Raw genomic sequence first — 288358 nt, forward strand, 5'->3', positions numbered from 1 at the left:
TGATTTATATTTGACCTTTAATACAATAACCTTCTGCTTTGGATACCTTGAATAAACTAGTGTTTTTATGCTTTTGTGTCTATGCACATATTACTGCCTCATGCTCACATTTTATTCTTTTTATTATATTCCGTCTGGAATCATCTATTTACTCCTCAATACTTAAAATGTTTTTTCCTTCAAGACAAAGTTCCTATGACATCCAAGATTCTAATATATACTATCTACCTATCTACCTATCTGTCCACACAAACACATATATGCGTTCACGCTCACATAGAAAGGGAGAAAATAAGAGCCCCGTTTTTTCTGCTTCTTTCAAAGAAAAACATTTTCTAGAAAAAAAATCCCTTCTAAGAATAGTCTTGAATGGGGAATTTTTACACCACTGTTTCTCAAGTCTCCTTACCTTTAAAATTCAATATTTACCTAATTTCTAATTAGAAATTACTTCTATGACAGATAGCTAGGTGATAGATATAGATAGATGGTGATGATAGACAGATGACAGGATAGATAGATAGATAGATAGATAGATAGATAGATAGATGATAGAAAGATAGACAGACAGATAGGTGAGATGTGATACACTCTTTGGTAACTCACTTTACCTTTCTGGACCTTATTTTTCTCTTCTGTAAAAATAAATGTTTATACTAGATTTCTAAGTTTGCTTTTTCACATAAAATTTAAACTTAAATAACTCTAAATATATCCCCATGTTTTTTTCAGAAGAAACCATTTACGTTAATTCCATCACTTAGATTATAGTTGTTTGCACGTGCATTGATTTGATAGACAAATATATCCACGTCGTATATTCTCAATATACTTTAATACTTCACTGTAATAAGATTTTAAACCTGAGCTTATAACTAGAGAGAAAATACAGATTTGGAAATACTGGCAGATTATACTTCCATCTGCAGTGAGATAAAGTGTCGTCGTTCCTTTGTATGCACAGTTGTTCTGTTTATAAAGAGTGCCTCTGTCCTTGGAAATATGTGGTCAAAAGGTTAAGGTAGATATTCTATTCTGTGCCACTTCTGCAGTTTAGCCTCTTTTGACCTTTATTAACTTCTTAAGTTACTAGCTCACTGAAGACAGTTGTTGTTTTCCTGGATAGTGAAAGAAAATTATATTAGGAGACAAAATGGCTTAGTGTGAAGACAAGCAATTTGGAAGTCCAAAGTTTTGAATCCCTCTTTGTCTTCGCCATACGCTTACTACTCGGTGACCCCTTGTCAGCCGGCGCCTCTGTTTCCTCGGGTGGGCAATGGAGTGCAAATAATATCACGGCTTTTGTTTTCTTTAAAGGATGCTGCAACAATAAGTAAGATAATAGGGATGGAAGCAAAGTGACCTATTCAGGAAAAAGCCACTTTATCATTTGATAAAATGTAATTTCATATTAGGGTGTACACACACATTTATTGCTTTTTTATCATCTTTATTTCTTCATACCTATCCAGTGGTAAGCTAAAAGATAGGAATACAGGAGCTAGCATCCTTGTGTGTCCTCTGCTTTCAAGGAGACAAACAGTTCTTTCCAATTGCTGTAATCCATCCTTGGTGAGGAGGGGGAGCGAGCACAGACGGGTGGAGGCTTACCAGAGTTATTTTTCTAATTATTAGGAAAGTAATAGATTACTAGTTCTGTCATATCACACTCAAGAGGATAGAGAGGAAGGAATGATCCTGTTCCGACACTGTTCGCTGGATAAAATACCATGCACAGAGCAACAAACAAAAGCCAAGACAAAGAGGTGGAGTAAGTGGAGAATGATCTTGTGGGAATTGTCATATTTCTAAACTAAATCTCCAACTCCTTTATCTCATGCCCACTATGGGAACTGATCTCACTTTAGCAGAAAAAAAAACAAAAAAAGATTGAAGTAGTCATTCAGGACCAAACTGGAAAAGATTTAGAGTAATTTCACATGAGCAAGTAAATTTCAGGATTAGCAAATTTGCTTCTCTCCGGCCTGGATTACAGACCTTGCAGTAGGTCTTGATAAACAAGCTTTGCCCTAACGAGACATCTTGTTGTTACAATAGTATTCATTAAGAAGAAATCATACTCATCTACCTCCTGAAGCACTTCATAGTTGTTTTGGTCACAGTGAAAACATTTAAATACATAAAAGCTGTTTCCTGACTGGGCAGGGAACGTTGCATGGCATAAAATAGAGATCAAAGTCCATGCGGCAACAGAGTCAGGAGAAGAAAAGTCTTCCTTCTTTATCTTTATTTTTGAATATTTCATTTAACCCTTAACCATATCTGCTTTCTCAGTGCTGCCAGATCCAGGTGGCACCCCTGCTACATTAGAGTGGCGGGTATAAAGTGCAACCTTCTAAGTGCCTTTTTTTCCTAAGTTTTTATGTGAAGAACTAAACCTTAGTGTTGTCTTCCGGAAACTGCTCACTATGAAAACATCTTAGTCAATAGATTTTGGAAGCTCTGAATGCTTCTAAATTGAAATAAAGTCATACACACTTTGTCTAACAGAGGATACCTTGCCTTCCAGTACCAGATAAATAAGCCACAAACATGTGAGAATATATTTATATTATTTTCCCTCAATAAGAGTGCATTCTTTAATAGGACTATATTTGAATAAGAATTCCGCACAAATAGAATATATACCTTAATACAAGAAAGCAAGGAAGGAATATTTTACATTACACAGACCAGACAGTCGGTTCAATCATGATAAGTTACCCTTCCAACGAAATACTTATTTTTTATATTTATTACAAAAGCTGTAGTCAGTTCAGTATATGCCAGCAGTCATACACGGCTCCAACATGTAGTGTGAAGCACACTTAACTGTTTCCAAAGGGACACGTGGTGTGGTCTTCATTTCAGAGGAGCAGAAGTGACCAAATTACTGTCTGCTCTTTAACGCTGCAACTAACCATTCCATTCCCTCATCAAGGCCAGTGCCTTTGGTTGCTGAAGTTTTGAATATTTGCCACTTTTGGTCCTTCAAGGCAGGTAACCCAAGGGAATTTGCCATCTCCGAGGGAGTCACGGCCTGTTCCACGTCCTGCTTATTTGCAAACACCACCAAAGTGACTTTTCTCAGCCCTTCTTCCTCCAGCATGGCAACTAACTCTGACTTGGAAATGTCGATCTGGTCTCGGTCACAACTGTCTCCGACATAAATGACTGCATCTGTGTTTGAATAATAACATCTCCAGTATGTCCTGACACTGGTCTGTCCTCCTGAATCCCAGACTTGGAATTTAAGGTTCTTGTACGTTACCGTCTCAACATTAAATCCAATGGCAGGAACAGCAGTAACGACCTCTCCAACCTGTGATCTGTACAAAACTGTAGCTTTTCCTGCTCCATCCAATCCCAAAATTAAACTCCTCATTTCCCAGGTGCCAAACAGACTCGAAAATATCTTGAGAAAAAGCCACCCGTGATGAACAGCCTGTGGGCCCTCGTGGATGGTCAGCGACAGGCCCCGGCCTCCGCAGCGACTCCTGCTGGCGGCCCGGTGCCGCCTCCGCAGGCCTGGGCTCCGGCTCCCAGGTGGGTTCCTCCGAAGCCTAGTCAGCCAGCGCCTTCCACGTCGGCCCTGAGAATATGAATTGTTGTAAAAATAGAACATGATAGTTTACCGTGTTATCATCACGCAAAATACTTTTCAGGCTTCAACATCAAACTGGATGATTCAAGTTTCCTATTTTCATCAAATATCTGTTTTTTTAAATAAAGTAACACACAAATGGCAAAAGACATGTCTAAAAATATTACTGTGCTAAGAAGTATTCCCTCAAAAGAGCTGAGCAAGAATAATTAAAATTTTTGTTGTTTATTTTTGTTCAAAATATTACAGATGTCTCTTTTTCTCCCCAATGACACATTCCACCCCATCCCTTCCCCCTCCCCAGTCCCTCTCCACACCATTGTCCACGTCCTTGGGTTGTACATTTATGCACATAAATTCTTTGGTTACTCTCTCCCCTTCCACCCACCCAGCCTCCTCCATCCCTCTGACATTCGTCAGTCTGATCCATGCTTCCCTGTCATTGAATCTATTCTGTCATCAATTTATTAAGTTCTTTAGATTCCACATATAAGTGAGGCCATGTGATGTTTGTCTTTCTCAGCCTGGCTTATTTCACTTAGCATAATATTCTCCAGGTCCTTCCATGTTGTCCCAAAGGTTACGAGATCCTTCTTCTTTACAGCTGCATAGTATTCCATGGTATAAATGTCCCACAGCTTTTTATCCACTCATCTACTGATGGTCACTTAGCTGTTTCCAGATCTTAGCTATTGTAAACTGTGCTGCTATGAACATAGGGGTGCAATAATTGAAATTTGATATGGATAAAAATATAACACAAGTTTCTGTCTTTAATTTCTTTCTACCTTTCTTTTACAAACCTATTCTAGCCGTATCTAGAAACACCAAACGCAAGCCTTATTATCCCAGAAATAAAGTTTCACACCACCTTAAGATGGAGGATCTTGTATAGTAGATGTAATTTATCCTTTACATTTTTAATCTGCATCACCTATTGTTTATCACTGTGTGAAAGGCTGGCAGAGGCTTGACTCTGAGGTCCCATCACAGCTAGGTTCAGACTGTATAAGGAAAAATATAATCATCAGGACATTTTCCAGGACATTTTCTTTCTATGCTTAAACAGGAGGATTAGTAGCCTGGAATAGAGAAGAGTTTAAATGTTCTGATTAGGGGCCCATTCGTGTATTATTACACACATGCAAAAGTCCCATAGAGGCAGGGTGTGGGAGAAGGGAGTGAGGGGTCAAATGTGCAACCTGCAAATTGCATTTCCAAGAACAGGGCGATGGTGACCACATAGTTTCACTCTTTCTCCTGGATAAACTTGCAATTCAAAGATTCATGAAGAACAATCTTTAAGGTAGCTGCAAATCATAGCGATAGGCCCCAAATTCTGTTGTACCCTTCCACAGCACAGAATGGGATTTCTGTCAGTATTCTGGTGAGTTCCATTGCATAAAATTCCAGACAGATCTTAAATAAAGGGAAAAAGAAAGCAAAAGTAGAAATATCCTTTTCCAAATATGTGTGTGTGTGTGTGTGTGTGTGTGTATATATATATATATATATATATATATATATATACACACATATATATATATATATATATATATCCAAATACAAAAATGTGAGGCATGCTGAAATAGATCTCAGCTCTATTATTCAATTATTTCATCTACTCAGAATCTAAGAAGTTCAAAGTATGGCTTGTCTGTTTAACCTTGATGAAGTCCCTCAAGTTCCCTGAATCTGTACTTCCTTGTCTTTTAAATAGAAATGCTAAAGTCTTACCAATTATCACTCGTTTTTAAAATGATGTGCTAAGGTGGCTGGCACTCCATAAGCCTGTAATAGGACCCCATTTTAAACTCATCATTAACATGTGTCCTTAGGGTATGCAGCTCAGGAACTAGCAGTCCTTAATTGGACTTTATTAGACCTGAGGGGACCCAGGGCTCTCTCCACAGTGAGAACACCTCAAGTGCAAACCACGGAGTCAGAACAGTCAGGGAGAATGTCAGAAGGACAAAGGAACATTCTCGGGGCTCTAGGAACAGAAGTGATCATTTTTCTTGTTTTGATATGATCAACATGCTTTCACAATCCCACTGGCCAGAATCACATAGTTAGCTATTACTTGGCTGACCTAAAAGAACTTTTGAACTTAAAAAATAAATTTGTAAAGTTCACCTACACACAGAAAAACAAAACCTACAACTAATAAAGGTCCAGAAAGTAAAGTGATTATGCTTTTGAGTGAATGAGCAAGTCTGTACAATAGTCCTGAGTCTGATACTTAAATCATAAAGTTATAAATGTTACAAATAAACTTGGTATTTGCTTAGAGGTGCTGAAAGTATACCAGAATATAGAAAAGAATAATTTTATTGAGTATGAATTTTGTGACCTATAATGAAGGGCTGAATGTAGGAGGAATTCTAATGGAGTGAGAAGCAAATAGTGAATTTGAAAGAACCATGACATTTAAGTTAGTGAATATTATCAGGAAAAGGTAAGAAATAATGGGGAACATAATAATTGGACCAGAATAATCATTTACTAAAGATACGTGGTCATAACTTAAATGAGGGACTTTCTGTCTTCACTTTGATCTCTGTCATGTTTATAAGAAGTTTGATAAATACAAATATTTGCAAAGATAATCTAAGAGAAAGAAGAAATGTTTTAATGTTGCCAATTTCCTGGCAGTCCTACCCTTCCGTGTGCCTCCTCTAAGCCTTGCTGCTCGGTATCTCCAACAGAGACTGCTCAGGCTCACCAATGCCTTGTTTACTTTTCTTCCTGAGCACACTACATTTCCAGCTCCCATGCATGTAGTTATAGCATTAGAATCTTCTGACTGATTTCTTATTTTCTGGTCTTCTGATTGTCAAGCGAAATAGAAATTGAAGTGACTTGTGTCATGTAGAGACCTGACCCTAAACTTTCCCACACAAACTCCCGTGGTATTTCTTTTTACCCACTCTTGCAGCTGCAAGGAAAGGACTCTAGGGCCTTTTAACTTGGAACAGTCACATGACAAAGAAACTTGGATTCCTGAGTCACCACATAGAACTGCTCTGGAGAGACCAGGAACATTCACATTATACTTTAGATCTTTAAAAATAGGCTTTTATTTAAAACACTGGTATTTTTAGAATTATTATAGTAGTTAGCTTAATCTAAATAATGCTTATTACTGCCAAAACAACTTCTCATCTCAGCTTCCCAAAGATTGTTAGTAGTGTCATTCCTTAAACTAGCTAAACTATATACTTTGTTTCTGTATTTTATCTACCCAGGTTTTTTGTAGTTTCTTTCCCAATATTGGCCAGATTCATCAGTTCTTGTTTCCTAACAAAACTTCCAAATTCAGGTTCCAGTCCTATTTTCTGGAATACTGCAGCAGGACTCTAAGTGATCCCTCTTGCCTCAGTTTGCCATTTGCAAAGCATAGATTGTACTAGGATTGAGCTTTGGAACTAATTGACCTGATGAAAGGCAGTTGGCTATCTCAGCTCTTTTACCTCATATCTCTTCAACAGGGATGTTTTGGTCAACAAGTCACCTAATTGCCCCATGATGACTTTTGTTTCTATGACTTCACTGGTTTAAAATGACCTTTTATTTTTCAAATTTGAATACACATGTTTTATATTTTAGATTATTAATAAACTACCCAATGCACATTTATAGTATTCATGCACCCACGTGAGAGAGCTTACTGTTTCTGATATCCTCTGTGCCCTGCACTCATGTGAATTACTCTCAGATTGTTTCCTATGGGCATTACAACCAAACAATACTTTATTCCCAGCATCAGCATCATAGACAACAGTGAGTACTGTTTTTTCTTTTTTCTGTTTTAAATATATCTTTATTGATTTCAGAAAGAGGAAGGGAGAGAGAGAGACAGAAACCTCAATGATGAGAGTCATTGATCGGCCGCCTCCTGCACGCCCCTGACCGGGGATGGAGCCCACAACCCGGGCATGTGCCCTGACCAGGAATCGAACCCCGATCACTCAACCGCTGAGCCACGCCCGGCCGGGCAGTACTATTTTCAATAAAGAATCTCAGAATGCTATTCAATATATGATCTAATTACTCTACTTCTTAGTTACATGCAGAATTTATCATTAAAGTGTTAAACATTCAAGAGACAGTCAATAAATGTTTTTGTAAGAAAGAAAGGAGAGAGCAAAGTTGAAAAGCTGACGTGAGTTTGGAGGGAAGGAAAGTTAGAATTGTTTAGGTTTAATGTCTAGAACAATTTTTCCCCGCTCTGTTTTCTATGGAGATTATCAAAACACAGATTCCTAGCTCTACATATATTGAGCTCCCTACACTTGTATTTTTTAAAGCAGTCTTCTCAGGCAAATCTTATGAGCAACTAAAGTTAAACATAATTGACTCCAGAATACCACCAAATATCCTGCTAATAAATAATTTTAATTTCTTAATAAAAACTTGAATTAGTAATACATACAGTAAAGAGCAAACATTCCTTGCTATTTTATAAACATTAGGCTGAATTATTATATTAAAGCATCTTTAATATGTTCATAGTATAACAGAAACATTAGAAAGAGTGAAATCAGATAGATGTTGGGTCATACTTCACCTCTGCCACTTACTGGATTTATGATTGTGGGCAAATTACTTCATATCTTTAAGGTGCTTCCTTATATATTAACGGGGGATAACACCTCACTTCCAGAATTTTGGGTAAGATTAAGTGACAAATTTTAGTATATGTGCTGCCGAAGTGAGCACTAAGTGACAAATTTGAATGATCTTGATAGAGTGCCTACCTGTTTTTCAGAAAAAGTCAATAAATATCAGTGCCCACAAAACCATCTGTGTCTTAATTTGTCGATGTAAATTCAAACATTTTTACATTTAAAGACAAATGACTTTAAACATATATTATAATCAAACTTTTCACTGAGAAAATGTTAAAGTAGTTAAAATATCATGATTTCTCTTCACAATTTTTTCCATACTGTTTTCCACCCACTCTGTACACCAAACAATACAGTAGTTGACAAAGGAACCCCATTAGTTATTTCTTGCTGTATTACAAATTAACAGAAAATCAATGGTATACTCAAATACTTATATTAGTGTTTCTGAGTGTCAGAAATACAAAACCAACTTACTGGGTGGTTCGGGTTTGGGGTCTCTCATGAGGTTAGAGTCAAGGTATTAACTGGAGTTCAGTCACTTTCAGACTCCTTTGAACTCCATGATACACTACAAAGTCAGCTCAGTCACATCGCCGGTAGGCAGAGGCTTCCGTTTGCCACTGATTATTGGTAGTTCCTCAAAATGCGGACTGTCCACATTTTGGACATTTAGACTGTCCCTTTCAGCCCACGTTGGCATTGTTTCCACTGACATAATTCTTTTAAAAGTGTCTGGACCTCCTGTTGACCTTAATGCTCCAAAACCACACTGACAAATCTCTTTGGTACATGTCCTTTTCTACTTCAGAGTTTTGCAAATGTGCAATTTCCTTAAGCTTCTTAGTGCCTCTAGTATTTAATTTAGAGGATTTGTAAGGCACACTCTTAAACTCTTTAGAGGACTTTTTTTTTCCTGACTGAATGGCACTCTGAGGCATCACCTTAGAACTTTATGAGATCTTAACAGAGATTTTACATCTCAAACTTGGCAGTGTTTGCTATCTGGGGCGGCTGAAAAATTTCAAAGCAATCGAATACTTGCGCCTTTGCATTTAACAATACTCACTCGAGTTCATCTCTCTCATCTCACATTTTACCATAAGCATAAAGAAGTAATCAGGCGACATCTTCAACACTTGTTCTAGAAAGCTCCATAGCTAGACCTCCTAATTCATTTTCTACTTTCCACCTTTTTGCTGGCATCATTGTTATTTAACTTTTCATTTCTACATCAAAGACCCCCTTTCTTCTCCGTTTCAGTAAGATACTGATAACTTTATTTTCAGCCACCATGCACAGCTTCTTAAATTGTCATCATTCTTTTACACAGAGTTTCTTTAGAGCTTTAAGACCTTTAGGACTTTGCAAAGTCCTACCAAGTTTATCCACTGCCTGGTTCCAAAGGGTTTACATCTTAGTCACCGCGGCCTGAGGGACTACTTCTAGGTACTAAAATTTGTATTGGGTATGACCTAGCCTTGAAGGCCATGCTCTGTGATTTTAACTACATTCTGTTTGTTAGAAGAGAGTCATAAAGTACAGCCACACTCTAGGGAAGGGGATCTACACTCACTCTTTGCAAGGAAGAGTGTCAAAGTGCTTCATTTGTGGTCATATTATAAAACACTGCAGGAAGGAGAGATAAGACATGTCCTTTTGTGTCAAGGCTTTCATAACCAGTGACAGTAACAAACACATAACTAATCGTGACATAATACGAAATACGCTCAAATAAACTGATGTGATACAGAGAAGAAGGAATAGTACACTCAGTGTAGTTTGGATGAGTTTGTAAGCTTTAAGGATGAAGGGCATCCCCAATTCAGAGAAGCTGGGAGGTGCTATTCTAGACGGAGGGCAGCGTGAGAGAGCTCGGGGACGCACGGAGCCGGGCAGCGAGGGCAATGGCCCTACGGCCACGAGAGACACGGCCTAACGCAGGCGGCGAGGGCACAGCGCTGGGCATGAGCTAGTGTCCGCCTGTTAGGAGAACTGTTTACTATGACAAGGAGTTTGAACTCCAAATCCAAAGGAGAATGATTTTACAAGTATGAAGTTTCTTTGAGGTTTCATACTTTATTGTCAAATTCATATGGCATTTCATGCTATTGTAATAATAAATCAGTATTTTTAAAAATCTAAAACATTTACCCGAACCTGAAGTAAAGCTGCCATTCCTGGGATAGGAGCAATTGTTTATGTTCTGGTTTCATACACAGTTCGCATGCCCCTGAGTAATCCCTGAGCAATCCAAAGGAAAGGAAAGCCTACAGCACAGTGGGCAAGGATGAAGCACAATCACATAGTGTGGAAGGGGCGTCCTGGTAAGGTCTGTGTGGGAAAGTGAACTCTGGGGATAATGAAGGCGACAATGTATATTTTGAAAATTAGGACGGGCGTGCTGAGGGTTACTGTCAGAGATGACTGTTGTTTGAACAATAACAGTGTAACTTGAGAGAAGGAACAGCTTTGAGAGAGTTTACAGAATAAGACTGCTTCTTGGAATTAATGGAATCATTTATTTTCACAAAATGTTTGTTTTCAAACAACTGGCTCAGATAACTATGTGCATAGAATACATTTCTCTTGGGGAGCCACTAATTTACTTGTTGGTCCATCTTGTAGCAATTTCCATCGGGGAGAGAACTGTTTGTAAGACAATACAGTCAGAGCACATTCTACTCCAGAGATCCTACTTCACTGTTCAGTAATGACTAGTTATTTCCATAGCAAGGCTGAAATTAATTTAATTAAATGACCTTATCTTTATCTATTTATTTTTCTAAAAAAACAAAAGGATAGAATTTGTAATCTTAAAATTGTTGCTGTATTGAGGAAGCCAAAAGCTGGTTCAGATATTAAATGCTATGTCTAGAGACTCCTAATCTACCAAACTAAGTTTTCACAAAAAGTAAATAAAAGACTTATGTTGTTAACACTCTATTTTCAAATAAAAATATATCTTTAAAATTAATTATATTAGTTACATAAAACGAACAGTCCTGCTTATACCCCTATAACTTCAACAGTTCACTACTGACCCTGAAAGAACTCAGTAAACAATAAAATCTGTCTTCCTCTCCACCTACAAACCTGATTTCTGATGTGACAGAGAAAAAAAAAACAAGACTACTGCTCAAATCCTGTTTTTTAAGAGGGTGACATAAATCATGTATACTGAGAAGATGTAGATGTTTAAATGCCTTACTTACCTTCCATTAACAGTCAATTAGCCCGAGGAGAAAACTTTTAATAGAAGGTGTGGGAGGAATTGTCAGAATGCTGACTTGAGGTCAACCGAAAAGCAGTAATGATCTCCATGCCAAGATGCCTCCTACTCCCCAAATCCCCATGAAATCTCAACATTCCCTGAGTTAAACAGATGTGATTCTATATGCTTGAAACAGAGAGAAGGAAGGGGGAAAAAAACCCCAAAACCAGAACTAGCAATTTCGAAAGAATTCACTTAGGGAGGAAGAACCAACTTTAAACATTTTAGAATGGAAAATACCTGAAACTATGCCAGAGAACGGTCTTTACAATAACGATGACTTAAAATGGTAATTAGAGTCAGGGAAATAGTAGTGTCTCTTAAAACCCTATCAGGAGGTAGAGTGTAACCCATAAAAAAGAAGATGTGTGATAGGTACATTGGAGGTTTTTCCCTAGAATTCCATCTTAACACAATTTATACTAAGAACAGAAAATGTGAGTCAGGAAAGAAGGGAGGCATTAGTGTTTCCCTAAAGTTAAATATCCAACTTTTCACATAAGATAGGTTTTCCCAAATAGTACATCAGGATATATCTGCAGTTACAGAATTCTTATACCTTATATTTACTTTTATAACCTGGTATTGTCCTCCTATCCCCACCTCAGAATGTCACTTGCTAGAGATTAGGATAACATGGAGCAAAGTATGGACTGTTTTCTGGAATTAACTGAATTATTTATATTTCATTACATGTTTCCTTTCAAACAACTGGCTCAGATACCTATGTGTTTAGAAGGTACTTCTCTTGGAAAGCCTAGCATGGAGCAGGGGATAAGAGCTCCACCTTCGGAGAGGCTAGAAAGTTAGCAGCACGTTCTTTAAGCTGTGTCGGATCGCCAATGAACTGCTGTCAATTTTTAAAAATTTATTTTGAAACACTTCTATATTCATGGAAAGTTGCAGAAGAATGTAAAGGGAGGCCCAGGTCCCCATGTATTAGCCTCTCCCAAGGCTGACATGTTGTATAGCAACAGCACAATATCAAAACCAGGCGATTGCCATTGGTACCATTCAGAGTTTATTCATATTTCACCAGTGATACATGAACTCATTTATATGTGTGTGTTGTGTGAATTTTTGTGCAATTTTATGACGTGTATTTTTATGTAACCACTACCACCATCGAGATGGCAGAGCTGTACCATCACAAGGCTTCCTCATATTAGCCTTTATAGTCACACCCACCCCCTTTTCCCTCCATCCCTTACCCCTGGCTACCACTAAACTTTTCCCCATCTCCGTTATATTGGGGAAGAAAAATTTCTCCTCTGCCTTTCTAGATTCTTATGGCTGCCTTAAGAATTAAATTGACGTGAGACAGATTAACAGGAGAAAATCAAGTTTTATTTTGAACGTACAAGGGCTCCATATGAAAACCGAGGCCCACAGGCAGTCATGCAGTTGGAGCTTGTAAGTCACTATGAACTAAAGAGAAAGGGTAGGAGCCTGAGGCTTCAAATGGGAGGCTTCTTTATAGCTATCTCTGGTGGTAGTGCTCTTCCTGAACCAGGCCCTTCCTAGAAATTCTTTTTGGCAGTTAAGGGGGAGGTAAAAAGCTCTTCCTGAGCCATCTGGCTCTCAATAGTCTCTGGCTCAAAATAATAGTTTCCACCCATATGCTAGGGTGACAGATTCTGGGGAGACAGCTTCTGAACCACTAACATTATTTCATTATTTTGAGAATGTTATATAAATGAAATAAAATGCATATTAGATTTTTATAAACCTATATATAATACATACATATATTTTATACATATATACATAACCTTGGATTTGAGGTTTGATTTTTTTCACTAAGCATAGTTTCTTTGAGGTTCATCCACATTGTTGTATGTATCAGTAGCTTGTTCTTTTTACCTGCTGAGTAGTAGTTTATGGTATGGGTATTGCACAGATTATTTAACTGTTCACCCACTGAAAGACATTTGGGTAATTTCCATTTTGAGCCTATTAAAATGAAGCTGTTATGAACATTTGTGTTAGAGTTTCTGTGTGACTTTAAGTTTCCATTTCTTGGGGATAATTGCCCAAGAGAGCAATTGCTGGGTCCTCTGTAGTGTCATTTTTAATTTCAAAAGAAACTGCCAAACTATTTACCAGAGTAGCTATGTGGAAGGCAGTTAGACGGACAAGAGCAGAGAAAGAACCACGGGCCAGGTTACAGGTCACCAGGGTGGAAAGTCCTGGATGCCTAGGAACAGACAATTGTAGGGTGGGACCTCGTGCCTAGGGTGACCTTTCCTCCCCTAGCATATCACTGGCCATTCAGTCTGGAACCCCATGACCTTTCCTCCCTAGAGATAACACCTAGGTCTCAGCTGTATTTCAGCTCCAGGAACACAAAAGCAGGAAAACCAGATAAGGGGTGCCAGGGCTGATTTCAGGACCACCTGCACTGGAAAATGACTCCCTGCCATGGTGCTGACCAGTCAATCAGTGGAGACCTAGACCTTGAAAGGTCACACCCGGAAAGCTGCTGAATATTCTGTTGAGATCTTCCCCTGGGACCTCCCCTAAAATCTCCACCCTTAAAACCCTTAGAATGCGAGTCACCTTGAAGGGGCCTTATTTTGCCTCCATAACTTGTTTTCTAAGACCATTTCTTCTATGAATCATTCTTCTACCTCTGTGATTTTATAAATAAATGTTCTCTTGCAGTTTGAGTCTTGGCTCTGAATTTTTCCTAGCCAGAACTCAAGTACTGAGGTTGCTGAACCCAGGTGTGTTCTGATGCCATCAGTCTAACACCTGGTGCCATTCCTGTCATCAAATGCTGTACCATTTTACATTCCAACATGATCCAGTTTCCCTATATCCTCACCTGAATTTGATGTTAAGAGTATTTTTTTTATTTTAATGTTTGAATAGATTTGCAGTGTTATCTCATTGTGGTTTTAATTGTATTTCCCTGGTGGCTTATGATGTTGAACAATGTTTTTATGTGCTTATTTGAAGTCTGTAAATTTTCTTCAATGAAATATTTATTTCTTTTTCCTATGAAGGTGTTCAGAACAAGTTTCCCCAAAATATGCCGCTTTGGCAAGAGAATTACTTTGAGATGACGGCAATCAAAACACAGCAGATTCAGGAAAAGCCTGGGACTGCTCCCTCAGCTGCCTAAACTTACACAAGGAAGGGGTATCAAGAAGAGACCTATTGTTAGAGATACCTTTGTACTTAAGAAACTTACCTGCCCAACAGGACAACCTTTGTCTTCCCATGAAAGGCCTTCTCCCCTTTGTATCTCCAGACCCTAGCCCTTTCCTTAGCTCAGAATGTTATATAAGCCTCGTTGACCTGGCCACCCTTTAAGTCTCCATATGTTTATGGGTCTCCCATTCATGCATAATTAAATTTGTTTTTCTCCTGTTAATCTGTCTTATGTCAATTTAATTATTAGAACAGCCAAATAACCTGGGAAGAAGTAAAAAAATTTCCACTCATACAACTATTTTCAGATTGGATTATTTGTTTTTTAAATGCTGATTTTGAGAGTTCTTTATTTATTCTAGATTAAATTTCTCTGTTGGATATGTAATTTACAAATATTTTTTCCCAATCTTTAATTTTTTTTCATCCTCTTAACAAGATCATTAGCAGAACAAATATTTCTATATTTGATAAGGCCCACTTCATTATTTTCTTCTTTTATTGATTTTTTTGGTGCCAAATTTGAGAGCTCTTCACTTAGTTCCAGGTCCTGAAGATTTTTCTCTGTTTTTTCCCTAAAATTTTATAGTTTTATATTTTAAATTTAAATCTGTTATCTGTTTTGAGTTAATGTTTTATTAAAGTGTGAGACTTAAATAAAGGTTCCTTTTCTTTCACTTTTGAATGCCTTTGTATATAAAATATCTCCAACACAATTCCTTCCTCCATTGAATTGCTTTTGTAAGTTTGTCAAAAATCAATTGAGTATACTTGTGTGGACCTATTTCTGGTTATTCTGTTCCATCGACCTATGTAACTTTCTCTGTAACAGTGTGAAACTGTCTATTTCATAACACTATACAGTATTGAGGCAGGTGTAATGCCAATGACTACACCAATTGTAGTGCCAATGATCAAGGCTGGGGAGATCCCCATTCCCCAAGATCCCGACAGTCCCTAGAAAGATGTGGAGCTGAAAGGGGATGAGACATTTCCTTTATTTGGCTGTGGCAGGCCAAACGTACACAGGAGTTAAACCCGCACTCTTCTTCCCCCAGTGGCGGCCAGCTGAGCATACACAGCGAACAAAATCACACCCTGGGGGACAAACCACACCCTTGGGGAACAAAACGGCACCTCTGAAAGTCCCGGGTCAGACTTATAGGGGCCAGGACAATAGTGGCTCTCAGCCAAAGATGGGTCAGACATTAGTCAACTAACACTCATCTGTTATGACCATGCTACATCATGTTTACAAAACTGGGGCCTTTGCCGGGAGAAGGTGGCGAGAAATCCTGTGTTTTCACTTTCCCTACAGCAGGATAGTAAGAATCTAGGAAAATTCCTTGGCAAGTGCAGAGGGGAAACTGAGACAGATAGTTGATTTAAACTGGCCCATCCAGCACCCTGACTCACCTGCCTCCTCCCCCTTGCAGGACCACTCCTTCAAGCATTAAGCCCATAGGACAATGAGGTTGTGATCAGCATCAAATAATCTCAGGAACAGAGTCTGTAGTCTGTTGACCACAAAGATACAGTCAAACTAGAGATAACATCTAGGCCTCAGTAGTGTTTCAGCTCCAGGCCAAGAAAAGCAGCTCAACAGTATGAAAAGAAGCCATGGCTGACATCAGGACCAGATACAATGACAAATTACCCCCTCCCTTAGCGCTGACCAATCAGTACAGACCACAGTCCTGACCCTATAAGCTTATTTTGACGAATCAGCATATTAAAGGACACACCTAGAAAGCTGTTAATATTCTATTGCGATCCTCCCCTAAAACATCCCCTAAAATTCTTGCTTTTAGAAAACCGATAAAAACACTTAAGACAAAGAACTCAATGAGCACTCTCCCTGGAGCCGGCCTGTACCTCCCCTCACCCTTCTTTCCTCAGGCTTTGCTTTCTTTCTCCAAAGCTCTAAAGGTTCCCAGGAGACTTGCAACCAGGAGAGCAGTGGGCAACAGCAGCTCGTCTGGGCTATCCCCTGAACTTGTCTCCAACGGCCCTTCTTCCGCCTCTGTAACTTATTTCCTGGGTTCACACAGCCCAGTTGGCTCACTTCTTTTGCCTCTATGACTTTTCTTTCTAAAAACCAAGGCAGCTACCTGAACGGCCTGCTCAAATCTTCTCTTCAAATGTACTTTTGCTTTGCATGCTAAATAATCTTCCTCTTACACTAGAGTTCTTGGCTCTGAATGCTTTCTTTGTTGAATTCAAAACCAAAAGCCGACATCACCCCTAACACTATTACTACCATAACTATATAGTAAGAAGTAACACTAGAAAGGGTGATTACACCTAATTTATTTTTCTTTAACAGAACTGCTTTGACTATTCTATGGCTTTTCTTTTATATATCCATTTTAGATTAAGCTTATTTATGTCTAAAAAGCCTTGCTAAAAATTCGATAGCAATGCATTAAATTTATACTTCTCATGTTGAATCCTTCAATCAATGAGCATGATATCTCTCTCCATGTCACTTGGTTTTGTGTATGATTTTATTTCTCCATAATTCTGGATTCAATGTGCTAATATTTTTTTATTTTTACTTATAGGTTATGAGAAACATTGATCTGTAATTTTCAATTTCTTTTTTATACTCTCTTATCTGGCTTTGTAATTAGGGTAATGCTGGCTTCAGAAATTGAGTTGAAAAGTGTTTAGTTAAATTTTTACATGCACAATAACCCTCATTTTTAAAATGGGTTTAAAGATGTTTCCTTATTTGTAAAACAGGGATAATGAATTTTTAAGTTAATGAAAATATTTAAAAAAAAAAACGCATATTTCTAAAAGTATTAACCTAGAACCTGGAATAGAGAAGATGCTCAATGAGTGAAAGCCAGAGCTGTTCATACTAATCTGGTACCGAAAATACAGAGAGACAGAGCTGAAACCCAGTAGTGTCCCTCTGTTCTGTACTCTGCCTCAGAGCTTCCTCATGTTATGTCCATTTATAGGCTTTACCCACAGTAACCATCATCTCTCATCATACTTTCCACCCCTCCCCATTAACACTCAATTAGGCCTTCAAAAATTAAAGAGTTGATTTTTTTGTTTTTTAACAAAAATAGGTAAATATATCTAATGTAGAAACACCAGGATAAACTGAACAATTCTGAGATGACCCAAACAACAATGTTAGGATGACATCAAGAGAAGAATAAATAAACATTACAGACTCTTGTTATTAAAAGTATGATCTGCACCCTATGCCAGCAACATCACTATAACTGAAAGTTAACCAGAAAGAAAAATCTCAGGCCCACATTCCAGATTTACTGAATCAGAATCTACATTTTAACAGAATCCATAGGTAATACCTATGCATATTATTGGTTGAGAAAAAAATCACTCATTTAGATAACAGAAGACAGAAATAAAAAAACACATAATTTATATTTTTAATTTAGCATCTCCCACTTTCTTCATTATCTTCTGCCTGAGTTACTGCAACAGTGCTTCTACAGTCTTAGCTTAGAAAGAAAAGAGGAACGAGAAATATACTGGTGAGCTAGCTATAGATTTTTTTATAAAGTTTGTGATTGTCACAATCAATAGCTTTTGTGCCTTGAAACTTAAGTACAGCGATAAAGCTTCAATTTTAACTTTAAAGGCTTATTAAATTGGAAAATACTTGGTATCTTATCTCCAAAGAAATGACCACAAGGAATTAAGTTAGGTTATTCTGTACTTCAGCATAATACATGCCACTTAGGTGGCACTGGCAGTTAGCAATTTCAAAAGTGTGCTCCTGTTAGGTTCCCTGTTCTTTTCATGAATGAGGCACAACAAGGAGAGCTAAAGATAGTTGTAGGGGAAGGAAAAATAATTTTCCCTCTATCCATCTAGGTTCTTGGCTGAGGCCATCCTGTAATAAAGGACAAATTTACAGGAGAAAAACAGAGGTTTAATAACATGAATACTTCCTGTTTACATGGGAGAGACCCAGGAAAGCTGAGTAACTCCCTGAAACGGCCCAAGTTATCACCTCGAATACAACTTCCAAATAGAGACAAATGAAGATGTTGGGGGTTAGGGAACCAGTTCTGAGATGTTAGCAGGAAAAACACAGTAAAGGGTATGGTGGTTATGCAGATTTCAGTGCCTTCTCCATGGACAGGAGTTTCTAGAGAGACTTAAGTCACCCTCCTCTTCCTGGTACAGGTGGGAAAACACCCTTACAAATGGAGATGTCTCTTACAAATGTAAATGTCTCTTACAAAAGGGCAACTTCTACTTGGTCTTCACAGCATCTCCCATGTCTTCTGTTCTTAAAAAATAACCAGATCAAAATTATTCTTATGCCAAAAATACATATTTTGCTCTTCTTTATAGTTTTTGGGGCTGAAAAACTGTGAAAAGAAATATAAGGATAAGATATTAACTGTAAAAAATGATATAAATGGAGCCATTTGAAAATGGAGCTGAAAGAGCCATTCGAGAGGAACCGTATTGCTTCTGCTGTGTCCCTGGAATCTTTGGACTGCACCGAACGACAATTGTTTTATAATTGTTTGTGAAGTTAGAACAAAAGCAAATATCTTGATCACAAGGACTGATAATCATGGACTTTCTACTGCAGATAGAATCTGTAACCAATTGCATACAGGCAAGAATAGCTTAGCTTGTAAGCACCAATAGGAACTTTTTCTCCTTTTCATTTAGTTATTCTTTTTCTTTTCTTTTTTTCTAATAAAAACCCCTTGCTCTTACCCTGGAATCAAGACATTATTTGGGTTTCTCCCTGAATCTATGCTTTCCAAATAAACATTTTGTGTCTTGAACTGGCTTCTTGTTATTTTATGTTGACATAACATTTTCAGTCAAAGCATCCAAAATATTGATCAAAGATTCTTACCTTTAAAAGATCTAGAATTAAATTAATTAAATCACTATTGGCGTGTTTTGTAAAGGAGCTACAATTAAAATGTATGAACTTAAAACTGTTATAAACTGTTGTAGAATGAATTGCATTTTCCCATTGGATTTTCTGTTTCAAATAGAAACTTGTCTAATTAAAGTGGAATTATTGCTCATATTTTCCATGCTCTCTTTTTCAGTGTTGTTCTTTTAGACCCTAATCTTATAGTGGTCACTTTGGGAAATTATAATTAGAGTGACACTGTTATAATTAGCTAGTTATTAATAACAAGAAGGAAGCAAAGGGGAAAGACAGACATTATAGGCATGTTCTTTGGGCAGCTTCACCAAGAAGCTGTGATTTCACACTCCCAAGAGTCCCTGTAGATCACTGGGAGAAGGGGTCCAAAAAAGGGGGGATAGACACATGGGCAGTGAAGTTGGGGTGACTAAAGAAGGTGTCTGTCAGTCACACCTGGGTACAGAGTTCATTGGCTAGAATGGGTGTGGCCACTGCAAGCCTGTGAAAATTTGGGTATACATAATCCCTTAAACAAAGGAATTCTCTCTCTTGCGCTCTTGGCTCGCTCTTGGCTTCCTTGCATTCACCCGTGTTTCCTTCATAGCCATGCGGCCCTGCAGACCCCACATGCAATGGATTAATGGACTGCAGTGGGAAAAACAAACTGAGCTAGCCTGATGCTGAACTGGACTCAGCGCCAACATGGAAGGGAAACGCTGGATACTGACTCTGATTCTAGCCCTATTGAAGCCCCAGATACATGTCTTCTATAGTGGTACTGAAGGAAAGGGGACCTTGGAAACCCAGGGGTGTAATTCCATGGAAATCAAGCTTTCTACAATATCACATTCTTCTGTGTGAGTATCAGAAAATTCCTTTTCTTGGGATATAGCAAGAAGCCCACTCCCACTAGCAAAGGATGGAGGTGAGGAGCCCCCACTTCCACGATAACAAGAGTAGCAAGATTTTCTAACCTTTTAAGCCAGAACTTTGATGGAATCAACTGATTAAACTTTTTGAAGAGTAACAGCTAAAATACTTTATATCTCTCCTGTTCTGTTTGTGTGTAGGGAATGATGTAGCCTTAGTGTCAATTCTTTAACTAACTAGCAATAACCTTGAAATAGGACTATACCTCTGCAAACTCAACTATTTTGTTTTTCAAATTCCTTTTCTGTTCAGCAAGTCTAAAAGTGTCTAGTTCTGGCTTTACACTGTTTCTGCAAATGACCCTGAAAATATTTGTGTGTCAGTATCACTTAGCATTTCCAACCACAACCTCAATAACATGCTGGGTGTTGATGGGTTTTTAATACTAATGGTATCATCTTTTCCATCCTGCAGGGAATCAAAATCGTACATCTAACTCCCTTCCTATGGCAGATTTCTCCCTTAAATAAAACAAGCAACTTATTCATGTCCCAATAGACTCCCTTTTAGAGATACAGTATTTTTGTGAGAATATATAAGAATTGAAAACCCTGCACCTTGAGCTTAGCCTAATTTGTGTCTTTCTTTAAATGCACACCTTGAAGTAAAAATAGAATGTGACAATAACACCTCAGTGTTGTATAAAAGTATGCTAATTTTAATACTCTATGCACTGCTTGCTTTATTTCTCAGAAAACTCCTGTGTGTTTTTTTTAGATTGAAACCCAAGTTAGTTAAGTTTACTATCTCCACAAATACCCTGTCTCCCCAATTTCCTGCTAGACATGAGCCAATATTTTTAAAGAAATGAAAGCATCCACGCTATCTATTTCCCTACCTACCTGCTAGGAATAATGTAAATATAGAGTCTTGAGAGGGATAATAGAAATTGTCTTTTGAGAAATTCAAGCGGCATTTTCCAAGTCAGATTGACATCTGCACCAGACAAGAACCTGGCCTGTTTGATCAGAAAGAGGTGGAGTCCAAACCTCACCAGGCATCCCACTCTGTTGCTGAACAGTTTCAATGAATATAAAGTATCTCTTTATATCAAATGCTTCTTGTGACTTTGGTCACTGGTTCTTATCTCTTGGAAGTAAACGGAAAAGTATAATCTCTTTTCTGAACCAAAGACTCTGAAATATTTTAAATTTTTATAGGTTTCTCTCTCTGGGCTTAAGATCTGTTGTTTATTATTTAACAGATCCTCAGTAGAAAAAGTCCCTGGCACATAGTAGGAAGTTAACAGATGCTTGTTGGATGAATGACAGCTTCTTCAGATCATGGAGAGTGAAAATTAAATCCTCTTACTATGTTTACTATGCTTCTATTTTGTAAATGTGAGTTTGGGTCATCTGAAAATCTTCTGAATTTTCTGTTTTCTACTCCAGTTATTCCCAATTTATTCCAATAAAGGATTTAGTATTTCAGAGCATCAGCATGATTTCTGAGCTGTGTCATTATGAAATTCAATAAGCATACTTTTTATGCTTCATCAATATCTTGAAAAAATGTTTAAAAGGGCCAACTGGAGAGCAACGAGAAAATGGACTAAAATACTAGTTAAAATGTCTCTTACTAACTAGTGTTTGGCATAGTGATCAGAATCCATGTGATGCCATCTTCTCATCAATGTTTTTTGGTGTGTGTTTTCTTCCTTTTAATTGTGCCACTGTATATATTACATGAGAATACATTAAAATTTTTCTAAAACTCAGAAATATAATCCAAATAAATAAGTAAAATTAGTTCTGCAAGGCTGGCTATGATTGAATTAGTGATGGTTCCTAGTACCCTTAATAATCCTTTATAATTACCCTAATACATTGTGCTTAATAGTGCATTTTCTGAAAAGTTTTTCTGGAGATGCTCATCATGCTTAGTTTATAATTCGCAGAATTCATGTTTTTTGAAAACTGCCATCTGTACAGCCCATGTTCATTTTTTGGTTCTATTTCCATTCTCCACAATTTCTCTAATATTCCCAACAACTGTTTTGTAATGTGAGAAAGATACAGATATAGATGCAAATATATATTTCTTAATCTATGCTATTAATTTATGTAACCTTGATGTATATGCTGAAACTAAACTTTATAGGTAGGTAGCCTGTTCATATACTCTTAGCTGTCTCACTTATTTTTCTCATTAAAGCAAGAGGTTCTATGGTTCCCAATTTTCAGACCATTTTCTTTGATGCAGGAAAATAGAGTTGATTTCTATAATTTTGTTTTCTATAAACATTGCCTCAATTGTGGGTCTCTCTTTTTATGATAAAAAGTATTAAGAACATTCTGTTTCTGGTACTGTTGGTGCGTCTAGGTCTAAATTCATTGCCAGTATCTTTAGAGGCTTAGCTTAGTGTTCTTCATTTGTTTGTATGTTTCTTGCTCTTTTTAAAATATGAATTGATAGAATAGTAATCTATATGATTGATTATAGTAACATTTTTGTCTGCTGATTTTTCCTTTAATATTTCTTAGATATTTTAATTTTTTAAACAGACATTTGCCTATCCTCAATTTATCTCTTTTTATTATTTTAATCCATGATGTGATGTTTATTACTTCTGTGACGTTCTGAACATATTTCCTGAAGTTCATATATCTGATTATATATCTTAGTTCCTATTATTTTGTAATAATGATCACTTTGTGTCAATAATAGAGTTCTATGCTCTAATTACACATTAGTGATTGCTAATTAATAATGCAGACCATATCTTCAAATTCTTGACTTTTCAGCCAGGCAAACAAAAAAGGATACATTTTTCTGCTTTAATTGAATAACATTTTCACCCAAAGTGTGGATAAGGTTTTGTCATTTAACGTGTATATTTTCCTGCTTCACTAAAATTTTGCTAAACTGTGCTTTCCATCCCTCTAAAAATCATCACTAAGCTCACTACTGTATTTATCTTGATTAGGTGGTTATGCTGTACTAGTAAATTAACCATAACATCTAAATTGCTCAAAAATAACAACATGGAAACTTTATTTCTTGTTCACAACGTATGCTCAAATAGGCTCGGGAGTGGAGAAAGTCTTCTGTTCCATGTCGTCACTCAAGGTCCCAGGCTGATAAGGTCTCTATTACCTGAAATATCACAATTCACTGTGTGCCTTGAAAATGTTACACATCCGCTCTGCCCATAATCCATTGCCCAGAGCCAGGCATTTAGTCTGCCCAATTGCAATAATTGGAATATAAATGGGCTATGTGGTGAGTACTATTGTTCCTGCCTGCATTTGTGGATTACTTTGCATCTATATGCTTCTTAACATCCCACTGCTTTGAATAGAATTGTTTCTTAAAAGCATCAGCCTTATTAGAATTATAAGCCCTATTCCATTGAATTTCTGGTATGACCATGAGAATATATCTACATACTTTTATTAAAATATCAGATCCTAACCAAATTTGCATAATTTGGGTTAACAGTTACTGAAGCTCTGCATATCGGTACCTTTATATCTCTACATGTGCTTCCTATACGTCCTCTCTACAATGATTATTTACATGACGTACATTCTTCTTTTACAAAATCCAGTTTGTGTTTTGTTTGAGAATTCCCTCCTCTGATATTTCAGTTTAAATTATTTTGATCAGATAAGAATGTTTTGCTAACTACATATTTTGAGTACTGTAAAATCCAATGTCTTTGACAATGAGAATTTTAAAATCCTATTTTTAACTTCATATGCACAGCCATCTGCTCACTGCTTATAAATATGTGTTCTTTCAAATTTTAACCTTCAATTGCAAGTGCGAATATTCCACATATGTTCCCAAATGCTTCTATTTACTATTTTATTTACTATCTATATCACTAGAAAGACAGTCAAATTTTCTTTATTCATTTATTCTTTATGTATTAGTTAATTTAGTTAATTAGTTAATGAGTATTTACTTTGTGCCAGATGTTGTAATGGAATTAGTATAACCTTCCCAATATATTTTTTAAAGAGCTGAAGGTCAGCAAAAATTAGGTAAAACTAGTTGATTGAATAAACACACCTATTTTGTTATCTAATGAAATTCTACCAAAGCAACAATAATGCAAAATTTTATATCATTAACCCACAAAAGTGAAAAGGAAAAGAAAAGAAAAAAATAGCATCACAATTGTGGAAGCTGGAAAGCACGTGAATGAGTGGAAATATCTAACATAAACAAGCAATCTAACCCATAAATCCATAAAGTGACAATTCAGAAACAACTCAATTTTTTGTACAGAATCCTGAAAGTCACTAGGCAATCCTGGACATGGGCGAAGGGCAAGGAGACTACACTAGAGAAGATTAGCTGAAAACCTGTTCACGAATCACTCTAGTAACCAAATCCCTTTCTCTGTTTTACTCAACAAGGTGATTTCTTCTCCCCCATTTTGCAAAAACAATTGGACATTTATTCTGGGGGTGAAAACATTCAAAAGTATAAGTAATACAGATTGTCATTCTCAGCAAACTAGGCACTATGCTTCAGACTGAAGAAAAATATGAGCATGAATATAAAGAGCGCTGACATATACACAGCACCCTTCCTTCCCTGGGTTCCCCAGTTCACCAAAACACTGGAGCCAGGTCTTCACCTTCCAAGACAAATATTTAAAGTCTTCTATCAGGAATCTAAGAAAAGAGACAAAATGAAAGAGAGAGAGAGAGAAAGAGAAAGAGAGAGAGAAGTCAGGAATGCCCGCGATACACACCCTCAGCTAAAGTACAGTGAGATCACCCAGTGACAGAGCTCACAGCTGCACCTTCCACTCCCATGCTCAGCCCTTTACAGGCTTTATAGTGCTGCAGCCTTAAAGCGAGCAAACAACAAAAGATACCTGGAAAGGTTGAAAAGTCACTAATATGAAAGGTGCTGACCAAAACAAACAACACCAAAGAAAACATCTGAGAAAAATCACTACATATGGAGGAAAGACAGCAATGAAATCCACCAGGGACATAGGAGAAGATACAGAAACTATGAAACAAGAAAAGGTTTCCTTGGCAAAGAAACATTCAGCTAATTTAAAAGGACGTTTTGGACGTTAACATTTTGGTGTCAGTGCTAAAAACTCAATAGTCAGTGTTGGAAGAAAATGCTAAAGATAGCTCTTTAGCAAAGAGACAAGGAGATGAATAATAGAGAAAAGAGTAAACATTAGAGGGCCTTTCCAAACGGGTCAAGTAATATCCAACTAACAGGACTTCTGGACAGAAGAAAAAGAAAAAACTAGGAAGGGAATGAGTTAACATTCATAAAGTAATGTCCCTGACTCTGGGGCATAAGGTCCGGACTGAAGGTGCCCATGAATTGTCCTGCTCAAAGAGGCAGACATTCACCGAAGCACATCATTCTGGAATTTCTGAAAACTGGGGACGAAGAGAAGCCCCTAAAAGACTATAGAAAAAGAAAATAAGCCGTATGCAGAAGATCAGAAATAAAAATGCCATTACTCCTCTACAGCACTGGAAACGATTTCTGAAGGAATGTCCCACCTAAAACCTCATAATGACCCAACTTAATAATTAAATGTGTCTGGAGAACAAAGATATTTTAATAGGTACGAAAATTTACCTGTAAATACACTTTCTTGGAAAGGGTCAGAAAACTATAAAGGGAAACAAAAGAGTCTATTGCAGATATTATACCTCAGAATATTTATTTAGGAAAAAAATAAATATGTAAGATATCTTACCATTCTCTTTAATCCAAATTTATGTTTAAGCTTTTGGGGTTTTGTTTTTTGATTCCAAGGATACTTGAAGGTAAAGAGAGTATAAATGGCACCTTACTTTTTTTGTGTTTTTCTTTTTCTATATATCTCAGTAGTAAATTTGTTTTCACTTCAGTAAGTATATTTAAATAAAACTACTTAAATAAATGCATGCTCTCCATGTTTTTAGCTTATTTCTGACACTAACACTACTTTTATTCTTAAGTAGGTAGACGACCAGCAACCATCTTTGTAAAATAAAAAAGAAGGGTAAAAAGAAAGAAAAAACAAGGAAAGGAAGAAAATTAGTGTGAGTTAGAATTGGTTGTAAACTCGAGGTTTGTGGAACATTTGATTATGTTCCTTCATCATAAATTTGAGGCTCTTTTTTCTCACGTCGACTGGCCTTAATTTTCCCATGATATTTATGATTGTTTCCCCTCTTTGAGGAAACTTTATAAATATTACATTTTTTGTAGGTAGTTTACCTTTAGTAATATTTTTAAATAGTGCTGGGATAGCTTTTATAATAGTTGCATTTCTACAGATTAGAATAGAAAGGGAATTTCTGTCAAACAAATCAGATTTTCGCATTGGCTTCTAATTCAGTTCAGGGATGTGTTCCCCACCCCGCTGATGACAATGTGCAGTGGAAGACGCCAAGGCTGCCGCTTCAGCTGTCATCAGCACAAATCAGGACAAGCCAGCGATGCAGGCATCAGCTCTTCACATAACATTTTCTTTTTTTGCAGGATGCAACAGATGTGAACAGCAGGGAAACAACTTTTATGTCTCTAGCAGAATTCCATTAATTTAAGTCTTCAGAAACCACATTCCAACTTTGTCACTGATTTTCTAATTCCTTTTGGCAAGTATCTATAATGCGCATTGCTAAAAATTGGGAATATACAGGTATATAACCCACCAAAATGTATATGCTGTGGAAAGTGACATCTTTAAACTCCTCCATTATAAAGAAATCAATTTAGACATAGGCAAATCAATATTCATGAAAAATTATATCGCTCTAAATGTTAGATTTATTCTGACTGTGGATAGAAATACACCTTTTTATGATTCAGATTTATAGTGCATTTTCATGTTAATTATCTAACGGGGGGGGGGGGAAAAGACTGCTGAGCAGGATACACTCTAAACCTGTGCATGGACATGTCAGTTTGGCTTAATTTTTCTTTCAGTCGAGTGTTTTAATTGAAACAGATTCATCTTTCCAAAAATGTTAATAGAAAGAGCCACCATAAAACTAATGAAATGGTGTTTGAATGCTATATAACTTTTAGCAATCCCTAGAACATTTTAAGGTATTCTTAAAAAAAGAGCAGAAATACTGAATATTCTGCCCACACATAAGCATATGGACCTCCCTAGTGTCTCACATCATAGGAAGATTTTAATTTTACCCCTACAGCTTCAGTTAATGCATGTGATAGAAATGGATATTAAAAATCTATTCTCATTTATTGTAATATGAATGCAAGCGGAGAAAACAGTAAAAATCTGCAGTGTCTGCACATTTCCTAGCACTCTGGTTTGTGAGAGTAGAAATTATTTATGGACATTCTGGCACAGCTCTAATATTAAAAGGGCTACAAGTCTTTCTTCATCAAGAACTGCAGGTTTAAAAATGTCCTAGAGAAATTTCCATGAATTAACCTTCTTAAAATTAAAGAGAGAAAAATCTGCTTTTACACAGATTAAAAAAGACTTAGATGTGCGATGTTGGCATAATAAGTCATTTACTATGCATTTCTTTATATCAATTTACCATGTGACTTTATTAAAAAGAAATAGAGGTAGCTATCATTAGAGGTAGCTATCAATAGAAGTAGAAAAGATTAAAGACAAAAATACTTTGGTATTCCAGAATCCCTGAAACCTTGCATTTATGCCTATAGGTCTGTGTTATTCGTTCCCCATATACACAGAAGCATACAGCAAAGTAACAAGGTTTTCAAAGAACTAGCCTAAAATTTAAAAATATGCTGGAGATAGTCGAGTTCATACACTTTTATAATTAAGGAGTACGTTCCCTAGCCTACTGGAATAAAAAGTGGTTAAGTTTATATTCTGCTCTTCACTGATTATAAACTAGGTCAGTTTATATATTCTCATACCAATCAACAGTGGTACTCACTCATTTTTGTTTTCATAATTGAACTCTAAGTCTATATAATATTATCCAAAACAAATCTGCCTAATCTCCTGTGCTCAGGGACAGAGCCACGTGGGTCTATATTAAAGAAAGAAATTGAAAAGCTGGTGAGCCTTCCACTTTAATTCATACTGCCGAATATTTGTATACTAATATAATTTTCATAGGGAATAAATTAGATATCTATGTAAAACAGAATGTGAAAAAGTGGAACAGGTGAGTGAAATCTTTCACAGTACTAGAGAGCTAGGGAGTGTATATATAGCTGGGAAGGAGGAACGATCTTGCTACAGAAGGAGATTCTTTTTCTCCAGATGAGAAAACCCATGTAGATTGCCAATAACTCTAGAGATATCCGGGGAGGGGTATAGGGGGAGCAAGTATGCACAGAATTAAAATCTCAGTGTTCCATGGCCCTTGACAAAGAGTAACTACACTCATTATAAATATCACCCTTCAGGGGAAGCTCTGTGATACAATATAGAATAAAAGGAAGCCTTCCCAATCACAGCATCCTTCACCTATATACACTTTATATTTACAGCACAGGCTTTTTACTTGGTATATGCAAGAGAGGTATGAAATACAGATTTAAACTCATTCAAGATATAGTCTGAAAAAACATTTTTTGGCACTTTTTCTTACCTACTTCTTTTCCTCTTTTCACAATTCAACCCACAAAATAAATTCTATGTAAAAATATAGGGTATTTACTGCCTACTTATAGTCAGTTACCCCAAATGGCCCTATGCCAAGCTGGCAGCACGCAGAGACAGCTATCTAAATGGAGTTCTGTCTTAGTCTTTGTAGTTACTCTACACAGCAAACTCTTTATGGCATTCCAATGAAATATTATCTGAAGAGCAACATAGTCTCAGTGTGTGGTCTTGAAATAGCATTTGCCTGTTTTGAAGGCAAGTTATGTAGCCACGTGGTCCATCTTTTCCCCCTGTGTAGTCATGTACCTACTTAACAAGGACAATAGAAATATTTAGAGATTGCTTTTAGGATACAACAAATAAATAAACTGCATTGTTAGAAAGATATGTGCAACGTAAGCTTAAAACAGAATTATATATATATTTAATGTACAAGTAAACATATATTTGAAAAGTGTTCGAAATCATATTTGACATTTGCAGAATTGAAGTAAACACAAGGGAAGTCTCAGTGTTTGCCTCTAGAATGAGCACGTTGAACTGATAGCTCATAGTACAGTCTCAGCTTTACCGTCTATAATTCTCGGATTATGTATTTTAAAAATGCAAAAAATATACAGAAGCAAAGAGTAATAATAAGCAAAGCTTAAAGTCATGATCATTTGTTGTTAATCTTCTGAATCCAAAGTTCTAGAAGATACAGTCACAACCGGACATTTAAGCTGTTTGTTTCATACTATTAATTTCAGCGGTTGCTGCCAAAAGCCTGACCTTTATTCAGCAATGGTTCCACTTATCTGGAGTCCAGAGCTTCACTTTCTTCCCACAAATACTTGTAATGATTATATACAGTGTTTCCTGAGCTAAACAATTCTATGCTTTGTTAAATAATTTTTATATATATATGCCTTTATTATTATGAAATTCATTTGCTAAGCTAGTTTTCGTCCTGAAGAGTCTATACTTTCATGTTGTCTTGGCATTGATGCTGTATCACCTTGAAGCTATTTTTTCAGTCACAATAAAACAAGTAGCTCCATGTAAAATTCATTCATATATGGAACTATAAAAAAATCTCAAATAAAAAGTCAAAAGTAATACAAATAGACTTAGTCGTTAGAAGGAGAGATGAACATAATGAACTTCTCCTTGCGTTCATCCTGGCTCTGTTTTGGTCACTATTGCTTCTTCTGCTCAATGAGTTTAATGTAAGAAGGTGCCACAAGGATGAAGTTTGTGCGAGCTCCTTTGTGTCCCTCAGAAAATGAAAACCTGCAGTAAGTGAAATATTGTGAAAATGGAAATACAGTCTGAATGATATAAAATATTATAAAAACCAAAGACAGTTGGCATAATTGTAAAACTAATTATGTTAGATATTCCTGGAGCTGTGTGTTCTTTGGGAATATCAGTGAACAAAATAGTGATAAAAGTTCCTTCGTGGGAGATAAGTTTTTAGTCATGTGAAAGTGTACTAACAACCAGGCAATGAATATTCATAGAATTAATCAGTCGCATCTCTCCAGGCATCAAGCTGGCATCTTTAGTAAAAATCTACACAACAGACACTGGAATCGAAGTCATCTTCGGGTGATGTCACCACCCTTCAATAAAAATTTAAAGGCAGAGCAGACAAAGTTATAGAGCCTATAAGAAATGTTCCTTGGAGAGCTTTGGCAATTTCCATAGCTCTTTGAAAGAAATGGAATTAGTTATCTCTAATAATTAAGGATAACTCCATCACAAAAAGGCAGGCATTGGCAAACAGAGGATTTGAACTAAGAAAGTATCATGAAAAACTCATTCTGAAAACACAGATTGGGCCAGAAAAATCGTTTCTGTTTTAATTTTTCCCAAGTTCTTTCGTCTAAAATATATATGCCACTCTTTGTGTGTCTCAGGACTGGACTTTGGCCTTGTGCCTGCACCTGTGATTGAGTACTGGAATGAGAGCTATTAGAGTAGTTGAAGATGGAGTGGATGACTGATGAGGCAATTTGCCCTTTCCATATCCACACCACCTTTCTTAAATCTAACCTTCTATCTTGGAAAGAAAGGCAGCAAAATCCCTGAAATGTAACATTTTCTAAATAGAACAATCTGAGAAACCCAATTACCATCTCATTCACTCATTCTTTCTCTCCTTCTACCCCTTTCTTCTTTACAGTAACTAAAATCAGGAGTTTATAGTCTCAACAGAACAGCAAGCCTCTAAATTGTATCGATTTCCCATTAATATTTGATGAAGCTGATTTCTTGAATTTCTATACAGCCTATGCAAAAAACAATTGCATTTGATCTACACTTTTAAATTATAAAACTGTGCTAAATTTTAGAGGCAAATAAAGAAGCACAAGAGAATAGTTTTGGTCAAAGAGTTTGCAGGATAACTATAATTTGCCCCGGGTGAAACTAGAATAAATATCCACGAGATAGTCGTCAGTCTTTCTTTTCAGCTCAGCCTCTGACAAATGCAGATAGTACAGTGTGAGCACGTTCATTTTCCATGTGACCTGGTCAGATACTTGGTAACGGCAGAGGTTGTTGACATTTCTTAGGGAAAAATCTAACAACTTAACTTTAATTGAGTGCAGCGCAAGATAGCCACCAAACATGATTTTATTTTTTTTAAAGACTTCCCAGGATGGAAGAAATGTTCATGGACCTGACAAGCACAGTGATTGCTTTTCCTCTGGGTAATAAAACCAGCTACATTTCTCTCGCTTTTGCCTGTAGTTCCTAAATGCAAAAGAAAAGCAATTATCACATGAAATATGTGCCTAAGGTACTCTTCCTGCATTAGTCAGTAGGCATCTATTTTTCTTTCATTTCAGGATTGTTAGGAAGGAAAGAAAAATTCCATACTATATAAGATATGTCCCCAATAAAATATTTGTGAAACTTGGAGAGTTACTTTTTAAACCTGTTTTATTGACTCTAATCTAGACAGAAGTCAGTTTTTCTGTAATTATAGCAAGAGAGATTCTCCCAAGCCTCTTATTTTAAAGAACAGAGGTTTAGAAACAGGGAGTTCTCACAGTCACCTTCTAACAGTTTTTCCTTTTTTTCCTTCATATTTGAAGCTTTAATGTAAAACAAGTATTTGAGACAGGTAACTAACCGACTTGAGGTTTATATGAAAATTCTTATACTCTTAAAAATTGTATTTGTTACTTATAGATCTTTCATAGATGTTTTCTCTTTGCTTATGTATGAAATTTAACTTAGTGTACCACTACTTCCTAAATAATATTCAAAATAATAAAAACAAAAATGAAAACAGTTATGACATAGGTTTTAGATAATTTATAATAAATCTCAGGCTGAGAATAAAAAAGATATCTCAAGTTGAGAATAAAAAGAACACCTCAAATATTTTGGGGGTAAAAGTTATGAGTTTGATTAGATAGTAAATTATTCAATTTCACTTTGTCATAATCTGTCAATAACTTGATTTTTCACTCCTATCTGGACAGCCGCCCTAATTGGATCTATATAGATTTGGAATCACAGCATCAAATGCAGGCCAGGCAAAACAGAGTCCTCAATAAACATGTGGTTAATGAATAAATTAAACAGTTAATTAATTTTTGAAGTGTCCACCCAATATTTATCCAAATACCCATACATACTCAAATATACAGCTGCACACATCAGGAACTGTGCTCAATGCAGAGAACACAATGATAAACACCATAGAAATGAGCTGTCATGGGACTTAAACATTCCAGTGAGGGTGAACATTTGTAAACACTTTTTTTTTTTAAGAGGAAAAACAAAATCTCAACTTTTGATCAATTCAGTGAAAGCAGAAATGGGGATAGTAAGGTGACTGGATGCATTGCTTAGAGTTAGGGAGAGTCTTACTGAGCAAGTGACTCTCTAAGCAGAAATCTCCAGGAAAAGAGGGAGCCAGCCATTGTCTGAACTGACGGGAAGGAAAGAAGGAAGGAGTGTGGGGCAGAGCAATTTAAAAAATTAAAAGTCACTGGGCTATTTCTATGCAAGTTGAAATAATATACCTTTAATGACGTGTTATACTAAATGCAGGTGTGACAACTTTTCAAAAGTATATTAACAGTGAGGACATGTGATTTTTATATAGAAATAAATCGTATATATCGAGTTTAGTCTTTAAGTTATTCTTTATCTTACTTTCCTCATCTTTGAATTATGCTTTGATGCTGTTCTCATACTGTTCCTAGCATAGTTCTGTAATTATAGCTTATCGTTAATTGGTGAAGGAATACAGTTATGAATGATGAAATGACTGGCTGCGTGAATACGTGAGTGACTGAGTGCAATGAGGTTTTGGTGAGCACTAGGTTTCTGTGAGAAAGGAGGGTCAAGGAAAACAGAGCTCTGGAATTTCACTAAGCAGTTCTTACAAATTGGTTATCGCTAAAGTCGCTTGAATTTGTAATAGTTAACTGACACTCTTAGAAGTGGATTTAAGGGTGCCAGCTGGAATCAAGCTTAAATGGTCAGAACAGATAGATACATAATTATTATGCAGTATAGGTTCAGCATACGCTCTCAGAACCATAGATTTTATAAATTCCTGAAATCCTGAGACAAATAAGGGAAGATTCTAATAATCCTCCTAAGAATACCAAAAAATAATAATAATAAAAAAATAAAATTGCACTGTATTTGAGAATGATTGTGAACTGTTTGAACAGCAAATTGATTATAAGGTTGTCCTCATCATAATAATAATTGAGAACAACAGCTTGATAATAATGCAGTTTGTGAATTTGAAAGCCAAATATATACCGTGCATTTTACATATGTAATTGCTTTTACTCATACAAATATTGAAAGGCAGATAGATACCTTAACTCCTGTTTGTAAGGAGTACAAAATTGGTAGTATTTAATATTAACTATTAGTTGAAAATGCACCCCACCACACACTAAAAAATGCCTCCAAAAGTAAAAATTACCTATTGTAACTAAAAGAAGTAAGTAGAACTGGCTTTGATGTTTCTCCATCAAAGGAACCATTTTTAAGTTTTTGGTATATATTACTCCACATTTCTTTCTAGGCTTGAAAACTTTATATTTCCTGTTTATTTATAAATAAATTCAGATATATATACATAAACTTTTTCAAAGTTTTTAAACACAAGGTTCCAATTTTTATTAAAACAAAGACTCAAACAAATTTTGCAACATATATATTTCTCTATATTTTAATTTTTCATGTTACTATTTTTGTAGATCAGCTTCTTAGGATTGTTAAGCCATAAAGTTTGGGAAAGTTTTATGGATAAAAATTACCTTTTAAAATATTGTCCAGATATATACTCCATGAAAACTATATTGGAGTACCTATTTCACCACACCCTTTCCAAAAATAAACATCATTAAACTTTCCTTATCAATTTTGCTAATTAATCAGAAAAACAATAGTGACAACTATTACTGTTTGTAATTAATTTTCAGAGAGATAATTTGTTTTGTCTAAAGTCAGCAGGAAGGTATGTGAACCTCAGTCCACTGGTCTGTGTTCTATTCATGCATGTAGATTAGATTTGTCCTGTTGAGCTGATTTTGACTGATATTTTGCTGATATTTCAGCAACAGTGTGATTCTCAAACAGCTGTGCCCAATGAAGTTAGCAACAGTTTGACTTCTGATATCTCAGAACCTTTTAGTATCACTCCCATTTACTTCCTTTTGAGAGAGTTAGGTCTAGGTCTTAAAATACCAAGGTAGGTGGATCTAATCTTACTTATGCCTCTCACATCAAAAATATTAATTTTTACCCTTGAGATGTTTACAATTTTTTTAAAATAGGTTTTTATTGATTTTAGAAAGGAAGGGAGAGGGGGAGAGAGAAACATCAATGTGAGAAACATCAATCAGCTGCCTCCTGCAGGCCCCCTCCTGGGGATCAAGCCCGCAACCCGGGCATGTGGCTTGACAGGGAATCAAGTGAAGCTACATTCTGTGCAACGGATGACACTCAACCCACTGAGCACACGGACCAGGGCAACAGATGTTTACAATTTAATGATGAGTCTCATATGTAAAATAAATAAAGGTTTAAAAATTTAAGCCACTAGCATTGTATAGACTTCAGGAACATGGAAGAAGTAGGAGAGAGTTTGATGAGTTGCAAAGCCCTAAATTTACAGGGCAACTAAGGATTCACTTTTGTTTTTAAATTACAGAAAGCACCTTCAGATCTCCCTGATTATCCCTGTTATCATAGATAGCATTGTAGGAGGTAAAAAAAATGTGCAATCATCAGCAAGTAAGCTAAACTCATTGTGGCTAGTAAATTAGGAGAGATAAGAAAGCAAAGTTTACCACGCAAATAGAAACTGATAAAAGAAAGCAATCACTTTTCCTCAACATTGGTCACCAACAAAAGCAAAGCATCAAGATCGCAGCTCCAGCGTGCAGCTGAGCTCGCTACGCACTCTATCTGTGCTGCTGTTCTGCTGGCAGAACTTGACCTTGAGAACTACCTTTTAGAGATAGAACAATGATTTATATACACTTAAAAATCAGAGAAACACTTATTTCTCACACAACTAGTCTTTATTTTCAGAAAATTAAGATTATTTCTAAATATGATGCTATCAAGGAGAGGTCACAAGAAAATGTACACATCTTTGTAAAATACACCTCTATTATCCAAGGATGCCTATTTGGTGAGAAGTAGGTGCACTCAAAAGCCTACATATGCAACATGTAAAAGTAATATAAACACATCCAGTTTTAGCCATCAAATCTCTCATCACCTTGATGCCAAATATATACTCAGAAGTCAGACATGCTTATATATGGATGAATTTACTCAGATCTATTTCAAAACTGAAGTTTCCTTGCTGCTAATCTCTGACACTGAATTTATGCACTGGGCACATGACTGAAAAAATCCCTTTCTGGTGTCTAAAGTTGATGTATCTGAGTATCTGACTAGATAATTCAGCAAATACCAAGTCTTTCTGGGATGGAGTATCTGTTCTCTGAACAAGGCCACTTCAAGGATTGAAGTCCTGCATCTGAACCTGGGTTCTATGGCCAGAACTTCCTAATAGCCCAAATCTTCCTAATTCTGTATGAATCTGTGGGTATCATTTGCTGTGAGATTAAGAGTAAAATCATATGGACTTTTGAGTAAATTTAGGAAACTTAATTAACCTAAAGATTATTTTCTAAACTCATATTCTTTATCAATACAAGATTTTTTTATATGGAGGAGTCCAGCTGGGCATGGCTCAGCAGTTGAGCGTCGACCTAGGATCCAGGCGATCAGGGTTCGATTCCCAGTCAGGGCACATGCTCTGGTTTCGGGCTGCAGCTGATCAGTGACTCTCATCATTGATGTTTCTCTCTCTCTCTCTCTCTCCCTTCCTCTCTCTGAAATCAATAAAGATATATATTTAAAAATAAATAAATAAATAAACTTATATGGAGGACTAGATTGCCTTAAAGGGTGTGTAATTTACAATGTGAAGTAATAGATGAATGAGTTATTTCAGTATTACAAAGCGAAGGCACTTAATGAGAAGCTCCCACCAGTCAAAGCTGCTATACAAACTGATGACGTTTATCTGGACAGTTCCACCTACTGATCTCCATGGAGACCATGAAGCCAGAGAGCCAAGGAAGTGCCAGTGATAGAAACTCTAGAGGGGAAAGATCAACACTTCCCTCATCTTTGCCTCCACTTGCCCTCGGTATGTTGTGCAAGGGAAACGTTTTCATTATTTCCTGGTGCACTGCCCACCTGTAGAACCAGTAAGACTTTTTCCCCAGAAAGATACAAGTTTAAATGTCAAGCTAATAATATAACAATATTAACTTTGTAGGGTGGACCTAAACCAGCACAAACGTGAAAGGTGAGGTAGAGAAGCCCGTGGGTGCAAGGGAGGGAGGTGGGAGTTAGCATTCATGGGTCGTTAACCAGAAAACCAAGTGAGGCCTATGCAGCGTGATGCAAGCTTATGTCAGCAGCGCCATGGACTTGAGATCACAAATGCAGGAGTGTGCTTCAAACAATTCAGAGGACTGAGTGGAGAGAACACGTTCCACACGTTCATAATGCCAGCACATAAACAGTAAGTGCCTATAGAGACTGTAAACGCTTCCTTAGAATGGAAGCAATTCCACTTTCTCCAAAGTACTTCATTTCAAATGGCTGGTGTAGGCACATTCCTTATCTTCAGCCCTACTTCATTTATTGCAGGCAGTCTAACAACTGTCAGATATTTTAGAAAGAGTGCTAATATGGGCAAACACTGGAAAATCTTTAAAACTTAACAAGAGGAAAACTTTATAGAGTGTGAAAAAAATCCTATTCCATCCCTATCTTTATTTTTCCCCTGGTGATTTTTATGTTAGAATGACTGCTGTGATTTTAATACTAATATAATCTATTCACCCAGACCTAGGATATAGGGTGATTAGAGATTTAAAATAATATACAAGATTCTCTATTAGAAAGACTTAAGATTGTCAGAACATCTTCAACTTGCAGTTATTTCATTCTCAAAAGGTTTGCAATCTAAGTATCCCTTTACTCAACTGTAATTGATTGAGGATAGAAATGTAAACAAATACAGAACATTGTTTTAGCATTAGTTTGTTTGTTTGTTTACTTTGGGCAATAACTAGAGACAGAGGTTAATTTTACTTCAAACTCATAAATATTTCCCCACAAAATTCCTATATAATTATAATAAGTTAGATAGAAAGAAATTGAGCACATAGGTTTCGTTTTAATTATCTGCCAAACATTTTGAGTGACAATATCCTCAATAAAGAATATTGCTTAAGGATAAATGTCTTGATTAAAGAGATAAATATAGAACAAATATCATTAATCATTAATCACTGAGTCAACTAAAATAACATCTCATAGGTGTCTTCATGTAGATACACATATACCCAAAGTATATTTTTGAGTATTTTTGATGTACACTGGTGCTAAAGGAAAAGAAAAGTGGTGAATAGAGCTGGATATAAAACTTGTCTCTGGCCTGGCTGGGCATGGCTCAGAGGCTGAGCATTGACCTAGGATCTAGAAGATCAAGGTTCGATTCCTGGTCAGGGCACAGGTCCAGGTTTCGGGCTCAATCCCCAGCAGGAGGCGTGCAGGAGGCAGCTGATCAATGACTCTCTTATCATTGATGTTTCTCTCTCTCTCCCTCTCCCTTCCTCTCTCTGAAATCAATAAAGACATACTTAAAAAACAAAAAACAAAAAAAGAAAAAAAAAACTTGCCTCTGCCTTTCAAAAACTTGTATTCTAATAAATTTAAGAACACTCCCAGCCCTTAAAGAATATGTAATCTAGTTAGAGTGTTAAACCTAACACAAGTAAACAAAATTACAGAACAAATAACAGTTTAATGTAGTGTAGCAGAAAGCATACGTGCTATAGAATCCAAAAATCGGTTGTTTTGTTAGAGGAGGCTCCATGGGGAAGGTGAGGCTAGAGTCGACTTGAAGAATGCCTAAGAAGTGGAAAGGTTTAGAAAAAACCTTTCTTCAAAGCAGGCAGTAAGGTGTGAAAGTATATGACCCAAACATAGAGGACAGGAGGGAATCCAGCAGCCTGACTGAAAGATGCGTCAGGGTGGCAAGTGGGAAATAGGCCGAATTAGTGGATCACATATCATTTTATTATTATGTTCAGCTGCATGTAACAGAGACTTGACTGCAGTGGTTTAACCAAAGAACAAATTATTTTTCTCACAAAACAAGGAAGCTGGAGGCGAACAGCTCAGGGCTGCTGTGGGTGCTCTTCTGCCGTCCTTAGCCTGCTCGTTACAACGCATCTCTGCGCCGCCACCAGAGCGTCTGGGTTCCAGGCAGAGGGAGGGCAAAGAGAGGCCTACCGCTCCTGCAGTCTGCAGGTAAACGCGCCTCTCCTACTCCCAAATCATGTCACACGGTTACCTCCGTGCACAAGGGGCTGGGAAATCATGTTCTATTTTCTTATTTTCAACTGGCCCCAGCAGCATACTTATATCAGAGAAGAAAGAAGGGGGAAAGTATGTTGGGAAAGCAATATGCAGTAGCTGCTAAAGATAGGTCCAAAATTTCAAAAAATAAAAAAAGATACAACGTGGTAAGTGGTAATGGACTATTTACTGTAAGTCTCTTAAAAGGCTATTTGATAGAGAAACGGCGCTTTATAAAACTGAGTTTGGAAGCGGTAATATGGGAAAAAAGACGATCATAGAAAGAAGGAGACTGGCCCAGAACAACGCTGCAGTCTCATATGTTTATGTACTGACAGTAAAGGGGAAATAAGGGAGGAGATATTTCTGTATCTGAACAGGGTGCCATTTTACGAAGGCGTTGAAGGACAGGGAAAGTAAAGATTACACATTTCTCAGTCTGTGAAAGTTTTAAAATGGGCTTCTAAGACCAGTTTCCTGATTTGAAAACTAAAACACAGGAAAGGTCAGAGATGTGCTCAAGGTTTCAGCATCAGTGGCACGGTCCTCACCAAACTCATTTCCTAATTCTTAGTCCAACACTATGCCATCTGCACATGCCTTTTCTATGCTATATTTTAGTGTATTATATATTTATATGTATAAGTACATGAATTTTAATGAGAATTTCTATTTTTTAGATATAATCAATTCTTTGGAGTCACATGAAGATTACAAACCTGGAGTCTAGTAAATTTTAGATTATTTTATTGCTATTTCTTATACTATAAAATAGTTATAATGTACTCCTACTACTGTGTTATAAGGATATTGCTAAGAATTGCACTTCTATCTTGCAGAAACAATAAATAAATCAGGTAAGATACATAGGATCCATGTAAAAATTTAAAAAGTGAAGAAAATTATTCTGTACTGATATAGGTTAAGAATACTTTATTTGCATATCTATCATAGAAAAGTTGCTCTAACTAGATAAACCATTATAGAAGGGTTATTTTAAAAGTCACGGTGTTGGCTCTTTGATACAAAGCCCTTCACTCTCACAGTATTTATTTTACTAACGTTTTACCTGTGTTCACCAGCCCTATAGTGCATTCCCCACCCCTAACACTCTACAGTCCCATTTACTCCAAAGAGAGAAAACACTTCAGAGGAGCCATATCTCACTGTCTAGGTCTTCCCGCTACAGAATCCAATTTCAGCAGCAAAAGACCATTGATTTCCCATCTTCCCAAGTCCTGTGGCTTCCTCACACATCAAAACTGATCTCTGCTCTCTACCCCCATTTTCTTAGGTCTTTGATTTCTTCTTAAGAATGAGTCAGTAAATTTGAGTTTAACATGTTACTTTCAACATGACATAATTATCTTCTCCTAGATAACATTTCTTTTAATTATTATTTTAATGGAATAAGTAAAATGAAATTTCAGACTTGATAGGAAAGTAGCAATTGTGCATCTCTACAGGTATAATCAAAAGTAACACATTCATTCATGCAATGTTTAATATAACACAAATATTTCTAACTTATCTGCTACATGCCAAACATCAGAGATACAACTTCAAGAAAAACAGACAAGGCTCCTGCCCTCATGGAGCTTAGGGTGTGATGGGAGACTGGATGTTAGCCACAGAAAGAAATATGCTATTCCAAACTCTGACAAATTCTATAAATGTAAAGCATGGACTTCTATAAACAATCATAAGGGTGAAATTTGGGGGAACAGCACAGGAAAACAGGGAGATTTACTCATAAATGTTTCTGCACTTAATACAAGCATGTAATTTTTTCTTTTACCAAAACTTCCACTAATGTACACATCTTGTCTTTTCTACTTCACACTCTGATATGACTATTAGAAAACTTATACATTGATATGAACATCTTAGATTTCTAGCCAAAATAGTTTTTTCCTCCAAATATGTAATTCATTCTACAGGTTGTGTATGGGTTGAAGCTTCTGGAATTTAGGAGAGGGTAAACAGTAGAACTACAGAGTATTTTTTAAAGCTTCTACTAAAAGAATTATTATGAAATTGATATAGCATATTTTAGTTCACAACTTAGAATTTTTCCAGAGCATACTCTGGAAAGCATAATTGCCCGGCTTGTTCATCAATGATACAATTATTTTTGGAAAACCATGCCTTTTTTAAAAAATATATATATCTTTATTGATTTCAGAGAGAGGAAAGGAGAGGGAGAGAGAGAGAGAAACATCAATGATGAGAGAGTCATTGATCGAGCCAGCAACCCGGGCATGTGCCCTGACCGGGAATCGAACCCCGATCGCCTGGATCCCAGGTCGACTGCTCAACCCCTGAGCCACGCCCGGCCGGGCAAAAACATGTCTTTTTAAAGTTCTTATTTTTAAGTGAGTTCAGAGAAGTAAACAAGAGGATATGCACAAGCCACAGAAATGATTAAGAACTAGCGAATTGGTCTTTTGAGTAAATGCTAAGATGGAAAGAATTGCAATAATTTAGCTTTCAGGAGAGAAATGTTAGTATTAATTGTCTCCAAATGTGTAAAAGATTAGTAAGAAGGAGGCCATAACCAGGTGTCCTTTATCTCTACGGTGGAAAGAACAAGATTAAATCAGTTGAACGTGCATCTGGAGAGATCAACAATAGATCTAATTTTCAGAAGATAAAGAAGATGAGAACAGCAGATTCTGAAGGAAATTACGCAGCTTCCGACATCTGCTTGATACTGTTCAGATACAGATCAAGCGGAGGGGCCCTCTCACCTTAAATCTCTTTAATTATTTGCATACAATATTGGGAGCAAGATTTCTTGGGAGATGAACTAGAAATCAAACAAGTAAGACTTAAGCAGTCAGAGGAAGAAGAAAAGTAACAGATTTCAAAACAACAACAATGATTTCATGTTTTTCCCTCAGGAAACAGAATTGGAGTTAAATCCAAAATTAGCTGAGTTCATGTCTTAAAAGTTAATTTATTTATTGTAGGATCCAAGATTATTTGGAAGTCAATTCCTTCCCTAGGGTCCAATATGAAAGAAATCTGAATCATGAACTGAGCAATTCTGGATATCTGAGCAATTCTCCAACAGATCTTGGATCTTAACCATACATAATATATGCCCTTAAAGTTAAGCCTTTTAGAAAAAAAGCTCAGTAACATAAAACTGATCTGTCATTCCTTTATAAATTGGCGGTTACGAATCGAAGTAAATGTAGCAAAATAGGACTAGGAAGAATTCTGGCACAACAAATGGAGATTATCTACCATCACTTGAAGCTTAATGTTAATGATAATAGTAGCAATTATAATAATATTGTGTATGCACTGTATACAAGGCAAAGTGATAAATATTTGCTAGTTGAGTACTTCCATTACCTACAGATAAATAACAAGGTCACATATAGAGTGAATAACATCTCTGAATGGAACACAGGTTCTTTGGATTCCTGATCACAAATTTTCAACTGCTATGAAATATGTTTACCAAAATCCAAAAAGTTTACAACACTCCATTGTAGGGAAATTTTGCAGGACAAATTTCCCCCACCACTCAGGTGGTAGGTGTGACTATTTCTTGAAGGGTTGAAAGAAAAGTAAAATTATAATTTATAATAATCTATTTACTGGTTTAATATGTGCCTTAATTAAATTTTGTGAAACTCAATTATTCAATTAATAGGATTATTACTTGCCACCTGCCAAATTTTGAAATGCCTAATGGAAAGGTAATTGAGATGAAGGTTTTAATTACTCCAATGCATAGCACAAGGGAGAAATGGGATGAGTTAAAGGGGTGACCAAGTATTTTGTAAAAGTAAGCAGTAAGCAAAAAGAATTGGATTTTTAAAAAATGAATTAAAGACTAATTAGATATATAAAACTTTACTATACTTAGAATGAAAAAATTTATAATCTTCCCACATCTATCCTTCATTACTATCATTATCCTTAAAGTACATCTTTAAAAACATATCTAGAATATTTATTTCTCATAAAACTAATCTCCTCACTTTCTCCATATCCATTGTTTATTACCTTTACATTCTATTCTTGTGTTATCGGAGAAGTGTTTGGGTGGAATTTCTCCATTGCTAGTGAGAGTGGGGTTCTTGGGGCATTGCTGGGATCAGCATTTCTGGAGGCCCCCGGGAGGATGAGATGTGGTGGGAAGCTTTATTTGTGTGAAATTATATCCTTCGGTTTTCAAACGCCCATTTCCCTTAAACCAGTCCTGGACAATGTGCAGCTGGGGATTCAGCAGAGCTGGAAGCAAAGCCGGGGCCCAAAGTTTCCGTTCCACAGTGGAGTTGAGCCCAGCACAGCATCAGACTAGTTCCAGTCCATCAGTCCACTGTGTGCGGGGGCTGCATGGCTGTGGGCCACGTGGGCAAGTGCAGAGTGTGAGAGCAACGAGAGCCCCAAGAGAGCAACAGGGCCGAGAGAGCAGAACTCCCTTTGTTCGGGACTTTATGTATTTCAGATTTCAAGCCCTTGCAGTGGCCATGCCTGTTTTGGCCATTGCCCTGCTCCTGGGTGTGACTGACAGGTAATCATCTTCCCTACGTCACCCAGACCTCACCGGGCATGCCTATAATATTCGGCCTTCCTTGTGTTCCTTTCTAGTTAATTAATAACTGGGTTAATTACAACGATATCATTTGGGTTAATCTTTTGAAACACGGCTATAATCATACTTCACTGCTCAAAATTTCTTAGTGGTTACTTATTATCACCATAAAATATTATTATAGTTTTATCATTATTGATATCACCTTTTTTTCTTTTACTGAGCACTTTCTATGTGCCAAGAGCTATGGTAAATACTTTGTACATTGTCTCATTCTATCCTCACAAATATGCTGAAATCTATGTTATTATCATGATCTCACAAATCAGAAACTGAGGCTTAGAGATGCGTCTGTAGATTGCCCCAAAGCCACAAGACAGAGGTTAGATTCAAACAAGATCTTACAAGCAGGAATAAACTGCAAGCTCTCATTCTGGCACCTGAAATCTTAAACAAGAGGCCCCAGTGCCCTGGATTCATCCATCTCTTCTTCCTCCTTGACACATCCTCAGCTCTTCCTGAGCGTGTGACCTTGTCCCTCCAACCCAAAGGAACGGGACCTTTCTCTGAACAATAACACCACTATATACGTATTCTTGTCATTAGGTACTTTTCATGGTTGCTTAATTACTTAGCTTATCTCCTTTAGAAGGCTAAAGCATTTTAGGACAGCAAGATCAGTGTCTAACTCAAGAACATGGCTTTACAGACACCAGTGTTGTGACTGGCCGGAAAGAACTGTTATATTTGCTTCTGAATGAACAAATAAAACAGACTTAAATTATTTTCAGAATTTTAGTTAAGCCTTAGGAAATACTGACAGTAAGAGGTAAGGGATGTGGAATAGTTGCTAAGGAAGGAAATGGACCTTTCTCCTCTGAGGATCTTAGACAAAGGACAGCTTTTTGTCGTCAGTGAGGATTTCAAGTGGTTCTATCTAAAGAGAGGGGATAGGATTTAAAGACACCTAAAACTGTTTTCCGATTATTTAACTTTATGAGCGAATGAAAAAAGTTGAGCCCACTGGAATTAACTAATGAGGAAATTTAGAAAAAACAGCTACTAAGAACATATTTCAACATTTTGTGGGTTGTTTTTTCTCCCCCCCCCCCATTTATTTTGGCGAGTGTTGTGAGATCCTCACTTGATTTAGAGAAATTTCCAAAAGTCTGGCTAGAGTTTATTCACTCACTTAAATCTTCAGGGATAAATGTGACATTCCATAAAAATTTTATACCCATATTTGAGTCTGGAAAGAAAGGAAGAGAGGAAAACTGCTCATGCCATTTTATCGCTCTCCCCTTTCTGTTCAAGGCAAAAACATAACCGTATAAAACAGAAGACGCAGGAAATAAATTAACTATGTTAATACAGGTGGTAAAATTCTACAGTCACTTGCGATGCAGGCGGAGGCTCTGGGGAAGCAGGAGCTATGCCACTGAAGCTGTTTAACCCATGTTCTCCTTGCCTCCTGCTCTGCCACAGGAACCGCCGAGCATGCGGCACCACACGCAGGCCTCTGCTGGTTCCCCGTGGGGACACTCGCCTTAGTCACAAGCAGTGGAGTAAATACAGAAGCTGCAAACATCCATCGCCGGAGAAAAACAATCATTTCAATGAGTGATGAAAACTGCATTTTATCTATGCATGATAAGAAACCACTGGATAAAACAAATTACACCCTGCACCAGAATGGCTCAGCGCCCAAAGAAATTGAAAACAGCTCAGGATGAGAGCGGAGAGAAAACTCACCGAGACTCGGGAATGACAGCGGCCCTCATATAAACAATGCAAATGTTCTGTCCTTGAAAACCCCACCCAGGGTATCCTGCTCAGCTGCAGCACTTGTACACATGGCCATTAGTGAGCACGTTTTGCCACTGGATGGTAGTTTGGATGGCAGAATAGTACCATCAAGGGGCATCATTTTCCACGCACAAACATGCCTGGCAAAGGACCACCTACACTACACCAGTGACTCCAAGTTGTTGTTTCCTTCAGGTAAAGTTCCAGTAGTCGGACAAATATGAATGACCCTTGCTGTTTAGAATAATATTTGTTATCGATAACCATGGCTTTATGTGGATGGCTTATGTCAAAAATATTAGAAAAGCAGCTTTCATTATGGAAACTGAAGAACAGAAACATGTAGTGATTTTTCTATGCTACACAGTAAGTCAGTTTCTGTCCCCAGAAGAAACCCAGATCTCATGAACTCCTCAAACATTAGCTGTTATAACATGCTTATATTGTTTTGTTTATGTTACTTTGTTATGTTATTAGTATTTATAGAGGCATGTTCACAATCTCACCATCTAAACTAAGAAAAAAGTCTAGAAATTGTAAAGTTCTCATGTGATCATATATTTAAACTAAATTCTAGAATTAATAGATAATAATCTAGAGTGTATACTGAGTTGGAGGGGCACTAGATCTAGGTTTAGGTGATAATTCATGTGTATTGAGCAAATCACCATGAGTTGAGCATAAAAAACAATGATAACCAATTGAAAATTAAAATTCTGAAAATTTTTATCATTTATTAACATGGAGAAGAATGATGAGAAAAACCTCTGAGAAAAAAATTAAGTGATTCAAAAGAGTTGTGTCATTTTGTATCCTTTGACCATTACTGCAAAATTTCTCCCTCTCTCCAAACTGGAAATCACCATTCTACTCTCTGCTTCTATGAGTTTGACTATTTTAGATTCCACACATAAGTGAAATCATACAGTGTTTGTCTCTCTGTATCTGGCTTATTTCACTTAGCACAATGTCCTCCAGGTCCATCCATGTTGTTGCAAATGGCAGGATTTCCTTCCTTTTAAAGGCTGAGTAATATTTTTTTGTAGGTATACACCATATTTTCTTTATTCATTCATCCATTGATGGAAACATAGGTTGTTCCCATACCTTGGCTATTGTGAATAATGCTGCTGTGGTCATGGGAATGCAGATATATATCATCATGTTCCTGATTTCATCTCCTTTAAATATTTACCCAGAAGTAAAATTGCTGGATCATATGGTAGTTCTATTTTTAATTTTTGAAAGAACCTCCATACTGTTTTTTGTAATGGTTGCACTAATTTATATTCCCAACAACAGTAAACTAAGGTTTAGTTCCCTTTGTTCCATATCCTTTACAACACTTATAATTTCCTTTTAAAAAAATAATAGTCATCTTAACGAGTGTGAAGTGATATCTCATTTTGATTTTGATTTGCATTTCCCTGATGATTAGTGATATTGAGCATATTCTCAAATACCTACTGACCATTTGTATGTCTTCTTTGCATTTTTAAATTTATTTATTTGAGAGAGGAAGCGGGAGAGAGAGAGAGGGAAACATCAAGTCATTGTTCCACCCACCCACGGATTCACTGGTTGACACTTGCATGTGCACCGACTGGGCGTTGAACCCACAAACCTGGGACATTGGGACAATGCTCCAAACAACTGATCTACCTGGACTGGTCTGTATGTCTTCTTAGGAGAAATGTCTGTTTAGGTCCTTTGCTCAGTTTTTATCAGGTTATTTGATTTTTGCTATTGAGTTGTAGGAGTTCTTTAATTACAGGGTGGCCCCAAAAATGTATGCATACATTTTTTTGGGCACCCTATATTTTGGATATGAATTCTTTACTAGATATATGGTTTATAAATACAGTTGACCTTTGAACTATAGGGGTTTGAACTGCACAAGTTCACTTACACATAATTTGTTTTCAATTGACCAGCACAGTTTGTTTGACGCATGCAGTTCAAACCTGTGTTGTTCAAGGGTCAGCTCCGAAGTTGGGAATCCAAGATATGGGGAAGGCCAATTTAAGTTATACATAGAGTTTTGACCGCACTGGTGATCTGTACCCCTAACCCTTGCACTGTTCTAGAGCCAATTGTATTTTTTCCCCATTCTGTAGGTTGACTATTTGTTTTGATGATTGTTTCCTTTGCAGTGCAGAAGCTTTTTAGTGATGTATTTCCACTTTTTTTTTGTTACCTGTGATTATGGTGTCAGAAAAAAACTCATTGCCAAGACCAATGTGAAGGAGCTTTTAACCTGTGTAATTTTTCTAAGAGTTTTATGGTTTCAGGACTTATGTTTAAGCCTTTAATCCATTTTAAGTTGATTCTTATGTATGGTATAACAAAGAGGTCCAATTTCATTAGTTTCCAAGTAGCTATTCAATTTTCCCAATGCTATTTATTGAAAAAACTATCCTTTCCCTATTTTATATTTTTGAAACCCTTGTCAAAGATTAGTTGACTGTATATGTGTGGGTTAATTTCTGGGCTGTCATTTCTGTTCCAGCAGTCTATGCATCAGCTTTTATGCCAGTATCATATTGTTTTCATTACTACACCTTTGTAATATAATTTGAAAATTGGAAGTACGATGCCTCCAGCTTTGTTTATTTAGAATTTTTGTGGTTCCACATGAATTTTAGGATTGCTTTTTCTATTTCTCTGAAAAATGACATTGGAATTTTTAAAAGGATTGCATCAAATCTGTAAATCAACTTGGATAGTATGGACAGTTTAACAATATTAATTCTTTCCATCCATGAACATGAGTATGTTTCCATCTATTTGTGTCTCCATCAATTTTTTTCATCATAGTTTTATAGTTTTCAGTATACAGATATTTCATCACCTTAGTTAAATTTCTTCTTATTTATTTTATTATTTTTGAGACTATAGTAAATGGGATTTATTTCCTAATATCCTTTTCAGATAGTTCATTGTTTGAATATGGAAATGCAATTGATTTTTGTATGTTTATTGTATTTTGTAACTTTTCTGAATTTATTTATCAGTTTAAAACAGTTTTTTAGTGAAATATTTAGGATTTTTTTATACATGACCATATTAACTGCAAAAAAGACAACTTTAAATACAGGGTGTCCCCTAAGCATGTATACACAGTTTAACAGCTGATAGCTAAATTGAAGTGTCTTTCTTTACAGCTAGACTAAGCTTTGAACAAAGGAAATGCATCCTAAAATGCTACTGGAAGTTTGAAAATGCAGTTGAAGTACAAACACTCTTTTTATAATTATTCAAAGTGTTCCCCCAAAATGTATACACACTTTAACAGTTGATAACTCATTTAATTTTCATTCCTTTCCAGGTTGAACTGGTTTGAAATAATGGGTGAAGCCAGATTATGCTTTGAACAACAACAACAAAATTATCCAATAGACTTTTTTATAGGGATACATAAAAGATAAAGTTTACGGTACAAAATCAGCAACAGTTGAAGAACTGCAGGAGCACAAATACCAAGTGAAATGATTCTTGATGTTTGCGATTCCATTGCTTTGCGTTATCAGCGGTGCCTGGACCAGAATGGTCATCAGTTTGAAAACAGGCATTGATGAAAGAAATTATTCATTTCTGTAGAATCTTGTAAATTTTGAAAATGAACTGTATGTTAATATGCACTGACTTTATAATCATTCAAAGTGTGTATGCATTTTTTGGGACACCCTATATTCGATTTTAATTTTGAGTTTTTCTTATGCAAATAAATCTGAAGATCTACTATATAGCATAGGGTGTATAGCTACCAATAACATATAGTATACTTAAATTTTTCTATAGGGTAGACCTTCAGGGATGTATTATTTCCATAAAAAAAATAATAAAAACAAAAATAAAGGGGGTAGGAAGAAACTTTGGGATTGATGTATATGTCTGTGGCCTTGATGGTGGTGATGATTTCATGGATATATGCTTACTCCCAAACATACTGAGTTTTATACAATAAATATGTTCAGCTTTCTACATGTCAAATATAAATATATTTTTTATAAATTAAAAAAAATCTGAAATGCAAATAAACAAAGTACTATCAGAAGACTAGAGAGTCTGAGAAAGTGCTATTAGCTGAGTAGGTCAGCCCCTTTCTGAACATGCTACCTAAGTGTTGGCATCAGAAAAACTTGCCCTTGATACCAGGGCAATGCTTATAGCAATTACACTGAAGGGACAGGACACTGACACAACTCTGGTAGAGTAATGAGGTCTCATGCCCAAATGCCAAAATTCTGGTGTCTGACAGACATCTCACCATTACCCATGACTCGCTGTAACAGGATTTGTGAAATTAGTAGAGCACCAGAGAATTACTAGTGGAAAATTTAAAAACAAAGATCAGCATATAACCAAAGTTTTAAAAATATTTATTATTAGAGGAGCACCAAACTCAATAATCAGAAGAGCTTAACGGAGAAACAGTTATTAGAACAATAACAAACAAGTAAAGAAACTGTAAATAATACATCTAGTGGGTTACAGAGAACATTAAATCAATGGTACTATAGTTATTAGAAAAAGATTGTGAACTTTAAAATTAAAAACACAGAATCATTTGCATATAAATACCTTAGGAACAACTGAAAAAGATTAGTAACTTAGAAAATTTAAATGGCACTTTCTGAAAAATAATATGGAAAAGCCCAAATAATTACCATAACTTAAAAAAATGAGATTCACAGAGAAAAGTTCCAGAAATTTGATCTACCATCTATGATGCAGAGAGAGTGAAAGGGAGAAAGTGATCAAAGTTATATCAGAGCTTATAAAAATAAATACAATTTTTCCTAAATCAAGAAATCTCTTCACGTAGAGAAGGAAGGTGGGGAGATAGAGCACCTTCAGTTTTAGAACTTTTAAGAGAAACAAAATAAAATCTAGACATAAAAAACACATTGCTTTAAAATTTTTAAACTGGATAGCTGGCTAAAATAGCAGATTAACCATAACTAAAAATAGCAATAACCCAGTAAAAGATGAATCTGAAGAAATTTTCTAGAGTCTAAGAACTCATACAACTCAACAAGAGGAAGACAAACAATCCAATTAAAAAATGGGCAAAGGACCTGAATAGACACTTCTCCAAAGAGGACACACGGATGGCCAAGAGACATATGAGAAAATGCTCAAGGTCACTAATCAACAGAGAGATGCAAATTAAAACCACAATGAAGTATCACTTCACACCTGTCAGAATGGCTCCATCAACAAATCAACAAACGAAATGTGCTGGCGACGGTGTGGAGAAAGGGGAACCTAGTACACTGCTGGTGGGAATGCAGACTGGGGCAGCCACTATGGAAAACAGTATGGAGGTTCCTCAGAAAATTAAGAATGGAGCTGCCTTTTGACCCAGTGATTCCACTTCTAGGAATGTATCCTAAGAATCCTGAAACATTCATCAGAAAGAATATATGCACCCCGATGTTCATAGCAGCACAGTTTACCATAGCTAAATTCTGGCAACAGCCCAAGCACCCATCAGTATATGAGTGGATAAAAAAGCTGTGGGACATTTACACCATGGAATACTACGCAGCTGTAAAGAAGAAGGATCTCGTATCCTTTGGGACAGTATGGATGGACCTGGAGAGTATTATGCTAAGTGAAATAAGCCAGGCAGAGAAAGACAAACATCACATAATCTCACTTATATGTGGAATCTAAAGAAGATAATAAACTGATGAACAAAATAGAAAAAAGAAAAAAAAAGAGATGTAAACTAACCAAATTAAAGAAAGGTTAAAAAATATATGGAAAATAGAATAAGAATAACTAAAGAGAGGTTTTGGAGAAACTAAGGTTGAGATAAAAGAATTATTTTTAGAAATAACAGCTAAGAATTTCTCATAATTGAAGAAAAACACGAACTCTTAGATTTGAGAGAAAAACACACAAGCAAGATAGATACCTAAACAGAAACCAAACACAATGACAAACTTTAAAAGTAGCTGAAGGGAAAAGGCAGGTTATCTATAAACAAATGAAAATTGACAGTGAAAGCATATTTAATACAAGAGTTCATGAACAAAAATCTTTACAATTGAGTAGTTTTTATTACCAAAAAGAAATATCTTAAATGTCCATATTCAAGAAATTTAGTAAATATTTGAATACACATGTAATCTCACACTGTATAGCCATAAAGATGAAAAAAAGAGCTAAAGTTATCAACATAACAATAATCATTTTTATGCAGAGTTATAGGCATTCATAAAGGCGAATAAGGTGATTATCTATAAATATGTAAGCCTGGACATTTAGGAATTCCTGAGTTATTTAACATGGTCTCAAACTATGTGAGCATTTGTTATCTGAGGAAGGGGTGGGGTTATAAAAGGTTCAGCCAAAAAGCAAGGGTTACTGTGTTTTTCTCCAGCATTGCCCAGGGGAGGTGGGCGCCGGCCAGCAGACGCACATTTCTGGTCAGCCTAACAGGCTCCACCCTGCAGTGACCACAGAGCATCTGGCTTCAGCCACCATAGCCTCAGGCACCGGGTCACTCACACGCTCCTCCCAATTGCATTTAATTTGAAGGAGAAATGAAGACAGAAAAAGACCACAATGAGATGGGACTAAATATTGAGGATTTCATTAACAATATTATTTATGTTTAGAGAGTGGCACAGGCATATATACTTGCTTAGAAGACAAAGTTGCGCAGTGGATGGGGAAAGGTCTGCGGAAAGAAAGAGGGTAAGGGATCTACAGTTTAAGTAAATTCCAGGACGGACAATGCTTCCTCTAAAATCTGCACAGCAGGCACAGCAAAGGAAATGAAAAATTGATAATGCCACTGAGGTTAGAGCACATCATTGAGAAAGTTTATATGTCATACCCATTTTTAAAAAAATAATTACGTAGGAAAAGAATCAGCTACTCTGAGGAGCCAGGGTAGAGATTATGAGAAAAGCAAGACAGGTATCTCCCGCTTTCCAAAAGTCCATTCCCATTACACCATTTTGTGAAGTAGTGTCACCCAAACTTTCCCCAAATGGGAAATACTCTTTGCTTTTCGCCATTTAGGTCTGTGATAGATTTCCTAGGAATGCTTTATTTTGAGGCAGTGGGTGTAACCTACAATGTTGCTCAGTAGCTATGTGAGGACAGGGAACAAAGGGCTGAGTGGAGACAAATACAAAGGCCGCTGAGGAATGCTAAAAGCCTAGCTGAAGATAGAGATAATACGTTTAATTTTTTTATTGATTGATTTTAGAGAGAGAGGAAAGGAAAGAGAGAAAGTCAATTTGTTGTCCCACTTATTTATGTCTTTATTGGTTGATTCTCTGACTGGGGACTGATCCTGATACCTTGGTGTACAGGGACGATGCTCTCACCAGCTGAACTCCTCAGCCAGGGCAGATCTGTTTTAATAGCTCAATGAACATGATATAATTCTTTTCCAGAAAGTAGTTGCTAGTTTCATCCCAAGGTTAGGTGTGAGTAGGACAAAGAAAAATAATGGAGGTGAGGAGATAGAAAAGTTAGCTAGAAAGTGGCTGATATATTGAATTATAGAGACTCTACTAGATAAGAAAATCAGTGGAAATGGATGGAGGGTAGAGGGTGAGACTGTGAAAATGAAAATATCTAGGAAACAAAAATCCTGATGTTATAAAAGGGATAGAAAGAAAGAAGTGAGAAAGTTGCAAGAATAGGAGAGTATGATTAGAAATCATTTTTTCTCACACACAGTTATTCTCTATGTCATTATTGTGCTGTTTTCAGCACTTATTAATACTTGGTATTTTCTTTCTTCTTAAGGACTGAAATCTTGTTTATCTCATTTACTGATGTATCCTTACCACCTGGAGTGCTTACTGGCACAGAAAAAGTGTTCAATAATTATTTTTGAATATCTGAATAATTGCTGGAATTTCATAGGTGTTTAAACTTGGTGTGGGTGATTGAATGAAAAAACAAGAAGCCTTTACTTCAGAGAATGTCCTAGAAAACATTGATGACAGAGTTGAATGGAGTATCTCACTCCTGAAAGATATATTATGGTGTATTAGTTTACAGCCAGCCTCTGGAATAAATTTAAAACCATGGGTTTGGTGCTGGCTCCACAATGCATTAGCAGTAGGATATTGTAAAATGAACGGAATCATTGAGAGCCTCCATTGTTTCATTCATCAGAAAGGTATGACACCTTCATAACATCTTTGCAGGATAGAATTAGATAATAATACACATATACCTTATGTCTGACATACAGGAATACTCATTATGTGTTAGATATTTTTAAATGGGCCTCAAATCACTGTGATGTAATCTATATCCCTTTTTTATGCAATGATATTATTTTACCAAGACATTAAAGATTCCAAGTTTAGTAACGTGCCAACTCTAAAAGTCAGACAACTGCACCTACTGAGAATTAATAATATATCTCTTAGTGTTTTTATCAAGGAACAAATCATCACGGCAATGATATTAACAGGCCCAACTAACTGTGCTTATATAAGATGATTTTTGCACTACAGATCAGGGAGGTGCTAATACTGTCACTATAAATGTTTAGTCATACCAACAAGTTCACAAAACATTTCTGAATCTGTGTCTTTAAACTCTAGTGTATCTAACCACATATGGGGCATGGTATCATTTCATTGGCGTTTCCAAGAAGCTTGCAGCCGTTACATACAAAGAGAGAATGTCCTGGCTCCTGCCTCCACCTTCAGTAAGGGCCACTGTATTGAAAGGACAAGTGCTAGTCCTAGGAGATCTAAGAGCATCAGAGTTTGATGGCTGAGCTAATGTTCATTTTAAACTTTCTCTTTAGTTTCCTTTAAACTCCCTTGCCTTCAAAAAACAAAGGGACTTAAAGTAGCATCTAAAACATGTTAAAATTGTATTCTGCCTTCTGATGGGCTAATCGAAAAATGATGTCTAAATGATTCCATGTGAAAAAGGCAGGCATGCAAGTACATTCACAAATTCTTCATAAAACATGTTTCAGGCTGTTAATCAAAGTATTCTAGATAAAAAGAATTAAAAAAATCTGCACCACGATGACTAGAAAATTCACCCATCTCTTGCTTAAGGGCCTCATTAATTTATTGCTAGAAACCTTACCACGACATGAAAAGTTTAAAAAAAAGAATTGTAGATACATACTCACACACACAAAGGTATATTCACAGATTGAAAAAAAAAATATCAATTGACAAGAAAATATGTTTATATACGGAAAAAACAATTTTCAAAAGAATACAGAAGACTGGCAGATCTCAAAGTGGAGGTGGGTGGAGGGTGGGAAGAGATTAACCAAAGAATACATATGCATATATGCATAGCCCAAGGACACAGACAATAATGTGGTGAAGGCCTCCGGAAGGGGGGATGAAGGGGGGCAAAGGAGAGATAGGGTACATCTGTCATATAATCAACAATAAAAAATACAGTTTTTACAGCAAATTAATCTAATATAGGTCTATTATTTTTCATAAAGAAACGATTAGATAGTAGCAGTGGAAAAGGAATGAGAAACAATCATTTCTGGATGGCCCATTCTTTTACTGCACCATTTCCCACCAAGTTTTCGCCCTTTCTGGAGCTCATGGTTATCCTGCACTCAAACGCTACTTAATACACTTGGAGTAAAATAGAAAAGTGAGTAAATCAATAGAGCACTTTGACACACATAGATATTGTTCATGTACACAAGAGATTCAAGAATACAACAAGATGCTCTTTTTTTTTGGTAATCCTCACCCAAGGATATTTTTTCCATTGAGAGTGGAGGGAGGGGTAGAGACAGAGAGAAAGAAACATGGATGTGAGAGAGACACATGGACTGGTTGCCTCCCACAGAGCCCCGCAGAGCAGGGGCGGGATAGAGCCTGCAACCTGGGTGTGCGCCCTTGAGCAGAATTGCACCTGCAACCCTCCAGGCCACAGACTGACTCTAACCATTGAGCCACGCTGCCTAGGGAGAAAATATGCTATTTCTTCATCTTTTTTTACTTGGCATACATACAAAAGAAAAACATTTTGGGTTCACCCAAACATTGGGACAAAATTCTTTTTTTTTTCCCTTATAATTTTTCTGGGAACTGTTTGGTCAAGTAAATTATTGAGTGTGTCTTTGCCTGAAATTAAAATGTCAGAGCATCACTTTTTACAGCATATTAATTTAGTGTGCCTTTAACTGAAAAGTCATCATGCTGGAACAAAGAAGATTTTGTCAAAAATGGTACAAATATTCAAGAGCTATTATGGTAAGTAGTTGTTAACTGAGCAGGCATTATGTTAGGGTAGATCTGCTTTTCGGCCCAATTTATTTTTAACTCCCTTTATTTTTCTAAAAGGGATAACTAAGCCAGAGACATTAACAAAACATCTGAAACATTTTGTCAGGGAGTAGAGATTTCACAACACTGAGCTTTCTGAAGACAAGTCACAGTAGCTTTTTCTTTTTAATTTTATTTTTGTTTAAAATATTAAAGATGTCCCTTTTTCTCCCCAATGACCTGTTCTACCCCGTCCCATTCCCCTCCTCAGTCCCTCTCTCCATTGTCCATGTCCTTGGGTTGTGCATAGATGTATATAAATTCTTTGGTTACTCTCTCCCCCTCCACCTTCCCCTCCATCCCTCTGACATTCGTCAGTCTCAGCTATGCTTCCATGTCATTGAATCTATTCTGTTCATCAGTTTATTAAGTTATTTAGATTCCACGTATAAGCGAGATCATGTGATGTTTGTCTTTCACTGCCTGGCTTATTTCACTTAGCATAATTTTCTCCAGGTCCATCCATACTGTCCCAAAGGGTACAAGATTCTTCTTCTTTACAGCTGCATAGTATTCCATGGTGTGAATGTCCCACAGCTTTTTATCCACTCACCTACTGACTCCTGGCGAGGGTGTGGAGAAAGGGGAACCCTAGTACACTATGGTGGGAATGCAGACTGGGGCAGCCACTGTGGAAAACAGCATGGAGTTTCCTCCAAAAAATGAAAAATGGAGCTGCCGTTTGACCCAGTGATTCCACTCCTAGGAATATATCCTAAGAATCCTGAAACACTAATCAGAAAGAATATATGCACCCCGATGTTCATAGCAGCACCGTTTACAATAGCTAAGATCTGGAAACAGTCCAAGTGCCCAACAGTAGCTTCTTCTTAATAAAGATACACATAATTACTAATGTAACAGTCTGTATGTGATGGAAAAGCAACAGTTTTACCCCATCTGCAGGCATCAGAACTGCAGAGGTCAGGGATGCCTTTGCTTTACATAAGGACCCAGAAAGTAGTGAGAACAGGCTCATGGTTTTGATTAATTTGAGGACTATTGCTAGCCAAGGTGCAATTACATTTGTAAAATTTATCTCAAGATTAAACGTGCTGTCCCCCAGCCCCACACTGTGGTAAGGTATGCTTAGTGAGGATGGCTGTGGGACATGGTCACTTTTGCTTCATCAGTTTATTATCAAGAACACCAAAGGGACTAGGTTAGAGATTTTACCCAGTTCAGCCTTAAAGAAGATGTGCTCAATGTTGCTACAGGCAAGACACAGTTTCATCCCCTGACCTTTGAAGTAAATGTGCAGCTTTTTCTTGGGCCCAGAATACTTTCAGCATCATTACTAAAGTACAAAGTCTGCATGTCAAATTAATTTGTGCTCTTTTCACCTTACATTGATTAACACAGATTAAATTTCACACATCACCTAGAGCAGTTAACAAGTAGTAGTATCAAATTTGATGACTATTTCCCAATATATTTCTTTAAACTGCTATTTTTACAGTTCCTATTTAATAGAACCTGGTACTGTTCATTTCAAAGAAATCATTTGAAATAAAGGCTCCCAAGCATGTCTCAGCTTTTCTCAGTGTTGACAGAGTTGGGAGACAGTTATAAATTTTAGTTTCAAAGTATATTTACAAGATGAGCCCAATAATTAGTTAAACAACAAGTGTAGTTTGAAACATCTTAAATATTCTATGAATTTACATCAAGAAAACCCAGAAGTGTATCATCAATCCCTGGATCGTATTCATTTACATAAAAAGCCAAATGTTGAGGTATCACATAAAAGCAAATCCTAAAATAAAATGAAGAAAATGTGAGGTTTTAAAATGTTCTACTTATAATATTATGTTTTCTATTACCCCAAAAGGGAGTTAATAAAGGAGGAATTTTGCTGAGAATCTATATTCCAAGTGTTCTTATAGAAACTCCCTTTCTGTTAAAGTTTCATAAACATAAATACATGGAGAGACACCATGAGAGACCTACAATAAAGCATATGTTAAGTAACACAAGGGAAATGTATTTTATTAATACACAATATGGCTCTGTATTTTATGACAGTATTCAGGGAACATGAGGATGGTATAGTAATAAAAAGTCAAATTAAGTAGTTTTGTAAAGTTATAAAAAATTACTTAAAAACTTCATAAAACAAGACTGCAAACAAGTACTCTTTGGCCTTGATATTTGGAAAGTATTTGCTAATTCATTTTAGGCAATATGTTCTCCTGTAGGCTGAGAAATTTGTTTTTAAGACATGGTATGTGGCCCAGCAGGTATTGCTCAGAGGTTGCACATGAACCTATGATCCAGGAGACTGAGGTTCAATTCTCGGTCAGGGCACATGCCTGGGTTTCACGCTCAACCCCCAGCAGGGGGCGTGCAGGAGGGAGCTGACCAATGGCTCTCTCATCATTGATGTTTCTATCTCTCTCTCCCTCTCCCGTCCTCTCTCTGTAATCAATAAAGATATAGTTACAAAAAGACATGGTATGTGTGTGTGAGAGGGGAGAGAAGTTAGAAAGGATTCCTTCAACATATCAAAGGTAAACCTCAAAAATGGGTTCTGTATATCCGCATCATAAGCATCACAATATTGATATTGCAGTATATAAATGATAGTGTGTTTTATAATTGCTCAATCTTTCCAAGTGGAACCTAACTCCATGACCAAACCTACACTTAATTAACCTGTCTGATTGTCTTCTATTCCCCCTCAAATTGTCTTATAAATTGTTAAAGCTCAAGAATTATCCTCTGCATTCAGTTATAAAACTAAATGTTCATTTTTGCTATGCTTTGTTATGGACTGAATATATGTGTCCCCTCAAACTCGTATGTTGAAGCTCTAAGCCCATTGTGGGGATATTTGGAGATGGTGCCTTTGGGAGTTTAAGTGTAGATGTGGTCATAAAAGGGGACCTTATTGTGGAATTAATGTCCTATAAGAAGAGAAAAAGACCAGAGGTCCCCTTCTCTCTTGTGAGGATACAGCAGGAAGACAGTCATCCGCAAACAAGGAGGGGGACTGCCACCAGGAACCGAATCTGTCAACAGCTTAATCTGGGACTTCCCAGTCTCCAGAATTGTGAGAAATAAATGTCTGTTATTTAAACCCCCAGCCTGTAATAGCTGCCTGATCTGACTAAAAATTCATCAAGTATCAGCCATTTGGCTTTTCTTCAAATGAGATCAATTTCATGTACCCAACTACACTTTTTTACACCCATAAGGATATGCCTATTATCTTGGAATGCTAATCCTGATACTGCATTCTCTACTTCTGTAGAAAAGACAAGTCAGTACAAAATGCCACAAAGTTCTCTGTCTCTTTCAATTGCTGAACATAATAATTTACATGTAAGGTAGGATATTTTTAATAACTTTTTGGAGAATGCCAAAATATTTCTCTTAATTTATATTTAGTAACTCTTAATTTATATTCAATTTCCTTGGCACATTATTATCTTTACTTATATTTAAGTGTCCATAATATTTCAAATAGTAAAAGGAGTCCAACTATTATTATTAATGAAACACAAGTCCATATTTTATAGCGCTAAATTGTGGGCCTAATAAATTTTACCAAAAAAAAGCCAAAACTATCATTTATAAACTTTGAATATTCAATGCAGTTCTTCTGTGGACCCTTTAATTTGTGGAGCTGTGAAACCTCAGAGCAATGATAGTGGTCCTGAACTAGCTCAGTGCACAGATAGGTTTGTTTTGCTACCCAGCCCTGGGAGTAAGGCTTACTCTGAATCCTCAACCAAGTTCTTTAGCATCAATATAACTGAAATGATAATCTCAAATTCTTATATATAGGGAGATATTTATTATTCTTTAGAATTAGGTTAGGGAGAAATAAGAATTTCTAAAATGCTAGACTAAGGACCTCTGAAAAATTGCTCCTTTATAAAAAACAATCAGAACACAGGAAAAATTTGACGAAATCAACTTTTTCAGAATTCTGAAAATTAACAAAAAACTTTCAAAATCCAAAATGCAGTTATTTAAGAAAAGTGGCTGAATCTCAGTAAGACAGGAATTTTGTGGTATTTTAACTTTCCCTATCACATTCTCCTCTTGCCAACTCTATGGTAGCCTTAAAAACCAGCAGCCTAACAGGCACTAAAGGAGGAGAATAGGTTTGGAGCTTCCATAGATGCCCCATCCCCCAAAGAATCATCACTATTTGATCTATCGGGCAGCTCTCTGGAAAAGGCCCCCTTGCAAGGCTTTTCATCATTTTACCTGACTCAGCTCGCTCAGCGGGAAAGCCCTATCCCAGGATGTTTGTCAAAAGCAATCAGCATCAGTTGTTTTATCATGAAGCTGTCGAAGTTAGTGGTATCAGTTATACCATTCAAGAGGATAAACAAAAAAGGAAAATATGTGTTATGAAATTCCCATATGGGGCTTTACTAAGCTCTAAAATATTCCTAGATTTATGTGTATGTCCCAGAACACCTGAGAGTTCCCTAGTCTCTCATCTCTAATTGACCTTCAAGATCTACACAAGCTGGAAATAAAGGATAAGGGATAACTGTAAACTCCTGGAGAGCTGAAGTCACACCCCGTCACACACACAGAGCCCTTCTACAAAGGTTGGGAGACTTACTGGTTCAAGGCATTTAATGAAATATTTGTCCAATTATTAGCTTACCACTAAGTTAACTGAAGCAGAGACTTCAGTGGCCACACATGATAAAGAAGAGAGATTTGACAGAATTAGCCCAGAGAAATCATTACACAAAGAAACAGCAACAACAACAAACCCTGGTGATAAATAGGAATCTGTTTTCCAGAGCATCCACGTTATATTATTTCAGTTTTCTATAAAAAATATGACATGAAAAAAAAATTATGGCCCATACACAAGAAAGAAAGAAAAAAATGGAGCCAATAAAAACCACCTCTTTGGAAAACTAGGTGTTAGACTTACTATGTGTGTGCGTGTGTGTGTGTGCGTGTGTATTTAGTAATATATGTATACATATATATATATTAGTAAATATATATATATATTTAACTCGGCTATTACAAACAATAAGAAAAAAGCCATGCCTAAAGAGTTAATGGAAAGTATGAAAATAATATCTAACTGCACATAGAATATTAATAGACAAAAAATAATTTTTAAAGTACCAAATACACATTACTTAGTTGAAAAGAAAAATTACTGAAAGAAAAAATCACTAGAAGTGCTCAAAATTAGATTTTTACTGACAGAAGAAAGAATCAACAGCCCAGCTGGGTGTGGCTCAGCGGTTGAGCATCGACCTAGGATCCAGGTGATCAGGGTTTGATTCCCAGTCGGGGCACATGCCCGGGTTGAGGGCTCAATCAATGACTCTCTCATCATTGATGTTTCTATCTCTCTCTTTCCCTCTCCTTTCCTCTCTGAAATCAATAAAGATATATTTAAAAAGAATCAACAAACTTGAAGGTAGGCCAATTTAAATTTTATTATTCATGAGGAATAGTTAAATAAAAAAGAATGAATAAAATTAACTAAGTCTTACAGAACTGCTAGACACCCTCAAATAAATAAATCAAAGTGTGCAAAATGGTAGTCAAGAAAGAGAGAAAACAGGAGCAGAAAGAACATTAGAAAAAATAATGGCTGAAAACTTCCCAAATTTGATTACGAATATTAATCTACATATCAGAGAAGCTCAATAAGCTCCAAGTAGGTTAAACTCAAAGATATCCATACCCAAATACATCCTAGTGAAATAGAAAAAAGGTCAAAGAAAGAGAGAGGATCATGAAGTCAACAAAAGAAAAAAATCCTCATCATATACAAAGGATCCTCAATAAGACTAATAGCTGCCTTTGCATCAAAAATAATGGAGGCCAGAAGGCAGGGAATTGATATACTTAAAACTGTCAACCAAGTATTCCACAGATTCTGGAAGCAGAATTTTTAGTTACTGAAATTAAGTTGACATTAATCTAAGCTAGGTTGTTTTAAGTTAAGATGTTACTCGGTAATTCCCAGGGCAACAATTTTAAAATATATTGCAAAAATATAGTAAAATAAACAAGGAAATTAATATAATACACTAGAAAAGGTCTCTAGTTAGCACAAAAGAAGGCATTAATGGAGGAACATAGGGCAAAAGAAGACAGAAGGAATGTAGAAAACAAATAGCAATATGGCAGATCTTAACCTTACCTTGTCAGTGGTTACATTAAATATAAAATGGATAAGCACTCCAATCGAAAGGCAGAAATTGGGAGAATAAATTTTTTAAAAACCCAAATTTGTTCTGTCTACAAGAACATAATTAATATACAAAGGCACAAAGAGATTGAAAATAAAAGAATGGAAAATAGTATACTATATAAATAATAACAAAAAAATAAAGTGGCTATATTAATATTAGATCTGATGAATTTAAGATGATTTTTTTTTGTCTTAAAACAATTTTAAGACTAGAGATATTAAAAATTTAAAGCTAGAGAAAAAGAAAAATGTTTTCCAACAAAATAGGGGCAAGGAGACAAGAAGACATAATAATTATAAATATACATGTACTCAGTACATTACTATATTGGCACACTAATGGCTAAAAATAGTCACATTTGCTCTCTACTTTGAATAGATAGATAGACACGTTTAGACATTTTAAAGGAGCAGAGTGAAGAGAAAGGGGTGTGACGAAAATGGACGGAAGCATTATTAAATCAACATACATAGATTTTATAGTAAACAGTTAATCCAGTTTATATTACATTTAATTATTTTAATGCAAATACACAATTTTAACACTTTTCTTAGAAATGAGCCTTGTAGATCATGTGGCTCAATTTCCACAGGCACTTATCAAATTGGAGTTTTTAAGGAACTGCTGAAGAACTTATAGCTTTCTCTAAATGCACTTTTTTTTTTTGACAGTTAAATAGTCATAAAATTCGGCAAAGAGGTTTCAATTTTCTTTCATAATTGGCATCAGTAATTCCTACATTTTAGATTAATTACTAAGAATTTTCATTTCCCATAGGTGGCAGCATAAACTGCAATAGAATATTCATTACTACCTATATTCATTCCGATCATATTCGAACATAATGGCAAAGTTCTATTTTAAGGGTTTTCTGATTCTACTGAGTCTATCTATGACTCTATTTAAAATTCTTAAAGTAAGAAGTAATTTATTTTGTTAAAAATACAAGTACAATTGTAAGTAAAAGTAAAATAATTTTGCATCATTTTTGAGACAGTTTTACCACTTAATAAATAAATGAGGAAAAAAACTAAGATTAAAAACTAAAATTAATAATTGTTTTAATTCATATGTTTGGGAAGTCAATACACGCCTGTCAGCGTTGACAATGTAAGGTGATCATACAAAGATCAGTGAACTCTCTTATTTTGCACTGAATTCTCCTTTTTGTACATGTATAAGTATGTGCAACATTGTATGCAATATTGCCCAATTGAACCAGCTCTCTGAAACTCTATATATTTTAAAAATTTGCTAATTTCTTTAGACTGCCAAAGCAGACATAGAAAGTGTTCATATTTGCATTTTAAGGAATGCTGAAAGGTATGTAAGCTTATTTTACATACTCTTTGAAATAGAAGACAATTTTTCACTCTCTCAAATATAATATTTGTTAAAAAAAAAGACTTCATTTTCAGTTAACCTTAGGTTAATGTTCAATTGGAAATAAGTTTTACTTTAAAGTGTCTCTGTATTTGTTTCCAACTTTTGTTTTTTTGATAGACTTCCTTTCGTCTGCCTTTATATGACATTAACTCTTAAGAACCCACTATATTCTGGAGAAATGGCATGCTTCAGAGAAAGCCTACTAGATTTTAAGAGAAGATGTTTTAACACATTTGCCTACCTGCAGGTGTTTCGCTTTATGTTTCAAAGGCATGGTCATACTTCAACACTCAAATATCTGACTATTATAACAAAGCTCATAGAATATGTTCCAAAACAATGAAGTGTATTGTTGACAAAGAATTAAATGTATTAATTTGGCAGTTAACCAAGGGCATTTGTAGCACTATATAAGAAGACAAATTAAGAAGACTACCATGGTATCTAGAAGCCATCTGTTAACCAATGTCAAATTGATGATAAAGAAAATTGAGTTCCCTTGGCAGTTGTTTTTTCTCCAGCTGCATACAGCTATAAAAGTCCCATCAAAGACAAATCTACATTTGTTGTTAATTCAGAAATGCAGTAGACAGGCATTGAGAAACCTTCAATGACAACTTTTTCTTGAAAGTTGATGCTAAGATTCCTGGAAAAGTTATGCATTGGGCCTTGGATCAACATTTAAGGCCATCTCGATAGGGTAAAAAGATGATCAGTACAATTCCTGTATATGTGTGCATACACAGAAATACGATTAAAATCTGTTCAGAGCATGAAATAATGAATCACCACGAAAGTAATCCACCATACAAAAGTTAGTTGATTACTTATATGTAAACCCCAAACACTTACTATTGATCATATCCTAATGTGAACCTCACTTTAAGAAAAGTCTCATGATGGATCAGAACCAGAATATAAGCCTAAATTTGGATGACTATTATAAATAAGCCCTGATAACTAATGTCAAAGACATAACTAAGGTGCTCCCCAGAATAGTTATGACATCCTGGAAAAGGCAAAACTTTGGACATATTAAAAGCATCAGTGATTTCCAGGGGTTATGTGAGTAGGAGAATGAACAGACAGAGCACATAGAATTTTGGGGGCAGAGAAAGTTCTGGTGGGTACATGTCACACTGGGGAAAGGGGGTACATGAAAACTGTATAATAGTTTCTACTCAATTTTGATGTGAATATAAAACTACTCTAAAAATAAGGTCTATTTTTTAAAAGGTAAAGCAGAAGAATCTAACTTGATACATTTTCTTAAAAAGTGATTCCATGCCCTGGCCTGTGTGGCTCATTTGGTTGAGCGCGCACCCATGCTCTGAGAGGTGTCGGGTGGGCTCCAGGGCAGGGCACATGCCCAGGTTTTGGCTGGATCCTCTGTAGGGGGTATGCAGGAGGCAGCCGGTTGGTGTTTCTCTCTCATTAATGCTCCTCCCTCTCTCTCTCTCTCTCTCTCTCTTTTTCTCTCCCTCCCTTCCTCTCTCTCTCAAATCAATAAAAACATACATTTTTAAAAAGTGACTCCATAAAGAAATTAAATTTTTTGTAAGATAACTGTATAAAGAGGTAGCTTTGGACATATTCATTTCGAGGTGAGAATGAGTTTAAAAATTTTTAAAAAATAGATGCATGTCCCATGTTATAAAAAGAAATAAAAGTAGCTCTATACAACTAGTATCAAGCACAGGCCCATGTTATGGAGAATGTAAAACTTCTGAAGTCGTATTATGTCACCCAAGGCACAAAATTAGAAGCCAGAATGAGTTTTATTATGACAGAACAAGTCAACAAGCATTTGAAAACTAGAACAACAAAGGCATATCTGAGCTTCCTCAGTGTAAGAACAAAGAAAGGACAAAGCTACTCGCATCTTCTCCAAATGAACTTCACACTAAAAAGAGCAAAACAAACATGAAAAATAGACAATTCCAAGATAGAGAAGAACATAGTAAAAGGTCACCTTGTTACTTCGTTTATAGATCTGTGCCATGATAACTTACAGAACAGAGAAATGAAAAATAAAGTGGTATCATTGCAGAATCACTGAGAATCACCATTTACTACATTTGGGGTCTAATGCAAAATAAAAACTGTACAAAATAGTCAAATGTTACAGTAGCAGTTTACATTCTTTTTGGTTTAATCACTTTTATGTATATATAACAACGGCAAATTTTTACCAGTGGGAAGAATTTTTAAAAAGTGTTGGGAAGGTAAGGGCATGCATTTTGTTACCATATATACAGGGTGGGGCAAAAGTAGGTTTACAGTTGCTTGTATGGAAAATAATACCATAATCAATAAATAAAAATACAAGAATAAATTCTGTATTTTGCATACTCAAAATCTAAACCTACTTTTGCCCCATTCTGTATATATTTTAAATATCTTTTCTCTCTCTGCAGATTGTGAGCTTCATATTTATAAGTGGCCAAAAAAAAAGCTACCTGCGATTTTGGAATGTGACAGTGTTCAGTGGGGTAAGAGGTTGAAATATATGAACTGTGAGGTACCTTCCAAACTTTAACACAAATAAGTGCTAAGGAGTCATCATTATCATTGTCATCCTATCATAAGGAACTATATGCACTTATGCCATATGCTATATCTATTTTAAACATTAACATATATAAAGGTATATGAATATATATATATATATATATATATATATATATAAATTTATGCAGAAAACTTAAATAGGTGGCTTTGTTCCAGCCTCAGAAAAGGCATTTTAGTATTGGATAACTTTGAATGTCTCAGTCCTCTGCTTTTTTCATTCTTGTCTAAACAGATATGTTAAGCAAACTATATAGGCTTTTTATTTATTTATTTATTTTAATATATTTTTATTGATTTCAGAAAGAGGAAGGGAGAGGGAGAAAAACAGAAACATCAGTGATGAGAGAGTCATTGATCAGCTGCCTCCTGCATACACCCTACTGGAGATCGAGCCCGCAACCCGGGCATGTGCCCTGACCGGGAATCGAACCATGATCTCCTGGATCCTAGGTTGATGCTCAACCGCTGAGCCATGCTGGCCGGGCCAATATAGGCTTTTTAAATCAGTTAGATAAATGATGGTAAAGGATGATACAATTATATCACCCTTAATCTCATATAAAATACAGATAACTTGATAGTTTTAGTGCATCACATGGTGTAGCAAGTCATCTGCTTGTCATCCATTTTAATTAATAAGATGATATATAAGAACCTTTCACAAGAAAGTGCAGGTGCTGCATTTGAGGATCTCCTGTTAATCTCATCCCCAAACCACCTAAAGAAACACCACCAGCATCAGCACCTCCACAACAATTACATTTTTTACAGATGAGTGGTTACAGTGTTATGGTGGGAGGAGATTGAATTAGGAGAAGACTGGAGAAAAGTAACTTATAAAAATTATAAACAATATCTTTTTGAGATAAGCTTAAATGGTAACCTACATGGCCAATGAAATTTCTTAATATTCTGTCTGTCAAACAATCTCCTTAGTTTTGAAAAAAGGACCATGGTCAAGGCATATGGTTACTATAACATAAATCCTTATTGAAGTATAATTATTGCTTTGTATACACAAAAAGCACTTTAATAAATATTTTTAAAATAACAAATGAGATTTACCTATTAGTTAATCACTGAAAGAATGCACATAATAAATTTCAACCTCCCCTAGCCAGTGCTCAAAACTACTGGACAAATATACAGATACAGAAAAGAATAAATTGTTTAACATACCTATATAAATATAATGTACAAAATCCAAGTTACAGGTCTGTAAGGGGTCTGTAATTTCCAGTTTTAGACATGTGAACAATAATAAAATATTAAAATAAGAAAATTCATTATCTGTCAACATGAATTATGATCAAGACTTTAAACAGGCAAAATGGGACATGGGTTGATAAATATAAAGCAGAAAGTACAAGCCTTAGCTATTACACTAGAATTATTTTTCAAAATAAAACTTAAGAGAGATTATACCTTCAGAAATTACCAATGGCTTCTATTCATACAAGTTTCAATGAAGTTTCTGCCCAGTATGTTGTTAGGCATGACTGAAATTCCATGTGCTTTTCATTGTATTAGAACTGCGGGCAAGGGTTTTTCTAAGCCTCCAGATGCAACACTGTGATGCCTACAGATTGAGGACAGTTTCGGCAAGAGGCGGTAGGTAGAAAGACAGAAACAAACATAGACAGAAGAGTCTAGGCTACCATTGAGTCAGGGAGACAACAAGCAACTCACTTAAGGAAAATGAGAAAGAAGGCATTTAAAAGAAATCGAACACAATAAAACCTAAAAACAACAACTCACAATTTCATGGCAAACAACAGCACTATCAGCACTATGCTGTATCCACCCAGCCCATTTTATATGTACCAAATGTCTTGGTTGAAATTTTTTCATTGATTCACATAACAATTGGTCTCTGATATGATTCAATGTTGGGAAAAGTCACACAGTGATTCAATAACTTCTGCATACAATCAGAATCCAAGCAACCTCAATTTTTTTTTTTTTAATATGTCTTTATTGATTTCAGAGAGAGGAAAGGAGAGGGAGAGAGAGAGAGAAACATCAATGATGAGAGAGTCATTGATCGGAGGCCTCCCTCACACACCTGACCAGGAATCGAACCCCGATCACCTGGATCCTAGGTCGACGCTCAACCGCTGAGCCATGCCAACCAGGCTCAAATTTTCCTTTGCGCACTTACTCCCTAGCTCGCACTACCAACATAAAACGTTTTAAATTTCATCATCCACTTAACTGGCTGAGCCCTTCACTGGTTGCTGGTGTCAGTTCTTTTTTAAGAGATGAGTAGCTGCTGGTGACAAACATTATTTCCCTTTAACTCCTGAGGACTTCAGAGCAAGCAACTTTACAAAAGAGGTGTTTAGGTTGCTGTTAGCATAGGCTAGGAACATCCAGAAAACAAAGGACACTATCGTTTCTCAAGTCTTTTGAGAGGCAAATATGTAATATATGTCTAAACATCAAGCGGATGAAATAATAGGTACTGATCTGTGACAATGATTTAAAACATTCCCCAACACTACGTTTCATATTAGATCTTAATTGAAAAGAGACACTTTCATAAATCACCCTTTACAAGAAAAGAAAGTGATTTCCTCTCAATCCTGGCAGTACAGCAGTGTTCACTTCGTTTCAATGTGGCGATCACAGTACACTCAAGGTAGCTTCTCTCTCAAGGGTCCTGTTGTAAAAGTAAATTTAAAAACACAAGCAATGTCATAATGACTGATGCCCTCAGGGCAGCTCCAATTGGAATCAATCAATCAAACAAGTAAATATCTTCCTTTGATTATGTTGAGTAATTAATCTATGATTGTTGAACAAAAATCTATGATTTAAATTATTAGTGTTTCAGCATCCGTGGGAGGAAACAAGGAAGTCTTAGGAGGGTAGAGCAGCGTACATGTTAGGGATTCCCTGAAGTCTGCAAAGGAGAATGCTTCCCAGTATTTATGAGCATAGGAGGAGCTCATACTGTTCCCAGGGCCTAACACACCGGTGGATAACACATCATGCTTCAAATGAAAACATTCTGGAACAATCTTGAACTATCTGGCTCCTAAGCCAGCCAACCTGTCAACATCTGAAAATCAATGTTATCAGTATCTCTTCTAGCAAGAGGATTACTTAAGGGGAATATTTCCACAGTCATCCTTGGCACACCTGGTCACAGAAACACAGGAGTCACACAGCTGCACAGTTGGGGTTTGTGTTGAGATAGATTTTAGCAGATGAGGCATGAAATTTGAAAATATGCAGCCAGGGAGATGGGCAGTATGAAAGTCCTCTGTTCCATAAACATTAGTCTTCTTCAGATTTTGTTCATAAGTCTTTCCAACTAAATAGACAAGTAGCAAAGTTCTGAAAAAGTACATGAGGATGCTGGAAAATAAATAGATTCATTCTCATGATCTGGCATAAATGAATGTTCAACATTTAGATGTTTCATTATATAACAGAATAAAATAAACACATTGGTTAGGATAACATTGAAAAACAAAAGACACAAATATGAAATTAGGCACATGAAAACACATTTGGGACAAATTCTGAAAAGATAAACAGAAGTATATATACCTGTCTTACCTGGAAGGTAAAGTAGGAATAAAAAATGTAGGGAGACCATCTGAGTGAGTCACCTGCCTCTGCTTGTCTTTGGACCTGAGGTGCTGTGCAAATTTGTTCTACATAATAAAGGGGGCGGGGTAGAAATCACAAAGTTGTTCATGTGTTTTGCTCTGTGCATGTGTTCAATCCAGCACTATTATACCCAGTTAAATCTCAGTTACTAGAAATCAAAAGGGAAACATGGGATGATGTAATTTTATAGCATTAACAGGCATTTTCTGGAGGAAAACTGAAGAGTGGCCTGAGTAGAATACTAAAGTGTGGCCTTCTGGAAAGGGATGCTAGGAAGTAGAAGAATAAATGGGACAGAGATAATAAAGAACCATAAAACATCTTTCCTATGGGCTGTGAAATATAGCAATGAGCTAGGTAAGTTAAGTTAGCCAGGTCTTAGATTTCCCTCTTCCTTTATCAATTATTCAAACACTACACACACACACACACACGCCTGCCTAAATAGAAATGGAGGTATAAGAAAACATTCTAATAAGTTTCTGGAGTTGAAAAATCTGCTTCTTTCCCCTGGAGCACTGTACACTATTTTCATAAACAACAGAGTTGGGATAGAGGTAAAAGGGCATTTAAAGTAGAAGGAAAGGTACAATATACAACTATTTCTAATGGTTTCAAAATATCCCCTAACATCCAGGAATAACCTTGTCTATTCAATTATTGTAATGTATATTTAAAAAAAGAAAGAAGTTTTCTTTTGGAACAAATATTGAGCTCACAATAATCCAATCATAACCTCAACAGGGAGAAAACCTAATCTCTGTTTCACTTCACTGCACCATACTATTTAATCTTTTTCTATTGATAGTGCATACAATTTTCATTAGGAGAGGTTTAAACATCAGAGGTAACATTTGGAGGCAGCAGCAAATTCACAGCAGCTCTTTAATATTTGGTCACTTCATAATTAGATTATAACTTGACGAGAAAGCACATACAAGGCACTGGGTCAGAGCTTTAAAGTTATAAAACCAATAAAGTCATCCAGGGTGTATCATTATTTTGAAATGACTTATAAGCAGTTTTATTTTATGCCAAACATTTATATAATTCCTTTCCCAAAGACAAATATGCTCAGCTTGATTTGTGTTTATCTTTGAATTTAATTATACTTCCAGTCAGTCATTTTTTGAATTTACAATTTTTCCTCTTTACATTTATGTGACACTAGTCTAAACTTTTGCTCCCTAAGTTTATTTGAGTGGGTTATTGCTTATTACATTTTTAAACTGTTTTAATTATTACATATGCATAAAGCTTTGAGCATCCTGACAGAAGGTATTTTGTAATTTTGTTATTTTATTGCTTAAACATTTGCAAGTAACATATTCATAAAGTCTAAAACATGTAAACGTGACACAAATTCTAGTGCCATTCAGGGAACACTAGGTCAGGATTATTTTATGTAAACGTAAGTTTGCATTTCACATACTGCTGGCCAAACTGCAAGTGACATGGGCCTGGAATTAGTCACTTTCTCTCCGACGGTTAGTAGGCCAGGCAGTGCTCATCAACACAGAGTGCAGCAATGGCAGGTGGGGCTAAAAGTGTATGGATTTTTTGTTTGTTTGTTTTGATGGTGGTATGCTAGAGGAAGATAAAAAACAGAGAAATTTTAGGAAAACAATAGGTATGAGAATGAGAAAACTGGGGCCTAGTAATAGTTCTTACACTTGTTGAACTTACTAATATTAAAGCTATTAGACATCTAAGATTTTTTTTTTTTAGCATTATGTGAAAGGTGAGGCTGACCTAGATAGAGTTACAGCCCTGTTCTTTCTAGTTCTGAAAATATAGGAGTCTATGGGTTGAAGTGTGTTCTCTCTGTCCTTAAATTATTATCTCATTATTAAGACAGGAAACCTGGCAGAAAAATGAACTCTTTTAAGACATTAAAATGATTTAAAGAAAAACCATATGCAATAATGAATAATAATGCGAGCTCCCAACTTTATCTTTCTACCTCACGTTAACTTTCTTCCTTAAATAGTTTGACTAATGTCAGTGTTCCATTCCATAGAAGTGGGGATATTTTGAGATAATTAGCAAGTAAATTTGTTATCTGAAATGAAAACACTAAAGAATAATAACTAGAAAAATATTAAATGTTTATATAATTAGTAATAGAAACTCTGGTAAGAGAAATGAACATAATCAACATACTAGTTCTGACTCCTGTGAAACTTGAAAAATAAGAGACAGAAAAAAAATAAGATAACATAAAAATAGAGGAAAGTTCACCTATCAGAGATGATTTGTTTTCAAAGCTGCCCATAGATTTTTAGTAATTCCCTATGAAAGAGTCATTACAAGTCCATATCAGAACTCTCCACAGATTTCTGGTTCAGCATGGTGAACTCAGCACATATGTTTTTTCTTCCTCCTTAGCAAAAGGCAACTGTAAAGGCTGCTACATATTTTTAAAATAAAACAAACACGTACAACCATTGTGAGTAGGAAAACCAGTAGATACAATCTTAACAGACGAACAGAGTGAAGACACCCACAGTCCACAGAAAGGGGCAAGACAACACTAAACATGGAGCAATGTTCTTCAGTGCGAAACGAGAGCTTCAAACTGGGGACAAGCCTAGTGACAGCGGTTACATAGTCTGGGAGTCCAAATGGGACAGAGTCATTTTAATAACTTAAAGCCTTTCTGTGCAATTGCAAGACTAGGCCTTCCTCACTGTCCATATGCAAGCCCTGCATGTGGATACTGGTTACTCTTGACAAAAACTGAAGAAATTGAACAATTGATCAAGAAGGACTAAAGGTTCTATGTAGGTATTAACAAACCAGGATTTTAATTCAATTTTTATTTATTTTTTGGAACTAGAGTGAAAGCCATATTTTCTATTTGTTCCCTACCCACATGCTATTAAAGACAATGCTGAGAGTCAGTCCTGCCAACCAAAGGAAAAACAATTTGGGGAAACTGACCTACCTAAAAGCAGAGGAAGCCAGTATCAGCCATGTGTAATATGAGAAATATCTGAAGATGTGCCTCAACCAAACATTAAAAGTAACCAAAGAATGTGTGTGCTATAATATCAATGAAAGAGTGGACATAATCTATAAATGCAATAAAAACTTGCAGGGTGACAACAGTGAAGCTTACAAAAAAAAATCAGTCTAAATTGGAAGCATGACAGAGGGTACACAGAAAACTTTAGTGTGCATTTGTCCACCTTTTTTTGTTATCATTGTTCTTGCAGCATCTGAACCTCCTATTTCGTTTGGGAAATGTGTTAGTTTTACACTTGGGACAATGTAGTAATAAATTAACAACTACAAGTCATCCCACTAGTGGTGATATGGTATCTTCTATCCAATGTCAGCAATGTGATCTGTGATGTATGTTGTCCAACAGGGATTGGGCTGGTACCAAGGTCCAATTTAAGGCTGTAGTAACTCTCCAACCAATGCAGTCTAGTGACATTGGCATTGTTTCTAGCTGCTTGGTTTCTTTTGCTTCCTGCATAGGTTCAGATTATGAGCTACTAGTCATTCAATTAGTTCTGTGAGCTATATTTGCCCAATATTTCTATTAAAGCTTAACTAGAGTCAGTTTCTCTAGTTTTCAACCAAGAACTCTGCTTGGTATAATATGTCTTCAAGATGAAAGAGAGGATACATTAACAAATGGTATGTTTAAGAAGTTTCTCCCCTCTAGATTATTACTCACAAAAGAAAACATAAATGGGAAAAACAGCAAGCCCAGACAGAACACAATAAAATTCTGTAGAGAAACACTGTGCTTTCCTGGTACTCTGATTGTGGGGGAAATCTGGATCAAGCTCTCATTTTGCTTCCAGAGAAGAATTACCCCATGATAACTAGAAACTTATTCTATACGGTTATTGCTTTTCCCTTATCCTGCATAGCCATATCTGAAGTAAATATCGGATAGTATGCTAACCTTTTTCACCTACTCCTTGCTCATGCAATTTTGCAGACTTCAAATTGTTTTACAGCTGTAGTTTTGGCTTTTAGTGTGGGTTTTAGTTTGTTTGTCAATACACTTTTCTCAGGATTTTTTTCAAGTGTCTCTATTCTCAGATAACATGATTGTCTATGCCTCAAATCTTTTAGATTATACAGTAAAAGTCCTTAAAAATAATAAATTAGTATGGCAACATCACTAGATAAAAGTCAATATACAAAAATCAATTGAATTCTACACACTAGTAATAAACAAGTAGTAGCCCAAATTTTTTAAAGTTCCATTTAAAATAACACCAAAAAATAATAAAATAGGTATAAATTTTGAAAATATGTATGGACTCTGAATCTTGAAAATTACAAAACATCAGTCAAGAAAGTAAAGAGGACCTAAATAAAAAGAGAGATATACCATATTCATGGACCAGAAAACACAATATTCTTAATATGTAAATTTTTTCAAATCAATCTATGAATTCAGTAAAATTTGAATTAAAACCACAACAGAATTATTGTAAATATTGACAAAATGATTCTAAACTTTATATTAAAAAGAATTAGAATAGCAACAATAATTTTGAAAAAAAAAATAAAGTTAGAAGACTCCTACTATCTGAAGTAAAGCTGCAATAATCAAAATAGTGTGGCACTGGTGAGAAGATGGACACAAAGATCAGATGGACAGAATAGAATGTCCAGAAATAGAGGAACACAAGGCAAGTCACTGGACAAAACAAGTCTTTGAATAAAAGCCCCTGAAGTATGGGCATATCCATTTCAAAATAATAAATAAATAAAAGGAAAAGAAGCATTGACAAAATATCTCATCTTATATGATAATTAATGCAAAACATATCATAAACCTAAATGTAAAACTCTAAAACTTCTAAAGGGAAACGTAAGACATCATTTTGGTGACTCTTGGAATAGACCAAGGGTTCTTAGATATAATATCAATAAAAATATTTTTCTTTGAATGACACTTAAAAAATTAAAAGACCAATTACAGACTTGGGTGATATCTCAAAAGAAAGTTGGATCAATAGAATATAAAGAACTCTCAAAATTCAAAAATAAGAAAACAACCGAAAGAAAAAATGAGGAAAATATTTAAAAAGACACTTCACTAAAGAAGATATATGAGTGGCAAATAAGTATATGAAAAGAGGTTCACTGTCATTAGTTATTAATGGTAAAGTGAATTAAAACCATAGAGAGATACAACTGCACACCTATTACATTGGTAAACAACAACTTGATAAAACCACATGTGCTGATATGTATGCAGAGAAATCATAAATTTCATCATACACTGCTGGTAGCAATGCAAAAATGATACAATCAAAAATTTGGTATTTTCTTATAACATTAAATATATACTTACTATATGACCCTCCTACAAATTTACTCAGAAATAAAACTTATGTTCATAAAAATCCTGTACATGAATGTTTATAATAGCTTATTTATATACTCCAAAAACTGGAAACAACTTAAGTGCCCTTCATCTAGTTAAAAGATAAAAAGGCTGTGGTGAATCCATACAATGAAATATTACTCAGCAGCAAGAAGGAACACATCATTAATATAAGCAACAATACATACATATTTCAAATGCATTATAATAAGGGAAAGAAGCCAGGTTCAAAAGGCTGCGTGCTTTGTGATTCCATTTGTATGGCATATGAGAAAAGGCAACACTATAGAGAATGAGAAGACGTGGTAGATGCCAGTTTTAAGGATGGGGAAAGAGGTTGATTACAAAGGGGCAGCACTGGGGAATATTCTGAGTGATGGAATCTCCCCATATTTTGATCACTGTGGTATTACATAAATACCATGCATTTGTCAAAACTCATAGAACTGTATACCAAAAAAGTAAATTTTACTGTATGTAAATTTAAAATTTTAAAATAAAAATAAGAAATTAACAAGAAAATTTAAAAATTACTGAAATTATGAAACATTATCAGTGATAGGACTAGAGAGTAGAAAAACTGCTGAGGAAATAGTATAATGTTAAGGAGTCAAAAGATGTTTATATTTGACTTAGAAAGAGAAGCAGGAATATAACTATGTTATTTAGAGGTATTGACATTACCAAAAAATTATAAAGGGAAAATGGTTATCCTTGAGAAGATGTTGTGGGGAGAGTTCTATACTTATCTCATTAGTTATGACTGATTTTTTAAAAAGTATATATATATATATATATATATATATATATATATATATATATATATATATATATAAAATTTAATAAAAATGAGTTATGTAGTGTTTACATTTTAAGATGTATATGATTATATTGCATTAAGATGATAGATAGTATATACTAAATTGATCTTATTTAATGATGTGAGTCTAGTAATATTTATGTAATCCTCCTGGTGTTTTCATAATACATAAAGATAACCCAATTTTTGTCTCTTTAAAGTTGATTTCTGGGTCTGTCAGACTCCAAATCACAATTTTTAATGAATCTAGAAAATAGAGCAAACAGACAGTTCAAGGAACATTCCTTATACACCCATATCTTAGTCCTATTTTTGTCAGTCTGTGCTGCATGCTTCTTTGTAGTCTGTACAGTAGTCCATGTAGGTACTTGGAAACTTCTAAAAGTTCCGAGAAACAGCAGTTACTCCATTAAAAGATGTGTGTCTCATAGAATTTGTACATAACATAAAATTCTCAATATAGCAAAAACATTATGAATCCTACTACACAGGGCATAAATCTCAAGAGCAGGCTGGTAAGACAAGTTGCTCTTTGGAATCATAGCATATGTCTTTGTCCAACTTCTTTACTACATTTTTTCTCTTTAAACTTTCAGGAAACCCTACCAAATATTATTCTGACCCTGATAAATATATTCTTGTCCTTTGTAAATATAATACCATTTTTCTAATAGCAAAAATGATTTCCATTATAAGGTATTATTAAATAATATACATCTGTCATGACAAATGCTTAGAAAACTGCCTATATTTCCTTGGTATTTATTTTGCATATTTCAACCCTATGGAAACCATCTTCCTATTGACATTCATGCTTAGAAACCAAGCATTACCTATTGATTCTTAAAAGACAGTTCTGACTACTAAAACAGGCAAAAGTTGTAAGACCTAGTGAGCTAAAATCATTGCCCTCTTTATAAAATCTTCAATTCTATTTTGGGGAAAGGTATTTTTTTTTCTCTTTATTTGACATGAATTTTCTACATTTAATAGAGTTTCTGCATATATTTCCTTAATTTAATTAATTTCATGATAAAACCAGAAGGAAGATCCCAAGTGTGGTATTATATAAACAAAACATTTGTCGTAAAATAATACTCAGCTGCCTTATCCTATTTCTTATGGTATAAGGCATGCTGATTAAGATATCAGTATTCTGAACTGTCTTTTCATTTGAGCAACACTGCAATAATAAAACCAGAGATAGAAAGCTTATTGAGGGAGAGGGAGGATTGAAGTTACAACAAAGAAATAGATTTCATTTTAAGTACCCAGGGGTTTATTTTACAAGAAAATATAATTTTACACACACACACACACACACACACACACACACACACACACACACACACAGCTTGGCACTGGCCTTTATGTCTAGAATATTGTTTTCTCAATATAACCCCCATTGAGGCAAAAGTAATATTAACAAATGATAAAGTTCTGCTGTAATTCTTAGTGTTTTAATAAACACAGTTATAACATGGCAAGTAAATTAAACTCCTTAATCTTTCCCCCTATTTTATTCTAACACTGCATTGCTGTACTTGGAAAATGATCTTTCCACAAACAAAGTCACTAATCATCCAAGACTGATTAAAAATAAAAAGTTTTCTTGATTCCTTGTGACCTCTAAACTGCAGTCTTTGAGTAGGAGATTAAAGCTTAATTATTTGGATGTACCAGTTCAGTGTTATCAATCTGGCCTCTTCACTGCTTTGAAAGTGTAAATTGTTTGGGTAAAATAGGTGCACGCTCTGTCCTCTCCCTCTTTAAAGAATTCACATTTTCAATTTCTAGATGAAAAATAATACCCTGACCAAATGCTAATCATACTTTCTGCTGACAAAGATAAAATAAACCGGGAGATTATCTAGAATACTAAGGGGAGAGCGGTATGCATAAATCAATACTGCTTCCACCTATGTTACTAATCTTTCAGACAAAAAGCACAAAGTTTTTTGAAAAATGTACACCACTCTGAGATAAGGTTTAAAGTGCTCCCTCAAATCTTAAGATACAGTTTTCTTTGCTAAACTATTTTCAGTTGAACTATTTTAGCATAAAAAAATAACCTGAGAGAAGTCAGCGTTCTCTCCCCCATCACTATTGTCTCCCCAGCACTGCTCCACACAGGCGATCACACCCGTTTCAGGTACGAAACTTACAGAAAGGTTTTAAACTTTATAGAAATTTTAACAGAATTTTACATCTTGCATTTCTTTTGCTGAAAAACAGTTTACATATTGATCCATATCAATACATACAGAGGAGTGATGTTATTCTATTATGTAAACATTCCATAATTTATTTAAATTGTCCCTGAAGATGTGTCCAGAATGGGACATAACCGAGGGCACAGCCATGTCCTAATGCTGACCCCAGTCCACGTTTGTTCTTCCTTAAGGGGAATTTCCTTTCAGGGCCTTCTTAGTCCTTCCTCACCAGCCACACACAAGAGAGAGGAACTTCATGTAAGGTTGCTTGAGTTCAAATTTTGGCTCCACCAATTTTTCACTGTTAATTTTGGGTAAATTACTGAACTTAACTAAGCCTCAGTTTATACTTCTGTAAAAATATATAGAATAATGCCTCATGGGTTTTTATAAATCATAAAATTCATGAACATATATAGCCCAGCACTGGCACATTCTAAGTGTTTGTAAATAAACAGTGAGGATATTGATACTTCTATTCCCAGAAGCTTTCTGGGACAGGAAGTAGAGTCATCACTGCATATGAAGTTTTAAATATATTTTCCAAAAGCATCTATAGCCCTGGCTTTGACCCACACCATCTACAGAATGGGTTTCTTTACACTTCTCCCTGCAGGGTAGGCAGGCATTTTCCTAACATCTGCATAACTACAATGAGCAGGTGGTCTTGTCATAAGCATGTGTATTGCTGTAAAAATAATTAGACCTTCCCATTTAAATCAGTAAGTTGACAATCTTTTTTTTTTTAAAAAAACACTTTACTAAATTTATTGGGGTGACCATGGTTAATATGAACAAATATCTTTTAAACTGCATACTCAAGTTCTAAAAGCCCATATGCCTACTGGCAATCTCTATATGAAAATTAATTTACACAGACCAAGCAGTGCAATTGTCTGGCTAACATTCTGATAACTTGCCTAACAGCTAACACCTCTTCTCTCTCTGCACTGTGGATTCATCTTTTCCTTGTAAAGTGATATGTTACTCCCTTACCCTAGAACTAAAGAGCCAATCCCCATTGTGCTTGCATTTAACTGCTCGATTAAGTGAATGGGGGTGGGGGTGGTAATGCTGAAATTAGGACGACCATTCCCTTCTGTATGCATATAACTTGGACTAAGGATGGAACGGAAGCTAATTCTTTTGTTCTTTGAGTCATCTTGGTTCCTGTGCAGCATAATGTTTAGGTGTCTCATCTCATTTATTTTCATGTGTAAGGGGCCTATTACAATCCCTATACTACAGAAAAAGCAGGTCATAGAAAAAAATTTTGCATAAAAGAATTAAATGTAGAAACTTGTCCTCATTAGAACTTTCCTTCAAATAAGTGCTTCCAAGTTATGGTCTAATCAACAATAGTGACTTACTATGTTCAAATTGCCTTCACATTCATTTACTCATTTGGGTCTCACAAGAACCTTTTCTGTTGATGGGGCGAATACTATTACCCCCCCTTTTTAGATAATAGCATTGAATTTGAAGTTAATGCATTTGCCCAAAGGTATTTTTTTCCTTATTGAGAAAGGACACAATTTCTTTTCCCTTAGCCAAATATTCTTCTAGTGATAAAAGCATCAATGATGACGTGACAAGAACATCTACAACAATACAATGGCAATATTAACAGCTTTGAGTTTCCAAGCATGTATGTGAAAATCCCAGTGGTGTGGCCTTAATGATGATATGTTACCTCACATAATCTTCATATTAATGCCATGAAATAAATATTACCTTAAACAGATTAGGAACCTGATCCTGGGAGATGTTTAAATACGTGTCCTAGATAAGTTATGTAGGAAACTTAGATGTTTCTCAAGGTCACACTTTATCAGAAATATAGTTCAAAATAGCCTATGTGCTATTCCCCTCTAGTTTTACTATTTAAAATAAAATAATGTTTGTTTTTCATTTAGGACTTAATTATTATATTATAATTTTCTAAGTATAAAGTCCCACATTGCCATTCTTTAAATATCATATAAAAAGTATTACTTTCCTTTCATTAGGATGAAGATTTGGGGTGCTTTGCTGTAGTTGCTTTGGAGCATCTCCTCCTCTCCTCTGCTTGTAGTAAGTAACAAATGGATGTGATTTTTTTTTTTTTTTAAGGCAGAAGACAATTTACTTCACCTCCACAAATTCCATTCTCTCTGTATTTTTCTCCATATTTCCCCAGGTCTTGCCTTCTCTCTCTTACCATGATCTCTCAGTATAGTTCACTGATGTAGCCAATTGAAAAATACTTATTTCCATCACAGTTCATTCAACAAACAATTATTAAGAACTTAAAATACTCCAGGACTTTATTAAGTATTATAATTACAGAAATGAACAAAATGGACATGGCATCTCCCCTTAGAGTTAAAAGCATTTATATAAGATATGGACATTAAGCAATGCATTAATAGTTAAATAATGTGTAAAGGGAGGGTGAAAAATGGCAAGATGCAGGACGACATGTGACCTTAATTAAGAGAGGTTCATCTAACCAGTAAACTCAGGAAGGGTCTCCCTGATGAAATAATTTTCCATAGAAATTTAAAATGTGAGTAGAAATTATGCATCTGAGAAGGGTAGGGAGCTTGTCCAAAGGCCTGGAGGCAGGAAGGTACTGAAGGGAGGTACTGGAGCTGAAGTTTAGTGAAAAAAAGATGAGTCCACTGTGCTACGGCGGTAAACGAGTCATGTGCAGCTCATGCACAATATCCACTCTCTTCTATGATTAAAACACTGTAATCGAGGAAGGCTTTTATGTTTGCAAACACACACTGGCAGATGGGGAAAGAATTGATTAGAGACCGCAACACTGTAGTTGAAGAGATGAGTTATGCAAAAGTTACAAAATCTCAGGCAAATGCTAGGAGTGAAAGTTAGAACTGCAACAGTAGATATGAAGAAACAGAGCCCATGCTTAGGGCCGACATTAGGGGTTCAGTCTACACAGCTGGTAATTTGCCAGAAGAGTGAAAGGGCAAGGAGAGTCAGGAGGAAATTCAAATATTTTTGCTTGAGAAATTTGATACACATTTTAAAAATTTCCAAAAGATTAGAAATTAATTTTAAAACATGATCACTTTAAGAAAAGAAGGAGAATGAGGAAGCTGAAGGAAAAGCACAGCATATGAACCCTGGCTGGTATGGCTCAGTGGTTAGAACATCAGCCCGTGGACTGAAGGGTCCCGGGTTTGATTTCGGCCAAGGGCGCGTAACTCAGTTGCAGGCTCGATCCCGGGCCCTGGTCGGGAGGCAACCAATTGATGTGTCTCTCTCACATCGGTGTGTCTCGCCCTCTCTCTTTCTCTCTCTCCCTTCCACTCTCTCTGAAAAGGCAATGGAAAAAATATCAGCAGGTGAGGATTTAAAAAAAAAAGTAAAAACAAAAACCATATGAAACAGAAGAGAAGCATGAAAAATCAAACAGTGGTATATTTATATCACTCAACACTTAAAAGAAATAAACCTTTAGTTTATGCAAAAACATGAGATGAATCTTCAAAGTGTTATGCTAAGCAAAAGTAGCCATACAATATTGTGATTTTATATATGTGACATTTAGAATAGGTAAATTTAATATATAGTGATATAAATCACCTGAATGATTTTCCAGGGCATAAGAAGTGGGGAAAGGGTGTCAGACAGGCAGTTTGGGAACAACATGAGGCTTTCTGGATAGTGGAATTTATCTAGCTATTGATTGAGGGGATGATTAAACAAGTGTATAGCCTGGCAGACATGGCTTGGCGGAGGGGCTTGACCTGTGATCTAGGAGATTGTGGCTCGATTCCCGGTCAGGGCACATGCCTGGGTTTCAGGCTCGATGCTCGGTGGGGGGCCTGCAGGAGGCAGCCGATCAATGGCTCTCTCTCACCATTGATGTTTCTATCTCTCCCTCTACCTTCCTCTCTCTGAAATCAATAAAGATATATTAAAAAAAAAAAAAAAAAGACACAGCTGGAAAAGAACTGTTATCCAAATATACATAGAACTTAAAACGTAACAATAACAAAACGCTTGAGTAAAAAATGAGACACAGGCCTTAACAGACATCTAACCAAAGAAGATACAGAAATGGCAAATAAGCATATGAAAAGATACTCCACATCATATGCCACCAGGAAAATGCAAATAAAAACAACAATGACATACCACTATACACCTAGAATGCTTAAAATCCAGAACGCCGACAGACAACACAAAATACTGGCAAAGATGTGGAGCAACAGAAACTCTCATTCATTGCTGGTGGGAACGCAAAATGGTACAGCCGCTTTGGAAGAGAGTTTGGCTGTTTCTTGCAAAACTCAACATACCCCTGTGATGCAATTCAGTAACTGTGCTCCTTGGCATTAACCCAAAGGACCTGAAAATGTATATCCAAACTAAAGCCTTCCTACGGACATTTATAGCAACTTCATTAATAATGCTAAGACTTGGACAAACCAAGATGTCTTTTAATAGGCGAGTGGATAAATAAATTGTGGTGCATCCAGACAATGGATATTATTCAGTACTAAAAAAAAAATGGGTTTTCAAGCCATGAAAAGATATGAAGGAATATTAAATGCATATTACTGAGTGAAAGAAGCCAATCTGAAAAAGCTACACACTGAATGAATCCAAGTACATAACATTCTGGAAAAGGCAAAACTATTGAGGCAGAAAAATCAGTGGTGTCCCAGGGTTAAAAGGGAAGAGAAGATGAACAGCCAGAACACAGGATTTTTAAGGCAGGGAAGCTATTCTGTAGGATACTGTAATGGTGTATATGTATCATTATACATTTGTTAAAACTCATGGAATGTAAAATATCAAGAGTAAAAAAAGTCCACTATAAAATAAAGGATATTAGAAAGAAAAAAATTAAGGCTGATGATGCATTTCAGACCATTAGCTATAATTAAAGAACCGTGGTGCTACGACTGCAGCAAATGATCATTACTAAATATTTTTGAAAGTTGTATTCTCTATATGATTGCCACTCAAATCATCTGCTTACTACCTCTAAAAATGTTCCATATCTTTACAACTGTTTCAGGTTATTAATTTCCCCTGCGTATCCAATAGTAGCCAATGTTTCACTGCCCCACTGGAGGCGTGCACTGATTTTCATGTATAGATATTACAGTAGATAATTTTATGACCTTTCAACTAAGTTTAAATTTACTTCAGCTATGATTACTAAATACAAAGAGTGAATATCAATTGTAATATTCAAACAGTAGTATTTGAATAATTTTTGTGAGTTCAAACTGATAATATTGCATTTGGAATACTTCAGAGTGTTTTGAACAGTTTTATATAGAATCAAATGGTTTGACCTTATTTCAAAAGTTGCACTATTGTTTATAATGTGGATAGAAATTATCATCCTGTGACCCAACATTGTCTATTTTTTGAGTGGCTCCAATAAAGAGTACATCATCTGCTGAAATATGAAATACATACTTTGGTTATGTGTTGAAGCACAGAGTCATCAAAGTTGAAAAGGGAGAGAGCAAATTTATAATACTCCTGACACACAGCAGACTGCTACAAGGAGGGAGCAAACTGCCAGAGTTCAATGCTCCATTAGAGCACAAGATGGATAGGATTTGTCTCATTTTAATTTTTAGACTCTAGGGATATTTTGCCCATATTTACCACTATGAGTATTCATAAAATAAAACAATGGAATCATGCCCAGAAAAGAAAATTAAAAGTCCAACTTTAATTATTCATACAATTTAACATGGAAAATGAAAAAAGAATGGCAGCTGAACAAAAAAAAGGAATGAAAGGGGAGAGCTAATAAAGATGTCTGTCCTTTAAAACATGTTTTGTGGGCCTGGCCGGTGTGGCTCAGCAGTTGAGCATTGACCTGTGATCCAGGGAATCAAGGTTCAATCCCCAGTCAGGGCACATGCCCAGGTTGCTGGCTCGATCCCCCGCAGGGGGCATGGAGGAAGCAGCTGATCAATGACTCTCTCATCACTGATGTTTTTATCTCTCTCCCTCTCCTTTCTTTTCTCTGAAATCAATAAAGATATTAAAAACAAAAACAAAAAAACATGTTTTGTGGAAAACAGGGGAAAAATGAAAATATTTTTTTATATAAATATAAGTATACATACCCCTTACCACAAAGACCAATTCAGAAGGCTCAAATAAGTTAAATTGTAACCACTCTGAAAATCAACACCACCAAAGATTTAAGAGCAGATAATTTTGTAATTGCAATACTGTTCAGACTTCAAGATAATAAAGGCACATTCTATCAGTTTCTCAATAAGATGACAATTGGTCTGTAATAAAATAATGAAAATTCACACCCACAGAAGAAAATGTTACAGATTGAGGGCAAGATAATCTGTGGAATCACAAATCTGACAAAGCCCCAGAAAAAGATATCCTCCACAAGCCTTTTCTTCTTTATATGAGTACTATCATTTCCCCAATCTGTAGTTCCCTAGTATAATTCAGTGAGAGAGGAATGATCACACTCCTGTAGGTGAAGACATCTCATCACGCACTGATTCTATGCTCACTAGACTGTCTAACCCTGCAAATGTTGGGTGAATCTCTTCTTAACTCAGAAAGATAAAATGTAACTTCTCTTCAGGTAAAACTCATTCACTTAATATTGTAGGGTTTATTCCTTCATTCAAAATATATCTCTTTTGTTATTCTAATGTTTAACTACCTTAAATTTGATTCAACAACATACAGATTATAACTCCCTCAGGGCAGATGAAGTGTCTGTTCTGTTTACACTTCCCACAGCTGTAAGCCTGGCAATGAGCACGCAATAACAGAATAATTTACTTTTTCTTCCGGTTTCAAGGAGACCATCAGAGAAGTGCAAATCAAAACCACAGTAAGATATCACATCACCTCACATCTGTTAGGATGTCTACTACCAAGGCAAGAGGTAAGTGTTGGTGAGCATGCACAGAAAATAGGATCCTGGTGCACTGTAGGTGGGAAAGTAAATTGCTGCAGTCAGCATGGGAAACAGCATAGAGGTTTCTTAAAAATTTTAAAGTACAACTACCACATGATACAGCAATTCCAATTCTGTGTCTATATCCAAAGGAAATAAAGTCACTATCTAAAGCAGAGGTCAGCACCCCCATGTTCATTGCAGCATTACTCACAATAGCCAAAATATGAAAACAACCTAAGTTCCTGCTGACAGATGAAAGTCATAATTAATGTTCTGTTTAAAAAACACACTCCGGAAAATAAAAGCTAAAATAAACAAGTGGGAGTGCATTAAACTAAAATGCTTCTAGACAGCAAAGGAAACCATCAAAGAAAAATGAAAAGGCAACCTACAGAATGGGAGAAAATATTTGCAAACCATGTATCCGATAAGAGAAATATCCAAAATTGATGTAGAGCTCATACAATTCAATAGCAAAAAGAAAATCTGATTGAAAACTGGTCAGAGGCACTAAGCAGACGTTTTTGCAAAGAAGACACACAAATGCCAACGGGTACATGAGAAGGTGCTCGAACGTCACTCAGCATCAGGGAAATGCAAGTCAAACCCCAATGCAGCATCGCCTCACACCTGTCAGAATGGCTATCGTCATAAAGACGAGGTGGTGCCGTCAGAGAAAGACAAGTATCACAGTCTCACTCATATGTGGAATATAAGGAACAAAATAAACTGATGAACAAAATAGATCCAGAGCCACTGAAGCACGGAACAGACTGAGGGATCTCAGAGGGAAGGCGGGGGTGCATGGGTGGGTGGGTGGGGAGAGATTAACCAAATAACTTATCTGCATATATGCACAACCCATGGACACAGGCAATAGTGTGGTGAAGGCCTGGGTGGGGAGGGGGACGTGGGATGGAGGGGATCAGTTGGGGGGGAAATGGAGAATATATGTAATACTTTCAACAATAAAGATACATTTTAAAAAAATGAGATAATGAATACTGGTAAGGATAAAGAACAGTGAACCTGCATAAGATTAATAAACTCTGGGGATGTAATGGAAGCATGGTTACAATAGTTAACAAAACTGTATTGTATATTTGAAAGTTACTAAGAGAGTAGATCTTAAAAGATCTCATCGCAAGAAAAAGAATTCGTAACTACATCGCAAGAAAAAGAATTCGTAACTATGTGAGGTGATGGATGTTAACTAAACTTATTGTGGCATTCATTTTGCAATATATACATATATTAAATCATGTTTTACACCCTAAGTAAGTACAATGTTATATGTCAATTATAGCTCACTAAAACTGGAAATAATATTCTGGGTTAAATAATTAGAAAAAAAATGTCTGCACTTTAGTCAGGCAAAGCAGGCAACTTTGAACTAATTAGAAAAACACACAACAGAACACAGTATATGGGTTGCTGGGCAGAGCACAACTGGATTTCAGCACCATTTACAAACTCAGCTGAACAATTCCATGCATTGAAAAACTGCACAACCATATATTGCCCTTGGTTGCATATCTTACCCCATTCTTGGTGATTCACAATGCACAATAATATACGCAAGATTTGGAAGCTTTCATAAACATTAATTTCATTGTTTTCAACCAACCATTCCCAAATTTTAGTTTGTGGAATAAAACAGATACTCAATGTACTTATTAAATAATATGAAATAAACTTCTGTTACCACACCAAGGAGCATACTACAAAGATGGGATTCTACCCAGCTTTCCTTGGCTCTCCTTAACCACACTCAGTGCTCCCTCCTGTACTGTAGAAGGGCCTCTCACATATTTCAAAATGGAAGTAATTCTCTGAATGGTCAAGGTGATCAGCAATTTAACTTTCAGATAAGGGGTGCCTGATTATACACTTAAAAACATAAAAATAATGACATTGTATGGTGGTTGGATTATATATCTCGTCTTTTTTTCCTAAATTTAGAGAGTGGTGAATGTTCAGTGCTCACTTAAAACAGCAGAACTAAGAATACAAATAATTTGCACTTTGTATAGGGTTATCAAAATTCTCATTTATCTTCACCAATTTTTTATTGAATAATACACTATTAGGAGATTTGGAAATAATTTTAATCATGTCACAACACATGGGATTATATTTTTAGTAAATTTTTATATTAGACAGTATTTATGTAATAGAAGAAAGTGTCTTTGTTTGCTGCCCCTATGTCTTTGTGTAGTCTTCAACCTACAATATCTTTCTCAAGTTGTTTTTTTTTAAATATATCTTTATTGATTTCAGAGAGAGGAAGGGAGAGGGAGAGAGAGAGATAGAAACATCAGTGATGAGAGAGTCATTGATCAGCTGCCTCCTGCATGGCCCGGCATGTGCCCTGACCCGGAATCGAACCCTGGTCACCTGGATCCTAGGTCGACGCTCAACCGCTGAGCCACGCCCGGCCAGGGGTCTTTCTCAAGTTTTGATAGCTTCATAAAATGAGGTGAAAACGGTCCCTTTTCTATTTTTAGGAAAAACCTGGTATAAAATTGATGTTACTTATTCCTTAAATGTTTGGTACAGTTTATCAGTGAAAGCATTTAGGGCTACAGTTCTTTGTAAAAAGCTTTTTGATAATTAATTCAATTTTTATTATAGATAGAACAATTTTGATTTTCTACTTCATTCTGTGTCAGTTTTTGTAGGTTGTATTTTTGAGAAATACATACATTACACCTAGTTGTCAAATGTATTGGTATTACGCCTTCCCTTATTACTATTTAATATCATATGATATGTAGTGACATATCTTTGCAGTTTTAAATTGAATTTCAGATCATTATATGAGATCAAATAAAAGAAACTGGATTGATTCAATTCTTTTTAGTTTCTAACCATTTTCATCCCAAATGAAAAATTAAAAAAATTAATAAATAGGTAAGGTGATTACATATATAAAAATACAAGATATACATAAAAGTTTTATATTTTTATATAGTATTCATTTACTGGATGAGAGGTTTAGATATGAATATTTTTAATTATTATATTAAATACAATGACTTAAATTAGAAATGGAATTTTCCAATCCCATGTTGTTACTAATAACTGGCAATGATAACATGTAGATACATAAGCAATACCAGTATGATAACTCAGTTTCTACTTATTTTATACTGACTTAGTAATCAGAAATCACATGAGATCATACAAAGTGTTATAAACTCTACTTAACTCTTAAACAAAACAAAACAAAAAATAAGTAAAAAGTTCATGTATAATTTATCCTATATGTTTTATGATAAGTCAGCTAATATCCTTGTTTACTATTTACTATTTTAACTAGAGAAACAGAGATAGAAGGCTTCAGCAGGTTGCAAGGAAATAATAATAAATTTAAAAAAAAAAATAATAAAACAATGTACAAGATATGGTCTCCCTCTTATCCAAAGTGTTACAAGATGGCTCATTAAGCTTTAAAATTAATTTTTTAAAGAAATCCCTTAATATCTTACACTGTTCGGGTTTAGATCCCAATCTCCATCTGGAAGACATGGCCAATTTTGTTGTTATTGTTTCTCTCATACATTATTCTCTAACTTTTAAGAACCATGAATTTAAAACTTTATGCCCGGCTCACACACCAAAAACAAATCCCTTCGGAAAAATTTGTCCCCTGATGTTTCTGTTTTCTCCAAATCATAATACAAGTTACCTCTTTCCAAGTGCTTTTGGGAAGATTAATATTACATCCAATATGAAATACCTGAAATACATCCAAAAACAAGCTTCCTTATCCAGGATAAGGGACAATGCCAAATCTGACAGGAGGTTGGCATATAACACATGTCATTAGTAATTATAGTATGAAAATGGTTTTTTATTGGTGGTGGGCACACAATGCAATGTACAGATCATGTATCACAGAAATGTACACTTGAAATCTGTATGATCTTATTAACCAGCATCATCCCAATAAATTTAAATTAAAAAAATAAATTTAAAAAGAAAGAACATGTTTTTGTCTTGATTACTTTGACATTTCTGAATAAACACAGAACTGAATCATACAATGCAGAAAAACTTCCTTACGCCTTGGGCATCCTCTGTCACTGAACTCTGGATAGGCCCATTCTGATATTTTTGTGAGGTGGCTTTTTTTAGGGGAAATCTTGAGTTCTTTCTTGAGCTTTCCCCTGCTTTGCTCAGCATTTCATGTAAACAGTAGACCCAATGATAATATTCAGTTTTAGAGTGAATATTCATGGAATTGCTTTGATGACCATCCTACAGTAGGCCAGAGCAAAGACAATTCCAAACATAGTCTTATAAAGCTTTTACTCCTCTATTCTTTATAATCATGTTTTCTGCAAGATTTTAGTGTGGCCACCTCCTGGAAAATTAATATAAGGCCACCCAAGTGAATTTTTAAAGCAGCACATTAAGTTTTATTTTTTGCCACAAAATAAATTCATCTAAAAATGTAAACTTTTATTGTATTATTTGTTTTTGAAAACCTGGAAAGTCAATCATCACTACCAGCAAATATGTAATATAATGCTATGCAAATCCTTAGACAAAATCCTAATATGTCATCTTTAGTAATATCACTAAAAATAGCACTGCATATATACCGTGAATCATGTAGAGATGATTTTTCAATCATCTTTATACTAGAAAAGTATTTAATCTTAAAGACATTAAATAGAATAGGCCACTCTTTTATTTTCCTATGGATTATTAAATGCTTCTGGGAACAAAAGAAATAAAATTGCCGTTTTCATATATCTATTATTAAACAGGGTGATTGCTTAAAGAAAATATTTCATTTGTTGGTTAATATAAACATAATCTTTTGATGTTAGATTCTAGGTTAGACACTGAAGATAAATACAATGCTTAACACTTGCCATACCAATTAGAATGACATCAGTTGCAAGATACAGAAATTCTGATTAAAATGGCTCAAATGATAAGGGATATATTACCTCAAGAAATAAGAAATCCAGAGGTCAGGAATATTGCAGTGTTGGTTATTTTAAGGTCAACGGCCCATATTTCTTTAATCTTTTTGTTTTGACACACTTAATGTCAAAAGAGGGTATCCATATCACAAATAAACTTACAAAAATGTAAATTATAACCAAAACACCTTGCCATTGCAAACCCACTGGAATGGCTAATTTTTTAACTGACCAAACCAGATGTTGTCGAGAACGTGGAGCAAGTGGAACGCTTGGGGACTGTTGGTGGAACTGTGAGATGATAGAATCATTTTGGAAAATCGGCATTTTACAGCAAAGCTAAACTTACCTATAGTCTTAGAGCATGAAGCTCAACTATTTGTTTTTTACCTCAGCTGACACACTGGAAAGGATAAATAAGACTCTAAATATCAGAGATCTTACCCAGTATCAAAATTTACTAATAATTCAAAAGTTAGAGGTAACTGCAAGATTCAAGCAAAACATGAACCCAAAAACATCTTGAACATAGCAAATCACTTGTTGGTACCTAACTCCACAGGGTGGAGAATGTGCCCAGAAAAAGGAAAGAACCACAGGCAGATGAGTTTTAGAAGTATCTGTGGGATCTGACAAAACGCAACGTATCTAATCCTTGGCACAATCTGAGGAGTAACCTGATTGGATTAATTTGTCATCATTATTAGAAGAAATAATCATAGGAAAAGGGGTCAACATAGCCTACTTACACATTTAAAATGTATTACAAAAATTATTTCAAAGGTCTTTAAACGCATTGTCTAAGCTTAGGTTTATGGAATGATTGTAAAAAATCAGAAGAAATTTAAACTTTGGTAGAGTAATTTAACATTTTTCTATTCTTTTACTTGGGATTGCATATGGAGATCAGGGTGTTTAATCTTTTCAACCCATAAATTCTCTAAGATTTGAAATCTTAAAGTTATTGGATAACATCAAACTTTTTGATAAGTGAAGATGCTGATGAAACAAATTATAAGATCTGACAGTTAAGTGCAAACAAGTAAAAACATGTGGAAGGCAAAACCTAGAATAGGCAAGTTTAAAGAAAAGATTATAAAAGCACAAAATTCATGTTACATGCAATTATCTATAACCCAGAAAAGAGAGAGATAATAGTAGATTTTGTTGTTATTGCTGTTTATTGTTGTTTGCCATCCTTCCCCCGCCCCAGGCTATTAACCCTGTGCTGGCAGGACCAAAATATTTAGTAAATTCTTATGCATTTTAATGACAGTGGTAAAAACAACCCAAAATACATTGTCCTGAATCAATATAAAACTATATGCTTTTAGTACATTATGTATAATCATATAATACATTCACGTGGGGTTAATCTTTAATTTGAAAAGGCGATCATATGGAAGAAATAGGAGTTGCTAGTTGACATGAATGTAACAGATAAATTACCAGTGTATTTATTTGCCCAACCCTGATACAGTGAGTAAGAAGTAAATGCTGAAATGGGGCAGGAAGCCCTTTTTCATAGTGGAAAATACACTTAAAGAACTATTTGTTCCAAGAAGTGGCAGTAGCAGAAAATGAACCTGGATTCAAAATGATTTTCATCAAATTATTAATGATAGAACTATGAAAAGTTAATAAAGAGGAAAATATCCAATATGACTTCTATTTCTAAACATTCTGGTTTAGACCATTAATGTAAATTGTAAAAAAGAAATATAAATGGCAGATAAACATATGAATATATATTGAATCTAATCACTGGGTTAAAACTTCAATTAAATAACAATAAGATACAGTTTAACTGATCAAGTCTCAAATATTTTAATAATGAGAATAATACTTCATGTTGGCTAGTGTACCGTGAACAGGTCCTCTTAGGCATTGCAGGTTGAAATTAAATTAGTACATCTGGACTGAAACCACTTCGGTAGTTAATAACAAGAGCCTTAAAAGATATTCTTTTTTGACCAAGGATTTCATCTCTAAGAGTCTACAAAAATAAAACCGTAAATACTAAGCCATAGAAGTGTGAAAAAAAGATGTTTATAGAAAAGAGACAAAACTGGAAAAAATAAATGTTTGACTACAAGTAAACTGATCAATACAAAGTATATCTCTATATAAAGAATTCCATAAAACTATCTAAATTCTATTTTATAAGAATATTTAATAATATTAAAAATGCTCACAATTATGTGAAGTGCATAAAGGAGAAAATAAAATTGTACAAACTATATAATACAATTTGGTAAAAATAAAAATACACACTAAGAAACACATGTCACATGTATACACATGCAAGCTTAGAGAGTGTAAAGGACAGATGAGATAGATGGACAGTGATGATGATGACTGATAGATGATAGATGATAGATGATAGATAGATGATATACAGATGATAGATAGATAGATAGATAGATAGATAGATAGATAGATAGATGATAGATAGATAGATAGATAGATAGATAGATAGATAGATAGATAGATAGATAGATAGATATAGGTAGGTGATGATAGATATAGATAGACAGAAGATAGATAGATATAGATAGATGATAGCTAGCTAGCTAGATAGATAGATAGATGATAGATAGATAGATGATAGATAGATAGATGATAGATAGATGATAGATAGATAGATAGATAGATAGATAGATAGATAGATAGATAGATGATAGATAGATACATAGGTAGATAGATGATAGATAGATAGATAGATAGATAGATAGATATAGATAGATAGATAGATAGATAGATAGATAATAGATAGATACATAGGTAGGTAGATAGATAGATAGATAGATAGATAGATAGATAGATAGATAATAGATAATAGAAAGACAGATAGATGGATAGATGGATAGAGAGAAAAGTGATTATTCTTTGGTAGAATTATGGGTACATTTCACTTTCTTCTTTTAATTCCCCTAGGATGACTGTACTAGTTTTGTTACTTTTAAATAGGAACATGTAAACCTCTAGGCCATGCATTTTATTACATTATTTATCCCATTTTATTGTCTAAAAGAGTAACAGCTCTAATTCTAAAATTTAATAAATATTTTATTTTGGCCCTGGTAGTGTGGCTCGGTTGGTTGGGCGTCTTCCATGCACTGAAAGGTTGCTGGTCTGATTCCCGGTCAGGGCACATGCCCAGGCTGAGGGCTCGATCCCCAGTTGGGCCGTGCAGGAGGCAGCGAATTGATGCTTCACTCTCACATTGATGCTTCTCTCTCTCTCCTCCATTCCTCTCTCTCTATAAAAAGCAATAAAAATATTTTTTTTAATATTTTATTTAGGGGAAATCTGACTCCTCCATTTTTTCCTGTCATCCTTGGATGAACCTTTAGAACATGATCTACATAGAAGTTAGCAGAGTATAACTATTAAATCATGACATTGCTCTCACATGCACTGATTCAAAAATAAAATGTAAGTTAATAAATTCTTCAAAAAATGACACGACTTCACAGAAGGCCAGTACCTGGGCTTGCTAGTTGATTAAATCTCCAGCAAGATACATTTGTTTCCTAGTTCTCTAATTACCGACCCTGTAGTAATAACTGCAGTGCAGAATTCCTGCTTGCACTTACCTTAGCACAAGAAGCCCTGTTGCTGTTGTTTTAATCAGAACATTATGTTTCCTATTTTACTTTTCAATTTCCTTGTATCAAGACAAATAAAATGAGTTTAAAAAAAATAAAACTGGCACCTGAGACTCCAATTTAGATCACCCAAAACTATCATGAGAAACGTGAAAAGAGTTTCCATGAAAACAAAGACAATTTCAGCATATCAGAAACTGAAATTACAAAAGTGTATTTTGCTGACATAAAATGAGTAATTTTAAATATTTTATTTCTGTACTAAAATAATATCTACTATTTGGGCACAGTTACCTCCTTTCCATGTTATTGATTTTCTATGATGATATTTATAAGGAAAACGTGTTTCTAGCTGAAATAACTATAAATGGTAAATTCTGTATTACATTTTTTTACTCATAAAATAATATTGTGATGATATATCTTCTGAGTCATAGTAACAACACTTTGCTTCCAAAAACATGAAGATTCAATAGTGAAAACATTTTATTTTCCAGTGACATGATAACAGAATCCTTCCTACCACTTTGGCACCTGAGAATAAACCAGGGAGGTGACAAATAGTAATAGTGTTTTCTGCTCATTCTTGATAGAGTCACAAATTAATCTGTGCATACATTTCAGCTTCTCTGTTTTAAAAATTAGGACCAAGACAAACTCAAGATCTGTTTTAAGCATTATCAGTAAAATGTTAGGAAGCATGGGCAACTTATTATTTTTAAAGGCATTCACTATATATATTTTGAAACATTTTTGAGGTAACTTGCCAGTTTAAAATTAATTCCTGAACATGTTTAGATTAATATATTTCTTAGATCTTTACAGTCTCAATTTTATTTTATAGATTTTATCCTTTGTGTCAATTAGTGTAGGATACACTAAGAAAACAACTGGACCCAAATATGTAATAAACCAGAACAATGAAAAGTCATTTCTTGCTCCTGTAGTTCATGAAATTTCCCAGTTTACAGGATATGGGGAGTATCTCCTCCCCCAAATAATTAGGGAATCGAAATGGAGGGCAACTTCTCAACCTTCAGTAGGTGGGTTCCAGCGGGGCCCTGGAAATTGTATCCCTGTTTGGTCGGAATCAGAAACAAGCACGAGGAATACATTTAAGAGATCGGGCCGGTGTGAGGTTCATATTTCAGAGAAGAGAATACTGTCACATGCATGTAGCTTTCTAAAAGACAAGTTAAAAAATGTAATCCAGGAAAAGGAATATGTTTCTTTAGACGACTGCAAATAGCTACCACCCAAGTTGGTCCCTCCATCCATGTATAGGACACAATGTTCCCCATAGAGAACATACTCCTTCCCAAGTGAGGCAACCTAATGACCCTCCAGTGACAGAAGCCTGCTCAGTCAGCGAGGTTTGAATTTTGTTCCTTCTATACCAATGACCTATGATTGAAAGACAAGTTATGGACACTGCGCCTCCACGCTCAACATTAGGGCTAGGGCAGGATGGCTATATGAAAACTATTTAAGAAAAAGAGAAGTAAGAAACACATCACAGTCCCTAGCTGACGACAGGATAAAATCCTGCAAGGACGCACTATAAAACAGGCTCTTCCCAGGGACCTGGGGGAAGTTTCTGGTTATACCCAAAGTCTGCTCTCTAGGCAGATATTCCCTTCTTTGGTATATGTATCCTGTGGCCCTTGGCTCTTCCCTTTGGCAAATTCCTCCTTTGTTTTTTAGGGAAAGCTGTATATTTTATAAGGTTTATTTCTACGTCATATATTTTTAATTAAATTTATTGGGGTTAATAGGATTATATAGGCTTCTAATGTACATTTCTATGATACATGATCTGTATATTGCATTGTGTGTACACCACCAAAGTCAAATCATCTCCCATCACCAAATATTTGGCCAAATATTATTATTTATGTATAGTTGACATAAATATTAGTTTCAGGTGTGCAAGATTGAACATTTATATGCCTTATGATGTGATCACTATCATAAGTCTTAGTAACCATCCGTCACCATTCAGTTATTACAATAATATTGACTAATTTCCCTATGCTGAACATTGTATCTTATTTATTTGTCTATTTATTTATTTATTTGTTTGTTTGTTTATTTATTTATAATTGGAGGTTTGCACCTTTTATTCCCCTTCACCCCTTTTAACCATCCCTCTAACCCCCTTCCTTCTGGCAACCATCAGTTTGTTCTCTATCTCAGTCTGTTTTGTTGTATTTATTAATTTGTTGTTTTTTTAGATTGCACCTACTGTATAGTGAAATTACATAGTATTTGTTTTACTCTGTTTGATTTATTTCATTTTGCATAATACCCTCTAGGTCCAAAAGGCAAGATTTCATTCTTTTTTATGACTGAGAAGTCCCTCTTTTTTTAGTGTCTTCAATGACCACATCTGAAGTGGGTGGGGTGGAGCACACCCAACTTGCAAACTTCACAGTTTGGACAGCTAGTTTCTTTTAGTGTTCAGTGATTGATGATCAGCTCCTCTCCCTGTCCTTCCCCCTCCCTCTCTCCCTCCCCCTCCGTTCCTCCCTCTCCCTCCCCCCCTTCTTCCCTCCTTCAGCAGTTGAGAGATGAGGACCTCTTTTTAATGTTTTATTATTTATTTATTTATTTATTTATTTACATTTATTTTTTAATTTTTTAATCATCACTCAAGGATATTTTTCCCATTGCTTTTCAGAGAGAGTGGAAGGGAGGGAGAGAGTGAGAAACATCAATGCGAGAGAAACACATCAATTGGTTGCCTCCCACACATGTCCCAACTGGGGCCAGGGATCCAGCCTGCAACCTAGGTAGAGGCTCTTGACCAGAATTGAACCCAGGACCCTAAAGTGCTCTAGCTGACTATCTAACCACTGAGCCAGACCGACTAGGGCATTACCTTTTTATTTTAATACAATATCAGACTTCCAGAAAAGTTTCAAGTGTAATGCTAAAACCCCTATATCCATATCATTGAAATTCCCAAATTGTTAATAATTTTATAGCCTTGTGGTTTCTAAAACAATACAATTCAAGTAAAAAAGTATATGTTTCAGATGAGTTTCATATTCCAGTCCTTTCCATGTTCCAATAAATGCTGCAAAGTTTCTTCCTAGTCAGCTCTATTAAGTTGGCTTTACTTCTTTGTTCTTCCTCTCCCTCCACACATGCCCCCCAAATATCTTTAAGTCTCTCTGAAACAGTAGGAGTTAGTGAGAAGACAACTCCTGTGAAGCTGATGCCCTTTGACTATACTATCTTAAGAATGCCTTAGGTCCTCAGAGCCTTTTTCAGTTTTCTCTCTTTGCTCGGGGTTCAGAGCATTTGGGTTTTCCAACCCTACAATGCTTTTAAATTGGCTTTGCCTATTCCCTTCCATCTCTGTTTAAAACCAGTTAATTCTTGCCCAAGCTCAGTTCTTTCTCATAAAACGTGGCTCAGTGCAGCAAATAACACTCAGGGTCACACATTTATTAACAGTCTGCCTTTTCCTCATCGCTTCCCCGAGGGCAACAGGTCCAGGACGCACTTGTTCTACCTTACAAGTAATTGCAGGTAGAGTTCAAAAGGTTTTGCGACTGTATAACCCAAATCTCCCCTTTGCAACTCGCTGTAGAAGTATATTTTTTCTCACCATCTACTACATTACTTCCTTTTTGTGTTGTTGTTAGAGCAAACATGTTATAACACATTTTAATTTTTTATAGCAACACTCCATTCCAATGTCATTTTTCTACTAGTTAGGGTGGGATGGGCTATAGAAATGGAACTTAATGCATTATCATTCAAGGGAATATTATCCTCATGCAACTATCTAGAAACATGCCAAGTCAAGGAGCAAGCTTGGTGGGTGAAAGAGGAGCATTCTAGGGGTTCCTATTAAGGGAAGAAGGAGAGGGGGGAGCATAAAGGAGTGTTCATGGGTGATTTTTATAGGAGGGGCCCAGAAATGTGATATTGTATCACTTTCTCTCACATTGCACTGAAGAATGCTTGATCATGTGGTCACACCGATCCGCAGGGGGTGTTAAGTTACCATCGCAGTTTTTCACCCAGCAAAACAAAGTGCAGGGGACCAGGTAGTGGTCTCCAACTCACTTCTGAATTGCTCCAAAGTGGTTGCATAACTCAAGTATATATGAAAATATGAAAGTAGGTAAGAGAAAAGAAAAGTAAAACATGTTCAAAGGAGACAGCAACAATAAAAATGAATTACAGTCATTTCATAATTTGCATTTTAAAAATTGAGAGGAAAGAATTCTTCCTTTCTTGAAGGAATATATGTATCCCTCTAGTCACTGTCCCTTTGCCTATACATGTTTTGATAATGGTGATTATGAAATTAAAATTAGCCTGTGAGGTTTTATATTTTGTATCATACAGTAATATGCATTTGGCCAACAAAAAGGCAGAAAATGGAGTAAACTTTCAAGCTTCAATAATGCTCTAATTTCTGATCACTTTGCTCCTTAGTTATAATTATGTCAGTCAAAAGGCAATTTTACTTTCCTTTTTAAGAAAACCATATGTCTTAAACAGTAGGAAGGGTTTTCTGTGCCTACATAATTCATTTCTATTAAGGTTATCATGTTTATTTTTATGATATAATTCAGGATTTTGTTGTGGTAAGGGAAAAGAACACTGGACTGAAAAACAGATGTTCACAAAGGTATTTTTAATACTGAATCTGGAGTATATTGCATTATCTCTCTCTAGCCTACACATTTGTAACAAGGGGATTTTAATATATCTAAATTTGGTCAAGGACAATAAACTATATTAGTGTGGCAGTGGTATTTCATTCGTAAATAAAAATTAAAGATGATGATATTTATTAAGCACAGATTATGTACCAGAATTTACCTCATTTAATCTATTAGATTCTTTCATTAGGCCTGTTTTACAGATAAAATGAGGTTCAATAGTGTCATTACTTACCCAAGATACAAAAACAAAATCAAATAATAAAGGTATGGGGGGAAGGGACATTTGTAATACGTTCAACAATAAAGATACATTAAAACATTAAAAAAATATTTCCACCACTCAAAAATAAAAAAATAAAGGTATCCACAGAGATAGAATACAAAACATTCCTCTATCTGATTCTAAAATTCAGCAGAAATTGCCAATATAAAATATTGTCCTTATAATAGCAAATGTCTTTATAGCATTTAATCAGTGCTAACATGCTTCTAGAAGCTTTACATCTAGTAGCTCATTTAATCATCACAGGAACTGAATGGGGCAGGTATTACTTTACTATGAGAGAGGAAAATGAAGCATGGAAAAGTTAAATAGATTACACGTGTTCACACAGCCAGTGAGGAGGAGGGATAGGCTTCACGCCCAGCTGTTTGGCTTCAGGATCCATGTATTTAACTACTTTTCTATGCCGTGTCTCACTTAATGCTCTGTACTGATCAAGAAGAAAGTTTATTAGAGAAATAAGTGACCTACTGGCATCAAACAGGACAAAGTGTTGGCTAGCACTAACCTGATTATAAACTATTTCCTCTTGTTTAGCTGTTGGTTACTAACTAAGCACATAACATCATCCACCTGAAAAATACCTATTTATCTGTTGATATGCATACTTCATATATACTCAGGCCCTGAAATTATTTTGCTAGAAATAATTAAAATAAATCAATTGTAAAAATATAGCATTCCTTTCTACACATGTTTACTCTGTATTTCAAACCAGGCATGACACAACAATATTATGTTAAACGCCCACCATGACTTTAGTTTTGAATAGCAGAATCATTTCTCATATCCCAAAACCAATGATACTCATGTTTCTCTCACCCAGCCAACACTGCAATGCTACACATGGAACAGACCTGTAACTTCCAGTTTAATGACTGCAAGAGCATGTACACTTTGCTCAAAAATTGGAAATAACTTATTTTCTACAGTGAAAGGTAAGTTTAATTGTTAAAAAGAAGGAACTTATGGAGAGTAGTTTGATTCTAAAAAAAATTTCAACTGATCTCATTCTACCTAGTTATGATGATCACAATATCAGTATAAAACAAACCAAACAGAAAATTAAAATGATGACAACGAGTGCATGCATTATCATTTGTAGGGCTTAAACCAAAGTTTTAACCTGCATAATTTAAGCTTTCACCACTATCTGCTTTACAGGTTATTTCACCATTTCTCCACACCATATGTTACAAATGCAAGTATGACTATGGAAGAGAATGCTGGCTCTGAGGGCTGAGTGCTTGCCCTGTGCCGGCCCACATTTGGAGAATCTGCTGCTTAACGCTAGTCCTCTAAAGGTAGCATTGCGACAATGTCAGGCCTAAACTCTGATGACTACCAACCTCCCAGCTGGCCACCCTTAGATTTAGATTTATGCTCCCCAAGATCCTTCTGAGAACACAATGCCGATGTTTCCTGTTAAGGCAGTCCGTAATGCCTCTGCTCAGCAGCATGCTTAGTTCTCTGTATGGATCCGCCTTTCCTCGGTGCTATTATAGTTTGGGACACTGAGAAAGAGTTAAAGATGTGACCTGAAGATACAACACATCTAGAGTTCCATTGGGTTGGAAACATTATTCCTGAAAACAGAGGAAAAGCGTGCTCTCTGAAAAGAGAACAGATAGACTTGAGTGTAACTGGTAGAGGTAACTAAGCATCAATCCCCTCAGCAGTGAGCTCTATCAGATGTCTTCCTCTAATTTTGAAACTCACAGCACCAGAATATAAATGTGTTCCCTAAGAGTAACTAGTGGAGTATTCCACTTACTTCTCCATTTATTTATATCCAAATTCCCTCAAAAGTAGCCATGAATAAATATTACCTCCTAACTCTACAGTTAGAGGAACAGACATTGACGGATTAAATATAGATGACGCCACTAGTTAAACAAATGAAAGATGTTGTCCTAAGGCCAGAGATGTACCATCAAACTATAAAACTTTTGTTTTAGGTGAAGCAAAATGAGAAAATTAAACAAATTCATTATTATTGCTCCCCCAAGATGTCATTTACCAAAATGGGGTGGGGATGGGTGTTAGACTGCCTTACTCAGGTCTTCCACTAGTTACGATCTTTATAAATGGCTTAACTCCCTCATTGATGGGTCCTAATTAATGAGTAGGTTTGGCAACGTGAGTGGACAAAAGTTGATCCACACCAAAGCCTCATATAGTACTAAGGTGCAAAAGCCACTGAAACATAAAAGTGTCCACTTCCTAAACCTAACCTGGAAGCTGTATTTGGTTATAGACTATCCTTTTTACATGTTGTCACGTTCAAGTGGATCCACATCCAAGTGATGTTTGTAAACAAATTAGAACTTTACCAGAAAAGAACAAAACATTGAATTATGTACCCTTTTGTTCTCATGATATTTCCCAGAGGCAAAACCCTTCTTCAGAAACATAATTTTAATTGTAGGGTGAGAAATGGTTAATGCTTATTTATCTCTAATGTGCTTATCTAATCTAATGACAATGACAAAGACTTAGTTCAGAAAGTTCAACATATTCTTTCGATTCATTTTCTTATTATATCATTAATAATTACAAATGAGTTCTCAATAAAGAATGGTGTGTGTCTTTCTGTTAACACACTTTTCTTGACCAATGTTCCCAGAGATAACATTTTCCAGTGCATTCCAAGCTTCCCATAGTTGTCCTTCTTAAGGTCAAGAATAAGACACAATAATGAGAAACTGGAACCAACAGCAGCTAAAGGAAGGAGCAGTTCATAAAAACTATACAGCAATCCCGCCCAGGCAGCAGAGGAATGCAGCATTTTCACTGAGTGCTACCTGACAGATTCAATAATGAAGGGAAAGCCTTAATTGATGACACTTCATTAGCATAATGAGTCGAAGCTGGGAAGAGAGAGTCCCTTATTAATTAATCAAGCAAAGCACGAACTGTTTCAGTCTCCTACATTCTGCCATTTTCCATTAATCAAGAAAATGTGTATTAAACTCATCTGAAATCCCGGCATGTGGATTATCATTCCAAGGAAGAGCAATGGCAGAAAGCTTTGCCCAGTTGCACGCATCTGCTCTGGACTCAGGCATGCTTTGGATGCAGGTCTGCAAGGCTGAAGCCAGGCGCAGAGGGCACAGAGCACCTACTTCTCTAAAACACGTACATCACCATCTCATTAGGAAAGTAAACAAAGCGCCATCAGCCTCACTAGGAAAAAGAGAAAAGGAACTAACTTTGCTTGCCACTCCTTCACCTATTGCCCAACACCTCTGTTGCATGAAATATTATAAGATATATATGTATACAAAATCTTTGTAATAACCAGTTCAACATCCATACCTGATTCTGGATTCACTATTTCTGGCTCTTTATATTCCATTAGGTCCTGAGAGGAATGATTACTGATGGTGGACTCTGGTACAAAGAAGTCGTATACCCTAGGTCCCCAACTAACCACAGGCGCAGGTGTTGAGAATCAATGCTAATGAGGTTAACAAGCCAAGATCAAAATTGTGGACTCCCGATAGCAGAATCGACTTGAAGAGAGACTAAAACCATGACTCTGTTATTGTAAGGTCACTTCCCTGTGATGCCTCTTACAATCTTCAGGTGAGAGGTGGCTGTCAACACATTAATAAGCTAAAGAAAGTTAGCACAGAGTTTTGAAAACATCACATAGAAGGAAGTCTATAGGCTTGGATTTTAGATCTAGCTTTCACAACCATGGACAACTCTGGACTGTGGCTCAGTTCAGCCCCTTGATGAGTAGATTTAGCTTACTAAAGCATTCTGAACTATTAAGTCAATTCTGTGTTGTTGGTTTTTTTGGGTTTTTTTTTTTTTTTGAGAGAAAGGGAGAGGGAGAGAGAGAGATAGAAACATCAATGGTGAGAGATTCGTCACTGATCAGCTGTCTCCTGCACACCTCCCAACTAGGGATCACGCCCGCAACCCGGCATGTGCCCTGACCAGGAATAGAACCGGGATCTCCTGGATCCCAGGAGGATGCTCAACCGCTGAGCCACGCCAGGCCAGGCAATTCTGTGTTTTGTAGTCTAAGGTCAGATGCCATTAAGAAAAGAAGGCAATTCAAAGCAGGCAAAGGTTTGATTTAGTCATTTAACCAACTATGAGAACTTTATGTGATTTAAAAAAGATATATTTTTATTGATCTTTTAGAGAGAGACAAAGGGAGAGGGGCAGAGAGAGAAACACGATGTGAGAGTGAAACACCAGCTGGCTGCCTCCTGCGTGCTCCCTATCTCAGATGAGGCCCACAACCCAGGCATGTGCGCTGAACAGGAATCGAACAAGCAACTTTCCAGTGCACGGGAAGAAGCCCACCCACCTGAGCCACACTCGCCAGAGCAAAACTTTATACAATTTTAGAATGATTGTTTAAACTCCTTACTTGCTTCATATCTATCTATGCCAGCGCCTCTAGGTACTGTTGTGCCAGTTCTGCACTATCCAGATATAGGGGCATCCTTCCCCAAAACTAGAGGTGACCAGTGCTCCTTGAAGTTGGGCAGTGCCTGGCTGCAAGACCATCCCTGACAGTCATGCAAACCCAGCCGTGTAAAACCAAGGTCAATTTGTCCATCTTCTCTATCTGTTTCATATTTATCTATACCTGGTCCAGTCCAAAATGGATTTGAAGACTTATTGGAATCTTTTTCGTTCCAGGATATGTGGAAAAAATAAAAACTCTGAACAAGCAGAACACAATTCCATCCATTGCTATTTGTCAGCATTACTTTTAAGTGCTTGATATCCAAAAGACAAATTTGTTTGACAGAAAAGTGATTCATCTAAATATTCAACTGGGTGCATTAAGCCCGGTAAGAAAATAAATTCCCATTTGAAGCACTACTGGCGTTCTAGAACTTAAGTGCAGGGATTTCAAGGTCACCAGAAATGAGCCATTCCCACCCCAGGGGCTCTTTCATGTCAGCCAAATGGGTTCCCCGCGCCGGACATTAACTGTTTGAGTTCTGAGAGGAGATGGGCATCACCTCCTTGCAGGGCAATAACCTGTATCAGTTTGGAGAAAGCTCAGCTAGGTGATGAAGATTTTATAATACTAAATTCTATTTTGCAGCTCGAAGATGGCTGAAGCCATCACCTATAACTTGGGATAACAACCAGGACTGCATGTTCTCAGCAGCTATTTTTTCTTATAAATATTTTATTGATTTTTCAGGCCCACAAAGATCCCTGTTGTCATAAAGTTGGTTTAATGGACACAATATACTTTGTTCTATGCATAGAAAATGAAGCCTTCTCTCAGGTATAGTAGAAATAGGAAAAATACTTGTTCTGTGCAGGATATAACTATTTTTCAGTTTCAGATCTTTTCACTATCTGCTGAATATTCTTGCAACATTCTGTTTCTGTTTACAAGTAATAGCAGTCCATAAAGAAGCAGCAGAATAGACTTAAAAATGAGAAAACATATTCTATACCCAAGTCACAAGTTATATAATTAACCACAAACAAAAAGGAAAGGCAGAGGCATAAGAGTGATAATTATTTTTCACAGATACTGAGAAACAATATCAGAAATTAATGTTTATATCAACAAATATCAGACAGTTGCATTTTGGTAAAGCATGGGTCTCCCCTACTATTGTGAAAATAATAAATTTCTTTAAAAAGGTAATATTTGAGAAAAATTAAAAAGATGGAACCCATTATCTTGATAACCTGAGAATATAAAGTAAGACTGAAAGAATTCATATAAAACAGCAAAATAGCGAAGTTATTTTTTAAATTCTATAGATGGTTATTTTAATAGAGATTTTAATCTTTTCACATTTTGGAGTCAGTAGGTTTACTTTAAAAGATGGCTTAAGTTTCAGAGAAGTATGGAGTTTAACGGCTGCCCAGCAACTTATCTTTAAAATAATTTTGCTTCTGAAAAAGCCAGTTATATTTATCAAACATGAACTTACTGTTTGGGAAAGATGGTCTTCTTTTCAAGCCATTTTGAATACTATTCTGTGTTCCATGAGATCAATGCCAAAAATAAATAAATAAGCAAAAGCACTCATAAAATAGGTGTCACATCTGAAGTACATCTGGAGATAAATTAACTAAAAACTATACAGAAGTTCCGAAAATATCATTAAAGGAAGACAGATTTAGAGTAACTTTACAGCACAGGAAAATTTACAAGATATTTTACTTTGTATCTGCTGTTCTCCAGAAACCTGTAAGAACAGTAGGGAACAGCAAAGGAGAATGAAGACTTGTTTAAACAGTAAGCACAGCAGGGAAATATATAGATTTCCCTGACTCTGAGTACACTTTCCTTCATGTGCAACTCATCATTAAACAGAGAATAATGCACTGAACACTTCTAGAAAAAGAAAAACGCCTCATCCTTAATTTCAAAGCCTTTTGTTTATTCAATCACACAGCAAATTCTTCAGTCAATAGGTAAGAGGCAGGTTTGCCATTACCATTTATCATCTTTGAATATTTCCTGAGGAGCCCCTGGATACATCGTTTTAAACAAGTTACTTTGTAGATAGAAAAGCTCAGGGTCATAGAGAAGGAGTAATGTCCAAGTGACACAATGAGCAAGTGATGACTGTAGAAACAAAATCTGTATTTTCTAATTGCCAGGTCACAGCTTCATGCTGTCCCCTTTTGTTGCTTTGCTGGGACCCATATGGATATGGGAAGATTCTTGCTTGGTAAAATGTAAGGACAATTCATGCTTCTTTAACAGGATGCTCCACTGAGAGAAAGGAAATGGATAGGATTTCTATTCTTGATACTGTTTATAGGTGGAGCTCGGGGTGCAAGAAATTACTCTGCATAACAATCAGTAGGAAGAACCATAGTCCCTGGGCCTCTTAGTAGTTAGAAAAAAATTTTTTTAAATTAAATTTTAACCTACTTTAATAAATACAATTATAAAAATGTAACTCTTTAAATATATTATTACAGCAGAATCTTTTGTGACTATAATTAAACCTGTAGATTAAAGTACTGGAAAATTTTTTTGAAATTATTGTTATCATTCACTGTATTTAAGGTAACTTCCAAGAGATTCATGTTTTAGAGACTTATTCCAGGAAGTTTCTATGTCAAACCAAAAGTCAAAATTTAAGACAAAACATAGGTTTACAAAGATGCAGATGATTGCTTTGTTATTGTGGAAATTTCAAAGAAGAGAAATTAAATTAATTCTAAAAACTGAAATAATTCAGGGCTTCAAAAATTATATATATGTGTGTGTGTGTGTGTGTGTGTGTGTATTTCCTGAACATATAAGTGAGGGCCAAATGGAAAGCTTAGGGGAGAGTTAAGAAGCAGTACAAGAGGCTCTGCTTGGGGTGATGGGCACACTCTGCAGTGTGCAGATGAGGTTTTATTGAGCTGGACACTTGAAACCTGTACCCCAATACATTCAGTTAAAAAAAAGACCTACAAAATTCTGTTAGCCATGATGGGATCATCTCTACTCTAGGCAAGCCTAAAAGCCGGTGCCATTCCTTTAGGGATTTTAGTTATCTCAAGTCATTTCACTATTTTCTATAAGTTTTACAGAGAAAATTGTTCACAGTTTTATGTTCGGGTTTCAGCTTGAGAAGAGCGTACATGGAGGCTACAGTGTAAGGACCTGTAAGAAACAGTGCATTCCCCACATCGTGATGGCTTACTAAAGTGTTTAATTACCTCTAATTGTTTTTAAAATGTAAATTCAGAACATGTTTGATTATAGAAACTTCTAAAATCTGAGTTTGAGTTCATTTGAGATGGAGTAGATATATATTCTGAATCAAACCTTAAACCATTAATTTGATTTAAGTATGCTCAGGAAATGCATACACAATTTTAAACCAATACTATCCGAGGAAATTAATATATGCTTATTCATAGAAACAGGTCAATTAGGAGTGGGTAATGAATTTTTAAGATTTTTTACACTACTAACTTATTAAAACACTGTTAGCTTGCTTCCACTGACACCTTCCACTGGCCCTTTTCCACTGCACTTTTCCAAGTCCATGGTGTACAGCTGATACAAAAATAAGTATGTAAACACAAATCATTATCCTATCATTTTGTGACAATCTTAGTTTATAAAAATTTATAATCATTGTGTGTGTGTGTGTGTAGAAGCAATGTTATATCTTCAAGATTGTTAAATCAATAGATACTGACAGCTTGTGGAAACCAACAGATTTAAATTCTGCTTATGTGCTACAAATCAGAATAGAGATCATGGCTACCTATCAGTTTCAGTGAAGAACCCAGTAGATTAAATCAGTTATAACACTGAATTTCTTAAATAAGAGTTATGTAGACCAGCTGGCCATGGCTCAGCAGTTGAGCATCAACCTAGGATCCAGGAGGTCGAGGTTTGATTCCTGGTCGGGGGCACACGCCCAGGTTGGGGCTGGATCCCCGGGGGGGGTGGCATGCAGGAGGCAGCCGATCAATGACGCTCTCATCACTGATGATGTTTCTGTCTCTCTCTCCCTCTCCCTTCCTCTCTCTGAAATCAATAATGACATTTAAAAAAATAAAAAAATAAAAGTTATGCATTGATAACTAAATTCTATCCAAACAAACCAAAGCTCTAAGAAAATGGAAAACAAGTCTAATATTTTCATATAATAAATTCAATGAGGAAGGGAAGAAATATTATCAAACTCTATAGTGGAAGAAATAATAATCACTGCAACATGTGAAATTTGATCACAACCATATGTGTTCATCTTAGATTTTAAAAAAATATATATATATATATATATTTCCCCTTCCAAGGCTCTTATTATGATAACATAGTAAAACAAAATAAAACCATCACCATCATACAGAGAAAAACACTAAGACTCCATTATCAAGGTGAATATATGGACCACTGTTATGCACAGAGCGCTATTTTAACAAGAATATGAAAGATGTTCTGCTAAAGGTAGGATTGGCAAAAGGATCCTTCCAGAAATAATATCACTGGGGAATTTATGGATGCACTAGAAAGCTCACAGGTGCATAGATCACCACAGCCACCTCTCCCGACCCCACCTGGGAAAATTAGGAGGTAATTTTTGAGTGTGTGACTCAATCAAAGATCATATGATTGATGTTCCTCCTATTTCCTCAGGTACAACCTATTCATCTACAGTCTTCACTGTGCTCTTCTCCTCTGTTTTCCACATGAGATAAACAATTCCCGTTGGTGTTCCTCCACCCCATCTCTCATCTATGCACTCTTTGTGATCCCACAGATAATCTTAGTTGAGGCTGTCTTTACCCCTCTAGGAAAAAAGGAAGAGGTGGGTAATTTCAGAGGTCACGTTTTGAGAGGGTGGAATTCAGGGCACACCTGACACATTTCATCAGAAGAGGGATACTTCATCCAACTTAATAGAAGAAAAATCAGACAGTGTAAGTGCTTACAGGTGCAGGTGAGTTGAGTTTTATGATGGGAAGGTGAAGAAAGTAGATATTTTTTAATATCTGATTTCTCAATTACATAAAAAGTTCAGTCATCGGTGGGGGGCAAAGTAGAGAGAGCCAGGAATAGAACATGCAGGGGAAATAAGATGGTATCAGTGGTTGTTTTGTAGCCTAGTGGATGTTTTACACAAACAGCAATAAATCTGATAAAATGTGTGAAACAAACCTTTTCTTGTACCTGTTCTCATTTAACTTAGGCAACAAATGCTCTAAAGATCCACTATGACCAAAGGTGTTCTTTCAGAAGATGTACATTCACTGGGCAGAAGGAATAACTGCAGATCATAAACTTAAGGGCTCATGATGAAAACACATATATGGCTCCCCACTAGTCATTCTAACAAAAACACCAGGGCCACCCCAAGAAAACTGTGTAACAAGCCACTTCTGTGTTGAAGTCTTGATAAATTAGCTCAATAATTTTATTTCTGGTTCCAAAAGGGAGCATTTGCACCCAATGCAATCTCTGCTTGAGTGTCTTATGACTTTGCCTTGGCCAGGCTAACTGTAAATGACCTCATTCCTCCCTGGGCCCTTGACAGTAAAGCTCTCCATATTTCTTACTGGAGAAAGCATAAAACTCTACTCAGTCATATCTATGACATACATGTCCTACTTTGGATCCTGGTTAAACAAGCCAGTGATGTCAGCTACATTTATTATAAATATCTAAATGGTGACTATTAGATTAGAATACAAGGACAAAAAGCAAAGCAAAGCAAAGCAAAGCAAAGGAGGTACTATATTCCTGGAAAGAAAATACACCTGATAAGACTAAGGGTGTGATCTGATCACCAGGATGGTGGAACAGTTTTTAGATTAAAGATATGGAGACAGGGGCATAAGGCATCCTGGAGAATTACACTTAAAAAAAGCACAGGTTGGAGTCTTGATTGCTCAAGACTAGTCTATAAGGAAGCATGATTTGATGCTAAAACCAATAATGCTGATATACAATCCCTTAAGCCTTTCTGTCCTAGGAGAGGTGTAGTATTTGAGACAGATAAAGACTCTCAGCTGAGAGTGCAGTTGTCTTCTGGGAACGTTTATCAATGTCTGCAGAGGTTTTTTTGTTGACATAACTAGGGGGGTGTGCTACTGGCATCTAGTGAGTAGTCACCACAGACGCTACTAAACATCCCACAGTGTACCGGACAGCCCCTCACAACAAACAATTATCTCGCCCAAAATGTCAACATCATCAAAGTCAAGAAACTCTTCTAAATAATGCACAAATGGACACAGTTGCTCAGAGACGGAAGAGTAGGTGGAGCATTTCCCATTCCCATGTACTCAGGGTTATTCTTATTGGATTTATGTTGCGTTTTATGTTTCCTCTCATAAATCACTGAAAAAGAGCGTTGCATTCATGTGCTTTTATGGCCCTTATTTAAAATGTCCCCTCTTCCCTCCTGTCTGAAGACTGACACATTTTTTGGGTCAAATTTTTGGTCTCTGGAAATCAATCTGTTCTCTCCCTATGAAAGTGTTCCCACTTTACAGCCAGCCTCCTACTCCCAACACAGTCTCACCTTCGTCTCTTTTTATCTGACTTCACACTTTGTCCCAACTGTTGCACTTTGACATACAAGTAAATGATTTTGATCTGGACAAACCCTTGCATTGTGTTCTATATCCCAACATGCGGTGCGACAATCACAAACATGCGCCTCATTCTACAGTTGGGATATTTTGGAAAATATTGTTGGAATAATATATCGATGCTTAACAAAGAACGAATTTGTACTAAAGCACACTGACCCATATCAATTCCCCCTCCTCGCACTTCAGAGTGCGAGACCATTTGTAAAATGTAGTTTTCATTCATCAGAGAACAAAAATACTCTGCCACAGATGACTACCAGCCCTGGAGAACTGCCAAAGGCTGCAGTTCTACAGCCACTTTCCCAGAAACACAAAGGACAATGTGTTTATTTAATTATGTTGTGCTAGAAGCTCACAATATTTAGTTGATTCCATCTCATCTGCATAATAATAATTGCATCGAATCAGTGATAGTGATAAACCACATTCATGCAGAAGCAATTGTTCTTTCCTCTTGAATTGTCTCTCTCTTTATCCACATACATGGTTTAAATTCAGCACATGTCTGAATAATCCTCTTTGTGGCAGCTTCTGCAGCATCTCTGAACAGAAATAAAAATAAGGAGAGAGCCTGGAACATTTTATTCCTCTTAGCACATAAAAAATTGAAAATGCAAAGCACTGAAAATTTAAGGATTTAGAACTCCTGATAAGTATAAAATCTTTTTCAACCACACTATTTCAAATTCTAGAGGGAAATAATGTACTAATAAATTATTCTGTAGCATGTGAAGTAGCTGTAGAAAACGAGCTTGGTTTTTTTGTTGTTTTTCCCCCCTACAATATGTCATTGAAAGTACCTCTTCCTGATGAACTGTCCTCATTTTTATATTGTACAATGTTAGGTTATTTATTGCTCTCTCAAAATGAACCAGCTCTCATCATATATTTTCTGCATATTTTATTATGAATGATAAAATTTGTTTATGTGAGTAGAGTAAAAAAGCCCACATTTTTCATGATGAACTAGTTTTTGGGCAGAGGCATGATTCTCTTTTCCTTAAAAAATACTAAATTTGATCGCTTGCTTAAATTCTCTCTCTGCTCAGATAAGTATGTATTATTACCCTTTGACATAGGCACTGCATCACTTAGCACATGCCCATGTAAGAAACACGACCGGAGAGAATATTCTCTCTGTGGATAAGCTCCCTCAATTCCCACATATCAGAGTACCTAGGGCAATACTTCCAAAGAGATGGGGAAACATGAGGAATGTCCCTATTTAGAACAAGCTATCAGTCATTGTGTACAAAGAAAATAATTTGTTCTTAAAATCAGTATTAGGCATTTTTATATGACTTTATGACTGCAGGATACTCTGGTGTCATTTTACCTAAATGCTTACTTTCTTTTCTTTATTTACTTTTAGTCATTTTTTTTAAAGTTAAATAACTAGGGATGGTAATATGGTAGCACAATGGGAAGATCAGGATCTTACTGGCTGGAATAAAAAATAAGGCAAAATATACTTTCTTCCGATCAAGGAAAGACAATCTAAAATTTAGTGAAGATTTACCTCTTAAAATCCAGAGAGCTATGAAAGCAAACCATCTCTTTAAGTGATTTCTATCAGCAATTCTAGAGTATGACTATCATGCTTTCCTTAAATTCTTTCAATGAATTATCATAGGCAGGCTGTGTGTCTATTATTTTGAGTATCAAATCTATATAGCATAGCCACAAATATACTTAAAACAGTAGATCAATACTCAAAAAACTAAGTAGAGAGTAGTGACAGCTAAAATTAAAATAAGCAAACAAATGGCAACAAAATTCAAAATGCCCCCTTAAAAGGAAGAATTTGGTGTATGTTTTAGGTTTGGTGTGATATAGACCATGAAGCCTACCAGACAAAGAATGCCTCACTGTGGATCCCTATCCTGCATAGACAGGACCAGAAGGGTTGGCACATAAAACTTCAAACCATTGATAATAAGGCCATAAAAATAATGTATCATTTGTGGATAGAAGAAAAACCAGGAATTCCAACAATCAAAATAACTTCTCTCAAATGTTTTGGTTAACTGTAATTTATTTCATCTGGCATGTTTCTTTCAAAGCACAAAAATATTCCTTAACTATTGAAACAGTAGTTAGGGTGTGTGGGGTTTGGGTTTCTCATCATGTGTTTTAGACATTGACACGTTGTGGTTTGTCTTTGACAAATAACATGGAAAGGAGAAACACTGCTGCCAATTCTTGGTTATAAACAGATACATGTCTTATTCAAATTAGACTCTACCAATATCTTTAAGCACATGCATGTTCTAGGTATTCTTTCTTTCTTTCACTGTGGACAAACCTTGAGAAGCTCACGGTCTACAGAAGGAAGAAACAGGTCCAATAAGAAGACAGGGAGAAAGAACAAAGCATTGGACTGAGTCTTGGAGGACAGCACAAAGCTCCCTGGAATAATCAAGCAGGTAGGGAAGGTGGGCCAGGCACAACGAAGGGCTCGTGGGAAGGTCTTCATGTGAGAGAGAGAGAGACTTGTAAGGTATTCAGTAAGCTGAGGTGAATTTACAGGCTGTTGTGTTTGTTTTTGTGTCATTGTTTATGTCTAGTTCTTTAAAAAAAGTCTTTAAATATAATTTTTATTAGAGATGCCCATGTAGTTTCAGTAATTAGCTCTAACTACAAAGATCTTGTCACAAGGAAGGCGGTGAGAAACATTTATTCAGGATTCCAAAGCAGCCTTTGCAAAATCTTTATCATTGTAGATCACTGGCCCCAAACAGGCATGAACAGGCTTTACCGTGAATTCTACCTAATTTAGAGGAGGAGTAGGTTATATTTGGATACCTAATAACATCCACACAGTTGTAATAACATCCCCCCAGTTGTATCAATATCCTACCTCTATCTCAGTAAGCAAGTTGCCCATAAGTTCTGAGATGTATAATTATGACTACCAGGTAATCAAATCATTGTCATATTAATCTTACTGCTATTCTAGATTGATAGAGAGCAGTTATGACCACACAATTTTACAGGTAGAATTGCAAATTTTTCTGGTGGTGAGGGTCTAGAACAGAGAATTAGTAATTCCAAGTATGTACTGTGCAATATTTTCCGACACCTCATGGCTCGTCTTAGCAGAACCCATGCGCGCGAACACCTTGATTTCCAACTTATAACTATCGTCAGAATATAGGTAGTACCAAAATGCACCTTTCAGCTCCTCTATTTACTATTATTCTTATTCTGAATAAGATTTACATGCAAGACCTGGAAAATCTGTATATCAGTTGTTCCAAGATTGTGACCACTGCTTTATCTAACAAGATCAATTCCCCGCTAACCATCCTTAAATGCCTGACTCATCATCAACTTCACAATACTCAGAAAGTCACACATCATGACCTCATCTCTTGCTAAGCTTCCATCCTATGCTTTGATCATATTGAATTATTTCAATTTTTCATTTTGAGCCAGTCCAGGTCTCACCTCCCATCTGTGTACTTGTTTTCCCTGCCTGATGCTCTTATACCACTTCACCTAACACATTCGAAGTTTTCACAATTTAGCATAGATGTTAAATGGGGGCCTCGTCCAAGAATCCTTCCCCAGGCCTCCCAATATAGATTAGGTACTTCTAAATATCGTTTCCTATGCACCTTACACTTTATCAAAACCTCTGTCCCACTGTATCTGTTTATATGTTTGCACTTCCAGTAAAATAAGAGCTGCATATTTGAGGGGGCTCTGTGTTTCAAATGCCCAATACTATTTACTGTCATTGGCAGTTGCTTAATAAATGTCTATTTAAATTAATAAGTAAAAACATACAAATGAACACTATTTCTCCCTCCCGTTATATGGGCATTTTAATGTTGGCTCAGGAATGCTGGGCTATTTTTCCTTTGTCTTCATATTGAGTTTTTATTCATTTAATTCATGTGTTAGAGAAATCGATTTTCTTGCCTGACTTCTTAACTCAGCAGTGTGGCTTTGACAATGCTGGAGCCTGGTGTTTTGTTTATTTGTTTTTCTGTGCTCTGAATGGATTTCATTGGTTTGTTCTGTACTGTTTACTATTATAATCTGAATTTCAATGAGAGTTTTGAAGCATAACAAGCTGTGTGCCTGTGTGTGTATGTGTGTGTGTGTGTGTGACTTGTTAGGGGAGAAAGCCCAAGGTTAATGGATTTCATGCCCATTAGTCTTTACTTTCTTTTACTGAACTAGTTTATGTGAATTACTAGAGACATGTTTTTCACAACAATACCAGAAATTATAGGATAATCCCATACTTCTGGGGAGTTTTATTTACACATTTGGCATCTTGAAATGAGAAAGCAAAGCCATCAAACATCTGTGAAGTTATTCTGAACAATCTAAGACTGTTTTTAAAATTCTATCATAAAATATCTTGATTTTTATTTAAAAATTTAACAATTATTAATTATCTCTACCTTACAGTGATTTGACTGAGTCAAAGAAGTATTAAAGGTATTTGAGTAATTTTCCAGAGACCACATCGACAGTGATAGGACACAGTTCTTCTGAATCTCAATCCTGGTCTCTTTTCAACTAAACGACAAGGGAGAATTGGTCATTGGAACTTACTAAATTAATATTTCCAATATAATATCACAGACATTTCCTTGTCTTTTCAAAGAAACTTCACCTTCTAAAATGTCTTTACATTGATTCTGTTACTTCTTTTCCTATGAGTGCTTCAGGTTATTTAGAGGGACAGTGATGTGATAATGAAAGTAGACATAATTTAGGTATATACATTTTTTAGGAAAAATATATAGAAACAGAGAGATATTTAAATGATAAGGAGGTGATGCAGCATATTGCCAGGTGACAGTACACATTTCAAGTCCTTCCTAAATTCCTCAAGGAAGCACAGAGCTCTCAACAACTTCACCTACATGAATGAACATTTCCAACGGATGCGAAGCATCCCACCCAGCTTTGACAGTGCCAAAAGCTGTTCATACAGTCTTGTTCCTGAGTCCTCCCCACATTTAGAGTTCAGCAATGTCTACATAGTAGACATTTAACAGCTATTAGTTCACTTTCCTCTCCCCACCTCACTTCACCTCTTACAACATCTATTGAATAATTAAAGATGAAACTCCGTAAAGTGCCACCAATAACTGCCCTCTAGATTCACACGATCTAGTAACAATATACCTGGGAGGGGTGATTAATTAACTTTTAATGCATCAACCCATAATTCATTCAGTCTACACTCTACCATATTGTTTAAATATATTGCAGTAGAATTTGTTTAATGCCTTACAAAAATTCAGATATATTATGTCTACACTATTTACCTCTCCTATCACCTTAGTAATGAAAAGCAACAACCACAAAGTATATTAGGTGGCAAAATTTGTCCTTACTAAATTCAAGCCCCCTAAATGATTAACAAATTATTTTCTTTTGCTTTTGAGTTTTATATTTCAAACATACGAAAAACCGAGAGAAATGTATAACACATAACTACACAAAATGTAATAGTCATGCCTTATGGCAGTAACTCATTTCTTTCCCCCTAGAGTTTATTATGACCTCCTTTCTTTCTGTAATAGAAACCTATTCCTGTTTTCAGAGCTTTAGCAGTGTACGTAGCTGCTCAGTTAAAAACTGTATTTCATAGTCTCCTTGTACTGCATGTGGGAAAGGACTCGGTCTTTGCAAATGGAACATGAGAAGTGATACGTACAATCTGCACATTGTTTCCCTGAAGGAAAACTGCCTGCTTTCCAGGGCCTCTCCCATTCGCTTCCCATAGCCCGGAGATGGAAGTGCTGTCGATGTGCCAGCTCCAGCTGTGCAATTCAGGCAAACACCCACCTGAATGCTGAGCTTACAATAGAAGGGGCCAGATTCCCTCCTGCCCTTGTGAAGCAGAACTGTCTACCTCCATAGTCTGCGCTATCACGGAGTTTCTATCTTGCTTTAATCTTCTGAACTTGGTATCCACTTATCACAAAATTAGCTTGTATCCTAATGTTTACCCCCCTATACCCAATGCTAAAATTTTAAACATTGACTTTTACCAGATTTGCTTCAGGTTTTTTAAAACAAAATCAGTACTGTAGATGCTATTGAGTCATTCTTTTCCCAGCCACCATATTTTCATCTCTCCTCCAAAGGGAATCACCATTCCAAAGGCTAGTAGGAAAAACTACTTATTGCCTTCACTCTGATTTGCTATTGACCCAGCAACCGAGGAGTGAAAAAGATGCCCAAGAAAAGACTACAAATGAGCAAATACACATAGTTTTGCAATGTACGTCTAGTTGCTTACGGAACTACATTAATAGTTTTGTGAGAAATTAGTCTGTGCACAATAGGATATTTGCCACACTGGAGCATCCCAGAGTCTTTCATACCACTAGGCTTGGAAAGGGAAATATGCAAATCCTTGAAGTCTACCTGACCTGCTAAAAGGATTTTGATATTCTATTGTTAATGCATCATCAGGCTTTCAGAAAACTGGGCATTAGCCTATTAGAACTTTATGCTTTTCTTATATTCAACATTTTTTTAAAAAAATAAGATGCTCAGGTTTTACAAACCAGCTATTGGATTCAGAGTAAAGAATTGCTGAAGTATGAGCACCCAGTTACACTGCACTGTCATTTTGTTAATATTTTTTAAATTATATTGAATGCATATTAGAGTATAATCCAGTGAAAACTAACAAAAATAAGGTATAAATTCTGAGAAGAGTAATATTCTACTATCAATTTTTTGCTGTGATTTAGAGTACGCTGCTTTTTCGTATATATAAAAATTCACACAGTAATAAGAAATGTGTACCACATAATAAATTAAATCATATAAAACTAGTTTGATACCACCACATGTGGCATTTCCAAAAGAAATAACTATATTTAATCAACAGAATTAAATAGTAACACCCAATACCAAACTAATTCATAATTAGTGTAGTTTCCCGAGTTTTATATCTTTGTTATCTTTACCACAGAGTCAATACCACTACATATAGACATATACAGCTTATATTTTCTTCTGGTCCCCAAAGCCAGTGATAAACACTGATGATAAAGTTTAAGGAACAAGAAATGTTTTTTGAAGAAGAGTTTAAAATATTAGCTTCAGCAATTCTCAGACAACATGTGCTGATGACTAGAGCTTGATCTCATCTTTACAGCCAAGAAATCTTTTGGCCCAATAACCAAATACTGATCCCAGGTATTTTGTGTTAGCTTGGGATTCTTTGAGAAAAGAGCCCAAAGTCAGGGTTGGGATATTGAGTATTTGTTTGGGGAAGGGATCTAGTATTGAGGAGTGGAAGGACAATTGTGACACAAGCAAAGAAGTAAAGCCAGTTCAAGGGTCCTTTAATGAACTGATTTCTATTATGGACAACTGTGGCTACATTCCACTGGAAAAACTTTGGATATCTGTGTAGATTGTGTTCCAGAATTTTCTGCCTGTTATATGGGATAATACAATATTTTTTTGCCTTTCCTCTTTCTATGATGTGTCTTTAATTCTAAGCTGAGGAGTTTCAATTTTATTTCATAAATAATAATATATTATTCACTGAGCATTATAAATGCCATAACAACTTTTCTAGATATTATTTAATCCACATTTCAGATGACCAAAATAAGACTCAACAACATTAAATAAACACAAGGTTATCTAGTAGTAAGTGTCAAGTCCAGTTCTTGACAATTTTGCAGTCAGGGAAAAGAGAATACAAGAAAAGTATTGTAATGCAGGAAAGTGTAATGAAGGAATTAGCTATAAAGATATCATGTAGGAAAACCACTAGAGATTATGCAATGCCCCAGTGACAGTACTGGGTGGTGGGGCCGGAGGGTAGTTCTATCTCTATATCAGAAGGAATACGGGAAATAAACTGTTACCAGAAACTGGAAGGAGAGCATTGCATGGTGAAGACCACACTGAAGGGAGCTACAGCTTTTGGCAATAGAACACAGCCAGCCTAAGAATGGAAGCACAAGACAGGGTCAATAAACAATCTACAAGAAGCTAAGGGGATATCATGACACTACAGCCTCTTGCTGCAATAAACAATTGCAATAAACCATCTACAAGAAGCAAAGGGGATATCATGACACTTCAACATCTTGCTGCAGGCTAAAAATAGATAAAAATGAGAGTGGATCTGGATAGCATAGAAAACAAATAGAAGACATGCAGTACAAGAAGACCATCAGGTTCCAAGACATATTTGAAACCACTGTTATTAAACCATTTGAAAAATAGACATTATATGATATGACTATTTGTTTAGAAAGTTTCATCTGCAAGCTAATATATGAAAAACATATGGGGTGGAGTGGGAAAATCAGGTTGCTTTGCAATGATCAAAGAGAGAGTACTGAAAACCTGTAACTGTTGCAGTGTATATGGACTGATTACAAGTACACTGTAGAGGTAGAATCAACAGTATATAACTAAATTGCATACACAAATATAAGACAAGGAAAGGTGGAAAAGTCATGTTGTAAGCATGGGTATCTTGCATAAAAGGGCACTATTAAAAGAAACAGAAAAAATAGAGGGACAGGTTTAAGAAGAAACAGGATTATTTAATTGGAGGGAAGACTATTTGAAATTCTAATGGAACGAACTGGTGAAAACATCTAGTAAGATGTTGGAAATTTGCAGCAATGTATCTCTAGGGAGAGGTCAGAATTTAGAATACAGATGAGGGAGTCATCTGCAAAGAGGTGATATTTATAGTCATGAGTTAGGATTTAAAAAAAGATTATATATATATAGAGAGAAGTGCTTTCCACAATATATACAATTTAGATGAAAGGTTAAATTCAGTTGAAAGGTATAACAAATTTAATGTTGTATCTATTAACCTAATTTCAAAATATATAAAGTAAAAACTAACCAAACTAAAAGCATAAATTAGAAACTGAGCTTTAGGGAAAGAGATTCTAACCTATTTTGGCAATTATTCAGTTAATCAGTCAAATCTATAAATTATTAGATGATGAGAATAATACAAATGACACGTTTAACCTAATGGATGTATAGAAAAATGCTGTACTCAAAACTCTTCTATGATTCTTTTTAGGAACACTTGGGAGGAAAGAAAACTGAATATGGATGCATTCTGTATTAGGATTCTCCAGAGAAACAGAACGAACCAATAGCATAGATATAGATATAGATGATATAGGTGATATAAAGTTACAGATATAGATAGACATAGATGATGATAGATAGATATGATGCTATAGATATAGATGATATAGGTATAGATAGATACAGATATAGATATTGATAGATAGATATAAGAGGAGATTTATTACAGGAATTGACTCCCATGGTTGCCATCTGTGAGCTGGAGAACAAGGAAAGCTGGTGGTATAATTCAGTCTGAGTCCAAAGGCCTTAGAACCAGGAACTTTAATGTCCCATGGCCGGGAAAGATGGATGGCCCAGGTAAGGAAGACAGAACAAGTCTGTGCTTCCTTCACCTGTTTGTTCCATCTAGTCCCTCAAAAGACTGGATGATGCCCTGCCCATGGGTGAATCAAAGGCTTCCCAAAACACCCTCTTGGCTACATCCAGAAATAAAGTTTTGCCAGCTATCTGGGAAACCTTTATCCCAGTCAAGTTGATACATAAAATTAACTACCATACTTCCTTAACATCATATTTTTTAAAAATCAATTCCCATCAGAAAAGATTTTAATACCTTGTGAAGAAATTATGTGACAATATCTTTAAGAGTTTGAGACAAGGAAATATTTATTTTAAAGATACCATAAGCACAAACTATAAAAAAGAGTGATTAATTAGACTAACTTGCAATGAGAATTATGTAATTACACATATCAAGAACATAGTAAATGAAAAGACAGCTCAACAAAAGATATTTATCACGTTTACACTGACATAAAATTAATATACCAAATATATATTTAAAATGCCTATCTATCAAATATAAAACAAGATAATACAAATATGAGATAGATCCACCAGCTAAGCAAAAATTAAGAGTATGGCAATATTATTTGTTGGCAGGTATGAATCTAAAGAATAACTCATATTATTTGTAGTTATAAATTAGTTATAAATTAATGCCATCTCTAAGGAAAATAGTTGTGATTAGCTAGTAAATTTGAGCATGTATGTATGACCCAACATTTTCACTCATAGATTTATACCCTAGAAAAAATGCTTGCATATGTAACTAGGAGATATGTATAAGAATATGCATAAGGGTGTTATTCATAACTGCAAAAAAATGGAAATTACCTAAATGTTTATCAATAATACAAGTTAAATTGTGTTACTGGTATAAATGAGCACCTTAGAGCTATAAAAATGGATAAATTACAACTACACCATCAACTTGGAATGCTTTCAAAAGAAAAATATTGAATTACTAAAACAAGTGTCAGTATATATCAAGCATAATTTAACGTACAAAATTTAAAACCTTGAACAAGTAAATAATATGTTTTTTAGAGAGCATGTGTATGTGGTAAACTTAAAGAAACAAGAGAGCAAAAATAAAAACAAATAGGTAGTATAGTAGCTAACATTATAAGAAAAAGAGTTATGATAAATAATGGGCACACTTAAGATAAGTAATGGGAGTGAGGCAAATTGTATTTTCCCAAAGTACAATATTGCTACAGCAACATTTCCAGAAATGTGCTTTTCAGAAATGTGCCATTTTCTCATCAATAGGTGGAGTTCACTTACCTTTTTTTTTTTTTTTTTTTACTTTGTAGCCGCCTTATGTCTTTCAATGCATAGAGTATGAAAGAAGTGATGGTGTATAATTTTCAAGACCTAGTTATAACTGGTAATACAACTTATACCTGGCTCTGTCTATTTTAAGATGTTTATCATTGAAGCGCATCACTATGTTATGAAACAGCCTAGGACACATGTAGATGTTTAGTCCTAGCTGAAGCCCCAGCCAAAGACATCAGCAAGCACCAGACATGCAAATGAACAAGCCTTCTCCGGACTCCAGTCTTCACATTGCCCAGCTCTCCCTCAATGAAACAGAGATAAGCTATCTCAGCCCTGTGCTGTTGAGCCCTGATCAAATTGTAGATTCATGAGTAAAACAAATGCTGCCATTGCTTGGAGGCATTAATTATGGGGTTGCTTGTTATGCAGAAACTGATAACTGGAACAGATTCTGCTATTTAGAAGTAGAATGTCATTCAAAGTTAAGAATGTGGCTTCAGAAGTGAGTGGCAGGTTGGAATGAGTGTGAAGAAAGTGCTAGTAGAAACCCAGTGGCCATCAAGGAGCTTGTAGGTGAGGGCTCAGAGGAAAGTGATGTTTATTGGAAACCGGAAAGAATGGGGTCTTTTATGTAGTGGAGAAAATTTACCAGCCTACAGCCAAGGGGAGAGCAAAAAGATAAGTAAATAGAAAGAAGCCAATAAGAAAAGATGAAATACTGCCATTTTGCAATAACATGGATGATCTTGAGAATATCATGTTAAGCTCTATAAGTCAGACAGAAAAAGTCAAGAACCATATGATTTCAGTAATATGTGGGGTATAAAACTTAAAGCAATGAATGAACCAACAAGATAAACAAAACCTCTGAAAGGAAGATAACAGTATGGTTGGTTCAGGGGGAGAGGGAAGGGGAGAAAAGAGTCAAGGGAGTCAAATATATGGTGACAGAAAGAGACTTGACTTTGGGTGGTGAACATACAATGCAATACACAGATGATGTGTCATAGAATCGTATACTTGAAACCTATGCAATTTTATTAACCAATGTCACCTTAATAAATTTAATAAAATTTATAAAAAGGAACCAAGACTCATTGTGCTTGAAAACAAAACAGCTTCTCATTGTCAGCCTCTCCAAGATTCTCAAATTAGGTAGGAGTTTCCAAGCAAAAATCTATCCTGAGAGAGAAGGTAAGATTCTTGGTTATAATCACAGAAAAATATAAGGCAGTATCTCAAAGAACTATTAGGTTGTATTAAAGACCCTCTTAAAATGTTAAAAGCAGGCTTTTCATGCCTTAAAGGTTTCTTCCATTATAAAGTCAAGGATGAGGGGTGGGGAGAAGACGGTGTCCTTGAACCTAATCAGGAAATAATGAGCTTTCTTTTTCTCATATTTGTAATCTCTCACCCAAAGCATCATTAGAATACAACCATCTCATAATACAGTTGTAGTCATTTATTTTCCTACTTATGCATGTTTTTGTTTTCCTCTGTGACCATAAAAACAATTACATAAACTTGTAAAATTTTTAATTGGTATATATCAAGAAATAAGTAAATTATGATGATCTAAAACAGAATGGCAGCTAAAGGGCTTTGCTCTGAAATGATAAGGTTTTCTAAGTAACTATCTGTCAGAACTATCCCCAGTGAACATTTGACCAAATTTTTTATCAGTCATTCATTAAATTATGACACTGTGTGACTTTATAAGCCCTGACTGATAAAGCATCCTCACTAAAGGGATTATTAACAAATGATTGGAAATATTGGGTCTTCTGTTTATATTTCACACATTTTCATATTATGTATATGTTTTTTTAAAAAACAAGAATATATTAACTCAGTTTGATGAGAATTTCTTTACCTCTCAGCTATAAGAAACATTCAACTGTTTGTCATGCCTGAGCATTATAAATTGTTGAAGCTGGTGATGGGCAGGGTACATGTGGAATTGTTATACTATTCTCTCTAACCTTATGAATTATGAATTACTTGACAATATTCATAATAAAAATATTTTTAAAAATGTATCATTTTGGTAATTGAAAATATGCATTTCAGGAAATAGTTTTCCTGCAATCTATACAAGTTTATAATCTGATATTATACAAGTTGTTAATCACAATTCCTTACTTTATTTTAGAACTTGAAACTTGGCTGAAATGCTTCCTTTCACATGCTCCGTATGGAAGGAAAAATCAATAATGCAATAATGAAATTAAATACCAAGTAAAGTTGTTTATAAATAAAAAATGGGTTTGTTCATAGGAATCTTAAAGATGTTGTCCAACAGTCAACTTAAAGGAAAGGCTTATCTCAATGAAATGTGTGGGTACAGTTTTTGTCTAATGAATTGAATCACAATAATATTCATAAGAAAACCACAGAATTTTAAAGATAATTTATGAGGGGAAAACACCAATTTGGTCTGAATTGTACAAATACTGAAAAATTAAGTCTTTAGTCCCTCAATTTCCAACAGCACACAAGTTGAGGGAACTACTCAGCTGCAACACATAGGTTATTTCCATTGAAAAGAGAGGAAGGCTCAGAGGTCCAAATCAAGAGCCTAAGGTCAGATTCAAGAGTTATTCCATTATACAATGGTTATTCTTGCCTCACCATTATAGTTTGTCTCACCATTATATTTGGTTATGTATAAAACATATAACTTGTCTCTTTAGTCCCAACATCAAATAGAAAAAAACAAATTGAAACATTGTGACCAAGGAGCCACACCTGACATTGTTTATCTCCACCTACATTTGATTTATATAATGAGACCCTAGATCTTAAGCCTAAGAAGCTCCAGACTGCAATGGGTTGAGAACCCTGAGGGTCTTCTGAGAGAGCATATATATAAATGCATTTCTCACTTGGCAGAAATGTGCTTTGTTATAACTAGAGAAAGGAGCGTGGCAGTGATATATTGTGTTTTCAAAAACAGCCCGAGCAATGTACTGGTCCCTCATTTCCCTCATGATTAGTGATATTGAGCATCTTTTCATGTACCTGTTGACCTATGTGTGTCCTCTTTGGAATAATGTCTATTCAGTTCCTCTGCTCTTTTTAAATTGAAAAGTTTTGTTTTTTGCCTGTGTTGTAGGACTTACATATTTTGGATACTAACCCCTTATCAGATATATGATTTGCTAATATTTTCTCCCATTCTGTAGGTTGCCTTTTAATTTTGTTGATGGTTTCCTTTCCCAGTCAGAAGCTTTTTAATTTGATGTAATCCCACTTGCTCATTTTTGCTTTTGTTGCCTTTGCTTTAGGTGTTAAATTCAAAAAAATCATTGCTAAGACTGATGTCAAGGAGCTTACCCCATGTTTTCTTCTAGGAGTTTTAAAATTTCAGGTTTTATATTCAAATATTTAATACATTTTGAGTTGATTTTGGGGTATAATATAAGCTAATGGTCCAGTTTAATTTTTTTCATGTGGATATCAGGTTTCATAACAACATTTATCAAAGAGACTGCCCTTTTCCCATTGTATATTCTTCGCTCCACTGACCTAAATGGGACATATGTGGTTGGGTTTATTACTAGACTCTCTGTTTTGTTCCAACGATCTGTCTGTTTTTATGTCAATACCATACTCTTTTGATGACCAGAGCTTTGTAATATAATTTGAAAGCCCCTTGTGTGATCTCTCAAATTTTGATCTTCTTTGTCAAGTATTTCTTTGGTTATTTGGGGTCTTTTGTGGTTCTATAGAAATTTTAGAGTTTTGTGGGTTTTTTTGCCAATACTTTGAACAATGCCATCGACATTTTGATAAAAATAGCATTGAGCCCAGCCAGCATGGCCCAGTGGTTGAGCATCAACCTATAAGCCTGGAGGTCATAGTTCAATTCCCAATCAGGGCATATGCCCAGTAGGGGGCATGCAACAGGCAGCCAATCAATAACTCTCTCATCATTGATGTTTCTATTTCTCTCTTCCTCTCCTTCCTCTCTCTGAAATCAATAAAAACATATATTTTTTTGAAAAAGCATTGAATCTGCAGACTGCTGTGTAGTATGAACATTTAAATAATATTAATTAGGACAGAATATCTTTCCATTTATTTGCATCTTCTTCAATTACTTTCATCAATGTCATACAATTTTCAGCATACAGATCTTTCACCTCCTTGGTTAAGTATTTTATTATTTTTGGTAATATTGTAAATGGGGCTGTTTTCTTAACTTCTCAATCTGATACTCTGTTGTTAGTGTATAGGAATGCAACAGATTTCTGAATAAAAATTTTGCATTCTACATCTTTATTGAATTCATTTATTAGTTCTAATAGATTTCTGGTGAAGTTTTGATGGTTTTCTATATACAAAATTATGTCAGATGCAAATAAAGATGATTATACTTCTTCCTATCTCATTTGTATGTCTTTTATTTCTTTTTCTTGCCTAACTGCACTGGCCAGGGCTTCTGATAATTTGTTGAATAAAAATGACAAGATTGGACACCCTTGTCTTATCTCTGATCTTAGAGAGAAAGCTTTTAACTTTTTACCATTGGGTATGTTAACTGTGGGCTTGTCACATAAGGTCTTTATTATGTTGAGGTTCATTCTTTCTATACCCAGGTTGATGAGAGTTTTCTCATGAAAGGATGTGATTTTTTCAAATGCTTTTTCTGGATCTATTAAAATGATATGAATTTTATCCTTAAATTTGTTAGTGTGGTGTATCACATTGATTGATTTGCAGATGTTTAACCATCCTTGCATCCCTGAAATAAATCCCACTTCATGACACTGTTTGATTCTTTAAGCATATATTTTAAATTTGGTTTGCTAACATTTTGTTGAGGATATTCATGTCTATGTCCATCACAGATATTGAACTGTAATTTTCTTTTCTTGTGGTGTTCTTGTCAGGCTTTGGTATCAGGATAACGCTGGCCTCATATATTAAGTTTGCAAGTCTTCCCTCTTCTTCAATTCTTTTGGAAGAGTTTGAGAAGAATTGGTATTAGTTCTTCTTAAAGTGTATAATAGAATTTACTAGGGAAACAAGCTGGTCTGGGACTTTTCTTTGTTGAGATGTTTTTGATTACTGATTTCATCTTCTTATTAGTAATTGGTCTATTGAGATTTTGTATTTCTTTAGGATTCTATCTTGGTAGATTATACATTTCTAAGATTTATCCATTTCTTATAGGCTGCCCAAATTGTTGGCATTTTATTGTTCATAGTAGTTTTTTATAATCCTTTGTATTTCTATGGTATTAGTTTTAATGTCTCCTCTTTTATTTCTAATTTTATTTGAGTCTGTTTTCTGTTTGTTTGTTTTATTGGTCTAGAGGAAGTTTTGTCTATTTTATTTACCTTTTTCAAAAAATCAGCTCTTAGTTTCATTAATCTTTTCTGTTGTCTTTTTAGGTTCTATTTGATTCATATAAACTCTGACCTTTCTTACAATCACATGCCACATAACAATGTTTCAGTCAATGAAACATATACTAAGGTGGTCCCATAAGATTATAATGAAGTTGACTTTCCTGTAAGAAACGGAAGAATATGTGATTCAGAAGAATTTTTCTATTCTTTGATGGGAGCAATTATCTTTTGTTAATTAGGGCTTGGCAATAAATTCTCTCTCACTCACCGCACCTCAAGTTTGAGTGCACAGATTACCTTTTGATCTGTCTGTCACTGACCTGTTTCAGCACAGAGGAGCATTTCCCTCCAGTACAACATATCCAGAGGGTGCTACAGCTTCCCAGGTCTAGCTTGATGGTCCTGAGAGTACATAGCTATAAATGCTTTTTTGAGGACCTATGATCCTGTACAACAACACAGGTCCACAGGAGCTGTGATAACAGTTCATGCCACTGCGATTTTAGTAAAGCTTTCTGTGACAGCATGAAGCCAGCCTTCCCCCGTATTTTGAAAATATTTTCAGGGTGTAATGATGTAAAGTATAGATAAGTTTTATTTCTTCCATCAGCTCAGTTCCAGAGAGAATCCTTTGTGCCAGACAGAGTCAATGGAACCAAAGCAACTTTTTAAAGCCAAGATGCTGAGTCCTCAGTTCTACACCCTCTCCATGTTAACACTTTTTTAAAATGAACATCATAAAGTTCCTTAATCTGGCCAATGCACCAAACTGCAATAGCTAAAATCACATTGCCATGTCAATTACCTAAGTTCATTTATCTCTCCATCTTGATTTCTTATACCTACGATCCTCAGGCCACCTTTCACTCCCTACTGGCAGTCACTATTATGGTGATCTATGCCTTACCCAGCCAGTTGGCCCCCCATACTTCTAATCAATCTGGCCCACATCCCTGTTCAGGGAGCAGACTTGATAGCTTTGATGTTCTATTACTGACCTGCTGGAAGAAAGCAAGGGGAGGGCATGTGGGACAGTGTTTATCATAAAAGTCTCCAGTGTGCAGTAATGTCTTAGGCCTCATTTCCTCACTACTCATTCACTGAATCACCCAGAGCAACTTCTAGTCCTATAAGCTCCATTCATTGTAAGTAACCTATTGAAACTTTTGAAAAGCAGAATAAAATGTCCACAGATCACTGAGTCCCAAGGAAGCAATTGTCAGAGGAAGGGGGTCTAAAAAAACAAGCAAGAGGTAAAAGCCCTAGGAGGGATGTTGGGTTGACCCTGAGTTTGTGCAGCTTCTGTGGATATCACAGTGTGTTCCAATCCTGAGCGCAGTTTAAGGCTAAGACTCCAAAGTTGGTCCTGTCAGAGGCCATTGTTGGGGACAGGGAATGCAGTAGTCATTTTGGCATTCACAGAGGATGGAGTGGCACAATTGGCAATGTCAGAAACCTCAAACATATAGTCAGTTTTCACTTCAAAACACTGTCCAAATGATGAAGCTTTATGGGGATGGGAGGAAAATAATCTAAAAAGCTCTGAGGGTCAGGACCAAACTAACATATCAGAGTTGAGCAGATGAAGATTTGCCGAGCTCCTCAATCAAAATACGCAAAAATACAACAGCAACCCAGATATAGAGTCAGTCTTACCCAAACTGTATTCCAGCTCCCTCTCAGCTTAATCCTTAAACAGATGAGGTAACCAGGAGAGTACTCTGCCCAAGACAAAAAAGGAATAACCCTTTCTCTTGGAAGATAATATCTGCAGTTTATTTTATAGACACCATTTGGAACAAAATAAAATTTAAAACATGTAAATAGGGAAGATTATATGAGCAATAATCAAATATCATATCATACTTAATTGAGAAATTCGGACAGTATTCCCTCTAAGACTGGAAATGAGAGAAAAAAAAAAGCCTGCTTTCATCATGTATACTCAAAATTGTTCAGAAAGTACTAACCAACTCAATAAGGCAAATTAAAAAAAAAAAAGAATTATAAAGAAATAAATAAAACTGCCCAAGAAATTTGTGAATAAAATTTTAAAAATAAAATAAAATTTGCAAGATAGTAAAATACAATTTCAATATGCAAAAGCCATTTAAATTACTAGATGTCAGCAATAAACAAACAGAAAATAAAATTTTAAAATAATATCCTGAAAAATATTAAATAACTAGAAATAAATTTAATACATGATGTAACAGACCTCAACAATGAAAAATAGAAAATATTACTGAGAGAAATGTGACAATCCTGAACAAATGGAGACATGTGCTTTGTTCAAGAATTAGAACACTTAAAAATGTTAAAATAAAAATCTATGCAAAATAATGTATAGATTATATAAATAAAAATTCCATTAGTTATTTTTGCAAAATAAATAAAATGACTTTAAAATTTACAGAAACTACAAATAGCCAAGTATATACATGGCATCCCAAAGGAAGACTGCTGTTTCGAGTCAAAAGGGCTATGTATCAAGATCATAGAAAGCTATAGGAAGAACTTATGACTGATGTACAGATGGACAAACTGAAAAACTGAACAGAATAGCCATTCCAGAAGTAGACGGACACATACATAATCACCTATACTCATTAAAGTAACTCAAATTCATAATTAACATCTTTCTGTGAAGAAGATTCCAGATCAACATGGATCTATCATTTAAGGAAAAATAAACACTGATCTTGCACAAAAGCATCAAATAGAAAAGGAAAAACTTTCCAGCTCATTTTATGAGTGCTGCCTTACTCTGCCTTACTCTGATAACAGCACAGACAACATTAATAAAGAAAGGAAAACTACAACACAATATCTCTCATGAACTTAGGTATTAAAATCCTTATGAAAACTTTAAAAAATAAGTAACATTTTATCAAAAAGATGGTACATTAAATCTATGTAAGGTATACCTCATGAATGCAAGGTTGATTTAACTTAAAAAAATCAATGTAATTCCTTATAAAAATTATAAATATATAAAAATGTCAATATATATATAAGGAAAGCATTTGACAAAAATCAACACTCATTTAAAATAAAAGCTCTCACTCCAAAACCACATTCTTTTGATTACTGAGAGGAAATGGTTACTATATGGAATCAGGTAGGGTAAGTCCTTTATATTTGTTCTTTTTCTAAATTATTTTGGCTGTTGTAAATTTGTTGTATTTCGAAATACACTTAGGACTATCAGCTTGTCAATATCTACCAGAAAGTCTGATTCAATTTTGAATGGGATTGCACTGATTTATAAATCAATTGGGGGAAATACATCTTAACACATATTCTTTCAATTCTTTTTTTGTTTTTAAATATATCTTTATTGATTTCAGAGAGAGGAAGGGAGAGGGAAGGAAAGAGAGAGATAGAAACATAGTATCAGCTGCCTCCTGAACCCCACCCCCCCAACTGGGGATGGAGCCCACAACCTGGGCATGAGCCCAACCAAAAATTGAACCGAGATCTTCTGGATCCTAGGTTGATGCTCAACCACTGAGCCATGCTCAGCTAGGCTAGTCTTTCAATTCTCTTTTTTCTTTTTTTTAAATGTGTCTTTATTGATTTCAGAGAGAGGAAAGGAGAGAGAGAGAGAGAGGGAAACATCAATGATGAGAGAGTCATTGATTGGCTGCAGCCCGCAACCCCGGCATGTGCCCTGACCGGGAACCAAACCCTGATCGCCTGGATCCTAGGTCGATGCTCAACTGCTGAGCCACGCCTGGCTGGGCTTTTCTTTCAATTCTTGAACATGATATATCACTTCATTTATTTAGATCTTTTAAAATTTCTCTTAGCAGTGTTTTCAGTTTTCCATGAATAGGTCTTGACATATTTTGTTGGATTTATCCCTAAGTATTTTTATGCTTTTGAATGCTATTTTTTAAATGGACTTTTAGAGAGAGAAAGGGAGGGAAGGGGGAGAGGGGAAGAGAGACAGAAAGAGAGAGAGAGAGAGAAAGAGAGAGAGAGAGAGACGGAAACACTGGTGTGAGAGGGAAACACTGTTTGGCTGCCTCCCACTCACACCCCAAGAAGGGATCAAACCGGAAACCTGGGTATGTGCCCTGATGGACAGGAGATCGAAACTGGACTGGATACTATTTTAAACGTTATTTTTAAAAAATTCAAATCTCAACTGTTTATTGCTAGGATATAAAAATACAGTCTACCTCTGTATATTGACCTTGTATCCCACAACCTTGTAAACTCATTATTTCTGGTAGTTCCTTAAAGATTCCTTATTCCTATGTACAAGGTTATTTCATCCTCAAATAAAAAAAAAGTTTTACTCCTTTCTTTCCAATATGTATTTCTGTTATTTATAAAAACAGTAAATTTGCAATGTTATGACAGAAAAAAACAATATATTTTATATATTCCAATATTCAAGACACCGTTCTGGCTCCACTAAACATGAGTAAGATGTCTCTGGACCAGTGGCTTTCAAATATATTTTTTGTTTTTGTCCAAAGAAAGACAAATTTTACACTGCAACTAAGTCCGTACACACACACACAGAGGTGCATGCATACATAAGACAAAAATTTCACATATTTATCTCAAAAATGTGTGACACACTGATATTTCCTATTATATTGAATTATATAATATTTTATTCAATTGTATTTTAAAATACTGCTCAAAACCCATTAAAACATATGCTAATGGGTCAAAACTTACTATCTGAAAAGTAAACTGTTGAAGCTTACAGACATATCACCTCAATCACTGTTGCTGTCTTCACCTCCTCTTTCCATGTGTGTCTTCTCCTCCTCCTGTAAGGGCACCACTCATCAGATGTAGATCCTGCCCTAAACCCAGGACACTTTCATACTGACATCCTTTACTCATTATGTCTTCAAAGACCTTATTTCCAAATAAAGTTACAGATTCTGAGATTCCGGATGGATGTGGAATTTTGAGGAACACTAGTTAAGTCACTACATTTATACTTGTTCTGGGTGCTGTAATGTATAATAGATGAAAAGGCTTGGCCTTGATTCTAATAAGCACCCAATAGGACCCAAAGGAGTCTGTTTCCTAGACACTATTCCAAGGATTATCTAACCAGGCAAGATAAAATGTGCTATAACTCCAAGAGGAAAACAGAGTGACCAGCCAAGATAGGCAAACTACTCATTCACAGAATGAGAGACTGAGCAAGAAAGCGATGGAGCAGTCAAGACTGGTTCTGGAGTGCATTTGGGTTCAAAGTGAATGTAGGATTAAATGAGCACAAGCTGTCTGCAGTTTTTTTTGCCATGTGTGTCTTGGCTTCAATGGAGTTGCAACATGTTCTTACAGAGGTCAAACCTTAGGAACACCAAAACAATCCTTACTCTTAAGGAGCTTTGAGCTTTCTAAGTAAAATATGCAATATCTTTGCAATCTGAGGATCATTTAATGCCATAGTTCTCAAAATTCTGTGAACCTTTTTAAAATAAAGAAATCTTACCCTATCCCAAAATTTCTGATTTAGAATGTCCAGTGGGTGGAAACCAACATATACATGTTTGAAAAGTTTCACAGATGGCCCAGAGAACTACAAGTTTAGGAGAAAAAGGTTATTAAGAAAAATGTTGATCATGTCAATTTTACCTTTATTAGAGTATTTGCTTTGGGATTTTATGTCAATGTTACAAATTGAAAAGAGTTAAGAAAAAGAAAGAAATTAACTTAGGAAAGTCAATTCAAGTAACACTGGTTACTATTACTGGGGATATAAAATCCAAACCCCTGGCCAGTAGCTCTCAGTGTAAACTCTGCCAAAAGGAAAGGCACAACGCTCACCTTTGATTACACCCCATATTGAGGTCAGATTCTTAGCTTTCCTTCACAGAGTTTTCTATAGAAAGAATATTTCCTTCACATTTGTGTCTCCATTTTTATTATTCTTTGAAATTTCCTGCAATTAGTAATCATAACTCTTATTTAATTTGACTATGGCATTTTTCTTAAGTTTCTAGAGTGTGATCAGCATGACCTCTCATCATATTATTTTATGGAAGATCCTCAAGTCTCCATCTCAGAGATGAAATACCAATTCATGTAGACACCAGATTTTCTGACTTTGATGCTGATGTCTGCCTATGGTTTCCTAGTTTTAAAATTTGATTATACTAATGCACATAAAATATTTCAGGCACTAATGATGTTATCTTTCATAACTGCATTTAGATCACATAACTAAGAATTCCAAAACAAGTGGTATTTTACAAAGGCATTTTGTGAAAATGCCACCCCTGTTTTCACTTATGATGCTCTCTCTCATCACCATCTTAAATCCTTAAGGAAACATTTAACAAAACTTCTTCTAGGAAAGAATTGTGTCATGGACAAATAGTTAAGTAGATGCCAACTCTTCTAAAGCCAGTGCTTGTTGATGCTTGCTCCCCAGCTGGCAGAAGAACCTTTTACACAAATACTAAGAGGTTTCTTGGCTCCACTATGTACTATAATTCACCCTGTTATGGTGGAAAACAGCTGTTTTGTGATCATGGTCTGGACATTTGCCATACTGACATACTGAGTTAAAATCCCAACTTGCCTCTCAGCACTGCAGTTTAGTCTCTGGGCTATTGGATAATGAATGAAGGAGAGAGTCCTTGGACTTCCTCTTTGAATTCATTGACTGATTCTCTTCTCTAACTTACGGTATGTTTTGTTCTTTGTCAATAGTCAGATTTGTGGCAACATAAAGCAATAAAAATATCCCTTGAAATTTCATGTTTCCAGGTCAAGATATTCAAAGACAACCACAGCCATCATAAGGAAGCCTCCTTGACTGCAATTCATGGCGACATATAACTTCACTGGCTCATGAAGAAACCTTATCCCCAAACCACAGCTCAATGGCTGGTTTCTGCCATTGGTCTGTATGCAACTTGAAGTCAATAAATGACCCTCAATACTAGTTATTATTTATTTGTAATGTACCCAAATACAGATCACTGCAGGGAAAACATCATCGAGAATTCCCTTACCTCCCCAAATGTAAAACCTCATAATATAAAACTGCATTTAAAAAATTTAATCTTAAGGGATTTTTAACATTGAGTACACAGGCACCGGAGGATTCTGTACAATAATTCTCCAGGATAACATAAGCACATATTCTGAAACAATTCACCTGGAGTCATCCATTTTAAATTCAGATAATGCCCTCATATTCTCTTAATAATAGCAGGGACATTTAAAAAGGAAAATAACATAATGAGACACATTGGGAAGATAAAGAAATCACTTCCTTTTGTAGAAATGCATAAATTTCCAGATTCCTTTGGATACAATTACTATACTGTTATGAGATTTCACTGATCTTACCATTATACTATAGAACAATCCACTAATAACTCACTAAGGATCATTAAACTTCATTTAAAGCAGTTAGTGGTTTATCAAAGGGACGAAAATGTTAATTCTATCTCCAAATGGACTCGCAGAGCATGGGGATTCTCAAATCTGTCATCCCTATGAGAAAGACATGTATATGCATATGCATTTTGATCACAGATTGTAATGAATGGCCATTCCATTTAAAAAGCACAATTGACATCCTGCTCTTGTGCTTGGTACTGGAAGCCTGGGTTTGTTTGTAGGAAGATAATATCGCCAAGCCTTTATCAACACATTGTGATGCATTTAAAAGTATGTGAAAATGTTAAGAGTTAAATGTTACCCCAAACTCTAGAATTACTTGCCAACATGCACAAAGAAACACTTCACATATTTCTTGCAAATTTGAACCATCATTTCTCCACAGTAAATTGGAGTAGAAGACATAATACTGAATATTAGTAATGAAAGGGTGGGGAAAGGACCTTCATCAAGTTCCCAGGAGGTAATAGCCGTACAGAAAATATTGGAGCAGACCACAGCTAACCTGGAACCAGAATGAGTTCCATAGATGCCAAACAGTTGCAGGGAGATTGTCCATGATAGATGGGCATAAATCTGTAATAATCCCACTGATTCTTCAAGAAATCACAGGAGTTATTAAATAATTTTCAGAAAATTTACTTTGTTGATATTTATTTTGTGATGGAAAACTTTTCCTTTCCTTAAAAGTCTGCTGCATATAAATGTAATAATATTTAAAGGACAATTCTTTCATGAGAAATATTTATTAAATATTTCATGTTCATTAATAAAGCACTTTACTGCAAAAGGAATAGTTTGAGTCATGGCAATGTCAGCAGGAATTTGTCCACTAATTCAACAAGGTGGGAATTTTGTTGTTGGTTTATTATGCTTTGTTCTCCCAAATTGTCAGTTTTTCTTAGAAAGGTTTTTGTGCCCTGTACCTGAAAACACATCATTCTAAAAAAGGACTTGAAATGCATTCATGACTAATGTAATATACCTAGTACTAAGGCCAAAAAAAAAAAAAAAAAATGTACTTATAGTTCGTCAGCTCCCAACATGAGCCAATGTTTGAGAAAAGAAATGTGTTTGCTTTATACAATGCTATTCACAACCAAATTATCCCAAAGTGCTTTACAAAGTAATTAGTTGGAGACTAGTATGAGAGCATGTAGGCAAACATAGGAGCCATTAAGGCACTCAGCAATAGCTCACACACTGCTTTGGACATTAGACCTGTTTTACTGAGAGAGAAGATGTTAGTTCAATTATAGAGTAATTTAATAGAATAATTGAAATTCCTCTGGGTCTGGTAAGTTTTACAGATCATCAAAATAATAAGCTAACTCTACATTTTTTTTAATTTCTAAAAATATCCAAGTGTGAATTAAAATATACATTTTCCCTCAGGTAACTTATTTACAAGAAATTATTGTTATGGGGTTGAATTATAGAGGAAAAAGATGCATGTGATTCTTTCCAAAAAGATACTTTATACTTTTGGTAAAGAGGTACTATTTCACAAATTCTTTTCTTTACCTTTCCATTTGACAAACCTTTTAGTGTTTTTCCCTTGAGCTTTGTTTATGCAAGGATTCAACCAGAAGTCTTTTTCTCTCTTCTCAAGATATTTAATCCCTACCCTTTCTTTAAGTAACAGTGTAAATTTAACCTCTCTCATAAAAGTCCCCAACTGAAATGCCTACTTCACTGATTTTATATCACATTTTTCTTGTATTTCTCACTTGGCCATGCTCAGGTTATTTTTAATTATCATTTATATTTTGAGGATAAGACCCATGAGGACAGCAATAATATCTATCATCTCATTTATGCCCAAGACTTTGAGTAGGGGACTGACATGATCATTTACATGGTTTCCAAAGCCCATGCACACAGCAGTCTGGCGGAGGCAGTCTCTGTCTAAGAAAGCATTGCAGCATCATGGAGCCGTTAGCAATCTGCCAAGCTCCTGGCTTCTGCTCTTTCACCAACCTGAGGCTCATCCACCCATGTCCTAAATTCCTTTGATCAATGGACCCTCTCTAGACACCATTTGACACATAAAGAACCACTTGTAGGTGATTATGGTTACAGAACTGCCGTCTTGATCTTTTCACCATTTTGAGTGTCAAAGGCAGCTGGTTAGGATTAGGTTGGAAGCTGTCAGATTATTTCTTACCTTCTTCTGGTCCTCATGTCAGGGTATGGACTGCCCCCAGCTGGTCCCTCTTTCTCTGTAGGAGCAAAGACAATATTCAATAGGTGAAATAATAAAGAGAATGAATTAGAGAATAAAAAGGGGGTTGGATTCTTATCTAAAATAATCATAAAAGGTTAAAGTCCTTTCACCTAAAACCTGTCTGTTTCTCACAAAGCTGTGGAATGGGCATAGAGCCTCGCATTTGAGTGTTTGGTCAACAAAGATCATCAAGCCGATGGTTTCTGCTAAGAAAAATTACGCTTTGTCAGTTTGGATTTTTCTGTCACTTTTTTTTTAATCTTAGGCAGGTGCTCACTATGAAACTCTGGCCAGGAGGCATTTCTCAGTAACAGGTGCAGCCTATTATCAGTGAAATTAGAGAAGTGGCTCTGCATAGTTTGTAATACAGAGGCTAGTGTTAATTCTGTGGTTACAGCCTACACACACTTCTTCAGCCTATCTGACTCACTAAGAAACCCTGTCCCAGCCAAGAAGACACTCTATCACATTTCAAGGCTGAAGCCAGTTGCCTGGAATGAACTGTTACAGCCCGGCCACCCAGGGAATATGGAAGCTACATGATATTATAAGTATCCGTTTGAGCTCTCTTGTTTACCAGTGGCAGAAAACCAACCCAAGGAAGTTTATTCAAAAAGGACTTTATTTGCACACATACAGAGCTTGTCTTGATCCTGGGGCTCATATAATGTCATCAGGACCTAATCTGTCTCACTTAGCTCTTAGTTCTTTGTATTGGTTCTATTTTGATAGGAATCCCTTCATGGTGCCAAAATGGATGCAATGGTTTCAGCTTCATATCCTCTGAATTCAAGTTCTGCATTCCCAGTAGATATCTGGTTACAACTCATTAGCTCTGCCTGTGTCAGGTGCCCCTTCCTGAAACAATTACTCTGGCCAAGAGAATGCATTGCCTGATTCTAGAAATTGGAAAGGAGTCAACAGCCATCAAATCAACAAGGGCTGAAAGTAGCAGAAGTGTGGTTCACTGAGGGAAGTCTGGGTGCTATTTGGGAGAGAAAGAGGTAATATATACTAAAGGCCAAAACTTTAAATGACTGTTACATTATCAATAGAAAAGCTTCTTTCTTATTTCACTAGGGGCTTACTGTAACAATGACCTTCTTTATGACAAAATTTTCATCTATTCCCCTTTAAGTGGACTTTGTATAACATTGGCATAAATATTTATGTAGAAAATATTGTCTTCACAGACATACCTACAAATTCACATATTTATAAAATAAGTGTATATTCCTAGGACATAGTATAAGCCATTAGTGGTATTTTTGTGAGTTATCTAAGTTCTGGATGCCTCTTGTGTGATTAATACACTTAAGGATGGTCAGAACAGTCTCTCTCGGTTGGGGTGAAGTTTTATGATATTTGAGAACTCTTCCATCAAAACATTCTCCCCAACTTTACAACTCATTTATGTATTGAATGGTATTATTTATTAAGCATCCACGTGTCTGACACTGCTGTGTTTGTTTCTGGGGACATAATGAACTGCAGCGACAGCAACTCTGCCCTCATGAAGTTCAAGCAGAGTGGTGATATGACCAGATTTGCATTTTGAAAGAACTGTTCTCACTGAAGCATATGTAAGGAGACCAGTTAGGTGGCTACTATGAAAAGGCAGGTAAAAGAGATGAACCTCAGTTTCACTCGTTCAGAAGTCCATGAGATGGACTTAAGTCATAAGAATAGAAAGAAAATTTAAATATTAATTATGGCCAGTTCGCCAATGGTGAAGAATTAAGGTTGGGGTGCAATGGGACATTAATGTTGCTTTCTATACATCTGAACTACAAAAGTAATGGATGAGTTCCATTCTCTCTAGTAACACATTGTTTGCGGGTAGTTTTTATCGCGCACTCTACTACCAGTCAACGTAAAACGTATAAATACGTTTCCCGCATACAATGTGGCAAGAAACACTAAAAGAGGACAAGGTTTTGAAAGATGCTGAATATATATATTTTTTACCTCGCCTATGACACTGACAGTAAACTTATATTTTTATTTAATCCTGGGCTTCTACTTTTCCTAATCACAATATTATTGCTCTTCTCAGTGAGAAATCAAGTCTTAAGAGTTTCATTTTTACCCTAGAGTCATTGTCATTCCTGACTCACAGTCGTACAGTAAACTCTCACTTAACATTATCGAAAACGATGTTTTTCAAGGCCTGTTGTGCTTATCGATTGTGCTGAACCTACTTTTGTGGAGTGACTGAGTGAATAAGTAAATAAGCAAATAAATAGCCATGTATTCAGTGCCTATAAATATACTATTACATGCCTTTCATATCCTTTCACCATATTATTTCTAGGAAACTTCTTTAAACGTCAAAATTCTGAAACTTTTAAATAATAACTACCTCTAAAACTTGATCAGATTTATAATTGTTTGCAATAATTTATCCCTCTTTCAGAGGAAATTTTTGTGTGTTTTTTCTAGTTTTATGGAGATATAATTGACATGCATAGCTGTATAAGTCTAAGATATACAGCATAATGGTTTGACTTACGTATATTGTGAAATGATTACCATAGTAAGTTTAGTTAGCAGCCACAATCTCATATAGATTGAGGAAGTTTTTAATCAAAAAAGAGGGGCAAAGAAATTATATTAATAAATATAATGAATAAAGAGGCAACCAAATGCATCTTTTGTATAAAGCTAGGGTGGGCTGGGTCAGAAAGACCAATTTCAATACTTAAAGTCCTCTCTCTGTCTCACCCCCAGCAGTAAGAGCTACATTAAATGGAAAATATTGAACAATAAGGCTTAAAAAGTAGGCAAGAGAAAGACAAATAAGGACCCTATACTCTAAATGCTAAGATATTTAGATTGTATCTGGAAGATGGTCATTTGGGAACCTTTGTTCTCTTTGCCTCTGAACCTTCAAAATACTTATTTTCTAAACATTCATTTGACTATATAAGTGCCTCATAATTGACAATGTATTTTAACATTAAGTTGTAAATTATCTCTTTTGCTATTTAACTTGTCAAACATTTGTCATATTTGAGTCTTATCTAAGCCTTTGAGCTCCAGGACCACCTTGATTTTCTTTGAGGTCTGATCCCATCCCTTACACTGTCTTGATTATAGTAGGCACTTGTTTGGTTGCTAGACCTCCCATTAGTTGTTGTATTAATTTGTTAGATGTTTCCTATTCTTTCAGTGATAAATGGTTAGCCTTTAGAATGTGAATATAGAACATATTGTTTCTGAAAATGTCTGTCTCTCCCACCATTTCTGCTTTACTAATGTTCTTCCTAAGTTGGAGTTATTTCCAATCAAAAGTAATTTCAACTCAATCATAAATCTCCCATATATCTTCAGAGGGAATGGTGCCTACAGCACACCCTCAGGGTTATTTTTTAATCTTCTGATCTTGTAATCACCAGAGATCAAATAGTTCCCAAGTTACTCTATAACCTTTAGACAAGCATTGATTTATTTTTCTGAGTTTCATCTCGCCAGACCTCTCATTTTAAAGATTGCTTCAGAAATGAGGTCTACATTACCTTAACATGGCTCTTTCCTTGATACATGTCCTGCTGTTAACTGAATACATGTCAAAAACATTGGATACATACACAGGGCACTTCCCATGCTAATTATTAAATGGACCCTGTTATGTTTTTCCTCTCAGAATTACCTTGGGTAAAACAGCACTCCAGTCTTGGGCTAAAGGAACTGCAGCAATTTCTAACAGAATCTCCAGTGACTGTTTCTCAGTCCTGACACTGCATCACATTACTTGAGAAGAGCTATAAAAAAATGCATGGTGTACTTTAGCCCCCAGGGATTCTGAATTTAATTGACCTGGAGTAGTCCCTTGAGAAGCATGCTGCACTGCAATAACAGAAATAGTTTTTTTGTTTTGTTTACTTTTGATTTGTTTTTAAGACAACAAGAATCTAATGGCCTACGTTTGAGTCCTTTATAACTCTGCCAGCAATTACCTTGTGAATTTGGGCCATTCATTTCATCTTTCCAAGTCTCAGAATTTTTCACTGTAAAATAAAAAGTTTACATGAGATGATTTAATCCTTCATTAGACCAACAACTTTTATCCACTAAATTCCAGATACACTAAGTTCTAGATTGGATACAATCAATATGTACCAGTCACTGACCCTGGTTCATGGATTTCAAGAAGTGGCCATCATAACTAACAGAGCATTTTCATCTACAATTAAATTCTTACTAAAGTAAATGTTTAATTCAACAAAAATTTATTAACTCCTATTCCAAACACACTTTCTTTCACCTTTCTGCTTATAGTTAATTGCTTAATTAAGTAATTAAGTTGTTATAGTACTCTGAAGGATTTCTGTAGATGAAGGTCAGAGTTGTTTTGTTACATTTTAATCACCCTATAGTCTCACCATATTTGGGTAGAATGAAGTGGATCACAAGAAGTTTTAATTTAGTTGCAGAAATGAAGAATAAAGCAGAAACCATGGCCCAGGAGCTAAGAGGTTAGGCAAGTGATTTGGTGATATTTAGGGCAAGACGAGTAACTACATCAGCATGTCTGGTTTCAGTCCAGGAGAAGCTGCAAGTATGTTATTCAAATATTGAAAATCATACCATTGGTGCCTTAATGGTCCACCATAGAATATGATATCCTGACAAAGACCAGATTGCCCAGATCTGGTGGGACTTCTGCATACATCTTACCTATCCTGTCTTTTTATATGTATTCATAAAAGGAACAGAATTATTCACATTCCCATCATCCCAATTTTCAAGAACTTCATTGTCATTTTAACTTACAGCACATTTCTTTTAATCTTGATAGTATTCCCAGCAACTACTCAACTCTCTGCTATGTTTTAACATCTTCCAAAATGAGCAGCGTTTTATCATTCTCTTTGATTTGCCCTTCTCTGCTATTGTATTTCTCCCAAAAAGGTGATGTGGACCCCTGAGGCATATTGCACACAACATTCCAAATGTCCTGATTTATAAATTATGAAGAGGGATGTATATATGTACAAATATTTAGACACTATTTATTTGTATTGGTTGCCTATTGCGAGCCTCAGTAACCCTCCTCCACCCTGTCTTGCTTTATTATTTAACTCTTTGGATTCAGTTTAGGGTCGGAGTGTAATTCGGAATAAAAGAGAATTAGCAATTTGGAGCAAACCTATATTGCATTCACTCTGCAGAGCAGACGGAATATATTTTTAGGCACTGCATGTTTATAACCTAATTTTCCCTCATTACTTCACAGAGGTGACCTTGTTCTAATACCTTCGGCACCTGATGTTATAAAAGTAAAATTCTCTTCAAACTTGCTCAGTTAATATGTTCCTGCTCTGAAACAAATGCAAGATAACATTAACATTCCTGGCACAAAATACCTGCTAATTTGCTTGCTGTGAAGATAGAAAGCTTTTTATTACATATCACAAACTTCATTTATGTAGGATGAGCCACCAGGCTTGCTGAAAAGCCAATGAGCATCTAATCTCTAATGCTACCTTCAGCCCTAACATCAATTCTCCTAGTTCAACTCATCTTTTATCAGCTAGTCAGTCTATTTTTATTTTTTTTAAATTTCTATCCTGTTACAAAATTGTGTTGCTCATTTGTCAAAACAGATTTGATTTATGCTTTTTTACACTATAGCTTCAGAGAAGAAAACACACACAGAGAGAGGAATATGCTATTTTCTTATTAATGTCAGAATGGAATCTATGCGACAGAAAATGAAGTTGGTTTCAAACAAATAATGACATTACTAAGTTCATAAAAGTTGCATTCCTGATCTTAAATTCTGCTTGATATGTGTCCCTCCATGTTAAGTTTTTCTTGAAAATGATCTGCGGAGACCTGTGCAGATTTATATACCATCTCCAGGCACAAGTGAAAAATAGAAGGAGTAAAGCTTGCAATGTCATGGTTTGTTCTAAACTTACTACGACAATGACATTTTAATTATGGTTATTCTGGTAAAGTCATACCCTTATGGCACACTATCATTGGTGGGGTCCTCTGTAAGTCCCTCGGACTGTCCTGAAGTTAACCTTGTGGAACAACTCTGTGTCAATCTTGGATTATTTCCTTAGGAAGGAAAAAAACGCATTTTATGTATCATACTTAACTATAATTTTCATTACACATATCTAACAGATATTCTTATTTATTGGATATTATAACCCTGAGGAGTTTTAGGCACTCAGAAAACCTCACTAAGAATGAACGCTTTTGCACTTGCAGAATTAGGTAGCAAGTTAAATTGAAGTTAATAATCTTGAAGGTGAAAAGTCAATAAAAGTCAGGCAGAAAATGCATGTGTAAAAAATTGGAGATTTTCTATCACTTTGTCTTATTGGCATATTATGCAAAATTAAGATGGTTATTCTTCCTTTCTTTTCTTTCATTTATTTAAATGACAGAGACATTTTATTCTTCCCAACAGGCATTTCCTTGCTGTGAGCAGCAGAGCCTGGGGTCATTATACCCAATCTGTTGTACCCGAGGCCCTAATAGCATCCTGATGAAAAACATGAGGTTAAATGGAACTGGAGACTCCTTCCTAGAATGAAGGCTAGTCTTTTTTTTTTTAATTCTCGCCTGAGGATATTTTTTCCATTGCTTTTCAGAGACAGCGGAAGGCGGAGAGAGAGAGAAAAACATCGATGTGAGAGAGACACACGGACTGGTCACCTCCGGCCAGGGATTGAGCCTGCAACCGAGGTACATGCCCTTGAGCGGAACTGAACCCGGGCCAGCGCTCTAACCACTGAACTAAACCAGCCAGGGCAAGACTAGTCTTACTTATCTTCGGAAAAAGCACACAAGTCTTCATTGTGCGATGTTTTGTGTGATTAAAATGGAAATGAACAAAATAAAACAGTCACTAGCTGGTTCCACCAAGTAACATTTAAGTAGCCAATGCCAAAGTTCTTGCAATTCTAATCCAGACATTCTCCACAAATTTTACACCTCAAATTATACCTTCGTGAGTCCATAACTCATAGATGTGTACACACAATTATATGCAAATAATATCCTTAATAGAAAGGTTTCCTGCTTCTTAATTGTTAGCTCCAGTAAGGGTACTGAAACTATCCCACCCTCAGTTTTTCCAAGTATGTATTCTCCCATAAGACCCCATTACTCAACATTACATTACTTATTTCTTCAGCAGCATCAAATGATTAGATAGAACAATATAAAACTTCTGAATCCTCAATTTCTTGATTACTCATTTATTTACATAAGATACTTTTATGCCTAAAATAATAATGCTTCAACACATGTAATGCTGACAAAATATAGGGTTTATTCTGAAACTATCTACAAATGATTTTTGTGTTGGGGATTTTGCTATATCTTTCTTTGTCAAACACCTTCATTTGTTTCTGGGAAAAATGTTAACTCTAGATATTTTATATTAAAATCAACACAATAATGGTAGGCAATGCATATCGCTACATATTTTTAGTGTATTTATAAACATGCCGTTTATGATATCTATAACAACACTATGAAGAAGATAAGATATGCAGTCAACTAGTATGCTGTCAACACTTGAGTAAACTGGAAACAATTTTGGTTGGTAATTCAGAAGATCTGAGTTCCGTAGCTTCAACATTTTAAACAGTGGTTAGGGTAAGTCACATAACCCCCTTGAACCTCAGGTTTTTTTCAGTCACTGATTTGACTAACTGATGAAAACAAACTACGAGCTACAGGTTGTCTGAAAATGTGCAAAATATAAGCTACACCTTCAAGTTATGACACTGTGGAGACTCAAATGGAAATTTAAAACTACCTGTATGATACTAGAGATATAAATTAAAATTTGTAAGACCAGTGTAAGGAAAATTATATGAGAAATGTCCTTGCCAAATATTGTTTAGATCAAATTAGAAAGAACTAGAAAGGAATTTGAAAATGGTACACATATTATGCAAATGCAAAGTATTATCATCAACATAAATCTAGTAAATAATCACAGGTGTAGTAGACAGAATAATGCCCCCCAAAGACATCCATCAACCTGTGAATCCTAGCAACCTGTGAGTATGTTCCCTACATTATAAAAGGGGCTTTGCAGGTGTGCTTAGACTAAAGCATTTGGGATGAGGGGAGTATCCTGGGCTATCTCAGTGGACCAAATAATCAAAATAGCAGAGGGAGGCAGAAGAGGGGATCAGAGTGACGAGACGTGAGAAGGACTCACCCATGACGCTGGCTTTCAAGCTGGAGAAAAAGGCCATGAGCCAAGGTGTGGGTGGCCTCTAGAACCAGAAAAGGTGCAGAAATAGGCTCTCCCCTAGATCCTCCATGAAGAAATGCAGCCCTCTGACACCTTGATTTTAGCACTGTGTTGGACTTTTAACCTAAAGAACTCTAACTACGCTTGTAGTAATCTGTCACAGCAGCAATAGAAAACTGATATGCCCAGAATTAAGCTGTTTAATGTTAGACTGAAGTAGTTCCTACAAATGCAGTCTCCAAGAATAAAAGGCAGACTGGGTGGGCTGCCACTCTAGGAAGTCATTTGGTGGCCAGGGGACATGAGGCATCATGATGTGTGGAATGAAAGAGACAGGGTGGCTGTTAGCATGAAGAATAATTAATTTATTGTTCACATATTATTAAACATCTATGGTATACAGTAGTCCCCCCTTTTTCCTAGGGGATACATTCTAAGACTTCAAGCGGATGCCTGAAACCATGGATAATACTGAACTTCCACCTTTTCACTGAAAGGAAGCACTTTTTAGCTTCTCTTTGGCATACCTGAATTACCAGAACCACTACTTCTGCCCTTAGGGGTAATTATTAAGTAAAATAAGGGTTACTTAAACACAAGCACTGCACTACTGGGTCAATCGATCTGATAATCTAATGGCTACTAAGTGACTAACAGGTGGGTAGCATGTCCAGCATGAATATGCTGGACAGAGGGATGACTCATGTCCCAGGCAAGGTTCAGCAGGATGACAGATTTCAACATGCTACGCAGAACAGAATGCAGTTTAAAACTAATAAATTGTTTATTTCTGGGATTTTCCATTTAATATTTATGGACTGTGGTTGATCATAGGTCACTGAAGCCACAGAAAGCAAAATCACAGATAAGGGGGGACTACTACACATAATTGCATTTTAGAAGCTTCAAGAAATAGACAAAAGTAAACTCAATGCATGTCCTTAAGTGCAGAGTCCAGCTATGGAAAGACAATAGCAGTACAGGACAGCAGCGAGTGTCATAAAGTAGTAGAAATGTGAGCATGCTTTAAGTAGTATAAATGACACATAGAACTATGAGTTCTATGAACCCACTCAAGGACTCACAGAGAATATGATGATGAGAGATGACAGTGTTTAGCAATGGGAGAGTAGCCAGGGTGGGGATGTGAAGAGGTACAAAGATTACAAGGACTAAAGGCAAGTTTTAAGACCAAGAGGATGTCAAATGAAGAGTTAATGGGAAGATTTCTTATCCCTGCTTCCCACTGCAACTAGAGGATTTCAGTGTTTATCTTTTTGTATATATTGGACTCTCATGGAATATTCCTTTGAATAAAGATGTAAAATAATTTGACAACCACCTTAGCAATCAACGAGGAACCAGTAAACAGATTTAAACTTGAAAATTCCATGAATACTTTGCCAGGAGTGTAAAAGTTGGAACAAAGACATCAATTGCAATAGCCCAAGTTTAAGGCTAATGCTAAAAGAAGTTTCAAAGACAAATATGATAGATTTTAAAAAAAAGAAAAGAAAAGAAAAAACAACTGGTAGGACTCGATCACAATTAGATAAGAGGAGGCGATATAATGACCCTCAGATTCTTAGCTTGAGGGATAAAGTGGCTAGTGCTGCCATTAGTGATTAGATAGCAACACTCATTTCAATATATTAAGTAACTTAATCCTCATAGCAATGCTACCAGGCGGCTTGTATCATCATTACAGGTTGACTGATGAAAAAACTGAGGCTGAAAGGAGGTAACTGATTTGCCCAAGGTCACTTGGTTAGCTATCAGCAGGGCCAGGATTCACATTCAGACAATGTGGCTCTGGATCCATGTTCTTAGCCACTGTGCTGTATAAGATGAGATACTTTTAGAGAAAGAGAGCAACTTTCATTTTGGTTATGTGAGATTTGAGGCAAATGAAACAATAACTCTGGTACATTTTGCTATCATTATATGAAGCGCTCAGAACATTGCTGTTGTGTAAAGCAAGGTTGACCCTGTCAAATGACAAATGCAGATCCCACAATGTTAGTGTTTGAGTCAACAGGACATCTTGACTTTGGCTGAATGTGCTGAGAACAGTAAAATTATCACTAAACTATAGCGATTCATAAAGGAATTAGAAGAAATACTTCCCTAGGGACAGTTATGCCATATGGCTATTATAAAAATAGAGTTTTAAACCATGTCAAATCTAAGTAGTATTGTTGAAATCTGTTCTTATCATACTAAGCATAATTCCTAAGGGATCAACTGAAGCTAAATAAACCCCAGTGACAAGAAATTATCTGATTATACATTACTTGGTCTTTATCAATTAAAAAAACAAAACCTCAACAATTGTATTTCACTTTTTTAAATGCAGGTAAATTCCTCCTTAAGGTTTAGTTACTGAACAATCTGATAATAAGTAAAATAGCAGATACTAGTTTCAATTTAGGTATGGAATTTCTGGCATATAATTAGAAATCTGCAAACTCAAGTGTAATTGAGAGAAGCCTCATTCCCCAGAGGTAGTTGACAATATGCTTTACCACTGCATATTACCTGTTAAATTAAGATCAAGATTGACAAAATATTTTTCCTGTGGTGCTTAAAACTCAAAAACCAAAACTTCTAAGACTCCCTTGCCCTAGTTTCACTATATATATATATATATGTGTGTGTGTGTGTGTGTATATTTTTTTTTGGATAAATATTTCTTCATAGAAACATTTAGAACTCTTGTGAAACTTTTTTTCTGCTATCCTTTTGCTGTCTGGAATTCCACTTCTAACTGACTTATAACTATGTGAAAGCTTTAAGATAACCACAACAACAAAAACAAAAGTGTGGCATCAAACTGATCTGACCTTCTGGCAGGCAAAATGGAACAAAATCTATCCTTTAAATCCCTCCAGTATTTGGTGAATCTTCTAATCCTAAAGAGCTGACTCTTATTGATTCTTTTTGTGCCATAAAAGAAATCATATCTGAAGGACTTTTTTTTTTTTTTGAAAAGTCTGGGGATTTTCAGCTATTTTGTTGAAAAAAATTCTAATGTTGAATAAAGGGTCAGTAATAAGTACCCAAAGAAAGACTTTATTTGGAGAAAAGCATGAAGAGGAATCTGTCATTTTCTTTGAATTTCACTTTGAAACAACTTATGGCTTTCTGATATATATAACATTCAGTTGTATAATCTGTGAATATGTCATAAACAGAGAGAATTCTCAAATATTAAGAATATATTGAGATTAATTAACTCAAAGGTAAACTGATATGAACACATCTGGATACACACACACACACACACACACACATATATATCTTGTGTGCTAACTTTTCTAACTATACATTAATTTGTTTTAAATTTAAATTTTCAAACATATGTATAAGTACATTCAGTATACCTACACTTCTGATGGTTTGCCAGCATTTCAGCATTTTCCACACATGTAAACTATGATTTTCTGAGTTTGAGGTCCCAGTTGCCATTTGCTCTGGAAGTTAGAGAATTGTTTTGGGAGTCCTTAGGTCACTCTACTGCATCTGGGTCACTGAGCTCCAATCCAGGCAGAACAGAATGTTGCTTCTCTCCCAATGGACTTCTTTTTTAGTACATGGTGCTTTTAATACTCACTCTCTCCCTAGGGTCTAACCAGGTTACGCTCAGCACAGTGGCCAGATTTCTGACACTCTTGAGGATGTTGTGAGCTATATTAATGTTTAAAATTTGGGTAATGAGTCACATATAAAGCAAAGGAATAAGTCTGGAAATGCACAATAAAAATTTTTAAAAAGGCTTGCCCTGCCAGCATGGCTCAGTAGTTGAGCATCGACCTAGGATCCAGGAGATCGGGGTTCAATTCCCGGTCAGGGCACATGCCCAGGTTGCTGGCTACAGCCGATCAATGACTCATCATTGATGTTTCTATCTCTCTCTCCCCCTCTCCCTTCCTCTCTCTGAAATCAATAAAGATATATATATATTTTTAAATGTCAATCATGTCTAAATAATGATTAAACAGTAACAACTAGTCTGGTCTTTGACCAAACAACTGGGCACCATAGCCTGATCAAGTTGACACGGAAACTTAACCATTACATTTTCCTTCGTCACAAGTTCCTTCTTTGCCATTTCCAATGACAAGAAAACTATTTCACTTGAACTGTATTGCATCATTATTTATTATAAAAATACAGTGAGATGAAATATTTGGGGGAATATGCATTCTGAATATATGACTATCATTACTAAAATATTATTTAAGAATAGTAAATATTATTAAACTTTCAGTAAATGCATGAAAATGAAAAATGACTAGCAATATTTCCCAAGCAGAAAATCTCACAAATTCCTGTAGGAGAGGTAAATTAACTTATATTTATTAAGATATGCCCTCAACAGCTAACTTTAAGTTTTTAAAAAATGTTTTCTTAATGCTGAACATTTATTCTATAATCTTCTTTGCATTATCTTAATTTTTCATACATTTACAAAAGTAAATTTCAGTGGCTATACATGAAGTATCAATTTTGAATGTGGAGCTAAATCAGTTTTATTAGAAAACACAATTTAGTAAGCTTACAAGCCAATGCTTGTACTTTAATTATTATTTTAAAACTTGCTAACCATTACTTTAGTGAATGTACTTTATGCACCATTCTAATTTAAAGAATATTTTTATATAAACAATACTGCTTTATCACTTTTCATAAATCTACTTATAAAAAAGCATAGTCATAAAATTAATGTTTCTAAAGAGACTAATTTCTTAGTCACTTTATGGTTCTTATTAATTAAATGCCATTTCTCATATATTAATGATCTTTTTTAACCATACAATTTCCCCAGATGAGATTAGAAATAAAACAGTTATCTATTAATTCTTTTGTTTGATGTTGTTTTTTTAAAAAATTTTTCAAAATTTATAGTTTATTGATTTTTAAAAAGAGAAAGGGGGAGGAAAAGAAAGGTGGAATCATTAATATAAGAGCGCAACATCGATGGGCTGCCTCCTGCACACCCTTGACCAGAGCTTGAGCCAGCAACTAGGCACGTGCCCTTGGCTGGGAATCGGACAGCAACCTCCTGGTACACAGGACAATGCCCAACCAACAAAGCCACACCAGCCAAGGCTGTTTGATGCTGTTTTAACTGCTCTTTTTCATATCCTTCATATTCTTTCAAAAGTCCAACCACCACAGAGTTTAAGAACTTAGAGGTCCTTAATTTTTTTGCAGTCTCCTAATGGTAGAAGGGGTGGTCTACAAACTTGAAATCCTTTGGAAAATGTTGTCCTTCCTTTTTTAATCATAAAACTTAAACAATATTTAGATGATCAAATTACATGCTACTTTTCAAATAATAATGTTTCAAAGTTAGAATTAAACAGCCATAAATTTCCTTTCACAAAGTCATATTTTAATATATAAGAAAAATATGGAAATAGTTCCTTTTCTGAAGATAATGCTTTTCTATATATAACTTAAATATTTTTCATAAACAGCCTCATTAATCTTTGCTATGTCCCCAAATGTAATTGTGTATGCATGATTTTCATTTCATAGATTATAAACTAACCTGTGGAAACCGAGTGTCATGGGATTCACTTTGTTTCTCATGCCACAGCTATGATTCAGAAAGACTTCAAATTTATTATAATATAGAATTTATTTTATCATTCTTTTAGTTTATCTCTCCAAAGTCCAAAGGAAATGCAGTCTAGTGTAACTAAAAAAAAAGTTTCAAAGTCAGGAAGCCAGGCTTTGATACATGGTTGTCCCATTTGGGCAAATTATTTAACCTCTCCAAGTTTACATCTGGCGAAACACCTGCTCTCTTCACAACACAGAGTTGTGAGGCTTAAATGAAAGAAATATGTAAATGTGTTTGTAAGCTGCGGCTTCTATATAAAAGTTAGTTGTTATGCTTATGTCCCACTTGACACTTTCTTTGAAGCAAAAAATGAATGTTATCAATATTGGCATCCTTCAAGCCTTAGTACTGGTGGATCAGCTGTGTTCCACAATTGTTTACTGAATACATTAACGAATGAATGCTATTGAACATTTGCTGTGTGGCAGGCCCTGTCCTAGACCTGTGCTGACAGGTGGCAGTTTTAAATCTTGTTATCAGGCAGGCCTGAAGTCACTAAATGCCGGAAGGAAGGAAGGAAGGAAGGAAGGAAGGAAGGAAGGAAGGAAGGAAGGGAGGGAGGGAGGGAGGGAGGGAGGGAGGGAGGGAGGGAGGGAGGGAGGGAGGGAGGGAGGGAGGGAGGGAGGGAGGGAGGGAGGGAGGGAGGGAGGGAGGGAGGATACAAGCTTGTTTCCTCAAAAAATTAAAAAAAAATAAAACTGCCATATGATCCAGCAATTCCACTTCTGAGTATATACCCAGAGGAAATGAAAACAGAATTCACAATAGCCAAGATATGGAAAAAAACTAAATGTCCATCAAGGGATAAAGGAATAAAAAGGTGGGATATATATTATATATGTGATATATATTTTATGTATTTTTCATATATTCATGTTACATATATATACATATGTGTATATATATATAAATATTATTCAGCCAGGAAAACAGGACATCCTGCCAATTATGATAACAGGAATTGGCTTTGAGGACATTATGCTAAGTGAGATAAGTCAGATAGAGAAAGACAAATACTGTGTTATAACACGTGTGGAATCTAAAAAGGCCAAACTCATAAAAAGAGAGTAAAATTGTGGTTACCAGGGCGTGGGGGGGAGCGGGGGATAGGGGAGATTTTGTTAAAGAGTACAATCTTACAATGAGTAGTAAATAAGTCCTACAGATCTAATGAGCAATATAGTAAATATAAACAACAATATTGTATTATAACCGTCAAACTTGCTAAGAGAGATCCTAATGATTCCAGCAACTTAAAAAGTGATCATTATGTGATGTGAGAGAGGTGCTAATATTCACTATGATAGCAATCATATTATAAATGTATTGAAACAACATGTTGTATGCTTTAAATTGCATAATATTATATGTCAAATATATTTCAATTTTTAAATAAATTGAATACTGGCAAATTGAACCCCAGAAAATTAGACCACAAAAAGTTCAGTTTATTCCTAGTATGGTGGTGATTCACATAAATAAAATAAAACAAAAATACCATCAATGAACTAAGTAGAAAAAAATATTAAAATAAAAATGGATCATTATTAAAATTTGGCAAACTTGGGAATACAGGTGACCATTTTTTGATCTAGTAAATGGTATCTACAAATACCCACAACAAACATTTTAGTTAATGGCAAAATACTAAAAGTCTTACTTCTATCAATAGGAATGAGACAATGATGTCTGCTCTTACCCTTCTATTGAACATAGTACTGAATGTCCTAGTCACAAGAGAAGTACAAGGATGAAACGTATGAGAATTCAGATGTAAGACTTAAAACTGTCATTACGGCAGACAACTTCATCACATACTTTAAAAATCAAAAGAATCTACTATCAAATTATTAGAATTAATTAACAGATTTAGTGAAAATTTTGAAATCTGAAAACACACACATAAATACACATAACAAATTATATATTGATATTAATATTACAATGTAAGACAATAAGTTCAGGGACATTACATGATATATTCAATGAACTATCCCTCACTAATAATACATAATTTCATAATGTTGTGTGAGATTGCAATAAAAGCTTCAATGCAGTGTTTCTATCAGTCCCTATGCTTAAATCTGTGATGTGCCATATTATATGACTTCTGTATAATTTACACTGAAGAAACCTCTGCTTTAAGCATATCCTACTGTAAGTCTAGTGCTTCATTTCAGTAGTGGCACTTAGTAGGCACTCAAACTATCTACTGATTGAATGACTGAGTAACTATAATGTTTTTCCAGCCTTGGCTTGTATAGGTCAGCTGGTTGGAGTGTCATCCCCCAGTTTGAATTCCAGTCAGGACACATACCCAGGTTATGGGTTGGATTCCTGGTCAGGGAACATACAGGAAGCAGCTGATTGATGTTTCTCTCTCTCTCTCCCCCTCTTCCTCTTTCTAAAAAAGTAAATAAATAAAAATAAATAAGAAATAAAATATCTTAAATCTATGCTACTATTCAAATGACCTTTCATTGTAAGCTGGGTGATTTTTATTTGTTGAGAGATAAAAGTATTAAATGCCTCTTCTAACAATATTGTCTATCCAGTTTCCTTTCTAATAAAGTAAATTGAGCAAGTATATATATATTTTTTGCATCCCTTCGTTAGTGATATATAAAATAACTGCCCAGAGTAGACAGAGGCAATATGGTATTGCTGAACAAGCAGCACACATTTACTATAATACAGACTGACTTCAAATTTCAGCATGAATTGTGACACAAAAATTCTAACCTAAGGCAAGTTACTTAACCTTTCTAAGCCTCAGTTTGCATACTTAAAAATGGGAAAGTAATACCCATCTCTCTAAAGGTCACTGTAAAAATTAAAATGTGACTAGATTTGCTAACTTCTTTTCATAATGCCTAGCACATGGTAGCTGCTTAATTATTATTATATTATTATTATTATTACAAATCAGTGACTGCACAATCCCTATACATCCTTCAAACAGGAAAGTCCACTAAATAAGAAGAGCTCCAGCAGAAAAATCTAGTTGTAACAGAAGTTCTAGAAAATGTGTTTTTGAAACTACAGTTGCATGTTAAGAGCACGTTTTTACTTTATTTTATTTGACATGTCTTGGGCATAGTGGGTAATGGGGAATATGCGGAGTGTTGCTACTCCCCCATTGACACTGCAATTATCCTCCTGGGTGTGATGAATTTCCTACTCAATTAAGAGTTTAAAACAAAGGAAAAAATATTTCCTTCTGAAACCAAAGTCATTAATTCTGAAGTGGAGCAAGGTAAAAGGCAGCTGCAAAGTTCTACAAAGTTTTACCAAGAACACTGAAGGCATTTGGTAATTGCCATAGTTTCATTACTGTACAATATTTGGAATATGTTGGCTTCATTAGGCAATATGTTGGCATTTATTAGCATTAGTCTAAAGCACAGGTGTTAACAAAAAAGGAAAATAAATTTGGTAGAAGATTACAAATTACAATGCAGGTAACTAAAAAAACTTTAACTTTTAATACCAAATGTAAAATTAGGTATGCATAAAATTCAAAATTGTATTATTTTAAAAAGTGTTATTTATTCAGACTGGCAAATAATTGAAATAATTAATATTACAAAGGTCACCTTAAAGCAGGGGGGGCGTGTGGTCATCCTCTTCTCAGGATTCACTGGCTCTGTCTTTGCCTAACAAAATCACAAAGTTAGAATATAAATGGAGTATCTCAAAGAAATATAAATAAACACACTTATGAAACAAATGTATGTGTTGTTTCTGGGACTGTTTAAGCACCGGGGATAGTGCAGTGTAGATCCTAAGAGCACTGTCCTTCTGAAATTTATATTCAGTCATCAAAACAAAGGTCAAAATTTTCTAATCTGGTATTTGTGAAGTTGAGTGGGACAGTCTTTATTCAGTACTTCAGCTTTGCTCTGAAACAAATTATTAGCAATAAAAAACACAAAATGAAAGATTCTATTACAAGAACTCTCCTGATACCAGGATGTTGAAGTAGTAATATGGTTCTTTAGAATCTTCCAATTATAAGGTGCAAGAGAAGAATTTAGAAATTAAGAGTATTATTATATTGATGAGAATATAATTCCCAAAGATTACAGATGTTAATATAATAATAGGAATTTTGAATTCATAACATAGACTTGTTTAGAAAGTTTGGGCTGCTAACAATCAGAATTTAGGTATGAAAGCCTGAAAAGATGGTGGCATTTTGTGTGTGTTTGCTTGCTTGCTTGTTAAAAACAGAGAGCTACAAATTGAGGTTGATAGAATCTGTTCAACAAATCCTAACTGCAACTTGGCTTTAAGGAGTCCTAGAATCTGAATTCTGACAGGGAGTTTCTGAAACTCGTAGTGATGTTAGTGTTCTCTGTCTGACAATATTTAACTGAAAAAAAAAAAAAGACACAAAACTGGGGGACTCAGGATAGCAATTGATTGTGTGATGTGATCAACAAGGGTTCATAAGGGCTTAACATTAGGCTAGGTGCTGTAAATATGCAAGCTAAATTTAAGATAAATCATTAACTCTCAAAGAGTTTGAAAGTTTATTTGTGAAGGGGAAGATGGCGGCCCTGCGAGAAGCAGCAGCGCCCCCGCTCCCAGCCATGAACTCGATTTCCTCCTAAAATCCTCCGCAGCCGGCTTGGAAAAACCAGAGACACACACCTGAGTGGACGGAGCCCCCTGAAGCCTGCGCTGGGCTCCGAGCATGGAGGCTTGGGGGCTGCAAAGGCCCCTCCCCCTGGGAGTGCGGACGGCACCCAAAAGCGGGGACCCCACACCCGGAGCAACGAGAAGGGAAGGGGCGCCCCGCGCACAGGGCAGAGGGACCCAGGGAAGCGGTGAGTCCCGGAGGAAACGGCGCCTTCCTAGGAAACAAAGCCTCTGATGGCGGATGGATTGGGGGCTGCACAGCAGACGGTCTGAGGGGCGGGCCTGGTGCGACCAGCCAACCAGAGCTGAGCAGGGAGGGGCGGAGCCCGCCGGCCTCTCCCGCAGCCGGGAGCCCCGCCCCCAACAGGAAAGGGGCGGGTCCCAATCACTGAGGCCCCAGACCCCACCCCTTCCCCACAGGGCACAGTCCTGAGGGGCAGGGAGAACAGCTCCCAGGAGGACTTTGCAAGAATAAGACTCTCAGGGACTGTTGCTTGGGAGCTGGAGGAAACGCTAAAAACCCCTGCTGGGGGCTGGGCAGGCAGAGGGCTCACCACGATGTGTTTTTAATGGAACCCACTGAGCCCAGGCTGCTGAAACGGCCCAGACAGAAGAGGCAACAGGCTGAAATCAATCTGAAGCTGCACCAGGCCAGAGCCTCGAGAACTAGAATCAGAGGACAGGGAAGGGACTGAGGAGCTGGCGGTGGAGCAGAGACTGACTCCCTCAGAGTGAGCGCTTGACAGCGACACCTCTAAGGGGAGTGATACCCTGGGCTACACTAGCCACCCTGCACCCTAAAGACTGTACAGAAGACTCTGGAGTGAGACCAGGCAACGACAAGGTTGCAAAATAGCTGACAAGAGGAGGTGGTCCACGGAGAGCCTCAGATCAACCATCTACCTGAGGACACCAGAGCCAAACCCAGACGGCTCCTCACATTGGCTGATACACAAGTACCTCCCAGAGCAGAAATCAGCACACAAAACAGTGACCCTCAGACAATATAATTGGCCAGAAGAAACTCACCTGATTGACTACCTTTTTTTCTTCTGTTTTTTTGTTTTGTTTTGGTATTATGTTTTTTTGTTTGTGTTTTTTTGTTTGTTTTTTGTTTGTGTGTTTGTTTCTTTGTTTCTCTTTGTTTCCATAGGAAGAAGAGACAGGGGAGAAATTTTGTTTTTTCTTCTTTTTAAAGTTTTATAATAATTTAAAAAAATTTTTTTAAAACATTTTTTAACTAATTTTTTTCTCTTTTTTATAAAAGAACTTTGTCTTGCTTACCTTATTTTTAGTTTTGTTTTGGTTATTTGCTTTGTTTTGTTTTATCCTTGCTTCTACTATCAAGATTTTCTTGATATTCCTGCTTAACGACTGGGACTTTATCATTATAACCAAGCTTACTGCTTTCCTCTATAGTTTCCCCCAAATCTCTTATTGGACTCCCTCCCTGCCTGGGCTTTATCTCTCTCTCTCTCCCCTCAATCTATTGGTATAACATTTTTTTCTTTTTCTTTTTTCTTGTTATACTTTTCTTTCGTTCTTTTGTTATCCTCCCTTCTGTCTTTTTGTTCAATTGTTAGTTTCTCTTATTCTCTTTATTGTATTTTTGTTTTCGCATTTTCAACTAGTATCCTATTCCTATTCTCTCCCTTAATTTTTTGCCGGCCCTTCTTTCAGAATCTTTTCTCTGCTTCTGTTATCTCCCAGTAACTTCTCTATTTTTACATTTTAGTTTATTATTATTTTCTAAATTTTCACCAGTATTAACAATATACATCTCTCTCTCTAAGCGTTACTTTTCTCTTTCTTTTTTTAAGCATTTTTTTTGTGTGTGTGTGTGTTCTCCCTTCACTCTCCCAGTTCTACTTTCACGTGGGTTGTTTTCATTGTGACTGTCAAGATATTTTGTAAGATACCTCTTGTTTCCTGGAAGTTTAGTTGTGTATTGTTCTGTCTTGCCAGCACCTGTACAACAGCTTACACGATGAGGTTGGAGCTGAGACACAGTTAGCCAAACTGAGAGGAGGGTCCTCCTAAGGACTGATCAATCACAATCTAGACCCAACCACAACAGGAGAACATAAAGAAACCACAAAAGGGACACCCACAAGAGGGAGATGCCTAGAGCAAAGAGCTCCCAAGTATAAGGAAAACACACCTCTGGGCTCCACTGGACCCACAACACAAAATCCCAGCCCACAAGACTGGGAGACAGCAAATATATCTAATATACAGATACAAACACTACCAAAATGGGGAGACAAAGAAAAAAAACCCCAAATTAAAGAAAAGGAAAAATCTCCAGAAAAAGATTTTGATGAGATGGAGTTAAGCAAGTTATCAGAAATGGAGTTCAGAGTACTGATTATGAAGATGTTCAAGGAACTTAAGAAGACATTAGATGATAAGATCAAGGACCTTAGTGAAAACATGAAAAAAGAAATACATACCATAAACAAAACTCAGACAGGGATAAAGAATGCTGTATCTGATATCAAGAATGCACTAGAAGGAATTAAAAGCAGGCTCAATGAAGCAGAGGATAGAATAAGTGAGTTAGAAGACAAGGTAGAAAAAATAACTCAATCAGAGCAGCAAAAAGAAAAAACACTTAAAAAGCATGAGGACAGTCTAAGGGAACTTTGGGACAATATGAAGTGAAACAACATTCTATTATAGGAGTGCCAGAGGGGGAGGAAAGAGAGCAAGGGATAGAGAACTTGGTGGAGGAAATAATGATAGAAAACTTCCCTAGGCTGGCAAAGGAGAAAGCCACACAAGTTCAGGAAGCACAGAGGGTTCCAAACAAGTGGGACCCAAAGAAACCCACTCCAAGACAATCATAATTAAAATGGCAAATGTCAAGGACAAAGAGAAAATATTAAGGGCTACAGGAGAGAGACAAGCAGTGACCTACAAGGGAAGCCCCATAAGGCTGACAGCCGATCTCTCAACAGAGACTCTTCAGGCCAGAAGGGAGTGGCATGAAGTTCTCCAAGTAATGAAAAGCAAGAACATGCAACCAAGATTGCTTTATCCAGCAAGGCTATCATTTAAAATGAAGGTGAAATAAAGAGCTTCCCAGACAAAAAAAGGCTAAAGGAGTTCAGTACCACCAAACGAGCATTGTAAGACAAGGTAAAAGGATTGCTTTAAGAAAAAGAAGAAATAGTGAGAATAAGGTACATCAACATAAAGGGAGAAAATGGCATTAAATAAGTTAATATCAATAGTAACCTTAAATGTAAATGGAATAAATGGTCTAATCAAAAGACATAGGGTAGCTGAATGGATAAGAAAACAGGACCCAAATATATGCTGTCTACAAGAGGCCCACCTGAGAGCAAAAGACTCACACAGGTTAAAAGTGAAGGGATGGAATAAAATATTCCATGCAAACGGAAAGGAAAAAAAAGCTGGAGTAGCAATTCTTATTTCTGACAAAACAGACTTCACAATAAAGGCCATAACAAGAGACAAAGATGGTCACTACATAATACTAAAGGGATCAATCCAACAGGAGGAAATAACCCTTATAAACACTTATGCACCTAAATATATAAAAAATTTCTTGGGGGACTTTAAAGAGGAGATTGACAGCAACGCAATCATAGTGGGGGATTTTTAACACTCCACTGTCAGCATTGGACAGATCATCAAGACAAAAAATCAACAGGGAAACACAGACCTTAAATTACTCACTAGACCTAATGGATTTAATTGACATTTATAGAACATTTCACCCCAAAGCAGCAGAATACACATTGTTCTCAAGTGCACATGGAACATTCTCAAAAACAGACCACATGCTAGGGCACAAGTCAAGTCTCTACAAATATAAGAAGACTGAAGTCATATCAAGCATCTTCTCGGACCACAATGCCATGAAACTAGAAATCAATCACTATAAAAAAACTCAAAAATATTCAAACACATGGAGGCTAAATAGCATGCTATTAAACAATGAAAGGGTTACCAATGAGACCAAAAAAGAAATCAAACACTTCATGGAAAGTAACAAAAACGAACAGACAACAACCCAAAATCTATGGGACACGGGGAAAGCGGTCCTGAGAGGAAAATTCATAGCATTACAGGCCTATCTCAAGAAAAAAGAAAAAGATCTAATGAACCATCTAACACAACAACTAAAAGAACTAGAACGAGAATAGCAAGAAAAGCCCTTAGGAAGTAGAAGGAAGATAATAATAAAAATCAGAGCAGAGATTAATGACATAGAGACTAAAAAAAAAAATACAAAAAATCAATGAAACCAAGAGCTGATTCTTTGAAAAGGTAAATAAGATTGATGCACCTTTAGCCAGACTCACTAAGAAACAAGGAGAGAGGACTCAAATAAGTAAAATCAGAAATAAAAGAGGCGATATAACAACTGATCCACCAGAAATACAAAGGATTGTAAGAAAATATTATGAGCAACTATATACCAACAAATTTGACAACATGGGGGAAATGGACAAATTCCTAGAAGCATACAACCTTCCAAAGATGAATCAAGAAGAGGCAGAAAACCTGAATAGGCCGATAACAACTAATAAAATTGAAGCAGTAATAAAAAAACTCCCATCAAACAAAAGTCCTGGACCAGATGGATTTACAGGTGAGTTTTACCAAACATTCAAAGAAGAATTAACACCTATTCTATTCAAACTATTCCAGAAAATTCAAGAGGATGGAAAACTCCCAAACTCTTCTTATGAGGCCAGCATCATCCTAATCCCCAAACCAGATAAAGATACTACAAAGAAAGAAAATTACAGGTCAATATCCCTGATGAACATAGATGCTAAAATCCTCACTAAAATACTAGCAAACCGAATCCAGCAATACATTAACAAGATCATACACCATGACCATGTGGGATTTATTCTGGGGATGCAAGGCTGGAACAACATCTGCAAATCAATAAATGTGATACATCACATAAACAAAGTAAAGGACAAAAATCATATGATCATACCAATAGATGCAGAAAAAGCATTCGACAAAATCCAGCACCCATTTCTGATAAAAACTCTCAGCAAAGTGGGAATAGAGGGATCATACCTCAACATAATAAAGGCCATATATGACAGACCTACAGCCAACATCATACTCAATGGGCAAAAACTAAAACCTTTTCCATTAAAAACTGGAACAAGATAGGGATGTCCACTTCCACCACTCTTATTCAACGTAGTGCTAGAAGTTCTCGCCATAGCCATCAGACAGGAAGAAAACATAAAAGGTATCCAAATTGGAAAGGAGGAAGTAAAACTGTCATTATTTGCAGATGACATGATACTGTACATAGAAAACCCTAGAGACTCCATCAAAGTACTACTAGATTTGATAAACGAATTTGGCAAGGTAGCTGGATACAAAATCAACATCCAGAAATCAATGGCATTCTTATACACCAACAATGAACTTTCAGAGACAGAAACTAAAAAAGCAATACCATTTACTATTGCAACTAAAAAAATAAGATACCTAGGAATAAACTTAACCAAGGATGTAAAAGACCTCTACTCAGAAAACTACATGACACTGAAAAAAGAAATAGAGGAAGATTTAAACAAGTGGAAGAAGATACCTTGCTCATGGATTGTAAGAATTAATATCATTAAAATGTCCATACTACCCAAAGCAATTTATAAATTCAATGCAATTCCTATTAAAATACCAAGAGCATATTTCACAGACCTAGAACAAACATTTTGAAAATTAATATGGAACCAAAAAAGACCCCAAATAGCTGCAGCCATCTTGAGAAAAAAGAACAGAGTGGGAGGGATCACATTACCAGACTTCAAACTGTATTACAAAGCCACTGTAATCAAAACGGCCTGGTATTGGTACAACAACAGGCATATAGATCAATGGAACGGAACAGAGAACCCAGAAATAGACCCACGCCATTATGGTCAGTTAATATTTGACAAAGGAGACAAAAGTATCCAATGGAGTAAAGACAGTCTCTTCAATAAGTGGTGCTGGGAAAATTGGACAGGTACATGCAAAAAAATGAAACTAGACCAACTTTCACCATACACAAAAATAAACTCAAAATGGATAAAAGACTTAAATGTAAGTCATGAAACCATAAAAATCCTGGAAGAAAACATAGGCAGTAAAGTCATAGACATCCCATGTAGTGGAATTTTCACTGATACATCTCCTAGGGCAAGAGAAACAAAAGAAAAAAAATAAACACATGGGACTACATCAAACTAAAAAGCTTCTGCCAAGCAAAAGAAAATAGCCTAAGAATACAAAGGAACCCCACTATCTGGGAAAACATATTTGCCAAGGATGTATCTGATAAGGGGCTAATTTCCAAAGTGTACAAAGAACTCATAGTACTCAGCAAGAGGAAGACAAACAACCCAATTAAGAAATGGGCAAAGGACTTGAATAGACACTTCTCCAAAGAGGACATATACATGGCCAAGAGACACATGAGAAAATGCTCAACGTCGCTAATCATCAGAGAGATGCAAATTAAAACCACAATGAGGTTTTAATCTTCACACGTGTAAGAATGGCTGCCATCAACAAATCAACAAACGACGTGCTGGCGAGGGTGTGGAGAAAGGGGAACTCTGTACACTGCGGGTGGGATTGCAGACTGGAGCAACCACTATGGAAAACAGTATGGAGGTTCCTCAAAAAATTAAAAATGGAGCGGCCATTTGACCCAGTGATCCCACTCCTAGGAATGTATCCTACGAATCCTGAAAGATTAATCAGAAAGAATATATGCACCCCTATGTTCATAGCAGCACAATTTACAAAAGCTAAGATCTGGCAACAGCCCAAGTGCCCATCAGTAGATGAGTGGATAAAAAGCTGTGGGACATTTACACCATGGAATACTACGCAGATGTAAAGAAGAAGAATCTCGTACCCATTGGGACAGTATGGATGGACCTGGAGAAAATTATGCTAAGTGAAATAAACCAGGCAGAGAAAGACAAACATCACATGATCAAGCTTATACATGGAATCTAAGGAAGTTAATAAACTGATGAACAGAATAGATTTAATGACATGGAAGCATAGATCAGACTGACGAATGTCAGAGGGATGGAGGAGGGCGGGTGGGTGGAGGGGGAGAGAGTAACCAAAGAATTTATATGCATATATGCACAGCCCAAGGACACGGACAATGGTGGGGAAAGGGACTGGGGAGGGGAATGGGACGGGTGGAATGGGTCATTGGGGAGAAAAGGGGACATCTGTAATATTTTAAACAAAAATAAAATGAAAAAATAATTAATTAAAAATAAAAAAATAAAAAATAAAAGTTTATTTGGAAATTCACGTAAAATAAATACATTATATAGAACAACATAGCTACACCTTGGATAATTAAGGACTTACTGGAAGAATTTCAGGGGAGGAGAATGTTTAATAGATATTTTGCTAATTAGGAAATAACTCTGGGAGGGGATGAACTAGGAACTAGCCTATTGGTCTGGGTGACATTTGTGTAGGGCAAAAAAAAATGTTGAGAACACTGCAGATAAGAATGGCATGATGAATGAAGACATATAATGAGAAAGAACATAACCTGCAGTTCCTAAGTATGCAGACATTTCCAGAAATATGAGCTGAGAATCCTCGCCCCATGTTGTATAAGAATTTCTGCAACATAATACTAGTCAGCATATAGTTACCTTCAAGACTCAGATTTTTGTAGTATTTTTCATTTAAGGATACAAATGTGGGGACAGAAGTGGATGAATAAAATAAAATGTATTGTTTAAGCACATTCTTCAGTACTGACTCATCCTTTAAGTGGTTGTATTTTGTCAAGTCCATAATACAAGCATGCAAATGAATATATGGAAAATAGGAGTGTACATGGGTTGAGACAGTTTTATGACACAGAGCTCAAACTCAGCTTCTTTAGCCTCCAAAGTGTATTCTCTTTTCAGATAGACTATGAGATTTTGTAGAAATAGTGGAAAATTTTTTCTCTATTTCTAAGGAGAAAGGGAGAGGGAGAGAAGGAGGGAGAGAGGGAGTGATGGGGAGAGTGCGGGGACTTAAACTGCAGGCAAAGGTTTTTAGAAAAAGTATCTTACCTATCAGAATTTTAAGACAGAAAAAATATTACTGAGGTAAGTTATCAACTCTTAAACTTTTAAGAAAGTGTTATTAAGCCCTGTTTCCAAAGTACTGGCTAGAAACAAGGGGCTATTGAAGTGACTACTTGAAGTGAATTCTCTATGAACTCAAGCCTTTCCAAAGGAAATCTATAAGGATGTTAAAAGTGGTTTCCCTGTTCAATAGTACAACATAGCTTTCTTGAATGCTAAAATCTGCTACAATACTGTGCATAGTAAGTTATACTAAATTAAAACAGCTTCAATTCCATGGAATAGGGATTATCATCACAATTACTTAAAATAACAAAGACAAGAAAGAAATGCCACTGATGAGAGGTCTCTAAATCATTTCAGCTTATCACTTCACAGAGTTGTCAGACACTGCAGGAGCACATTTTGTTTCACTTATTGCTGAACTAAAATTTAAAAAGATCTGGAGGGAAATCAGTTCCCCCTGTAGTCAATAGTTTGGAAGGGCCATTACTAGTAATTGGATAGGCACATATTTGATAAACTCAGTCTTGGAATGCATTGCTCTGCTATCAAACTTTTCTCTTGCCTTGATCTAGAACTGAAATTTTAAAAAATGTACTGAGCTCAATATTTCTGCTGGAGGCTTCCCCTACATTCTGCCCCACCCCAAGTATTGCCTATTGTTTGAAGTCACTATTGTGTATTATTTACCACCAAAATTCCATATTGTTCAACTTCTTTGGAAAGTACTGTAATTATTCAATAGTTATGCTGTATTGATTCAAACATTTGGACACCTTATTGGCCTTCTAAACTGATTTTGCACTGATTGGCAGGAAACAGATAGATATTGTAAAATTATTCCAAACAAGAAATCTTTCAAAGGAAATCTGTAACTCTTACTCTGCCTTGCTACAGTCACTCCAAAGTTCACGCTGCTAGATCTTTAAGCACATCTGAACCTGCATGCAGACGGCATGCTTTGTCCAGCTTTACTGAAGCCTGCAGAGCACAGTGGGATCCAAGACATACCAGAGGCTCCACAGTCCATTTCCTAACACCACTTCAGAATACCACCCAGATGCCACATTGTGAATATCAGACCCATCACAGAAAGGGTCCCTGCTCCAGCATCACAGGGCCCTGCTCAGTTATACTCTATTTTCTTGAGCTTGATTTGCTTTGAATTACCTCTTCTCAAAGCTATAGCTGATGTCTTATTAAATAAAACCAACAATATTAGGGGTTACTCCTTCTGAATTATAGAAATAAAAGTGTAAATCATTTTGTAATCAATTTTCCATTACTTTCAAAATCTTGCATCTGAATCTATGTTTATCTCATGGTAAATTCCATTAAAAATTTTTAAAAATGGTGGATCATTCCTGGAGCTACATGCAATTACCTTGAGGAGTAAGGAGACAAATCCACACAAGAATGCTATATTTAATGATTCACATTGTAAAAGCCTTATTAGATTCCAAGTTAAGATCACAGGCCCTCTCAATACAGGTATTTCATAATTCCTGAACACCTAGATGCCATAACTTTATAACATCTTAACACAACACCAATGTGTTAAAATTCTACCCAGTGGTCATCCCAAGCATCTGTTGCTTCCCTCCCACAGATTTAAGCCATCTCTAAAGGAGGGCTATGTTCAGATTGTCCTGCAATCTTATCATTTCTCAGTCTGTTTAGTTATCATCTGCTCTAAATGGGATTTCTTACTTTAATAGATATAATTTCAGCTGGTTCTCTTCAGCCCCAGTTCTCATGTAAATACCTAAGAGTTAATGAGCAGCTGATTTCTATTTCATATATTTAAGCTTGATATTTAGCCTTTCCTCCATCTTCTTCCCTATTCTTAGATATTATAAATGTCCAGATTGAGAGCATGGGCCAGCAGATCTTTGTCATATCTGTCCTTTGCCTTTTACAGCATGTCCTTGCCGGCTGTCCTCTCTTCAAATTTTGTTTTCCTCTGAATGCGCTATTGCACTGATGGCTTTTGGCAGCTGCCGAGTGCTAAACCTGCATATAAAATCAATCTGTGGGGCCAGAGCCACAAAACAGGGCCTACTTGAAATGACTTTTTTTCAGCTTTCTGGTTACTGTCATATTAGAGTTTTAGTGCAATGGGCAAGGACAATAATTCGTTTTACTTTATGAGAAATCTTTATTTTCAAGGGCCACTGCTTGGTCGAATTCTTTCCAGATTATCCTCTTGAATTTATGCAGCCCATATAGCAATTCAAGATTCTCCTCTTATTCTAAATATTGTGGAGGAAAGACCAAGCCAGAGTTTTCTGCACCAAATTTTGCATTAATGTATTAAAAGTTAATAAGATACTATAGCACACTCATTATTTTTCTATACAGTGGAAGTATTACCAAAAGCCATTTCACAGTGTCTTCCTCTTGTATATTTTCCTCCTTCCTCTCAAGAATAAAAGCTCTATTTCATTGCAGTTAAGACTATGGATTTTGGTGTCACCTCAACCTAGATTCACTTCCCAGCTCTCTCTGAAGGAAAGAAGGAATTTTCTTGGCTCAATTACTTATGCAGTATTTAAACCTCGTTATATTTATATGTAAAATATAATGATAGTTTCTACCTTAGAAGAATAAAATGAAGATTAAAAAATAAATTAAGACTACATATATAATGCAGCTAGCACAATACTTGATACAAAGAGAGCTCTCAAAATATGTCATTGCATTTATGATTAATTATAATAATTGCTACATTTGTTGTTTACTAGTATGAAGAATTTGTGCCTGAGAAACTCACCCCATTGCAATCATCTAGTCCTCTGAACAACAGAAATTTAAAATGTATGGCATTTCCAGAATAGTAAAAGCAACTTAAATAATGTTGGAGAACATAATGAGAACACACAGTTTTAAAAAATACAGTTCCTCAAAGAGTGTTTTGTTACCCTTATCTTTATTGTTTATGCCAAACTTAGTGGCATAAAGCAGCCACCATTTAATTATGATTACAAAATCCATAGGTCAGATATCTGCAAAGGTACAGTAGGATAGGCTCTTTTTGCTTTTCAGTGTTTGGGGACTCAGCCAGAAAGATTCAAATGATGGGAAGCTATAACAGCTGTCTCGAGGTGTCACTTTGAACATGTCTTTTTCATTTGTAAATATGGCTGAATTGGGACTTTTGACCAGAACACTGAATCAGGGCCTCTCCACATAGTTTGTACTCCTCACAACATGGTAGCTGGGCTATGACAGAGAATCACTGTGGAGCAAGTGTTTCAAAAGGACCAAGTGGAAGCTGCATTGCCTTTTCTGACCTAGTCTTGAAGTCACATAGTGATCACCTACTTGTATTTTCTTGGGTCAAAGTAGTCACAATCCTTTCAGATTCCAGGGAAAGAGACATAGACTCAATCTTTCTTTGCAAGAAGAGTTAAAGAATTTTGAGGTCCTATTTTAATATATCATATTTTGCCCTGGTCAGTGTGACTCAGTTGGTTGGAGCATCCTTCAGTACACTGAAAGCTCTGGGCTCCACTGATTCTCGGTCAGGGCATATACCCAGATTACAAATTCAATCCCCCATCAGGATGTGAACAGGAGGCAACCGATCGATGTTTCTCTCTCACATTGATGTTTTTCTCTCTCCCTCTTCCTTCCTCTCCCTCTAAAGTCAATAAAATCATATCCTTGGGTGAGGATTTAAAAATATACATGTATGTATGTATATAAATATGTGTGTGTGTATATATACACACACATATATATATGTGTGTGTGTGTATATATATATATATACATACTATTTTTTGCATAAACTATCCTCACTTTGATCATTCCTTCTTTCTATGTTACCTCTCCCTTCATTATTCAGAATTACTTAGTACTCAATGTACATCACTTTCTGATTAAACTTGTAAATGTAATGGAGAACATTGTAAACTTGAGAATACAAAATCATATCTTCCCTTCATCTGCGTCTTCAAATAATTTCCAGCATGGGACTCTTCTTGCACTTTACTAATTCATTCAATAAGCTTAACTATTTAGCAGTATCTTAAAACAAAAGTGAATGTGCACTGACATTGATGGTTGGTTAACAACTTTAAAAATGAGTACCAGCTGTAGAGATTAGGAAATGTGTTACAGATACCAATGTACATTTCAAGACAGACCAACTAAACCAAGACTTTCCCAAAAAAGATTAAAAATGGGAAAACAATTATCTTTTTATTTAACAAGCCAAGAATTCCTAATTCATAAGTGAATTATAGTGTTCATCAGTTTTAGAATCAGTAAAAGTCTCTTTGCTTCTATCAGATACCTAAAATGAATGCAAACTCCAAATACTGGAGAGCTGGAATCTATTATCCACCTTGAGAGAAAATATTTCCCCTCCTTTGATGAGACACTTATGGTTGATTTGAGGTAATAAAGCATCACTGAATTGTCTTTGTATTTTTGAAACAGTCTGTCATGCTAAATTTGGAGAAGGCAAGATTTTATCATTTTATTAAAACAGTTAATTCTTTTATCTTTCATTCAAAAATTATATCTTGAACACCTATTTCCTACAATCCCAGATGCTATGAATAGAAAGATACATAGCACACAATTCTTGCTCACTTAAAGATTAACAATATTAAGGACAGCCTTGGTCAGTGTGGCTCAGTTGGTTTGAGTGTCATCCCATGCACTAAAGGGTCGTGGGTTTGATTCCTAGTCAGGGCACATACAGAGGTTGTGAGTTCAATCCCCAGTCAGGGTGTGTGCAGGAGGCAACCAAATGATGTTTCTCTCTCTCTCTCTCCCTCTCCCTTCCTCTTTCTCAATAAAAGCACATATACACATATATATACACACATATATATATGAATGATAAAATAACAATAACTACTACATATCTATCAACAATTACTTTAAATTTAAATGCATTAAATGCTCCAATCAAAAGACACAGGGTGGTTGAATGGATAAGAAAACAAGGCCCTTACATGTGCTGTCTACAAGAGACTCACTTCAGATTAAAAGTCACATACAGACTGAATGTAAAGTATGAAAAAAGATATTTTATGAAAATAGAAACAAAAAAATTATCAAGAGTAGCAATACTTATACCAGAAAAAATAGGCTTTAAAACAAATTTTATAATTAGAGACAAAGAAGAAACCAGCCATTCCACTTCTGGGTATGCATCCTAAGAAACCCAAAATGCAAAATTAAAAATATATATATGCCCAGCTGGGAATGGCTCAGCAGTTGAGCATCAACCTAGGATCCAGGAGACTGCAGTTCAATTCCTGGTCAGGGCACATGCCTGGGTTGTGGGCTCGATCCCCAGTTGGGGGCGTGCAGGAGGCAGCAGATCAATGACTCTCTCATCATTGATGTTCCTCTGTCTCTTTCTCTCTCCCTTCCTCTCTCTGAAATCAATAAAGATATATATATAAAAAAGAAAGAAAATATATATGCATCCATATGTTCATTGCAGCTTTATTTACAATGGCCAAGATATGGAAGAATGTAAGTGTCTATGAACAGGTAAGTGGATAAAGAAGAAGTGTTGCATATAGACAATGAACTATGATTCAGCCATTAAAAAGAGTGAAATCTTGCCATCTGCAACAACATAGATGCACGTAGAGGGTATTGTGCTGAGTGAAATAAGTCAGAAGAGAAAGACAATTACCATATGATTTCAATTATATGTGGAATCTAAAAAACAAAATAAGTAAACAAGCAGAACAGAAACAGATTCATAAATACAGAGAACAGTTTGAAGGTTGCCAGATGGAAGGGTATTAAGTGGATGAGTGAAAAAGGTGAAGCGATTAAGAAGCAGAAAATGGTAGTTACAGAATAGTCATGGAGATATAAAGTATAGCATAGGGAATATAGTCAGTAATATTGTAATAACTGTGCACACTGTCAGATGGGTACTAGATTTATAGGGGTAATCAAGTCACAAGTTATACAAATGTCTAATCACTGGGTTGAACACCTGAAACTAATATAATATTGTACATCAACTGCAATTGAGAAATAAAAAAATATTTTTAAAAATTGTTTCACTTACCTAATGAATAAGTTTTAAATTCCTCAATGTAGCATTTAAAATTCTTCATTATCTCATTCTGGCCATACATCTTCATTTACCATTCTTTCCACTTATTTATTATTCAAATGAACAGACTGAACTACTGCAACTACTGAATTTTATCTCACTTCCATGCATTTGCTCATACAGTTCCTTTGCCCCGACATGATCATATAGTCAAGTACTTCCCATACTTTTACCAGTTTATATTGTAATTATTTGAAAAGATTACATTTCCTTTTCTAGGTCCTAAATGATTCACAGTAAATATCACAAAGACATAAAGATGAAAGGAAAGGTCATGGGGAGATAAACAGGAAAGGATAACGGTGGGACAATTGAGGGAAGAATAAAAAGGAGAGAGAATGGGGTGAGAGGTGTAAGGACCAGTAGATGAACAGTAGAAAAGAAGGGGAGTGCTTTGTCTTTCTAAGGCGCAGATTAAAAAAAAATTCAGGATAATCTACTTAAAAAAATAATATTGCTAACACTTTATGGCAGCTCTACTGAAGTTAAATAATAAAGACCATTATCACTTTGTACTTTGGCCAAGACAGAAATGAAATGGCAAGCTTTAGAAGTGAACTTTGAAGTGCATTCCTATTAATTAATATACTTTTGTCCTTGAAGCTGAGATTGTACTCAGTAAACCATTTTACTTCCTCTTGAGCTATTTCGAGCAATATTACAGAGTTCCGTGTTACTCATTAAGGAATTTAGGAAGAGGAATGAAGGGCTTAAAGAAAGATTATTTTATAGGCAGTAGAAAATTAGAACCATAGACAGCTGAAGATGTTCAGCAGACCCAGACAAAATGTATCTTTCCTATGAATGCTACATACCCTGGTCACCCTGCACTCCAATCTTTGTCACATCTGAATTTTTCCAGGAGTGGCACTCAGAAAGGCAAATGGAAATTTTAATTTCAAGTATTGCCACAGTTTTAATTCAGAGAGAATTTTTTTAAAAACCAGCACAATGTCAGCTTGGGTGTCAATGGATCTTTGAACTTTCTAGTTGTATCCCAAGCAAAGCAGAGCCCCAGTAGTTACCCCACACAGACACAGTATCCCTGGCTTAAGGCTGCTTTAACTGTGCCTACATAAGATATTTTAGACCCTGAGACAGGAAACTTCCAAGAAAGCAAGTTGAACTCTGGTCAAAGATAACCCAGTTGTAAGCACCTCAGACACAGCCATTGGCAATTACTTTATACTGTTTATAAAGTTTAAAAATACATTTGGCAAGCAGTCACCAAGATCATAATACCATGGAATATTCCTTTCTTCTGAAATGTTCTTTTGCCTACTCTTAATTTCAATTGGTTTTAGCCTCATTTCTCTTAGAATTGAAGTCTGCTCATCCCCAATAATCGATGATGCTGAAAGAAGTCATTTCATAAAAATCCAAAGCAGCTGTGGCTTTACATTTGCTAACTTTCTCACATCTGCCACTATCCAGGCTATTGGTCAAACATTCCAAAATGGATGGACTATTTCTATCAAGTGGCCTCAGCGAATTTCTATTTGGAAGCATTCATCTTGCTATTATCCCTTCACCATTCTTACTTGTACCCTAGTGAAGTGCAAAAAAGTGTTGCATAGCCCAAAGTTGTGGATAAGTTGATGATTCTTACTCCATTCAGCTCAGCACTCTGGGTTTTCAAAGGTCACATACATCTTTATGGTGTCCAATAAAGCTCATGTCATTTTTGTTTGCCTACAACTGAACTGAAGTGGAATGGATATAATATGGGATTGGCAGGCAGAAAAATTGAATTTGAGAATTAGCTCTATTGTTGGCTAACTATATCACCTTTTAAAAAGCTGCAAAATCTCTGCCTCTATTTCCTAATCTGTAAAATGGAAGGACTTGCTATGACTCCCAGTCTTTTTGGAGGGTCTCCGGTGCAGGACAAATGTCAAATGCTATTTGTGACAGGCCCTGGGTATCCGTTTGGAGCTATCAGCAATCCACGGCTTGTGGCTCCCTCTATTGAGGCTGGGTGAGTTTGGAAATGAGCAAAATGCACACCAAGGTCTGTTTTTCCCAGCCACAGGTCCAGAAGCAGATCAGGCCAGGATTCAGAGCACTCAGAGATCTGCCTCTGCCTGTAGGCTGATTGTTATTCTCAGTCTCTTAATAAGCCTCAGGCTGTAGACCACAGCAAAGCATAAACTCCACAGGATGAAGGAATTGCTTCCCTCATAGGCAAAAGCTGCCTGGATGGTAAATGTCTGCATGAGAAAGATGTTCTCTGCAGTATAGGGGAATGACAGCACAGGAATTCAAATGGCTGCCCTCCAAGATTTATTCCCAGAGCCCCCAACCATGGATTCTCTTCACATAGCTCTAGTCCAATCTGCCTTTCCTCTGTCAGAGCCCAAGATGAGTGGCTGCACATGAAATTTTATGCATTGGCTCCTTAAGAGGGTGCCTGTGTTCCAAGCTGTCTCTCCTTGGCAGAAAGAAACCCTGCTGTTTTTCACAGCCAGATGTTATGTGAGCTCCTTTCTCAGTTCTGGAGCTCTGGGCTTAGGAGCCAAGCTTGGGGTACAAACTCCAGAGTTCTCTGTGGGAACCCCACAACTGAGATATCCCTCCAGATCTTCAGCTACTGCCTGTGGGAGGCTGGCCAGCCCTTTCATGCCTCTGTACTTCCTACCAGTCTTTATGTGGTCTCCCCTTTAAGTCCTTAGTTATAAGGGTTATCTCCAACTAGTCTCTAGTTGATTACTCAAGATGGTTTTCTATATTTTAGTCATAATTCCAATTTGGTTCTGAAAGAGGCAGTGTAGCTTCCACTTAATCAGAATATCTACCTAATACATAAAAACAAACCCAAACAGACAGCCAAAATGGGGAGACAGAAAAACAAGCCCAAAATAAAAGAACAAGAGAATTCTCCAGAAGAAGAGCTAAATAAAATGGAGATGAGCAATTTATTAGATATAGAGTTCAGAATAATGGTTACAAAGATGCTCAAAAGCATGGGAACAGATATAGAAACTATGAAAAATGACCAGTCAGAAATGAAAAATGACATAGCAGTAATAAAGAATACAGTGGAAGGAATAAACAGCAGATTAGAGGAAGCTGAGGATCAGATCAGAGAATTAGAAGACAAGGTAGAAAAAAAAATCACTCAATAGGAGAACCATAAAAAAAAAAAAAATTATAAAACAAGAGGACAGTTTAAGGGAGCTGTGGGACAACATAAAATATTTGCATATAGGAGTACCAGAAGATGTAGAAAATAAGCAAGGGTTCGAGAGTCTGTTTGAAGAAATAATGGCAGAGAACTTCCCTAACCTGGTCAAGGAATAAGTCACACAAGTTCAGGAGGCACAGAGAGCCCCAAGCAGGAAGAGCACAAAGAAGCCCATGCCCAGACACATCAAAATTAAAATGCCAAAAATTTAAGACATACAGAGAATATTAAAGGCAATAGGAGAAAAGCAATCTGTTACCTACAAAGGAGCTCTATAAGGCTGTCAGCTGATTTCTCATAAGAAACTCTACAGGCCAGAAGGGAATGGCATGAAGCATTCAAGGTAATGCAAAACAAAGATCTGAAACCAAGACTACTCTATCCGGCAAGGGTATCATTCAAAATAGATGCTGAAATAAAGAGCTTCCCAGACAAAAAAAGGGTAAAGGAGTTTATCACCACCAAACCAGCATTGCAAGAAATGTTAAAGGAACTGCTATAATAATAAGAAACAATGTGAGAGAAAAACATAGGAATTAGAATTAAAATGGCAATTAATAAATGCCTATCAATAATAACCTTAAATATAAATGGATTAAATGCTCCAATCAAAAGACACAGGGTGGCTGAATGGATAAGAAAACATCACCCAAATATAAAACAACCATTTCAGAACAAAGTACTCACACAAGATGAGAGTGAAGGGATGAAAAAAATGTTCCATGCAAATTGAAATGGAAAAAAACTGGGGTAGCAATACTCATATCTAACAAAATAGCCTTGAAAACGAAGACCATAACAAGAGACAATAAAGGTCACTATATAATACTAAAGGGATCAGCCCAACAAGAAAATATAACCCTTGTTGCATATTGGTAAACATATATGCACCCAATACAGGAGCATATGTGTGTGTGTGTGTGTGTGTGTGTGTGTATAAAATATAACTTCTCGCAGACTTTAAGGGAAAGATGGACAGCAATAAAGTCATAGTAGGGGACTTTAACACCCCATTGACTTCACTGGATAAGTCTTCCAGACCAAAAATCAAGAAAGGAAATAGTGACTCTAAATGACCCACTAGATCAGATGGATTTAATTGATATTTACAGAACATTTCACCCCAAAGCTGCAGAATATACTTTCTCCTCAAGGGTACATGGGCCATTCTCAAAGGCAGACCATATGTTAGGACACAAAACAAGTCTCTATAAGTTCACAAAGATTGAAATAATATTAAGCATCTTCTCAGATCATAATGGCATGAAATTAGAACTCAACTACAGTAAAAACACTGAAAAACATTGAAACACATGGAGGCTAAATAGTATATTATCAGACAATTAATGAGTTACCAATGAGAACAAGAAAAAAATTTAAAAAGTCCTGGCAACAAATGAAAACGAAGACACTACAACCCAAAATCTGTGGAACACAGTAAAAGCGGTCCTGAGAGGGAAGGTCATAGCACTACAGGCCTACCTCAAAAAACAAGAAACATTTTTAATAAATTATCTAATCTTACAACTTAAAGAATTAGAAACAGAACAAGAAAAGCCCAGAATAAGTAGAGGGAAGGAAATAATAAATATCAGAGTAGAAACAAATGACATAGAGACTGAAAAAATATATAAAAGATTAATGAAATCAACATCTGGTTCTTTGAAAAGATAAACAAGATTGATGACCCTTTAGCCACACTAAGGTGGGGAGCGATTAACCAAAGAACTTGTATGCATATATGCATAACCCATGGATACAGACAATAGTGCAGTGAAGGCCTGGGATGTGTGTGTGGGGGGGGGGGTGTAGAAGGGATCAATGGGGAAAAAGGAGGAACATCTGGAATACTTTCAACAAAAATAAAATTTTTAAAAAAGATTAAAGTTAAAAAACAACAACAGAAAAACAGAGAGAGGACCAAAATAAATGGAATCAGAAACAAAAGCAGTTAAGTAACAACAAGGATTGAAAGAAAATATACACCAACAAGCTGAACAATGTGGACAAAATGGACAAATTCCTAGAAACATACAATCTTCCAAAACTGAATCAAGAAAGAATCAGAAAACCTGAATAGGCCAATAGCAACTGATGAATTGAAGCAGTAATCAAAAAACTCCCAGCAAACAAAAACCCTGGACTGGACAGCTTCACAGGGGAGTTTTACCAAACATTCAAAGAAGAACTAACACCTATCCTCCTCAAACTATTCAAAAAAATCAAAGAGGAAGGAACACTTCCAAAGTCTTTTTATGAAGGCAGCATTAGCCTGATTCCAAAACCAGATAAAGACACTACAAAGAAAGAGAATTACAGGCCAATATCCTTAATGAACATAGATGCTAAAATCCTCAACAAAATATTAGCAAATTAGATCCAGCAATATATCAAAAAGATCATACATCATGACCAAGTGGGATTTATTTCTGGGATGCAAGGCTGGTAATATATTTGCAAATCAATAAACATGATATATCACATAAACAAAATGAAAGACAAAAATCACATGATCATATCAATAGATACAGAAAATACATTCAATAAAATCCAACACCCGTTTTTGATAAAAACTCCCAGCAAAGTGGAAATGGAGGGATCATACTTCAATATAATGAAGGCCATATATGACAAACCTACAGCCAACATCATATTCAATGGGCAAAATCTAAAACCATTTCCCCTAAGAACAGGAACAAGACAGGGTTGCCCGCTTTCACCACTCTTATTCAACATAGTACTGGAAGTTCTAGCCACAGCCATCAGACAAGAAGAAAACATAAAAGACATCCAAATTGGAAAGGAGGAAGTAAAACTATCATTATTCACAGATGACAAGACATTGTACACAGAAAACCCTAAAGACTGCACCAAAAAGCTTCTAGATTTAATAAATGAATTTGGCAAGGTAGTAGGATACAAAATTAACACCCAGAAATCGATCATATTTTTATACACTGACAATGAATTCTCAGAGAGAAACTAAAAAAAATTCCATTTACCGTTGCAAGAAAAAAATTAAGATACTTAAGAATAAACTTAACCAGGAAGGTAAAAGACCTTTACTCAGAAAACTACAGGAGGTAGAAAAAAGAGATAGAGGAAGATAAAAACAAGTGGAAAAATATACCGTGTTCATGGACTGGAAGAATTAACATCATTAAAATGTCCATACTACCCAAAACAATCTATAGATTCAATGCAATCCCTATTAAAATACCAATGGCATATTTCACAGATTTAGAACAAATACTCCAAAAATGTATAGGAACCAAAAAAGACACTGAATAGTCACAGCAGTTTTGAGAAAGAACAAACTTGGAGGGATCACAATAGCAGATATCAAGTTGTACTACAAAGCCATTGTAATCAAAACATCCTGGTACAGGTACAAAAAGAGGCATAGAGATCAGTGGAACAGAACAGAGAACCCAGAAATCGAACCATGGCATTATGCTCAATTAATATTTGACAACAGAGGCAAGAGCATATAATGGAGTAAAGACAGTCTCTTTAATAAATGGTGTTGGGAAAATTGGATAGGTATGTGCAAAAAAGTGAAACTAGACCACCAGCTTACACCATACACAAGAATTAAACTCAAAATGGATAAAATACTTAAACATAAGTCTTGAAACCATAAAAATCCTAGAAGAAACCATAGGTAGCAAAATCTTGGATATCTCTCACAGGAATATGTTTGCTGTTATATCCCCTAGGGCAAGGAAAACAAAGAAGAAAATAAACAAATGGGATCATATAAAAATAAAAAGCTTCCTTACAGCAAAATCAACCATCAGCAAAATGAAAAGGGAGCCCACTGTATGAGAGAACATATTTGTCAAGGATATATCTGATAAGGGGTTAATATTCAAAATACATAAGGAACTGATACAACTTAACAAAAGGAAGACAAAAACTCCAATTTAAAAATGGGCAAAGGGCCTAAATAGACCCTTCTCCAAGAGGACATACAGATGGTTAAGAGACATATGAAAAATGCTCAAAGTCACTAATCATCAGAGAGATGCAAATTAAAACCACAATGAGGTATCACCTCACACCTGTCAGAATGGCTGCCATTAACAAATCAACAGATGACAAGTGCTGGCGAGGGTGTGGAGAAAAGGGGAACCCTGTACACTGCTGGTGGGAATGCAGACTGGGGCAGCCACTACGGAAAACAGTATGGAGTTTCCTTGAAAAATAAAATATGGACTTGCCATTTGACCCAGTGATCCCACTTCTGGGAATGTATCCTAAGAAACTCGAGCCACCAATCAGAAAGAATATATGCACCCCGATGGTCATAGCAGCACAGTTTACAATAGCTAAGATCTGACAACAGCCCAAGTGCCCATCAGTAGATGAGTGGATAAAAAAGCCGTGGGACATTCACACCATGGAATACTATGCAGCTGTAAAGAAGAAACTTCTCTTACCCTTTGAGAGAACGTGGAGGGACCTGGAGAGTATTATGCTAAGCAAAATAAGCCAGTCAGAGAAAGACAAATACCACATGATCTCACTTACATGTGGAATCTAATGAACAAAATAAACTGATGAACAAAATAGATCCAGAGACACAGAAGCATGGAACAGATTGAGGCATCTCAGTGGGAAGCTGTGGTAGGGGTGGGAGTGGGGAGAGATTAATCAAAGAACTTAATATGCATAGATCATAACCCATGGACTCAGACAGCAGTGTGGTGAAGGCCTGGGGATGGAGGGTGTGGGGTACAGGGCAGCAATGGGGACAGAAGGGGAGCATCTTTATTGTTCTAATACTTTCAACAATAAAGATAAATTAAAAAATAAAATAATAGAATAATAAAATGGGAAGACAGAATGTTAAAGTCATTAATCTCTCATCTCTGTGTGGAAAAATAAGATAAAGAACATGAAATAGCTTTTCAAATAATTTTTAAAATCAGTACAAACTTTTGGACTAAGTAGCTAAATTAAGTAACTAAAATACTGAAAATTTATGAGCTATGTTTCTGAACCAGCATAACCTAACCTCAGGTAAATTACCAGGGTTAATTATGAAGAAAAAAGTTACACTCTATTTTCTATTTCAGGATATCATTTTTTTTCTTTTTTCCTGTGGGAGACTTGCCAAGCCCAAACAGATGGTGTTTGCTAAAAAAATAAAATAAAATAAAATGGTAATTTAATAAAGGCAACCTCATGTCATTTATAACCCATTTTTAAAAGCACAAAGCATGAAACCATTTTACTCTTACCCAGTGGCATCAGATCACTGCTTCACCAAAAAGGTCAGTTTAGAAGGACTTGTAATTTCACAGTCTCTTCTCAAAAAATACTCTCAGACTGTATCAGTAAGGCTCTTTTCAAAAGAGAAAAAGTTAAGCAAAGAAAGATCTCCAATTCTATTCTAATGTTTAAAATGGACTGGTTGACTTGACATCAAGGACTAAATGCATTTCAAACAGGATGTCAAACCTTTAAAGAAATCCTGTTACAAAACTTCCCAAATCTCATGTCCTCATAATACTTTCTAACCAAGCAGTGATGCCTCTTCTACTTCTCTTCGGCACATGGTGGCCCCTCAAGTGGGAACAGGAGCTCTGTTTAACTTGATTGCCTGCATTCCTGTCAGTGATTGCATTGCCCCTCATTCTAATGCTTTGTTCCCGGTGGAAATGATGACTTTCAGAATCTAGCTAGAAAATAGTGACCCAAGGTAGCAGTGAGAGCTGGTCAAGCTGTGTAGACACACATGTAAGGGGATCATTGAATTCAAGTGACTTAAGAGGCACTAACTGTCTGCAAAGAAGTCTAATGACTTTTCTTCCACAGAGCAATGTAACAAACTGCAAGGTATCCTTGATAGAGACCACAACAGAAAAAACAGTGTAATAATCTCCAGGTCCATCCGTGCTGTCACAAAAGGTAAGATTTCCATGAACAAAACAGAAACAGAGCCCTGGCCACTGTGGCTCAGTTGGTTGGAGCATCGTCCATGCACCAAAAGGTGGCAGGTTTGATTCCTGATCAGGACACATACCCAGGTTGCAGGTTCAATCTCTGTTTGGGGCACATGCAGGAGGCAGCCAATGGATGTTTCTCTCTCTCTTCTCTCCCTTTCTCTCTCTAAAAGTCAGTTACAAGGGGAAAAACAAACAAACAGAAACAGAGGCATGGATATAGTGACCAGACTGACAGAGGGGAGAGGGGATGGGGGACAGGATGAAAGAAGGTAAAGGGATTAAACAACACACAACACACAAAACACACAGACAATAGTGTGGTGATAGCCCGACAGAAAGGGGGATGGGGGAGTTGGTGGAGGTGAGCAAAGCGGGGGTAAAAGGGGACAGAAAGAGACTTTGCTTGGGGTGATGGACACACGATACAGTGTGCAGATGATGTTTTATTGAGTTGTACGCTTGAAACCTGTATGGTCTGCAAACCAATGTCACCCCAATAAATTCAAATAAAATTAAAAAATTTTAAAAAGCAATATAATGCAAACCACAAAAAAAAAACACTCAGGATACAAACTTGTTGTTGCTATTAATATAGGGGCTATTTCCTCAGATCTTTCCGAGAAAGGTACAGTTTAGAGATGATCTGATTGATTTTAACATGTGGGAATTTGAAATGTTACTTTTCCTAGGACTCATTTTTCAGCAAAATGTGACTAAAACTGATGAGCATAAAAACATTACTGTGGCAAGCATGACATTAGGCTCTGAAGTCTCTCTTGTGTGCTTGAGTGTGTGTGTCTGTGTGTGTGTATATATGTGCACATGTATCACATATATATGAATCATATGTGTAATGCACATATTTATTAAACATACATGTTTGTGAGTGTATAATATATGTGTTACTTTACATCCCAGAAAGTTTTCTTTGAAAGCATTAACATTTCACCATTACGGACTCAATGTCATCAATGCATAGCTAGGATACGTAATAGCCATAGCCAATGCTTTCATGAAGAGATGAATTTAAGGTAGATGAGACAAAAGAAAAAGAAAAGCTACACTGTAAAATATATATTAAGCCCAGGACCTCACTTAATGACTTGTACTTTGTATGCTGCTTTGATGTCCTAGGGCCTCAATCTTTTTTTTTTTTTTTTTTAAAGGCAATCTGAATAAACCTTTTATAATTTGTTAAAGTGCAGGATGAGTAATGTTAGCAGGAGTTGAGGAAAACAAAACACTAGAAAGATATGTGGAGCTGTCAGTAATTCATCAGGGCCAGTCTATTTTAGCACCTAATAATTTTTTCTGTGCACCTTCTTTAGAAGAGAACAAATCAGAACGCCAATGCAGTAAATTCTCACAGGGGAAACCATAATTCTATTGATGTACTTCAAGATGGCTTTTTGTTTTCAATTCTGCAAAAGCAGATCAATAAAACTAATGCAGGTTCTCTCCTAAGATTTTTCTTCTACATTCATAGTTACGAGACACGATAGCACTATTTTAACTGATTCAGCGCTGGCAGGCATAACGGAGCAAGATTTTGCAGACAAGTGGGATATAAGAGGTAAAAATTAAAAAAAAAAAGAAAAAAGAAACAAAATGTAGTGCTAGGGGGGTTTCATTTATTGATTAGACATGTGAAATCTTGAGTTATGCTACCCAGCTTTGAATTCTCATTTTACTTACTAGCTGTGTGGCTTCCGCAAGGGATTTGGCCATTCCGTACCTCACTTACTTTAAATATTAAATGAGGATAATGAGAGGTAAGATAATTAAATGAGATTATCATGTTAAAAATTATTGGAAGTTCTAGCAAAATCTAGGTGTTCAATAAATGTTAACTTATCAGTACTCTTACGGTGTGACTCTAATACCCTTGCTCTTTGAGCACAGGCACACATCCTACATCATTCAAACAGAAACAGAAAAATTTATGTCATCTAAGGAAACAAGAATTGATATATTTGACCCTGGCTGGGTGGCTCGGTTGGTTGGAGCATCATCCTGGACACCAAAGGTTGTGGGTTCCATTCCTGGTCAGGGCACATCCCTAGGTTTCAGGTACCATGCCCGGTTTGGATGTGTATGGGAGGCAACCGACTGATGTTTCTCTCTCGTTCTCGCTCTCTTCCTCTCTCTGTAAAAATCAATAAAAACACATCCTCTGGTGAGGATTTTAAAAAATTTAAGAAAATTTTTAAAAATTATGTATATGGATATAGATTTAGACAAAATCTGGGATATAGGTGAGGAAGGAAGGAGAGTTCAGAAAGGTTTTTAACAACACCTGTATTCTTTCTTCTTTTAATGTATCTATTGATTTCAGAAAGAGGAAGGGGGAGGGGGAGAGAGAGGTAGAAACATCAATGATGAGGGTCAGTGATCGGCTGCCTCCTGCACGCCCCCTGCTGGGGTTCTAGCCGGCAACCCGGGCATGTGCCCTGACTGGCAATGGAACCTTGATCTCCTGGATCACAGGTCAATGCTCAACCGCTGAGTCACACTGGCTGGGCTTTCTTTTTATTTGCTACACTCCAAAGAGCTGATGAAAGAATAAAATGTAACACACATGCTAACCAGGCTGAAGAGGCTTAAGGAGAATGTTGAAGCAGTCATAGCTTTCAGCTGCTAGCACTGTCTTCTAATATTCCTTTAAGTTAGGCTTAGTTTCCTTTAAAACAATCCTTCTTTCTACTCTCAGACAGGAATGTACTCAGTCTTTTGTATCTATTCCATTTAACTTGTAAACTCATTTCTCTATGTTCTTTCCTTGCACTCTCTGGAACGGCCCATGCCCTCCTCTCTGACATTACAGCAGTTAGGAGCCCCTTAGGTCCAGCTCTTAGGCCTTCACTTACTAGCTGTAGGACCTAGGACAAATGACCTCTTGTCTGCGCCTGAAACTTCACATGGTACCTATGTCCTCAGCTGTAAAACTAGGTAATATTACTGCTTCACAGCATTGTGAGAGGATTCAAAAGATAATGCATGTAAAGTGCTTAGCACATCAAAAGTGAGTAATAAATGGCAATTATTAATACTATGATTATTATTTTGGTGTATAACTTTATTTTGTATCATTATTGTTGATATGTCAGGTTCTTGCTCTAGTGACTATTCGTTATTCTAAATTCCTAAAATCCTCATGTTCTATACTAGGCAACCAAGCTCTTAAAATTTTCAAGATAGTAAATTGTCATTTCATAGATACATCTTTGTGTGTTGCATTTGTCAGCTGGCTGTTTTCACTCTCCTCAAATATTCTGATAAATATTAAATATGCTCATATTAAAAATAATCTTCAGATATATAAAGTAGTGGACTATACAATTCCATACTAATGTATGAAATTTCTCATTAGGATGTTGGTGGAAGGAAGGCATTGGAGGGAATTAGGCTTATTTGTAGCCTTGAGATTATAACTAGGTGGAAGTACAAATGATTTCATTACATAGTTAAACATAAAAATACCAATAGTGTGTAATGTATGTTTTCTATGTATGTAACAAAGATCTCATCACCTTTCACACAAGATTAACATGATTCAAAAGCCAGTATACTCTACAAACTACATTTACATTAAGTTATATTATTTTTCCTGGAATTGATTTTGAGAGCTGTGCAAAAGGGAGACATGAGAGTTGTTTAATTTTTGTTAAGTTAAAAAATACTTGTCCATAACTTAGAATATTTTCCTCAGCAATTCATATCCTAAGGCTTATGTTTAATACAGTCATCCAAAGCTTCCACTTAAGACTTGATAATAGCTCCCACATGAGTGGTTCATTGTACAACTGTGAAGTCAGTGCTATTTTAAGAGGAAATTGATAGTGGAAAAATTTACTAAGAAAATCTTTTTAAATTAATAGACTTTGTTTTTTAGAGAAATTTTCAGGTTACTGAAAAATTGAGCAGTAAGTACATAGTTCCCATATGCCCTCTCCCCTTATACACATACACAGTTTCCCTTCTAGTGACATTTTGCATTAGTGTGATAATTTGTTGACATTGATATGTTATTATTAAATAAAGTCCATAGTTTACATTAGGGTTCACTCTTTGTGTATATTCCATAGGTTTTGACAGATGCATAATAAATGACATGTATCCACCATTATAATATCATATAGAATAGTTTCACCTCTCTAAAAATCCCCTATGCTCCACCTTTTCATTTCTCCCCTCCTCCACACAAACTCCTGGCAACCGCTGATCTTTTTACTGTCTCCATAATTTAGTTTTTTTCCAGAATATTATATAGTTAGAATTATATTTTAAAAAAACAAACAAAAAGAAACGCGCAACAGAAAAACCAAACTTCTTTCACTTAGCAATATGCATTTATGGTCCCTCCATATCTTTTTGTGGCTTGATAGCTCCTCTGTTTTTATCGCTGAAGAATATTTCATTGTGTGATTGTGTTGCTGGTGTGGGAATAGGGTTCTTTCACAGAGTCATGAGGAAAGCATTTCAGGACTCCATGCATAGGGGGTGAGGTGTAGTGGTAAGATTTATTGGAGCAAAAACGAATTGTCCCCAGTTACCCGGTTTCTCACCCACAACCAGGTGGCTCATTTCCAACCTGCTGTGGAAGAAGCCTACCCTCTGGGGCTTCAGACCCACACTTGTCCTCACCAAGCCCCTGAGGGCTACGACTCAGAGATACAGAACTTCTCTAGGTCTCATTTCCCCATCTGCACATCCACTGCCAAGGCCCAGCTGGCCATCACTGCACTTGACCAGCTCCTACAGAGAAGAAACATGTGGATGAACGAGCAAACATACCTGTGCTAGCCGGATGGGCCTTTGTTAAGCTTTGATTATATTCCCTTGGGCTTGGGAAACAGTAGGCTTCTTTTCAAACTAACCAATCTGTTTCCTAATCTTTCGCAGGCTTGTGTTAAGCCCTCCCCCAAATCAATCCCTTTTCTGGATCTTCTAGGATTTTGCATCCCTTATCCATTCCAATACTTTCCCAGACTTTCCCAGGCTAGACTCAGCCCCTTTATGTCACCGTTTTGGCTCCTATTGCACATGCCCCCAAATTTTGCTGCACCATCTGTTTTCACTAGTTTCTACTGCACATGCACTTACCTTCCCCTGCACCATCTTGGCTTCTACTGCCTGGCAAAGGAATTTCCCCTGATGTTTTTTATCCCTCCCTTGGTAATCCCAGCTAATGGCTGGTTGTCCTCTGAGGAGACTGGAAAGCTGATTCTTTCCACCCACTTTGGGAATTAAGTCCCCTTTAGGAGGATGCAGCTGTCCCCTGGGGAGCCTGTAAATGCTGTGGCTTCCTAGTGAATCAGGCTTAATGTCCAACTCAGCTCCGTAGTTTATTAGGCTTAACGTTTGATTCCATTTGCTCCCTTTCTTTATTAATAACTGACTATGCTAACAATTGTATCACAGTTTGTCCATTCACTACTGAATGCTTCCAAAAATTATCAATTTTCAATAAAGCTGCTATAAACATTTGTGTGGAATCTTTTGTGTAAACATTAGTTGTCAACTCATTTGGATAAATATCAAGGGTCAACTCATTTTGGGTAAATATTATGAATTCTCAGCAATGATGAATGAGAGTTCCTGTTGCTCTGCAACCTTGTCAGCATTTGTATTGTCAGTTTTTTGTATTTTAGCCATTCTAATAATTATGTTGTTTTATTTTTCCACTCCTTAATGAAAAATTTTGATGAACATCTTTTTATATGCTTGTCATCTGTGTATCTTTTTTGATGAGGTATCTGTTTAGATACTTTGCTATTTTTAATTGGGTTGTGTATTTACTTTTGTTGAGTTTTAATTCTTCTATGTATGCTTTAGATATCAGTTCTTTATATGTGTTTTAGCATGACCATTTTATAACAGACTATATTTTAGGACAGTTTAGAGTTACAAAAAATCAAAAGATACACCAAGAGTTCCCATATACCTTAAACCTAGTTTTTCTACTTTTAACATCTTACATTAGTTAAAAAAAAACACAAACCTATAACTTTTAATAATTAATTGCTAAAAAATATGAAAGTCGAAACAATATCCAAACACTATCAGCTTCCTGAAGACCCGAAGGAATCAAGAGTTTCTGCCATTCAATGTCCTGGCTGTTGTTGTGTAGAGGCGCTCAGACATTCTGCACTCATTGGCCATCTAACTTCAATAGCAATAATTACATCTAAACTTTAGTTTTTAACAGTTTTCAAGTGACTATAATTTGTGTTTCTTAGAAGAAAGTTATGATTGGGTAAAAGAATGAACAAAGTACGCTGATCAAAGCCTTTCAATTCTGTGATCTCTTTTCTTTTCTGCCTTTGTGTTTTAGGTAGAATAGGGTACCTGAATGATGTGTTTGTTACCTTTACTTATCAAGTGAGCAAAAAAAGTTCCCAAGGACTATAATCAGGTCTTCACATTTCCTTCACAGTGCTCATTCATCAATACAATTTGCTAAAGATTCACAGTCCTTACATGGATCACAAAGACAATAACAACAATAAGGTCTATCTTTCCATAGTATTCAGTCTTTCTTTGTTCATTGCTTGTTTTTAGCCCACAGGTTTTTTGCCAATAGTCCTAAACAAGGTCAGAATTACCCAAAAGATCACTACCTTTTTTGTAAATGCAGTTTTCTTTATGCTTTCAATTGCTTATTTAAAATAAATGCAGTTTTATGTTTTATCATATGTTAAAATATCAACCTGAGTATCACATCTATGTCAAAAACCAATAGACAAAACAAGGTAATTTTTGTTGTAACATTGATATTAAAATTATAATGTCAAATCTCAGATCAGTACCTTAATTAAAAGTTTTGCCAAACTTACATTTTTTTCCTCAATAACATAAACCTTCAAATCCTGAGGCAGTTTCTCTTTCTACTTTATTTTTATTTTTTCAATATATAGCATCAACCTCCCATTACTGAGCACAACCTTGAGACATTGAATTTTCACATCAGTTTCACATTTGTCATAAAAGGTATTTTTTGTAAGCAATGTATTTCGGTTTAAATTACTTATATGTGATAGATAATACTTCAGCAAGATGTGAATGCATTTTAAATCATCCTTTGAGGTATAGAACAACTGTGTGCATTAAAACATTCAAGGGTCCTGGCTAGTTTTCCCAATGGTTAGGGCTCCAGCCAGGGACTGAAGGGTCCCGGGTTCGATTCTGGCCAAGGGCACACACCTTGGTTGCAGGCTCGATCCCCGGCCGGGGCGCATGTGGGGGCTGTGTCTCTCTCATGTCGACTGCTCTCTCTCTCACATATCAGCACCTCTCTCTCTTTCTCTCTCTCTTTTTTCCTCTTTCTGTGAAAAACAATGGAAAAAATATCCTGGAGTGAGGATTAACAAAACAAAACATGGAAGGCATTTATTCATAATGTTTAATGTCATGTTTCAAGTAGGAACTTAACATTGTCCCTTGAATTTGTATTTGTAGGTCAACTTGGGAATTTTCTTTGTAATATTAATTTCCTTAACATTTAGTTCTTGATATATCCATCATGTTATAGATAAGTGCTCCCCCAAGAATGATTCTAAATCTTTTTGCTATTATCTATAATACTTTTTATTATTCTCATACATGTGTGTGAGAGAGAGAGAGAGAGAGAGAGTGTGTGTGTGTGTGTGTGTGTGTGTGTGTATGACTTATAAGGGATGCCTTGTTAGGAATGCAAGCATTTTGAATACATTCAAGTATTAAATATCCAAGCAACAAATATGATTTTTGTTCTCATGTCTTATAAAATTCCAAATCCTAAAATCTGCATAACACAATGTTTACAAAGCCCATTTCCTATCAAACATAATAAACTAAATGACTTTTAAAGTTTAATGAAAGCATGATATAAATACAGAAAAGAAACACAGAGTACATTTTAATGGAATTTCACAAACTGAAATCATCTATGTAGCCATCACACCAGAAATACTCCTCATGCTCCCTTCTAGGTCCTGTGAAGCACATGCCACCATGATTATGACAAGTCATGTTCTGTAAGTGCAAATAATAAACCCAAAACATGGTGTTGCTCAGAGAATCTACTTAAAAACCAAGAAACTCCTGGAACGTTCTTTCAGAGCACAAGGCCTCACGTGATTATACCCGTAGCATCCCTCTCCACCAGACATACACTATTATGCCAGAAGAGCAATAATGCTTGGAGATAAAACTGAAATTTGCTTTGTCTAAGCTCTGCCTTGAAACAAATGAACTAAATCAGTTGCTGAACCTCAGTTTCTGTATTACCATAGTAAGTATGAGAATGCATTACCTCAGATTTTTATGAGGTTCAGATGGAAAAACACAATGACCATCCCATACATATTTTTAAAGACCCTGTAAACACACCACTCTTTTTGTTTATTAAAAATGAGACTTACCATTTTTAAGGACTTTAGCATTTTTAAGCATTTCTGTCAGATGCTTACCCATGGCTTCAAAACATCTCTAAGTTTTACAGAACACATTTTTCCACTTGCATAGCCTGGATCTGAAATGCAATTGTCGTAATATTGACATAATCAGTAACAGATTTCTTAGCCGTGCTTCCACCGTAATATTACAAAATTGTTTCAGAAACAAAAGTTCGACTGCTTTTAAAAAAATCATTTTATTATAACTATTTTCCTCCATAAGATGTTTTCAGTCATACCTCGTACATTTTTCAAAATAAACAAGCTGGTGAGAGATTAAAATATTATTACTTAAATTTGCTACAGAGTCACTGTCCCTTCAATACCTAAAGATTTCTTTATTAATAAATTTAAATGTGACACATCCATTTTTGAAACTCTTATTCTAGACTTATTTTGGGATCAATGATGCTTGCATGTAAAAAAAGAAATTCACTTCATCATCTTTAGAATTTTATTCTATTGCACTCAATACATGGGCTTTCATGGATAAAAATGTGTTAAAATTATTAACCTTACTATTTGCTAAACAGAGAATGAAAAACAATCTGCTTTGTAGAATTCATAAAATAATGATGCCATTTGCTATGTTTAAGTTGAAAATGTAAATATCCTATTAAAAGATAAACATAATAGAAAATATAAAAATTAAAAATAATATTGGCTGGTTTAATTTAAGATTCTAAAAATACAACCATATGTCATCAAGTGCTTAGTACATGCTCAAAGAAGCTCTGATTATTATGCAGAAACTGTATAAATAAGACATTGTTCTTGGTGATTTAAATTATTTCACTATAAGCTCAGCATTGAGGTTTGGGTCTGAGTCTGGGATTTCTTTTTGTCCCTAGATTCACAACCCCTTATACATCCCTGCCCCCCTTTTCTGGTCCAAACACATGGATTCCTGCCTACATTGCTGGTTTGGATACAAGCTCTTCTTCTGGGGCTAAAACCTTGATAGTGTTTAGAGAACTAGACATTATCCTGTCCCTTGCCAGCTTCTAGTTCTTAAGGTTTCACCATCTCCTCCAGACGTTTTAGATGAATATTGTCCCCATCTGCTCTCTTTCTGATTTCAGAGCACTAATATCAACTAGAAATTCCTGTTCTTAGGACCCATCCATCAAATCTAGTTCTTTGGGATGTTAACACTAACTTCAATCATATGTATGCCCCTTTGACAGCATGATTGAGCAACTCAGATTTCTCTAGAATTGTGTATTATGTGTGCAAAGTGTGAAGGAAACTGGAATATCCCTATAGACTTAGGAATTCCATAGCTTAGGTCATATTACAGAAATAAGTAAGGAATATGACATTAAGTCAAAAGCTAATGTGAACAGCGCTGAAGCAGATACTGTATTTTTAAGTCATGTCATGGTCTTCATGATTTGGAGTCAGCTGGAAAACCTTTGAAAAGAAGTATCCTTCAAAATGGAGGCTTGAGCACTGTGTGAACTCTGGAAATTCTAAAGGGTCTTGATTATGTAGACAATTTGTTAAAAAAGGGTAGGAAAAATTAAGGGTTTTTCTCATGTTGATTACACATGGCCATCAAGGAAATAGTTTGGAAGTCAAAAGAGCTATACATAAAATAGTAGCAAGCAAGACAAAGCAATATACAATTTAATGCTTAATTCACTAAGACTATAAAAACAATAGAGTTGAAAGAATTCAGTCAAGAAGAACTTATACTGGATCCTGTAAAAGAATTAGGAATAGAATGGAGTGGACTATGGTGAAACAACAAATTCATAGGATTAAATGCACTGTGGCAGGAAGCAGTGCCGAATTCTCAAGGCAGAGAAAAGCAGTGTAAATATTTCAGCACTGTGCTGAGGAGCAGGACATTCGATTAACTCAGGAAAGAGAGCCAAATTAAGGACTACCTTGAAAATGAAGAAAATATGAGAATAAATGTAGTCAAAGTATGAAAACATTGATAGATACAGAGCAAGGGAAAATATGTTTTCACATATTACATTTACTTTATTTACTCTCTTTTTTCTCTGTTAAACTAATATTACTGAGTGTAGTCTAGGCCAGTCAAGTTCATATGAAATTATAATTGACTGCATCATAGAGATCTCCAGGAGCAGTTTAGGGGGAAGTTTGGAGGGACTGTCAAACAGATGAAGGGGAAATCCTGCGCCCGTCTCACTGCTTTCACCTGGTTTATATATTGTGACTCTATGTCGCATTTGTTTGAAACACAGCTTTAGCAGGTTAGAATATTATAAACCACAGTTACAGGTAGTAAAACATAAAGTCTAGATATGGAAATAGACTTTTAGGGCTAAAATATTTCAAATTGAATCCTTACCTGCCTCAAAAAAATGCTTAGAATAAATTTGGAGCTCAAAAATATATTTTCAAAATTTTAAATTAGAGATGTGAGATCTGAAACCCCACAGACCTAAGATGATTTGCCTAAAAGCTCACAGTACTTGGTAACAGAGGGGAAACTAGCCTCTAGGTCATTTGATTTGGGAGAGTCTTCTTTATTTTTTAACTCTGGCCCCACATTTCCACTTTTGATATCACGTTGCTGCACGATTGTTTGGGACAAATATATATATCTTATGAAATACATTGGCTAGTCACAGGATAATGAGGACAAAGCACCAAACCTAGAATCAAATCATTAACTATATTAATCATCATCACAGAACTAATCCTTTTTAGCAACAAATATGCTTATGTGTGCTGAACTTTTAAGGTTATTTTCCCTGGCTCAAAATGGATTTATGGACCATCTCTAGTACCTAGCCCAATCATATCTTAGAACATATTCATCAACATTTGCATGTCTCATTAGTAGGACTGTCTTAATCCATCATAAAGGTGAATTATTTTTCCTAATTTATTCTAAATTCAACAGCATCACTTTTTTTTTAAAAGCACATAATATTACTATGACAGGCTTTGGCTATTGCCAAACTAATTCCCTCACATCTACATCACTACTTGGAGTGTGTTTTGTAAGACATTTTAGTACTTTACAAAAAGAAACTACTTAAATCATCCAGCCGCCATAAGTTATTGGCCGCAATCTATATGCAAGGTCCTGGGCCAAATGCTGCAGAATAAACACCAAACAAGGCACCACTGCTGTGCCTTTGGAAAGAGTATCTCAGAATGTGAGGTAAAGATACTAGAGGGAGAGGGGAGACAGAGGTTAACCAAAGAACTTACATGCATAAATGCATAGCCCATGGACACAGACGATAGTGGGGTGGAGGCCTGGGGAGGGGGCGGGAATAGGGGGAGGGGATCAATGGGGGAGAAAGGGGGACATCTGTAATACGTTTAACAATAAAGATAATTTTTAAAAAAATTAACTGTATTTATTTGTCTCTTAAGATAAATAGTGAAATAAACTCTTTATGGTAGCAAAAAAAAATGATATTCCAATGAAGAAAAGGTTTTGAAGCACTTACAATGCAACCTATAACCCAGGGCAAGACAAATTCAAAATTAAAATAATACAGGGTACAGAAGGAACATAGTGTGCAAGAGAGTTCATATACTTTAGCACCCTTATCTGGCTGATTCTCACCAGCATCAAGCTCTTTTATTACCATAAGAGGTGTCTACGTTTTATTAGACACTAATGTGTGTTACATGCTTACCCTGCTGTAAGCCCTCTGGACTGCTTGACGATACTGCTTCTACATTCTCTGACAATCTTGACTTTAGCCGGAAGATTCATCCCCTGAATTGTCCTTCTCAATCTAGCAAGCTTTCATTCCATTGCCATTGTTATGTTGTAGGTTCCAAGTTGTTGAGTATTGCAAGCAGATCTAGCACACTCACTAACCCCAGCTTAATCAAAGGAAAAAATCTTAAAACTCAACTAGATATCAAATTGGGCTGAAATTCTCTGCCTCCATGGACAGAACATGGCCTCTCACACATTTTCTGAAGTTCACTGATATTTAGTGTTAAAGATAAGTTAGATCAGAAAAGTAAAGACACTACTTCCAGAAAGTCATTGTTAAAATATCCCTTCTTTTGCTAATCTAAGAAATATCTTTTACCCTAGTATAGTACCGTATTACCATAGCTTTTTAATATTTATCCCATTGGGCATCAATTTATTAATCAGAGGAAGTGAGGTCATAAACGTATTACTGGCAAAGGTCATTCCAAAGGTGATACAGGCTATTCCTACAGAAATGAGTGAGGGTAGGAACTGCACTTTCAGGACGGTGTCGATGTGTAGGTAAAGCGGGGCAACTCAGCAAGACCATGAGAGGACCAGGCCAGAGTCCAGTCATGTACACTGAGGCATCAAGGAAGAAAGGAGGGGAGAGAAGACAGTTATCAGCATGAAGCAGAAGTGTGAAGTTAGGAGGGCAGGTCCCAAAGGAAAAAAAAAATCTTAATTCTGCCCTTGGATGATGAAAGACAATTTTGGTTCTTGTTGAACTGGAACAAAGAGGGGGAAAAAAGAAGGAAAGGAAAAAATAAAAAACAATATTCTTCGTTTTTTCTAGTCCATATAACACTACTGATCACATAGACAAATCTGCTATTAATCTGCTCAATGATTAATTAGAACCTCAGAAAACTTTATGATCAGTCACTCTTGGAGTGTCAGCTTCCTCCTATAAATTGGCGTGACCCGGATGTAAAGGTGTAGGCCCGTCCTGCGTTCTGAACTTCTGAGTGCCCAAACAAGGGCCTGTCACAGGTATCACACTAAAGGCTGACCTCATTATCTTCTCCACAGTATTGCCTGCTCTTACAATCCTAAACTAACTGAGTGGCACCTACAATCCTAAGACTCTAATCAACAGATAAATGTATTGGTTAACCTTTAATGACAATTTTTAAAAAGTTTTGAGATATTACTTTCCATCTGTGATTTACAGCAAAAGGTACTCCATCCCTATTGACCCACCCTGACAAATGTCTCCTCATCTTTTGAAATTCATTAAGATTCATCCCATTACAATGATAGTGTTTGTTTGTTTGTCTGTTTTTTTAAAATTTATCTTTATTGTTGAAAGTATTACAGATGACCCCCTTTCCCCCCTTTGATCCCTTCTACCCAGCATCCACCCAGGGCCCCCTCAGGCCTTCTCCGCACTATTGTCTGTGTCCATAGGCCATGCATATATGTCCTTTGATTAATCTCTGCCCCCCCCCCCCCGGCCCTGCCTCCTCTCTGAAATTCATCCAAATCTCCAAATTTACCCTCCCTGGTTCTTAACTTTCAAAGACACATTTCAGTCTTTTTTGTACCTCTTAGGTTCCCGACTCAAAGTCATAATCAGACTAGAAACCTAAAAAAGAATTTTTTTGAGTAAATTATTTCTTAGATATTAGAAATTAATGTTTCACTATATTAGAGCTATAAATGAGCCTTGCCTTTTGGCCCTGGATGGCAATTTGACCACAGATATCTGTTGGCTATGTTTGCTTCTCAAACTCAAAACGGAAGCATACACAAATCTTGAGCACAGACAGTCTCCAGATGTTGCTTCCAGAAGCCAGCAACTCATCTTTATGGCCTGTTCTCAACTCTAACTGCTTTCCATTACATATTCTCTCCCTTTAAAGAATCTCTTTAATTTAAAAGTCATGCATACCAAACCTCTGTCCTGCTTCACAGGATGTAAGGAACATTACTCCAAGGCCTGTGGCTTAATAGGTATATGAGCAAATGTCTCTTCTCCCTCAATGTAATGTGTCAATGATTTCTAAGGATAATTTAGTCTAACACTCCACAAGAGGTGGAAGTATTTGCCAATGTTTCTGTTTCCTATATGAGAATTGTTAGGTTTAGAGCACAGCATTGCCTCAATTACTTATAATTAGTCTTTGGCATTTTAAAAAAAGTCATTTCAGCCTTAATATGATTGTGAGTAGTCTCCTGGTGTCTATAATCTTTCCCCCAAAATACTTTGTATTACATATACAGCCATGGGCAAAAGTAGATTCACAGTTGTAAGTACGTAAAATACAGTTAATTTTTGTGTTATTTATTAATTATTGTATTATTTTCCATACAAACAACTCTAAACCTACTTTTGCCCACCTCTGTATATGTCAAAAAGAGAAGAAAGACCCTTAACACTGATCAGATTACATTTGGTGTTTTGTTTTTGTTTTTGCTATTTCAGAGGAAGTTATTCAACACATTCTATTTAACTTATTCCAGGTATGGAGATAAGAAATGATGAATTCCCCAGGCTATAATCAGAATGCTAATGTTTTACCCTTATTTATTCCTTTCCAAGTTCTGGACACCCAAATCTTAGGCTTTCAAAAGACTGAGACATTCTGGGTTTCAAGCAAGAAGAACACATTTTCAAAAAATTCATTTAAGTACCATTTAGTCTGATTTGTAATCTGTGGAGATTGCCAGAGAAAGCAAAGAGTTCTGGAGTAAAATAGAAAAGCTGGAAGTTCTGGAAGTAGTGGAGTGGAAGACTAGGATCTCAGGTTAAAAGAGTAGATTGAGAAGTGCTAGATAAGTGACTCAAAGGGAGCCTGCGATTGTTGTCATTTAAATGCTCATAAATACTGGATCAGAATTTGGGGTAGGGATCATCCCGTCTTCTTAGCACCTGTGTTAAGAGCTTCACTAAGGAAACATTGCACAATTTGAGCCCAAAGTCTCAGACAATCTACCATTATGTTACTGTGGTAGGTAGACTACTATCCTCAGCCCCCAAAAGATTTTCAAATATTAATTCCCAAACCTATGAATAAGTATGTTACATGGAAAAGGAGAATTCAGGTTGCAGAAATGGTTACAGTTACTAATCGGCTGACCTTAATACAGAAATATTATCTGGAATTACTCAAGTGAGACCAAAGTAATCAAAAGAATCCTTAAAAGTAGATGAGACAATTAGTAGAAGTACCAGGGATATGGAAGTGTTAAAAGAACCCAGGTCAATTTTGCTGGTTTTTGAAGAGAGAGACAGGGAACTACAAGGCAAGCAGAGCAGACAGCCTGCAGGAGCTGTAAAAGGCAGAGAAATGGATTCTTCCCTAGAGCCTCCAGAAAGAGACGCAATCGGTGTTAGCCTTCTGATCTATAGAACAATATGATAATGAATTTGTCTTAAGCGACTGAATTTGTAGTAAATTACTACAGCAGCAATAGAAAACCAATACAGTTACAAATGCCAGGAACTTCCCTTTGCCACCATGACTACTTCATGGGGAGTCTTTTTCCCAGTTTCCCACAGGACAGCGCTAAGAACAAAGGAAGCCCCTAGTCACTTAGCAGAACAGTATCCAGAAGGTCCCGCACTGGTACTGGTGGGTAAGGCTGAGCTCACTCTCCACACAATCACAGGACGGCGATAGTGAGGGAAGGGCTCCTGATTTTATTATGGAAATGTGTTCTGTCTTGACATTACCCAACACACAAATCACCTGTATTTACACCTATCCTATCCTTCTCTGTGTCATAATGAAGGATTTACTACCTCTCCACCCATCTAAAGATGATAATTGGAACCCCCCTCTCTTCTATCTACATAGGTACTCGACTGAATTTATTATTTTTCTGCTCTGTGTATTTAACCCCTCCCTCTGGAATGAAAACTTCCTGCTGTGATTTTTAAACATTATCAAGTCTCTTTCTTCAGCAAACAACAACAACAAAACCAGTCTTTCTGTTTCCTACTCTATTTCTATCTAGCACCTTGGGGAAAAAATGTTCTCTAAAATATAAGTAATGCTACTTCATGGGTCCATTTGTCATCTCCTTCTCTTTATTTAAGTCAAACCTAGAGTCATAACTCACTAAAACGTGACCAATGAACTCTATGCCACCAAATCCAATGGAGCAATTGACATTGCTGACCTGTCCCAATGTCTTCAAACATTCTTTATCCAACCATTTGTAAAGGAATTCTTTATCAAGGAGTGCTCTTTTTCCTCCATTTCACTTGATTATTAGTGTACGTATCTTAGAAGGGTACACAGGAAAACACTACTTAAGTATAATCCCTCTATTATATACTTACCACAGCTGTGGTTTTAAATGTGGGTTTGTGATTATTTGATGAATGCCTATCATTCCCATGGAAATGAATGCTCCTTGATATCAAGGCCCATGCCTGTTTTATTTATTACCATTACAGTTATAATTCCAAAAACTTTTCTAAGAGCAATCTCAAGAACATTGATAGGTGCTCAAAAAAACATTCCTTTAGTGAAGAATAAATCCCAAGAGGGAAAAAGACATACCTACCGAAAAAGAGGAATAAATCAATCACACTTCTGAACAGTAGTAAGAACAGGCTGAACACTTGGACTGTACATCTTATTTAATCTTTTAAATGACGCAATGAAAACAGTAGTCCTTATACATGTGAGGAAACTAATAGGCGGAGAGAAGAATTAAAAAGGCTTTAAAAAGTAAAAGTGGCAAAATCAAGACATGGAATTTAGATATACTGAGCCCAAAGCCTATGCTATGTGGTCTCATACTCATCCTGTCTTTATTTAAAATGTTCACATTTTGTTTATCATAAATTTCTGAATTAATTTTAATTTAAAAAAATATTGCATTAATAAATTAAAAATAAATAAAAATAAATAAATAAAACCTTAACAGGGAAAAAACTGCATTAAGTTATTTTTCTTGGTAAACGTGGTTTGGGATCCCTCTTAAATTTTCACCTGAGACAAGTACCTCACTTATCTTATGCCATCCTAGTCTCACCCTACACAAATTACAAAGTTTAGCCAAAATGTTTATTTTGAAAGTAAGCCATACATAGAATTAAGCAGTAGAAATCAGTGTCTCTGAAAGGAGAAACCAATATTCTTAACAAGACCAAAAGGATGAGAATTGGTTTAATAACAGACTTCATTCCTCAGTAAAGGAGTGACTAGTGATGTGAAGAAACAGTGACAGGTGGTTCTCTACTATGCCAAGGGCAGAAGAAGAGAAAGAAAGCCTTCCAGGATTTCCTATGAAGACATAAAAATATGGTTTATGTTTGACACAAACGTCACTTTCACCACCTTCTCTTGGTCAAAGCAAGTCACAAGGTCAGCCTGCATTCAAGGGGAGGGCAATTATACTTCATCTCTTAATGAGAGGAGTTGCAAGGTGACATGGCCAGAGGTGTGCATTTAGACAGGAGAACAGCCTCTACCGCTTTTTGCCAATAGTCTACTGCTAGGGGCAACACTAGTACCATCATACCAGTACTAGCACTGAGTAAGTCAGTCATTCATTTATAAATCTTCCACAGTTTGGTTGGAAAATAACAGTATGTTGCTGTTTTATTTTGCTTGTTGATGCTTAGTGATGAACCTCATATTGATAACTGTAGAAATCACATTCCACAATATTCTAATTGTCTTCAGGGGGGAAGAGATGATTCTCAACTAAGAAACACTGCAGTTTTTGTTTGTTTGTTTTTCCTGGTAGAAGGAAAATCCACAATCTCTAATCCCCTGTCTGTCCATTTAACAGATTTAGGTCAATTTTCTCTTGGAGACATGTGATCATTTGGCTTGGACATATTGTCTGTGTTACGAAAAGCCACGGGCAGGGCAGAAATGATGAGATACTAAACTGAGAAAATCTGCTGAAGTCCTCTCTCTTAAAAATGCATTCCCTGAGCAACCATTAATGTCTCCAAGGGTAAGTAAAAATATTTTAGAACTACCTGGGAATGGTACAAACAGATGACCTTCTGGTGTCATCCTCCTGAACACAGTTTTCCTATCCACAGCAAAACTGAAGGAATGAATCAGGGAAACAAGTTCTCTGTTTACTGCCTCAAACAAGGTTTCATTATTAATGAAAATTGTTATAGAAAAAACTTTGGTGTGGTTTTTCTCTCCATGCATGGTTTATGTGCCTGTTTAAATTCAAATTTGAACCAGCAGCTAGAGAAACAAGAATACTTGAAGTATATGGCAAAAATCTCATACGCTGGAGCCTGATTTACCCAGAAGCATAAATACTGAATGATACGCCTCCCACTTACTCTAAATTGAACTGCCCACTTCTTTGTGTGGCTGCCCACAAGGTGTCTAATGAGTTATATGCCAGTGCTTATTTAACGAGAAAAGAAACAAAATACGGCCTAAATGAAACCTGGGTACATTTTGTTTTTGCTTTGTTTCAGAGAGCTGTCAGATATTTCAGTCCAATCTTAAAGTCGCTGCTTCCCTTTATTGCAAGTCGACTTTAGAATTTTAGTTACCTCTCACTACAAAAGGTTTCGGTTTGCAGGGTGGCAGAAAGAATGAAGATCGATGGTTGCTGGGCCTGGTTGGTCATACCAATTTGTACTGCAATCTAGGAGCTGCAGTCTCTGAGATCTGAGTTTAAATGTGTGCCTTGCAGCTTTAGGAGAAACATGTGGTCTGCATACAGCTGTAGATCAACGCTGCCGGTTTATTCCCAGGACGAGGCATCCATCATGCTTGTGCACATGGGCATTTCATGAGATGGAAAAATAAAAGGAAAAAAAAGGAGAGAGAGAGGATGAGAGAAGGAAAGAAGGTTGAAAAGGAGGGAAGGAGGCAGGAAAAAAAGGAAGAAGGGAGGGAGGGAGGAAAGGGGTGGGAAGGATACAGAGCCATGATCTTGTTTGTTTTCTTAGAATGGCACAGTTACAGCTAAACCTTTTGGATAACAAAGCATGGTTCTTTCATAGAAAATAACATCAATCAAACATATAAAAGAATATCAATGCTTAATAAAAAATCTAATGACTAATTTCCAATGCATATTGAAAAATGTATGGAATATTTCTACTGTTATATATTTCTAATTATTCCAAATTAATTGCTTTTTAAAAATCTTGCCTTTGAGATACTCTTTCTAATTTGCTGCATAAAGTGCCCCCAATGTTGAAATTTTAAAATATTTGTCTTTGAGGGATTTCATAATTCATAATTTAAATTTTTATTTCCAAATAGCAGTAAATTTGTAATGAGGGTCAAGCATTTTTATTATTTCACAAATTGGAAAAGTGAGCAACACAATGAGGAAGGTCTAATTTTATAATGCAACCACATTCCAACTTACAGTGATTTAGTTTCTTGCTTAACCTGTGACAACTCATATAACATACTACTTTACACATGTGATTGTTTTTAATTGCTTGTTTTCTTGTCCTGTGAACCCCTGGGGAAAGGAGGTTAGAAATAATATTTTCTTTGTAGTGGAAGAAAAATATCTATAGCTCATTTTACAGATGCAAAGCTTGACTCTTTGGTATCATGTGCATATTTGAACTGGGGGTGTTTACTGAGGGGAGAATGGAGTTTGCAGGCCTGAATTTTCCCTACTTAGTGTCTTTTTGTTGACTTGTTTCTTCAAGACAAATACTTTGCAAAGAAAAATATATTCTTTTAGTTTTGGGTTGGATTTAGATTCAGTTAGTGAAACTGAATGCTAATGTAATAAACTAACATGACCTTGAAAAAATAGATATCTTATGCTTAAAGCAGATTTTATATACTGTACACACACCAATCATCTTTCAGATTGGAAAAACTTAGTTTTTGCACACATAAAGCTAGCCTTCATGTCTATTTATTTAATAAAGAAGAATTCTGTGTGCTTGAAGTATGTAATTAAGAGGGTTAGTCTTTCTCTAAAACAGCCTAAGACAACCCCCTTTGGTTCTGGCTAACGTATGCTCTCATGGTAAAGAATAGAGGTCATAGGAGAGCTTCAAATGGTAATCGAATAGTAACATAACTTTAATCCAGATGAGAGATGTCGTCCCTTTGTACTCAGTTCTAAAGAAGAGAAGTCTTTAAGTTTATGCAGATACATAAAAATAAATCACACTTTCAGATACTACCACAGTTATCTTTCCCATTCCAGAGATATGCACAGTAAGGCCCAAAGTGAAAGGGCATTTATTTTTCCTGAAGAGCTGGATGCCGTGATCAACAACCAGTGATTCATGCTTCAGTAACCACCACAGCCATTAGCTTAGAAATATTTGCAACAGCCCATCGTCTGCTTATTCAGTCATTATCCTGTATTATCTGTCTCCAAAGACTCGGTTTAATCATATGCTGCGATTATGCTAAGGGCTAGTTTAAGGCCTTTAGAAGCCCTAAATAATGTAAAGAAGATGCCCCTCCACACACTCAAACTGACCAGTACTAAAGTGTTGGGAATTGCAATGTTTCTGATTTTTCTCATAAAGACTTTGATTTTTTTCAACCATATATAAAAATCACTTCAAAAAGATTTAGCGTTCTTGTTTGCTGGGCCCTAAACACGACCTTGCCCTGCCTCTTGGAGTGACAATGTCTCCAGCATCAACACTGAGGTAGCACCAGACCTGGACATTTAATCTCTCTTTCCTTTCTCTTCATTTTTGTGAATATTTTAATTAGGATTCGTTTTAATAGAAACATTTGAATTACCTAATATAGTCTTTAAACAACAGCCCAAATAAAGACAAAAAATGTTCCCCTTAAATGGAATTGTCAGTTTTGCTGAGCATTCAGAGTAGCTGAGTATATGGTGCTCCTCAAAATTAGCTCTTTAGTTTTCATTAAAGGGTTATATTGAATAAGTTAAATATCTCTGCTCCTAATTTAAAATGGTAATGAGAAACTGAAAATAAAAGGCAGAGCAATGAGGAATATCAGAAACATGCACGTCCGATTTAATAAAAGGATTCTTTATCTTTGCTTTAGCTTTAGCTTTATTCTTTTGAGCAAAAAGAACATTGGAATCTTGATATAAAAGAGAAGGCTATAAATGCAGTGTAATGATTTTAGAGATGAATGTATTGGTTCATGTGTTACTTGGTATTGAAATTTAGAATCTCTTAGAAAACCAAATTTCCAAACCTATTAAAAAGTTATAATTAATAATTCTACCAGAAACAATTTCTTTTTGCCATTATTATTATAAGTATTATATGAAGATCTGTTTTAATCAAATCACTCTGATCTAAAAGTGATCTTCCTGTCTTTCTTAATTTTACAACTTTTACTATGTGGTAAGTGACGTTTATTTCTATATTTGTACATTATCTAGTATAAAAGGGTTTAATATAAAATGGCTTAGCCATGACTCCACATGAGAAAGTGAAAGACATTACTTCAAATTCCCTCAGAAGACCTAATCACTCCACGACGCATTAAGGCATGTTGTCTTTAGACTGATCACTAACACTATATAATGTTTTACACATTTTAGAACCAAATAGCATTAGAAGACAATGGTTGAAAAATATAAGGCGGTAAAACATAGGTCAGTTATAGTTTGAGATGTCAGCTTCATCTGACTTAAAAAACCCTTTCAACTGACAAAAACCATTAAGGGCTTAGAGCCGGGGCATTAGTAAGTGGATTATATGGCCACAAGAGGGCAGCAGACGGTCTGAATGCAGTGAACTGAGCGGATGCATGCAGAATGATTACAGCAGTGCTTTTTCAGTTTAAAAGGAGTAGTTTCCAACCTGAGTATGAAAAAGGAAGGAAGAAAGAAAGGAAGATAGGAAGGGAGGGAGGGAAGGGAGGGAGGGAAAGTAGAAGAAGATGTGCTAAGAAGGACGAAAGATAAAGAAGCACAGATACTGTTTTAAACACATCTCTTTTTGAGATAGGGATGCCGTTTGTGTGTGTGTGTGTGTGTGTGTGTTACCAGTAGATAAACTGCTGCTCAGCTGCCCAAGGCCAAAATAAATAGAAAATCCTAGTTCTGCCTAATTCTACCTCCAAAAGGTACAATTGTTGGTAAATAACTTCCCCTATTAAAAAAAAAAAAAAAAGTGTTTATCTGTACAGTTTGATTTTCTCACATACCATCATTTTTTCTCTCCAGAATAATTAACTCCATCAAAACACTGGTTTTTGAGAAGTGAAAAGCATAATCCACCTGGTTCTGCCCTCCTCTATAGTCCTAACCCAGGACCAGAAATGTCACTTTTCTGAATTTTATGTTTTTTGCGATCATTTTCAATTATTTCCTGTCACAGGTCACTTTTCTTAGCTGTGGTCAAGATACCCCTAGGACTTTAATCTGTCAATTAATCTCCCCCAGTTCTTCCCGAAGAACACAGGGAAAAAGACATAACTTACTAGTTTACCTTCCCTATACAATTAATCTACCATGAAACCACCTTCTCCTGCTTACTAGGCTTTGCCTTGGTAATAATGAATTAGATGTAAATCATATTCAGGCTTAAGTGGATATATAACATTGCATACAGTGAATGGAGACCGTTGCAACTTTCTTCAATGGAGGCGCCATTCATTCATTTTTACATCTTGGCATATCCTCATTAAATAGGTATTAAATAAATAAACCCTTAGAATGTCACAAAGAAACATTAGTTCTGATTCAGCATGGAGTAAGGCCTATGAGTCACAGAACATGTCTAGCTCTCCAGTCCATTTTATAATTACATCAGGCATTCAAGTCTCCTTAGAATTTCCAAGAGCGAATGTGCTCCCAGGTCTAGATTTTGTGGGCTCAAAAGTAAAGAAAAAAGAAAGAACATTTCAAAAATGTGTCTTAATTATATCAACCACCAGACACCAACAATTACACCAATGCAACAATATTCGTTTGCTATATATTCAGTTTATCCTGCTTCCTCACCCATTTACAAAGCTTCGAAAAGGGGCATAAATAATCATGACAAATACAACTTTACCCCCTCTTGTTTGCACCTGTTTTCTATCAAATAGTCTTGGCCATGAGAAAGAAAATGACAGAACAGTGGGTATCCAAGGGGTAAAAAGGTGTCACGGAGAAGCCTTAGGATACATAAAGCTGTAACAAATAACCCACTGTTCACTATGAGGGGAGAGCATTGCTTTGCTCAAATCAGAACAATTTGCTGACTTTGAGAAAAATAATGAACACTTACATGCCATGTACTCCTCTGAGTACTTTCTGTATATTACTTCCTTTAGTCTTACAACAGCCCCATAATTTGGTCTTGCTATTATTGAAGAAAATAGGGCAGGGGTGTCAGGTGGCCTGCCCAAGATGATGTAACTGGAAGTTGGAATCCCTTACAGCAAAGCCAGCCTTTCTCAGGTTTCATTCCCCTAGGTAGGAAGAATGGACAACAGAAGCCGTCTGACACACTCATGCCTCACTTGCACCCCTTTCAATTAAGAGAATGGGAAGTTTATCCAAAACAACCAGAGGCTGCTAGAATCAGTGAATTGAAAGCAGTTGCTTGAACCAAAGAAGAGGAGGATCGTGTGTTTCACAGTGGAGCTTGAGAAATTGGCTCACAATTAGCTAACACAAATTTTCACCCCTATCCTAGACCTTTCGTGTGTTTTTAAATTTTTTATATTATTTTTCTTTGTGATTTTGCCTTTGGTGTGTTTCTACTCAAAATCCTTAAAGCAATGAAGAAAAAAAAGGTCTGTGCTGAGAGTCAGGATACATGGGTTCTAGAGCAAGGTTTTTTTCATCCACAATATAGACCAACCAGTCAAACTCAGTCATATTAATACATATATAATTGTATATTTGTATTGCTTCCAAATTTAGAAAATATTAGGTTGGATAACAAGGTCTCTTTCAGCTCTAATTTTAAAAATAATTATAATCTGGCGCATTTGAACATAGCCTAGGCTCTTTTTTATTCATTCATTTTGCTATGCGCTATACCTCCTCCTCTGAGTGCCTGACTTGTCCTCTGATATATCTTGTCCACACAGCTGGCCCTCTTGGGTGATGGATCCAGAGGAATTATTTCCATGTCCCAGTTTCTAGCCTGTCGAGCTGGTCCAGCTCTTTAAAAGATGATTTTCCCATAGTAGAAATACAGCTTTTAAGAGTGTTTTTTTTGTGTGTGTGTGTGAGAGAGAGAGAGAGAGAGAGAGAGAGGAAGAGAGAGAGAGATGGATTGGCCTATTTCTGTTAATAATGCTGCCTTACTCTAGATCACCATGACTCCAAATTTCCAAGTTGTTGTCCACAGGCCCTTCACTCTGGTATCCCACATTCAGGCAATTAATCCAGCCACTTCTACCCTAAGTGTCTTAGTCAGCTTGGGTTGCTGTAATGAATTACCATATATTGGGTGCCTTAAACAACAAACATTTATTTCTTACAGCTGTGGAGACTGATCAAGGGGCATGCAAACTCAGTGTCCTGTGAGGGTTCACTCCTGGTTTGTAGACAGGAGCCTTCTTCCTGTAGCCTCACATAGTGGACAGAAAGGCCTCACCCCCAAATACCATTCCATTAGGGATTTGGGTTCCAACATATACATTTTAGCGGGACACACACATTCAATCAATAGTACTAAGCAAAGTTTGGTATATATATGTGTGTGTGAATATTCCCATCTCCCCTTTCTTACTCCTATTGTCATTATTATAGCATAGACTCTCATTTCTCTTCTGGGCTATTAAATTAACTCATAACTAATGTCCTTTCCTCAAGCTCTCTACACTCTAATCCGTGTTCCAGAGGGCTGTCAGAGGAATCTTCCTCAGCGTGACTCTGATCATGTTACTTCCCGCCTCGAAAACCTTCAGTGATGACCATTTTTTACAAAATCAAAGGTGAACACATGACAAAGTGATTAGGGCTCCCTGGAGTACGACCCCCTAGACACCAAACTCTTCAGAGGCGAAATAAAATTCAAGAAAATCTGAGCTATGCACTGACTATCAAACAATTGTGTCCCTCACTGTCCTCATTTATAAATGCAGCTTAGATTGCATAGTCTTGTGGCCACCTTCTGAAACCAATATTTGCTGAATATAGCTTTTCAGCTTTATCCCCTACTTTTCTACTTCAGACACCTAATACCACCAAAGAAAAACAAAACAACTGGCTATTTCTAGAATATGATCTGTATTTCTAACAACATGCTTGTAATCATAATGCCATAACTCATAAACTGTCTTTCCAGGCCAGGAGTCCACCAAAACCCTGCCCTTTATTAGGATTCTGCTCAAGCTACTATAGCTAAAGTTCTCTTTCCTGGCAAATCTCTTACAAAAACCACTGCATTCTCCACATTTATGTCTTAACTCCTGTCTTGATCAGTTATGGCTGCTATAATAAATACCACAGACTAGGTGGCTTCAATAATAAACACTTATTTCTCACAGTTTTGGAGGCTGGCAAGTCCAAGATCAAGGTGCTGGCAGATCTGGTGTTTGGTGAGAGCTCACTTTCCAACTTGTAGGTGGCCACCTTCTTATTATATCCTCATATTGGAGAGAGAAGGAGGGAGGGAGGGAGGAAGGGAGGAAGGGAAGGGAGGAGGAGGGAAAGGGAGAGAGAGAGAGACAGAGAGAGAGAGAGAGAGAGAGGGAGAGAATGTCCCCATATGTCTCTTGCTCTCCTGTGTCTTTTCTTAAAAGGGCCCTAATCTCATTAAAAGGGCTTTACCCCAATGATCTAATTTTATCCCCAAAGTCCCATATCTAAATATCATCATATTGGGGATTAGGATTTCAATTTATAGATTTGAGAGGGGAACAAACATTCAGCCTGCAGCAGCTCCCCTGTTCAAATTAAGCATCAAGTGGGCAGAAACCATGGTTCTTCCATTCTTTCACCTCCTTGAGACCTTGTTCATTATTGGTCCTGAATAAATTAAATGATTTAGTAAATTATAGGATATGAAAATCAAACGATAAGAGATTTAAATTTTTGCTACATATGTCAAATAAAATTAATATGCTTGGATGAAGTTCCATAAGAAGCTGACCTACAACACATGTGTTGATTCACTGGGACTCAGAGTTATGAAGGGTCACTACCAGCTTACAGTCATAGAGAGGGAAGAAATTTCTATGTGACTTATCTCTTTCATCAAAATAACTCCTTGGACCAAATAAAAACTCTAATGAAACTATATTGAATAAACTCATCAATGAGACTTTGGAAAAAAAAAAAATTAAGGGTCAAATTTATTTCTTAGAATATTAAAAATACTTATTCTTATGATAATTCCACTTTAGAACTAAAAAATATATAATGGCATTTATTAAAGCCATGTATTTAATAAAAAATAAGAATTTGATAAGGACCTATCTTTAAGAATCTAGGGGAGAATAGATGTTTTGACTTCTGTAACAATGAATAACTGAATATAACAAGAAGTTACTTAGATATGTCATGTAATAAACACGTCACCTTTCTTCTCCTAACAGTGGAAATAAGTGATGATCATAACTCTCGGAACTAATATTTTCATTTATAATTTGTGAAACTTAACCTAAACATGGCTTGGAAATGTGTTTTGCTCACTTGCCTTCCCAAAAAGGGTATGATGTTTAACATTAAATTTAAAAACAAGCAATCAAACAGAACAAAACCGGCTTCACAAAACTGTATCAAAAATAGCAATTATTATAAATGACATTTTGGATAAAAAGATAGATAGATAAACAGTATAAGACAATTTTCTTTAGAAAATTCTAATTCATCTTTTTGCCTTAGGGATCTCTCCTGCCTCTAAACCTTGTCTTAGCACTCCCTCCCTCCTCTCTTTCCACTGTGACTTATCATGTCTACTAAAAATTGCTCAAGCTTATGATGCCTTCAGCATCCTAGGAGAATAAATAAGTTCAAAGGAGTATATTTGATAGTTTTATATAAAAAGATTTTAAAACCCTTTACCCAACAAGTTTAACATCCCTCTTCATAAAATATTTTCAGATATATAAAATTATTTAAATAAAATTCTAATAAGTCTGATGATCCTGCCCAAAAGATATGGCAAAGGCACTCCAGATGATTTAATACTGTACTACAGCTCTTGGTTGTATGTCCAGGAGATGCTAAGCCACCCTTTAAATCATATATTCATTTTAAAATTAAGTATATTTTCAGAACTCCAGATCAACCTCCCCTGACCCTGTGCTGTGCTCTGTAGGTACAATGACTATATTAAACACAACTCCCATGTTCCTATCCTATTGTCTAATTGTCTTATGCTACTTGAAAAGCATATGTCATTACATCATTGTTGTCTTATCCCAGCCTTGTGACCAAAAGCATAAATCTTCAGGATAGCAACAGTGTATTACTTATGAAAAGTAGGCCAGCACCGATAAGCTGAACTTGTCACACAAAACTTGAATGTCACCTTATATTAAACTTTTCTTATATAAATGTCAACTTATTTGCTTAAATTATAAAATAAAATTGTTCTTATATGTAAAGTGATATAGTATCATTTAAAAGTAGATTGTTACAAGTTAAAGATGCATAGTGTAAAATGTACCGCAACTCTTTATAAACAAAACAGAGATATGGTAAATAAACCAATCAAACAGACTGAGAAAATTCAAACTTCCTCAATTAATGCAAAATAAAGTAGGGGGAAAAAGGTAAAAGAACAGACAGAAATTCTTTTTAAACAAATAGCATAGTGTAGATATTAATATCTACCTAACAAATTTGATACTTACATTAAATGTAAATTATCTAAGTACCCCAATTAAAGAGGAAAAATGAACACACTGAATAAAAAGAGCAAGACCTATTTGCTCTCTATGAGAAACCCATTTTTAGTACTAATAAATGGGTAAGTTAAAAGCAAAATCTGGAAAATAGACAGTCCTTGCAAACATTAATCATAAGAAAGATGGAAGGGGCCTGGCCAGCATGGCTCAGCCATTGAGCATCGACCTAGATCCAGGAGATCGAGGTTCGATTCCTGGTCAGGGCACATGCCCGGGGTGCGGGCTCGATCCCCAGCTGGGGCCGTGCAGGAGGCAGCCGATCAATGACTCTCTCATCATTGATGTTTCTATCTCTCTCTCTCTTCCTTCCTATCTCTGAAATCATATATATATATACATATATATGAAAGACAGAAAGATGGAAGGGTTCTGTAAATATGAGAAAGAGTAGACTTCAACCAAGGGATCTTATGAGGATAAAAATGAATAATGCGTAAAAACTGAAGAGTCAACTCATTAAGAGAACCAAAAAGGTCTAGGTGTGTATGTACCAATAACAAATATTCAAAATATTTGAAGCAGAATATAACAATACAGAAAGAGGAAATATCCACATTGCAGTTGGAGACTTTAACGCTCTTGACAGAAAATCAGGAACAGTATAGAAGACCTGAATAACACTGCCCACCAACTTGATCTAACTGACATGATAAACTGCCCCACTTTACATAATCAGAATACACATTACTTCCAAGAACCTATGAAACATTCATAGAGACCATAAAATAAGCCTCAATAAATTTAAACTGATTACAATCATAATAGCATATTTTCTGACCAGATTGAAATTAAAAGTTGGTAACAGAAAAAATATATAGAAAACCCCTAGAACCTGGAAATTTTAAAACACAAGTTTAAATAACTCATGGTTCAAAGAAGAAATTACAAAAAAATATTTTGTACTGAACAAAAAGGAAAACAAAATATATCAAAATGTGTAGGATGATGCTAAAGCAATGCATATAGAAAAAATGTCATTTTAATTTTAAATGCTTAGATTAGAAAAGAAGGGTATCAAGCCAATGATCTAAATTTTCACATGAATAAACTAAAACGGAAGAGCAAATTGACCACATAGGAAATAAAACTTAGAAAATATCAAAGATATAAGAAGAAATAAATACAATAGAAAATAGACAAAGGATGGAGAAAAATCAATGAAACTTTGTAAAAGACCAATAAAATTGATAAATCCCTTGCTAGATTTGTTTTTAGAAAGAGAGAGAAAATAAAACCTTATAGTTTGATTTAAGGCTAAAAATGTCATTCAAGAACTAATAAATGGTATTGTAAATGGCAGAATTTTCTTCTCTTAGCACCAAATAATATTCCATTGTATGTATATACCACATTTTCTTTATCCACTTATATGTTGATGGATACTTGGGTTGTTTCCACATTTTAACTATAGTGAACAGTGCTAGAATGAACAGAAGAGTGCAAGTATCTTTTCAAGATCTTGGTTTCAATTATTTTGGATATATACCCAAAGTGGGATTGCTGGATTATTTAAAAATATTTGAGAAAACTCCATATTGTTTTCCACAGATTCTGGACCATTTTACATTCCACCAACAGTGTACAAGGATTCCAATTTCTCCACAACCTCACCAACACGTCTCATGCCACAGGCCAGTGACAGGATAAACACTGCATGATTCCACTTATATGCGGAATCTAAAACAGTAAAACTCATAGAAGCAGAGAATAAAGTAGGGGTTGCCAAGGGGGATGCAGAGGCGTTACTCAATGGGTATAAAGTTTCAGTTATGCTAGATGAATATGTTCTAGATATCTCCTGTGCCACATAGTGATGGCCAGAATTTAAAAAGACAGTATTGTGCATGTAAAAGTTTGTTAAAAGTGTGGTTTTCATGTGTGTTTCTTACTCTCTTACACCAAAAAGGGATACAAGGAAGCTTGGTAGGTATTAAATATGTCCATTACTTTGATCGTGGTGATAGTATCATGAGTGTTCGCATACATCCAACTTAATTAAAGTGTACACATTAAATATGTCCAGCTATTTGTACATCAAAAAACTTTTGAAAATAATAACAGAAACTATATCAAGTATTTTTGTAAGTTTTGAATAAGGTCATGTTTGTTCCATAGGATAATCATTAAAAAATTACACAATAGAATAAAATAAAATGAATACTTTTAATTAAAAACTAATAAGTGAGTTTAGCCAGTTTGCAGAATACTAGGTCAACATACAAAGATATATTTCTACATCCTAAAAAAAAAAAAGGAAATCAAAATTAAACAAAACATTTACAACATCCAAAACCATAAAATATTTATGAATAAATTAGCAAAGTTTTTGTAAGACCTGCACAATGAAAACTATAAAAGATTGCTGAGAAAAATATAAGAGCTAAATAATTGCACAGAAATGCCATGTTGATGAATCAGAATATTCAGTATTGTTGAAATATTTATTCTCTCGAAATTGAACTCTAGGTTCTACTTAATTATAAATAAAATGTGAGCAGGGTTTCTTTTGGTAGAAATTAATAAGCTGACTCTAAAATTTACATGAAAATTTAAAGCATCAAGTATAACTAAACAATTTTGTTAAAGAAGAACAAAAGTGAAAGTATTACACTACTTGATTTCAAGATTTTCTCTAAAGCTACAATAACCAAGGCAATATAGTAATGGCTTAAAGAGAGAGATACAGATCAGTGGAACAAAAGAAAAATTCCATAAATTAAACAATAAATACATATTTACTTGAGATTTGATAAGTTGCTAAGGCAATTCAATGGTGAAAAGATAGTGTTTTTCCAAAAATAGTGATGGGAGAACTGAATATCAATATAGGAAAGAGAAAAAAACAACCAAATACTCAAATCTTACCTTGCACCACAAAAAAAATTCACCTAAAATGAATTTAGACCTAAACAAATAAAATTTCTAGAAGAAAAATTGTCATGACCTTGGGGAAGACAAATATTTATTAGAGTTCAAAAAAATCATTAACATAAAGAAACAATTAACAAATTGACCTTTATGATATTGAATATTCTCCTTTGAAAGACATTCTTAGGAAACCTAAAAGACATGACACTAAGAGAAAATATTTGCAATACATATTTCTGAAAAGGAGCTTGTATCCAGAATATTTAAAGAAGTCTTATGTATCAAGAAGAATACAAAAATATTTAAAAATAGGCAAAAATATTAAAAATAGGAATAAGAATTCACAAAAGAAAATATATGAAAAGATGCTCAACATCATTAATCCCCAGGGAAATACAAATTTAAAATACAGTGACTACCACTTAACAACCATAAAAGGACCAACATTTAAAAGATTGTCAATATCAAATGTTGCCTAGAATGTGGAACTAGTGGATGTAAAATGGTTCCGCCACACTAAACACTTAGGAAGTTCTTAATAAAGTCCAGCATAACCTTTCCATATGAACCATGAGTGGCACCTTCAGTACTTACTCAAAGAAATGAAAACATAAGTCCAAGCAAAGATTTGTACACAAAAGTTTACAGCAGCTTTAGTCATTGAACCCAAAAACTGTAAATAGCCCAAAAGAACATCAACAAATAAATGGACAAACAAAATATAGTATATCTGTACCAATATTTCTAAGCAATTAAAACGAACAAGCTACAAATACATACAGTGACATGGATAAATATTCAAAACATTATGCTAACAAAAACAGTCAGGGGGAAGATGGACTGGGAAGGGCACAAGGAAATCTCTTGGGGTCATAGGGTGTTCTATATCATGATTATTGTGTAAAAATTTAGAAAAATGATTGAATAAGCTTAAAATCTATTCATTTATAGTTTGCAAATTAAACCTCAATAAAGCTTATTAAAACTACTCTCCTAAAAAATCAGATCAGAAATAATATGACAACTACTTTTATTATATAATATTGGTCTTATTTCAGAACCCACAAAGTTAACACTACCCCAAACCAGGCACCTATGATTTCCATCTAACATAAATGGACAATAGTTGAGAGCAAATCAGTCTAATTAATACATTAACTGATTATGGGTGAAAATTCCCTAGAAATATTATAAACTAATGGTGCTTCAAGATTTAATTAATCAAATATTGAGAACATCTTACATTATTTTCTCTCACAAAGAAGGCTGTTCTCCTTAGCAGTAAGTCTTGAATCATAAAATAAAAGCATAGGAAGTTTCCGAGATCTGGTCCAACCTAGGGAGAATGAACAGAAGGTCAAGTTCTTTGCACAGAGTGGAGCAAAAGTAGGTTTACAGCTGTGAGAACTTGAAGCACAGAGTTTATTCTTGTATTCTTATGTATTAATTATTGTATTATTTTCCACCTCCCACCCCCTTATATGTAGCGATAACTTTGTTCGACACAAGAGCCATTCTCCTGTCAGCATTCAATAAATGGCAAACTAATAAATACCAGATAAGTTTGAGGAAATTTAATTTTTCTTAGAAATATAAAAGATGTTTCCAATCTACAGCCTGTAAGAATAAGTAAAAGAAGACAAATATATTAACAGTCCACTGCTTCGCCCCTTTGTGTTCTCAAACTGTCCCTTTTCTCAATAACATGGCAGAAAGGAAAATTATACCACTTATTTTTGAACAGGAAACAGACACAGCAAGAAAGTAGCCCATGAAGCAGAGACTCTGTGAGTGCCTTGTGCAGTTCATCACTGCACATGGATCTGGCCTTTAATGAAGCCATTTACATGCAGATGCAGGCCTGGGTGTGTGGACACCAGTACCAGCTCTGGGAATTGTTGTTTCATCTAATCAAAAGAAATTTGCAAATGAAAGCCACATCCGTGTTCATTAACCCTGCAGCTCTCTCGATATTGCTTCTCCATTATTCCTGACAAAATCGCAAACCTTCATATGATTAGATACCCCACTTCAGAGCTTTGTTTTCCCCTTACCCCCAACCCAGGCCTGCATCTGAGTGTAGAACTGAATGATGGTCTGTAAGACTGAATAATTTGTAAATATACTTACTGAAAAGCAACCCCCCCCAAGCATCTTTTTCACATTGAGTGGCCTATATAGACACAGTCTTACTTTCTCAACTAAGAAGAATCTTCTATGCTTGTAATCTTATCATCACTGAAAATATGAAATACTGTTCAGGACGGGAATTCACAAAACAGTAAGTTTAATTGTCAACTTTATTTTCATGTATAAAGAATATAAAAGTCACAGATGAGTCTGGGGGAACATATTAATCACATATTACATTGAAATACAAAGGTATTCACAGAAGTCCTAGAAGCAAAATTCATGGCTTATCAGTTGTTGTAGGTCCATCACACACACTTAATAGAACTACCAGTCCTGTCAGTTGTGTGGATGTTAACTGTGCAGAACTGTGCCAGTGATCCAGCTGCACGGCCTTTTCAGAGGGGACAAACAGAATGCGGAATATTCTCACCCAGTCTTATCATCAAAGATGATCCTGAGCCCGGGCCGTACAATACACGTAATAGGTGTATAGTAATAAATTTACTGGAACTGTTTATTTTGCTAGTAATAGCAAATTGAGTTTCTCTTTCTAAAGAATTAGCAGAGCAAGAATAACAGCTCTGTTAATGCAATTCAACAGTGACCTGCCGGGAAGTCTGGGGCTGAGAGGCCAAGCGGGTCTTCCTGCCCACTCAGTGTCTGGCCTTCTTGCTGAAGCTGCCAACAATGGTCTTAATTAGTGCCAATTATGATTTTTTAAAAATGTGGACACCAGCATAATGTGAACTAAATGGAGCATCCTGCCACATTTTCTATCAACTATCAAACAACTGTCAGAGGTTGACAATTTTTGGAGTTATTTCTCTGGGAAAGATTCAGATTACTAGCCTAGCGGAATATTTCTTTGTATCTCGTTTATATTTATATTCTAAAAGATCTAGACCACCCTATTATTTCCTCTTCTAAAGTTCTAGATTTATTTTCAGCATAAACACAGCTTATAGGATCCTACATCACACAAGCAAACAAGCTAGAATACGATTTTACGTTTTCAGTTTATCAAACGACTTTAAAAATTGTATCACTTTATTATTACTATTGAAGGATTCGCCATTAACTCTGAAGCCAGCAAGTTCTGCTATAAAATGACAGTCTTTACATTGAAATGTCAACTATAGAGTCCTTTTATTTTATTTATTTAGTTAGCTAATCCTTACCCAAAGATATTTTTTCCATTGATTTTTAGAGACAGTGAAAGGGGGAGGGGGAGAGAGAGAAACACTGGGGCCAGAAATCCAATCAGCACCCAAGGTATGCGCCCTTGACTGGTTATCGAACCCGAGACCCTTCCATGCACAAGGGGACATTCTAACCACTTAGCCACATGGGCCAGAGCAAGTCCTGCATTCTTCAGGGAAAAGCTAAACTCTCAGCCCAGTGATTTTGCAATGGTGGTCCACGGATACACAGAGGCCACTGTAGAGGTTAGAAAAGAGAAGATGGGAGCTCACCCCCCACTACTTTTCCTCAATCACCATCCAGAGTTGTTCTACTTTTCTGAAACTAGAAATATACATAAGATATGTTTTTTAGAAAGTTTCTGCAGCTAACAGAATTTTAAATCATTGGCATGTGTAGAAGAAGACATGAGAGGGAGAAACAAGAAGAAATCATCTGTTATGAAAGAAATCATCACTTATAAAAGTAAAAGGAGATGGAAAATGGCATTATCACATTTTCTAGTGGCAGATACGCTCCCAAGGAATCGTTTTATTGCTCCAGTTGATGGGAGAGCAGTGAAACAACTGTTGGATTTCATTTTCAATTGTTGCTTAGTCTGTAAGAATGTTCAGCAATTAGATTTGCAAAAACTTTGAAATAGCCCATCTGTTCATTTTAAAGAATGAAGGAAAGGAAGGTAATTAGGAAAAAGAAAGAAGAAGGGAGATGACATATAGAGAGCATTTCTTGTTACATATTTGTAAATTATAACTTTAAATAAAAATCCATGAATCCTGGGACACTGTTTAGTGTGGAGAAAATTCTAGAGGAAATAATTTAAGAAGTAAAAAAATACAATTGTATTTACAAATTATTTCACCTTTCTATAACCTCTCATAACCATCACTTTATATGGAAGTTCAGAATCCATAAATGCATAAAAGACCCTTTCAGTAATTCACTAATGTATTTAAAAGTATTAGATAATAACTAGATCCTAGATACGATGCATTTAGGGGTTCAAAACACATTCAGTGAAAAGAAAAAACCAGAGAGAGGACAAGTACAATGCAGAATGATAAATGATTTGATAGCAGTAGGCACATAGTCTTTTCTACAGGAGTTTAAGCCTAGAAGTCCTAGAAATCTTTTGATGACAGTATTGTTGGAAACAAAAGTCAGTAAATAAAGAGAAGAAAGTTAATCCAATTTAGGTGTATGACTGAAAAACAGCCCATATTTATGGGATAATGGGAAAGGAAATATTGACTATGATGTTAATAATTTAGTCTCGAAAAAAATTTTCCTCAAATTATTGTTAAATATTTACCATAGCCAAACTATAGCTCTTCTTAAAGGAAAGAATTGAAATGCTAAATATAGTCTAAGATAAAAAAATCATGTGGGTTTTTTTTTTTTTTTAAAGAGTAAAATCTATTTGGTCTTCTGTTGGCTTCAGGTACCTTCTGAAGAATAATTTGCTAAGTAATTCCAAATAAAAACTGTGAAAATAGATGAGGAGACTATCCTATAACTACACAATAAATTAACATTTCTGTTATCCTGAGCTTAAAGGAATCAAACTGAATTTGCAAAATAGGGACAGTTGGGGGTGGAGGGAGGACAAGCAGTCACTATAGTAGCCTGTCATCATTTCCCACTATCAAGTCCACAGAAGACCAGTCTAGGAGGCAGGCCGTTAAGAATGAGTTCTGTCCTCAATAAATTTTGGAAATTATTTTGTTCCAAAACCCATCTTTGGAAATTCACAATACATATAAAAATAGCATAAATCACATGAAGTCTTTCTTTAAAGACTTTCTTTGAAAACTCCTTAACTTTGTATAACTCAGTATTTCCCCAGATCATTTTACTCCAGATCAGTTTGTGTAACTTTCACACTAGTAATAGTCCATAGAAGTAGAGATTTTTTTGGAAAACATGTTGTGAATTCTTGATTCTCTCTCAATTTGCCTGAAATAAAAATAATAAAGAAAGCATAATGCAGTTCATCTGAGGACACCATTGTGCCCATGAACTCTTCTAGGCAGGCAGTGAGAGACATCTTTCAAATATTCACAGCTTCTCCGTGCTGTACCAAACTTTTCACTAACAGTTTCTAATCCAACACGAAGTCTGCAGTTGCTAAGGATGCACACAAACCTCTACTCTGTCCATCCCCTATTAACATTCTATTTTGATGACTTTTTGCAGAGAATTTTTTCAGAGCTCTACAATATTTGACAACACTTAATGCTGTCACATTAAAACACTCCCCTCCACTTTTTTTGTTTTCCAGTGACATTGTGAACTACTCCTTCCTGCAAGTTCCTGCTCACTGACCACGTTTCTCTAGGTTATTTGCTATTTTACCCCACTTCCTTTCTGGAACTGAATTATTCTCCAAGGCTCAGGTTGGGCCTGTGTTCTTTATGCTCTTTTTCCATTTTCTATCTGATCATCTCTAACAGCTTAAAATACTACTTGGTGATCATTAAATGCATATTTTTAGCTCCTTTTTCACATAAGCTCTATCTTCGTTATTTGGTACCTATCATAAATCTACTATAGTCCTAAATATAATAAGTCAATACTAAAATTATCATTGATTTCATTACTGAAAGTACTTATTTTCATTTCAATCAATTTTGGGGCTTGAAATTTTGACAGTGTTTCTCTTTTATATGTTATATCCAGCCAAATACCAAATTCTGATCATGTTTCTTTCACCCATCTACTCTTTCCATTTCAATCATCCTTTCAAGTGTATGGAGTTATAGATGCCTCCTCCCTCCCAGCATCTGAACTCTCATAAAATGGTCTTCCTAAAATATAGAAGTATTTATGTCAACATCTCGTCACAAATTATTTTATAAATATTTATTTTTTGACTAATATTATGTACTACAAAATAATAGATACTCAATGTACAAAGTTTGTAAATCAACCCAGAAAAGAACAAAAGAGAAGAATCATCCAAAATACTACTCTTCCATTGATAAGCAGTTAATATTTTTGTGTATTTTCAATACTACCAGTATTTGCATTTAGCCTGTGTAATTTACTAAGTAGTATTACATTTTGGTGTCCTAGATATTCTTTTAAAACATGGGGTTAAATGAGCATTTCATGTTCCAAGAGGTACTCTAGCTCATTTAACTGTATCTCTATTATTGGACACTAAAGCAAAATTCAATTTCTCAATATTATTAATAGTATTATAGAACACTCATTTTTAAATCACCTCTGATTTTTCTCCCTCAGGACAAATTCTTGGAAGTAGAAATTTTGGGTTAAAGGCTATGAAAACTTACAGAAATACTGAACCAATTTTTACTAGCATCAGCAGGGTAGGGTTTCTTTTAATCTCATAATTTCTTAGTGCTAGCTGTGTAAATTCTAAAACCTCAGCATGGATTTCAAATCTCTACCTGACCTTATTTCAGATCACTATAAATATTCCAGTGAGACCATTATAGTTTCCTGACTCTCTCTTAAATACAACACACTCTTTCTTATCTCAGGCTTTTATTTATGTTATTCTTTATTTCAGAATGTGTTTTTAAAATCTTATTTCCCTGTCTGCCTATACGAATCATGCCCATTCTCCTCAGCTCTTGCTTATATAGCCTATCTACATATAATTGGCTTTCCTTCCTAAATTGCTTTCCCCTTTCCCTGAACTCCTTTGCCATTACCAAATATTTTATTTTTATTTGAATTATTGATTAGTTTGTATAAATCTGTATCTGAGTTTTATTTTGAAGTCCCCTGCCAAAAAAACCTATGTTTCTTTGAATGTTCCAACATTTAACAAGATACAGTGCACCTTATAAGACTCAGTGAATGTTTGTTGAGCAGAATAATAAATAATAGTTAATAAGATACTAACCTATACATTAGTGAAATGTAGCTGCTGTTATATTCACTTCACTGACTAGATTTTTTGATAGTTGAAATTTTAGCAAGATATTATAAAAAGTCACAAAGTAAACTTTATTTTCAGAAATGTTCTCTTTTATCAATCGTTCCTTTCTTTGCCTTTGTTTGTAATGAAAAGTTGAAACATTTAAATTTCAATCAGCTTCCTCCCTAAACCAACCCCAAAACAGGTCTTAGAAGGTATACTTTAAAGTTGTCTCCCAAAAACATGTACTCGGGAACTGCAATATTATTAGAGAGGGGGCAGAAATAATGATATATTCTTGGAAATCATTAAGGTAATTTGTTGCATTGCAGTGCTTGGTAAGGTACCAGGATATTTTCTACATGATGTCTAGTTTCATGACCATAGTCAACCTTGGCAGTAACTTAGCAACTAATTGTAACAAAAGTTTTGAGACTTAAGTTCAAAATTAGAAAAAGATAGCGCTTGATTCTTAAGTACATTCGGGTAATCATTAGGATATAAATATAAATATACGGTTTGTTTCTACAGCCCCTTACTTTGTGATATATATTATTGATTCCTTCCATCTGAATAAAGTTAATCCAGATCTTGGAATCATGATGACAAAAATTATGTTGTTAATTTCTTTATTACAATAAGACATTAATAGCTTTATTTTTTAATTGAACAAGACCCTCAGCAACCATTAAGAGAAAATTAAGCAATTCTGGGTTTTCCCATCTAGTGGAATTTTAGGAAGCATTAAGTTCATATAATAAAAGCGGATAAAAAAATATTCCTACCTTAAAATGACAATTCTGGCTATATTTTTTCAACATAATTTTTGAGATACAGACTTGACCACACTCTGTCTTCTCTTACTCAAGTTTCATTGTCTTAAAATGTCTACACAAAAAATTTTAAAATAATCCCTTAAAATATCAAATATATTCCAACTTTTATCTGATCAGAGCATTTGTTTTAGTTTCTTCCTACTGATTTCTAAAACAGGCTATGGATTTACACATGGAAAAGCACTTGGTTCCATCTTTAAATGATTACCCATCATCATGAAGAAATTTGGAAGTACTGCTTCAACTTCCAATTATAGTCTCTCTTTAAGAACTCAAAAGGAATCAGGACAATCTAGCTTACCCTCCCGGAGAGAGAGACTCCAGAAGGTAAGTTACCTGATGATAGAGAATTGGAGATTTCACTTTGCCTCTAACTTCTCCTATGTCTGTTATAATCTTGTGAAGATGTCCATCTCTCATCAACCTAAAATAGGGCCATAATATAGAACCAGGGAACTGTTAGAGCAGACCATAAAATCCTTGGCCTAAAACTGCTTAATGGAATTCCAGTTTTTCATATAGACATGTTAGTTAAGGTTTTATCTTTAATAATTTATCTATAAGAAACAGTTAAACAATGAGAACAAAATGTTCAGGAGAGCTAAATCCCTGATTTATGTTTGCAAGAGGACTAACTTTCTATGTCGCAAAGATTCTGCAATATTTTTCCATGTGTTATCTGCTGAATCTTGGAAATACCACTGTGAATTAGTTTACTTTATCCCCATTTCTATAAGTGAAGATAAAGACGAACAAAGATAGTTTAGTAATATCACAAAGGGAAGTGAAACGGTTGATAAATCAGGATCAAAGGCAATAACTTGACTATGAATTTTAGGAAAATAAATAGAATACTTACACTTAAAAAGGGTCATAGAAAACCAACTGGGAGAAAAAAAAAAGAAGAATGCTTGCTTTATTTTTGATCCTGGACTGGAACTCTTTAACATCTCACTGATGATCTGAATAGGCTATAACCCCAGGTCTAAAGCCTGAATCCAGCCAGCACCTGTGTATGACGTTGAGTCATCTGCGTGATGCTTCTCGCTGCCTTGAAAAGACCCTATGCCTAGGACAGAAAGCACTTTCAGAGGGCGAATGACATTGCCTTGACCCATTCCCCAGCTGCCTGGGGAGTAGTTCACACACAGGTCTACGACTGTTTGGCTTTCCAAAGGAAGCCTTGGCTGAATTGCCCATTCACCATCCCTCCGTCTGTAACTCAGGGTCCCTCTGTGTGAGGGTGCTCTATTACCCCTCAGCAATGTCAAAAAGGCTAGAGTTATACCAACAAGACAACTTTGTCTTCCACCCTATTGTGCACCAAAGCTTACAATGTCTCTCTGTCTCTTTCTAAGTTGCCATGAATCCCTGCTAATGAAAAGATAAATAAGGGCATATGTTAATGAGGAGTCAAATGCAAATTAAATGTAAATAAAAGGGGGGCCTTCTAGACATGAAAGATATTTGGAAGTCATTTCTCTTCCCTCATCTTTCCCTCAGGATTCACTTGCCCATGAGTTGTACAGACAATAAATCATTGATATTGAGGAAAAAGAAGCAATTCTGTGAATGCTTAAACTATAAATATGAAAGTTGTGAATATACTCACCTGCTGTTTCATATGCTTGAATAGGACTTCCAGATTTTAAATAGTAAGTTACTATAAAAGTCATATTTTTTTCAATTTAGAACCTCTCCTGTAAAAACGTTTGATACCTTCTATTAACGTAGGAAAAATTTGGAATAATATTGCTCTTCTAGTTGTGAGTCTCTTCATACACGCGATTCATTAATTCAAAGTGAAAACTTCCTTTTTCATAAGTTTTTTTGTTTGATTTTGACCAAAGACGTGGAAAAAATTGAACTTCTCCAGAAGGTTGTATAATTAGCAGTATGGCTCTTAATTCTTTAATCCCTTTCCGTGAGATTCCTAGTAACTAACTTATCACTTACAAATAAATTGATCATCTCTACATTAATCCATCAAACAGAGCAAATGCATTAATATAGCATAGGGCCATGCCATGGTTAGCTTTTAGCTATTATAAGTCTCCTATAGTGTGTTATTTACAGGCAAATCAGTAGACAAACATGAACAGACAAAAACTGATATTTCTCACCTGAAGTGTTCCAAGAATAACATTAAAAAGGAAACGCATGAGAATGCCTAGCAATCTGTCCAAAGCCTCCTACAATCAATTCGGGATAATATAGAAAGTCACGACAATGCAAAACATTCGTCAGTAACCAGCCTCTTCCCCACAATGTGAAAGCCATGCTTTCCTGACAGGTACCCATCTTTGAACAACGGCAGCACAGAGTAGAGGGAATGAGCAGCACAGAGACGGTGCCGACCAGCCGACACACAGCACGATAAACAGCACATGGCGCCTTCTTACCCCTGCCCCGCCTCTGCGACCAGGCCCCTGCGAGCGTGTGAAACTACCACCTCAATAAAATCCTGCATGTCATAATAAAATGTCCACTTTCTGGCTCCAGATTGGAGTTACGGTTGCCACAGTGATATAACTTGCTTTGGGCTCTGTTGGTACACAAAGGCTGTGCATTACACTCTAGCAAAAAACAGCGGCTTGTCACCTATTTGGTTTATATAGAGAAGCTAGAGACGGGAATTTACACCGAGAGCTCCTATTGTGTGAACCCTCCTGTACAGTCTTTCTTGTAGGGTCAATTTCTCACCACTGCTTGCTGAGAGCTTGTGGAGATATCTTTTTTTTTTTTTCGGTAACAGAAAATCTTAGACAATTTTGCCTGGGAAATAGAGTGGCCTGGGGGTAGACACTATATAGGCCTGGCTCCACCTCTTTACACTTTCATCACTCCCACCCTCACCTTCCCATTTGTAAGAGCCAAACCTATTTAGTCACAAACTTCCAAAACCAGCTCCTGGGTTTTCCAATTTCAAATCCCTTAAAAATAAGTTATTGGCAATCCATGTAAATAAAATATAGATTACCAAAATAAAAAATAAAGTTAATTTAGCATTGAAAACTACAAATTTCTATATATTTGCCTAAAATATTTTCAAAATACTAAAACATAAATGTTGATTTTATAAATGCTGATTTTTATAAATGTTGATTTTAAAGGACAACTTCCTGAATGCTATATATTTTCCTTTGATTCCTATCTAATTCTCAATTTATATATCTTGACTTTTCCCTTGTCACATCCCACTAGTGTGACATGCACCGTGACGCATTAGAGCCTCACCTTATCATCCCTTGTACCTTACAAGCCCACCTCTCCTCTCTTCTTTCCCTTCAGCCCTTTCACTGACAATTTCCCATCCTACTTCTGGACTCCTGTTTAAATGGCATTTCCTCAGGGACTTCTTCTTTGATCTACCCCTTTCTTCCAATCCACCCCCATCCCTGAGAAGTGTAAGTCTCCCTTACACTTTCTCTAATAGCAATCAGCAGTTTTTACAGATGTATTTGTATTATTTGTGTAATTATCTCCTTAACGTTTGTCTTCATCATCACACTGCAAACCATATGAAAACTAGCCCTGTGTACACACAATAGGTCGCCTATGAATCATAAATAATCACTGAATGAATGAGACATAAATGAATGGACACATCAATGAATAAGTAAATGTCTTAAAGACAATAAAGAGTCAATGCTTATGTTAATATATCTATTTGCTTTGCTTTAATTGTGGATTATCTATAACAAAGGCACTTTTTTTTTTAATAATGTTTAATACTTTTCTAATACTGGACAGTGCATTAACTTATGGAGAGTATCTTTATTATAACACTTATAATTGACAAGCCTAAGATATTTTCAATTGAGACCTTACCTGCTTTAAAGACGAGTTACTCATTACAATACTCACTGACTGCTCATTACAGGGAGCACTTGTATTTGAGGGCCCTGAGAAGACACAAGTAAGGCAAGTTCCCTGCCCTGCAGATGTTTGCAATTTATTCCAGTACCCCCAAGGGAGACACCACACCTTCAAAAGAAGAGCTTGAAAGCAATGAGAAGTATAGTAATATATTATTAGTGTTGTGCATATTTAAATAAAAACTTCCCTACCACTTTGTCTGTATCTCTCTGGAGCATTTTATTATATGTCAGATTCGGTTTGAGTCTCTGCCCCCTGCCCTCACAAAGCACATATTCCAGTCAGGAACACAGGCTAGACGTAAGATGATTCTTGCACAACGGAGTCAGGGCATTACCAGAACTGGGAACAAAGGTCTTTGGGAACACTTACAATGAAGAGAGCTAATTGGCACAGAGGGATAATGGCTTTATACAACAGCCACAAAGAGCTGGGTCTTCTTGCAGGACAAGTAGATTTAGTCAAGTGCACAAGCTTTTCCCATTGTTGATTTCAATCTGTAACCACTAGCTGTAATAAACTGTAACTGTATTAGAAAAGGAAGAAACTGCATGGAAAAAGACAGGCAGTCTTTACAGGATATGATTGAATCTTATTTTAATGCATGAAAATTGTTATAGCAGAAAATACCAAAGGACAAACTGGAGATAATAACTTCCAAATTAATAACTTCCAAATTTTTTTTCTGCATTTTTATAACTGATAATGATCCTATTTATCACTGTGGTAAGTGTTTTCACCATAGAAGAGCATTAATATATTGGTCATTGTAATAAATAGGTTGATACCAATGCCATTACCAATGGCTTTTTGACATTGTTGAACTTAGTATCTTCTGGGGTTAATTGATTTATAGCTTCACTGCTGGAATGATCTACACACACACACCATAAGAAAATGTTCCCTCTGATTACACATCTTGAAAAATGTAATAACTTGGAAAGCCAATCAATTTAAGATGTCCAGTATACTATGAACTCTTTAGAATATGGAAAGATCGTCTGTGTTTCAGGCTTAGAAAGTATGAGTCAATGTCCTATTAGATTGAGGGATGATAGTCTTTATTAAATGCCAACATCAAGGGAAACTTCTATTTGAAATAAAACTTAGAAGAATATTTTCTTGGTCAGAAATGGAAGAAATTGGAATTCTCAATGAGTTCTCATAAAAAGCACTTTTTATGTTTATATACGTAGATTTATGTCTCTGAATATTAGCATCTTTCTTAAAATACCTGGAGAGTATCTGGATTGATTTGTTTCTGGGAATGTTATTTAATATAGAATTTGTAAACATAATTTTTTTTGTAACATTTCAATAAAGTTGTTAATTTCATTTTAAAGCTATATTCATTTTAATTTAAAAAACATTTAAAGATGAATTTGGAATCATTTCTAATGAAAAAAAATAAAACATTTAGAAAACAGAAATTCTAGCCCTTGTGAATACTGTTTATGACCATGTGACACCACAACCAGATTGGAACAGGGAGGATTTGGACATGAGATATCCCCTTTACCTTGGTTTAGAAGGGCTAAAAAGAAGTGGTAATATTGCTGTATCTGCATAGAAATTGAACACATAAGAGTCATTTTGGTTATTTCACAAGTTCCCAAAAAGATTTCCAAGTATTAAATTTTGCATTACTCATATATTAATGTGTTACAGGTTTCCAGAAATGACTTTCTAATTCATAATGTCTGTATTTCCAAAATAATAGCAACTTAACCATAATTCTCTGAGAACAGTTTAGATAGTCTGGGTATATGCTTGTGGAGTTGGACGATTCAGAATAAAAACATTACATAGGTACTGCAAACATCCTGTGCATACTAATTAGATATCTTATCTTTTCATATCCACCCCAAAATAGTTGAGATTTGACGTCTTTAGTCTTTACTTAGAGAAGATAGTGTGTTTAGATTTTTTTTTCCAGAGAGTGAACTGTGCTTCTAAGAGTTAGTCATATTTATATTTAAAATATTTATCTCACTTGCTGACTTTCTGAGATGAATTACTGGAAAACATTTGCATAAAAGAAAACAGACATGCTAGCTTAGTACCTATGCACAATTGTTGGAGTGTACAAAAAATATGCTAGTCCTGTCATCCCTACAGTTATCCTTACCTGTGCATGTTATCGAACCAACTTCCCATGTGGACATAATCCCTCGGTTTTCGAACCTTTCGGAACTGGAACGGTCCGCCAGAAGGGATTACATTCGAAACCCAAGGCACCACTGTATACTGCTAGAAATTATTTTCCTGGCTGTGGCTGGGAGTAAATTAATTCAAAACAGGACCTCCAGGTCTCTGCCGATGCAGCCCTGGGAGGCGCTGGTGCATTAACAAGTGGGAGACAGAGGAGGAAGGGCCCTAAACTCAGTGCCTGAAAAAGAAGGAAAGGAGCCCTCAAAGGAGAGCCATTTGCTTCCTAACACTCCCTGATAAACAAATTAATTTCCTCTTTCTTCCTGCAGGCTCCAAAATGCCTGTGCTGAGGGTAGCTGGCAATGGGATTGTGAAAAGGGGAAAAGGGGCGTTAGGGACAAGGTGGAGTCTGTTGCCTGGATGTTTGTGATTATTTATGGGGACTGAATTTGAGGGAATTAAGGGTGCCTTGTTACAGATAGCTTTATTTTCAGATAAAAGAACCTATTCTGCTTTAAAACTGCTTGTTTAGATCTAACAGTGGAGAGAGACTCACAAGCAACCGGTACCTATATGCACGCAACAAGGAAGTCTGCCGTTAGGCACTTCTTAGAGATACATCAGGGTAATAATAGGAATAACTATGCGAAGCATATTTGCTGTGAATATTCACAGAGAAAATATAACTGCACCCAGATTAATAAAGCAGCAGTTTACAGGTTACAAAAAGAAACATGGAATTTTCCATAGCTGTTGTTGGTCTTTGTCACAGAGAACTTTCTCTGAGCACGCATTTCTTCAAAGCCCTAATCTGCTTTCCGCGGATGGGATATGAGTGTAAGATCATCCCCTCGCGGCCTAAGACAGTGTTCACCTAAATGATTAGAAACAGGAATGGGGGTCCTAAAAACTAACTTATAGGGTCATACCCACTACATATACTTCTTTTCCAGCTGCTCTACATACATGTTGGTTTGGAAAATGGATCCAATGGGTCTGTTGAGACCATTTTTAAAAATCTGATTTTAGAGAGAGGAGGGAGAGAGAGAGAGAAACATACATACATCAGCTGCCCTCGGCAGGGTCCTGGCCAGGGATCAAACGCACCACCTTTTGGTTTACAGGACGACACTCCAACCAACTGAGCCACACCAGCTAGGGCTGCTGCCACCCTTTTTATTTGGGAGACTTTCACCCTCAACCTTGCAGCACTGGTTCCACCACAGGTGACTGCCCTTCCCTTTTTGTTTACTTCAGCACAATTAGTTTCTTAGCCCGTGGAAGCAAACACAGAGATTTCCACTATTGGTAAATAAAGGTCTACGCATGAGTGCCTCTTAATAGCTTATCATCGTGTGTAATCAAACTGAATAATTGCCTGAGAGGAGAGTTCCCAGCACAGGCGGGAGCCCGGCTGAGCCCTGCTCTGGAATGTCACCGCACAACAAAGCCCTGGGTGGATGCGCATCCGCGGCGCGGGGTGCCAGGCATGTCACACAGGTGGGGACTCAGCGAGCTGAGGCAAACGTAAGGGTGCCAATGACACGGGGATAGTATTAGATGGATAGGGGGCAAGTAAAAAGACAAAGAAGCCGAGGAATTGAAGAATACAGCTTTCACCACTAAATGGAAATTACCTTGAATGCTGCATTGCACCAGCGACTTTGACAGCTGAAGCAGCAGCGCAGAGGACTTGACTAAGATATTGGCTGTGCTGTTTGCTTTGCAAGGAGCTAAGTGTGGTTGACTTTCGCCTGACAAGATCAATCACTGTTCATACAACACAATGAGCCAAATTCAAGAATATTTTCTTGGGGGTATCCATAAAAAGATTGAAAAGCAGCAGGCTGTTCCTGTGGCTGAATTCACAGGGACACAGAAATATGTTCTCCAAATGGCCATTTACCTAAGATTTTTCTTACATATTATACAAAACCATACTTTGTAAATGTTTACTATCTTATGTCACGTAACTAAACTTTAATGCCATTTATTAATCAGGAAATAGATTCACAGATGTCAGATAGTCTTAAAGCCACACTAATTTTACCCGTCTTAAACTGGACTTCCCTGACGGGAGCGTTGTTTTCTTGCTTTCTCTCCCCCGGGTGCTCTCCTCCAGAACGCGGCGTGTACATGGCAGATTGGCTGGCACTTGCTACTGGATTTTGCAGTGAGTTAGCTTTGTCATACACAATTTATACACACAGACACACACCCGAGTCAAGCGAGCCTCGTTACAGGCTGACATTCCTTGTGACAGACAAGTAACATCTGTGCTGCTTTGTCTGCAAACAGTTCATCTGCTGGGGACTCTTACTCACAAATCCTTTTAAATACACAGCCTCCCCCTTACTTCGCTCTCCTTTTTGCATGAGGATGTGAACATGAGCTGAAATTCCAAATGAACTATTCCAGATGAAGTTTAAGGTTTTCATTAATATTTAAATTGAACTATCAGATGCGATGTTGTGATATTTCATACCAACAGCTTGCACAGAGAGGCTTTAAATACTAAGGTTTCATCATTTTCAAAGGAAAGAAAAATTGTTCTTTTCTTAAACAGTGACACTGGAAAGTAATGTAAGCCGTGCAAGAAACAAACAAACAGAAAAGCATGAAATTAGCCATAGAAGCTTAGGTAGTATCTCACCTTGAATACTAAAGCTCTGTACTCTGTCAAATGGGCTCATGTCAGCACTTAAAAGGGAAGCAACTACAGTTGTTCAACCAGAAGCTATTTGTTTGGCTCTTTGCAGTGCCTGGCTTATAGCAGCTAGTCAATAAATATCTATTTAATATTGAACAAATAGAGATGTGAACTAGATATTGTGGGGTACACAAACACATTAATAAACAGACTCCATCCTTGATTAAATTAGAATATTGATAAATTATTATCATGATTCCCAGAGTAAAAATAGGAAGACTTTCTAGAAAAAAAAAATGACAAGAATTGGTCTGACACTGGTTGAATGAGGAAGGACATTCCAGAAAAATGATATGCTATAAACAAATTTTACATATATTCCAGACTATTGCAGGGACACACTTAAATAGCCAGATGGTTGGGAGCAGGTTTATGCAGGGGAAGGTTCAGGTCCACATTCATGTTCTTGCAGAGGTCACAGCTGAAAAGAAAAGCTGAGACCATATCATGGAGCACCCTGAATGTCAGGCCTTTAAACTTATAAAACAAAACAAAACTGGCGCTCTCTCCCTCTGGGGCGCAGGGACACACCCATGCCTTTCCAGTCCCCTCATCTTTCCCCTCCTCTCTCTCCCCCCAGGGGTGTTACCTTTGCCTTTCTCTCTTTCTCCTAAGTTCCAAGGCCCATCTTCTTGCCTCTGTAACTTGTTTCCTCAACCCATTTCTTCTAGGGCTCACTTTTTCTACCTCTCTGACTTTCTGAATAAACTTTTGCTTGTATTTGAAAATACAGTATTGGCACTACCATTTAATTAATAATAAAAGGATAATCTAATAAAAAATTTAAAATAATACATCCAATATAGTCTTCCTTTAACTTGGTAGCCTAGAAGTATTGAGGTTACTCATCTAAACAGAAGAGGCTCAAAATAAATATAAGAAATGCCAGAATTCTTTTTTAAAAATTTATCTTTGATGTTGAAAGTATTAGAGATGTCCCCTTTTGATCCCCTCTACCCCACACCTGCCACCCCCACCCCCGTCCCCGGACTTCACCACACCATTGTCTGTATCCAAGGGTTATACATATATGCATGTAAGTTCTCTTGAATATTATTTTTTGGTGAAATGAATATTCACATTTTTATAGTAGGAACTAGATGCACTACTATAATTAAGAACTTTTTTTTCTCATCCTGAGAAGCAGCCCTAATGTAAAGAAAGGATATTCTACAGGAATCAGTCTAATTTCTATTTAATAAATATAATATAAAATATTAAGTAACATGCAATTTAAGAATAAATGAAAATTATATACTATCATTCAAATGAATATTTATAACTTTATTTATCTTTAACTTTCCATGAAATAACTTTCCTTACTCCAGGAAAAAAGTTGACTGACTAATTTGTTTTCCAGCATATTGTTTCCTAAACTGTGTCGAGGAGAACATTAACTTTCAAGAAGTTAATAGGTACTGTATAAAAGAAATAAAAATAATGAGAAACAAGTAAATAAGGACATCATGGACAAAGAAATTGAAGAAATGCTGAATGATATATTAATGGCTCTAGAAAGCCCCACATTAATAATAACTAATTGAATTTGTTTGAACAAGCAACTCCAATACATTTTTTTCTTTTTAAAAATATCTTTATTGAATTTGTTGGGGTTACATTGGTTAGAAAATTATGTAGGTTTCAAGTGTACAATTCTATAATACTGTACATCACCTGTATAGTGTATTGTGTGTTTACCACTCAAAGTCAAGTCTCCTTCCACCACCATTTATCCCCCCTTTACCATCTTCTACCTGCCTCCACCCCCTTTCCCTCTGGTAATCACCATACTCTTGTCTATGAGTTTATTTTTTTTGCTTAAACCCTTCACCTACTTCACCCAGCCCCCCAAACCTCCTTCCCTCTGACAGCTGTCAGTCTGTTCTCTGTATCTATGAGTCTATTTCTATTTTGTTTATTAGACTCCACATGTAAGTGAAATCATTTCATATTTGTCTTCCTCTGACTGACTTATCTCACTTAGCATAATGCTCTCCAGGTTCATCCATGCTGTTGCAAAAGGTAAGATTTCCTTTTTTTTTTAAGGATGAGTAGTATTCCATTTTGTAAATGTCCTGCAGCTTTTTTATCCACTCATCTACTGATGGGCACTTTGTGATGCTTCCAAATCTTGGCTACTGTAAATAATGCTGCAATGAACATGGGTATATTCTTTCAAATCTGTGTTTCAGGTTCCTTCGGACATAATCCCAGACGTGGAATCTCTGGGTCACAAAGCAGTCCCATTTTTAATTCTTTGAGGAAACTCCATACTGTTTTCCAGAGTGCCTGCACCAGTCTGCATTCCCACCAGCAGTGTACAGGGTTCCCTTTTCTCCACACCCTCACCAGTACCTGCTGTTTGTTGACTTGTTGATGGAGCCATTCTGACAGGTGTGAGGTGACATCTCATTGTGGTTTTAATTTGCATCTCTCTGATGATTAGTGACATTGAGCATTTTTTCATATGTTTATATGTCCTCTTTGGAGAAGTGTGTATTTAGATCCTTTGACCACTTTTTAATTGGATTGTTTTTTGGTGTTGAGTTCTTGACAAATTTTGTATATTAAACCCTTATCAGATGTAGCATTGGCAAATATGTTCTCACTTTCAGTGGGTTGTCTTTTCACTTTGTTGATGGTTTCCTTTGCTGTGCAACAACTTTTAGTTTGATGTAGTCCTATTTATTTTTTCTCGTTTCCCTTGCCCAAGGAGATACATCAGAAAAAATATTGCTATGAGAAATGTTCGTGATTTTACTGCCTATGTTTTCTTCTAGGATTTTTATGATATTGAGACTTACATTTAAGTCTTTAAGAATCCAATTCAAGTTCACTCTTCTATATGGTATAGGGATGTGGTCTAGTTTCATTTTTTTGCAAGTATCCATCAAATTTAGCCAACATCCTTTATTGAATAGACTGTCTTTACCCCATTGTATTTTCTCGTGTCCTTTGTCAACTATTAATTGACCATTTAGGTGTGGGTTTATTTCTGGGCTCTCTATTCTGTTCCATTGATCTATATGTCTGTTTTTATGCCATTACCATGTTGTTTGACTACTATGGCTTTGTAGTTATAGTTTGATATCAGGGAGTGTGATATCCTCAACTTTGTTCTTCGTTTTCAAGACTGCTGTGGCTATATAGGGCCTTCTGTCTTCCATATACATTTTTGGATTATTTATTCTAGTTCTGTGAAATATGTCATGGGTATTTTTTGTGTTTTTTTTGGTTTAAAACAACAGAAATTCATTCTTTCTCACTTCTAAAGTTCAAAGTAAGTTTCAATGAGCTGCAATCAAGGTGTCATCAGGGTTGTGCTCCCCTTGGAGTCTCTAGGGGAGAATCTGTTTCTTGCCTGTTCCAATTGTGATGGCTTCCTGACATCCCTTGGTATATGATGGCATCACTCCAAATTCTGACTTCAAATTGCCTTCACCTTTGAGTGTGTGTTGTCATGAGTATTTTTATAGCAATTGCATTGAATCTATAGATTGCTCTGGGTAGTATGGACATTTGTTAATTCTTCCTATCCATGAACAAGGTATATGCTTCCACGTATGTGTATTTTCTTCAGTTTCTTTCTTTAGTGTCTTATAATTTTATGAGTACAGGTCTTTTATCTCCTTGGTTAAACTTATTCCTAGGTATTTTATTTTTTATTTATTTATTTTTTGATGCAATTGTAAATGGGATTGTTTTCTTAGGAAGAAATAAAACTGTCATTATTTGGAGATGACATGATACTGTATATAGAGAACCCTAAAGATCCCACTCAAAAACTACTGGAGCTGGTAAATAAATTTAGCATAGTAGCAGGATACAAAATAAACATCCAGAAATGTTTATGCACCAATAATGAACTATCAGAAAGGGAAACTAAGCAACTCTAACTTTTGTCCCTTAGCATCTATGAACAATTTCCTATGTTACAAAGAATACAGTTCTGAAAATAGTCTCGTTGTAGTTGACAAATACTTCTAAAGCACTTCCTACATTGTATTGTAGTTACTAGACTATCACCTGTGTCTATATAGGAATTTGTTTTAGTCTTTCTTTTCTCAATTCTTTGAATCTGATCTAGTGTTTATTAATGTTAAGTTGATTAGGGTAGAAATATATCATTTAATTATATTATATATAAATATCCATGTTTATTACTGATATTCAAAATCAAGTTTTAGTCATATCTAAATATATGCCCTATATGGGCTCATGGTGCTTTTTGTGCCTGGTGTGACTTTCCATGCCATACTGGCTCATTAAAAGCATATCCATCCTTCAAGGCCTACTCCAATATCATTTCTTCTGTGTTCCCAAATCCCCCCATTGAAAATTCTGTTTCTTTTCCTCCTCTCAGTTTCTCATAGCACTCCCCATGCACCTTGACTCTCAGCAGACTTTTTACTTTGTAATACACTTTATTTGTGGACAACCTCATCTTCCATACGCCCGATCCATATTTGCATCCATCCATGCACCTTGCTCTGTGCCTTGTACAAACACACATTCAAAAAATTAATTGTTAAAAATATGAAGGGCATACTATCTTTTTTGTTTGTTTGTGTTTGTTAATCCTCCCTCAAGGATATTTTTCCATTGATTTTTAGAGAGACTAGAAGGGAGGGTGGGGAGAGAAAGAGAGAAAGAGAAAGAGAGAGAGACACCTATGTGAGACTCATATCAATTGGCTGCCTCCCAACCAGGGCTTGAGATGGAATGTGAAACCCAGGTAAGGGACCTTGACTGAGAACTGAACCTCTGACCCTTCAGGCTGATGTTCTGACCACTGAGCCACACCAGCCAGGCCAAAAAAATACTGTCTTAATAAGACAAGATACAATTGCATAAGATTCACCATTGATTTTTTGAGTAGCTCTGAAATTATTTAATCATATTAACAAGAGCAGAGAGAAAATGTTTGAAAGAATTTAGCCCAGTTGTTTCCAAACCTGGCTAATTATCAGAATCATTCTGAGCCCTTTCAGCACTACAGATACTAAGGCCCTATTACAGACATGAATTCTAATCTACAAGGATAAGTTTAAAACACAGGTTATACAGATAGTTTCTAACCTCTCTGTCTCCATTTCACCAAAGAAGCCCCATTCTCCTATCCCTTCTCTTTCACTACACCGTCACCTGAGGTCACATGAGAGGCTAACCCTGGAGACCCCACCTTGGTGGCCATCTTTCCTACAAATACAGAAGCTTGCCATTGTAGTCAGTTGCAGATTCTTTGCCAAGGATGTGGAGGCAGTTGAAAATAGCTTTACTTGTAGTAACTACTGGCCAGCAGCATCTGAACCACTAGAAAAGATGGTACAATGCAAGTAACTCAGGGCCAGCAAACCAGAATCTCTGGGACAAGGTCAGGAATCTACACTTCTGACATAGTTTAATGCCCAGTAAAGTCTGAAACTAAGTGAAATACTGGTAAAGCTTTGGGGTCAAGAAAACCTCTTCAGATCCCAGGTCTGCCACTTTGATTGGTTGCCCAATACCGGACAACTATACAGCGAAAATTTTGTAACAAGTAAGATGTGTCATACTGAATCTAACAAATAGGACTTAATAAATACAAGCTACTCTTGTGTTGATATTGCTACTGGCAGTGGTAGAGTGGTAGTGGATGCACAAGCAGAATATCTGTCCCAGTCTGAGTGTATCATGGCCTGTTATGTGACATACTTACCCTACTCTCTACCCACTGACCCTTTGGATGTGTAAGATACTATTTTATATGTATATAGCAGTCCACATAGTGTAACTCTCTTGGACTCTTTATCCACAGAGCAATAATTCAAATATAAAAACATATTAACATGTATGCAATGCAAATTCCTTCTCACACGCACCCATGGGCCCTATCCGCAAAGTTGCCCTCTCCCATGGGGGCCATGCATTTCCTAATTTCCTGTGAATCTCACCTCCAAATGCTATGTCCATATACAGAAGCTCTGAGTCATTTCCTCCCAAAAGCGAACCATTATTATAAATTTTAAGGGTTTTTTTTATCCTTATGCATGTAAATATAACATATACTATTAATTGGCCTAATTTTTGCAGAAAACACTGTATATAGTACACGTTAAAAATGTGATTTTTTTTCCCAAATAACAACATACATTTGCAAATCTTTTCAAAGGGGTAAGAACAGATTATTTTCATTATTTTCATATTATTACTTTGCCTTCATGCAGCATAACTTATTGAACCATATTCTACCAGTGAGCATGCGCTTCAGTCATTTTCTATTACAGCTGAGCCATATAAATCTGCCAACATTCAGCCACTTTTGATTCACATAAAATGTCCACTTCGTGTAGTTCAAACTGATATAAACACTGCTCGAGTAAATTGCCTTGTACATTTGCAGTTCCATACAGAGAAAAACATAAATCTAGCATAAATACTCAGAAGTGGAAGTACTAGGTCAAAGAATATATAATTTAAATATATTTTTCTTTAATTTTAATATATCTTATTAATTTGCCAACCAAAAGAATTATGCAAACTTAGATACTCTCAATAGCTATATATAAGTGCCTAGTCTACCATAGTTCCTGCATCACAGCACTGTTAAATTTGGGGAATTTTGTCAATGCAATGATTTCAATTCTCTTTTCTCTTTCTCTCTCTCTTTCTCTCTCTGTGTCTACAGCTTTCTGTCTGTCTCTGTCTCTTCGGTTTAACAATCATTTCCTTTATGCTCTTTGGAATATGAGTCAAAGTCCAAAAGTTCTTTTCACCTCAAAGAAATGTATGCCCTCATTTTTTTCTCCTAGCACTTTTATAATTTTTTTCTTATATTTAAGTATTTTACTTATTTTAAATATATCCTAATGATCATTGTGATATTGGCCAACATTTTTTTTTTCAGATATCTTCTCAGTTGTCTTAATACCACCTACTAAATAGTCTGTCTTTTCTTCAGTTGATTTTAGATACCACCTTTAACATATACTTAATCCTCATATGGATTTGTATCTATTTCTTGAAGACTTATTTTTTCTATGATATGTTTCTCAGTTGTAGTACCCATATCACACCATTTTAATTTTCAGTGTTTTATTCAAATATCTGTTAGACTAATTTTCTCATACTCTTCCTTTTCATAATTTTCTTAGTTATTGTTTCCATTTTCTACATATTTTAATGCTTCCTACACATTTTTAATTTTCTTTTTTTATTTAATATACAATTTAATATTAGTTAATATACATACATGTTTCAAATTTAAAAATCAAAGAAAATACATTCATTTCTGTCTCCCGTCTGCCTAGTTACTCCCCTTACTTTTGCAGCAATGATTGTGAAAGGTTTTTTGTATCATTTCAAGTTTATTTCTGCACACATGGTAAAGTGAATATAATGTATCCACTCCACTTTACACACAATAGTATATTAAATACTCTGCTCTCTACCTTTTACAAGCAATCTTTTTTTCAAAGAGTATGTCATAGAAGTAAAAAACACATATTAATTTAATCCTCATAACAATCATCAGAGCTAAGTAATAATGAAGAAACAAAGGCAAGAGGAAGTTAAGTAGATGACCCTAAGTAACACATTGTAAGTGATGGAAACTGGGATTTAAATCCAGTCTGTCTGATAATTTTCATCATTGATCCTCTTAAATGTTTCCAACAATTATTCTTTTTCATCTTCCCCATTTCTCTGTGGAACTGCTCTCCTGTTTAAATATGGTACTTAAAATAGTATAATTTTCTTTTGTAACGAAATTATGGTCAAAAATCCCTTGTTTCTGAGCACCGATGTGTCTCTTTAAAGAAACATTAGTTCTGTATGTGTCTGTCAATGTTTGCAACCTGAAAAAAATGTTTGAGTCATATTGGTGGTGGTGGTTGAAGAGTGGGGTGAGGAGGGGAAGCAGGGGTGGACGGCTCGCTGGATAATCACTGTGCAATGTGGGAAGCGCAGAGGAGCTGGTAAAGAAGGGCTCCACTTATAAGGTGTTAGCTACAGAAACGGGACTGGGGCTGATGCATGACAACACCTTGTAAACATAAACCGAAATCCATCTCCAGGGGATACTTGAAGTAGGCTTTTTCTTTTCTTTTTGGCTGCTCCTATATTAAACCTCCTTTCTATATTTGGGTAATCCTCCATTTTAGGATTCTTAGTGGGAGGCATAGCCTACCTCTCACCCAACAATCTAAAAGTGGTAGATTTTTATATTCACAGCCTCTCTTATGCCTAGGGAGTGTGTCTTTGGCTGTTCCAATCAGATGAATCTGCTCCAGACTTTAGATGTTAGCTAAAAAATCTGCTCTGCCCCCATGCTCTTTGCACATGTCTCTGGGCAATAGGAACAGATGGTGGTAGAAGTGGCATCCAATTTCTTTTATCGGATGTGTTGAGGGGTAAGCTGCAATGAGTAATGCTCAACGCTGGTGGCATAATGTTCTCAAAGGGCCAGTCCTGCTTTGTTATTTTTGTTTTTTGTTCCTGATTCTGTCATCTCAGAATTGGTTTTCCAACCTTACACACTACACTTTCAGTAACCCAAAGGGAATGTAATTCTGTTGTTTCCAATAAGCACCTGACTGACACAGTATTCTCTACACAGGAAGCAGAAGCAAGCATCCACACTTATCCACTTACCAGACAAGTATTAAGAGCCGACCTTGAGCCAGTTGTTAGGGTTTGAAAGATATCGAACCATAATCTCTGTTCTATGCTCAAGAAACTCACATCACATCTGGCATAAAGTATGAGATGCCATAAACCCCACTCATCAATTTTCTGTGACATCTGAAATTCTCACCACTCTAACGATGATTCTGGGTTAAGATGTTGTATATCCATGTGACTTTAATCACTGGATATTATCTCAATTACCCAGGCATTCAATCCCCATTGAAAGTAGTTGGTTCAGTGGATCCATCACTACTTTAGGAACAAAAATTGAGAAAAACTGAGCGTACAGTATGTCAACTGGAGAGAGATGATCCACAACACCTACCTCCCTAACCTGCTCACATTTCTCCCCACTGTTTGTCTTGTCTACATCCACCCCAGGCAAGGGAACCTGTTGTTGCCCAGTTTCCACAAACTTCATGGGATATATTTCTGCTCTTTCTTCCCTCACTCTTGTAAATTTTTCTCGGTCTTGTAAATTTTACTTTGATATAGTGTTTATGCCTTCGCTAAACTAGTTGGATTCATAGTAACTTTACTGAGATGGTAATCCTACCTCTTCGAAAAATGCCGACTGCATCTGTGGCACAAAACCTTAGCTCCCCATTCTCTCTGGAAAATGCTACACCTTGAAAGTTACAGTACTTTGTTGAAAGTATTTTTAAATGGCAAAAAGGTAGGAAAGAGCTTTAAAGAAGATGTACCACATTATTATTAAACGTGTTTTGTTTTGATTTTTTGTTTTTGTCATTTCTGGCAGCCCAGTCAACAATGCCAAAGAAAACTTCCTGTGTTACATATCTGTGTTGCAAAGAACTCTCATTTGGGAGTAACAGAAAACTTATTGAGCTATATTGTGTGTGTTAAGAATATTTGGTGTCTTATGAAACCCAAGGGTGGGGATGCAGCTGAACGTTAGGAATGGCCTGAAGCCAGGCATGGCATACGGTAGATAAGGCAGTGGAGACCCTCGGATCCACCGCACAGCTGCGCTGCATTCTCCCACTGGCTTTGGGCAGGCTTTTTCCTATCCCCTTGCTATCAGGAATAAAATGTTCACTAACAACTCCCAGGTCCCTACTTCTCTGCTCAAACAAGTAATCAGAAAGAGATGGAATCTGTTATTCTGTATTATATGTTCTCAAATAATAAGTCTATTAAGCACAGAAAGAGCATACCGACTAACCTTGGAAAAAATCACTTAACTCTGTCTCAATGCAGGTTCATATTGACTGCTACCACCTCCCAAACACTTCATTACATGGTGTTCTCTACCTTGACCACCCCATTCAGATCTTACTGTGTCTTCTGCAAAACTTTCCTCGGCCTGCTGCTCCTTGGGCTGAGTGACCTTCGCTTCTAAATGTTTCCCATAAGAACCTGTGCACATTTCTTTAATTGCATCATCTAGATGAAGAAGGTCAGAGGAAGATCCTCTCGCAGGGATGTGGAAGGAGCAAGGAAGAGTGGCCAGACAGACAAATAAATCTGGTGAACACCACATTGTACAATGACTTTGGATAATGTTTTCTGTATGTGTTTGCTCTGTGTAATTTTTTCTCTTCAAAGGGGACTAAGCACAAGAATATAAATGAATCAGATGCTCCCATCACTAGAATAAAACATATTTTGATGTGTTTTTAAAACATATGCTGAAGGTAAATTTTATAAGTACACCCACACACATACACACACACAGTCACTATAAAGACACAGATCCCCAAAGTATATATTTAGCAATTGCCCTTAGAATGTAACCTTAGAAAAAATAGGAATATCATTGGGTTGTATGTAATGTAAATGCTGTAAATATAAATGCTGCTGCTGAAACAAAAATTACTGCTCTTGGTTAGGCTTTTTACCAGCTGCTAAAAGACTGTTGTCTGTCAATATATAGTTTTAGGACTTTGAAACTAAAACTAAATATTAACATTATTTTATTCTCTCCTACTCATCCACATTCACATTTGCAAAAACAGATCCAGAGAGACTGTTCAATTAGCAAGTTTCATTAAAACTTACCATTAAAGTTTCTTAGTTTTTTTGTACCCCTCAAAATGTTGGTAATATACTTAGGAAAAGTACAGAGAGTAAACTTATAAAAAAACAACAGGATCTAGTATATTAACTGTTATGTTAGAGCTATCACATATCTTGGTGAACAGTGTGCCCTCCCTGCCACAACCCCATACTCAATAATCTACCAGATCTATCTAAATACCTTTCTACTTAGATCATATTTTATACTATCTTAATATTTCTTTTTCTCCTTCAAATTTTTATTGAATGTACTGGGGTGACTTTAGTTTGCAAAACTATACAGGTTTCAAGTGTACAACTCAATTAAACATCATATGCACACTGCATCGTGTCCCATAAAGCTCCCTCCTTCCCTCCCTTCATTTGTTCTCATCTAGATTTCCATAAACTTTTAAAGCTTCTCCTGCTCCCTGACCATGGTCCTACAATCTGTTCTCTAAGTAGATATCAGGAAATCTCAGCTATGGCCATACCAAGGTGTGACCATGCCACGACCGTCATTAAGTCTAACTATGACTCCACTCCATTTCCAACAAAATGTGAACTTCTCAGCATAATGTACAGCACCTTTGTGACCTGGTTCTGACCTGCCTCACCAGTTTCATTCTTACCACATTCTGACACTGAACTGTTTGTTGACCTATGTGATTCTTTCTAAACAGTCACTGTTCTTAGATGCTTTTGGACCTCCCTAAGCCCTAAATGCTATAAGCGCCCTTCCCCCAACGACCGTCATGACCAGGTGGTTTTTATTACCCTGGTGGTCTTCTATGGTGGCAATTCAGATAGTATAGGTCCCTTTCTGGGGGCCCTTCCCAAGCTTTCCATCCCCCTAAAATGAGTGAGGGCCTCTTCACCGCTTCTCTCATCACATCCTGTGCTTCTGTTTCATTTCATTTATTGGTTTTAATACTCTTCATTGTAATGGGTTTTTAAAATTCTGTCTGTCCCACTAGACTATTTTTATCATATGACATAATGCTTTGCTTTTTCATTAGATCTTTAACGAATTTAGAAACGTATAAATATGTAAAGGAAACTCCCTTATCACATATCCATGTTCTTTCCTCAGACCATAAAATGGGAGTTCCTAAGAAATATTAGAAGACAGCTTCTGCTCTTCTCTTCCACTCTGCAACCTTCCAAACCATGCCTTACGCCCCCCTCATCACTTCAAATGGAGGAACAATGAAGTGATCTGATGTAGCTTAGGAAGAGGGCCTCTAGGCCTCTCTTTGACTCTCCCCACCAGGAAGCAGTGTGCCATGTTCTCGTCTCCCAGAATCTAGTGTGACAGACCCTGTCCCTTGAAGAGATGGGTTGAGTTGCTGGGTTCCTTCCTATGTAAAACTAGGGGCATGAAGTCAAGTCAGAGCTAAGCCTGATTTAGCTTTCAATCTAAGCCATGTGCCCTGTTCCAATTTTAATGGTGATAATGATAGTAGCTCAGTCTCTGTTTGACTCCTGTGTTAAGTTTTCAATTGGATTAGAATTTGGAGGGAACAAAGACGTGAATGATTAATCCTGTCAGAGATCCTCAAAGTATTATGAAGGTTTACACTTAAAATTGCATTTAAACTAACCTTTAAGGGAACTTTTCCAATAGTAAAATGTAACTAAGAAAACACTGACAATAATGAAGTTACTTAAATTTTTTTCTTCAATAGCTGGTTATAGATTTGTAATTTATGTTTAAAAATAACTGAACTCCCCACCCATGGAAGCATAGATTTGAAAATTGAGAACTCTTTAGAGGTTGTTGGAATTAAAGAGGCATTATTATTCACTGCATTCGAAATGCAACTTCTATAGCTTTGATTTAAAGAGTTAATTTATCTTTGCCGAGGAAAATTATCAATACAAAATCTAAAATTAATTGTATGTTGAATTAGAGGAGTCTTCAGTAAAGTATTTTAACATAACCATTCCCTTGAACGCTGAACTCTATGTGAACTTTACTAGAGCCATATGATGTAAAAAAAATTAAATGAGTAAAAAATTAAAATGAAAAAGTTATACCATTTTTCTTTATTCTTACTGACACCATTGCCCTCTATTTATCTACAACCAAGAGGCACTTAGTGCTTTCAATAAATACAAAGTAAAATCATTTTAGGGCTAACTTTAGAGTAGCAGAATCAAAGGGACTCTAACTGCTAGATAAATTTGAGGCAGCTCTCTGTAGTGGAAAGAGAAGTAAATTGAGACAGAAGGGATCTGAATTCTAGATAACTGATGCTAAGTTACTTATGTCTTTAAGCCTCAACTTCTTTATTTATAAAACGAAGATGCTAACGATACAACAATTTCATAGGATAATGTAAGGATCTGAATGAGAAGTATATAAGGCTCATGTATGTAAAATGCTGACGACAGCATCTAGCCTATAATTAGTAAACAGTAGTAATAGCAAGCATTTATGAAACACTTGATATGTCCAGGCACTCTCCAAGTTCTACCTATATTAGCTTATTTAATCCTCACAACTTATGAGGTAGGCATTAAATATTAGTTAGTATTATTACCTACATTACTAGTATCTCTAAAATATGTCTATGTCCCTGTGGCCCATATGCACAGTAGCCTTTTGCACCTCCACTGCCATTTATGTTGAAGGCATCTCAAGGGCAGGAATCATGTTTTTCATTATATTCCATAGCTCCCAGGGTCTCAGTCAAAGGCAAATCTCAGAAATCTGAAGACAAACTATGGTTGAATTGTTACTTCTTTGTGGCTCCAACGCTCATCACTGTTCCTGGTACCTGGTAGTCATGGTATAGACAGGGACTTCATGTATGAATGAGGGACACTAACAAATGTCACCTATGGACTCTTTTAGCCACAGACCTGAGAGGCAGAGACGAAAAAAATTGAGGACTCTCTATATAACACAGGACATATTACCCCGGCCAGCTTATGGACAGCAGCAGCAAAGCCACTGGGCTCTGGCAAACATGTGCTCTGCAATATGCAGGGAGAGAGAAGAGATTCACACATGCATGGTTTATTCTCGGGAGGTTTCAAAAAGAGCCCAAGGAGGGCCATCTGCAGGGCCACCTACACAACCACGTATCTGAAGATGTTGTTTACAAAGGTACACGCAGACTAAGTTCTTTCCTTCGTTTCTGTCCTGAAGGAGCTTATAGCAGAAGGAACACATGGGAGCGTAAAAACACAGCGATGCAGCTCACAGAGACAGGGAACCTGGCTCACTATAGGGAGGCCAAGGATGGCTTCTTAGGGAAACAGCTTGAGCTGAGTCTTGACGGAAAAGAAGACACCAGCCGAGTGAAAAGAGAAGACGTTTCAAGAAGAAGGTGCTGCCTGTTTACTTCAGCTGGCTCCACAGGGATGGAGACGTTTTGGGCTAAACAAGGTTGGAAAGAGGAGTTGGAAAGCGAGGGAGAGGCAGATAATGGAGGAACTACTGACCCCACTTAGAATTTTAGCTTTAGTTCCAGAAGAAACAGGACTGCGTGAGGTGTTTTAAGTAGAGGGGTAATGTAATCAGGTTTTCTAGGTATCAAAAATTCTTTGTTAGCTATCTGAGAGTTTAAGATAGAATGTATAAGATAAAATAATAAGAGCTTTTAAAATTTTATCTTCACCATGCATAATTTTAAGTCTTATTAATTTATAAATAAACACCTAAAAATGCAACTCTATATTTATGGACATGAAAAAATAGGGCTCCAGTGATGGTCATTACATTCTAGGCATAGGTGCTATTCCAAGTAGTAATGAGGTAAATGGAGACTAATACATGAATGAAGAAAGGACAACCATTCATTATAGAAGCCTCAACTCCTGCAAGAAGAGAGGATGACTGGAAGGGTGCAAATGATGAGCTGATGAAGAGCCACTTGCAGAACTTTTTAATAAATGATATAAATTTGTTTAATTGCTTTGCTAAAAAAGATATGTTTACTTAGAGATTATCTCTAACCAAAGAGAGCTTCCAAGAAAGTTGCTTTTAAAAAAGTGATAATTAAAAGCCATGCAGCTAGTAAACAAAATGTTACAGAATACTTAAATGACATGGGAAAACATTTATGATACAAAATATATAAAATATATATATGATAGTTTGTATCAATTAAGTATAGCAATGAAAGAAAAATTTGGGTGGACTATTAACAGATTATAGGACGATAGGTGCTTTTGTTCTTTTAGATTGTATTTTTATAATATTCTATAATAGATGTTTCTAACAAAAAATTAAAAGCACAGTGTCTGCATGATTCAATACATTTTGTATTAAAATATCTCCCATTTTAAAAAATGCATTAGCATCTTATTTTCAACAGCAATTTGTGCTTAAGCAAATACTTTTTTTTTTTTTTAATTTCTACTGCTCTCTTGTTTTACTGTTTTGGAGTAAATGCTCTCATGATTCCTCTTTATAACACTTTCAACAATCTCCAACTCACAATGTTGAATAACTTAAAAACAAATGTAATAACTGCAAAGGAAAAGCAAGAAACTAGATAAAGAAATACAAATTAGGTCAAAGAATGTACAATAAGCAAATCTAGAAGTACTTTTAATTTAAATTTTTTAAAAGCTCATTTTATGGATAATTTGGTTTGAGTTGTTTAAATGCACAGGGTAAAGCTGCAAAATGTTATCTCAGTTCTAACTACATCTTTTAATATGAGAACTATGTAAGCATGAGCTAAGTGTACTTTGCATATATTCAGGTAATGTTACTGAGCATATTACACTTACATATGCTATGCAAAATGTTGTAGAAGATTAAATTACCCTAGCCACATTCGGGAAGCGACAGTATGTCTTTCATTGCATGTAAACATATGCAGATTTATGCAAAAGAGTCTCAAATATGTGTACCTAAAGCCCCAAACTCCCCACAGACATGCAAAGCCAGAAGGTTTTATTTTCAAATTTTTGGAAAACCTATACATGGGACTAAAAAAATAGATATGCTTATGTTGTATGTTGAAATTTGGGGCATCTGTGTGTGTTTTTACTTTATTTTTTGTCAAGTCATTTGGTCAAGATTTTAAATTCATCGGTAGTAATCTGTATGGTACATTTAATGCAAGCACAAAATTTCCATTTGCTTCAAAAGGTCCTCCCAGAGTTAGGGAGAGCTCATGCACCGTTTTACATAATGAACCCAATTCCTTCAGCACTTAGGACCCTTCCTGATGGTACTTGTTTGTTAGCCCTTCATGGGGTGCATTAACTCAGATTATTACAAAAGAATATGAAATATTGCTAAAATGTTTTGCCAGGGAGAAGTCACTTTCCAGAAAGGGTGATTTCTCACAGCATAATGAATTAACTTCTGTTTTGGTAAATCAGGTAAGAAATCACAGCAGTGGTTTTGATGGTAATAGGAATAATGCAGTATCAATGATGAGAATATTATTAACAATAATGTGAATATTTTGTAAAGGCATTCTATGTTTTAAAGAGCAGACTTATTTCTGAAAAGCTTCTGTATATTGAATCTTCTTTGACATCACGTGGTAGATTTTACCAAGGGAGTTTCTAAAAAGAACTGTGTAGTATTTTAGAATATGGAATCCAAATTCTTCACCCCCTTCCCATCAAAAGGTAGAGTATATGTTTGTTTGTTTTTTCTTTTTGAACATGGGCTCTGGGGCTGCTGACCAATAAAATATGGAGGAAGTAGTACTGTGTTGGACTCTGACTTAGGCCTCAGTAAGCTGGCAACAGCCACCTCCTGAGTCTGTTAAGATGCTCACTTTTGAGACACAGCCACCATGCCGATAGTAATCCAGGTAGCCCATGGAGAGAACTAGAGAATGAAAAAATGTAATCCTTGACCCGCAGCCCCAGTGAGCTTCCAGCCAACAGGCAACACCGCTCTGCCAGCCAGAGTGAGCTCTATGGAAAGTGGATTGATTGCCAGCCCCACGGAACAGAGGGGAGCACTCCGCCACCCAGCCCTGCCCCAAGTGCAGACTCGTAAGCTAAACAAAATATGGTAGATTTAAGTCAGGACATTTTTAGTTTTTTTGTGATGCAGCAACAGTTAACCATAACAGGATATTTTTGAACAGCGACTTTCTTTGTGTTTGATAGTGTGTGTGTGTGTGTGTGTGTGTGTGTGTGTGATTGTTTCTGTGTATTTTAAACACAGTACATTTACATTTGCTCACATTGTGGCTTTTTGGAGTAATGTATACCTCCAAGGAGTTGGTTCCTACTTAAGGAATCTAAGACATATTGTTATCACAGTCTAGTAATGGTTCTGAACTACACAGAAGTAGATAAGCAGGTTTTGGTATAAAAGATACAAGGTCCAAGGAAGAAAGTGTTCAAGAACATATGCTTGAGAATTACTGTAATATTTACCTGAGTTGAAGGCACTTCTTTTGATTAATCAAACTACATTAACTTTATCAAGAGTTGTTCCTGCCCTGGTTGGCATGACTCAGTGGTTTTAGCACTGGCCCTTGCACTGAAGGGTTGTGGGTTCGATTCCCAGTAAAGGGCATGTACTTGGATTGCAGGTTCCCCTGCCCCAGTCAGGGCCCATGTGGGAGGCAACCAATTGATGTGGCTCTCTTACATCCATGTTTCTCTCTCTCTCTCCCCTTTACCCCTCTCTTCCACTCTTTTCCACTCTCTCTAAAATCAATGAAAAAAAAATATCCTGGGGTAAGAATTCAAAAAAAAAGAGTTGTTTCTCTTTTCCTCCTTTCCAATTAAATGATAAAATTAAAAACTGTGGTACTGGTTGCACTATTTAACCAACTTCTGTTAGATTATATAGGTTTCGTAAATGTATTCCTGGTGCACTCTTGAGGAGAGGTAACTCAAAGCTGTTTTCCATTCTATGTAGCACTTTCATTTCATTCAAGGACATGTAGTTAAATTCAAATTTAAATTCTCCTTCTGTAAAGTACCTCCCTATCAGTCTCAATAGAAGGTTACTGTGACAAGTGACTCTAGGTTGCAACTACTTGACAAGATTCTAGGCGGCTATATGTGCAGAGTCATACAGGGCTACCTTAAAAAAGATTTTTCCAAGAGCCTATCTCTGGTGTCTGAAATTTCCTTTCAGACCAGAAAATTAAACCATCATGTCATAAATCCTTAATGTGAACTGGTTTCTTCCATCAGTTCCCATTTGATGTAACAACTAGCTCAAAGTTTGTTTGGAAGGCAAGGAAGGAAGTGATGTAGAGCTATTGTCCTCAGAAAATCAACGGCAGAGCTGAGGGTGGGACAGTTATTGAAGTCAAATTTCATAGTTTTGTCTGTCTAACCTTGATGCTGTAGAGCTGAGTCTAAGAAAACATACCTGGGTGTTCAATGGGACTTTGACCTTCTTAGTGCCTCCGTCTTTGTTGGTAGCGTTTTACACTCAGGGAAGCACATTTAGGCTTTTCATCCCACTGCAGGGCATTTAGCACAATACTGCTTCGGTGTCCTCCTGGCCTCCAAGAGTGAATGAGCTGCTTCTTCTATGTACCAACGTATTACTAAAGAGGGACTTAAGCAAGGGAAAGAATCAGGTTATGACTCTTAAGGCTTCTTAAAACTCTTAGTACTATTTAAAAGTAAAGTCTGTATTCTTATATGATCAAATTCTTAAGACAAAGACTTTTTTATTCCAATAGCTGTTTTATTAGCCACCAGCCAGTGCTCTCTTAAAAATACACACTGTTAGCGGTCATTGTCCTGCTCCAATTTGAGTTGGTGTCAGGGTAATTCTACAATCCCTTGTGATCAATGTTCTACAGTTTTATAGGTATCTTTGCTCTGCATAAATATTTCCTGATCTGCCTCTCTGCTCTGCTCTGGAGGTCTATAACCATTTCCTAAAATGGCTTTCAAAAAGAAAAGTATTTCTTTCACCTCTATTAAGATGTCTCTGAGGCAGTAGAGAGGAGGCAGGAGCTGTTTCTGTCATCATTTCCTTCAATCTGTTATGCACATATACATGTCTCTACCCCACGGAGTCCATTCTGTATATTAACAACCTCTTGACAATCCAAAGTGAAATGGACTTATATTTGCCAAAGCAAGGAGGTATAAAAACAGGGTTTTCTAATTAGATGTCAAGGTGCCAAGTACTTGCCACTAGGTCCTTAAACTGGGGCGTTGTTCTGTATTTTACAGTGTATGTGCATACAGACATGTTTTCACTTATTTATATCTTGCCATAATCTCCTAGCACCTTTTTCCTTGTAACTGCATTCTTTCACTAGTTGATGCTATTGCTGGGTAAAGATTTTTGAAGGAAATTTTTAGAAGAGGACCATAAAGGAGCAGACCAACGGAAATTAGGAGTCCTGCTTTATAAGTAAACTCATTTAACAGAATTTGAAAGTTTTAGGTTATTTAAAACACTGACAATAACAAAAGAATTCAGACTATACAGCCATATTCCACTGCATGTTATGTTGTAGTAGCTGCTGAAAAAGTGAAACCCAGTTTTGCCGAGGAAAGAAGAGCAGTGGAAAAAGCCAGGGAATTGCATTTTTAGCCTTAACATTTCCACTTCTACCCTTAGTCCTTTAAAATATTCCTTCACTTGCTACTCACCACAACATTATGAGATAGGTATTGGTTTTCCCATTTTACAGATGAAGAAACTGAAGTTCAGGAAGGTTAAGAAACTTGTCCAAGTTCAAAAAGCTGGTAAATTTCAGGCCCATAATTTTAATCCTGATCCCTCCTTACAATCTGAGGTTTCTCAATGATGTCACATGTTCAGTTAACCTGAAACAATAAAGAATGGACAAATGTAGCAGAATTTTAAGTTAGGAGCTCAACATTTTAAAAGCGTGGGCAAAAAATTCTAAGGTTTAGTAGAATGGCAAGTGATTGAGACAAGATCCTAAGACCACAAAAATGTAGTGACTTTTGCTGAAAATGATTGGCTGGGAAATGGAGCAAGCAAGGAAACAACCATATAGCACCAACTGACAGGCCGGTTGTGGGCCGCTCCGCGACACTGCTGAATGTTGCAGAGGAGACCATGATATTATACAACTTCGAAATGTTTTCAAACCTGTGGCTCCTGACATCTTTTTATCAGACAGTATCACACTCGTTTGTGTGTGTTTTTAATTTTAATTGAATAAAAACAATAGTTTTTAGTAAATTGGAAATGTGGAGTTTATCAAACAGAATACTGGATGCTTCCAAAAGATGAATTTTAAAGACATTATTATTTGGGTTTTTAGACTCTCATATTTTAGACTTGGAATGGATGAATAAAGGTAATTTCAAAGTCAATTAAATTCCTAGGCTGATAACTTACTTTCTCAGTTTATGTGTTTTGTTTTGTTTTTGAAGGGAGAGGTATTAGGTAAATAAGGAGATCATGTTAAATTTAAACCAAAACAAAATGAAACACTCTCTACTTAGAAATGAGAAGAACATCATGTCTAAATAGTTAATATTCACCAAGTTTCCAGGGAGTATAACATCTGATATTGGTCCCTAGTTTAAAGTAGGCTTAGGGAGTTTTTAACAGTTTTAGAATCTAGACAGGCCTTTAAAAAGAGACGATATTCTTTCAAATTAGTGTTTTGGGTTTCTTTGGATATATTCCCAGAAGTGGAATTGCTGGGTCATAAGGCAATTCCATTTTTAACTTTGGGGGGAACCTCTACACTGTTTTCCACAGCGGTTGCATGAATCTGCATTCCTACCAACAGTGCACATCCACTTCTGGGTATATATCCAAAGAAACCCAAAACAGACTTGAAAGAATATATGCACCCCTATGTTAACTGCAGTGTTATTTACAGTAGCCAAGATTTTGGAAGCTACCTAAGTGCCCATCAGTAGGTGAGTGGATAAAATAGCTGTGGGACATAATTTACACGACAGAATACTACTCAGCCATAAAAAAAATAAAAAATAAAAAAAAGGATCCTTTACCTTTCCCAACAGCATGGATGGACCTAGAGGGTATTAAGTTAAGTAAATAAGCCAGTTGGAGAAAGACAAGTGCCACATGATATTACTTACAAGTGGAATCTAATGAGGAAAATAAACTGACAAACAAAATAGGTCCAGAGACATGGACCCATGGAAGGGACTGCTGATTCTCAGGGGGGAGGGGAGGGGCGGGGACAGATTAACCAAACAATTTATATGAATAGGCTGTGGACGCAGACAATAGCGCAGTGAAGGCCTGGGGGTGGGGAGTGAGGGGGAGGGTCAATCGGGGGAGGAAGGAGACGTGTGTAAGACTTTCAACTATAAAGAGAAAAATTTTAAAACCGGCTAGAAGTGAGTTTAAGTCATTTTTCTTAAGAATGAGTTTATAGTAGTTGTCAAGAGAAAGAGAGAGAACCCATTACTTATGCTTGGCAGTGTTTCCCTATGCTGATGAGGAATGAAAGAAAGGGTGAGTTTGCAGAAGAGCAGGAGGAACTCCTGGGCGTGAACACAAACTTCCAGGCCATTACAGCGGAAGATGCTCTAGTTTCCTTGGAAGCCCAGCAGTCTTTGGTCTGCTGCATAATAGATATAAAGGAGCATTAAATATTTAAACCCTTCCCCCAAGAGATAAATGGTTAATAAAATGAATAAGAATAAAGTAATGCTCTGTAGGAGTAAATGCTTTTACCGGATGTGTATGCCAGTGGCCCTCCGAAAAGATGGAACTTATATCATTTCCTAAATAAACAGTTCCATTTAAAACAACTTTAACCTCAAAAGGTCCCTAGAGGTGCTCATTCTTCTTTTTCAAGTGTCTAAGTAATCACTTATTTGCTGCTTTAATTCTGATTAATGAGTTAGACCTATCCCTTGATTGATTTTCTACTTATAACTTCCTTTCGGTTTTTCATGCCTGTCAGAAGTTCGTCTTTGGAACTTTATCTCTCTTCTTCATGTCATTTCTCAATCCTGCACAGCACTCTGCAGTCTCCTAGTAATAAAATTTCCTAGACTGGAAGATCCCTGAACTTAGGCTGCCCCCATGTCAAAATGGCATCAGCTTTCCTGTAGCTTTAACGCTGAAATTTCATTACATCAGAAATGACTCTTGCGCCTCTTACTGTGTTTTAGGTCCTGGTGATAACCAAAATATAATAGTGCCACCACCTCCTTCTGCCACACACTCAGTTCAATTTCAGAACGCCTTTTAATATTCTATCTAGGTAATGGCCCATTCCACTTTATTATCCTCATGCCACTTTTTCTGCAAAAGCACTATAGATCACATTGCAAATGTTGCAATTCTCAAGGAGTTAACGCACTCAGAGCTGAAATGACCTTCACAAAGTCACATAGCTTTCTGATGGAGAAATGCACAATGTGCTACCTTTCTGAGTTCATTCAGTATATTTTTCTGATAGTGGTCTCTTCTACCTGTTTTCACCTCTATGTAGGGTTTACTGTCTGTGGTGACAGCAGGAAGCTAAGAAGGCAGCAAGCTATTATAATTGTTTTTACCCAAGTTGTTATACAAAACCACCAGAAGATTGAGTCAAATGAGTTGTATTCCTTTCACTAAAAAAAAAAGAAAGAAAAGAAGAAAGAAAAGAAAGAAAAGAAAAGAAAAGAAAAGAAAAGAAAAGAAAAGAAAAGAAAAGAAAAGAAAAGAAAAGAAAAGAAAAGAATCCAAGGAGAAGAGGTTAACTAATAACTAATGTTTCTTTACACTGACTACAGGAGCACCTATGGGAGTCACGGTGAGTCTAAGGAACCAGGAAGTTCCATGGATTACAAGCTCAGTGCAAAATATTTTATTTATAGCCAAAGTCATTTTCTTCTTTCTGCAAAACACCTTCATAATTTATTCCCAAAAGACTATTCCAAGGTGAAGCTAACATGATCTTTTGGTCCTACACACTTTATTATAATTTACTTCATCTGAAGGAAGCATTTTCATCTTAATATCATTATGAGAATGGGAGTCTTAGAGCCAGGCCAGCTCTGAAATGGACCTGCACGGCTCACTCTAGGGTCAGCTCAGCTGGGCCCTCTGCACCACTTGACTACACATTGTTATTCTTGTTTCACATTCTTCTTTTTTTTTTTTTTTAATATATCTTTATTGATTTCAGAGAGAGGAAAGGAGAGGGAGAGAGAGAGACACACACACATCAATGATGAGAGAGTCATTGATCGAGCCCACAACCCGGGCAAGTGCCCTGACCGGGAATCGAACCCCGATCGCCTGGATCCCAGGTCGACGCTCAACCACTGAGCCACGCCCGGCTGGGCTCACATTATTCTTGAACTGTTAAGAATCTAGGCACTCTGGCTTTCTTCTATTTTTATGTTTTCTGATAACTAACAGCATAGGTTTTCCTGCGTCCACTAATTTAGTACATTCAATTTCTATTAATATAACATTTATTTTACATGATTCTGACTTTTCCTAATACATTCTTACCTACTCTTGTATTGTTTTAATTTCTTCCTCATCAACACTAACCTCTACTTGATTATGTCCCAAGCATTAGTGTATACAGTTATAAACAAAAGATAGTCTACCATCAAAACATTATAGCAGAGGTAAAGAGATAATAAACAAGTAAAAAAATGAATAATGCCCGGCCGGGTGTGACTCAGCTGTTGAGGGTAGACCTAGGATCCAGGAGATCATGGTTCAGTTCCCGGTCAGGGCACATGCCTGGGTTTCCCGCTCCCAGTCAAGGGCCTGCAGGAGGCAGCCAATCAATGATGTTTCAACTCTCTCTCTCTCTTTCCCTTCCTCTCTCTGAAATCAATAAAGATATATATATTTAAAAAAAACTAATAATTACAAAATTTAAATTACTATAAAGGAGGTGTTTTTTAAACTAAGATTTAAAGTATGACAAGGAATGGGCTGTACAAAAAGCTGGTGCCAGCTTATGCAGAACAGTGCCAGGCCACAGCAAGAGAAAAGAAAAAGAAAAATATTACATGACTAAAATAACAATACTAAATTAAAGGGCAATTAGATAACATGAGACACATGTTAGAAATTTAATATATAACACTGAAAAATTGTAAAAGGGACGTGATGGAAGACCAAGTTAAGGAAAAGTTCCAGAAAAAACAAAAAGATGGACATTAAAAGAGAATAGATCTTTTAAAAATTTACATGACCATTTAAGATGTTCATTATATCAGTGATAGGAATTAAGTGAGATTAATAAAAACAGTTGGAATAAAATATCAAAGAAATAATACAATGGTATTTCCTATAAAATATAAAGAGCTGACAGAGGATCCTGCACAATAAGATTAAGAAATCCTACATCAAGGCATCCTGCCTTGAATTTTCCACATTTCAAGGGTAAAGTTTCTAAAATCATCAGAGATTAAAAAAGCTCCACACAAAGGAAGAGAAACGCCATATACAGAAATTCTCTATAGCAGCAGCCAAAACTCTAATGCCATCACAATTCTGAAAGGACATGGCTTTCAATTCAGAATTCTTAATTCATCTCATTTATAAATTAATAGGGAGAGTACAATAAATTCATGAAAATGTTCAAGAAAAATGTAACCCATTTTTCGTTTTTACAGAACTACTGGGAGATGTGTTCCAGGAAATAGACTAAGAAGGAAGAAATAAGCTTTAAGAAGAGTGAGGAAGAAAGTTAAGTCTCCAAAGGACAGAAGTCCCCAGAGTCAGAGCAGCCTTAGAAAGCAAATGGCCTGGCTGGTGCAATAGGATGGAAGATAGTCTTCAGAAAACAATGTAAATGACAAACTCTCTGGTAGAACAGACCTTTGGGAAAATATTATTGTTCACAGATTAATCATGAATGATAATGTTTACATGAAAACTAAGCAAATAAAAACCAAGGCAAATATTAATTTCAGGAAAAATAAATGATATAGCTGATAAAATGTACATTTTATACAACTTTACTTACTAGTGGATAATGTTTATATTGCCATGTAATATGTAATAGTGACAATGAATTTAACCAGAAAATTTGATTGAAATCAAGTTTTTAAAGGTTGAAGGATTTAGGGAGAAGGGTATGAAAGAAAGTGAAATCCTAACTTTCCATAAGACGACATCAATAGACAGATGCATCAAGAAAACGAGTGCATCAATAAATATCAGTACATGCACACATTTTGTACAGTGGAGATAAATAACCAAAGACAAGGTTAATGAGCAAAGTCAAAACTCCTAAGGAGCAACTTTCAGGGTGGGGCAAAAAAGAACAAAGGATCTCTATTTTTATATAAACTTATAGTACACTTTGACTTCTTAAAATGTGAACTTTTTGTTGATTAAAGTAAAAATAAAATGTTAGTATGACAAAATATATATATATTATAACATAAATCTTTAGAACTCAGAAATATGTAGAGAAGAAAACAAGTCTCTAAATCCCACAATAGAGAAATAATGACTATTTCTTCTGACAAAGTATATTCGTATGTTTGAACATAATTAGTATCATGTTGAATATGGAGGAAATTATATATACCAATTATCCTCCAACCAATTTACTGATGATCAAGAGGACAATAAATAGTGCAATGCCATTTAATATAACTAATACAATGAATCTACTCTAATTTACTTAAACTTAAATCTTTACTAACTTAAATCTACTATGAATTTAAGTTACGTAAAACTTTTTGAGAATGTAAATATGTATGTGCACATATATACAAAGTAGGGGACATTTTAACAAATGAGAATATAGCAATTCAATAGCAAGTGAAGGAGAGATGACCTTGCTCTGAATTTAATAAGTGTCCGTCCTATTGCGAGTATCTGAGAGAAAAGTGTTTCTGGCAGAAGGACAAGCAAGGTGAAGCATCCCTGAGGTGGGAGCAAGCTGAAACATCTAAGAAAAAATCAGGAGGCTGATGTAGCTGGAACAGACACTGCGGGGAGGTCGAGTAGCGGGTGAATCCAGACAAGTAAATGCCTTCTTTCTGCAGGTTGAAAGGACCCTGGCATTTGTTCTGATTGATCGGGGCACCATTGCAGTTTTGAGGCGGGAATGAGAAGGTCTGATTTACACTCCACCAGGCTTGATTTGCTTGCTTTGTTGGGTTCATTCTTCCAAGTCAGAGGTAACAAGAACTTCACTGAGGGTCTTAAAGGTAGAGAGGTAAGAAGTGCTCAGATTGTGAATATATAAGTGAAAGGGAGGGTCGTCAGAATTTTCTGTGTATGGAAGGTTGGTCCCTTTTTCCTTCCTCTTGCCTCAAACAGGTCATCAGAGTTTTTTGTTTTGTTTTGGTTTGATTTTTTTGTTTGTGTGGGTTTTTTGGTGATCAAATTGCATTCAAAGACAATTCAAACCAACATTCGGGGTTCCAGATATTTTCACACTTTTCCTAGCAGTCATTAAGGTTTTATGTGATGAGTCTTACATCTTAGTTGTTGGTTCCAGCAGCACACCACACACACACAAACATACACACACACAGCACAACAATGAAAAAAAGCTGTTTGACAGCATAGAACAATGATGGCTTTAACTCATATCTAATAGCCATGAAAGCTTAATGACACAGAAAAGATCTGGCAGTGATCCTCAGAGGATTGCAAATTGATATGAACACAAGTTTCTCATTAGGAGCATCATGTTATCTAGTTTTACACACAATTATCTGCATTTCCCAGTGTTACAGACCTTAAAAATATAAATTATGGCTAAAAGTCACAGGCCTGTTTGAGTTTGAAAAAATATAAAACTTTTACTTTAAAAATAGGTCCCCATATCTCTGCTTACCTACCCCTCTACCCCATAAATTGCAGTAAGTAATAAAAGCAAGGTAAACAGTAAGAACATCTGTGTTTGTTTGAAGGGCTCCGGTTAGGGTGTGTTGAATCCCATAAGGCCACATATGAGCAGATTTTCATTTACACTTTTCTGAGGCTTCCAATGTGCCAATGTGCCAATCAATGTGGTAATCAGCTAACATGGGAAACAGTGTTCTGGAAATTGATTAGCTTAGGATAAATATAAAGCTCCTTAAGTTTCAAAACAATTATATACACATGCTCTGTGCATCCCATTTTTAGGATGAAGAGAGGTAAGGGCGAAATAATCTCCCTGAGCTCGCTCTTTCACAGTGCGAGAGTGCCCGGCCTTAACCAGAGCAGCCTGTTTCAATACTCTACAAGCTCACGTGTTTCACGGAGAGTGTACTGCACTTTCTGAAGTGGCTTCAGTCTGTCATTGCTCCACTGTCCTCAACGAAAGACTAAAGTTACAGTAGCTTCTGGTGAGCTAGCGAGGAAGCATAGCAGTGGCATCTACATTTAAACCCCCAACGCATGTTTACTACCTGGGTGACACTGGTGTACTAATTTCAAATTCTATACATTTTCAGGTATTTTTCTTCTGTGAAATAGAAAAATTAATGGTATGTACCTCAGAGTTGGGTTGTGAGGATGAAATGAGTAAAAACATGTAAATCCCTGAAAATACTCCCTGTGCATAGAAGTGACTAAGTAAATGCTAATACTGTTATTAAGAAGTTCATTGTGTTAAACTGACAATAAGAAAGCCTCTTTGTTATACTCATTTTAGTTTGATTCTACACATAGTTTCCTTCTGTTGAAAAAAACAACATTTTAAAGTCAGAAAATCAGGCAATGCATGGCAGAGTGCTTGGTGGCTGCCGTGTGCCCTGGAGGTGCTGAGGTTTGTTGTATTATAAATAATACTGTTCATGTTATCCCTTCTGAGTTTCTGCAGCACAGTAAAGGTAATAATGTGTAACTGATGGAATTTCAAATAAAGCATCATTAAAATATTTGTTCAGTGACCTCTTTGCTCTTTGCCTTTTGTCTTCTGTGTCGGTTAAAATTCTGGTGCAACCTCCATCCATCTTAAACATTTCTTTCAGTTCTACTCATGATAGCCCTTTAATTAGTTCAAGACACCTATTTTCTTCTCTTTTTGGAATTGAGAAAAGATATGTGGTGCTACTTGTTAAGAATTTTATATCCTAAGTTAGGAGACCCAGGCCTAGGGAAAGACACAGCAGTGAGAAGACCTCTTATTAAAAAAGGTACAAAACATCAGTCAGTTTCTCACGGTAAAAGAATTACAAAAAGTACTTTGGCGGACCTTTTGTGTTCCACAACCTAGCAGTCTGCCATATGGTAAAATCCTTCCTCGGTATTATAGGATGCTTTCGCCTGTGTAGAGTGCTAAATCTGCCAGTGGTATTTTATTCCCGACAACCAAGAATGCTGAGATAGTCTATAAACCTATTTACATATTTACGATATTCTTAGGCTATAATTCACAGATTGGAAAATTTAGGTGAAAACAGCAGAGGAGAACAGAAACAAGAAAGCATCATATTTCAGGGGGAAAAATGCTTAAAAAAACAACAAGAGAAAGTATCATCATCCATGGATTAGGGATGACTCAGAACATTCTCACATAACTGTCTGAATTACAAAGCATAAAATTCAAGGTAGCTCAGAGAACTGAAGTCTCGCTTTGTCAGGAGCTGTCAGGAAACATTGGTAGCAATGAGTGGGGACCTATTAAGTTTACCAAGCACATGAATATTCCTGAGTGTAGGTTTGTGATGTAGAAAACCCGATTCATTAAGAGCCTTATAGGCAAAGAATACTTTCTTTAAAATACCATTAAATTTATAAGTTTAAGAATAAGAGTTCTATAAGGTTCAGCTTTCAGAGGGGAAGATTTACAGAAATAACACAATATAAGTTGATATCATCTGTGAATTCATCTTTTTCTGAGCACTGGAGTAGATAGCACATAACTTCATGACCTTAAGGAGACAATGGAAAGGAAAATCCTTCAAAAGAAACAAGCCTAAAAGAAGGCAGGGGACTCAGAAACCTGTATGTTTAAAAAAAATGTCTACCTGGATAAAAATCCAGAAAACCCCAAATTCAGTAAAGAATTTGTATGTTTTATAAAAACAGGATACAACAATATGGCAGGCTAAGTTAATATTGCAACCCCTCCGCCTGCAAGCAATTGGCAAAGAAAGAAAATAAAATGACAACCATAAATGAATACTAGCCAAGGTTAGGAGAAAAAAGAGGGATCAGAAATTCAGAGTAGGAAGGGCACTGTTAATATTGTGGCTTATAGGCATGCTGTGGGCCTCAAGAAGAAATGCATCTGCGAAGAAGAGCTCCGTGTGGTTAACTGGGCAGAATTCAACACCACACACGCTGCACATCCTGGAGAAGCCTCAGACTGAGTTGTGAACCTTCTGTGCTGTGCTCCTGCCCCCTTGGCCCACCCTTAGGAAGGAGTCCCTGGAGCTCCCTCCAAGGGGTTCAGATAGGCCAGAGCCAACCAATCGGCCAGTTCCAACCAAGCAGGACAGTACTATTTGGACCAATCAGGCTATGGAAATTTGGATCCCTCATTTGCATAAGAATTGGCCAATCGGGAACCAGGGCAGGCACTTTCTCTACATGAGAGACATGCTTCCTTTGTCTCAGGGAAGCATGCTTCTTCTGGTTACCACCTGAGGCTGCATTTCCCTAGTTTGCAAACTGCTAACCCGAATCAAGTTTCTCCTATGACCACACCCAAGATGGGGGGTTCCGGCTAGAATTATATTGGTAGCACTACCAATCTAAAAGTAAGCACCATCTTCCAAGAGGTAAAAATTCTCATTTGAATTGCTCGATTTTTTTAAAACGTGGACAAACAATAAACGTGGCTTACCTCTTTTCTGTGTTGATAAACAAATAATTGAGGACTGAAAAACAATGTAGGTGACTGAGTCACTGATATGAGACCATCTGACTTTATCACTTGGTGGATAAATTGCTGCTAGATACAGAGTAGCCAGATACCTGAACCATGCATTCAGTAACATGTGACCTGACGGTGGTTCTAATAAAAGTATGCTTTTGGCTAATGATGACTATAAACAAGATTTTGAGATATTTGCAAAAACTGTAATGTGGTATAAAAATATCTGAGATTTCTAATGGTAATGCCACAGCTCCTGTTAATACTCTATGGCTTACTGCCTTCATTCACAAGAGGGATTATTATGTTTTAGTTATAGCTTGATCAACATGAAGATCTAATTTTTCCATCAAATACCAAGCCCTTAAAATATATCCGTTTTATGTGTATTACTTCATTTAATCTTTACATGATCCCTGTGAAGTAAGAATTATTACTATTAAACTGATGATAAAAAGGAACCAAGGAACGGACAGTTTGAATCTTTCTATCAATTCATATCGCACAGCAGGCTAATCGTGGATCTGGAATTCTAACAGAGGCAAATTGACTCTGGCATATTTGCTTTTATTATTTTTATTTTGAACTAAATGCTTATGCATTGATATGTATTTATGTATTAGGTAGTTCTTTATCTTCCTAGCCAATTGTTCTTTCTCTCAATTCATGGACCACATCCATAATGCTTTCATTGCAGTTTTATAATATGTTTAATATTTGGTAGAGTAATTTCTCTCTCGATATCCTACATATATTTTTCAATATCCAAATTATCTGAACTTAAGAGGCATTTTTAGAATTCAGGTTTAATGATGTATATAATCTTGCATGCACTAAAATTCAACCTTTTTTGAAGTACAGTTGATGTGTTTTACAAACGCATAATGCCACCAAAAAAAGTTGCCTTATTCTCCTTTGTAGTCAATTCCTTCCCCTCTAAACTTTAAAAAAAATGTAGGAGTAAACATTCTCTGGCTTTAGAAAATTACATTTTTAGTTTGTATGTTTAAAATCCTATTTTAAACAATTTTTAAAGTAAGTTTAAGTGAACAGAAGTAATATTACGCAACAAGAATAACGGATCACTCCAACTAAAGCAGATTTGAAGATGTAAAGATTAAATTTAAGGCTTGGGAGAGATCATGTTGAATAAGGTTTAGGAATAGAATTAGCATTAAGAAAAGTAAAGTAAGGATCATGCCACCCACTCCAGGTAGTGGTATCATAGAGTCCCTGATAAATTGTAGACTTGGTGAACTGATATTTTCATCTTTAAAAGCCTGAGGGACTGGGTGGAAAAGTTGAAGGGATTAAGAAGTACAGACTGGCAGTTACAAAAGAGTCACAGGGATGTAAAGTACAGCACAGGGAATCTAGTCAACAATATTGTAATAACTATGTATGGTGCTGGGTGGGTATTTGAAATGTCGGGGGGATCACTTTGTAAAGTATGTGGTTGTCTAACTGCTGTGCTGTATGCCTGAAACTAATACAAAACAATGTTGAATGCAAACTATAATTGAAGAAAAAAAAAGTCAGAGGGAGTAACAAGGAAATCTGTTCCTCTGGACTTGATTCAGGCTACCTAGAATATACTTGTTGAAGTGAAAATAAGAAATTTCACTTCACATCAAACACATTGCCTTTGTCATAACCAACCCAGCAAATGTAGGCTTGGTCTCATAGCCAGAGGTTTTTAAAAAAGATAATTCAAAGTGGTTCAAAAACATAAAGTCAAGATTCATAAAATCTTTTTCTTTTTTAAAAAAAATCTCATCAGATTTTAGTCTCTTGGCTATACTTTTCACATTGTTACCTAGCTCTTGTCTTTCAAAATGCCTGAAGTTAGGTTCAATTTACTTGTGCTATCCACGTGTGGCTATTTATATTTAAATTTAATTAAAACTATATAACATTGAAAATTCAGTGTCCTAGTCACACTAGCTACATTTTGTGGGTTTTTTTAAAAAATAAAATTTTATTGATTTCAGAGAGAGGAAAGGAGACAGAGAGAGAGAAACATCAATGATGAGAGTTATTGATCTGCTGCCTCCTGCACGCCCCCTACTGGAGGGTGAGCCCCAAACCGGGGCCTGTGCCCTGACCGGGAATGGAGCCATGATCTCCTGATCCTAGGCGGATGCTCAACAGCTGAGCCACGCTGGCCAGGTTTTGTGGGTGTTTTTTTAAATGTATCTTTATTGTTGAAAGTATTACAGATGTCCTCCTTTTTCCCCCATTGACCCCTTCTGCCCTGCCCCAGCCCCAGCCCACCCTCAAATCCCTTCTATTAGAAATAATAAAATTAACTTTCACAGAAAGGTAAAATTAAATACATATTAGGGCACTTACAACTTAGACAACTCATTGTATTTCTCACTCTTGAAAGATGGTTTCATTTTATGAAAAAAAATTCTTGCAACAAATAACCCAACTCTAATTATAAAACTTTGAATAGTATGTAGCAGAAAAATGAGGTGACTTACAAATGGATTACATGCCCCTTGCATCAATGATAACATGTCATATATCCTTCCTGTGCGAAGTATCTGACAATGTATTGTGCCTTTGCAAACCCCTCCCTCACGCCATTTCCTACTCGGCCCACTGCAATCTCATTTAGTGCCTCCCCTAAAACTACTCCTAATCCAGACATTATTGACCCCTTAAAGCAACATTTTCAGCCTTAATTTTCTTTAATTGATTCCTCTGCTGCTTATTGCTTAAAACTTTTTAATACTATAGAACAGTCCTTATTGCTTAAAACTTTTTACTCCCTCATTTCTGTAACACCAAACTCCTATAACTCTCTTCTAAATAACATTAGTCTTCTCTGTCTCTTTTATCTTGTAATTGGTAGTGCATTCAACTCTTTCCTCCCCACTGAATGCATTTTTTTATTCTAAATTTCTCCTTGACTCTCTCTACCACTTTTGTAACTTTAACTCCTACCTATATGCTCTTACGATTTCAAAAGTTATAGTATTAGCAATGATGTCTCCTAAGAATATTAAACGTGTATAAATACCTAATTTCTGCACCTCCCCACTTTAGTATCTCAGGGGTCTTTTAAAGTCCAGATGTCTAAAATGTAAATTATATTCCTTCCACCAACAATCCAGACACTTAGCCAAAAATCTTGGATCTTTTTTTAGTAGCGCTTCAGCCTTACCCCCACACCAAAACTACAAGTCCTACTGGACAATTTTATCTACCAATTATGTACTAAAGCTGAACAACCATTTTTATCTTCTTTGGCCTAGAATGTTCAAATATACTATTGAATTTATATCCCAGGCCCTTCAAATCCTTCCTCCCCACACTATTAACAGACTGCTTAATTAACCTAAAGCATGGAGCTAATACATGCATCACCCTAAAATCCTTCAAAGTCTCTCATTAACCCAAAGATTTATTTATTTTTAAACATGTATACAATGATCTGTGTGGCCTTAACCCTACCTGCTTTTCAGTTTTGTCTCATCCTGTGTGCCTTGCACTTTAGGAACAATGACTTAAAATGCACTGAATACATCCTTCTGAGCTATGATTATATCCTTTGCTCAAATAATTCCTTCTGCCTAAAATAAACATAAGCATGCCATTCTTTCTTCCCTTCATAAGCAACACCTTGTCTTTGAAGACTAGACTCACATATCATGTCCTCCAGAGATTTTTCGAAAGCTTCTCCCTTATTAGCTTAACTATAACTCATCTATTTTTCATAATACCCTATGCAACACACTGATGACATCTTGATTCTTGCAATAAAATATTGCTTTATGTTCCTCTCTCTTTTTTTCTTTCTCCAACTAATCAACATTCTATAAAAACAAGGGTGGTTTTTTTGTATCAACATAGCCTTTAATTAACCTAGTATGTAATAGGGCTCAATAAATGATGGTTGAAATGAAGTAGAAAAAGAAAAAGCAGTTGACATGGGTTGTCTTGTTAAGGGGGTAGAAATAGGCCTTCACTGGAAATATTAAAAGAAATTTAGATATCCCAATGCTTGTTGCAGCTTTTCAGTTATTTGTCATGGATTTTATAGAAGAGATTCATACATCAAACAGAGGTCCCAGCTAAAGCAGAGGCTCTGCAAACTCTAACAGTCCATGATTGCAGTAATACTGTGCCCCCCTTACAGTCTAATTTCTAGCCTCTAAGATTTAGGCACTAACAGAATTCCAATTACTAAATAATAATTTAGGCATGAAAATACAGAAAACATTGCATATGTCAATTTGTGTTTGGAATTTTATTTCTTGGAATCTCTGATACTTCATTTGTTTCCAAAACTATTGCTTGTTTAATGTTCCTCATACATATTTTACTACCATTAGAGATGGTGTTCAATTTACACAAAAGGGAACACAATTCAATGTATACAATTAATCAATTTACACTATTCAATAAACACAACAGGGGATATCATTGATTTTTCAAATATATAAATATATTTTAAAATATATTTTAAAATATAAATATATTTTATATATAAATATATATTAAACTATGAGACATACCGTTTTTTGGTTTTATTTAATCTAAGACTTCAAAGCAGCTATTCTAAATTCTTTCTGACTGGTGTTTCCTATTTCTTAGGATACATTCCTAGAAGTGGGATCACTGGGTCAACTGGTAGTTACATTTTTAATTTTTTGGGGAACCTCCGTACTGCTTTCCATAGTGGCTGCCCCAGTCTGCATTCCCACCGGCAGTGTACAAGGTTCTCCTCTCTCCACATCTTTGCCAGCACTTGTTTGTTGATTTGTTGATGGAGCCATTCTGACAGGTGTGAAGTGATACCTCATTGTGGTTTTAATTTGCATCTCTCTGATGATTAGCGACGTTGAGCATTTTCTCATGTGGCTCTTGACCATCTGTATGTCCTTTTTGGAGAAGTGTCTATTCAGGTACTTTGCCCATTTTTTAATTGGGTTGTTTGTCTTCCTTTTGTTAAGTTGTATGAGTTCCTTACGTATTTAGGATATTAACCCTTTATCAGATGGGTCATTGGCAAATACGTTCATAGCAGTGCAATTTACAATAGCTAAGATCTGGAAACAGTCCAAGTGCCCATCAGTAGATGAGTGGATAAAAAAGCTGTGGGACATTTACATCGTGGAATACTATGCATCTGTAAAGAAGAAGGATCTCTTACCCTTTGGGACAGTATGGATGGACTTGGAGAGTATTATGCTAAGTGAAATAAGCCAGGCAGAGAAAGACAAGTACCACATGCTCTCACACATATGTGGACTTTAGTAAACAAAATAAACTGATGAACAAAAGAGATCCAGAGACATAGAAGCATGCAACAGACTGAGGGATCTCAAAGGGAAGGTGGGGGTGGGGGAGTGGGTGGGGAAAGGTTAATCAAAGAATTTATATGCTTATATGCATAATCTATGGACACAAACATTGGTATGAGGAAGGCCTGGGGAAGGGGTGGATGTGGGGGGATGGGGATCAATGGGGGCAAAAAGGGGACATCTATAATACTTTCAACAATAAAGATTTAAATATATATAAAATAAATAAAAACAGCTACTTTAGTTCTTGACCTTTATTGAATTCTTTACGAGAAAGTACTGTGTATTTCCTCTTTAGTCTCTTCTTCTCTGATTAGACTTTTTAAACACTTACAAAAGAAACTTGTGATTAATGACAGTTAGAACTTATTGGACTTGAAGGACAAATGCCTGCTTCGCTGGTTAAGGGAAGGAGCTCATCAAGATGGAGAGGCGCAGGGCAAGGGAGAGCAGGGACAGAAACAAACGCAGGGCGAGTCTCTGCGGATCCACTTGAAGTGATGAGCTCAACTGCTAACTTTTCATTTACTGCATCACAAACCTGACTCAACCTTTGTATTAAGAATAATGGAGCAATTCTTATAAAAAAAGGTATAAAACTTCTCAAATTAAGCCTCCCCCCTCTTATTTTTATAGCTACTAGTTGGTACTATTCCAGCCTCTTCACAGTAAATGTTTCACAATATCTTTCACAGATTGGAAAAACTTTTCCACCTCCACAGTTACAAATCCTACTGTAACAAACCAAACCTGCTGTCTCTTCAGAGACCATACTTCATACTTCAGCGTGAAATTGAGACTGAACTTTTATTTGCTGAGAAGGTGACACAATTTTCTTTTATATGCTGTGGTCTCGTTCTTTAGCTTTCCAGTGACCTCAGAGGAGTGGGGGCCTCAAATATTTCAATGTTAGATTGTTTGTGAAGCAGAGATGGATCGGTCTTGAAATGGAGGCAGAAATCCTTTTTGGTGGAAGTGTGCCAGGTAACAATTCAGAGTTTGCCTTGTTGCTATTTACTATGTGTTTCATCAAAAAATTGCTCTGCGGATAGAAGCTCAGGCACCTAGAAATGTAACCTAGCTGGCTATATGTTCTCCCTTTCCAATTAATCACTGAAAATAAGAGGAGGTTAGAAAAACAAAGATGAAGTTTCCTGTTGTCTGAAGATTTCTGTACGTGTACAATGGTCCTTATTGGTAGGGGGAAAATACTGTGTGCTTCCTACACGGTATGGAAAATATTCTTAAACAGAAATTATATTGACACCGGCTTTTAGAAAATCAGTGTGAGGATGTGATATGCTAGAACAGCATACAATAAGGTCTTTACTATACCTGAAAATTTAAAGTACCTAAGAGCTTACTTTCCTTTTGTTACTTTGATTCCCCAGAAGAGATTCATTTGCATTTTTCTTCACCATATTTCTGCTATAGATATGCTAGTCTATCTAGTAAACCATCACATGGACCAGGTAGAATCACAGCTAGAAGGTGAAACAACCCAGAAATACAAATTTGCTATTTTTACTTGTATTTTTTTATTGTCTTAAACACCCTTCTTTCCCCTTAATAATCTTCCTGAAAGAAAACACTTGCTGTTCCATTTAGAGGTCTCCAGGGGGCGGTGAAGAGAAACATCGTATCAGCTCTGCAGGTTCCTTAAGGGCTCCAAGGCAGTGATGGGAACAGAGTCCCCAAAGCTGCTCTGGGACATCAGATGTCTGTTTGACTTGGCAGGTTCAATTGCTAGTACTTTTCCTTCAGCCAGTTTGCTGGGAAACCTTCCCTTTCTTACCCCTTCCCCTCTTCTCGTGCACATAAGCTCCCTAGGAGCTCACAGTACTTTCAAACATTTTTATAATGTGCATGTTTTTGTGTTATTAACAGTTTTATATCCTCATGTATGTGTTTCATACTTTTCCTTTTTTTAAACAACTATTTCATAAAACCACTCCACAGTGTATTATCAGGGGATAAATCCTAATACCTAAGTGCAGTCTTTAAAAATCACTTTAACATATTATTAGGTTTATTAATATGGCTTAACTTTCATTTCATTGGTAAGAATTCAAGTTTCCTATCTCTTTGTTAAATTATGTGATGTGTTTTTAGCTCATTTGTTTCTTTAGTCAATTTACCTAATGTAGATCCTGGACATTTAGATGGTTAAAAAAGCTAGAAGTTCAAAGAAAATTCACTTATGAAGCTAATTCTAAAAATTTCTTTGAAAAGGTACAAGAAACAGAATAGCAGAAACGTTGTTGGAAAAGAAGAATTAAGTGAGAGTAATGACACTGTCTAATTTTAGGCCTTAAATAATGCTATAGTAACCAAGACATTGTGCTACTGGGGGAAAAAGTAGACACATAGATCAACGGGAAAAAAGAGAGTTAAGAAATAGACCTACACAAATATGGTCAAAAGATTCTGACAAAGGTGCAAAGGCAATTTAAAGAAGAGTGGAGAGTTTTGTCAACAAATGGTGTAACAATTGAATAACCAGGTGCAAAAAAAGTGAACCTTAACCTAAAGCTCTCTCCATATACAAAAGGTAACTCAAAATGGACACTAGACCTAAATATAAAATGTAATACTATAAAACTTTTGGAAGAAAACACACGAGAAAGTCATCATGATCTATGGTTGAAAAGAGCTCTTAGACATGACATGAAAAAACAGTCCATAACAGAAAAAAAAAATCAATAAATTGGAATTCATTAAAATTAAAAACTTTTGTTTCATGTAAGACACTATCAGGAGAATTAAAAGACAAGCTATAGACTAGGAGAATATATTTGCAAAACATATATCTGAACAAGAATTTGTATCCAGAATATATTATGAACTCTTTACACTCCCGTAATAAAACAACCCAATTTAAAAATGGGTAAAGACTTGAACAGACATATCACCAAAGACGATGTACTGATGCAAAATAAACAGATGAAAAGATGTTCAACATAAGAACATCCACTCAAAATAATGGAGGAAACTCAAATTAAAACTGAAATGAGATTCTACTACACATCCATAAGAATAATTGAAATAAAATATATTGACAATACCAAATGTTGAGGAGGATGAGAAGGATTGGAATGCTCAGAAATTGATGCCGAGAATGCAAAAGGGTGTCGGTATTTAGAAAAGTTGTTCACTACATTCTCAATATATTCAACATACATCCTGTTACCCAGCAATCCTACAGTTATGTATTTACCCTAGGAATATGGAAACTATGTTCACACACAAATCTATACACAAATGTTTTTAGCAACTCTATTCATAATTACCAAAACCTGAAAACAATCCAAATATCCTTCACTGAGTAAGTGCATAAACAAATGGCAGAACATTCATACACCAGGATGGCACTTACCAATGAAAAACTGGGCTATTGATACAACCAACAACTTAGGTAAATCTTTAAAGTATTATGCTCAGTGAATGAGCCAGTCTCAAAAGCTTGCATACTATATAATTTCATTTATATAATATTCTTGAAAGGACAGACGGGTGGTTGTCAGTGGTCAGGGGCAAGTGTGTGACAATAAAAGACTAGTTCGAAGTAATTCTTGGTAGTGATGGGAATATACATCCCAAAAGAGAAGGTAGTTATACAGTAATGTGTTAAACCTTACCTAATTTTATGCCAAATGTCCACTTTACTGAACATTAATTTCTAAAAATAAAATTTACTAATGAATCTGTGAACAACTGAAAATAAAATTGAACTTAGTTTAAATTTTTTTATTAATTCAAAGAGAAGGAGACCAGACAGAATGGGTTATTCAATAAAGTTATTCAAATATATGATGTGTTTTGAGGATAACAACTAGCTTTTGATTTTTTTCTGAGTTAAGATGAAGAGTAAAGGTAGAACTGATAGAAAGTCCTTCCTACATATCTAAAATACATGATTTATTTTCATCAACCTTGGCATAATCAATTGTTCAATAATTATGAAAATATTCATTATCTCACATGATTAGCAAAGGGTTGACATAAAGGACAAATAAGGCAACAGTAATGGTTAAAAAATAATTACTGTTTTCCTTCCATGAATTTCATTTATTTTTTTAAAAAATGTAATGTTTAGAAAAACTTTGACTTTGTTTACAAAAACAGTTACTTCACTTTGCTCAGTAATGAAGGAAAGAGAAAAGAGGCTATAATTATTCTTAGGCAAAAATGTCATTAATAGATAAAATTTCATAAAGTATTGTAGTTTATGATTATATTATCCCTAAAATCTACATTAAAGCATTCCTGGGTGACCTTTAAAACCCAACTATTACAAAACCACTGTGAAACATGACCAGCACTCAGACTGGGCAAACCTAGTCCTCGAACTCCTTTCTTCCTTTTTTCAAAATTTAGCAAAATGTTAAAATTGATAGCCATAAGAGCACAAATTCATTTCTTTTCTTATTCACACTGGTATATTGTATCTCAGTGTATACGGAATGGACAAGATGACCTCATTAACAAAACAAAATATGGATAACTAAGCAATGAGTTAGTAAAATAAAGCAATCTGAATATCAAGAAGTAGATATTCATGAACGACTTACGAAATTGTCCTGATTCTATATGTAATTTACCAGTTTTCAAGGACTTGAGTATTAAAATATGAAAAAAACCTTGAATTTAATTTTATCTACCTCTGACAATTTCTCATTATAGCTCATGAAGTAATCGATTAGCATAAGCTTATGCTTTATTTTTCTTAGCTCGAACTGACAATTAATTGTTCTTCTGGTATGAGAGCGGCAACTGTTGCCGTGACCTTCTTTATGTTAGAGTATAATTCTTGAACTCATTTAACATTTTATTTTATATTTATTTCATGTGATTGGTAACAACCAATAATTCTGATGTAAGAGCTACCTTGTGAACATGTTGTTCATTACATAAAAATACAATATGGTGTACTTTAAGTTTATAGTTATTGGATTCTGAATAAAAATAAAGGAGTTTGTTGATTTTACTGTAACAAATGCACTACAAGACTAAATTAATTGTCTCGTGGCATGGAAGAATAAACTTTAAATTAACAGTGGTGGAATATAGATAATATAGCCTGAAAGCAAAAAAACACAGGTTCAATAGGGCACGTTGCTATACCTATTAACCATGCAAAGGTTGGTGTATCCTTTCATCACACTGGAATAACATTTCTAGTTCCTGCTGTAAAGGATAGACTGGCACCAACCTTATGAGGGTTAATACGAAAGTTACCGCCTAGAGGTATTCTCTCTTAAATGTCACCCAGAACAGTATTACCCCTTTAATTCATCAGACTCCAGACTCAGGGTCATAAAATAAGCACAAAAAAGTGCCTTTTGTGCCCTCCAATTGTCAACAGCCTCCCTCAGAACCATTCATCACCATAGGTGATAGATTCCTTGTCTTTTTCCTGTTTCTTTTGGCTCTTGACTCTATAAATAATTTCCTGTTAACAGCTTTGTCTCCCACTTTGGAAATGATGTTTCCTATGTCTTCTGTGGCCTTGACTTCTGGCTTCCCTTCTTGACCGCAAGGATGATATATACCCCCTTAATTACACTGTCCCTAGCTCCTCGGAGTAGCCTGGACCAGCAAGTCTACAGTCCCCTCGCAAAACTGTGCAATCAGCTTTATCACTTGGTTTACTCTGAATATAGGGCAGTGCTTTAGAATGCACAAGATGTTTTCATTTACAATATTCATTTGTGCTATTGTTATCCGTAATAAGCAGTTTAGATACACAGAGTAGATTCTTAAGATAAGAAAATTGCCGCTTTGAGAAGTTCCTGGCCTAAGGACTTGCAGTAGTTTACTGACGAGTTTAGAGCTCCAGGCCGGGCCTGCTGATTTCTGTTTCAATTCTCCTTTCACAGGTCCACACTAGTATATCTAGTTTATCTCCTGGAAGAAGGAAACCATAAACAAAAACTGTTGCTTCTTAAAGTCTTTTTTTAACTTCCAAATTCAAAACTTTCTTATAGTGGTCTCATGAACTTACTATCTCTTTTTTGAATATAAATATTTAATAGCTATAAACATGGCCTCATGCCCTGCTCTGTGCCCAAGAGATACATGAGTGGGCCTACAAAATATCAGGTAGTAGTCTAATAGGAACGTTTTATACACCCAGCTCCTTATTTCTTTTCCACTGCTATTAATTTTGCATGAAATGTGCCAATAAATTAACTCTTAGTACCCACTGTTGGTAGGAAATGCTGGTGCACGTTTTCTTTATTTTATAGAGAATAAAAAAAAAAAAAAGTTTAGTACGCAGTTTAGTACAGAAAAAGTCAAGGAAAATAAAGATCAATGCCTACTTTGCAGGATAATTTATACATAAATCCCTTTATACATAAATATACTTGACATATACTTTTGATATGATTCTTTTTTATTCACTTAAATTGAGCATGTGCTTATTAATCATCTATGAGGCTATAAGATACAGCACATCATCCATTAATGCTCCAAAGCTTCTTGTCTTTATAAAAGACACAAATTTAAACACATAATGACAAGGTAGCATTGTCATTATGAATATTTGAATATTTGACATACTCTTCATAAAAAGAACATACACATGTTAAGTACTGCGTAAATGCTTGCTATTGTAATAATTTCTAATAGTATGGGGGGGTCAATAACATTAAGAGGAATAATTTAGCTCACATTGTGCATAGTGGTTATAACAATGTGTAGATGTTGCTCATTAAATAGCCCAAAGTTTTCTAATTTCTCTGTGTAATTTCAACAATTAAAATCCTATTAAAGGCATTCTTAGGTATTCTTTTTTGAATGTTAATTTTGTTTTTAGTTTTTGTTCTGTAAGTAATTTTGTTTTAATTCTTTATTTTAAAAAATATGAAAGAAATATTGATCTCATAAAATGTGAGTCATTGCTTTGGTTTCTTCACCGTGTAATGAATATTATTTCTTTTATTTTTTGTTTTTCTCTGCATTTTAAAAAACATTAATCAAGGTGCTTCTTATGGGTTCAAAACTCCTTTTTAAATTTTACTTTTTACTCCAAATGGATGCTCAATACCATAAGACACTATGTTCTAAAGTGAACTCTCCCTTTTTCTTTGCAGTTTTTATATAAAAAGATATAAAGAATTATATTTGAGGCATTGTTCATTGTCTTTGTCTTGCCTTTTGTTTTGTAGAGATATTATAGAATCTTTGGTTATTATTCTTGGAATAGTTCCAAAATAACAGACAACTCCCTACTCTTGGACAGACTTTGTTTGGATTTTATTAAGTCTGAAGTTTTGAAACACCACAAGACACATACCAAACTCTCTTTTAAAGAAACATCTCCTTTATTCTCCACACTAAAAACAGTGCCAGCCTATGTTGATAGTACCCCTACACTTTCTAGCTCTTTGCTAGTGAGATTTCTCCTTTCAAACATTTTAACAGTCCAGCATCTCTCCTTTTCTTTGGGGAGGGGGAATGCTTCTATCACAACCCTAAGCTATCAAATAAAAATCAAGTACTAAAGGAAATATTCTCCTCTCACTTCTCCTTTTTCCAGAAGCCAATATGGGAAAAGCTCATATTTTAATAATTTTATTTGCCTCTATTATCAATTTAAAAGGTAGAATTCTCTAAATTTATCATAATTAGGCAGTTATACAATGATTTTGTGCTGCAATTGGTGAGCAGTTACAACACCTGCCTCTCATCCCTCTCCTTTTGGGTTCATAGATACATTTGTGTCATAAGGCACAGTGGTTCTGAATAAGGCCGATTTTACCACCTAGAAAGATTTGGCAAGTCTGGAACACTTTTGGTTGTAACAATTGTCAAGGGGCAGGTGGAGTGTGCTACTGGCACCTAATGGGTAGAGAACAGGGATGCTATTAAACATTCTACGATGCATAGGACAGTCCCTCATGAGAAAGAATCATCCCATCCAAAAAAATCAATAACGCTACTGTTGACAATTCCTGCTCTAGAATTTGCCTATATGACTTCAGATAATGTATTTAAAATAACTATGACTGTGACGTTGGATATAATTGACTCCTTCTTACTAAGAAAATTGAGATAATTAGAACTGTATTATTTCTCCACTTATCTACCTCAAATTTTACCTGCACTATTAATTTCAGTTATGATTTATAAAATTTTCATTCTTGATTATCATAATTGTGTCGTGTGCTTTATTTGTCAAATAATTTTAAGAATTCTTAACCATTAAATAGAATTTAAAATATCATTGTTTGGTACAGTTCTTCCCTTGGTATCCATGAAGGATTGGTTCCAGGATCCCCCATGAATACCAGATGCTAAAGTCCCTTATCTGAAATGGCATGAGTGTATTTGTATGCACCTGCACACACCCTCCCAAATACTTTAATCACCTCTAGATTGCTCTTTATACCTAACACAATGTAAATGCTATGTGAATAGTTGTTACCATGTACTGTTTTGGAAACAATAAGATAAAACATGTCCGTACATGTATGTTCAGTATAGACACAACCATTGCAGGCCTAGCTACATAGTATGAGTTAGCAACAATATAACCTTTTTAAAAATAGTTTTGATCTGCAGTTGGTTGAATCTGCGGATGTAGAACCTGTGGATATGAAGAACTGACTGTATTCACAATAATAATATTGATTCAGACAATGATCATCAGTAGATGTTAAAACCACTGGGTTAAGGTAATGGAGAACAAGATATTTAGACAGTCTAAAAATGTTATTCCCCATATTATTTATTCATTTTGTGGAAAATTCACCTTTATAGTGGATAGCACTGTTGTTACTGCCTTAACCATGTTTTTAAACTTATCATAAAATGGAACAAACTCATATTATGTGTGCCTCCTGATATAATGTTATATGAAATAGACACATCATTTAATCATGAGGAAACAAACCAATTCAGATAATGGGAAATTTAACATGACAACTAGCCCAGGCTCCTCAAAAAGGTCAATATCATGAAATACCAAATATAGAAATATAAAATGGTAAGGGTGCTTATCTAGGTTAAAGAAGGCCAAAGAGACATGATTATCAGTTACAGTGGGTGGCCCTTGATTGTATCTATGTCAGAGATTTAAAAGACGTTTTTGATATATTCTGAGAATAGGTATAGAATGGGTGTGAGATAATATTATTGTATAAAGGTTATATTTCTGGAGTATGAGATGGGCTAAATTTCTTGATTTTTTGTGGTTATGTAGGAGAATGCCCATGATCCACCAGAAGGTTCAGCGGAGTGGAAGGGGAGTGTCTGTGACATGTATATTGGTTAGTCATCAGGAGAAAAAACTAACTATAAAAGAAAGATGACTCTCCTTACTCTCCCAGGAGTAAAATTCTCTATGATGTATTAAATGATTTATGTGTCAAGCACAATTCTAGATGCTGGAGTTAGAGCAGTGAACAAGACAAATAAAATCCCTTCTCTTATAAACCTTTTTGTTACTTATGACCCTTCCTTTTAATTTGTTGACTTAGAACTTGGAGCTTCTCCTTGGCTCCCCTGGACAAAACCATTTTTATTCTTGAGATATAGCTTATCTATTCCAATTTTAAAGAACTATTCATTCTACTTTTTCCTGGGAATTCTCAAATTTTCATCTTCGTACTACTTCCTTTCTTGTTTCTCATTATCAATTTGCTTTTGTAATTTTGTTTTCATGATTCATAAGAGACTTTGAAAGAATGGCAAATGAATTTTCAGTCTATCACCTTAAGCCAGAAGATAATACGTGATAATTTCTAAAGAGATTGTCTAAGTAGATTATCTAAGTGCAGTGATTTAGAAAAGTTCTGTCCTTTTCTGAAACTATGGTGACAGCCTGCAAGATCTCTTTAGTGGCCTTTAGATCAACACATCTATTTCTGGATCAGTAAGAATGAAAATATATAACATCAAAGTGAAAAGATAATTGGGACCAAATTGAGTATAATTTTTCCATAGCTTCTCTAATTGTCCAAAATACTCACATATTTTTGTAACATGCTTGGTTCTGAGGTATTAAAATTTCTACTCATGTACTGAAAACTCCTGTAAATAGAAAAGTATAGCAAACTTTGTCCTTGATATAGATCCAGTTGGAAACTTTGTCTATTGTTTACCTTTGTATAAAATTAATATATTTTTATATTTGTGTTTCTATTATTATATGTTGTATATTTATGGTTCTCATACATTTTTTTTTAATTGGCTGAATTTTTACTTGCCTGACAATATAAACTCTACATGCTAAAACTTAAGTTTCACTTAGAAACTACTTAGTTAATACTATTTCGAATTTTAAGTATGTATTGATTTCATTTGTTACTCATCTTCAAATGCTGTGGTGTATGAAGTCTGCTATTACAATAAAAAGGCAGGATAGTGATTAGTTCCTTTTATAGGGAAAGTTAAAATTCTTTACTCCATTTAGATTAAAAATTCAACTGAGATCCATCAAAGCATAAATTTTGTTTGGTTAAAAAGCTTACCTACTGACAATTAAGCATTAAAAATGTTCATTCTTTGCCATCTCATTCTAAAAAGAACGAAGCGACTTTTGCAATCATCCATTGATTGAGGAAAACTGAATAAATTACATCATTGTACAATATTACTTTATATCTTCTTTCCACTTTTTAATCTCTCTACTGCCCACTATCAACTTTAAATCACTGTGATCATAGCAAAGATTTCAGTCCTATTTCTTTTATGTATCATTCACAATGATGATGTTTTCAGATCAAGATGCAGAAATGTAAATCAATATCCTGCTAGAGAAGGTCCATATTTGTATTGAGGTTGCATTAGTATAGTATAAGCTGCTTTAAAGGCTTTTTTCAGGTCTCTTGAAAAAGTTGGTCAAAAAATAAAATCAGCCTGGCTGGTTTTGCCCAGTGGCCGCATATTGACCTAGGATCCAGGAGATCCTGGTTTGATTCCTGGTCAGGCCACATGCCCAGGTTTGGGGCTCAATCCCCAGCAGAGGGCATGCAAGAGGCAGCCTGTCAATGACTCTCTCATCATTGATGTTTCTCTCTCTCTCTCCGTCTCCCTTCTTCTCTCTGAAATCAATAAAAACATACTGTATTTAGAAAATAAATAAAATAAAATAAATAAACCAAAATATTCTCTATAATTACTTATGAAAAACACATATCTTTATTTTGCCTTTATACTCTCAACATAGATGCACTCTATAACCAGTTCATTTCTCTACTTGCTTCATTATTTTCTTTTCTATATAATTAGTTCTCGTAGTCTTGTTCTTTCTGAGTAAAGCTGCTGTATAGAGACACCTGCTGGGAGCTAAATGAACAGAATTAAATTCAAACCTGAGCTTTGGAAATGAAAAAAAAAAAAAAAAAAGCTTCTCTCTTATATAAGTATGCTTTCTTCAACAACATTTAATTTCAAGACACATTTGCCTCTGAAATATATCAAAATCCTCCTACATCTGAAGTTTTGCTATTGATCTCATATTCTCTATTTTAGCATGAAGTTTCCATAGTCTATATATAAGTATACCTGTTACATGCAATAGGTATATGATACAAGAAAGGTAAAATAAATATATTTAAATCAAGTCATTTATTATTCGTTCACATGTGTTTTTAAGGAAACTTTAAAGGGAATTATTTTTTCAGAGTCCAGGACTTTTCTGATTCATAATTTTTTAATCTTATTTTATTTAAAACATTTGCTAAAGCAAGGCAAACATTTATCCTTTATGGGTTTAATATAAGTATTCTAAATTAATGAAAATGATCTCCTAAAACTCTGTTTACATAAACTTTTGTGCCAATTTAAATCTAAATTAGTTTCTAAATTGTAATCGGGAGGATTAAAAACAACAGAAATTTTATGGAAAAAAAGTACAGTGTTTAATAGCAAACCGTCAAGTAGCTATTTCAACTGTGTTCTAAACTCAAGGTCAAGCTTAGCATCTTTAGAGCTATTTTGAGGTACCATGTATTATAAGATGATGAAACCTAAAGATGATATGAGCATATCTGATTTCTTGACTTGTTTTAACAATTTCATCTAGATGCTTTGCTGAATATTAAATTGTAGGTGAGATTATACCCATGTCTTAAAGTGCAGCCACCACAGCAGTTCTCAAGTGATATTCACCATAATTCAGCTGAACATGGACCAGTCATGTGTAGAAAATAGATGACAACAGAATTTCCAAGGACCTGCTCTATGCTCCCGGTGAGATAGGGGGAATACATTATGTGGTGACAAACTGATACCTGGCCTCCAACCATGTAGCAAAAATGCTGACAATCGCTAAGAAGCCAACTAAAGATGATATGGTTCAAGACGGGGTGAGCATTGCATAATTTCAGAGAACAGCACACACCTTGAGAAATCACAGTTGTACTTGCTATTAAATGACCCTAATAACCCACATTGTCCTATTCAGATCAAATGTGCAAACCCAGTCCATGATATTCCATCTTGAAAGAGAGAACATACAAGGTAAGAACATAAACTCTAAATCAGACAAATTCAAATTCGGTCTCTAGCACTAAGTAGCTGATGCAATATCCTTGGGCAAGGTCTTTAACTACTTTAAATAGCATCTTCCTCATTAGTACGAAGGAGACATAAATGGTACTATTGGGATGATTGATATTAAATGAGATAATGCATATAAAGTGCTTCCTAGGATATTTGGCACATGGAAAGCATTCAACTAACATTAACATTTTAATGTTGATCATCAGCTACATGGGCTTAGATTTCATTAAATAACTGTACACATTATTTCTATTACTTATGTAAGATTATAATGACATTCGTATTTATATTCTAAATATAAATCTTGCCCGGCCGGGCATGGCTCAGGGGTTGAACTTTGACCTAGGATCCAGGCGATCGGGGTTCGATTCCCGGTCAGGGCACATGCCCGGGTTGCGGGCTCGATCAATGACTCTCTCATCATTGATGTGTGTGTGTCTCTCTCTCTCTCCCTCTCCTTTCCTCTCTCTGAAATCAATAAAGATATACTAAAAAAAAAAAAAAAATCATAAATCTCAGTCTTGAGGACATTATTAAATATGTTGGAAAGTCAGATTGAAGGATACATCTCAAAAGACAGATTTTAGGTGGATTGAATTTTAAACACTGCACACTCTATTGTTTTCCAATAATCGTCAATAAAATTTAAAAAGTTTTACCAAAATTTATAAACATGCTATCAAAGAGAAAATCTTGTACTAATTATGAATTATTTACTTAGCTACAGCTTCTGCCTTGCCATTGATAATCAGATGGCTTCTTTTGAGCCTACCCCCTCTGGCCTACCCGCCAGATATTTAGAATAATATTACATGAGTAGTCATAAATGTCCAAGGCAAAATATTGAAGAAAATTTTAGTTGGGATTCTAAAACAACCAGAGACACATCACAGTGTGAATCACAACATTATTTGGCCTGAGATTGGAAAATTAAACTATTAATCTAGGATGGTAGAGAAAACGTGACAGCTGAACACTGCAAACTGGAGGTTCTATATAACACTGGCTGTATTCATTGCTTACTCTTTTGTAAAAAAAAGAAAGCCAGTTTTACAGGATTTTTTGGTTTTTTTGTTTTGCATGTGATTGGAATATATGCTATCGGACATAGAAGAGGAGCTTGGAAAATTGGGATTGTTTACTTTGTGTAATATTGACCATTTTATTTTGCTTGATGTTCTTTCTAGAAATCAGTGAAAATACACACACACACACGTATGTAATATATATGATCCGCCAAGAAACTAATTTAAACTTTTTTTTTAATCCTCACCTAAGGATATTTTTTCCATTGATTTTTAGAGAGAGTGGAAGGGAGGGGGAGAGAGAGAGAAACATCGACATGAGGGAGATACACTGATTGCTTGCTTCCTGCACTAGCCCCAAATGGGGCCAGGGATGGAATCCAAGATCCTTCAGTCTTCAGGCTGATGCTCTAACCACTGAGCCAAACCAGCCAGGGCACTAATTTAAACTTTTTACTATATAATGTCAATGTACATGTTTGATATGCTTTTTCAAATTTTTATTAAATGTATTGGGGTGACACTGGTTAATATAACTATATTGGTTTCAAGTGTACAATTCTATATCATCTGTATATTGCATTGTGTGTTTACCATATAAACTCAAATTGCCTTTTACCACCAAGATATGCTTTAAAAAAAAAGAGGAATGATATTATCAAGGCACAATTTTAAGGTAGATAAAGAGATAGATAAACTAAAAATGAACTGATGCAGGTTTACCATTATGTATTCTTTTGATTATGTGGGACAGTAAAAGATGGAGAAAGTATAATTAAAGATTAGGAAAAGTTTAACAGGAAAATATCGGCTTGGAAAAAACTTTATAAAAATATTACATTTGGCCAACCATTTTTCTTTAGAAGTAGAGAGCAAATTATAAAATAATAATTTAGTGTTCTGCTCATTTTACTTTAAGCAACTTCTCCTGCAAGCACCATACAATCTGGACCCAGATATAAGCAAGACTAAACTCATTACTGTTCCCTGAAGACAGCATGAATGTAAATCAGCTAAAATATAAGGCTCAGGGTAACTTTGGGATTTGTAATAAAATTCATGGTGCTTAAATTGCTCACTTCTAATGTATATTTTACAAGTCTCAAAGGAAACCTCTGAACTCATAGATTTTCCCCCTTTCCTCATTACTGTGTTTGAGGCACTTTCAAACTCTTTAAGATGAATTTATACTTTGTGTAGCACTGAAAGTACCAATGTGAGAAAATCTGAAAGTGGAACAGAACATTTTCTATTAGCTATAGTCAATTTTGGGAAAACTGAGGATAAATGTGCCCGAAGTTATATAGGTTTAACATCAGAAAAAGCATGGTCTTCTAAATTACACTGTGGTGTTGGCTTTCCCTACAGAGTCCCTTGGTGAAATAAAATATGAATGATTCTTCACTGTCAGGACAACAGGACCTTTAAGTAGATTTTTCTATGGTAGTTTCATGTTCATTCTGATTTATTTATACTCTCATTTCTTGCTCTCTGCTTAACAATATGTTCTAGGTATTATGGAATAGTAGTCTATACTGGCGATGAATATATGACTTTTATTCCATTGTATTATTCCTAAAGTAGCTTATCACATCAACCAGAGGCACAGAGAAATATTTCATGGGGATTCAAAGTTGTTAGGAAAGGTAACAAATCTTTTGGATTCTGCTTTAGAATCTTGTTCTCCTTTAGAAGAATATTAACTAATTGAACTTATAATGACTCAATTATAACCCACTAATTTCTATGATGAAAGAGAGACTTTCATATCTTTTACTAAAATCACAATTTAAAACATTAAATAATTTTATAATAAAAATATGCACCTATCAAAAGTGGAGTTAAACATTAAATAGAGAAAAAAACAACTGAGTTTTGTTTTGTTTTTTTCCTTTGGACGGCGAGTGGCTAATTATCCATTTCACCTTCATTCTTTTAAGATACTTTGGCTGGGTTTAGAAAACTACATCAATAATTATTTTCTGTCAGGGCATTCAGAAAATTATCTTATTGTCTTTTAGATTTCCTGATTTTTTAAAAATGAGCTGCTACTCCTTTAGAGTTATTCTGTATGTTTACCCCCTCTGGTTGTTATGTACCTATCTTTCATAACAATATGTATAGGTGGGGATTCATTTTTATTTCTCTTGATTGAGATCCTCTGGACTTTTATATCTATTCATTTGGGACTTTCATCAGTTATGAAATATTTTCAGGCAATATGCAATCAAATGTTGTTTATTGCCACATTTTCACTGTCCTCTCTTTCTGCATAACTGATAAAACCTTTCACTCTATCATCCATATTTCTTATTTTTTCTCAAATTTTGTTCTGACCTTTGATCCCCTGTACTTCTTTTGAAGTGATTTCTTCAGATCTGTCTTCCCATTCACTAATTCTCTTTTCGTGTGTGTCCAATCCATCCTTAAACATGTACATCAGGTTTTAATATCAATTATTGTACTTTTAGGTCATACTTTATTGTTTATTTTTCTATAAATATTTTCAAATTTGATTTTTATGTTTAAATATAGTAACTATTGTCTCATAATCTGTGCCTGATTACTTCATAATTTGAATATTTGTAAGTCTGATTCTGCTATCTGTTGTTTTGCTGATTTCTAACTCTTTGTGCCTTTTCAACGTGTTCACTTTTTTCCTACAATTGTATCATATTCCTCAGAAATGTATTAATGCAAATTACTTAAGGCCAAGGATAAAATGTATTCTATTAGAGATGATTCATGTTGCCTTTGTCAAAGACCTGGGACAACCATGAGTTTAGAATCATTTTAAACTGAATTTCTGTTTAAAGAATTTTGAGTACATTCAGGTATTACTAATTTTAACTGCATATTTATAAATTATTAGGCTTGTGGTTATAATTTTTGTGCTGTATTATTCTATTTCTCTGTAAGGAGGAGGCAGGTTTATTTTATTTTTTTTTCATCTTTGTCCTGAGAGTATAGTCTTTTAGTGCTCCAGTTTCATGAATAAAGTATTGCCTAATAGACCTTTCTTGGCCTTAAACTTTGATACCTTTCACTTTTTTCAAATAAAATTAGTTTGATAATTTTAATGTAAAATATACTAAAATACTGAATATAGCGTATGAAATGACTGATGTGTAACATTATCCTTGTATCAAGTCTGACTGACATAATTAAAATTCCCTAAGCAGGGAACCTATATCAATAAGATTATTTAAAATATATGTAAAGCCCGAACGGCATGGCTCAGCGGTTGAGCATCAACCTAGGACCCAGGAGATCATGGTTCAGTTCCCCTTCAGGGCACATGCCAGGGTTGCAGGCTCAATCCCCAGCAGAGGGCATGCAGGAGGCAGCCGATCAATGACTCCCTCTCATCATTGATTTTTTTTTTCTCTCTCTCTCCCTTCCTCTCTCTGAAATCAATAAAAATATAATAAAAAAATAAAAATTAAATTAAAAGTATGTAAAGAAATATGAAAAAAATGCAGGACAGGCTGAGATGGGGAGGGAGGAGATTGCCTATTTATTATGTAGCAACCTAAAACCACTGGCTAGGTGAATATAATTTTCAGCTTTCAATCTGGGAGCAACTTAGCAAAAATAATTCCTCAAATTAATCAAAATATGGGAGAGAAGAAAAACAAATTGAAAAGAAATGTTTATTTGACCAGGCGTTGGGGTCATGATCTATGTTTTTATTTTATTTTTTTTAGAAATGGCTTATTTTTGTCCATTATAAAAAGGGGAAAACATAAGACCCTCTTTATTTGTATTTCTTGATTTGCTACATGTCCTAGGAAGCAGATTACAGTAGTGTATATTAATCGTCCACATCATATGTAGAACAATAGACCTGGACATTTTAACCCTACTATAACCACAAGCTTAAATGAATCAAATAAGCTGCTTTAAGACACCATAACTGGTTGATTTAAGATTCAAATGACAGAAAGAGTTCACCAAACTTATATTCCTTATTTTCAGAATACTTGACATATAATTCTTCAATCCTATCCAAACCATTATTAAATGACATAAAAGGTATTTACACTTCAAAAGGCAGCTACTGGGATGTTGCTCTTTTTCCCCCTGAGCTACACAGTCCTTTAAATGGTACTTTCTATGAACGCTAGATCTTTTCTAATAAGAAGCAATACTGTGACCTCAGAAAAGCCTCACATATTGTGAAGAATCTCTGGGACTCTGGGCTATTTATCTAGTGCTGAACTCAGATGGTATGCTTCTCCATATCCATGTTTTCCTCAGTATAGCTCATTTTCGTTCACAAAATAAGTAAAAAAATCTCCTCCTTTATCAAAACAAAAGACTAGAAAAGGGATGATAGTCAACCCTCTCAACCTTATTAGGGAGCTACAGTGAGGGTTCCTTTGAGTAAAGGCAGCCCATAAGGTCTTACTGAACACCCACAAAGGAGATAAATCTGCCCTGTGACCACAGCTCTTCTTACAGAAAAACTTCTTTCTTGTTTTCTTCTTTAAGAACACACTAATTCTATTTTTTTAAATGTATCTTTAGTGATTTCAGAGAGAGGAAGGGAGAGGGAGAGAGAGAGATAGAAACATCAATGATGAGAGAGTCATTGATCAGCCGCCTCCTGCACGCCCCCCACTGGGGATCAAGCCCGCAACCTGGGCAAGTGCCCTGACCAGGAATCAAGCTGCAATCTCCTGGATCATAGGTCACTACTCAACCACTGAGCCATGCTGGCTGGGCAAGAACACAATAATTTTAAGTAAAAACATAAGAATAAGATAATTTAGGGGGAATCATAGTGTGTTAATGCAATAGATATATATGAAGATTCACTAAATGGAGGCATTGTGTTATATTATAAAGGAAAGCAAGGAAGTGTAGTATTCCTACCACATCTGCTCTAAAGGAATCTCTAGTTTCTTAACCGCTGCTTATTTCTCCAGTCCATGAAGGCAGCTCTTGGTCTCTATTCTAATCTAGGCATCAACACCTTGGCTTTTCACTTTAACTGCACACTCACACTGACCTCGCCATTTCTCTCTATTCTTTCCTTCTCCTCCCAGTTCTCCGCAGCTGCTGTTCTAAATTGTCATCTTAACTTTTAAGTTCACAATCACATCCCAACTTTCTCTTAGAAACTTAGCATATCTCCAGCTTTACCAAGAAAAGAGCAATTGGTCAAGGCAGTTTTTCTTCTCCCTTATGTTTTATTCAAAATCACTCTTACAATGATCATTTTCAATGGTTTCAGTTTCATTTGCAGCCCCATTGGTCAATGTGTTAGTTCCATGCCCTGTAGTCTGTCCACATCAATTATCCCCCATTCAAACTATTTCCCATCTCTTCATCAGATATTTCCTCTTCTATGAAAAAAAAAAAAGTATATCACCGTCACATTGATAAGCATTTGTTCCTATGCCCCATGCTTATATCCACTTTCAGGGCTCTCCTTTCTAATGCAGAGTAGCATTCATTTCTCCAACCCTCTTCACTACAAAATCAACAGCTGTCTCCAGCTGGTTATCCAGAGCTCTCTCCAGGGGCAGAGGCTGTCTCGCCATTTTTGCCTTTCTCATCAGTTGCCTTTGATGTTGCCTCCTCAATAACTGCAAGTTGATCTTTTGAGGTCAGCCTAAATATTATTTTCTTGGAGAAATCATTTCCCATCCCATCCTCAGAAGAATTAATCACTTCCTCATTTGTAATTCTACGTGTTGTTCATTCTGCTGTGTTCCTGTTTTATTATTACTTGTATTAATACCTTTCTTTCACTGAATTATGAAATCTTTGTGGGAGAAGGCATTGTTCCTGTCATCTCTCCTAACTCAATCATCGCTAGCACAATGCCTGACAAATAACAGGAGCTCGATGTATACTGTCTGCCATGAACTGGTTCCATTACTCAAGGATCTTACTAATATGTTTATGGAAGTTCCATAAAATGAATGGTACTACAAAAACTTGACAAAGATCACCCCAGGATGATCTAAGAAAGCTAAAATGTACTTGATATGAGAAGATAATTTCAAACAGATAGACCAGGGAACATCTTGTACTGTTCAGAAAAAGTGGATTGAACAAAAGGTCAAACGTGAAAAGGCATAACACTTTCTAAAAGAGCACTGAACGTCTAACATAGCTGAACTTTTGTAAAAAGAATAAGATAGTTTGAAAAGTAGCAGGAAGTGAAGAACTTTACAATGGTCCGAAATGGGTTTAAGTGCAAGTGACAAAAATAAACTGGAAAAAGAAGAGATACATTTATTTCTCTCATATACAAGTGAGATTCAAAGATAAACAGTCAAGAGTTAACCTGTCATTCACACTTTGTGCCCCATGACCTGGTCCAGGTGGCATTTTGAAGCCCAGCCATTCTGCACTTCAGTAAACAAAAGGAGCAAGCAATGATGGTGCACATCTTCTCTCTGAAGACATGCCCGGGAAATTATAAATAACTGGTCAGAATTTAGTGTCAGGGCCATATCTACCTTCAAATGAGATTAAAAACATTATTTTCTCATGGGTAACCATGTTCTCCCCTCTTCCCAAATAGAACTCTCTGTCTTTACCCAAGATTTTAAAAGATAAATTGAGGCATTTGCATTTTTAATGGTGAGAACTATTCAAGTGAACTCTGAAAATATAGATTTTCATAGGTTGGCATTTTTAAGTATGGAATAAATACATGTTGTTTTGTGGCTTTAATGGTTCAGAGAGAAACTAAGCACTTAGTTTCTACTTCCCTAGTAATTGTTCATCATAGCTATGTTTCCCTTTGAAAATAAAAGTGTGCCTTAAAATATTCATCCAAAAGGAACAAAGGAAATCTGCCAAGTATACTTCTTATCTCTGTAATTATGTAACAGTTTTCATTTTTGCCCAGTTCCATGGTAATGGCCATTTCAGCAAATGACACTGGAATACAGACATTTAAACACAAGGAAGGGCTGACTCCCGACTTCTGTTTTCTGGTTGATTTGGTTTTGTTGAATGTACATAAGCAAAATCATTTCTTTCAAAATAGCTGCCAGGGATCATCCCTCATTAATCTCTGCAAGGCTTTTCTTGCCTACATCATAAACTCATCAGCAGGAGGTACTAACACAAAGCTCACAAACTTCCCAAGTTATGCTGGAAGTGAATTCCATTTCTCCTCATGCTCAGATCCTAAATTAGGAAATATTCTGATCATGATACTGTTTCTTTAATTTTTAAACATTACCTTTTACTCCTAAATGTGAGAATAAGAAACAGTATTTTAAATAATCTATACTTACACAGTTAAAGGTATCAAATAATTACAAAAAAAGGATAGCAGAAGTTATTATAAAACAAAAAATTGTATTCTGATAGGAATATTCTGTCTGCATACAATCATTGGTAAATGAAGGCATATTATGATCAATGATGAAATAATAAACCAGATTGACCCCTGGCTGGTGTTGGCTCCATTGGTTGAGTGCAGTCTTGTGCACCGAAAGGTCACAGGTTTGATTCCTGGTCAGGACACCCAGGTTGTGGGTTTAGTCTCCAGTTGGGGTGCATGTGGGAGGCAACTGATAAATGTTCCTCTCTCTCCCTTCCTTTCTTTCTAAAAAATCAATAAAAACATATTTTTAAAAAATTATGTTGACAACATAAGTTATATACATTTATATATATTTAAAAGGCTAATTATTAGTTAGCTTCAGACACATCTAACATGTTACAATACATTTGAAGAATCAGTAATAAATAAATATACAAACAAGCTCAATAAATAAATACATAAAAACATGTGCTACCAAAACTGAAAGGACAAAAAAAGATTTCAGAATTTGAAAGAAAATTTTACTAACTCTAAGAAGCTGTACTGAGGAAAGCAAAGTGTCCAGCTCATGCTTAAAAAGTTAAATAGCCTCAACAACATAAAAGAATGTAGAAATATTCATTTTCTTTTGCACACTACATATCCCCTTAACACATTCTTGATATTATATATAGAAAACTACTGAGCTATTATTCCTCCTACTATGAAGGAGAAATTTTATAAAGTGACCATATCACGTTCTCAGTCCCTTTAGCTTCATATTTTCCATCCATTTAAAGACTTAAACTTCCAGAAAGGACCAGGAGAAAGTAGGGCGGACTAAGACACATTAATCCTCCTATGCATTATCCTTACATGTAAAGCAATTTAGGTGGAGGCAAGAGAGAATATTCTTAGAGGTGTATTTTTATTTATGCTTTTTCATGGACCTCAGTCCAGAATATCAGAGAACAAAACAAGTAAGTGCATGAGAAGACCTCAGAATAAGAAAAAAGTTGTCAAGTAGAGCCTGTTGGATGCTAGAAACTGGGCAAGAAGCAGTGCTCACCACTCTGCCCTTCAACCCTAGAGCAGAGTAAGAAATTCCAGCATCTCCCAAGTATGAATGGAAAGAACCAAGGAAAGAGCCACACACACAGCCTGTGGATAGACAAGGAATTTCTAAAGCTTTCTTCCCAAAGATGAGTAAGGAGAAAAATAAAAAACTAGGAATCCATAAAAATTACTGCAGAACCAAAGCAAGAAAGCACTGGAAGAATCTGAGAAAAAAAAATATAATATAGTAATTATTTAACTGTAGTAACCAAATAAAAAAATGTGCATCTTATATTAAATATACAGAGTGTCCCCCGAAATGTATACACACTTTGTATAAAGGCAGTGTTTATTAAAATACATTTCATTTTCAAAATGTAATAGGATCAGCTGTTAAAGTGTGTTTACATTTTTGAGGGGATACCCTCTATTTGAGTATTCAGTAGTCTGCGTAAACAAATCCAGCTACCTCAATATCTACAGGGACTAATATAATTACGTCAAGATTTCCAAAGGCAATAGAGCATGGTAGGATGGGGAAACAGTTCAATACAGGCTATGTCTAAAGATACAGACATTAATCATCACTACCTAAATGGTTTCAAGTATGAATATAGCTCCTTGTTATCAGATTTCTGATTTTGAAAATCTGAGGATTTTTTTTAGAATCCTCCCTTCCTTCTTCTGGTTGATAAGCAAATATCCAGCAAAGTTAAAGGCAATGGTAACCATGCAGAAAATAAGGAATTTAAGTAAAGTCTTCACCTAGAATTCTGATATATCCATCACTTGTCCTTTTGGCTTCTAGAATGCACACAATGAGACTTATACCTTTCCATGCAGAACACTAAAATGTTCTTTGACAAATGTGACCAAAAGAAGAGATAAGAATGAAAATAATGGTCATGAAGATTTCTCAGTGAATGAGCGTGGAGAGGTTACCCTACATTACAGGCAAGCACTGATAAATTATGTCCATGTACACATAAATTTTGGTTGGGTCTTCAGAAAAATGTTCTTAAATAAAAGACAGAGACCCTGCAAACATATAAACAAACAAAGATTATGCATGAAAATTATCTCATAATTAATAATTATCATCAATATTTTCAGAAAGGTAAGAACGGATATTGCATCCATTTTATAAAAAGGATTCTATCTTCAAAGAACATTAAAAAACAGATGATGTACAATGGAAATTAGAAAAAAAATTATAGAAGAAATGAAAAACTTAGAAGTGTTGAATTATGAAGTTGAAGGAATTTTATAAAAAGAAAAACAAAAAGACCAAGATGAGAAATAAAAGAGAAAATACCAAAAAAAAAAAAAAAATTTAATTAACTAGATAAGTACTGAAGGTCTAAAATAAAAAGCAATAAATTTCCAAAACATGGAATAATAAAAAAGAGGAGAGGAAACCATGATGGAAGTAATACTTTTACTGCTTTTAAGTAGAAGAACATTAGTTTATAGACAGAAAAGATTCACTGAATGAATGCCCAAAACCATGGATGAAAATAACTCATGATATCTCCATGATATTTCAGAATTTTGGGATAAAGGGCTAATCCAAAAAGCTTAAAAAAAAGAAAAGAAAAATAGGTCTTCATTAAAAAAACTAAGAGAATTATGCTATCAGAGGTCTCAGCAGAAACTCTGCCCTTTAGTTAGTAGAGCAATTATTTCCAACCTAGAATTCTTGAATTGAACAAATTATCAATGAGTAGCTGAATACAGTATGAGAAATGAAAACTCTTAATATTACCTCCAGTGTACTGTTACTTAAAAACCCTTGAAGAATGTTCTTCACAAAAATAAAATAAACAACAACAAAAGAAAAATATAGAATGCAAGAAACAAAGAGTATTTATCAAAAGAGATCTCCAATATCATAAACATCCAGCACATCTTAAAAGTGGACTGACCAGAGTAGAGCAAATCAAAAGTTTCCAGGAACACTTTCAAATAGTTAAAATTGAAGAATTTCTCATATTGTCAAATGCATTAGGCAAATACATATTTACACAACTTGAGGACCATAATGAACAAATTAGTGACAAATACACTGAAAAAGCTAAACAAACAAGCATATAAGCAAAAACAATTTTTATTCCAGGAAGATCAAAAAGCCTTGCAAGAAAAATAATTACAGTACTTTACTTGGCTCAGCTCTAAATGGAATTTGTTAAGTCATAATAAACACTTATTATTGAAATAACTAGAAATATTACAATATTAGGAAGGTAGGAAAATAAGAATTGTATTTGTTTTTGTTAAAAGTGAGGGATGAAAAAGAAGTACATCAACATCTTCCACAGTAAATAGATAACCTCTAAATTTAAAATATCAAGAACATCAGCAATTTACTTAGAAAAGTGGATGGTTTATGTCAAAAGAAAAAGTTAAGAGAATTGAAATTAAAACTGGTTGCCTATTAAAATGGCATACTTGCAAGTAAAGATAATGCTTCACAATAAAAATACAGAGAATCATCTAAAAAATGGAGAAAAATCATACTTAGAATTTTCTTTGAAACACCCTATAACAGAAAACAATACTATACTCAAGAAATATCTAGTACAAAAACTAGGATCTAAGTATTTTTATACCAAGTCAAGTAATCATTTTTTATGAGTTAATCCCTTAAAGACAGAAAACAAAAGTGATGTGCCCTTTGACTAACCAAGCTTACTGCCTTGAAAGAGTTTCCAGGAATGACACAGGGAGGGGAAAACCCAGGAGAGCTTAGCATCCTTCTGAGTTAAGAAAACATAACTAAAGAGTACAGGGAGACTAGGACAAATAGAATTCCCAAGGAAGAGTACTAGAGAGGAGAGATCTGCACAAAAAATTATGGCTATTTGCACTGGCTGGGTTCCCATCAAGTATTTAGCAGACCATTGATCATGGGCTGCATGAGAAGAAAGTATGAGACGCTAGGAAAAGACTGGTCCAAAAGGATTAGAAGTAACAGCGTCCAGTACCCACTTAGGCCCTGCAGCATTGCCTGTTTCCACCAGCCAGTCTGGAAAACCTTATAAATCACAGATAGGTCACTGGTCTACTATCCAGGAGTCTTGACTCCACAGAGAAGAATAATTAGCCTTAGACCAAACACTCTCTGGTCTTTCCTAACAAATCTTAAAGGTAAGACTCAGAAGGAAAAAATTACTTATAAGTACCTGGGTTGCATTCCAGAACAAAACTCAAGAATATTGATTAGAAAACAAAAATATCCAGCATTTTAAAGTTAAACATCACAATGTCGGGCATCCAGTCAACAATAACCAGACATGCCAAAGGGCAAGAAAATGCATCACAAGGACATAAACCAACCAATCAAAGGAGACCCAAGGCTGACGCAAATGTTAGAATTAGCAGGTGAGGACATTGAACAGCTATTATAATTGCATTCTATGTGATCTAAAAGTTAAGCTGAGATATGGAAGATGGAATAAAATAAAATATCTATGGATGAACAATACAACATCTGGGGTTGAAAACAAAATACAGTGGATAGACAGACATTGCAAAAGAAAAGATTGATGACTTTAAAGACAGCAATAGACTATTTAAAATAAAATAAAATTTTACCCCTAGCCGGTTTTCTCAGTGGTTAGAGCGTTGGCCCTGGGACTAAAGGGTCCCGGGTTCGATTCTATCCGAGGGCACTTATATACCTCGGTTGCAGGCTTGGTTCCTGGTCAGGGCACATGCACCAGGCAACCCATCAATGTGTCTGTCTCACATGAAGTTTCTCTCTCTCTCCCTTCCACTCCCTCTGACAAGCAATGGAAAAAATACCCTCGGGTGAGGATTAAGAAAATAAATTAAAAAAATAAAATAAAATTTTTAAAAATGAGAAACAGTGAAAAAATAATTAAAAAGAAAGAAAGAGTATCAGTGAACAGTGGGATAACTTGAAAGTAGAACAATATAAGTGTATATAAATTCTCCAAAGGAGGGGAAGAATAAGAACAGAAAAAAATATTTAAATAAAAAACAGCCAAAACATTTAAAAATTAAAATAAAACAAGAATGAAAACACAGCATATCAAAACTAGTGTTATTCAACCTTAAAAAGGCAGTTTTGACACATGGATGAACCTTGAAGACATTATGCTAAGTGAAACAAGCCAGTCACTAAAAACAAATTTTGTATGATGCTACTTATATGTGGTTTTTAAAGTAGCAATATACAGAGAGACAGAAAGCAGAATGGTGGTTGCCAGGGGCTAGGGGCAGGGGAAACAGAGAGTTAGTGTTTCATGGGGATAAAATTTCAGGCAGGAAAGATGAAAATGTTCTGGAGATGGATTGTGGTGATAGTTCAAAACAATGTGAATGTTCTTGATATTAAAAAAAAACAAAACTGCACACTTAAAAATAGAGTGGTTAATTTTATATTATGTATATTTTATCACATTAAAGAAAAATAAAATCGTATTAAAAGTGGCAAGAGAAAGACAGAGGGGAAAAAATGATGGCAGCAGATTTTTTACTGAAACAATGTAATCAAGAGACAGCAACACCTCAAAAATACTGAAAGAAATCTGTATTCAAAAACAATAAAAATCTTTCAAAAATTAAAATTAAAAAAATGCTTTTTCAGGCATATGAAAGATGAAAAAAATCATCTCAAACAGACCCCCACTACAAGGAAGACCTGTCGGTGAAGGAAAATGACATTTGGAAAAATGGATTTACACAAAGGACTAAGGAGTGCTGAAAATGGCAACTGTAGAGGTAAACATGTAAGAATTTTACTTATTGCTTAGACACTTTTAAAACCATTCACTGCCTGGCCAGGCGTGGCTCAGCGGTTGAGTGTCGACCTAGGATCCAGGCCATCGGGGTTCGATTCCCGGTCAGGGCACATGCCCGGGTTGCGGGCTCGGTCCCCAGTAGGGGGCGCGCAGGAGACAGCTGATCAATGACTCTCTCATCGTTGATGTTTCTATCTCTCTCTCTCCCTCTCCTTTCCTCTCTCTGAAACCAATAAAGATACATTTAAAAAAAAAAAAAACCTATGCATTGACTTTAAAAAATTTAAATGTGGTTTGGATCTTATAAAATAAGTTAAAGTAAAATGTATTATAGTAGCACAGTGACCAGAAGGGGTAAAATAGAAGTTTATTCTTGTAAGATTCTTATACTATCTGGGAAATGTTAGCACTTGAAGCTAGAGTGTGATAAATTAAAGATATATACTATAAACCCTGAAGGAACCACAAAAATAACATAAGTCATATATAATAAACCAACAAAGATAACAAAAGAAAATCATTTAAAAAATCTCAATTCAAAAGAAGGCAAAGAGCAGAGGATTAAAGGAACAAAGAAAAAAATTGGAACAATTTAAAATTAGAAAAATGATAGACTTAAGCCTGACCATATGAATAATCGCATAACTATAAATGGACTAACCATCCAATAAAAAGCAGATATTATCAGATTGGATAAAAAAGCAAATTTCGGCTGTGTATATTCTACAAAAAAATCCACTTAAAATACAAATGCAACAAATAGGTTAAAAAATGTAAAAAGTTAGAAAATTATATACCTTGTACATTAGTTTTCTAGGGCAGTCATAATTAAGTACCACAGACTAAGTGGTTTAAATAAGAGAAATATATTTTCTCACAGGTCTGGAGGCTGGCACTCCAAAATCAAGGTGTTAGCAAAGCTGGTTCTTCTGAGGCCTGTCTCTGCCTTGTAGATGGACATCTTCCCCTATGTCTTCCCAGGCTCTTCTTTCTTTCTAAACCCACCGGTGTCCAAACTTCCTCTTCTTATAAGAACACCAGTCATATTGGATTAGAGTCCACACTAATGACCTCATTTTAACTTAATTGCCTCTTTAAAAAATCCTATCTCCAACTCGCTTATTTTGCTTAGAAAAACAGTATCACATGATCTCACTCATATGTGGAATCTAAAGAACAAAATAAACTAATGAACAAAATAGATCCAGGGACACAGAAGCTTGGAACAGACTGAGGGATCGCAGAGGGAAGGCGGGAGTGGGTGGGAAGAGATTAGCCAAAGAATTTATATGCATATATGAGAACCCAAGGACACAGACAATAGTGTGGTGAAGGCCTGGGAGGTTGGGGGTAGGGGCAGGGTAGAAGGGGTCAATGGGGAAAAAAGGGGACACCTGTAATACTTTCAACAATAAAGATAAAATTTTTAAAAATCTAATCTCCAAATACAGTCATGTTCTGAGTTATTGGGATTTGAAATTTTAACATATAAGTTTGAGAAAACATATTCAATTTAACATACAAATTTACAATTCAGCCCACAACACTTAGCAAACACACACACACACAAAATTTTAATTCCAGGGTAGCTATATTAACAGCAGGCTAAGTAAATTTCAGGGCAAAGAATGTTATCAGCTATAAGGAATATCACTTCATAATAATAAAATAGATCATTTTAAGAGGACATAAGAATCATAAGCCATTTTGCATGTAATAACAAAGTTTCGAAATACTTGAAGCAGAAACAGAACAGTAAGGAGGAACAGGTGCACCCAAAACTGTAAGTGGGTATTTCTATACCCCTCTCTTAATAATTGATAGAGCAAGTGGACATGAAATCAGTAATAATATACAAGATCTGAACCAATCTGACTAATTGGCATTTATAAAACGCCATCTAAAATAGCAAAATATATACCCTTTCAAGTGCACATCAAACAAAAACCAAAATAGGCAATATTCAGAGGCAAAAGCAAGTCTCAGCTTAAATGGATTCAAGAACAAAAACTCTGGCAAATCCATAGCAAATAATCCACTTATATATAACCCATGTATCCAAGAGGAACTCTAAAATAAATAATGAATTAAAATGAATAAAAATAAGAATAGAACATATAAAATATCTGCAATGCTACTCAATCAGTGCTTAGGGAGACATTTATAACAGTAAATGCCTATTTTAGAAAAGAAGAAAGGTCTCAAATAAATGGCCTTAACTAGAAAAATAAAAGCAAATTAAACCAAAGAATTTTAAAATACTTTGCATATTTAAAACATATGATTGATAATATATGAACTGAGTCATTGATAAAAACTAATATACCACTCAGTGGTAGAAATTATTTCTTCCTAGGATTTTTCCATGTCATTGGCCATCTAGGACCTGGAGATATTGTACTAATTATGCTTTAAATTACTTTATACAAAATTATCATCTTCATATTAAAATGTATAGATGAAACGACTAAAGACAAATACCAAGTTATGAATGATATCTCTGGTAATTGGAATTCTAAGTGATTAATGTTGTGCTTTGTATCTTTCTTCAATTTCCAAATTTTTTCAAGTGAACACGCATTGCTTTATAATAAGAAATCTACAGGGTGGAGCAAAAGCAGGTTTACAGTGGTTCCTAATGCAATAAAATAATTAATAATACAATTAG

At 35.8% G+C, this 288358-nt stretch overlaps 1 pseudogene across 1 annotated transcript; it reads right to left on the reverse strand.

Moving 5' to 3' along the window:
• Window positions 1-1449: 1449 nt before the first annotated feature.
• LOC308558772 (ADP-ribosylation factor-like protein 1 pseudogene) lies at window positions 1450-3538 on the reverse strand (annotated as a pseudogene). Its single transcript has one exon. The product of its transcript is annotated as an ADP-ribosylation factor-like protein 1 pseudogene (transcript).
• Window positions 3539-288358: the final 284820 nt, after the last annotated feature.

Source organism: Miniopterus schreibersii (genome assembly GCF_964146895.1).
Source record: "Miniopterus schreibersii genome assembly, chromosome: 1".
Lineage (NCBI taxonomy): Eukaryota > Metazoa > Chordata > Mammalia > Chiroptera > Miniopteridae > Miniopterus > Miniopterus schreibersii.